The 239,946-nt window shown below is 44.0% G+C and overlaps 6 protein-coding genes across 8 annotated transcripts; 2 read left to right on the top strand and 4 right to left on the bottom strand.

The window, feature by feature from the left end:
* Positions 1 to 29,952: 29,952 nt before the first annotated feature.
* Positions 29,953 to 32,580, bottom strand: DDIT4 (DNA damage inducible transcript 4). The gene is made up of 3 exons (XM_084633801.1): positions 32,422 to 32,580; positions 31,926 to 32,170; positions 29,953 to 31,359 (listed from the first exon to the last, which is right to left on the bottom strand). The coding sequence occupies exons 2-3, from the start codon at positions 32,104 to 32,106 to the stop codon at positions 30,869 to 30,871; spliced, it is 672 nt and encodes a 223-aa protein (XP_084489927.1). The 5' UTR covers positions 32,107 to 32,170; positions 32,422 to 32,580; the 3' UTR covers positions 29,953 to 30,868.
* Positions 32,581 to 55,121: 22,541 nt separating this feature from the next.
* ANAPC16 (anaphase promoting complex subunit 16) lies at positions 55,122 to 70,991 on the bottom strand. Its single transcript, XM_084634523.1, has 4 exons — positions 70,896 to 70,991; positions 67,689 to 67,843; positions 57,331 to 57,405; positions 55,122 to 55,945 (listed from the first exon to the last, which is right to left on the bottom strand). The coding sequence occupies exons 2-4, from the start codon at positions 67,828 to 67,830 to the stop codon at positions 55,830 to 55,832; spliced, it is 333 nt and encodes a 110-aa protein (XP_084490649.1). The 5' UTR covers positions 67,831 to 67,843; positions 70,896 to 70,991; the 3' UTR covers positions 55,122 to 55,829.
* Positions 70,941 to 117,881, top strand: ASCC1 (activating signal cointegrator 1 complex subunit 1). The gene is given in 11 exon segments (XM_084634522.1): positions 70,941 to 71,057; positions 71,060 to 71,224; positions 74,074 to 74,209; positions 75,401 to 75,500; positions 76,495 to 76,592; positions 78,535 to 78,713; positions 91,349 to 91,485; positions 93,389 to 93,508; positions 95,779 to 95,903; positions 97,383 to 97,462; positions 116,863 to 117,881. Coding segments are annotated over 11 exon segments (1,359 nt in total). The 5' UTR covers positions 70,941 to 70,955; the 3' UTR covers positions 116,980 to 117,881.
* A 3,973-nt stretch (positions 117,882 to 121,854) lies between these two features.
* SPOCK2 (SPARC (osteonectin), cwcv and kazal like domains proteoglycan 2) lies at positions 121,855 to 186,859 on the top strand. 2 transcript variants are annotated; one of them, XM_084634842.1, is made up of 10 exons: positions 121,855 to 122,213; positions 151,221 to 151,266; positions 156,425 to 156,539; positions 161,240 to 161,354; positions 162,471 to 162,585; positions 163,885 to 164,004; positions 178,391 to 178,609; positions 179,780 to 179,842; positions 180,437 to 180,574; positions 181,956 to 186,859. In XM_084634842.1, the coding sequence occupies exons 1-10, from the start codon at positions 122,034 to 122,036 to the stop codon at positions 182,090 to 182,092; spliced, it is 1,248 nt and encodes a 415-aa protein (XP_084490968.1). In that variant the 5' UTR covers positions 121,855 to 122,033; the 3' UTR covers positions 182,093 to 186,859. The 2 variants fall into 2 exon arrangements, with proteins under 2 accessions (XP_084490968.1, XP_084490967.1); XM_084634841.1 differs by lacking the exon at positions 121,855 to 122,213 and adding an exon at positions 148,648 to 148,671.
* On the bottom strand, positions 182,984 to 218,753 carry TYSND1 (trypsin like peroxisomal matrix peptidase 1). The gene is made up of 5 exons (XM_084634840.1): positions 216,934 to 218,753; positions 214,523 to 214,653; positions 213,135 to 213,320; positions 210,171 to 210,412; positions 182,984 to 183,795 (listed from the first exon to the last, which is right to left on the bottom strand). Exons 1-4 carry the CDS (start codon positions 218,103 to 218,105, stop codon positions 210,195 to 210,197), a joined length of 1,707 nt encoding a protein of 568 aa, XP_084490966.1. The 5' UTR covers positions 218,106 to 218,753; the 3' UTR covers positions 182,984 to 183,795; positions 210,171 to 210,194.
* Positions 218,754 to 225,693: 6,940 nt separating this feature from the next.
* On the bottom strand, positions 225,694 to 236,727 carry SAR1A (secretion associated Ras related GTPase 1A). Of its 2 annotated transcripts, none has more exons than XM_084633269.1 (7): positions 236,587 to 236,727; positions 234,115 to 234,189; positions 230,880 to 230,999; positions 229,604 to 229,669; positions 228,305 to 228,408; positions 227,570 to 227,701; positions 225,694 to 226,723 (listed from the first exon to the last, which is right to left on the bottom strand). In XM_084633269.1, exons 2-7 carry the CDS (start codon positions 234,170 to 234,172, stop codon positions 226,607 to 226,609), a joined length of 597 nt encoding a protein of 198 aa, XP_084489395.1. In that variant the 5' UTR covers positions 234,173 to 234,189; positions 236,587 to 236,727; the 3' UTR covers positions 225,694 to 226,606. The 2 variants fall into 2 exon arrangements, with proteins under 2 accessions (XP_084489395.1, XP_084489396.1); XM_084633270.1 differs by lacking the exon at positions 236,587 to 236,727 and adding an exon at positions 236,498 to 236,516.
* Between the last annotated feature and the right edge of the window lie 3,219 nt (positions 236,728 to 239,946).

Raw genomic sequence — 239,946 nt, 5'->3', positions numbered from 1 at the left:
AATTTCAGTAGTGTAGTATTCACTAATATCCTTGTAGTGATTGTTTTCCTCTTGCCAGGGAGTGGCCAATGTCTTGCCTAAAAATAGGCTGTTTTAGTGTGGCGCACAGTCTGACTCCCAGCTAACCACGTTTTCTCCTGAAGCAGCCACATCCCATGGCTCAGAGCACTTGTGATTGTTTTTCATTAAGATGACTTTAGTGTCGGTGAAAGCTACCGGATCAACCACCCTGGAGACTGAAGTCCTTTAGCCATAGAATAGGTATCCAAGTCAACGATTTTCCACCAATGTGATTCAACCCACAACTGGAGGGGCTATCTCTATAGGTGACGAGTGGTTCAGTCTTGGATGTCTGTAAAGACAGGTACCAGGTGTGTCTGTGAGTCTTAAATGATAAAAACTGGACAGTCATCCTCTCATCTCATATTAACCACCAAGCAGCTATCAGGTGGTAACCGCTTTCAGTGACTATCAACCTCTGCTAGATTGGAACCAGTGACCCCGTTGTGAAATGCTCTTTTTTTCCATTTAATATTATTTTCAGTTTTCTAGGTGTCTATTGGCAGTTTCCCTCTATTAGGTTGTCCATGGAAACTGACAACCTGTGGGTAGGATTTTCCCTACTTTTTAAAACTGTAAATCCCCATTGAAAATGCATAATTTGTCTAGCAGACCAGATAAACCCTAATTGATATCCTAGAGGCCAATGAGATGAGCACTTGTAAACCAGCTGTCAACTGGGCTAAATAAGCAACTGTTTTTGAAAGGTGTCAAATAACTGCTGAACTAGCTCTGGCAGGATTCAGCAGGTCTGAGCTCTGCTGCGTCTGTGTCAGTTCCCAGCCCCATTGTGCATGTGACAAACTGTATGCTCCACAGTCCCACAAACTGCTGCTCAGAGGGGGGGTTTTAAGGATGTAGGTTATGATAAAATCTTTGACTAACGTTACATCACGAGTTCCTGTCATCTGCAAGCACGTTCACAGATGACTCAGCACCGAGCTGTCTGGAGAGTGTCTAGAAAACGGAATGCATCATTGGCTTTTCGTAACAGTTGCTCAGTGACGTACAGCTCACATTTGTCAGGCAAATCCAGAATAAATAAATGCATCCGTTGTAAAACCTCCCTCTCCCGGCTCCCCTGCCCTCAGCCCAGCCAGGGTTCCAACATTGCAGATACTTTCAGGAAAGTCTGGGAGAGTGTAGCATTTGCTCTAATCTAGCTGAGTGTATATTTGATCTAGCCTTCCTGCTCTCACTGAAGGCAATGGGAGTTTCACAAGTGAGTACAGTGAGAGCAGGATTGGGTCTTTGCAGAACCACCCACAGATTTTGAAGAAAAATGTGTACCTTCCTCTCCCCTCCCCTTTGAGGTGACTTCGCAAGTGGATTATTTATGTATTTTCTCTTTTGGAATCCTGTTTTCTTCTGTAACTTGTTCTGTCTGCTATTTGAGCTCTTTCTTCAGCACCTGCCACAGAAGGCTCCTGCTCCAAGCATGTGGTTAGATGTGCACACAGCTAATTTCAGGCAGTCTCTATCCAAACGGTGAGAGTTATAAAAATTATACTTTGCACTTATATCCAAAGATCTCAAAGTACTTTATAAGCCTCAGTTAATTAACTAGGCCTCATAACATCCTTATGAGGTACAGCAGGTGAGCGTTTCCCTGACTTGACAGATAAGAAAAATATTTAAAGATTAAAATCTTTGGCTCTATCCTGGACTGAGGATATCAGTTTGGAAACCCCCGAGCTTTTGACCTGCAGTCCTGCTCTTTACACTCCCAACCAAATGTTGTCAGCAGTCTCCTGATTACTATAAGAAAATGTCTCTCTTCAGCTAAGGTCTTGTCCTGGATTGGTTTTTGGCAGACTTACCAATTGCCACCCAATAGCAGATCTGATTGTAGAGGAAGCTATCATGTTAGTCCTATCCGTGAACATGGCAGCGAAGAAAGTCCAAGTGTGGCAACTAGGGGACAGTATGTAGGTCTCCTTAGGTCAGTGCCCTTATTCTGCAGCAGTGATTCATGTTTTTGACTCGTGTCCTAAGGAGGTTAACTGGGGAGACAGTGTATGACACTAGGATGTCCTGACACAAGCAGTGGTTCCCTAAAACATGGTAAAATGATCCATGGACTGTTAACACCTGAAAGCTCTGGTATATTGTACCTGAAGAATCCCCCTTCTTTTAAAATGGGCTGGTGACTTTAATGCTGATGACAGATGCTGGATCAACAACCTGGAGATAGAAGTTCTCTAGCTCTGTACAGAACAGGTAAGCGTGGCACCAAAGATCAAGCTTCCCCCTGCCCCTCCCAGGCTGTCCTCCTGATGTGCTTCAACTCTGACCACCTGGATGTTGGGGCAGTTGGCAGACTATATCTAAGGATAAGGGAAGATTTTATTTTCTAAGGCCATTCAGTACTTGCCCTCTTTATTGGGACACCCAGCAAGTGGACTCACTAGTGCCACTGGTTGTGCTTTTGTGATGTGACACCTGCCTGTTTGGAATTGTTGTCTCACAAACTGCTGTCCCATTGACCACCAGATAGCCCAATCATTTCTGATACTGGCAGAATTTGAGGTGGAAACCTTGAGGAGAATGTCTCGTGTGCCTTTATCAGTCTCCGATTAGAACTTTCCTGGTTTGGCCAGAACAGTTACTAGTTCTAGAGACCTATCCCAGAAACTTGCAGTCCCTACTAATGTCCCGGTCTCCTGAGAAGGAGTAGATTAGCAGACGTACAGGGCTTTGGTGGGCACTGGGCAAAAATGATGAGGAAATGCAAGGCCAGAAGAGTCACCGCACATCAAACTGCTTCCCTGCCCCTACAGGCTGCCATGACTGCTAAGGGTCGGGGTGGCAGGTGGAATATGGAGTGACTACTGTTGGGGAGAAGACCCAGGAGACAGACCTATTCTCTTCCCCTCTGCACTCATAACTTAGAGCGATCCCAGGAAGGCTGAAGAAAGCAGCCATGTTTGACTGCTATACCCAGTTTAGATACCAAAGCTGATGGACAAAACAAGCTACCACGGAGGACTCCACAGCCTGCCTGAAATTTTAGAGGGACTATCTGCAGGCTGAAATCAAGTCCACAGTGATCTTTAAAAAGGAACTGTTGCTTCTTTACTGTGAGAAAGGTGGAAAGAGGCAGAGCTACGGGGCGGTGCTAATCTCAGAACCCAGAATAACACACAGCCCCAGAGCAGCCCCAACTCTCCTTCACAATTTGAGAGTGATCTCTTGAAATAAGTTAAAAATCTTGGCAACTCCAAATTCCCTGAGCCCGTCAGTCCACATTGCCTAGTCTCCCATTTCTAAAATTACCACACCGTGACTTTTGGCTCTCCCAAGGAAGGAGCCTCTTTCATTTTACAGCATTCAATAGAGAACTAACATGAGTTACCGGACCTTTGTGGAGAACTAACATAAGCTGCAGCTGCGAGATGAATGTCTTATAAGGAAACCACAAAGCATTCAGTTTGTAAGTACAGCAGCCGTGGGATGAGTCGCGTGTTTCCTGCCTGGGGATGGGCTGCTGGCAGAACTGGCAGTTGTTAATGTATGCGTCTGCTGCAATGAGGGTGATGAAAGAGGCAGCCTGCACTGCATGGAGATTGCACTGAATTGCACTGTGTGTCGCTCATACATCAGGCCTCAGGTGAGGAGCAGAAAAGCCAATCAGTGCGAGTCCAGGGCGAGGCTTCCCCTATGTTGTCTCACCCCTTGCTCACATCATCCTGTTTTGCTAGACTGAGAGTCTGATTTCACAGCTGCCCTAAATTCCCTGAACTCCCTCCCTTTCTGGCTCATTGTAAAAACTGCCAGGTTGTTGTTGCCTTGATTGTACAAAATACCCTTTCAGTGTTCCAGCTGCCTCTTTTGTGTCTGCCCCCGCAATTTATAAGAGTTGTGTGTGTTTTTTGTTTTGTTCTAAAAAGTTGAGTTGGCTAATAAATAATACATTAAATAGTCCAAGAGAATGATGGACTATAACTATTGTAAAAAGAAAAGGAGGACTTGTGGCACCTTAGAGACTAACCAATTTATTTGAGCATAAGCTTTTGTGAGCTACAGCTCACTTCATCAGATGCAGCCGATGAAGTGAGCTGTAGCTCACGAAAGCTTATGCTCAGATAAATTTGTTAGTCTCTAAGGTGCCCCAAGTCCTCCTTTTCTTTTTGTGGATACAGACTAACACGGCTGCTACTTTGAAACCTATAACTATTATAAAGATAAATGTTAAAGGCTATCATACCCAATTAACAGAAAACCAAATTAAAATTATTAAAGAAAAGCTGCCCTTGCGGTTGGACCAAGCCACCAAATTCAAAACTGGATCCACACGTCAAAGGCCAGTGGTGCATAGATCCAGGATTCCTAACGTACCTCTGCTAGAAATAATCCAGGACCTAGCTCACCCCTGTATGTGATTGCAAAACAACAACAGAGAAGTCATATTTGCCCTTTAAATCTTAGGGTGTCTTTGGTCTCACATTCCACTTCTCATGTGTTCACTTAAAACCAGATGTGGAGGCCTGACTACTGAATGCTGGTAAACCAGGAAACTCCTAATTGGGAGGAAATCATTTGCTGAAGTTTTCAGTTGCTTTTATTTAATCTTTCTCCACTTGAAGTTAATTGTTCAAATACGATGCAGCTTTATCTTGTGACTTTCCTATATAACAGGGATGGGCAACCTTTTTGGCCTGAGGGCATCGGGTATGGAAATTGTATGATGGGCCATGAATGCTCATGAAATTTGGGGTAGGGGTGCGGGCTCCAGCTGTGGGTGTGGGCTCTGGGGAGGGGCCAGGAATTAGGAGTTCAAGGTGTGAGAGGGGGCTCTGGGCTGGGGCAGGGAGTTGGGGGTGGGGGGATGAGGGCTCTGGCTGGGGATGGGGGCTCTGGGGTGGAGCTGCGGATAAGCGGTTTGGGGTGCAGGAGGGGGCTCCAGGCTGAGACCAAGGGGTTGGGAGGGGGATTGGGGTGCGGGGGTGGGGGGCTCCGGGTGGCACAGGCTCCAGGCAGCTTTTACCTCAAACAGCTCCCGGAAGCATGTCCCCTCTCTGGTTCCTATGCGGAGGCACGGCCAGGTGCTTCTGTGCGCTGCCCCGTCCGCAGGCACTCCCCCTGCAGCTCCCATTGGCCAGGAACTGCAGCCAATGGGAGCTGCGGGGGCAGCGCCTGTGGACGGGGCAGTATGCAGAGCCGCCTGGCCGTGCCTCCACATACTACGTAGGAGCCTGCGGGGGGGTCATGCCGGCTGCTTCCTGGGAACCGCACAGAGTGGGGCAAGCCCCCGAACCCGCTCTCCAGCGGGATCTGAGGGCCGGATTAAAAGGTCTGATGGGCCAGATGTGGCCCATGAGCCATAGTTTGCCCACCCCTGCTATATGCTGTGTATCCCTGAAACTCTTGAGACAAAGCACTAGTGGCTGGTCTATGCCAACACTGCCATTGCCAAAGCTGCACTGGTATTAGCCCAATAGTGGGAGAATTCCCTGAAACTTCTCAAGATGTGTCTACAATGAACTTTTCCTTAAACTGTCCTATTGTTCTACCAGCATGTTGCTCCAACGGTGGAAGGAATGATGGGAATTCTAGCAGGGGTGGCGAGTTGTACGAGCCCGTGATGCCCGGGCTTCAGCAAATTCAGGGCCTGGGGGGCCCGGCTCCACCAATGTTCGGGTCCAGGTCTCTCCCCAGCCCAGACTGCTGCCCCCGCATGCCTCCTCTGGAGTGTCCCCCGGCCCCGCTTGCTGTCCCTGTGTGCCTCCCCCGAGCATCCCTGCCTGCCCTGGGCAGCAAGCACCTGCCCCCTGAAGCTCTGCACAGCACTCCCTTGCTGGCAGCTGCCGGCTACAAGGGAGCAGCGCCGCGGGCAAGCTGAGGTGGCTGCTGCACCTGTGGAGGGGGGAGTGGAGGAGGTGCATGGCGCGCACACACACACACACACGCACACACACACACACACACACACCAGCAGGCGACTCTGAGTTGACTCTGGGGTGGGGACTTTTCCTGGCTGGACCTCCTGAGCAGCAGCTCGAAGCTCATTTCTGTCGATGAGGAGAGGGCTGGGGGGAGTCTTCCTCTCTGGCCCTGCGCCCCAGCCCTGGGGCAGCCTGCCTGCTGCACCCCAAACTCCTCATCCCGGTCCCAACCCCACACCCTGCACCCCCTCCTGCAACCCAACCCCCTGTCCCAGCCCAGAGTCCGCACCCAGCACCCAAACTCTGTCCCAGAGCCCGCACCCCTCCCGCACCCAAACTTCCTCCCAGAGCCTGCACCCCAAACCCTTTCCTGAACCCTAACTCCCTCCCAGAGTCTTAGGCAGGTGTGTGGGAGAAGGGGGCGGGACTTGGACCCATTCTGGGCACCCCCAAAAATTATACAAACCTGCCGCTCCTGAATTCTAGTGTAGACAGGGCACCAGTGTTTTTTGCCACCATGTCTAACCCCACTCAGAGAAAATCTGGATGGCATGGTTGTAAAAATGGCAGTGGCGCACTGTCTACATAAGATTTTTGTGCCACTGCTTTCATTCCATCTGCAGCAGAGGTAGCACAACGATGGGGATATTTTTTTAAAAAAATCTGCGTAGATAAGCTCAGCATAGACAAGCTTTTCATGGTCCTGGTCAAGTTCCCCCATTTGGATGTTCACCAGGCTGCTGTGTTTGGGTCCTACCACAATGGGCCCATGTGGTCTTAAGCAGACCTGATGCATGTGCCACCCCTCCTCCACCCCCCTTTGTTGCTTGGCTTGTAGTCAGCATGGTCTCACAGACTGAGCATGCTCAGGAACACTGCTGAAGCCAGCTGCCCTCACTCTCTTCCCTCCCCCCCACTATTGGCAGGCATGGGTCATCTCTGCTCTTAGGATTCCTTCAGTCTGAGTAGGCTCCAGCAGTCTCTGGCACACTTCCTGGGCACAGACTTTGTCTGTTACTCCCTTACAAAGTGGGACCTGGTGGCCCAGCTGCCGTAGGCCCCCAGTACTGTTACTGGGGAGTCTGGGGGTCAGCAACTTAAACACACCTTTTCATAGACCTCCACCCTTGTGAGTACTCTGGTTACAGTCTACTTCTCCAGGGACATGTATACCTGAATCACATAACACATAGACTTTGCAAAGGTTTCTAACACAATTCTAGATCTAGACAAAAAATAAAACACCTGTATGCATTTCCCTGCCTGTTTCCTTACCACTCTTGAGTGTTCGTTGGGTTTTGGTCAGAGTCTTTAGTATGTCTAGGATCTGTTTCCCACACTGCACATGACTTCTGAAAATCGCAGACTCTCTCTTTTTCCTATATCCAGTTTCTTTTGGCCTTGACTGGTGCCACAGTCCAAAAAAGGTCCCTCTGGTATGAAAGCATGCATCTCTGTTCCCATCTCTTGTCAAAAACCTTCTTAATTTTTTAAAACCTCTTCTCTGACACGTCCTCTGTCCCTTTGTTCTCCTGTTTGGGGATTTTCCACTTTCCATTTTTCTTTCCCTGCAGCTGGCTGAATTTGTTTTCCACCTCAGGCACCCTCTTTAGCATACCTATTGTTTGGCCATAGCACAGTTCAATGACTTCTTTTGTTTATTCTGTCAGCTTCTTCCAGACAGGCTGGGTGGTACATTTCAAGAACCTGTTATCCCGTGGCTGACTCACTACACACAGAGGAATTCAGTGATATAGCACTTTACTAAAATTAACCAGAATTCATAAACTCTATATAGATATTCCCACACAATGTCACACAATGTCACACCTTGCACGACAGCAGCAGGTGAGAGAGTCTAAAGTTTTGCTTTTATATGCTAGTGACTTGCACCATTTCAAACTTTTGTAACTTAGATACATTAATCCCCAGTTGGAGAGGTACAGTACCAACGTGGTGTATGTGCCTTAAAAGACTGGTTTCAGAGTAACAGCCGTGTTAGTCTGTATTCGCAAAAAGAAAAGGAGTACTTGTGGCACCTTAGAGACTGACCAATTTATTTGAGCATAAGCTTTCATGAGCTACAGCTCACTTCATAGCTCACGAAAGCTTATGCTCAAAAAAGCGAAAGCTCAAATAAATTGGTTAGTCTCTGAGGTGCCACAAGTCCTCCTTTTCTTAAAAGACTGCTTATCCAAACCTGATTTACAGCTTTTCTGAATGTAAACCAGACTTCTGCAATGCTCATCATTCCTCTAATTCTCCATCTCTTCAATTGTCTACCTTCTTTCTAAGATCATCTTTGTCCTTTTAACTCCTGGCCTAGAGGATTTTGGCATTCCAAGCCCCTGCCATGTCTGTAAAATTTATCATGCCAGACACAAGACTGCTTGACATACATAGTGCACTGGGCCGGTGCAGCACTAGTTTATGCTGTAAGCACTGGTGGTGTAGATCCACAGTTGCAATAGGACTTTCCAGCACAAGTCCCACAATGCTCCTGCATCTCCTTCTGTGACAAGTCAGTTCAGTGTGCCGTGTCTCCTGCACTCTTGATTACTGAAGTTGTAGTAGTTCAGAACAAAATAATCTTAAAGTTTTCTGTTTCACGAGGTGCAACGCAGACAATCTCAAAGGTTTTGCTGAAGACCTGTAATCCAATACCAAAGCAATTTCATTTTACAACATTCATGCAGCTTATACATTGGAAAATGCTAACTTATTCTGTTCACATGTTAAAACAAAACAAAGATCCCATGTGGATCAGCTCATCAACTGTTCTAAATCAGCAACGTTCCATTGATTTCAGGAATAGCCAGAGCACAATTGCGTTCTGGCCATCCCCCTTGCAGTGGCAAGTCATAGAGTCATTAGGCCAGCTTTGCGCCATAGGGGGACTCTGTCTAAGAGAAGGCATTTCCCCAATGGCCAGTTCCACCAGATTTATGGCCCCTTTATGCCAGCAGCTGTGTTGTAAAAGGGTCATAGTACAATGGGAGAATTTTGCCCTCACATTGTAATCTCCTTAGTCCAGATAATTAATTATTTGTGGCTTAAATAGCAATGGACATGCTGTCAACACTTACCTAATATTCTTTCAAAAGTCTGGATGCTATTTATTCTGGACAGCGACTAATTCAAACCAAATCATCAGTTCCAAACTTTCAGTAAGTTTCAAGTTAATGAGGGACAGGATACCAGAGTTTTCAAGGTGACCTTTTTCCATTAGCACATTATTGCATGAACTTATTTATATGGATCAATAACCCCTCTGCTCAGGGTAATGTGAAAGTAATTCATATTAATAGCCCCAAAGCCTCTCTTTTCTTCATCACATTAATTACATACATTTGCTGACTTTAGTTTTACTCTTTACTAAGATACACTGGCCGTATCTAGAAGTGGAGTAAATCACAGTGGAGATGGTGCAGCGCCATAGCCGTGTTAATAAATGTATGATGATTTTAAACTTCAGTCCACTGTGATGAGACACTCTTTAGATTTCATTTGGCTGTGTTCTAACAAGTAGCTGTCTGTGGAAAACAAAAGACGGAGACACAAGCCACAACATGCTACACTGTGGGATACAGTAAAATTTGCTTAATTGGGACACCTAGAGAAAAGAGGCTGGGATAAATAGCATCATGGGGTTCTGTGTATGAGTGTCACTGATTCCATGCAAAATACACTCTGTTAACAACTAAAAAGATGGGGGTGGGGTCAGGAGCGTGGTTTAACTGCCAGCCCTACACCCTCAAACTGGAATATAAAAATAAAGCTGGGTTCTTTCTGCCTGATAGATTATTACCAGTAATGAAGAGTCTATTCTAAATGTTACACTTGTGCATCCTCATTGGCCTTGCAATTGCCATCTGGGGCCATGCTTTCAGAACAGCTTGTCCCCCATCAGGGACCCAAAATAAATGGCCTGATTTTCAGAAGTGCTCAGCATGTTAAGAGCTTTGCTTTTGTGAAAATCTGACCATAAACATCACATTGGGTGCTGAGCACTTTTGCAAAGCTGGTGCCATGTTAAAAGTGCAGTTGACAATGCATGAGGGAAAAATGTCTCCCAAAACTGGGTTGATGCTATAATAATAAAAGGGATAAAAGTAGTAGATTTTTTTTTTTGGTCACTAAAGTCAGCAGACATGACACTGAATACACAGAGGGAGAAGATCCGGTGACTAAGATGTTGCTAATCTATTTTTACATAATAACTATTCAAAGCAAAACCAGCCTTTTAACTGAAGAAATCACTTGGATGAGGGGAAGGCCTAATATTTATACTAAATCCAAATACAGAATGAAAACGATACTTGCTGCTTTTCATCTTTGATAGCTTTCTTCTTCATTTTGGAGCGCAAAACGTCAACTCTCGTTCGCTGGACACTAACATAATCTGCCCCATTGAACAGAATTTATGCTACTTTTATCCCAATTAAATAGTAGTCATGCTTGTTTCTATCAGTGTGCTTAACTAATTCCTTGGGCTTTGTGCCAGTAAAATGCAGTGTATTGTAATGTCTTTTTTCTGGCAGACTACAGCTTTCTAAAATGGAAAAATATTCAATGTAAGGGAATTGAACTTAATACTTACTAAGCCAAAGAAAGCTCTATCTTGCCACTTCAATAAATAAATACATCTTGTTTTAGCGCCTCTCTGTCTTAGGTACTTATTTGGCCCCCATAACCATATTATCGGTTCTGTAGCATCACTTGATGGACATATTTTTTTTCTCTTTTGTGTCTTTTTGCAAAGTCCATGTCATTCTGTGTCTATATCATGGTCTAAATGCCCAAAAGTTTCTTTTTCTCTTATAAAATATTGGTTCCAGCAGTTTGACAATGAGGAATAGAGTCTGTAGTTATCTGTGGGTGTAACAAACCCAAAAGTTCCAAGGCATTAGAATCTTCCTATGTTTTTTTCCATAAATTATACTGGGTTTTTTTTCAGAATCTAAGCTTCCATTTAAAAAGAAGAGAGAAATTTAGCCTTTATTGTGACTAAACTAATCTTTTCAATTTAACTGAAGACTTTTCCTCCTTCTGAATATCCAGAGAGACTGAAACAACAGCAGCAAGAGCAGTGGGAATTCCCTCCATTCAGCTTAACTCTGAGATCCAGTTATTACCATTAGCATTTAAGTACTAGCATTGTTAACCATTTCAAGGCTGACCATCATAGCAGAAATGACATCCAGCTTTACCAGTTGGTCACACTTGCTATGTCCTAACGTCCCAATTCAAAGGGACTTTGGAAAGGAACAGGGCTGCAAGTGTTGACTATGCTAGGAGTTCAATATTTGATCAGGTTGCCTTTAATTATTCATATAATAGTTAACATTCTTTAAAAATTAACATGAAGCTGGTGTTTATGGTGCCAATCGCCAAAACTTGTTTGACTTGCAATGCAGCATTTGTGATTGTGTGAGTTTTCTATAAAATGGTGCAATAGCATATCACTTAAATAAGATAATAAATATTTTTGATTAGCTCCATTGTTTTCACTGCAATGTTATATGGCATTATAATATTCTCTAATAAAATATTTTTGTTTAAAAAGGGTTGTGTGCCTAACGTCTTTCTCTCCCCCCAAAATTCTGTTTCCTGAAACTTCTAAACATTCAAAGACAAAACAAAAATCACTACAGAGGCTGAAAATGATCAGTTAAGGGATCCAGCCAGTTCCTTACCTCTGTAACTGCAACTCATTTATACTGCCCATGCAACCTTAACTTTGTCCCCATGTACCTATAAAAATCATGAGGTGTCTCAATCTGGTCACCTAAAAACTGAGGCACACCAAATTAGTGAACGTGTTTGAAAATGGAGTGGTCTCTTACATTGGTGTGCATTGTATGGTCCAGCGGAAGAGAGCACTGCTCCAACAGGTCTTATGAGGCCCACCACACCAGGGTCCCTTTCTGTGGACTTTTGCAAGTTTGTAAAAAATTTTCTTGGACTAGTTCTGGTAGTGCCACTTCCTAGGTGTAGCACAGTGAGCACACTCAGTCACTCTGAGTTACAATGTTAGAGATGTTATGACAGCTGTTACCACGTGGTGCTATTAAACATAGTCACCCAAGTTCTTAGCATGTGAGCAAATTTTGACTCTTGAAAAGAAACACTGATTTGGGGTTATATAAGGTTTTGCACAGAGGCAGCTTGGGGACAGGGGGAGTTTGCTCTCTGCCTTTTACTCTGGCTAGAGTCAATTCTTGAGACAAAATTGCTTCCTGGAAAACAGGCGTTGGCATTGGGCTGAGATTCCTAGAAGAAGGGATTTCCCTGTGTGCTTGACCATTTCCTTTCATGACTGATGTAAATAAAGCAAATTTCACTTAAAATAAACCCATGTCACTGACTTCTTCTCCCCTGGGGAGCCAACCTGCAAGGCCCTGGCACTTGCTAGCACTCAACAGAGGGGCAACATTGGTGTCCAAAGGGAAAACAGTATTTATTCGACAGCCGTCTCCAATGAGCACCATATAGAAATAAATAAATAAATGCACATTTACCATCCAGAGTTGTTAAGATCCCAAGATATTTACAGTATTCCTATTCCGTGTATAGGAAATACCACAAATAGTATGTTGGGCTTCTTGATGGTGCCCACAATTCAAGAAGTGTAAATAATAAAGTGGGACACCAGTGCAAATAAACAAGGTTAAACAGAAACACTTGACTAGAGATTGTATATTCTTCCAGTTACATCTAATCATTTAAAAAATCATATGCCATAAACCTGTTCAAGCCAATGTCTCTCAGGACATTTTTCCCAGGAACCTTCTACTCCTGAGTGTCTAGGAAGCAGTCATCGTCATTCATTCATTCCGTTCCTTACCTCAGTTGCCTGTCTGTATCACTGGTCATTGTCTGGTCTTAGTAATATTGCCAACTCTTTCCACCCCACATCCTTGTTCTCTCTACACTACCAAAAAAAGAAAAAATACTAATGATGATATAGTGTCCTTTAATCATTGCAGTAGTACCCAAAAATTGCCAGGCATCTTCCAAACGTAAAACAAGATGGTTGCTGCCCTGAGTGGTGATTGGTGCTTAGATGGATAATAGTACCAGGGAATAGTTTTTAATAACTAGCTGTTTAAAGCGTTCCAGCTGGCACAGATTTGCCAGCAGCGTGGACAGGACTGAATTTAACTAAAATAGTTTTGAAAATCATCGTCAATATAAGGTCATACGATCAGGTTACAGTTTAGTCTTGAGACTGGATTTCATAAACTGTGTTAGTGAAACTCTGCCCTGTTCCCACCAGGGGAAAAACTGCTAGCTGAGATCGTATTTTAAAATGTGTGTGTGTGTGTAGTGAGTGAGCGAGTGAACGAAATTTGGCTGGCCCTCTCCAGAACTTGTTCAACAGTGATGGGACCTTCTGTTGTCATCCCATTTGCTCAGGCTGCAGCAGAGCACTGGACTGAGCAGGTTGTCTGTTTGTTTTGTAACTCTCCAATAACATGATCAACTGTTTGTTTTTTTTAAAATGGCAATAATTAAAAATGTGACTTCTTAAAGGACCAAGAACCCCAACATTTGGGATAGTATGTTTCTCCCTCAGGGAAAATTCCTGCAAACTCTGAGGACTTGTCCCTTTCTCCCCTTCCTCCTCCCTCTTTAACTTCTCCGAGTCTCATAGCAATTATCCATCCAGAAAAGGATGGATGGACACTGTTCCTTTTGAAGCTGTCAGCACCACTCCTTGTGTTGGCTACAGTGGGTTGCTAGACAGAAAGTGTTTCTTTTCCTGTTGTTTTCCCTACACACATCATACACATGCAGTATTCTAGCCCCTACCAGCCTAGGAGTGAGGGAATTATTCTGGATCACTTTTAAGCATCAAAGGGACAGAAATTAGAAGTTTTAAGATTTTATTTTGTTTTTTAAAATTGATCAAAAGGCCTGCGCTGTTCCCTTTCTGACACAGGTTTCTTTTGTTTTTGTTTTTAAACAATAACTGTTCGGCAGAAATGCTCACTGGTGCTGAAAATGTTTTTTCTTCACTCTCCCAGAGCCGAAGTCTGCTGGGAGGGTGAAGAAAATGTGCATGTGTGAAGAGGGGAGCTGAGAGAAGAGCATACATAGAGAGAAATGTGTGTTGATGTTTACCGAAGATGCTGTCTTTGGTTTTGGCAGGGCAGAGAGTACAAAGTCAGTAACTCGGAGGGTGGGGGGTGGGGTTGTTTGTGTTTGGTTTTTAGCTGATTTAGTTTAGTGGAAAAGTAATGATCCTTACCCCTTAAAGTCAGCTAGAAGGGCATTCTCGGAGGATGAAATGTTCCTTGGAGGAATTTGTGTGGGAGTGGGACCGAAGAGTTAGTTGATATGTTGGAACAGAACAGAGGTGGACTGAAGTCCAATCCATGTTGAATTCCTCAAAAGCAGAGACCCTGAAAGCTTCTGACTTTATGGGCAATCTTTCCTGGGAAATAATGGAGTAGCAGGCTTTTTTCAATCCTGGCTGTACCAATAATTCTCTTGTTAACAGGCTACTGAAAACCACTTGAAATGGAATCCAAACAAAAAAGCCTACTCAAATACTCATGGAAAGATACTTACCCAAAAGTCTGGCTCCTAAATTCTTAAGTGTCTCTAGAAAATACCAGTTTCTGACTGCTGGCTTGTTGCTCCTCTTGTCTTGAACCCCCTTCACCACCACCCTCTACGAGGGAGGGTCATGTCTAATGTTTTAGAGCAAAACAGTAAACACATTCAGCCCTGTGTAGAATCCTCCAACCCAGCCAAGCCTTTCTAAAGAGGAGATCCTGGCCTCTTTCTCTAGTGTTCTGTTTAGCCTGATCCTCATGTCAGGTCTGTCAAGTGCCTGTTGTTACCACTAAGCCAGTCATGTGCTTCCATGTAATTATCTCAGGCCCACTGCAGCACAAGAACAACCCTGTTTGTGGCTTCTTGTTGTCCCAGCACAGAGCTAAATAAAACCTTTTCAATTAAAGAACCTCTGACTCTTCCCAGAAAAGCTGTAACACCATTCTGTCTCCACACACTCCCTGAATTTTTCTCTTTTTAATAGGAAAGGGACATTTTGTTATAAATAAGATTGTTTCAAAAACATTAATTTGCTCCTTGTGTTTATCCTCCCCTGAAGCCAGATTCCTGTCTATCCCATTGGAATCACTTCCATAGCACTTCAAACTGAAAGCTCTTTGGTCAGGAGCTTTTTGTTAGTTTGTTTGTTTTGTTCAGTACCCAGTACCAATGGGGCCCTGATCCAGGTTGGAGCCTCTGGGTGCTATTATAAAACAAATAAATAATATCAGATTTCTCAGTGACCAAACATCAGGTGGAGAACATGCTGCAGGAGCAGATGAGCGACTAAAGAACAGTGAGCCTGGGCTAGATTCACCCCTGTAGACACAGGGGAATGCAAATTACACTGCCTTGTGCCCAAGAGTGGAGTCGTGCCCTAGGAATCATCCACACTACAGGGAAGGGGTGCATTGGTGCCACAGCCTACTTCTCCCAAGGGTTCAATCAGAGGGAAGCAGCTTTGAATTGCAGGCATACTTCAGTAAGCGTGCTATCAGTGGAGGGTCCCTCTGAGCCAGTCTGCCTGGTCTCACCCCCTCCTGGGCTGACCTCGCTCACTTTCGGGGTCAGAACTGGGTGGCCAAGGATGGTATATGCGCAGCTTGTGTCTCTGTGACTTCCTTTTTAAAAGGACTCTCTGAGGCCAGGATGCTGCAGTGTAAGGGGTGAGTCTGGCCCCCTGCTTCTAGACAAATGTCCTAGCAATAGGGAAGAAGAGAGATTGTCAGTCTGATGTAGAAGCTGGAATATTTTGTGTGTGTGTGAGAGAGCAAGAGAGAGAGAGTTCTCTATGAAGCCCCAAGAATTCTGTAAAAAGCTGTTGTGTTAAATATGCTTGCTGCATGTTTCAGGCTGACAGAACTGACATTGAATTCTGATTACATCCCTTCTTCTGTAACCAAACATCCTAAGGAAGGATCCTGCAAGGTCAGATCTTTATGTGCCTGCAGAAAGGCCAAAAGCAGGTTTAAATGTTCAAGTCTGTGGTTTTGGGGGCTGGCACTAAGGAGTTCCCCATGTGTCATAGCAGCTCTCCGCAGCTCACCATCCGGGGGAGGGGGACATGTGGGTGTGTTTGGGAACATAGCAGTGGCTTGCTTAGTGGCTCTGTGCACTGCTATGACCCACAGAGGAGAGAAGCAGCAGGACACATCTGTTTGTTTGTCTCCATAATCAGGGCTAGATGAGCAGGTCCCCAACCTGCCAGTTGTCTCAAGATTACTCAGGTGCTATAGAGAACCATTTCAACACTTGCTGAATTGCAGCTGGGCCTGGTGTATGTTGATAAGATCTGGGTTAGACAGGAGGGACGGTTTTGCTATTGACTAAATTGGGAGCAGGATTGGGCCCTGTGTCTCATGTTTGATTACTTTTTGTATTCCCTCTCTCCCCTGCAAAAGTCCTGGCATTGGTTCCAATGAGAACTGTATTCAGGGGAGAATTCTGAAGGAAAGAGCTACAGTGAGAACACAGCTGCACAGTGCCTACGTTTCCAAACATCATCTTTGGACGAGGCTGAGAAGAAGCCAGGGTTCTGGGTGCCCAAATATATCAAGGTTTTAGTTATGCAGCCGCAATTCAAGCCGCAGTTCATGGAGGCCCCATTTCTTCCCAAACAACTTTCCACTGTGACAGGCTGCCCCCACCTCTAGCCTGCAGTTGTCTTCTGTGGAGAGGCTTGGTATCCTCTAATTCCTGTCCCACCATGACATCTTCAAGGAGGAGCACCAGACATCTTCCCTGTTCTGATGTCTTTAGGGAGCTCCCACACATTCTCTCCATGGGGGCCAGGAGCATCTCCCTATGCTCTTCATTGGGGTCGAGGGCTCCAGTCTTCTTCTCATCTCTCTCTCTCTCCAGGATTTGAGGAAGTTGGGTTTTTTCCCCTATCCTGTATCTCCCTCCCCATGCATTCCCATCTTCTGGTGAAGCCCTAAAGGTTCCTTTTCCTTTTGCCATCCCTGAGAAATCAATAACCATTTCCCAAATCTCACCTGAGCTGCTGATTCTACCACATGAGCTAAAAGCCAACTGGCTATTAGCTAAGTCTGTAGAGCAGACTCAATCTCTCTTGCTCTCTAAATGGTCTCAGTGCCACTAGATGGGACAGAACACCACACCCAGGAGGTGTGTGGGTTACACATGCACAACAATCCCGTTAAGGAACACTCATCTCTCTCTTATTCTCCCCACTTCGGCTGGCACATCAGAGTGTTTATGTGCTCCAAAGTGGACGTGGTTTGTCATGTGCATGGGATTTTAGATTAGATGGCTTTGTACAAAACAACCTCAGACAGACTCTTTTATAAGGTGAAATAAAAGGATGCAGCAAAGAATTCAGTATTTGAACCTTGTTTGGTCAAGGTTTCTGATGCTTCCAACCTTCTCTATGTCCTCTTGGTACTTGCATAATTTAACCTTATCACCATTTCAGCTGAACCAGTTTGAGACCCACATCAAGATGAATTAAAAGTTTTGTAGTGTTGTTCAAATGGGGTTAAAAAAACAGCCCAAAGGGATGCCCCATCAATAATTCTGACATACAATGAGAATCTTAAGAATGCATGAGCACATGGCCTCCAGAATTTTCTGCCGGGTTACAGATTAGTCCCTTTGGCCCAGATTTTTTAAAGTATTTATGCATTGCTCTGCTCTGCTTAGAGACTTAGTCACTTTTTTTTAAAATGAAGCATAAGTTCCTATGTCAATTAGGCATTGCCACAGTAAGCATAGCAATGCCTAAATACTTTAAAAGTCAGTTGTTTTCAGTGTTGTTGTAGCCATGGTGGTCCCAGGACATTAGAGACATGTTTCTGTTGGTGAAAGAGACAAGCTTTCGACCTTACAAAGAGCTTTTCTTCAGATCTGGGAAAGGCACTCTCATTTCCCAGACCTGAAGAAGAGTTCTGTGTGGCTCAAAAGCTTGTCTCTTTCACCAATAGAAGTTGGAACAATAAAAGATATTACCTCACCCACCTTGTCTCTTCAAAAATGTAGGCCTTTGTGACTAGATGTTTTATACCTCATGGGCACAGAGGCAAGTTAGGTCCTATGTATGTTGATTATGGACACTGGGTTAGCACCTCTCTGGTGTACTCTCTAGAGTTCTCATTAGAAACGTGGTAATATAGTTCACCAGAGACAAACCATGCTATAGATCATCTTACATGGTAAACCATGCTATAAACAGCTAGAATGATTGGACATCACTTATACTGGCTAGGGAACCTCTGTTAGAACTTGTTTAGTTGGAACTGTATCAAAACTAGAGGTGGGCCTGATCCAAACATTCTTTAAGAATTTTCCTATAATTATCCAATCTATGTAAAGGGCAGAACCAAAATTCTAGATCTCTGGGGCAGTTTGGGTCAAGATCCTGATCTGGGCATCCTGGCTTAATCCCATCTCTAGTTTAATTTAAACATTGTTCTCTAGAAAGATGCCAGCACAGTTTCAACCCTTAATGTAGACAGGGCTTGGAAGTTTTACAAAGCTTTGAAGATTGTTAAGCCAAGGGAATAGGCCGGGCGGGGAGGGGGAGAAATTTAACACGATGGAAAAGAAGAGAAAGACTAAGCTTATCCTTATCACTATCCAGATACAAGGTATTTTATCTGACTGTGAAAAGGATTGTTGACAGAAGACAAAATGCTGTTGACAGGATAACAAGACACAGGATAATGTTCCTTGGAACAGTTAAAGGATATAAAATATATAGCTTTTAAGACCTAGTCTATATATCTTAGTGTTTTATAGTGTTTTAAATGGATGTTAAAAAAAAGAATCCAGAGGTCAGTCATCCAGAACCTACACTCACCACTGCTGTCATTTAGAAAATCAGAGGTGGAGTTGTAAGTAAAGGACTTGCTGGGGAAGAGGCTGTTATAGACAATGAAAATATTTCATTGATTCTAGGGCTATTCAGGGGAGAGAATTTCCCTGTAACATACACATGGCCCTTTCTGTTCTTTTCCAACCATGTGGATTTCTTAAAGAGTCACCTATGCTCCTCCCTAAAAATAAAATTCCCAAATCCCAATGGGCTTTTTGACAAAGTGTTGTTTTCCTAGAACTAATCAACTAATGTCTAGTCTTACAAATCAATATATCTTAGTAGCCGCTTGAAAAGAGTTTTTTGATTTTGTGCCATACAGTACTTTCAGAAGGGATGTGTAGGGGCCTGTGAGTAAGGGAATTTATGCTGCTTGATCAGATATACTGGTATAGCACAGTGTTTGCTAAGGTGGTACAGAATTCATACTTTTGTTGCTATACATATACTGTGGCTGAGTGTGATTAATGGCTTCATTTAGCAGCAGCGTACCATTTAGAGAGTCTGTCCATATTTACACTTTTCTAACCGTTTATTTGATTGATTGATTGATTGATTTTTTAGGAGTTTATAACTCCACTGTTTAAATTTGTCTTGCTGACACTGGGAAATACGGCTTTTTTATTATTTTTTACACAGATGTAATCGAAGTTGCTATTTTTGCCCTTCACCTAACTTTAAAGAAATAATTTGGCTTCATTTCTCTGTTTTTTGTATTTTTTTAAACTGAAATGATAGTCTGTTAGTCACTGATGGACTAGAGCTTTTGGGCGCTGCAAGGATCTTAGAGCAGAGCATGCTTCTATAGATCACGTGTAGTACAATACCTTAGTAACTAGGGACGGTTTATCTCTGAATGTCCTGGAGTCTGTGGTTCAAGTCAACACCTTTCTTTTTTCCCTTTCTTCTAAATCTTCATGTATAGCAGCATCTGCCATCAAGTTGTAATACATACAAAATCTCATAATTGCTTTCTGGACACTTATTTGGGAATCATAGTCAGTCTGAGAGATCAGTTGACAATATGTCTCCTTTCAGTGGTTTGGTGGGGTAGGAGATCAGTGTTAGAAGAGCGTCCATTCTTCAATAAAACTACATCCCTTTGTGTATGAATAACGCTGAGAATTTTTTCTTGAGTTAATAATAATTTCTTCACACAATGCACAGTCAACCTGTGGAACTCCTTGTCAGAGGATGTTGTGAAGGTCAAGACTATAACAGGGTTCAAAAAAGAATTAGATAAATTCATGGAGGATAGGTCCATAAATGGCTATTGGCCAGGATGGGCAGGTTTGGTGTCTTTAGCTTCTGTTTGCCGGAAGCTGGGAATGGGCAACAAGAAGTGGATCACTTGATGATTTCCCGTTCTGTTCATTCCCTCTGGGGCACCTGGTATTGGTCTCTGTCAGAAGACAGGATACTGGGCTAGATGGAAATTTGTTCTGACCCAGTATGGCCGTTCTTATGTTCTGTTTATAACCAAGCACTGTGAGGGGAGGGAAAAGATCCCTTGGTCAGTTCAGGCTACTTTGCAGTGTTCTGGTGTCACAAAGCAGCCTTAAACTCGTTCAGTTGGCCTGGGAAGATGCTACCAGCTCAGGGGCTTCGTCCATTGGTGAAGGCAGTTGTAGTGGATCCTATGGCACCTTCACTCAGGGTTGCCCTGCATAGGGATAATGACTGGATTGCCATTGCATGTTATTGATCCTAAGGTGCCAGAATTATCTATGAGGTCCATAGGCAGTTGAATATCAAATACAGTACACTGTTCTTCTCATTCCTGTGGCACTTTGTGATTTAACTTTATACCAGTGTATTTAGTAATGGATAGAAAAATATATTGACACTCATCATCATCATCATTTTGAGTCCTGCTTTTAGTTTTTAATCACATATCTAAAAGAACACAGAATTAGAGTCCAGAGAAGGACAATACACTGATTAGAGGCACAGGAGAAAAGAATTGCATACTCTGTAGTTAGTAATAACACTCATATAGCACTTTTCATCTTCAAAGTGCTGTGCAAATATTAATGAATTAATCCTCACAACAGCTATTGAGATATGGAGGTTTATCCCATTTTACAGACAGTGAAACTGAGAAAGGGAAATTAAGTGATCTGCCCAAGACCAAAGAGGGAGTCTGTGTTAAAGCCAGAATTGCATTCAGGAGTTTATGGTTCCTTACTAGACCAAACCTGTTCCTGAGATACTAGGATTGTTTGTTTAGTTTGAAAAGAGGAGGAGGAAGCAGCTATATGACACAGGTATATCAAATAATGACTAATGTAGACTCAAGCAAAGAACTTCCTTGATCTATGCGTTAATAATGAATGAGTTGTAGCACAGTTGTTCACTGTAGAATAGGCACTCTCACCTAAACAGAATACGTTGTGGTGTGCAAAACAATAAAAAGGAGGCAAATAAATACAACCCCTGGAGAAGGAAAAGTCAGTTAATTTAAAAAAGTCTTTAATTGTCTGAGAGGGAGAAGCATCTTTAAGAATGATGGGCTACATTCCACCCAAAAGGCATCTCATTTGCTTGTTTGCAATGAAGGAACCTGTGTGCTGGGGACAGTTAATACCCATGGGAGGCTTGCTCACTCTACCTGAACAGAACAGAATGCTCCTATAAGTAAGCAAGTAACTGCTTTCCTCCGAGGGCATGCGCACACATACAGACATTCATATTTTGTATTCAAAGTTCTTGGCTCAGGTTCACTAGCAGCTGGTGCTAGCCATTTATCTCCCTGCCTGTGTCACAGAGCTGGAGGAGACTGAGCTAGCACTGCTGCCCACGGGGCAGCTCCATGTCGTTCCCATAAAAAGAGAAGGCGGATTAATTGAAAAACTTGGAGGGTTGGGGGGTGATATGGTCCCAAAAGGATTCCCTCCTCAACACAACCATGCACCATATATTTAGTGCACACAATTAAGTCTCCTTAAAGCTGAAGACTCCTTTAGTGAACAAGGATGAATGATTTCTTTGGGGCACTCCCTCCCTAGGCTTCAGAGGCTGAGCTGCAACTTCAAAGCACTTGCCTGTTCAACTATTTTTACAGCGGGAGCGGGAGCTCCACTAGCCTGAGTCCGTCCACCCAGCTGGGAGGTTTGCTCCAGAGTGCTGTGTAAACATACCTAATGGCAAAGACCATAAAGAAGAAATTGGCTTGAGAACTGCTTTCAGCAAACATATCTTAAAACATTTTACAGAAGCCCTCTATTTAAAAATTTTTCTGCTAATGACCCATCCACTTTCCGTATTGTTTCTCCTTTGTTCTTTACCACCAAGAATATCTTCCCTTCCACAAATACACACAAAGTGGAAATACTTTAAGTGCCTTTAGGCAGAAAAATCAAAACTGAGGCAAAACATTCCATCCTCAATCCCCACTGCTCTGAAAGAGAGCCTCAAAAGGAAAGAGGAAAAAACCACTTGTGGTGATATTGTACCTGTTCTTGGCATGCAGGCATCTTTGCATCAGCCCCTGCTGTAGTGCAGTGCAAAGCACAGAGACAGACGTTTTTACTGGTAAATAGTTGCACTATAGACTTGGCTTGACTATGGGTGAAACAATGAAAGGAAAAACTGTAAAACCACAGACCTGTAGTATGCAGTTTCGACCAGAGTTTAGGCAGGGCCTTGTTTAGCTCACAATACACAGTCCCATCATAGGCATACAGACAGGTTGTCTAGTTAATCTTGATTTTAATCATATCTGTTTTCCAGATACACTGTCAATATCAGCCAGGTTGGTCAAATTTAACACATCTACATAAATCATCAGATCATGCAATGGATTACTAATCATGAATCAAGGCCCGAGACAATAATATATGTTCTTATGCATTTTCATGTTGTCATCAGTCATTACGTAACTGATGGGCTAGGTCTCTCTGAAGGCTTTTTATGTATCTATTTACAGTATTTAATAGTTCTTTCATTCTCTGTGTCTGATAAGAATCTAGCAATAGTTGCCATATATAATCCCTAACTGATATATATATAATAATCTCCTGTCAAATCAAGATTGGATGTCTTTCTAAAGGAAATATTATCCTTCAGTCACAAGTTGGGCTTGATGCAGGAATCACTGGGTGAGATCTATGGCTTGTTTTATGCAGGTTAGATTATATGATCATAACGATCTCTTTTAGCCGTAAAAATCTATGAATCAATGAGAGAACAGAGTGAACACTGTTAAATCTCTACAGTAGCTTCACACAGAGGATTAGAATTTAGTTTTAGGCAGCAGCTTCTCATGAAGGTATCACAAAGAGCTTTAGGGAGTTAGATATTAGTAGTGCAAGAGCTATGCAGACATATGCAGCAATAACTATGAGCTCACACATAGCCTTGGATGCTACATTTTTGAGGGAGAAGACTATAGAGAAGTTGTGAGGCAGCACTTTCAATCTCTTTATCGAAAGGGGGAAAAGGCAACATGTCCTCTTTCCTCTGGGCATAGTGGGTAGACACAGCACTAGCCACCACTGCCCCACCCACCCCACTAGCAGAAGTCCCTCTCTCTTGTTTCACCAGAGGCTGTTGTCTTTCTTATCCAATGCTGCACACAATCTGTCACCTGCACAACTGAGCAGAAGACTAAGGGGAGTGTTCAGATTGGGATGTGTAAATTATGCTATATCCCTACAGCTGCTGTTCGGAAGGAAAAAAAGGAGAAAGTGGGAGCACTTATCTCTCCCCTCCTCCCACCCTTTCTAGCAGTTACAAAGGGAATCTCAGCTCAGTGGCTTATCGATAGGAAAGCACCTCAAAGGTTGACACAGTGCTTAAAATTCAGGTGGGAGCTGGACACCAATTTATGCTTGGGGTCGCAGCATTGCTAATGTTGGTGGAACTAGTGCAGGCCAAGCCTATCAGTATAGCATCCTTTCCCAAATTCTGCAGTGTCAGAATTACTATCATTATTATTTACTGTGGCCAGAATTTTCAGAAGGGTTGTAGGTGCTGAACGCTTGATATATAGATCTTGCAAGCTCTTTCTGAAAATCTGGCCCCACATGCCAGCTGTGTATTCTGCAATGGATCAGACACAATACAAGGTACAGCCCTGGTTCCAAGGTGTTAAATATCTAAAAATGAGAATTGAATATAAGGTCAAGTCCAGTTTGAACCCATCAGCCAGGGCTAAGAGTGCTATTCACTGAGACAAAATGACTTCTTTTAAAAGACTACTTTAAAAATCATACTTTTGTCTGAGAATGTTGGACCTGCTATTGTCACAAGTAACACCTAAGGTGATTATTTCTGAAAGAAGTGGGTGGGTGGGTGGGTGGGTGTGATCTTTTTTTTTAGTTTGTTTCCTTTGTGCATTTGACAGAACTTTGTGTACAGTGAGCTTTCTTGTGTATAGTCATTTTCCTCTGTTGTGTGAGGGGGTCATTCACATCGCAGTGGGGTAGAGGGAAACGTTTAAAAAATGTGATTATAAAACCACAAACGTTAGCAGGAGAACTTTGGCAGGTTTAGGACCTGAAACTACTATAATCCCTTTTTAAAAATGGAATGACTAGATTTCAAGACGTTGGTGTCCACCTAAGGTATTCTGTGGTTTTAAGGTAAATGTTTTATTTACTTTTTGGTAAACTGAAAGTTTATTTAGCAGATGGATGTAATATGCTGATTCCCCCCATGAACTGCTCCAGTTCATGGAACAATAGATGTCTGTGTTTGGAAACTGGCAAAGGGTTCACTGGTATTTGTTTAAAAGGATTTCCCTGAGTATTTCTTAATATTTTACTTGGGTGCACAGAAACTATAGCTGTTCAATATGCCTGTTGCATTATTAGCTACATTTACCTGTATGCTTTTTGGCAAAGGGGAATCTCTTCTATATGCTATGGACATTGGATTTAAATATGCCATGTCCTGTCTTAGCAACAGGGATCAGTACTACAGAAATCGTGAGGAGGAGGCTCAGATGTTTTGGAAAGGGCATGTAAGAAAATAGAGATAAATCCGCCATACTCCCGACAGAATTAAAAATCTTTTGCAAGAAGACCATAAAAATGTATTGTATGTCCTAGTGCCCCTTTCCCCATATTTACAGGGTATTCTCCCCTTAGGCATGGTCTACACACAGGTTTTGTACTGGTATAACTATGTTGTTTGGGGGTGATTTTTTTATTCTATTTTATTTGTTTTTTAACATCCATAGATATGCTGGTGCAACTTCTAGTGTGGATGCAGTTATACTGGTAGAACTTATTCTCCTTCCCATATAGGAGTGAGCTATCCCAGTATAAGCACATTTATGGATATAATAGCAACCACACCAGGGGGGTTGTATCACTTTATTTATACCGGTATAGTGGTGTTACCCGCAGTTCTTTCAACCCAAAGCTATTGGTAACTTTTACTCTGTGTGAGGTGGTGTCAGGAAATAAATCAAGGGAGATACGGCCGTCCGACCGATAGATGGCTGGCACAAATAGGACAACACAAGAGTGCTTTCACTTAAAGCTAAACTTTACTTAGTCTCAAGCACTTACACATGTCCGCAACAGGTTAGTAAAACACCGCCAACCCTCAATAATTACCGAAGCTGAGAGTGGCTCTCGAGTAGCACAGCCACAGGCTTCTGTAGGCCAAACTTCTGTCTGCTGGTGGGGACCCCAAGATGCGTCCAGAGGGAGTGTCTCTGAAGAAACCCTCCCGAAGAGTCCATTACCTCAAACTTTCCCCCCTTATTTGTACATTAGTAATACAATGACGTACCACTTAAAGAAAACTTGCTAAACAAGCAGTTTTTAAAGGTCAAGCAAGAGGTTTCCTTCTGATCAACCAGATGTGTTTTTTTCAGTGTGCATACCTTGATGCCCTGCCAGACACATTCCCGAGGGCACATATAGACAAACTTCTTGTTTTTCTAAAATACATATATCAGCAATTTCAACATTCTTAGCAGGAAGGACATGGGGTCAAGCTGCCCTTTCTGTGGCACCCCAAACCTCCCCTCCTGCCTTGGTTAAGCTAGGGCCGCTGCATGGCCAATTTACAGCCTGCTGACTTGGCTACTTTTAGCAATAAGCAATAGTGATTCGGTATGGCCTGCTGGCTTGGCTATTGTTAGCAATAAGCAATCGTGATTCAGGCAAGCGTGATTACTGGTTTGCTAAGATTGCCCCGTACAGTGGTACAACCTTATTTTCAGTCAGAGCCCAATCCTCTACTCTTTATTCTAGCAAACCTCCCACTGAAGTCAATAGGGACCAATCTTTTTAACACAGTTTGGCAAAACATATCCTTTTTTCAAGCCACCTCGACACTACTGATTTCTGCCAGCATAGCTAGGTCAGTCAGGGTGAGAAAAGGTGTGATCCCTGACCAACATAGCTGTACCAGCAAAAGTCCCTGACGTAGATGCTGCTATACTGGCAAAGCTGTGTTTTTACCAGCATGTTTTGTTTAATAGCTTGTTCTGTTCAGGAATGGTTTTACTATGTTGGTACAGAAGGCATCTTTGCCAGTAAAGTTGCGTCCACACTAGGAGTGCTTTGCTGATATAGTATACCCCTGTTCCTATACCAAGAAAGCTACCTTAGGTCTGGTCTACACTGGCTGGGGCGGGGCTGGGAGAGAGGGATTGATTTAAGTTATGCAACTTCAGTTATGTGAATAATGTAGCTGAAGTCGTCGTACTTAGAGATACTCACTACAGTGTCTTCACTGTGGTGAGTCAACTGCTGAGGCTCCCCCGTTGACTCCGCCTGCGCCTCTCACCCTGGTGGAGTACTGGAGTCAACGGGAGAGCACTCGGGGGTCAATTTATCGCGTCCTGACTAGACGCGATAAATCAACTCCCGCTGGATCGATCACTGCCCGCCGATCCATCAGGTAGTATAGACATACCCTTAGTGTAGTCGTGGCCTCATTTCTGTCCCACTATTTCATGAAATCTAACGTGGTTTCATGCAACATTGGGTAGGTCCTGCTGCAGTAGATCCTGACTAATGAACTATTGGCTGGGCCCCTATGATTTGGCTGCTAATCCATTGGCTGTTCTAGGAGTCAGCAGCTGGTGACATAGAAGTGAGGTGTTTGGCTTGGACTGCCTGTATCCTCTTTCTTCTCCATAGTGAGAAATGTCCATTTCAGATTGCATGGCACGGCCTCCTGGGTTCCTGCCAAGACCTGCTTGGTTTTTGATTACCTAACACTCTGTTCTTGCTTGCTGCAGCCAAGAGCCACCTGATTTGTTTTCCTCAGTTTAGTATTTTGTGTGCTATGAACCCATTCAGAAGTTTGTGTCTTCAGAATCCCAGAGTGTGGATATTTTGCTTCTGGAAAAATGACAGAAGCTCCTTAGACATTTGAGGGACCCCCTCTAATGCCTAAGAATTTATCAAAGGGGAGGGGCCAAGCTAGTAAAATGTCAGGGTGGGACGACAACTGTTTGAAAACCTTTAAAAGCAATGTTAAATTTCCGCATTCTGATATTGCTTTTGAGTCTGACTTGGCCACCCTTACTCACACTGAGTAGTAATTTACACAGGGAGTATTCCCCATTTTTTTAAATGAAAATCCAATTTTTTTTGGTCAAAAACAGACTTTTTTGTGAAAACTCCCCTTTAATTGAAAAAGCCAATTTCCATTGAAAAAACAAAAATGGATTTTTTTTAACCAGTTCTATCCTCTTCATCCTGTACCTGATCCATCTTGCTTAGCTCTTAACTTGTCAAGCAACTTAAAGTATGCACTGGTGCAAGATTTTTGAGTTATAATTGTAGGCTTATGTAATTGGTCTTATGCCTTTGGATCAAAGGACAAAGCACTGGACAATGTATTGTGGGCAACAATCCTGCACTGGAGGAGGGGATAAAGATAAGAATGACCTAACTTGTCTTTCTGTGATTCTGTCTTTTCTCTTGGTGGCTATTCTGGCATCTTTTCTTCTGCTTACAGTCCCTTGGCCGTGGCCCATTTGAACTCTTCACCTCCCATTTCAAAAACCAGCTAGACGTAAAGTACAAATCAACTAACCCAAATCCTTATCTCCAGACTGACGATATCTGAGCCATAGATGCGCAGTTTACATTGCTAAGAAAAAAATGGCATCTATTTCTGACAATCAGGTTGCCAAATGTGATGGCTATTTGCTACAGCTACTCTGAAAGTAATCGTATCCTATTAAAGATTATAGGCCACATTATATCCTGATTTATACCCAATGCCACTTACTGGGTGTAAGTTAGGGTAGAATTTTGCTCAGTTAATGCCCCTTTCTGTATTGTGACTATTGTGTTTTAATGGGGAAATAGGATCCTGAGGAATATTTCATTGCACCACCCTCTTTCAAAGGCTTCCTGTCATGATGATCTTTAAGGAGGGATGGACACAGCCCCTTGAGCCCTCAGTGTTGCTCAGAAGGTGCATTTGAGAGAAATGTGTTCCCCCAAGGGGAAAGCACATTGCCTCCCCAATGCTAGGGACTAAAATAGAGACTGAAACTTCTATCCCAGGGGTCAGCAACCTTTCAGAAGCTCTAATAAATTTGTTAGTCTCTAAGGTGCCACAAGTCCTCCTGTTCTTCTTTCAGAAGTGGTGTGCTGAGTCTTCATTTATTCACTCTAATTTAAGGGTTTGCATGCCAGTAATACATTTTAACCTTTTTAGAAGGTCTCTTTCTATAAGTCTTTAATATAACACTAAACTATTGTTGTATGTAAAGTAAATAAGGTTTTAAAAATGTTTATGAAGCTTCATTTAAAATTAAATTAAAATGCAGAGCCCCCCGGACCGGTGGCCAGGACCCGGGCAGTGTGAGTGCCACTGAAAATCAGCTCGCGTGCCTATCCCTGTTCTATCCCATGCTACAGCACACAGACACTAACATGATGTGAAATTTGGGCTGGCTGATAAAAAAACAAATACAATCTTGTGTGTTATTTCTCAGTTGCCTCACTAGGTAACACCATGGACTTCAACTAGAATATTTTGTTAGAAACAGAGGACATCAGTCAGCTGTGGTGATCCCAATAGACTGAGATTCCTTTCATAATCTCTCTAGGAGCTTAAGTAATCCTCATAAGAGGGACAGAAAAGACCCAGTCATATAAACTTGACCAGAAATATATGAAACTAGACAACAGGAACTATCAGCTTTCTTTAACCTCACTCCTGTTTCAAGAAAGGTGTCCCCTCCTCCTCCTTTCTCAGGATCGGTGGTGTTCTCTTTTAATGTAGAGTTTAAGCTCCTTGGAGGAGTGATCTTGGGACAAATTCATCCCTGGTGTAATCCTATTGATTTCAGTGAGTTTAGACATACCAGAAGACAAATTAATCCGTGCTGTGTCTGAAGTGCCCTATATACAGCTACATTTAAACATGTAAAAAAAAACCAAGTCTTCCCTACAACTGTATCTTTATGGGTGAAGGGTATTTCCAAAATGAAAATATTTAAGATGGCTAAGAACTGCCAAGAGAAGGGGAGTGGGTATATTGCCTCATGCAGAAGCAGGATGTTTTTTAATAGCTTTTTATCCCTTTGTTACTGATAAGCTTGAAATCAGAGCATCATGTTCTTATGCCACTGCTCTAGGAGCATTAATACTGTCATAAGCTCTTCCCTAAAGTGGCAGGCACCGATCTTCTATGGTGAGAGCTTATGTGGGTGCTCTAGGACTAGCTTTTAGTTATTGTGCTTTCTCACTAGAGTGATTTACCTCTATCAATTTTAAATGTCCTGCAATTAGAAATTAATTGACATGATTGTACGTCTCATTAATACTATACTTTACTATTTCAAATGGTTGAGGAACTTGAGGCACATAGTTCTGGGACCATATAGTTCAAGAATCCTGGCAGGCAGAAGGAAAAGAGAAATGTCTCCCAAAAATGCCAGACACATGGGTATCTGAGCTACGTTAAGAAGCAGATTCTGCCACCTTTACTCATACTCAGTAGCACTGCTGAAAGATCAGTGCTGCTGGTAATGGATTAAGGTACAACTGTGCATGTAAAGCAGGACACGGCCCTCACCATGGTTGATGCAAGATACTCTAAACCTACAAAGTGAGGGGAAGTGTCCACTACCTTTAAAATGACATCGCTCAGATATGTTAAACAGGAGAAACCGACAGCTTGTCTCGTTTTAATGAGAAAGGTTTTATTAGAAAAGTAAAAAACACACCCAAAACACAATACAATTGCATAGAAAGGGTTGCACTTGAACATCAAGTGTATTAATGTAAACTGTAATCAACAGAAGCGCTCCATGGCCTATCATATAGGTTGTTCGTGAGGGTACCTGCCCTCATCCGAGCATCACGTCACACCTCCCCCTCTGGCATGCAGTACTGGAGAGCTGTAGGCAGCTCCCAGCAGCGTTTTCTTCAAGCATCAAAAATATGAAGTGATGACGACAACAGCCCAACAACTCCTGCTTCTGCATTCCCTTGAAGTCTATATATAGCTGCCCTAATGTCAGTAGTGGAGCATCATCTTTGATCCAAATACATATACTTGGTCCCATTAGACCCAAGTTTAACCACCATTCACTCATACACATGCACCACCCTCCCCCTGCAAAAAACCCCAACATTGATTACAATGTATTTTGTTATTAAAAAAAAAAAAAGAAGAATCAGTCAGGAATAGGGAGACTGTCTACCCCCAAAGCAGCCCTGCTGCTGCATCTAGCATCAGCACTGTCACAAGACTAACTGAAGAAGTCAGTACAATAAAAAGTTGTCCTACAATCACTGAAAGGTTAAAGCTAGCACTCACTTGCTATCTATGCCCACTCAGAGTGAGGGAAGCAGGATGCAGTTTTGTTTTCCAGCAAGCTTCCTCCTTGCCCTCCCTCTCTGTTTGGACTATTTCCTTCTATCGTTGTACAGTCATGCTCCAAACTAACCGAGGCTCTAAACAGTTGCCACATTTTAACCAGCTTATGTTCACTTTTTCAAAGCACTTAAGTAAGTTGTCACGCCAGTTTCTCCTGGTGCTCTACGCCAGTTTAAAGAGTAATGATCGGTTATTCCTCTATGAGGCGCCTTCAGCACTCCTCTATTAGCAACTGCTCAGAGCTGTAAAGCTTCTTTTTAATGACTCTGAATCCAGTGCTCAGCTTCAGCGACTGACTGAAGCCTGGAGTGAAAGAAGTCCCAGAGCTAAGAAGTCCCTGGATTTTAGGCCAGAGCCGGGAGTCCAATCTTAACACAAGGGTCAGCTGGAAAGTAGGCACAAGATTCGGATCCACTGCAATCTGCCCCACACTGTGACACCCCTTCCCTTGTTCAACACACAGGTCAATGAGGGCACCTCTCAGGCCACAGGGCTCACTATAAGCCAGGTGAAGCAGCTCTTTGCTGACTTGAGTGACGAGTTGGCTTGGCATCACAAGTCTGGAGCAGCGCTTGGAATTGATGTTGGCTTTGTTCAGACTGACTTGGATTAGTTTCATGAGATCGTTACATAGGAGTTCGTCTTCAGGGTCATTTAACAAGTCAAAGTCTGGCAGAGAAACTTCATCCAGGTACTCTGCATCTGTGAATGAAAATCAAAGAAGGCAGGTCAGTATCGGCCAGTTTATTAAGCTGTTTTTTGTGAAGTGAGCTGTGGCTCACAAAAGCTTATGCTCAAATAAATTTGTTAGTCTCTAAGGTGCCACAAGTCCTCCTGTTCTTTTTCCCTAGTAAAAGTTGCTACAAAGGACCAAATGTTACGGGCAAGAAAACTGATCAATTTATGAACTGAAGCAGCTTTTCTGTGAGAGAATAATATACAGTACTAGGTGATAAACAACAGTATTGTGGGATAGGGAGAGAAGGGCTGCTAGAGTTTTATGGGACAATGTTTTTATCAAGCTTAAACCTCTCCCATTGTGTATTTTAGCTTTACTGAATTACAATTATCGTGTACATTCATTTTGCTATTTTAATTGTGTTTTAAAGTATATTTACTGGACACAGTTTAGGGAAAAAAAAACTTTATTTTTTAGGACGTGTGGGCCCTGCTTAAATTTGGATAATGCCATCCTCAATTGTTCATTATAATTTGACTGAAAACACGAAAGAACGTGACCTTTCAGTCCTCACATCTACAGTACCTACCTCCCTCACAGCTCAAGCTGCTGTCCAGGGATTCACAATCGGAGCTCTCCGCTCGGACACAGCGATCGGGCACTTCCTGCTGCCGGCTCTTTCCCCGAGAGACGATGGGTGAGGGCTGGTTCTCTCTCTGCTCTGGAATGGGGGGCAGCGAGGAAGAGAAGCTGTCCCACACGCCTGGCATCGCTGCGGATGGTCACCCTCCGGAGTGGAAGCGGGGACGCGGAGATCAGCACAAAAGACGGGTCCTGCAATCCCAGGCCAGCACAGAAAGAGAGTCAGTAACGCACGGCCTGGGGAGGGGGGCGCGTTACACCGATGGGGGCGGGCTACACTTGGGGGGGGGGGGGAGTTACACCGATGGGGGCGGGCTACACTGGGGGGGGGAGTTACACCGATGCTCATCTAGCGAAACAACCCGCGGGGAGAATGACAGGGAGCGGCGCGCTGTGTCCCGGACAGGCAGCGACACGAAAGGCAATCCCAGCGCGATACTTACAGGGCCGCGAGGTCCGGGCTGGGAGCAGGCGGAGGCGGGGGAAGAGGTAGTCGAAGGCTCCCGGGGATGCTGGTAAGGGCCAGGGTAGCGCTGTGCAACAGCCCGCGCACGCTCCGAGCTCCCCCTTCTCGGCGCTGGTGTCCCCCTCACTCGGCTTGTTGAGCCCTTTAAATAGACAGCTCAGGAGCCGCCCCCGCCCCCGCCCCCTCGCTGCTCGGCCAGAAAGCCCGACCCGGCCTCCAGTGCCGCAGCCACCAGTCGCCAGCCGGGAGTGTGTGGCGGGCTCGGCCAATGGCAGGCAGGCGCACGTTCGCAGCGTTCTCTCCTGCCCGGTTACAGCAGCCCGGGCTCCGCCCCCCAGGGTGGATGGAGCCTGAGCTGCAGGCGGGGAGACCTTGGGGGTGCGCAGTGACATGATTGAGGGGGAGGGAAGAAGGGGGGGGGTGTTTATTAGGGAGTCTCAGGGTTTGGTTGGGCTGGGGAATGGCACGGAGCGAGCCCGGGCACCCGACAGGCTCGTTCACTGCGGAAAGCATAAGCCTCTCGTGTCTGCTGTAAGCTAGCTGCTATAGACTGGGCTACACAAAGTCGCATTGCATCGTACTGGGGGATCTGAGCCCTCGCTTAATTGTCGGACCCAGCGCAAGTGGGAGCCTTTTGCCCGTAGAGATTGCAAGGCTGAGGGTGGTGATAGGAAGAATAAGTGTTACTTATTTTAGCCAACTTTTATTCACCTTAATTGTGTCCCCGCCCCTCCCCCACACGTCCCATCCCCCAGTATCATGCTGTGTCTGTCTTGCTGGGTGATTTTTCCAAAGGAAGACGCGTTCAGACGGACACTCTTCGGGCAGTTTGGGAGAAACGCGATCTGTGTTCATAGTTAGCCATTTGTAACGTGAAAGAAACCTTCGAATATCGGTTGTTAGGTGCTGTAACAAAGACAAGTGGTCGCTTCATATAAAATCAGTTCAACCCACTCCAGGCTAAGAATAAAAACTCCTTGCTGGTAGGTGTTTCAGTACTGGGTTTTTAAGAATACGATGAATTCGGATTGGTATGTATAAAAACCCATTAATCAACTGAACACGAAAGATGCTACCGTAATTTTCATCAACTGTTTCTGATGCAATCTTATAGAGAGGCGAAGTATGAGTTTATTTTCAGAAATCCTAAAGATTTTTTCCCATCCCTAAGACACTATAAACGTGTGCCTTTCCAACTGTGCATTGAGCTTACACATTACAGCCTTGGATTATTTCGTGCACAATCAAGGTCAGGACATTCCTGCATGGTTTTCCTAACTTTTAGTCCTTAAAGCCTGTTGAGAAACTAGTTTATTGCACCTCCTTTACGTCTACTGATTTTTTCGTGGGGGTGGGGGAGAGGGAATGGTGGAAAGGGTTGAATGCCTGATCATGCTATTGATCATTCGAGTCGATAAGTGCATTTGTTTGTTGCAATTCTGCTTATGGGAATTCAGGGGACACGGTGAATTCTGCACGTATAAAGCTAACTCTAGGTAAACAGTCCGACGCTAGCTGCAGCCCATCCGCGGGGTCCTAGCGTCCGTCCTGAACTCTGTGGCTGCTTTGTGTAAATGATTGGGAGAATTGCATCATGAGGAACGGGTTGGAGAGAAAAAATCCCCAGCGACTGCAATAAAGCAGATCGTTTCATCAGAGAGAAACTACCAAGTCTACAACAGGAACAATCAACCGTATAACCTTTAAAATGAGGGCTTAAAGCTTGACGCAGTCTAAGTCTGCAAGAAAGCATGATTTCTTCAGTTTCACAGATTAAAACCTAAGTGTAGTATAGCCTGTGAGCTCTTTGATTATACTTTTAGTTATTATTAATTTTAAATCTTGAATTGATGTACTAGTGTGTATGTAGTTAGATAGCTACCTTTTCTGGCCTAAGAGCCACACTCCCCTCTGCTGTCCTGCATCTCAGTGCCACAGAGATGAGTCCATGCCAGCATATTCAGTACACAGATTGTTGAAAATATTTCTGAAAATAAGAAAATAAACTCTCTGAAATAAGAAGGAGGTGGGGGAGCTGAAACAAAATGGAGAAAAGAATAAACATTTCCACCTAAATTGAGGAACAAACCACCTAATTAATAGTAATAAAAAGCCACAAACCAAGGAAAAACAAAATTGAAAAACAGTAAAATAATTTCCATAAGTAAATAGAAACAATTACACACAAGGTCTCCCCATTATAGGCCTGGTTTACACTTAACATTTTGAGTGGCACGCTCCCATGAGCGCTGTAGCTATACTGACCTAAGCCTTAGGTTTCTTCTTCACCCTAGCTACTGCTGCTTAAGGAGGTGGATTACCTACAGTGAAGGAAAAAACCCTTCCATTGCTGTCGGAAGTGTCTGCACTGTGGCATATAGAATCGTGTTGCTAGCACTAGAGCCAAATTCAAATGTAGAGGGGTTTGTGCTGTGTGCTCATCACAGGTGCCTTCATTCTAAATTGGTTAGCAGAACATCTTTTTCCATAGGTTCATAGCTGCTGCTATGAGATGAGACACTAACTGGAGATAACTGTTGGTCTTGACCTGCCCTCATTCAGACAGTAGACAGTTATTAAACATTTTGCTGTCTCTCCACATAGCTCACCAAATCTATAGCGGGCTGCTAGAGGCTGAAAGTCATTTCTCCTGGATAGCTGTCTGGTAGCCTCAATTAACTGAGTTGGTGGTCCCTGTGCAGTTCCTTGAGGTCAACATACACTGTAACCATGGGCATACTTGTCAGGCCCAACAATCAAAGGATTGAATGGGAACTACAAATCAGTGGTTTGGGTAAACTGAGGACTTCAATCTTGAGTACTTGTGATGATCCTTGACCCAGCATCTTTCATGAATACTGATTTTACTTACACACACGTGCATTTTGCTGCCCTTACCACTCTTTTTTCTGTCTTAGGTAACTGCCTGTCCAGTCTATATTTGTCTGTAAATCTATATACTAATGATAGTCCTGGTTACAACATTTGAGTCATATCCCCTGCTGTTTTCTGTCTGGTTAGCTATGGACCATAGCTATAGAACAACTTAGCATTGCTGAAGATGTTGACTATGAAGGAGGGCAGGGATTATGTACTGAACTCTGGTTCTCAGGTTAATGGAAACAGCATTGCAGAACACATCTTGGGGTTGTGGGGAAGCATACTATTATTGATAAATTAATAAATTATAATTTCTGTGTATTAAAGTATGTGAAAATTGCAAGACAACCAACACAGCATTAAATACAGACACCTTCCTCTCATTCACTCTGGTTTACTTCTCCTCCTATTTGTAACCACATAACATTCCGGCAGCAACTACAAGCAACTGCTTCCATTAAATACTTTCCTAATATTATTTTTCAATGGAAGCAATTGCTGTCATTTGCTACAGGGACATTGTATGATTGTGAATGGGATGGGAGGTAGTTCATCGGATAGAAAATGGGAGAGGAAGTGGGTCCATGAAACAGTCTCTTGATTCAGATGTAATCCATGATATTAAAATGTTTGAGAATACCTCTTTTATAGACATTTTTCAGTATCTTTATTGGATACCACAAAACAAGGTACCAGCCATTCTACAGTATGTTAACATGCTGTTCCCACTCTCTGTGGCTGCCTGTGAGTGTAACAGCTCTGTGCTGTGAAATTGACCTAACCTAGTCCGAAATTGGTCACTGCAGGTGCAGAGATTGCAAACAGAATACATTTAGCTCTCACATTTTCAGACTTAAACCCCATTCTTTCACTGATAATTGTATCTTTAATCAGGCTTCCTGGCAATATGTGGGTTAACACAAAACATGCATGTGCAATGTATAATAAGAGCATTTGCTTAGTAGTTGACACATTGGGAATTCCATATGAGTCACCTGGTGTTTCCAATTGTTCCCACAACTCTAAAATAACCCACCATTTTGGCTGAAATTTTACATGCTTTGTCCCAGTCCAGAGCTGAATTTATTATTTTAAGACTGAGTAAAATCAGTTCACTCATTTTTTTAGTTGCACAAGCATGGGGAAAAGTATACTGGGCCTGCAACTTTTGTACCTAACCCTTATTTCAGTGACTTCCAAAAATCTTTCAAGCAAATATTCGCTTATACCAGTATCTAGTGCAGTAAGGTCCTGATCCTGACTGTTGATTCATTCTCTCTTTCTTTTGTACTACTCAATATTGTATATCAAATATGGGCCTCAGAGCACAGGGTCATAGTTGTAGTGGATGGTTAGAGTATTAACTGTGATGGTTATAATGTACACTGCATGGTTATACTGCATTTCTGAAAAATGACTTGGTCTTTTATTATATAAAAGATGATTGTCCAAAATCCAAATTAAGCTTTGTATATATATATATATATATATATATATATATATATATATAAAGGAGTAGCTTTTAAAATGTTTGACATTTTACTGTACCAAGAGGGAATGTTGTCTAGATTTTAGAGCAGGGAATGATGAGGACTTGTCCATAATTCAGGGAAGTGCTTTAAGCTATACTGGCAAAAACAATCATTAGCTGGTATAAACTCTGTCTCCACGGGGGATGAGGCAGTAGATGTTGCCAGTATTGCTCCGCTGGTATACCCCAAAACCTTTTAAGTGTGGACAAGGCCTCACTGTATGATACTTGAAAAGATCAAATTAATCTCTTTTTGCTTCAATTAACTAATCTGTAAAGTGGGGATGGTGATGTTTCCCTATCTCTAAACTGGTCATGTGAGGATTATTTAATGTTTATAAAACTCTTTTGAGATTTCCCTGCAAATCGTGTTATGTATTTGTAGATCACTATTACTATGAACTTTTAAAGATTAGAACCTGATAAATGTTAAATATCTGGGAGAAATGGCAAAATGAAGATCTCTAATATGTTTGTCTTATTGTGATACTGATTACAGGTTTGTTATTGACATTGACCAAATTCTTAATTTGTTCAATGAGCTATCTTGGGTACTGCCCTTCCTGAGCAGAGACTGATAATAGTGCCACAGTAAGCAGAGTGGAGTATACATGCAGGATACAGTAGAGACTAGACTAAGACCTCCAAGATCGATGGTTTAGGAATATGGATTAAGCTAAAACTGTTATTTTGCCAGTGTTTCCTGAAGCAGTTTTTGCTTGCTGCAGATTATTTGGGGAACTTCATAGCTCATTTGACCTCAATTTGAAGAACAATTAGTTCACTGCTACTGACCTCAATTCCATCTACTAAAAACAGGTCATTTTGTCTGCAGTCAGTCTGGCACCAGTTCAGTGTTACAGATGCCAGTGCAAGTTCCTTACTGCTGATGATAGTATATGCAACATGCAAGGAAATTTGGTGCTAGTTGTTAGTGGAATAAGTTGAGGGCAGACAGATGAGGGTGTCATTGCTAGAAAAGTTTTGCCTAAAATTTTCCACCATTGCTACTACTGATTCATCTGTGCAGGTGAAAGCAATGATTGGAATATCAATGTAGGGTAGCTGCTGGTGTGTTAGCCAGCATGCAATTTAACTCTGCTAAGAGCATATTTAAATGGCATAGTAGTTACTCATGAAGCTGAACTAGAGACAGAAACAGTGAGACATTTTAGGGGGGTGGGAATGTGGACAGGATCTGAAACACAGTATAGATCCACTAGTTCTGGAAGATCAGCATATATACATGGAAGCCAAAAGTATTACTAAATTATGTATACAGTGTACTGGGAGACGGAGTAGCCCATTGGATAGGGCAGGAAACTGAGAGTCAAGAGACCTCAGTGTTACTGCTGGGGCTGTGCCAATGACTTTCTGGGTGACTGTCAGCATGCTGGATATATTTCTGCATCTGTTTCCCTATTTGTTAAAACAACTGATTGTGTAGCATGGCTAGCTAATGACAAAAGGTAGAGTAGTCTACAAGTACTCTATCTAAAGGGTCAAAACTCCAAAGAGGGAAGAGTAGTATTAGAGTTTTACATGAGCTATTTATATAATTATTAATTATAACCAAGAATAATTAGAAACAATTAAGGAAAGGAAGTTTCTAAGAAAAATATCAGGGAAACATTGGGTTAAGAAAATCTGAAGTTGTATTGGGTGTAAATTTTTATTTTTAATGATAATGCCTTGCATAGAGAAGAAGCCCTTAGGGATGTAATTTGCTGTGAAGTTTCTTTGCTCTCATTGCCTCAATCCTTTAGTTTTGCTGATTGCCCTCGAATCCCATTGATTTAAATAAGACTTTGATGATGCAAAGCTCCTTAAAAGACCACATCTAATGTGCCTGAAAAAAAATGTCAATAATACTTAACATTTACTTAGTCCTTTCCATCTTCAAAGTACTGTGCAAATTAATTTGCTTTAGTAAAGTTCCTGTTGGGTATGATGCAGCGAAAGTGTTTGGTTCCAGGTGAGAACTAGGACCCAGAAGCTCTTCCCAGGATAGGGGTGCAACCATTGTAACTGAGAGCAGAATTTAGCCCTGTACATTTTGGATTCCTCACCTGTAGGATCGAACATTTTAAATATAGCCCACTTATTGAAAGACATGACTGTGTCAAATACTTATATAGAAAGAAGTTATGGTAAAAATTTTAAACTAGTGTACTTTTCCATTTCTTAAATAAAATAACAGTACTTACAAGTTATTACATAGTCACAGCCTCTCTGTGGGTATAATAAATATACTTTGTTTTACTAGTTTTATTTTCCTAATTTAGATTGCGCTTGTTAAACTCTTTTGGGGCTCTTTCTGTAAGCTATCCGAATTTGGAGCACTAGATGTAGAACCAATTATGTGAAAGAAAAATAAACACAAAGCTGTATTTTTCCATTTGTTTTTCACTATTAATAACATGAATATTTTGCTATGCTCGTGCTGTTTTTCACGATACTGGAATTGGATACAAGAGTTTAAAAAGAGCCCTAACCAACCCCAATATACACTGAGTTGTTTACACAGACGTTCTGGACTGGCTGCTGCCTGCTGGATCTAGTTTCTGTATGTCCCTCCACCAACCTATCCCACCCCAAAGATGAGATTCATGAGTTTACATCGATTTGTACAAAAAAAGGGGGGGGATCCGCTGCAAATGAAGGGCTGTTTTCAAGGACGCCTGGAGCAGAGTGAAATTAAAGTAGTACATTAGGAAAAGCTTATAGCAGATATTTAAAGAGGGCTTAAGCTCATATACCCGTCTGATATAGATTTAACCATTGCACGTAATTTATCTTAGTTGATAGGGGTTTTCATACCTCACGTTGCATTTAAAGCCAGTTATAAGGAATGGGTTATTTATGGGTATTTTCTTTTACGGGCAAAGGCGAACTAAGCTGATTAGTGTCCGTCCCAGTTTGGTGCTCATTTCCACAGTGAGGGTGGGATTCTTGTTTGCTTCCGTTTGTCTCTTTAGCCTTATTTTATGTTTTATGCGAGCTAGTGGAATCCGAGGCAGAACTGGGCATTAAACGTGCCCAGACTGAGAAGCGTTGCCTGCAGCCCCAGGCAGGCGCTTGGTCCCTGCAAAGGGTTAAGCGCACTCTTGAGCTGGAACGTGCTATCCAAGGCGTATTCCTTGGGAGGGAGGGCAGCTCGCTGGGGGATTTACATAGGGGACGGGCCATACGCACAGGCCCCCCAAAGCAGACGTGCTGAGCTCAGCGATTTTGCAAGCCTGCTGCTGAGTAGCAAGGGACGGGGGTTGCTGGCGGTTCTTCAGGCACCGACAGGAGGCGGAGACAATAACAAGCGCCTCGGGGAGATCAGCTGCTGCCGGAGTGGGCGATGCAGGGCGATGAAATGCGTGCGGCCATAGGGCCAGGCAGGGGCGCTCCCCGACCGGCGGTGGTAGTTAAGAGAATAACCGGGGAGCAGAGGTCCCGGGCCGGCGGCCCCGGGTGTAACTTTGGAACCAGGTGGTGCTAGGAGCAGTCAGTCGGGGGGAGCTGGGAATGCAGCATGCCTCGTTTGGGGAAGCTAGGGCCTAGGAGCGGGCAGGTAGGAGGAGCCCAGGGAGCAGCTGTGCTTCGGTTTCCGGCGCTACAGATTTGCGGTGGAGGAGAGCTAGTTAGTAAATATTCCCATCCCATGCCAGCTTTCCAGACCTTAGTAGCCTGGGCAGCACTTGCTGGGGTTTGTGGAGAGTTGGCTGGTCACCGGGTGTCGACTGTTTCCCAGCTATTAAGTTGCATTAAGACCTCTAGAAATACATAAAATACTTTCCTAGGGTCTCTTTCCCTGCAATCCGTTGCTGTAGTCGCTTCTAAGCTGCTCATGAATGGAAAGGGTGGGGTCTAGGAGATACACTCTATAGGCGGGCTATGTAGCTGGGGCAAGGAGCACAAACAGCGCCCAAGCTACAGTCGTCATGGAGTACATCGCTTCTGCAGGGCTGCGAGGCCAACAGGGAGTATCACATCATTCAGATCTGGGAAGCACCCCAAGATACATCCTGCCAGTGAATGCAAAGACCTGTCCCCTACGGGCAGCCATTTGGCACCTGCAGGTGGGAGCACAAAGACCCCAGGGAACAGCCTCAGGTTGTGCATGCAGCAGATTAGGGAAGGAGGCCAAAGGTGCAGCTCAAACTGTAAATAGCTTTGAATGTTAGGATCCTGTTGAGTACCACCAAGCCAGTACACAGAGGAGGGGAGGCTGGGGAAGGAGAGGAGCCCAGCTGCCATGATGGGGAAAGCAAGACCAACAACCAGGGTTAGGTGTGGTTGAGGAGGAGCTGGAGGGAGGAGTGCCTGAACATGACAAGAAATGTGGAGGCAGTACTCTAGGCTGAAGAGAGATGATGGTGCAGGGGAAACAGACTGTTGGAGAGGGCCAGCACAGGTTGATGCGGGTGGGGTGCGTGAGTGGAATATGATAAGAGAAGCAGCAAGGAAGGGAGTGCCAGTGAGACACAGGAACATACACACAGATATGTTGAAGAATGAAGTGAATAAAGGGGAGTCAGACAACAGAGGGGAAAGGAGAGATGGTTATCACTGTATTTATATAGTGCACTGATGGCATGCTAGATGCTTTGAAGACTTGTAGCAAGTCAAGACTTGTGTGGAGCAACGTACAACGTACTTAAAGAAGAGGGGATGGTGTACAGAGGTTGGAACTGGTGAACAAAGGAGTTTGAAGCAAGAGACAAGTGTAATTTTAAAAATAAGAGACAAAGGGGGACTAAAAGGGTTGGGGGAGATTGGAACTACAGAGGAAAGTAGAAAATCAGAGACAAGAATAAAGAAAAAGGGACACAGGAGAAAAAGCAAGAGATGCCCAAGACAGTGTTGAGCTTCCTGTCCTTTCTTTGACATATCCCAATTGCAGTCACTCAGGTCTGTTACTGTTGGGTGTGTTTGTACTTTTATGGACCTCATTGCTATATACATTTTTAACATGCTTTCAGATTTCAAGCCTTGAACTGGCACTGAGGGGAAATTTTCAAAATATCCACCCCCCAAATTAAGGGGATTCACAGGGAAATAAAAATAAGGGGCAGGACAGTACAGAGACAGTTTGCCAGCAGTGAGCCTGAAGGGAGACACCCTGCCCAGCCAGTCTCCATCAATACTAATACTTGAAAGCCAGCCAGCCAGCAAAATCCCCAAAGTTATCCTGATAGAGAAAGGTAAGAGCATTTCTTTGCTGTGTTTGTGTCTTAGTGGGTGCAAAGCTATTCTGGTTATTGTGGCTAAATAGGTGTAGTTTTGGTATCTGGCTGCATTTTATTTTCAACCATGCACTGAGTTTGGTCTCATGGCAGCAGGGTTGGGATCACTATGCTGGTGGATGTGCCATCTTTCAGAAAAGATGTGACAATTCTGAAGTCAGAATGTAAAAAAATAAGGAGATAGTCTCCAAAACTCCACCCACAAGTTAAGCTTCACATACTTCTGGTACCAAAATGCAGTCCCACTCTCAGTAGACTGTGGAGCTCTGTATAACCTTTGATCTGCAGTGAGAAATTGTTGATGGATTTGATTTTGACTAATGGAGGTATTGGTTGCGAATCTGAAGGTGGAAGGCAATTGGGGTAAAAGTATTCATGAAATGATAGATGTCATGAGTCTGAGGAAAGGAAGGATTGAGAGCAGCAGAATAAGGAGACTAGATTTAAACTCAGAGAGCTGTTAGTTAAGGTCACATGGGAAGAAAATCTAATGGATAGAGGAGTTCAGGAGGGCTGGCTGTTTCTCAGAGACAGTATTAAAGGTGCAACACCAAACTATATAGATATGAAGGAAAGATGGGAAGAATAGTAGAACAGATGTAAGATATGGACAATGTGGAGAGAGTCCAGAGGAGAGCAACAATGATAAAAGTTTTAAAACAGAAGAATAGTAATGGCCATGGACAATGGGTGAACCCTGGCTTTGGGGAGGCAAGCCCGCCAGCTGCAGCCATATCGTGCCGAGTCGCTGCTGCCAGTCCCACCCCCCTGACCTATCGCCCCCACAAGCGCCAGGCCGAGCCACCAGACCGCCCCCAGAGTCAGGCCGAGTTGCCAGCCTCCCTGAGCGTCGGGCTGGGCCGAGCTCTGGGCCGAGCCGCCTGCCCCCCAGCTCTGATGCCTCTTCTCCCCCCCATTCCCCCCTCCACCAGAGTCAGGCCGAGCTGCTGGCCTTCCCCAGTGCTGAGCCAAGCCCCCAGAGTGCCTGCCAGGCTGAGCTGCCAGACCCCTAGCACCAGCTCCGCCTGCCCCTGAAGGCCCCACCAAGCCACCGGCCCCAGTGCCCAAGGAGGAGTGATGTGGCGAGCAGTGGGGACGGGGGTCTGTGGAGTGGAGGAGGTAGTAGAGGTCTCAGGGAAGGGTCGGGGTCACCGCAGCCCAGGTGTCAGGTGGCAATTGACGGCAGTGCCAGGAAAGGCAAGGCCTTCCCTAGCTTATTATACCCATCGCCCATGGTAATGGCTCAATCAGGAGCTCTTTAATGACCTGAAAATCTAAAAGGAATTATAGAAAAAAGTAGAAACATGGACCAGTTGCTAAGAAGGAGTACAAAAGAATAGCACAAGCTTGTAGGGACAAAGGCTAATGCACAAAAGGCTGACACACAAAATTAGTTGTACCTACCAAGGGACATAAAAGGAAATAAGAAGAGGTTCTGTAACACATTAGAAGCAAAAAGGTGAAGGAAAGTGCAGGCCCTCTACTTAGTGGGAAAGGAGAGCTTAATGACTTATGACATTGAGAAGGCTGAGGTGTTTAATACCTATTTTGCTTCAGTCTTCCCTAAAAAGATTAATGGTGATCAGATACTTAACACAATTAACAACAAGGGGGAAGGATTGCAAACCAAAATAGGAAAAGAACAGGTTAAAGAATATTTAGATAAATTTGATGTAGTGAAGTCAGGAGGGCCTAATGAAATGCCCCCTAGGATGCTGAAGTAATCTTGGAACCTTTAGCAGTTGTCTTTGAGAATTCATGGAGGACATGTGAGATCCCAGAGGACTAGAGAAGGGCAAACATAGTACCTATCTTTAAAAAAAGAAAAGGAGTACTTGTGGCACCTTAGAGACGAACAAATTTATTTGAGCATAAGCTTTCGTGAGCTACAGCTCACTTCATCTGATGCATTCAGTGGAAAATACAGTGGGGAGATTTATATACATAGAGAACATGAAACAATGGGTGTTACCATACACACTATAACAAGAGTGATCACTTAAGGTGAGCTGTCACCAGCAGGAGAGCGGGGGATGGGGGTGGGACCTTTTGTAGTGATAATCAAGGTGGGCCATTTCCAGCAATTGACAAGAAAGTCTGAGGAATGGTGTGGGGGGGGGAGAATTAACAAGGGGAAATAGTTTTACTTTGTGTAATGACCCACGTTCATGGCAGAGGGGCATTGCTGGCACATGATGGCATATATCACATTGGTAGATGTGTAGGTGAACAAGCCTCTGATAGTATGGCTGATGTGATTAGGCCCTATGATGGTGTCCCCTGAATAGATATGTGGACACAGTTGGCAACGGGCTTTGTTGCAAGGATAGGTTCCTGGGTTAGTGGTTCTGTTGTGTGGTGTGTAGTTGCTGGTGAGTATTTGCTTCAGGTTGGGGGGCTGTCTGTAAGCAAGGGCTGGCCTGTCTCCCAAGATCTGTGGGGAGTGATGGGTCGTCCTTCAGGATAGGTTGTAGATCCTTGATGATGTGTTGGAGAGGTTTTAGTTGGGGGCTGAAGGTGATGGCTAGTGGCGTTCTGTTATTTTCTTTGTTGAGCTTGTCCTGTAATAGGTGACTTCTGGGTACTCTTCTGGCTCTGTCCATCTGTTTCTTCACTTCAGCAGGTGAGTATTGTAGTTGTAAGAATGCTTGATAGAGATCTTGTAGATGTTTGCCTCTATCTGAGGGGTTGGAGCAAATGTGGTTGTATTGTAGAGCTTGGCTGTAGACAATGGATCGTGTGGTGTGGTCTGGATGAAAGTTGGAGGCATGTAGGTAGGAATAGCTGTCAGTAGGTTTCTGGTATAGCGTGGTGTTTATGTGACCATCGCTTATTAGCTCCATAGTGTCCAGGAAGTGGATCTCTTGTGTGGACTGGTCCAGGCTGAGGTCGATGGTGGGATGGAAATTGTTGAAATCATGGTGGAATTCCTCAAGGGCTTCTTTTCCATGGGTCCAGATGATGAAGGTGTCATCAATGTAGCGCAAGTAGAGTAAGGGCGTTAGGGGACGAGAGCTGAGGAAGCGTTGTTCTAAGTCAGCCATAAAAATGTTGGCATACTGTGGGGCCATGCAGGCACCCATAGCAGTGCCGCTGATTTGAAGGTATACATTGTCCCCAAATGTGAAATAGTTATGGGTGAGGACAAAGTCGAGCCACCAGGTTTGCCGTGACATTATCGGGGATACTGTTCCTGACGGCTTGTAGTCCATCTTTGTGTGGAATGTTGGTGTAGAGGGCTTCTGCATCCATAGTGGCCAGGATGGTGTTTTCAGGAAGATCACCGATGGACTGTAGTTTCCTCGGGAAGACAGTGGTGTCTTGAAGATAGCTGGGAGTGCTGGTAGCGTAGGGCCTGAGGTGGGAGTCTACATAGCCAGACAATCCTGCTGTCAGGGTGCCAATGCCTGAGATGATGAAGCGTCCAGGATTTCCAGGTTTACGGATCTTGGGTAGCAGATAGAATACCCCAGGTCGGGATTCCAGGGGTGTGTCTGTGCGGATTTGTTCTTGTGCTTTTTCAGGGAGTTTCTTGAGCAAATGGTGTAGTTTCTTTTCCTGCTGGTAACAGCTCACCTTAAGTGATCACTCTCGTTACAGTGTGTATGGTAACACCCATTGTTTCATGTTCTCTATGTATATAAATCTCTCCACTGTATTTCCCACGGAATGCATCCGATGAAGTGAGCTGTAGCTCACGAAAGCTTATGCTCAAATAAATTTGTTAGTCTCTGAGATGCCACAAGTACTCCGTTTCTTTTTGCGAATACAGACTAACACGGTTGCTACTCTGAAACCTATCTTTAAAAAGGAGAACAAACAGGAACTGGGGAATTATAGACCAGTCAGCCTAACTTGGATACCTGGAAAGATACTGGAACAGATTACTGTATTAAGCAATCAGTGTGTGAGAACCTAGAGCAGTGGTTCCCAAACTAGGGGCGCCGCTTGTTTAGAGAGAGCCCCTGGCAGGCCAGGCTGGTTTGTTTACCTGCCACGTCTGCAGGTTCGGCCGATCGCAGCTGTCACTGGGAGCTGCGATCGGCTGAACCTGTGGATGCGGCAGGTAAACAAACTGGCCCAGCCCGCCAGGGGCTTTCCCTGCACAAGCGGCGCCCCTAGTTTGGGAACTTCTGACCTAGAGGATAATAGAGTGGTAAGTAATAGGCAACATGGATTTGTCACAAACAACTCATGCCAAACCAACCTAATTTCCTTCTTTGACAGGGTTACTGGCCTAGCGAGTGGTGGTGAGGGAGCAGTAGACATAATGTATCTTGATTTTAGTAAGGCTTTTGACACAGTCTCACATCACGTCTCAAAAAAAAAGTCGGGAACGGTGGTCTGGATGAAATTGCTATAAGGTGTGTGCAACACTAGTTGAAAGACCATACTCAGAGAGTAGTTATTAATGGTTTGCTGTCAAACTGGGGGACGTATCTAGTGGCGTCCCACAGGGGTCAGTCCTGGATCCAGTACTAGTCATGATTTTCACTAATGACTTGGATAATGGAGTGGAGAGTATTCTTTATAAAATTTGCAGATGACACCAAGCGGAGAAACATGGCAAGCATTTGCGAAGACAGAATTAGAATTTAAAATGACCTTGACAAATTGGAAAATTGGTCTGAAATCAGAAAGATGAAATTAAATAAAAACAAGAGCACAGTACTTCACTCAGGAAGGAAAAAATCAAATCCCCATCTACAAAATGTGGAATAACTGGCTAGACAGTAGTGCTGCTGAAAAGGATGTGGGTTTATAGTGGATCACAAACTGAATGACTCAGCAATGTGATGCAGTTGCAAAAAAAGGCTAATATTCTGGGGTGTATTAACAGGAGTATTATATGTAAAACACAGGAGGTAACTGTCCACTTTACTAAGCACTGGTGAGGCCTCTGCTGGAGCACTGCATAAGTTCTGGGGGCCACACTTTAAGAAAGATATGGACAAAATGGAGAGAGTACAAAGGAGAACAACAAATGACCTATGCCTATGAGGAAAGGTTAAAAAAAATACTGTTCATGTTTAGTCTTGACAAAAGAAGACTGAGGGGGGGACGAACCTGATAACAGTCTTCAAATATGTTAATGGCTGTTATAAAGAGGATGATGATCAATTGTTCTCCATGACCACTGAAGGCAGGACAAGGAGTAATGGGCTTAAGCTGCAGCAAGGGAGATTTAGATTAGAAATTAGGGGGGGAAATCTAATATAAGGAGAGTTAAGAACTGGAATAGGCTTCCAAGGGAGCTTGTGGAATTCCCCTCAGAGATTTTTAAGAACAGATGAGACAAACATCCGTCAGGGATGGTCTAGGTGTATTTGGTCCTGCCTCAGCGCAAGGGGCTGGACTAGTTGACCTCTTGAAGTCCCTTTAAGACGTATATTTTTATGATGGGGCTGCTCAGATTCTTGCACTTGGGCTTGGTGTGTGCCCCAACCTCTGTGTGTGGCATTTCAGGCCTCTCTCCTTTAGAAAACCTTCTTGGGCCAGATTCTTCCATTAGTTGTTACACCCAAACAGCTGCCTGTAAACCAGAAGAGCTGCCTGAGTGTAACAGAGAAGGATTTGGTCAACTAAATGTATTTAAAGGAACAACGTATAAAAAAAATCCAACAAATACGTTGGATGCTAGTTTGTTTGACTGGTAGTGCTGTCCTTCCTCAGACAGCTGAAGAGTTAATGCTAAATTCACCATTTTGAACTGGATTTTATCTTTTAAAAAAATAGGCCAGGGAAGGTTCCCTGATCCCTCTTGTAGTGGTTTCATTCCAAAAAGAGGATAATTATTCACAGATTGGCTGTCCACATAAAGCCCTTGTGCATGACCCTGTCATGTTCTGAGAACCAGGACTTCACAAGCCTCTCTGTCTGTAGCTTCTCTGTCCAGAAATGCACAGATGGTTATTAGTCCCATCTGCCCCGGTTCTGAAGTATTTCAGTTGCTTATTTGGTGTGGGGAGGGGGCGGTCAAGAGAGATCCATATTGTCTTAATCTGGCCTTGTGTACAGCAGGATCCTGGAGACTAACACATATAAGGCTTGAGTAGTGGGGAAGTTTGGGACTCACCAGATCAGTTTATAGGTGATGAGCATTAAGGTTTCTAACCATCAGAGGAGTGAAGTTCTAGAACAGCCTTCCAAGGGGAGCAGTGGGGGGTAAAAAACCTAACTGGTTTCAAGACTTGAGCTTGATAAAATTATGGAGAGGTGGTATGATGAGATTGGCATGTGGCCCATCTGTGACTGCTAGTAGCAAATATCTCCAGCAGCCAGAGATGGGACACTAGATGGGGAGGGCTGTGAGTTACTACAGTGAATTCTTTCCCAGGTGTCTGGCTGGTGAGTTTCACTGACATGCTTGGGATTTAACTCAGGGGTTCCCAAACTTTCTGCTGGCACAACCCCATTTTAATAAAGTGTTTCCTGTCAGGACTTCAGACAACATGGAGTGCACCATTTTGAAGAGCAAAATGGCATCCTCCACACAGCATGACCTCGCAGACACCATACATGTGAGATAATGCCTCATGGAGGTTGCCATTTTGTTCTACAAAAGGCATCATCCTTCGCACAGCATGAGCTCGCACATATATTGCATGTGAGGTCATGCTGTGTGCAGGATGACATTTGGTGTCTTCCATGCATCGTGACCTCGTGCACATCATACATGCGAGGCCATGCTGTGCCGAATAAAATGACATGCTCTGCGCATTAGGGATTGCTGCGAACCTATCCGCTGATGGCACAACCCCTTTGGGAGCTGCTGATCTAACTGATTACCATATTTGGGGTTGGGAAGGAATTTCCCCCCAAGTCAGATTGGCAGAGCCCCTGAGTGATTTTTACCTTCCTCTGCAGCATGGGGCACATGTCACATGCCCATTTGAACTAGTGTAAATGGTGGATTATCTGTAACTTGAAGTCTTTCAATCGAGATTTGAGAACTTAAGAAACTCAGCCAGAGGTTATGGATCTTTTACTGGTGTAGGATGGTGAGGTTCTGTGGCCTGCAATGTGCCGGTCAGACTAGATGATCATGATGGTCCCTTATGGCCTTAAAGTCTATGAGATCCTGCTGTTACCCCAGCCAGCAGGCCGTGTGTGCAGCAGAAGTTCTTCCTCACAGTGGAATCCTCTGACTTTAATACAACTAGTTCCAGAGCTGCTGCAAGTAATGAACAAATGAGGGGCTTGATCCTGCTCCCATTGAAGTCAACAGAAAAACTCCCACGGACTTAAATAGAAACATAATTGAGCCTTTAAGCAGCCAGGAGGTTCAGCCCTTGATGGGACTGCAGCTGAGAGGGAGTTTATAGAGCTGCTGCTGCCGCCACTGCTGTCTGTACCCCAAACTTTGTTCAGAGACTGCAGCGCTGGCTTCCACGCTCCCATCAGAGGAGTAGAATATGCCTTTTACCCTTCTTGTTGGAACTGGTCTCTCTTGTTTGTTTGACCCTCTTGTGTCTGAGTATAAACTAGTGTCAGCAAAGTGGGTGAAATAAAGCAACAAGACCCAGTTATTTTCCTATATGCATCATTTCTGTACCTGAATCTTTTACTCTGTTGATGCTGAAACAGTGAAGAGAAATATAGCAATCATTTATGATTATAGGGAAAAAAAATTCAGGATGGAAACTTTTGACCACAAAGGTCACATCTTGAAGGTGAAGACACGCTGTCTTCTGGAATTTACCTGTCTTCTGGCGAGTTACCTGTTACAAATGTTAGTGCACTAGGATCGTTGTGACTTAGGAAAGGGGTTAAAGAGTATGTGTTGAAAGTGTGGACAGAGGTGATACTTGCTGCACTGACTTTTCTCCACTTCTCCCGTAGTGACAGTTAGATTGTGGTTCATATCGCTTTTCTGTAGTCATGGGGTAATTGTCCACAGTTAACAGTGGACTCCTCAAGCTATTGCAAAAAGAGAGCCTTGTAAAATTGGTCTGATGTAAAAATAATCAGAGATCTGGACATCTCTCTCTCTCTCTATATTCCCCCTGCACATTGCTTAAGTTAGTATTTGCAGAACTTTGCAATCTGTATAGATCCCTCTGTAGATTGTGGCATGACTCTTATCAGTTAAAAGGGATTTCACTGAAAGTTGTCTAACTTGTCGTCTAGCCCCTGTCTCTGTCTCCTCCCTAGTTCTGTTTCAGTGACTGAGATAAAGTGTAATTATAATGCCCTTCATTAGTACTGTACTAGATAAGGCCAGGCTCTTACTTCCCTGGAATGTCCTCCTTGTTCTTGCTTTGAGTCCTAAGGAACACATCTTCTCCTGTCCTTTCAAACCAATTCCCATTGCTAAGGCCCTGGATTGTAGCAACCATCCTTCCAAACAAATGGAGGGGTTTCCCTTTGGAGACCACTAATGCTACTCTTTGATCAGGCTAAAAGGAATTGCCTGAAGTCACTCAGTGCATAGCACAACCTCTTCTTCACCCCAAAGCTGTCTTTGGAGTTCTCCCCCCCCTCAACCTTTCCTGTTTTAGGAGCAAGAATATGGGTTTGCTGGATGGAAGTGCAGAACTCTGCCAGGAGATCTCCGAGGCAGGCCACCCATGAATTAAAGCACTTATTTGTCTATTCATCTATGATTTTTTGCCCCCACATTCATTTGCGTGGGTTTGTTCCCCTTTTATTAGAGATGAAATCCATCTGGAAAGTATCTGTCTCTCTGAGAAGTAGGCTTATCTGTATTGTCTTGCCTTCCCCTTCCTTCTGTGTTGGCACTGTTCCTACTCAAATTTTTATGCTTTCGTCTCTCTCCATAGGTTCTGTTGTACTCTTCCCCTTCTTGTTGTGTATTCCCCCCCCTACACCTCAGTATTCACAGTCTTCTATTTCCCTCCTTTCCCCCCACCTCCTGTTCTTTGTTGCTTCTCTTCCTCACCCTGTTCTTACTCCTTCCACACTGAATGCTCTAAAGCCTCATCTACACTACAAATCCAGTCACGTTGGAGGACTAGCATGGTTCTGCTCATTAGTGTAGAGGACTATCTAAGGCATTAGCACGCTTCATGGGTATGATTAGGGGCCACCTACTTTACATAACAACTGTACTTTTACTGTGTTGGGGGAACGGCCATACTATAATCTAGTCCCTCCCAGATCTGGTTGTATTTATCATACAGACAGAGCCTTTCCTTCTCTACCTGCTCCAAGTACTAAGAGCAAGGTGACATTTATAACATTTCCTATTTCTAGAATGCTGCAGTATTAAATCATGGGGCAGGTTTATGCAGGGTTATCAGCAGGGACTAACCCTGGTACCCTCAGCAACACAAGCACAAGCCCCTGCCACTTGAGCTGAAGGAGTAATACAGTTGGCTGTCTGAAATAAGATGTCTCTTCTCACTGGGGCCAACCACCAGGAAAATACATGATTATATGCTGTAAATCAGCACAGTGGTCTACTGCCAGCATTTCAGAAATCGTATTAGTTTCAGTGTACGTGAAGATGGAGTGGGACAGCATGACAGAGAAAAGTGCAGACATTCCATACTGGCACATATCCTCTTAGTTTGAGATTTGATTGAGAATATTTGTTAGAATATTTTCTTGAATTTATATAAGAACTTCTCAGACCCTGCATTTTTTTCATTCTTCTTTCGGTGTGTGGCTATGGATCTGGGGTTCAATCATTTAGTTTTGGTGTCCAGGCAGCAGCACTAGGACCTAGGTGAAAAAGGAGTACAGAAATATTTAGCTTGCCTGAGTCAAGACAAAATGTTCTTGTAGCAGCCACAGGAAACCCCAAGAACATCTCTGAACGAGGACATTTGAGGTTTTTTCTCCCCTGCAAACTTTTTATTGCACTTCAAAGCCTTTTCCCCACCTCTTTATAATGTTGTTCTGTAGTTCACACAAGATGTAAAATAGCACAAAGTGATCACTGTGCTATGGGGATTAATTTTTTGACCAGTTTCCTGATTCAGTATGTGTGATGGCCATTTTTTTAATGATAAATGTGAGAGAACTCCAAGTTTGTGTGGGACAGAAGTAAATCAGTCTAAATGAGCTCGTCTGATTAATGAGGAATAGTTAATTATATCCACAGCTGCCACCTCTATATCCACCTGCATTAGATTCCACAAAGGCAAGTGCCCTGTAGAACCATACCCCACAAGAAAGCAACTTGGGGGGTTTAAATCTATAAAGAATAAGCTGCATTTAGAGTACAGTAGATAAAATACTATTTTCTATTTCCAACTTTTATTTTCAAGAAGCCTACAGTATTTGCTGTTTTATATAAAGTGTTCACTGGAAGAAAAAACATGTTGTTCCATTTGTAATACAGTACAACGTGAACTTTTCACTTCCTCTCAGCAGCACAGAAAGACATGTCTATTTTGGTATTATACACACATACAAACAACCCATGTACAATACAGAGCTTTATTTGTTTCCTTGTTTTGCTGGTTGCAGTAACAAGACTGTCAGCATTGGTTTGAATACCACTTGCATATGACTTAAAAAACAAACAAACAAATCATCTCTTCCTTATAGAAGGAGTGGGGTGAAGTCTTATGGTTAAAACAGGCAACTCAGATTCAGGATTTCTAGGTTCTATTTCTAAGTGATGTTGAGTTGCTGTGCAACTTTGGGCTAGTCACTTAGGCCAAAGTTTTTAAAAGCAACCACAGATTTTGGGTGCTCAACTTGAAATGCCTGGGACCTGCTTTTTAGAAAGGCAGAACCCCCCACAACTCTTACTGGAGTCAATAGGAGCTACTGGCATTCAACATATTTGATGATCAGGGACAAGGTGTGTCCAGTTTGCCACCCACAAAGGAAGCACTCAGCGACCATTTCTGAAAATGTTGGCTGTAACCCCTTTGTGCCTCATCTTACTTATCTGTAAAACAGGTATAACAGTTACCTAATAGGTTTGTTGTGAGGCTTAATAATGAATGTTGTTAAAGTGCTTTGAGCTCTCTAGACCAAATATTAGATTATATACCCTCATTTAAGAGTCAACTACTAACTTAAAATTAAATTGCAAACATAACACAAAGCATAACAAACATCTTTTGAAACAGGTAATGTACATGTTGGATAGGTAGTAATTAGATAGACAAAGGAGTTGGTGCTGGGAGCTTGTAGGTTTAGGATTAGGGATTGAATCCAATCAGCATTAGGTTGCAGCCAGAGATTTGATGGCACAATTTAATACTTCATCTGTCACTACCAAGTTTGTACTTGTTTTTGTTCTGTAATTGAAATGTTGGTAGGTGAACAGGATAATTTTTTATAGTGCTGAATCAAAGTGTAATACATATTTCAAAAGCAATAGACTCAGGTTACCATACACTTATGTCAGAGTTTTGTAAGTTCTAGTGGTGTGATGTGCTGAGGAAAAATGATCCAGTGATTAGCAGGTCAGTTTAGGACTTGGGACACCTGGGTTCAGCTCTCTGATCTGCCACAGGCTTCCCATGTGGAGCTGAGGCTTAATTTCTCTGTGCCTCAGTTCCCCATCTATAAAATGGAGACGATACTGTGAGGGGATATAAAACTACTCTGCAATATCCTGGACAAACCTCATGGAATTAAGATAATCATTACTGAATTAAGATCAATGCCTTTGGGAACCATTGTATTAAAATGCAGTTGTTTGCATTATTGGGCGATTTGTATGTAACTTGGGGTATGTTAATATTCCTCTGGTTACTAGCCCTTTGAAGCCACCTTCCTGGAGAGACTCACATAGACTAGTTTAAACTGGATTCTCCATGGACCAACAGATAGAGAAAGGATTTTTGGACAAATAGCCTGGTTTTAAACAAGCTCAGGACCTTCTTCCTGATCCAGGAAACGGACAGGACCACTGGTCCATGGAAGACCCCAGTCCTTAGGGAAGAGTTGGAAGGACTTAACCTATGTGGCCCATAAGGCTAGGTGCTAGTTCAGAGGTGAGGTTGCTATGAACTTGTGTCCCCTTTGCGAGGGGTTTGAAGGACTCACCTGCTGGAGCCCATGTTGAAGGGATCTCTCATAAGCTTATTAGCATGCATGTAGGTTCTTTTATTGTTTTAATATATTTACTCTGTAGTGCTATGCTTTTATTTTAAGAATAAAATGGGCTTGTATAGGAACTACTATATGGTAACTTATAACTTGTTGACAATTACTCTATCAGTCTCTGAAGAGAAAGCAAGCAGGCCTGCTTTGGCAGAGTCTCTTGCTGCAATCACAGTATAGGCAGGGGAATGTGCAGCCTGGAAATACCTGGGTCAGAAGGAAGTGAGATGTGTGTCTCCACTCGAGAGGTGATGGCCGGGGAGCTGGAAGCTTGAGAATGGGTTCCCTTGCTGTCCCATAGAGGAGGATACAGGTGTAGTTGCCTTGAACTGTGACAGATATTACTATCCTTCTTTCCAGGGATGTTGTGAGCTATTCAGATACATATGATACATTTTTCTGGGGGAAATGTAAGTACTTAGATATGATATTCATAATCTGTTTGATATGAAATCTATCAGCATATGACATGATGTAGGTTTTCTGAGTATGTAGAAATTGTGTGTTAACTATACTGTGAGACACGTAATATTGTATACTACTGTTACACTATATTAGAAATAAGAAAAGGAGTACTTGTGGCACCTTAGACTAACCAATTTATTTGAGCATAAGCTTTCGTGAGCTACAGCTTATGCTCAAACAAATTGGTTAGTCTCTAAGGTGCCACAAGTACTCCTTTTCTTTTTGCAAATACAAACTAACATGGCTGTTACTCTGAAACCTATATTAGAAATGGATTCTTTGAATAGGAGATGGAATTTTATAACCCTAGTAATATTGCTTTGCACTTTTGAGATATTTTAAAGGGATGGCCAGAGTAAGGCAAGGGGGATTTGGTTTTTTTGGGGAGATTTTCTTTTTAATTGGACTTAAGTTTGGAGGTATATTGCCATTATAACTATGGAGCTGGGTATATTGCTTGGGTCTTGTCCACAAAACAGTTGATTTCGTTTCCTCACGTCCCCAAGCCTTAGAAAAGTTAAAGAAACAGACTTCAAACTCTTGAAATTTATTGGCCATAGAACAAACAGTTGTATACATTATGGTAAAGTAAGAGCAGATTTCGGTGTCTTGAGTCACCGCCTCTGCATTAAACAGCAGCTCCCTTCTCCTAATATTCTGCGTACAGTCAAAAAAAACATGCCAGCAGAGAGAAAAGACTCAGCAAAAACAAGGAGATCTAAATATAGAAATCAGTTAACATTTTCCCCTTCAGTTGGCCCCGCACAGTTCGTTATCACATTCTTCTTCAAAAAGAATCTTCTTCCATTCAGTGCCTTTGCCCTCCAGGATTTGGACTCAAAACAGCAAAGGTATCCAGGTCCTGAATGATTGATATTACCTGGCCAATTCAGGCATGTACACTCCATTGTGAGTAGAAATGATTGGGTTTTTTAAAATAACCTTCCCTTCCCCGTTAAACAAACAAGTTATTCTCCAAGTCTTTAAAACTTATGGTATTTCATAAGTTACAGAAATCAGGCCCAGCTGAATTACTACCAAATGTCTACACTGCAGAAGACTAAAAGGATTTGCAATTTTGTGGTTGCAACTTACTGGATACTATTACAGAGCCACCTGGTGTGGATTTAAAAAACATGATGCAGCTGGGAACACACTGATAAATGGCAGCGTATTTAAAAATCAATCCTGAGTGTTGTATATTTGTGTTGTCTTTCAACACCAGTGATCCCAAAGCTTTCAGCCTGAGGATGGAGTGAACCCCAGCAGCTGCTCTATTGGCTTGTACCTCCACTCATCTGCTTCCAGTTCTTCTACTAAACCAGCTAGTTTTTCCATTCGAGCAACTTGTTGATCTACAAGAAGTCCAAAGATAAACATTGTTTGCAACAGCATTTCACTTAAATCTTTTAATTAGATGTATTATCCTTTGCAGCAGGGATGTCCTTCCCTAATAATCCAGGCACTGCAAAACAGTTTTGCTCCACTGTGTCAGACTAGTCTGAACATTTAAAAAAAATATGTATTGATTTTTTCCCTATAGAAGCAAAGACTTCATCAGATCATACAAGAGAACAGACTTCATTAACCTTCTTCAAGGACTAAAAATATATATGTCCAGCGTGGGACAGGAGGTCTATCTGTAACTCTCTGAACATACTGAGGCGCTAATGTGGATCAAAAACTGCAAGAGGGAAACACAAACTTATTAGTGTAAGAAGCCGAAAACAATGTGGGGCTATTTTCTTTAGCATAAATAACTGGAGGCCTTAAATGCAACTCACTGGTATTTCTCTGTATGTATATAACATAACGTTTGAATGTTGCAGCCAATCAATTCCAGAGAATGTTCTAGGCATCAATGGCCAGAACCCTACTGATCTGGGGGAAAACTGGAAAACTTAAAGGGGAGAAATTGGGGGATACCTGGAGACCCTGCCATCTGATTAGTACAGCCACAGATTCAAGTACCTCTTCTATAGAACAAACAATTGCTAGATGGCATAATAGTATCCCATCTCATCTCTGCTCATGCTCCCAGTAGACTTTACCATGTTGACAGCGTGAATGACTTATCTCCCACACCAATAATAATGGGGAGTATGGAGGTACACACAAAGTCCCTGACGTGGGGATGGGGAATAAGGAACACACAAAACCTCTGGGAGGGGGGAGAGATCAGGGGAGCCTGGTATGGGGAAAGGCGTTGCAGTGTAAATGCTTCGGCTGGAGCCTGGGACCTTCCCCCTCAAGGGGTCCAGGAGCTTGGGCTCCAGCCCGAGCCTGAACATTTACACCACAATTTTACAGCCCCTCAGCCCAAGCCCTGAAAACCTGATTCAGCTGACACAGGCCAGCCATAGGTGTTTAACTGCAGGGTAGACATGCTTAAGGCCAGAAAGTAAGTCTGTATTACAGCCAATTTGTAAGGTTTCTGCTCTCTGTTCAGACCTCACCACTTGTGTGTACAGTACAGCATAGAGCAATGGAAAAATGAGGTTAGAAACGCTTATCTGCTCCCACCCCCACCATGTGAATTTAATTCAATATTTGCATCACATTTGAAAAAGGACCTAACAATAGCCTCGCTTAGTGCTAATTCAGGAAGTTAATTTAAATAGCCATTCTGCTTTCTGTGGTTCATGGCACAGTATGTTGCTGGCCTTTGCTATATCCTCCTGCAGCTTCTACAGTAAACTTATAAACACGCTCACAAAACGTACAACACTTGAGTGCTTACCATGTTTCACTTGCTTTAATGTAGAGGCAACCTGATAGCTGAAAACGGATTCACAAAGGAATCTTTCTGAGCCATCTGTAAACAGAAGAGAGAGTGATTTAGTCTTTCCTAAGTGTTTTATGACTGAGAAGCTTTCTATAATTTTTATGTTCAGAATGTGCTTTTCCTCTGCTCACCTACTTTACCAGAATAGGACAGTGTCTAATGTGCAGCACTCTGGTCTGTGGGTCAGGAAGCCGTGGGTTGAAGTCCCACACCAGGGCTTTGACTTATACCCAGTGCTGACACGGAAATGGAGCACAGAGTGGGTGTGCTGCTGCACTGTTTGGTATCTTGGTACCCCTTTTGCCTGCTTCTCATGGTTGCTGTCAAGAGGGATGTGAAAGATGCTATGGCATTTTGATTAAAAGAAAATCTTGGTCTCTGTGCCAACAGTCTTTTCCTTAATAAAACAAACGTGAATAATCTACAGCCTGAGAACTGTTGCTGAGTTCATAAAAGTTGTTGCATTTGCCCACACAGTAATGGCTCTTAAGATCTAACTCTCATCTTTAGGAAGTCTTTTAAGAGATAGTTCGAAAGGTGCTCCATAAAGCTCAAGTTTTCCCTATATTTCTGAAAATATAGCTAAAAATTAGTTGAGTAGCCTTTGTATGACAAATGACAATTTGCCTGTCCAAATACAAAATGACATAAAATTTCATCCTTTAAACTATGTTGGTTTATTGAAAGTGTAACAGAAGCACTGCGATTTCAGTTAAGATTTGAGTGTTCTGCAGTGCAATTACAGGACCAAATACTGTGTCAGTGCCAGAAAGTGCCCTGAAAAATGGTAGGAGAATCATAATTGAAGACACTGTAGAAACTCAGCTGTGGATGGCTTTTTGGAAAATTGTAGGGTGACTGACATGTGTTCATAATTGAGAATTACTCCTCGGCTGAGGGCAGTGCAGTGCAGTATAAAAATAAATGTTTAGCACAAATGGTTTGTAGAAGGTGTCTCAATTCACCATCTCTGCCTGAATGAAAAGGAAAGAGGCCGCCGTCTCCCTTTCTAGCTGATAATTCATATTAGCACTACAGCATGCCACATCTCAGCCAGTCATGTGCACTTTTATCATATAGAAAGCACAATGAAAGGAGACCGGGCTCTAGAGAGACGTAGTACTTGACACAATCTGTACTTAAATATATATATATATATACAAACATATAAAAATATTAAATATAAATATAAAAATACAAACCTTAAAGCAAGCCATGGTCCATCAGCCTATCCATTACATATAGACCATATTGTCTTTGCTAAATGCAAATATAGATTCAATAAATCAGAAAAGGGATACCTACACTGGAGGAAAAAAAACTGGGCCTAATCCTGCAAAGTACAGAGTCCCACCGCTGTCAACTAGAGTTTAGAGTACACAACTCATAAGAGTGTCTTAAGCTCTTTAGTACCACCTTATCTCAACCCTGACTGTGCATTATTGCCTAATATAAAAGGTCTTCTCAAAGAAAACAATAGTTATTGCCTCATTTGTATGTAAGCCTTGCTCTGTCAACATCATGGTTTATTCTTCCATTAACTGATTCTACACCTGTAGGCAGGGCTTCCAGTTTACACCACTTTAAAATATTTTGTTCAGCAACTGAAAGGGCTATAATACATAGCCACTTCCCTAAGGATGATAAAATCTAATTATCTTCAAGTTCTGAGGTAGAAAAGAGTACATCTGGTGCCACAGACAGATTACTGAATATGTGGAACAACAGATAACCTTACAGTGGATTACAATTTCATGGTTAAGTGATACTTCCAGCATTTATTATTCTATATGCAACCCATTTAAAATAATTCCATTTTGTGTGTGCAAAATGTCATTCTAAAAAACTAAAGGAAAAGGAGTTACAATTCTATGGATCACTCCAGCTCTCCATCCACACAAAGAGAGAAGCTCTCATAAATACTGATTGCTAATATGTGTGGCTATTAGGATAAATAATACAGTTAAGACATTTATACACATTCTTTGCTAAATGAACTTTAAAACCAAAGGACAGAACTGTCCAAAGAAAACACATCTTTCTTCTGCCAGGCTATGTTCTTGTGCATCAACTAAGATGGCCAAGCATTAAAATATATCAATTTATTAACAACGTCCTTCACTATCTTGTCATGTCTTATTGCTTGTAATGTAGTACTTCAGTACCAGTTTTAAAAATGAGCGGCTAACTAAATCTGACAAGTTAAGTACAGATTTCCATTCTGAAATATCCCTACTAGCCAGGCTGCAGGAAGCATTCAGCTCAGAAATCAGCTTTCATTGACCTTTTGCAATTATTTCCCCCCCCCCCCCAGGCCTACTTGGTACTTCATGGGTCACTGAAGAAATCCCAGAATGTGACACCACAAATATCAGAAACCTTATTGCAATCTATAATACTTGTATTATCACAGAATTGTCTGTACTGAGTTCTCCTAAGTCTAGAGTCTCGAGGACATGAATAGGCTGGAACTTTCCATATCACATTTAGCAAACTCTTCACAATAAACTAATGTTAAATCTGATCCTCTTAAAAAGGATGGAGATGCTCCAAACAGGAAGTCACTTATACATTACCAGATGGAAAAGCCAGGTTGAACTTAGTCCTCAACCTAATAAGTATGTAATAATTCTAGAAGAGTCTCTTCTGACAATGGGAGCTAATAATAAAGACATGTTAAGAAAAAGCATTTTATCCTTGTTCTTAAATATTGATGAGGGGTTGTCTACGTCACCAGACAAAGTCTACAGTTAATTTTAACTAACTTATTTAGTTGTTTCAGAGTAACAGCCGTGTTAGTCTGTATTCGCAAAAAGAAAAGGAGTACTTGTGGCACCTTAGAGACTAACCAATTTATTTGAGCATGAGCTTTCGTGAGCTACAGCTCTGTAGCTCACGAAAGCTCATGCTCAAATAAATTGGTTAGTCTCTAAGGTGCCACAAGTACTCCTTTTCTTATTTAGTTGTGTGAACATGACAGGAGATACTTTCAAAGGCATCATACCTATCAAATACATAATTCTGGGTGTGACCTTCATTTTATTTCTTTCAGTTCATCCCACAAGGAGAAGAGTCAGCAGTTGCTGTATGCAGATTTCTAGCAAAACCTCTAACAAAGCTTAATAATGGTCTTCAATTTTGCATGTCACTTAATATTCAGACATCCTATTTTCCCCCTTCCCTTTTAATGCAAAACTCCCTCTCCCAGGGCCTGAAAAATCCACTTGCCCAGGGACAGCAGAAAGCCAGATGTCTTGTCTGCGGATGACTCAAGTGCCTCTGCATGAAGCATTGTCAAGCTGCAGCACAATGAAAACTAAGTCTTTTCGGCCTCACTGCAGCTATTCAGAACCCAGTGGGTGGCAGTAAAACAGATTGGCAGTTCATTTCACTTTGCTGTTGCTTGAGAAACTGGGCAACAGCAGAGACAGACGACAAAGCAACGCAGTGAGTAAGAACTAAAAACCAACCTCAAGGTGGCATAGAGCAGTGTTTCTCAACCTTTTTGATACTAGGGACTGGCTTGCTGTCTTCCTAAACCATGTCAGGTAGATCTCAGGGACCGGTGCTAGTCCATGGACCGGTTATGGAGAACACTGGCATAGAGTACTGTAGCTCCCCACGGCAGCAGCCAGGAGGTCAGGGAAGAATAGGCTGGTAAAGATCCATCCACCTTCATAGTATTCAGGTCACTCGGGTGGAACAGAAATAAAATGCTCCTCCCTTCCAGAAACCAGAGGTGGAGGGGGGAAAAGGAAAGGATCCAATTTATTAGACACCTACAAGCTACTGGATGATACTAAAGCTTTAATCAAATTGCAGGGGCAGCACCACTGTAGAAGTCCCAGGATCTGAGCAGCACAGTAGTGGAGAGAAGTTGGCTTCTTACCTGGGCCTTGCCCCTAGACAGTAGGGCCCCTCATCTTTCATACCAAGCTTTGGCTAGTGGTTTAGTCCTGTTTACTAGGTGTCTTTTCTAGCTTTGTGTGTGATTGGATAGAAGTGAGTGGACATAAGTGGAGCAGGCCGGAAAGATTGATTGAATAAGCACAGAGAGAGAGCTGACCAGCAATATGGGGGGGGGAGAAAGAGAAAACACAATATGGTGAAACAAGACAAAGAAATGGACACTGAAGACATGTGCTAAGTTTATTAATAGAAAGTCAGATGAGTACACTATCTTAATCTTTTAAATTGCAGGGTTAGTGGTAGTACAGTATCCATGGCCGGCCTTAGGGAAAATGGCACCTTGGGCGAATTTGCATTTTGGTGCCCCTGGCCCCCATGGGTTCCCCGGGCTCTCCTCCCTCCCTTCACCCCAAAGACCTGCTCCCCATCCTGTGCCCCAATCCCTGCACCCCCTTCATTCCCAACCCCTGCATCCCCCTCCTACACACATGTGGGGAAACTGACCTGGATGCACGAAAGCAGCTGGCATCGCTGCTCGCTCCCCCACCCCCAGACTGCTGCTCCTCTGTCCCACACACCCCTAAGGGGCTGTGAGGGAGGGAGGGACCGAGCGAGGAGCAACATCAGGGCTCCCGGCATCCATGTCATTTTCCCCGCCTGGGCTGCCTCAGGAGAGGGCCCGAGAGCAGCAGCTCCTGATGCCGCACAGCACAGGTGAGGAAAGTGATCTGGATGCAGGGAGGGACCCCTGGTGTATGTGCTGGGGGGGACTGTATAAGGGAGACTGTGTGTGTGTGTAAGAGTGTGTGTGTGGGTAAAAACAGCTAACAAAAGCCAAAGCTGGCCAAAACACCAGCCATGTGCTGCTCCCACTAAAAGGGAACCATCACACTATCTCATCCTTCACATTTCTCATATGAACAACCAGGGCTTGAATTAAATTTTTATACGAAATTGGGGGCAAATTTAAAAACTATTTAAAACATTTTAAAAATAAAAAATATGAAATTTTTTAAAATACATTTTAGTGTCATTATTCATACTAGTTTTGCTAGTCTTTTCCCCAAGTCGGAGGCATGGAGACTCGGATCAGGACCAGCTGTGCCTGCAAAAGACATCCCTCTCCAGACTGAACCCCCTGAACTGGACCAGACCCACATCCCTCCCTAGAACAGTAGCGCTGGTGGGGGGATGGATCAGGGGCAACTGGGGGAGGTCCAATCTCCCCCACGGGCACTGGTAGGGGGATGGGTCAGACGGTGCTGGATCTCCCCCAGGGGTGCTAGTGGGGGATGGGGTGAAGGGACTCCAGTTGTTCTGTGGGGCCTGGGCTGAGAGGGCTTATCTGGAGCAAGGGGCACCCACTGGTCGGGGTGTCCATCCACTGGGTGCCGGTGCTGCTTCCTGCCCAGCAGGGTCCAGGACCCTCATGTTTCCCAGCCTCTGCATTTGAATAATAGTGGGCGTGGGGCTGGGGCATGGGGCGGGAGCCCCATGCGCAGCACCCTCCCACCAGCGCTGCCCCAAGCCTGGCAGGGGCCCCGAGAGCCTAGGGAGGAGGCGGGGGCTGTGCCATGGGGGACCCCAGCAGTCCATGGCACATGGTAGCCAGAAACCCCCCGGTCTGCCACCGAGTCTCCCTCCTCCTTTGCTCGCTCCACCAAGTGGTATGAGCCTGGGAGGGAGGGGGGGGAAGGGCAGAGTAGAGCCCCAGCGGCTGCGGGGTCCTCTCTGCCCCCGTCATGAGCCCTCAGCTGGCGGCCAGCTGGCTGAGAAGAGGGAGGGGGCAGGGAGAAGGCAGTCCTGGGCCTGCCAGCAGAGAGGAGTGGGGTGGGAATGCTGTGCTGGGTGGAGAGGAACCACCGCTGTGGCTGCTTGTCCACAGCGCATAAGTGGAGTGCCGAGCCAGCGCATGGCGTCCTCTTTGGCAGGCCACCCTGGGTGGCTGCCCTGGCCGCCCACCCCAAAGGCTGGCCCTGACAGTATCTTTCACTCTGGTCAACAGAAGATGAGTGGAGTTTTTAAGCCTTGCCCACTGTCACTATTGGGAACTTTGCCTGAATAAAGGCTTAACAATAGGGCTCAAGGAAAATGAATTTCCTACAGACTGAATAGAAACCGAACATAGGCTAATGTATATACAATCCTTAGACTTTACCTGATTTATCTGATATGGCAGAATGTGATTATTCTGCATTACATCTTTTATTTATTTTTAATCATTTGTACAGAGCCTATCACTTAAGCAACTAGACTGTACTTACAGAAATGCTACAAATCCATAAACATGACATCACTCCTTTTTCAATTGATTTTAAGCAAATATTAAACTGGAAGCAAGCTAAGCAGAAGTTAGCTAATCTTCTGGCAATCCCTGGCTCACTCAGAGTTTAAACAATCAAATATATTAACTTCCCTCTATACCTTGCAATTTCCACAAGAATAATAATAACCCCATGCAGATTAAAATTACTCATGTATCTTACAAGCATCTTAGAAATAAGGGAGTTCACAATATTGTCAATAACATATGACAAATAACATTATTTAAATCTGCTCTTGGTAGTACTACCAGTAAATCCAAAATCCCTTAGAGAATCCAAGGGTACATTATTTAAAAAAATTCTAAAACTACCTGAAAAAGATGTACAATTGGGCGACGTTTATGAATATTTTAACTGCTTTCTTTGAAAAAAAGGCCACCACATTATGCAGCCAGCACACTAACAACTGCATCCATTTGAAGAAAGAACGGTGTGGGATGTTATCTACAAAATTAAAAGCCTAAATTAAATGAAGCGTCCTGTAATGAGGATAGCATTAAACTGCTGTTGCCACTCAAAATAGATTAGTCACCATGTTATCAGGAACAGATCAACCGAAAGCTAAATCAAATAAATGTACCTTACCTCACATCCTAAAAGGCTCCTAAACTAAACAAGGGGAGAAAATTTTAAAGGTTGGGGCCTTTTGAGAACCTTGCCACCAGTCCTGGAAAATCCCATCCCAGGATCCACTTCTATTTAAAAGGGATGAATCAGAGGCTGTTCTACGGTTTACCATTATCAGAATACCATTGTCATACTGGCTCATCTTCCAAGCCTCCTTTGCAATTAAAATGCCCTCTACTGTATTAGTGATGTGCTCAAATAAAAGGACATTAATGTTCATTATGTTTTATTTTAATACATATGCATCCCACCATGTCTTTCAAATGAAACACTGGTATTACCAGCCTACCTAGGCCCTTTAAGCCTACATACCAAAAATTCTATTCTCCTAGCTGAACCTTCTGAAGCAGAAAGAAAAGGAGGACTTGTGACACCTTAGAGACTAACCAATTTATTTGAGCATAAGCTTTCGTGAGCTACAACTCACTTCATATCCAATGAAGTGAGTTGTAGCTCACGAAAGCTTATGCGCAAATAAATTGGGTAGTCTCTGAGGTGCCACAAGTACTCCTTTTCTTTTTGCGAATACACACTAACACGGCTGTTACTCTGAAACCTGTTGTTCTGAAGCAGAGTCACCCATCAAGTTAGTAACTTGAAGTATTTCATAATTTTAATTTGTTTTGAGGGCTCATTAAGTTCTGTGAACAAGTCTTTAGTCAGAATTATTTCAAGTCTGGCATATAGACTAATGTCTACAAATCTTAATTAGTGATATGGCATAATATGTAATTAACTACAGTGCTATCAGTACCTAGCACATCAACTAACCTAAGTAGTATTAGGTGATGATTTACTTTTATCTAGTGCCTTTCATTCACAATTATACATACAGCTCCACTGAAAAGCAGTCACTTCCAAGGTAGAGGATTGTAACCGACACATAGCTCACTGCACAACAGCAAAGGGAGGGGAAATTCAGGCCATGATATTGAGGCAAACACCTGGGCTTACACAGTCCTGGCCCCTATTCTTACATGGTGTCCAATAAGAGCAGACAGATCTCAAAGACCCTCTTCTCCCTTAAGTAAACTGCATGAAATCGGTTTACTTACCCCAGAGAACAAAAGCCAGAGTTGACCCTGTTTGGATTTTAACCTGTAGTTCCACAGAGTTTAGGTGATACTGATGCTTAGATCACCCAAACCACTGCTCCTCCAAACTACACTGAAAGAGCAGATCACGTCAGTGCCATAACTGACAATATTAATGCTGCTGTACAAATATAGGGAATTGACTTAAATGGGAGCAGCAGGAGACCCCTGTATTCTAATGAACATAACATACTGTGCTATACAAACCCCCCAGCGCTACAGAACTAAAAGCTATGAATTTCAATCACAGGCAAGTTGTGTTTCCCATAATCAACTGAAGGACCCTTTTGCCTGCCCTGGCACTCCTCCATTCTACAGCTAAAAAGTAAGGGGAAAAAGGCAGAAGGCAAATAGAAAAAACAACAGGGCAAGTAGAGGGCTGGTCAATTGAGCAGTTTTATGTATTAAAACATAATGAACATTAACTTCGTTTCATCTGAGCACATCACAAATTATTCACCATTGTCAAATATTGTAAAATATTCCAGCAAGGATGATCTGATATAGGGGGTGGCCTATATTTTGGATTGTATCATGGTGCCATCTGTTAGCAAGTCTACTTAAATGTCTTCATCACTGTTGGGGAAGAAGGTGAACTAACTGAAAGCTGAGCATCCTGGTTGGCTCAAATCTTAAAGATATACATACAGTGTTGATTTTAATTTGTATACTAGGCCATTAATTTACATAGCAGCTTACAAAGGACATTAAGCAGGTTAAAAAACACAGTCCCTGCCCCAAAGAGCTTACAATCTAAACTGACTAGACAAACATACAGAAATTAACTCATAAGGGAGTGGGGAGGGAAAGGAAGATTCACAGTCATTGAACTGCCTCACCCAACACAAAGAGAATAGATTCATAGCCATTAAGCTGCTTGAAGAGTTGGCCTGCTGCCTACCTAGCATAAGTGCATTTTAAAATGACTTTTTTTCTTTTATAGTTGTTATATGTTTATTTCTGCTTAATTTCATTTTTCTTTTATTTTGTAACTGTTCAGTCTTGAATAATATTCACATTTAAATGTTAACATAACATTGCTAAAAAGGTAATAGTAATTATTCTTTTTTTAGAACTTTAATTGTGTTTTGCATTTTTCTGAGTTAAAATAACTCAGATAAGTAACTTTTTTGTAATTAGGCATATGTATTTATCTCAGGCTAGGCCTATCGGAGAGCATAAAAATTTTACTTTTTTTTGTTATTGCTCTAATAAATTAGTGCCTTAAAATATTTGACCAGTCAACTGACCAATTATTTTTGAACCAGTCAAATGCCCAACACTAGGAAAATGGAAGCAGTTTTCTAACCTGCATATATCATAAGAGCACACGCTCATATCTAATTGGAGATTAGATCTAATTTATGATTAGATTTTAGACAAATGCAATGGCATTTCAGATACTCAAATGAAACATGTAAGGCCAAGTTCATCCCTGCTCTAACTCCACTGACTTCAATGGAGTAACAGCAGGGATGCTGAATAATGGGCAAATTCAATCTGAAAAGAGTCCCATAGGCCCGATCCATCTTTGTGCTACAGCCCCGTTGCATAAGGTAAGCTGGTGCAAAATGCCCATATGGCACGCATATGCCCCTACCATTGTGCATGGCTCTGCCAGCTTTGTGCCACCTCTGCAAGTCCCCTTTCCCCTGCATGGGCCCAGGAAGGCACAGGATGGTGGAAGCAACCATCACAACTGCAGTGGCCCACTGAAGTAGGAGTGCAAGTTATCCTCAGTGCTACCCTAGTCTATGCTGCGGCCTAAACAGGCCATCTTGGTCCCTGAGTACTGGAGGCACAAGCTGCCTTGCCTTCTGTTTCTGCGCTGGCACGGCCACGAATCTGACCCTATGAACCTAAATAGAAGAGGATTTGCCAAAGAATAATACAACCCCATCAGACATCTCTATAGTAATTTTCAGTTATGAAACCAAAGAAGTAGCTAGCAAAAAGAAGCTGACAGAGTCATGTACTCAGTCTTTCCTGTCCCAACTGCTGCCTTGCTTTCTGTGAAGTCTGAGATTTTTGTTTTTATGGGTCTAAAATATCAGACTGTTTAAATAATTTTTTTGAACATATGAAGGAAAAACAATCCTACGCCATCTTAAAGTTTGAGATAAATAGGGGTAGATAATTTATCATAATTTTAGGAATAAAGGAAAGAAGATGGTGGCATGGATATACTGAAAGCAGAGATAAACCTAGCATCTGCCTACTCAGATCTCCCTCCCTTTACAATTAGATCCTTTGGCTGCTTTGTGTCTAAAATGACATTAAGGATCCTAACTTTTTATATAGTCTGTAAACTGTATCAACAGTTGTTTATTGACAGCAAAATGTGAAACAGAGCAATCACCTTCTAACATTTCTCCAGCTCCTTTGGGGTACGTAAAGAGGGCTTTCCGTGGTGGGGCAAGTTCCGAAACACTGAACCCAGATCCAGTTACAGAGCTTCCACTGACTCCGCCAGCTGAAGAGGATGAAGAGGAGGCTGCCATTTCTCCCTTTAACCTGAAGGCAACAGAGAAAATGTTACCTTTTCCTTCTCTAACTTAATTTTTGCTAATTCAACACATCTTTTTGCCTACAGAGACCTGGGTTCAAATTAACTCACATTCATAGGTGAAAATTTGTTTGGCGATTCCTATCTTAGTCTTCCACATCTCAAGTCCACCACAGTACTTGGCATCATTGGTTGTCTGATTGCAGGGTGTTATAGATCACAAGTAAGGTCCACAGGGAGCAAGTTCAGTGGCTAAGGTTCTAGACCTTGGCATTATAAAACAAGTAACTGCATGGCTGAGAACTACTGGCCTGTATTAGCAAAAAGAAAAGGAGGACTTGTGGCACCTTAGGGACTAACCAATTTATCTGAGCATAAGCTTTCGTGAGCTACAGCTCACTTCATCGGATGCATACTGTGGAAAATACAGAAGATGTTTTTATACACACAGACCATGAAAAAATGGGAGTTTATCATTACAAAAGGTTTTCTCTCCTCACACCAGTAACCCAGGAACCTATCTTTGCAACAAAGCCCACTGCCAACTGTGCCCACATATCTATTCAGGGGACACCATCACGGGGCCTAATAATATCAGCCACACTATCAGAGGCTCGTTCACCTGCACATCCACCAATGTGATATATGCCATCATGTGCCAGCAATGCCCCTCTGCAATGTACATTGGGCAAACTGGACAGTCTCTACGTAAAAGAATAAATGGACACAAATCATATGTCAAGAATTATAATATTCATAAACCAGTCGGAGAACGCTTCAATCTCTCTGGTCACTCGATTTCTGATCTCAAAGTGACTATCCTTCAACAAAAAAACTTCAAAAACAGACTCCAACGAGAGACTGCTGAATTGGAATTAATTTGCAAATTGGATACAATTAACTTAGGCTTGAATAGAGGCTGGGAATGGTTGATTCATTATAAAAGTAACCTATTTCCCCTTGTTTATTCCTTTCCCACCCCCACTGTTCCTCAGACGTTCTTGTTAAACCCTGAATTTGTGCTGGATATGGCCCACCTTGATTATCATACACATTGTAAGGAGAGTGATCACTTTAGATAAGCTATTACCAGCAGGAGAGTGGGGTGGAGGGAGAGAAAACCTTTTGTAGTGATAAACACCCATTTTTTCATGGTCTGTGTGTATAAAAACATCTTCTGTATTTTCCACAGTATGCATCCGATGAAGTGAGCTGTAGCTCACGAAAGCTTATGCTCAAATAAATTGGTTAGTCTCTAAGGTGCCACAAGTACTCCTTTTCTTTTTGCGAATACAGACTAACACGGCTGTTACTCTGAAACCTGGCCTCTATTAGCTATCTTTTTCACTGAAAAAGTAAATATTTTCTAAGTGGAGCTCTGCACCCTAGGAAGAACTGATATTTGAGGGCCATAATGTGGCTATGTTCAAACTACAGCAGATTTCTTGCATGTATTTTAGTACAAAATGCAGTTCACAATTTTACCACTTGGTGGCACACAAAAATAAAAGAAAATTATGCTCAAATGCCTTGGCAAAATGGAAATATGAGTAGGATCAGAGTATGCATAACTAATTCAGTACAGATTTCAGAGTAGCAGCCCTGTTAGTCTGTATCCACAAAAAGAAAAGGAGTACTTGTGGCACCTTAGAGACGAACAAATGTATTTGAGCATAAGCTTTCGTGAGCTACATGAAGTGAGCTGTAGTTCACAAAAGCTTATGCTCAAATAAATTTGTTAGTCTCTAAGGTGCCACAAGTACTCCTTTTCTAATTCAGTACCGAGCATTAAACTCGATTCACCTTCTGAAGATTCTCTTCATGTTTGTGGGTGGTGGAAAAAAGTAAGTCTCACTCACCAGTTGTGCAAAAATCCCACAAAACATTCTGCTATAAAATCTAGAGAGCCACAAGACTGTACCCTCCTCACATCACTCCCTGTGTGAAGAAATGCTATGGTCTTTAAAAGGGTCTTGACTCCTCTGCTGCACTTTGCTCCTAAATGTGCGTTTTGTGTTTTATCTCTGTGTTTTTAAATTGCATTTGACAATAATAATGGTTGGGAATTCTTTTGGCAGTTTAGCAGTCTGCCACCTGATCACTTTAACTCCTCACACATACACCTCCCACCCTGCCTTTAACACTCACCTTCCTTATTCTTTCAGCATAACAGAACTGCTTAAATATATTTTGATAGGGCATTTGACCTTTATCCCTTTCCATTTGGGCACTGAAGTGTCTTTTGTTTTTATTACCCACTATAATTTCTCATCTATCCTCTAAATTTTTCTTTGGTGATGTCTACACTATGGGAACTACAGATCAGCTACAGAACCCAAGATGAACACTGTTGGGTTATAACTGTCTTCTCTCTCTTTCCCTAAGGCTACTGACTCCTTGCTTGTCCAGCCCATTATCCTTATAGGGCCTATACCATCTTCATTCTCTGTCACCTTCACTCACTTCCCTATTCATTACCAATTCAGAACTTCCCTCTTGAAACCCAGGAAAGCTGGATGTCAAGCTCAAGGCAGGAGCAATATATTCATCCACTCTGCGTACCAATTTAAAGTTACATTTTAGCTCAGCTTTTTGGGACTAGATGCGGATTCATCAGCAGTTCCAGGTTTTGAATACAAAGCTGGCTGCAAAGAGAAACTGTTCATGGTTGCATGGATCTAAGCCACGGTCCTCACAGGTATCTGAAAGCCATTTAGGAAGCTAGAAGAGTAAATATTTTGAGGGTCTGGGCCCAATCATATGGCGCAAGGAGCGTCTGAGAGGGGGAGGTGTCCCAGGGGAGCTCACCCCGCCCATACCGGAAGAATAACGGCGGCGGCGGCCGTTTCTACATGGCTACTGCGCACGCGCACGGACGGCTCGAGCAACACAGCGCATGCGCGGAGCAGCAACTCGCTGCTCTCGGGTGGGGCAGCGCTCTCCCGCTAAAGCTACCACTTACCCCTCCCTACCCAACGGCGCCCCGGTGAGCGAGGTGGCTAGGACCGGGCCCAGATCGCCCCCTCACCCGCTCCGGCCGCCCTCACCCCGCTGCCTCACCTGGTGCCCGGCCGGCTTGGCGTGGCGAAGGCGGCCTGAGTGCGTGCGTGCTCGCGCTACATGTTGGGCGGGCACGAGCACGCACGGCCCCGCCCCCTGCGGGGCGGGGTCCGCGAAGGAGCGGGCGGGGCCTGGAGCGGCTGGTGGGGCCTGGAGCGTGAGCCGGGGCGGGGCGGGGTAGGACTAGGCCGGCCCCGGGAGCGCAGCGCCCTGGGGCAGGTTGGCGCCTGTCTCGGTTAAGTGGCGGGGACCCGCCCGCCCTTCGGCCCCCCGGGCAGGGCCGCTGCGCCTCTCCCGGGGCAAACGGGGCCGTCCCCCTGCCGCCCCAGGTGAGTGCGGCGTGCAGCGGCTGCAGGGCCGCCGGTAGGCCGGCCCGCCCGCCCGCCCGCCCGCAGCGTCACGATGAGGCTTCAAAAGCCACACGCGGGAGCGGCGCTTGGCTTCCCCGCTTCTCTCCGCAAAACCGACGAACGCAGAGCTGCTGCTCGGGCCCCGCGTAGCTGCGTGCGGGGGTGGCCCGGCGGCTGCCCGCGCGTTGGTCAGTGTGTGCCGGACTAAGGGGGTCTGACACCGGGGGGGGGAGGGGGAGTCACTGGAGGGTTTGGGCCAGTGACTCCCAGGCACCAGACTTGTGTCAGAGGGGTAGCCGTGCCCTGCTGTGGCGTTGCGCCCGTCATTCCACGCGCCGCACCTTGCGGGACCTGGGTCTTGCTCTGTGAGCTTGTGTGACTGTCCCCGCAGCCCACTGTTTTTTCGCTGCTAGGTCCCCGCCACCCCGTTATTGTTTTGCTACTGCTTCTTTGTGGTGTGTGATCTAGGCCTCAGCCCTGCATCCGGTTTTGCGATCACAGATTCCTGCCCTAATGCAATTTTGTCAACCTTGCATATTCAAAGAATCACAACTCCACTCAAGGGCTTTTAGGGTGCCCTTGGTTAACATTTTCAAGCTTTTACCCTACAACCACAAGAGCTAGGAAGGAACTTACTTTTTTATTTAGATAAAAGCTGAGATTCTTACATAATTACTTCTAGAACCCTGGAGCTTTAAGGAAAGCATTGTAGGTTGTGAGACTGCCAACAAAATATTTGTGGACCTAGATTAGATAAAACGGATTTTTAAAAAAAGTTTTGTTTCTTTTACAGAGGCAGGTTTTTTCCCTTCATAGTGTCATCATAATGCAGAGTAAGGTTTCTGACAAAGGAGAAACTCTCAGTTATGAAGATTAATGGGAGGCGGGAATGAACATTAACCCTTAAAATTCAGTCTTTGCCTATACTTTTCACAAGTTTTCAGTAAGTTCTAATTATATGGGAGTTTGAAGACTGTGACAGGCCAAAGTTAAAGTTTGGGTGCCTCAACTGTTTGTTTATATACCTTAATATATTTAGGTTTTATTTTTAAGTTTAACTGAATTTCCTAGGTGTATAATGGCTGGCTTTTGCAGAATTACAATATACCTAAAATATAGCTTTCCCAAAATTTCTGATTTGTATTTCAATCTTAACTCTGTTTTAATATAGATTTTTGTCAGGGAATTTCCTTTTTCTTTTTCTTTTTTTAAATTAAAAATTTCCTGTATGGATTCTAAGCAAGATACTCAAAGAGTATGTTACCATGTAATGTTTCTAATGATTTGAAGATATGCAGTTTCTCACACACACACTTTTTTTAAATTTTGAACTTTTACAAGATATAGGTACACAGTGGCTGCTGTAGCTCACTCTGGAGCAGCACAGAACAGCTAAAAGTATTTTGCATAATTAGCCTGGGTTTGCAGCTGCTTTGTTTTGCCAGTGTAGTGCAAAACGGCTGAAAATGTACACAGCACTTTCTTCCTCATGCCCTCCAAAACTCCCTCTCCCTCTTTCTCTCACGCACATGGAACTTAGTCTCCCCCTATCTCCTGGCCTATCTGTTGAGTAGATCTGGTGCAGTGGGTTGCTTTTGAAAAGATATTTAGGATGAAAGGTCATTTTTTTTGTTTTTCATAACCAAAGTTTATCTGTCAGGAAGAATTGTCCTCTTTTAAAATGACCATCATCTCCCACTGCTCTCAATCATCCTGAAGCCACAGAGGCCATCAGGGAAGATGGAGGCTTCCTGTGCTGTGAGGAGGCAGAGGCAGGCCCACTGACAGCAGCAAGAGAGACACTTCTGTGGCTTTGCTCCTTTTGGGAGCAATAGGAAATGACAGTGGTTTTTGAAAAAAGGCAGTTCTGTGTGGAATTCTCTGTAGTAACCATTGTATTTTTCAGCCTCTGCAGGAGAAAATTTCAATTATGAAAAATGATGTGGGAAAATTGATTGCTAATCCTAAAAAATAATTTAAAATGTGTAGTATATTCACAACTTTCTGAGAGTTTTTAATTATAACACGGGAATTTCAAAGAGTTGGTGGTTGACCATTAGGCCTCCCCTCCTCCCCCCCCCCCCCCAAAAAAAAGGCTGGTGCTGGGAGCTAAATCTCTTACACTTATATTTCTTAGTTTGTTTAAATTTCTCAGTTTCTAATTAAGACTACTTGTAAATTCTCAGAAAATTAATTTCTTACTGAAAGGCTAAAGTCAGGAGTGGCCAACCTGAGCATGAGAAGGAGCCAGAATTTACCAGTATTCGTTGCCAAAGAGCCACAGTAATACATCATTAGCTCCCCCCTGGCTCCTAGTGCTTCCTGCCCACCAGCAGCCCCTCCGATCAGCGCCTCCCCTCCCCTCCTGATCAGCTGTTTCGTGGGGTGCAGGAGGCTTGGGGGGGGGGAGAGGAGGAGCGAGGGCATGACTGGGGAGGGGGCGGGAAGGGGTGGAGTGGGGGCAGGGTCTGTGGCAGAGCCTGGGGTTGAGCAGTGAGCACCCCCAGCACATTGGAAAGTTGGTGCCTGTAGCTCCAGCCCTGGAGTTGGTGCCTGTACAAAGAGCCGCATATTAACCTCTGAAGAGCCGCATGCGGCTCTGGGGCCACTCCTGGACTAAGTGCTGTAATATTGGAGAAGAAACTTTGTTGCTGTATTATTCATATGTAACAAAAAGGATGAATCCCTTGTTTTAAGTGTAAAACTCAGCCTTAACTACAGAGTCTCTACTGATGCCTCCATGATAACCTCTTAGAAAGTACATATAGGAAACCAGGGAATTTACAATTTCTAGGGAGATGTCAGCAGAATTATTTTTATTTCAGTAGGGTGCCATCATTGGCGGGAAGAGCACAATGGAAGTTCTGCGTCCAACACTTGTAAGGATTGGAGGGCGCATTTATAGGAAAAATATTATTCAACAACAGTCCTATCCAAATGAAGAAGAGGATGATTTCTATGCAGGTAAAACCTAATATGCAGGGGCCCAGTCTGGTATTAAATATAATATATTGCAAAGTGGGGAATCCGCATTCAAGACTCACAGGGAGTTAGCAAACTCAGGCTCTGAGCCTGTGAGGAGCTCCTTGTGGGCACAGGGGTCTGCCCTTATTGCAGGACTGGGGACATAGTCTTTTGAGTGAAGAAATACTTTGCATTGTTCTCTAGCAGTCCTGGCTGAGGAGCAGAGTAAATTCTAGTTATAAAATGTTGGCTTAAGTGATTGTGAAGTTGAGGTGGGTTGCTGGCTATCAATTAATTTGTTGACTGAAAAATTCAGCAAAACAATGTTATCTGGGTTAAAAGATTTTTTTTTAATTTAAAATGATCAGTAAAAATGTTAAGACTTTGTAGATAATATTTTTTCCCTATTCGTGCATTGTCCTTGGTATTTTCCACAGTGAATTTAATCTCGGTGTTAATAGGAGTTGAGGTCACTTAGCACCTCCTTGGAAGTGCTCAGGACCTTTTGATATTGGCCCTTAAATGGGTGTCTTCTTGTGGCCATCTAATGTGGATTTTGAAAGGTATCACCTATTTACATGGCTAACGGTTCCTTTTCTATCTTGGTGTACTCACCTGTATGAGTACCATATTAGGTAATGTTTGTGTGGGTCCTTCTAAATATAGAAAAGCCCAAGAATATCTGGTAAACATCCACCATTTGATTCAAGTAGAAAAGATTGAAAGAACTGGGCAAACTCTAATATGCTTCTTGCCACTCAAACCCACCCCTGCTCACATTGAGCTAACCAGGTTTGGTTGAAAAACAAATATGACTAAGTGGTCTGTGGGTGAGAGTGTGTCTTTATATCCTCTGATGCTTAAGCCAGTGGGCTACCGCTCAATAACAGGCAGAACAGTTCTTTAAAAAAATCCTATTGGGCTATTTTGTAAATTGCAGCCAAGAGAAAAACTATTCTGTAGCGGGCTGAAACTGCTACTTTTTTAACCCTCCAAGAATGGAAGATTTAAAAGTAGTGTCATGATGTTTTTCTGAGCAGGTCGTAAGATGAAATAAAAGCCAGTTGGCTCTGACAGAAGGAGCCACCTTGTTCTTTTATTTAACCTTGGGAGAAGAAAGCTGGTGAGAGTGTTCCATCACATAAAACACTATCAACCTTTATAGAACAGTCTGATTTTTTTACTTTGTAGGCCCTGGGGATCCTACAGATGAGCCTTGTGATGCCTTCCTGGTGGAAGAGACTGAGAGAGGTTTCCAGTGTGCAGTGGAGGTTCCCAGCTCACTATACAAGTGAGCCTACATGTTGTTTTATTTTAATCCTCTTTTACAGATGAATCTGTCAGGGAGGTTGGATTCTCAGAGGCAGCTGTAGATTCTAGATCTCTCAAATATTTTCTGTTTTGTGGAGAGCTCTGTATTTGTGTGGGGGAAAGGGGTGTGGATCCATTTCCAATGTATCTGTTTCACATTTGGCACCTGGCTCTCACCATGGTGGCAAGTGCATCTTGTGCTTTCTTGCTGGTAGCAGTTTTTTGAGCATCTGCTCTTCAGGACATGAAAGCAAGCCGGGAAGATGGAAGAATGTGGGGAGAGACTGAGGTAAGCAGCCAGGCCAGGGGAAGCTGTGAACACTTTGTGAGAAGGCACACTCAAGATTGCAGTGTTTTGCTAATTGAATATTTGAAGTGAAATAATTTAATGTTCACTAAGGATATGTCCATACTTTGAACTGGAGGTGTGATTCACAGCTGGAGGAGACATACGCATCCTAGCTCGATTAGACCTAGCATGCTGAAAATGGAGTGTAGGCAGAAATGGTGTGAACAGTAGGAGGGATTCACACTGCTGTGGCTGCACTCCATTTTTAGTACACTAGCTTGCTCAGAGTTAGTGCAGATATGCCTCCTCAACCTGGTAACTGCGCCCCCAGCTAGAAGTATAGACATGCGCTTGGAAGTATCTAGCTGATATGACAGCTTTGTCTAGTAATATTTGCCAGTTTTTTAGGAATGGTTATATTACAATTACATACACAATTTTTTATTTCAGTATGTATGGGTGGTTAAAATGACTGTGCTGAATTGTTTCTTTGCTCCGCGTTTTGTAGGTTTCTGCTCCGTGTTCGCTTTGGTGGTTGAATGATATGGTAGTTTCAGAAGACTCCCCAGGGGAATCCTCCCCCTTCTATCCCCAAGAAAGAAAAGAATAAAGCAACCATACCCTGCCTAGAAAAAGAAAATAGTGACATTTTGTGCATGACAGTATAGCATTTATATGTCTATAGGTATATAATTGGAAAAAAAGGGGAAACCAGGAAGAGACTGGAAACAGAGACTCGAACTTCCATCAGCATTCCCAAGCCTGGAATGGAAGGACAAATCGGTAAGATTTAATGTGCACAAGATGAATGAATGCTCTCTTGTCTACTCCCCCTTTGGTGTGTGTTTTGTGCACGGGACTGGGAATCAGGAGATGGCTCGTCTGTTCTCAGCTCTGACACATCAGTGACTCTGTGATCTTGTGCAAGTCACTTAACTTTTCTTTTTACCTTATTTGCTCTGTTTTACTCACCTTTGTAAAGTGCTGTAATATCTGTAGATGAAAAGTATTATTTAAGACCCTAATCCTCCTAACACAAGCATATTCATTACTTTAAGCCTTTGGGTAGTTCCGTTGAAGTCAAACCTAGCAGTAGTCTAAAGTTAAGCATATGTGTAAGTTTCTGCAGGATTTAGGGTGTAAGTTCCTGAATAATTATTTTTATATTAACAGCCATATTAATGGGGAGTTGTACATACATAGCAAGGCATCTTCTCTCAATGTGTATGTAGACGTGTAATAAACTTTCTTTAAATGCACCATAGGTTGTTATAAAGCTATCTTTTTTTAAAAAAAGAGAGGTATTCTAATAAAACTGTTGCATCTTTTTTTCTTGTTACTAGAACTTCACAATGAAAATGAGTGGGTTTGTAATGTATGCTCCTGTTACACTTAGTTTTATAATAACAAAGAGCATCATAATGCCCATAATATGCTGCATTTTGTGGCTTCTACAAAAAGAATGGAATATCTGAAGCAGACACACACTGCAGCATGTTATGGGCATCAGGATAATATTAGTGCCACATGTCCCAGTAATTATATACATAAATGTTAAAAAAAGGTCTTTCATAGTATTTAAAATTTCATGCCTGTCAGTACCGTTCAGAAGTGAACCTCTAGACCAGTGTTTCTCAATCAGTGGGTTGTGACCTTCTAGGGGGTCATGAAAGGCAATTAGGAGGATTGTGAGGCCTTGAAAAATTAATTTAAAGCAATCCTCAGTCTCCACAAGCCCTTTCCTTTCAAGGTCACATATTCTCTATCAGCCTCTCAAAGCACAACCAAATGGTATATGATTGCCATTGTTATGGATACATCTTTTACTTTTTCTTTTGTTGTAAATGTAAGGGGGTCATGCAAATGTTTGACTTTAAGTAACGGTTTGCCTACCTGAAGAGTTGAGACAGTTATGTAGACATTTCAAGAGCAACTGAACTGAGAGAATCTTATCACTTTGTTTGGCATCACAGCTCTGTAAACACTTTAGTTACTACCTTTCTTTAGGCTGCTAAGGAGAAGCAACCTTTTGAATGATATCATCCTCATTTTATAGAGAAGCAAAAATGTAAGGCATTGAAGTAAAATTAAGAGTCTAGCAAGACTTCTCTGGCTATGTTTAAGGGGTTTAGGATATCTTATATTTCTTCCTTTCCTCCTTTAAGACCTGGAATGAGGATAAGAAGATACAGTGCTGCCAGGTAATTAAAAAGAGTATTGCAGCTCCAGACATTTCTCTGTCATTAATACTGCTATATATCAAATAAGAAATTAAAGGGAAATAGTGATGCAGATAAACAAGGCTAATAGTACTGTAGATAAATAACTATCCAATAGGATCTAAGTTTATTTTTTTTTAGCTTGTACGCTCTTTGGGGTAGTGACTGTTTTTTTTACAGTGTCTGGCACAGTGTGCCCCAAGCTACCTGAGGCCTCTAGGTGCTACTGCAATATAAATGCTTCATAATATTGGCTATAGTGAATTAAATTATTATTGGAATTCTGTTTGATTGTCTTCTGTCCTGAGTCTTTTAGAACTTAATTCATATTTTTACTTAACTTGTCAATATTCTACAATATAGATTGTTAAATGCATTAATAAGTACAGTGGAAAATCAGTATCTTTTTAATTAGTTCTTAGCTCTTGTGGACATCATAGCAAAATGTCACCAATCTTGTGTGGATTTCATATAGTTACAATTAGTGTTACTTTGTTTGCTTTTAGTGATTACTGGACAGCAGCGTAGTGGTGTCATTTCAGCCCGAACACGGATTGATGTTCTTGCTGAGAGCTTCCGCAAGAAGCAGCCATTCACACACTTCCTGTCCTTTGCTCTCAACCAGCCTGCTATTCAGAAAAAATTTCTACAGTTCAAGGAGGAAGTATTGGAGAAATGCTCCAAGGTAGGGAACCATGATACTTGGAAGTAACTGATGTAAAAATGGATGCTCTTCCCCAAGATGCTATTTTATTTTATTGATATTGTTAAAGGCAAATTAAAATATATGCTGTTAGGGGAGAAATTGTCACTTGTGATTGTGGAATGCGTAAGTACAGTAATAATTTGAGGCCTTAAAAGTAGACATTGAATGCTAGATCTACTGAAGATGTTGAGAGCACTCTAATGGAGGCTTTTTGAACATGGAATTATTTTTGTAATAAATTGACAGTAAAATATTTTCCACAGATCTGGAGGAAACTCTGCGATTCAAAAGTTTTGGTTTTTAAAATTTGAAAACTATTAATTAGTGTACATAACCTTTGGCTGCATTTTACATGGTTTCTACTATAAATAACCAGCATGTGACAAGGATTTTTAATAAGTTTGCTGCTGCTTTTTTCACTATCCCTTTGGCCCCTGACATTGAACAAATGTGGGAATCATTACCTTAACTTAGCCAGAAATGACTCGGTAGCATTTGACACGGTGCAAACTTAATCACTTAGCAACATTTTCTTTCGTCCCCCAAGACTGTGCTGTTATTACCTCTTGCTTGTTTTCAAATCTTAAACTGATAGCAGCAGGAAATAATTAGGAACAGAATTGAGAACAGAATTCAGTGAATGCTCTGTATTTTTGTTTGTTTGTTTTTTTTTAAAGAGTGATTAATTTGTTAGGGAGTTTAGTGCTGGTGAAAGTTTGCAACTTGTTAGCCATGGAGTCTTCTCAGAACAGGTTCAGAAGAGAAAGCAGTGTTAAACTGCCATCTGCTGATGTATTTCAACACTAAGCTGGGAGGCCTACCTTTTCGGGAGGAGGGGCTAATTCAGTTTTCATGCCCATTCATTCATTGGTCTCTTTGCTGAGGCTGACAATGAGAGTGCTAGATTGTGTGCATGTGACAATCATTTCATTTATCTAGGGTCTGATACTGGTGCTCATCATCCTAGTACCTGAGCACTTCTGAAGAATAAGAACAATAACTCTTTTGCTGTGAGCAAGAGGCAGGCTTAGCTTTTTTAAAACTGAATATAGAAGATCAGGAGTGTTGGTGTAAGAGTACCATTGAAGGAAGCCTAGACAGAGAGTTAGGTTTTGCATTCATCTCTGTGCAGCAAAATTAGTGCTCATTTTATCTAGCGGAGAGTACCATGATCTTGGCCTGGCTTCCTCTGTTGGTTTACAGTTCCATTTTTCCAGTGGAACAAAACTGTAGTGGAAAGAGATGGTCCTTCATGTCATAGGCGCACTCTGAGCAGAGCTCTTGATGTGAGTTTTCTGGAATAAGCACCATACATACCGACATCACTGTTCGCTGTCTGGAGTTCCTCTTCTCCAGTTCCTTTCAGAATCCTCTCCAGGCAGTTTTCCACCTCTTGCAAATCACTGGAACTGTTTTTTCATCAAAATCTTCACCTCTTCATAGCCAAAGCTCAGAAACAGTACTCCATTCTCCTCCTCCTTGACCTGTAAGCCATCTTTTACACAGTCAACCATGTTCTTCTTCTTGAAATCTCATCCTCCTTGGCTTCTGTGACTGTCCTCACCTGGTTGTTCTTCTTCATTGCTATTTGCTCCTTCAGTGTGTCCTTTGGAGGATCATTGTTTCTTTTTTCTTTACACCTTATCTCTGGGTTATCTCATCTACAAACAAAAGTTCAGCTACTATGTCTATGCTGATGACTCACATATCTATCCCTCTTCTCCAGACTTGTCTCTTTCTGTCCAATCTAAAATCTCTGCCTGTCTCTCTGACATCTTTTCGTGGATGTCTAGCCATTAGCTCAAGTTCAATATAGCTAAAACAGAGTTCTTAATCTTCCCTGACCCCTTCCTTTAATGATCACTGCTGACAACACCACCTTCCTTCCTGTCACTTGGGTCCTTGTGACCTGGATATCATTTTCAACTCCGACCTCTGTCCTAACATCCAGGATATGTCTGAATCTTACCATTTCTTTCTGTGTAACATCTCTAAAATTCATACTTTTCATCCACACATCATCTCGCATCTCAGTTACTGCAACATTCTTTTCTCTGTCCTTGCCCCTCTCATATCCATTCAGAATGCTGCTGCAAAGAACATTTTGTTAGCCTTGGCTCCCTGTTCTCTATTACATCAAACACATAAGCCACTTGTCTTTGTTTTCAAGGCCCTTCACGGCCTACCCCAACTCTACCTATCATTGCTCATTTGCTAATGAAATTTTAGTTCTCACCTCTGAGTGGCCCATGACACCAGCTTGCATTGCCCACTAGTTAAATTTTCAAACAAGCACTTTTGTGCTTTCTCTCATGTTGCCTCATATGCTTGGGAGGCATTCCTCATTCAAATCCCTCCTTAAAACTCTCCTTTGCTGTGCTGCCTACAAAAAACTTCACAACAGTTAGGTTGCTTGTGTGCTGAGACCGCTGCCTATCACACTGACCAATATTTTCTCATTGTTTGCTTATACTCCCCCATCTGTTGTCTCTTGTCCTATGCTTAGATTGTATGCTCTTTGGGGTAAGCCTTTTTGTCTTTTTGTTCTGATTGAAAGGTACCTCGCACAGTGCGGTCCTGGTCCAGAATTAGGGCTCTTAAACACCGTGGTAATATAAATACACAACTTATTTCATCATCTGTCAATTGGTTATGGCTTTTGGTCACTAAGGACTCAGGTTGCATTCAGACCAGGCACCCAGAATTAAAAGCCCTTATCAGTAGTATGGATGATGTCGCTGAGAATGTATAAAACTTACCAGTGAGATATGTTTGTTAACTGCGTAATCAACAGGTAGAAATTACGCGTTTTTAGGGCCTTCCTAAAATGGTGGGGATTGGTGTTTTGTTTTACTTCCTTAGTGAATGTAGTTGGGTAAATTTAATGTATACTGTACAATTCTTAGGACATGTCTGTCTTGATCATTTTAAGTATGCCAAAAATTTGATGATGATCTACTTTATACTCTTTAAACTAGAAAATTGGTTTGCAGTATCACTTTTCAATACCTCTGTATGTTTTGTTATAGGTTATAAAATGGTTTAAATAAGTTCCCTCTCTTTATTCCTCCTCCTTTTCACCGTTTCTTTCTCTGCTAATGTTGTTCCTGTTCCATCAGTGAACAGAAATACAGATTTTTCTCTCAGCATTGCCCCTTCAGACTCTTGTAAATAGCTTCCTTGACATTTTGGCCTTAGGTCTAGAAATATTCTTTTGCCACTCCCTTTATCAGGATTCAGATCCTCAATTTTTATTATTTTTAACTTTTCTATATTGAATTTAGTCAGTGGCAAATATTCGTGTTTTTATGTATGTGAGATTTGGGGATTGTGGTGCTTAACTTTTCACCCTTCTTCCTTTTGAGCATTATCATGGATACACCGTATATTGCAACTCCATATGTCTTTCAATCATTCCACAGCCAGTAATGCCACTGTATCGCACAGCCGGGTCTGCTAGAAAGCATAGCAGTAATGAAAACCAGTAATTCAAAACTGTGCTTTACAGTGCCATAAGAGAGCTAATAGAGCTGTCCAAAATAATAAGGGATTTCTCAGGATGCTTAGAGAAACTTGAATAGATTTCAGGTATAGAAACTGTGTAACTTTGTTCCTGCTGCAGATTCAAAACAATGCAGAGTCAGTTAATGACTCCAGTACTCAAAAGAAGCTTACTAATGATAGTAAATAGGGAAAAGTCCAGGTGTGTAAGTTAGCATTTCTTCTGGTTGTTGAGCATTTGTGCAGGATTCTTTGCTCTCTAAAACTGTTACCATGACAACCATTCATCCATATTTTGTAATGATGTCTTGCATGACAGTATATACTTTGTAAGTTCACAGTTGCATTAAAATGTCAAAAATCTTAAGCATTATCAAAGCCAGTTATGTTGGTTAGGCAGCCAGACAATGAAGTGGCAAAATAGAATGCTAGGGCCAATATTTCCATGTATGCCATCTGTCTCTGACTAGGGGGATGGTACTGTTGTGGTATGGGAGACAAGTTTCTGGGTGATTTTGAGAGGCTTGCATCATGGACAATCGAGGAAAGGGGAGGACTGAAATGTTTATAGCTGATCCTGGGGGTGGAAGAGGAAGTATGCATTGCAGTTTCCACCATCCGTTAATGGCTGGTTATGGAGCAACATTGAAAGAACTATACAAGATTTTTCTTGGCAATCTCTGAAAGTGCCGCCTTTATGTATAGCAGGCTGCAGCTGTAATGTGGAAGGGAAAATACAATTTGGTGTTTCACAGTTTATAGATATCGAATGTAGATAATTACATGGGATGAAAGGAAGGTATCCTAGAGTGAAAAGGGGGTGTGTGTGTGTGTCTGATGCTTTTCACCCTCCACTCCAGTTTCTAGTGTATCTGTGATTCCTTAGGTCGTGTGGGGGAGGGAGAGCTCGTGGTTTGAGCATTGGCCTGCTAAACCCAGGGTTGTGAGTTCAATCCTTGAGGGGGCCATTTTGGGATCTGGGGCAAAAATTGGGGATTGGCCCTGCTTTGAGCAGGGGGTTGGACGAGATGACTCCTTGAGGTCCCTTCCCAACCCTGATATTCTATTATTCTAATTGTGAGTTACCCTGCTCATTCCTTGTAGGTGCATACATCAGGATTGGAGAGGCATATAATTGGGGGAGGGGGGATAAGAAATAAAAATGCTCTTAAACTCTCATGTAAATATTAGATCAGGAGTGGGCAAACTTTTTGGCCCAAGGGCCACATTGGGGTGCGAAACTGTATGAAGTGCCAAGTAAGGAAGGCTGTGCCTGCCCAAACAGCCTGGCCCCTGCCCCCTATCAACCTCCTCCCACTTACTGCCCCCCCTCAGAACCCCCGACCCATCCAATCCCCCCTGCTCCTTGTCCTCTGACTGCCCCGTCCCAGGACCCCCTGCTCCAAACCACGCCCCCCCCGCCCCCGAGATCCCACTCTCTTCCCCTGACTACCGCCCGACAGGCCCCCTAGGACTTCCACGCCCTATCCAACCCCCCCAGTTCCCCAACCCCTCACCGCCCCGCCCCAGAACCTCCAATCCATCCAACCGCTCCCTGTCCACTGACTGCCCCCAGGGTCCCACTACCCAGTCTTTTCACTGCCACACGCGTGCCGCCACCACCCCCTTACCGTGCTGCTCAGAGTGGCAGGAGCTCGCAGCCTCGCTGCCCGGGCGGCGGCGTAACTGCAGGGCAGGGGGGACAGCAGGGGAGGGGCTGGGGACTAGCCTCCCCGGCCGGGAGCTCAAGGGCCGGGCAGGACTGTCCCGCGGGCCGTAATTTGCCTATCTATGTATTAGATCCTCGGGTAGCAGAAAAGATAAAACTGGGAAGGAGGAAGCTCAGTATCTAGTAGTTTATTCATGCACCTTGCCAAAAAGAGTTTTATTCTGGAACTTGGTCTCTCAATCCCTGATCTAATGGGTTGGGAGTACTGCATACACACAGTGCTTGGGCTCTGGGAGGAAAAAGCAAGTGCTTCAAAGAAAATTTTGTCTGGCATTCTATCAAAATGATGATATCTAGGACAGACAGCCTCAGCAGTGGGAAAGGAGTCAAATATTTAATGGGGAAGAATTTGGATCCTAAAAGTTACCATGGGGTGGTTAATTGTCCCCATCACTTTCTGGAAGTAGAAATGGTTAGTCATTTCCCTTCTACCCTAAATATATATTTGTGAATAAGATTGTGATACAACAAAAATATGACAATCATGGAAGGTAGAACAGTTGAATTTAGAATTTTATCAATTTTTATGGAAGACCTGCTTCCTTTTTCAGACAGCTCTGCATCAGTTGAGCATGGTGTGTATGTGCATGTGTGTGTATTTAAATATAGATGCAAAAAAGTGGTAAGCCTAGATTGGGAACACAATTATTTTGTTCCATGTATAGAATTGCAATAGCTTTTCAGTATAGACAACATATATGACTCTTTGGGGAATAAATATGTGTATAAAGTTAGCTAGCATTCAGTGTGTTTTGTTTAATTTCATAAAACCTTCAAATATTGGCTTACTACTTTTTTCAGAAAAAAGTTTCTTTCCTCCAGAGGTTGGGGAAAATCACAACCCTGTAATCTGTTCCCCTTCCCTTCTTTAGGGCTTATTATGTTCCCTCTACACTGGAGCTGCTAACATGAGAGCTGACAATGGCTTTCCATCCAGCAGAGGGCAGTGTTTGGAAGGCAGGAATATGGCAAAATCTTAGGGATGTTATGTAGATGTTACTTAAAGGGAATATTTTAAATGAAATCCTGAAAGACATACTGAAGTTTCCAAGTTTATGAGCAGTGGATTTTTTTAAGAGAGGCAGTGATTTCCTTTATTTTTAAAATCCTTTTATATTTTTATTTGGCTGCCAGTACATTTTAAGGAACAGTAGGCATAAATCAAAGGTTAACAGCTACCACTTTGCACTTACTTAGCACCTTACGTGCAAGGATCTTGAAACATTTAACAAATTTTGTTATGCCTCATGGCATCCATGTGAGCAATGGTCAAAGTAGATCACAGTAGGAGGGGGTATTCACCTATTCTTTTCCCTTGTCATCAGAGGTATGAATGAGTGAAGTGGTTTTATAACACCTTGTGGATAAGAAGAAATGTATTTAAAAGGGGTTCATATTCCCAGGCAGTAACATAGTCACCTAAACAAAAATAATGCTGTCTCTGCAGTGTGTGGAGCTGCATACAGACCATATCCCTAATGCTCTTAACTTCAGTTTCTACCAGGATGAAGTCTCCGTATTGATGTAAAACAAAATGTGACACCCTAGGAAAATTCCTGTGTTTTAGAAGATAGATTTTTATACATAATGTGCCTTCCCCTAGAAGGGAGAGGTAGCTGGCAGGAAACTGGTATTTCTTCCTTCCCTTCTTCCTCTTTTAGGGAGGAGAAGCAGCAGTGGTGGTTTTCTCCCTTTTCCTGCTGCCTCTGTAGGGCAGAGAAGGCAAAGAAGAGGTGTCCACTATTCTCTCTTCCTAATGGGATATGGGAAGCTTGGGACAGATGCTCCTTTAAAGGAGAGAAGGCAAATAAGAGATTCATTCTTAGCTAGGTTTCAGAGTGGTGGCCGTGTTAGTGTGTATCAGCAAAAACAAGTAGGAGTCCTTGTGGCACCAGAGACTAACAAATGTATTTGGGCATAAGCTTTTGTGGGCTAAAACCCACTTCATCAGATGCATGGAGTGGAAAATACAGTAGGCAGTATAAATACACAGCATATGAAAAGATGGCGGGGGGGGTTCAGTGCTAATGAGCTAATTCAGTTAAGGTGGAAATGGCCTATTCTTAACAGTTGACAAGAAGGGGTGAATACCAAGGGAGGGAAAATTGCTTTTGTAGTGCTAATGAGGCCAATGCAATCAAGGTGGCCCATTTCAAACAATTGACGAGAAGGTGAGAGTATCAACAGAGGGAAATAGGTTTTTGTAGTGTCCCATCCACTCCCAGTCTTTATTCAGGCCTAATTTGATGGTGTCTGATTTGCAAATTAATTCCAGTTCTGTAGTTTCTCGTTGGAGTCTGTTATTGACTTTTTTTTGTTGAAGAATTGCCACCTTTAAGTCTGTTGAGTGTCCAGGGAGATTTGAAGTGTTCTACTGGTTTTTGAATGTTATAATTCTTGATGTCAGATTTGTGTCCATTTATTCTTTTGCGTAGGGACTGTCCGGTTTGGCCAATGTACATGGCAGAGCGGCGTTGCTGGCACATGATGGCATATATCACATTGGTAGATGTGCAGGTGAACGAGCCCCTGATGGTGTGGCTGATGTGGTTAGGTCCTATGGTGGTGTCCCTTGAATAGATATGCGGACAGGGTTTGTGGCAGGGATTGGTTCCTGGGTTAGTGATTTTGTTGTGTGGTGTGTAGTTGCTGGTGAGTATTTGCTTCAGGTTCAGGGGGCTGTCTGTAAGTGAGGACTGGCCTGTCTCCCAAGGTCTGTGAGAGTGAGGGATTGTAGATCCTTGATGATGCAGTGGAGACGTTTTAGTTGGGGGTTGTAGGTGATGGCTAGATGCACTCCATGCATCTGATGAAGTGGGTTTTAGCCCACAAAAGCTTATGCCCAGATATGTTTGTTAGTCTCTAAGGTGCCACAAGGACTCCTTGTTCTTAGCTAGGACACCTTTTCTTGCATTATCATAGAATATCAGGATTGGAAGGGACCTCAGGAGGTCACCTAGTCCAACCCCCTGCTCAAAAGCAGGACCCATACCCAATTAAATCATCCCAGCCAGGGCTTTGTCAAGCCTGACCTTAAAAACTTCTAAGGAGATTCTACCACCTCCCTAGGCAACACATTCCAGTGTTTCACCACCCTCCTAGTGAAAAAGTTTTTCCTAATATCCAACCTAAACCTCTCCCACTGCAACTTGAGACCATTACTCCTTGTCCTGTCCTCTTCCACCACTGAGAATAGTCTAGAACCATCCTCTCTGGAACCACCTCTCAGGTAGTTGAAAGCAGCTATCAAATCCCCCCTCATTCTTCTCTTCTGCAGACTAAACAATCCCAGTTCCCTCAGCCTCTCCTCATAACTCATGTGTTCCAGATCCCTAATCATTTTTGTTGCCCTTCGCTGGACTCTCTCCAATTTATCCACATCCTTCTTGTAGTGTGGGGCCCAAAACTGGACACGGTACTCCAGATGAGGCCTCACCAATATCGAATAGAGGGGGACGATCACTTCCCTCGATCTGCTCGCTATGCCCCTACTTATACATCCCAAAATGCCATTGGCCTTCTTGGCAACAAGGGCACACTGCTGGCTCATATCCAGCTTCTCATCCACTGTCACTCCTAGGTCCTTTTCCGCAGAACTGCTGCCTAGCCATTCGGTCCCTAGTCTGTAGCTGTGCATTGGGTTCTTCCGTCCTAAGTGCAGGACCCTGCACTTATCCTTATTGAACCTCATCAGATTTCTTTTGGCCCAATCCTCCAATTTGTCTAGGTCCCTCTGTATCCTATCCCTGCCCTCCAGCGTATCTACCACTCCTCCCAGTTTAGTATCATCTGCAAATTTGCTGAGAGTGCAATCCACACCATCCTCCAGATCATTTATGAAGATATTGAACAAAACCGGCCCCAGGACCGACCCCTGGGGCACTCCACTTGACACCAGCTTCCAACTAGACATGGAGCCATTGATCACTACCCGTTGAGCCCAACAATCTAGCCAGCTTTCTACCCACCTTATAGTGCATTCATCCAGCCCATACTTCCTTAACTTGCTGACAAGAATACTGTGGGAGACCGTGTCAGAAGCTTTGCTAAAGTCAAGAAATAATACATCCACTGCTTTCCCTTCATCCACAGAACCAGTAATCTTATCATAGAAGGCGATTAGATTAGTCAGGCATGACCTTCCCTTGGTGAATCCATGCTGACTGTTCCTGATCACTTTCCTCTCATGTAAGTGCTTCAGGATTGATTCTTTGAGGACCTGCTCCATGATTTTTCCGGGGACTGAAGTGAGGCTTACTGGCCTGTAGTTCCCAGGATCATCCTCCTTCCCTTTTTTAAAGATTGGCACTACATTAGCCTTTTTCCAGTCATCCAGGACTTCCCCCGTTCGCCACGAGTTTTCAAAGATAGTGGCCAATGGCTCTGCAATCACAGCCGCCAGTTCCTTTAGCACTCTCGGATGCAACTCATCCGGCCCCATGGACTTGTGCACGTCCAGATGCTGATGTAGCTCTCCACCTGCTGCTCACGAACTTCAGCCAGGCACTAGCTCTTCTGATTTCAGATTACCATGCCTAGTGAGTCTACACTTCATGAAACAGACTTAAACTGGGCAAGAGGAGGAAAGATCTGTAGTACAGAATTTACCCAAAACCAGGCTAAGAGGAAGAGAGGGATCTGCACTCCCTTCTGCTTGCCTCTCACTTTAGCTCATGCCTGTGACATAGGGAGCTGCTGTATTCATTTTGCAGGTGGAGAAACAGGCACTCAAATGAGTTGTCCAGTTCGATTAATCGTCAGTGTTGGAAATAGAATTCAGGGCTCCTGGATCCCTATCCCTTGCTCTGAACACTATACCACACTCCCTTCTATATATACATAGTGGGCATTTGAGCTAGGACGTTTTGTTGGATATTTGGATGATGTCCATAGGGCACCATAGTGATGAATATTGATATGGCCCATATCTTATGGGCTCTTTCTCCCTTGATGTCCATTTGACTTTCCTTAACCCTTGTACTGAATGTGTGCTGGGCTTTGGTTTCCTGTTAATTGTCTCTGCTGGAAGACCAGTACAGAGACATGATTGATGCCATTACTGAGTGCAGTTTTAAAAGAAAAATCAATGAAGTACAGTGGTATGGTAGTGATTGCTAATGATAAATCATAAGCTGGGGATTTGAACAAGAGGGTTAAAACCTATCTGCATCTAAGTATACAGCTTCCAGCCACTCAGTCCTATGACATTTGGAGGCAGCTTTTGAAACTTTTGTTTTTCAAGAAGACTCAGCTCAGATACAGCATCTTTTCATGGAAGATTTAGGATCTGTGGTTCTGCAACACAGGAAGGGTGTGACAAGGATTTCTGGGGTAGGCCTGAGATCTTTGGGACTACACAGGAAAGATACTGTGAATCTTGGGCTGTTCGTTGGGGTCCTCCTTCTTTCCAGTACAGAAGACATGGCACACCCAGGTGATGTGCAACCACTGACTCTGCACTTATCAATCCATATTCAGATATCTTCAACTGATGTTTGAAAGCTGCAGAAGGGACAGCTCCTCAGGCCAATAGTAGGTTAGACAGCACAGTTTGCATTATCTTTTCACCCTTCACCATCTGCTTCATGAGATTAGGGTAGTTCTTCTCTCTTGCAAGCTACTTATTTATTGTGTTAATTTGTATTCTGTTCATCATCATCATCTGTATGCATTGCAGAAATTAAAATGAATTGTTGCCAACAACTGGAATAAATCAAGTCTACCTCCAGATTCTGTCTCCCACTCCATCCACTGATGGGCTAAATATCCTCTGACTACAGACCTGAGTTAAAAACCAAAAAACCAAAGAAACAAATCTCTTGCACTGCATCCTAAATATGTCTTAAAGCAGAGGGAGCAAAGAGCCTTTTTCAGTTTCATTTTGGTCCCAGGCAGAACATAGAAAAGCTAGAGAATTGAAATCAAGTGTACTCTCAAACAGGAAATCCGTCCTTACTTGTGCTTTTGAGATTGCTTATCAAGGTAATTTCCTTTTGTTGAAAAGCTACTTCATTGGATTGAAATATGCAGATGGTTTTGACACCACTGTTTCAGGATTTTGGCATTAATTCAGCAGTGAATTAATTAACAGCGGCACAAAGTGCTCCCTCCCCCCCTCCCGGGACCTGAGAGTGCTGCCTCCAAAGTGCTACCAGGCTTTGCCAACTTGTGACTGAGAGCAAGCTCCTGCATGAGATCATGTGATCTCACAGGTCACTGGACTGGCCTATAAGTATAAATATGAAAAAACCTGTGTGGATGTTAGGTATGAAAAATGCTGGGTGAAATGTGAGGTTTTAAATCCTGTGTCAGGAGTAAGGACCTGCTGCTAGTCTGCTTACCTGCTGCTTTAACCCCAGGCAGCCTCATCAGCAAAGCCGGGCAGCCACCTGATTGACTGAGCTGCCTGATTGACTGAGGGATTTGCAGATCTACTCTTAAGATCACCAGCAGCAGTAGGACATGGATTTCTCAAAGCGTATGCCTGTGGCTGCGATTAGGACCGTCCCTAGACATTCTGGGGCCCTACGCAGCCTCCCCGCCCCCATGGGGGGGCAGGCATCCATGGGTGGGGGCTGGCTGGGGGACAGGGGAGAGCTGCCCCCCAGCACTCAGAGGTGGCGTGGCTGGGTCTGGATCGTTGCACTTCCTGCCACTGATGACTGCAGGCCTGGCCCCTGCTGCAGCCTTTGGGGGGGCAGGAAGGGGGCGGAACGGGGCAGGGCTTTGGGGAAGGGGTGGGGTGGGGGTGAGGCTGGGGCAGAGCAGGTGTGGGAAGAGGTGGGGCTGGAGCAGCACGCAGTTGCGTAGGGCACTAGGAAATTTGGCCCTACGCAGCTGCGTACTTTGCATATGAGTAGGGACAGCCCTGGCTGCCATCCCAGCCTTGCTCCCACCCTGTTCCAGTCTTCCTCCTACCTTGGATGCAGCCCTGCTCCTGCCTTGCCTCGCCTCACTCCAGGTAACCTGACTCAGACCCTGGGCTCTGGCTCTGACAGCTAGCCTCTGACCCTGGGCTCCAGCTCCTGGTTCCTGACTCCTGCCCTGACCGCTAGGCACAGCTGCGCACATCCCAGTCCATAACACCCTTACAACTTGAGACAGGATACCATTTAAACATTTTAAAGAGGAGTTTTGAAATATAGCTCTGAATCTTGTGTAGAAACTGTAAAGGCTTCATCTCAGATAATGAACTTTATTTTGAGCCAGGGAAATATATTTGCCTCTTCAGCGGTGTGGTAAGTATTATTGTGTGCTCTTTTGGGGCTATCGGATGGGCTTTTTAACTTTTGGTGCTAGAAATTGTGACCCAAGTAGAAATAATTCTAAAATAATCTGTGTCATATAGTTGCCCACTAAATCTTTTTTGTTACCTTTTCAATAGGACCATGGAGTCAGTAGCGGTCTATTCCAGAACCCAGCAAAGCTCCATCTTACTATTGGGACGCTAGTGCTCCTGAATGAGCAGGAGATCCAGAAGGCATGTGAACTCCTGCAGAGAAGTAAAGAGGACTTTATTAAGTAAGTGAAATAAAGGCATGATGGGGCTGGGGGAGGGGCATGGTCACTGAGTGCAGATATTTGGAGAACCAAACTCGTTTTAGAACATTGGTAACTAATGCAGGAGAAAGTGGTTCACCTGTTTGGTGTAATTCAACAGTTTTGAATCATTGTTTGAAAATTTGTAAAATACTGAAACATTTCAAACGAAACCACCCAGAAGAAAGACAAGGACATAATTGTATTTTGCCTTGATAACTGAGGACTTTTCTGTTTGCCAGAAATCTTCAGGAGTTATTTCTTTATATCCCAGCAGTCCCCATTATTTTACTATGAACACAGATTATTTTTTCCTCTGCTGGTCACAAGAGCAGGAAGAACTCCATTGTCTTAACACTTTTTGTCTGCAACAGTCTCAGGCAAGTTGCCTCCCTTCTGCCTAAGAACAGATGCTAATATACCCCTGAAATGCATTTCTTGAGGCAAGTAGCTCTGTGCAGAAAACCTTAAAGACAGGATGAACTGTATAAGTAATCAGTCTGAAATATTAGCTCAAGCTGCTATGGCACTAAGACTGTCATAATTTCCAGGATAAAGCCATAATATTTGAGGTTTAGAACTAGCTGAAAGCTTGGTCTAATGCAGGAGTCCTCAGCGTGGTGCCTGTGGGTGCCATGGCGCCCGCCAGGGCATTTTTGTGCGCCTGCAGGACTCCCCACCGCCGAAATGCCACTGAGAAGCATTGCTGTTTCTCGGTGGCATTTTGGCGGTGATGCTTCTTCCCACTGCCACTTTTTGTGGCAGCATTTCGGCAGCGGGGTGTCCGGCACCCGCCAGTCTTCTGGGAATAGCAATATGCTGTTCCCACAAGAAAGGTTGGGGACCACTGGTCTAATGGGTGTTGTACTGAGATAATCTGACTACAACCCAGAAATATTAGACAGTCTGAGATTTTATTTTCTTAAAACAAGAAGCTTTTTCTTTCTACCATCAGTCCATATGCAAAACTTCCCCAACTTAGAGTTCTGTTTGTGGGTTGATGATAGAGTATGGGTTTGTCTGTCTGTTGATCTCTTTTAATTATAACATCAGATATCCAGTGTACAGTATAGGTCTCCATTTCAGCTCTCCAATGGCATTTTCATGTGTTCTGAGGATTCTCAATGCTTTGTAAACTTTTCCTCTGAGTATATGTCTGTTAGCATGCAAGCAAATGGAACCACCATTCTGCATTGAGCAATAATCTACACATAGCCAGGGACACACTAGAGCCTGGCTTGTTAGAGAATGTTGGTCAGGGCCCTGTTAACTCCTACTCTCTCCAAAATACTTCAAGATAAATATGGAAGAGACCATAGTTCAGGGCATCCTTGAAATGACAGCAGGTTTAGTAATGAAGCACCTGCCATTTTATTACTGGACCGAATATAATGGGATATAAATCCAAGACCTTTTGGTGCTTTAGTTCATGACTTTCTGTCCCAGAAGTGAGTGCTTGGCAACTGAGCCATGCTGAATTGTCGTCATGAGAGAGGAAGTCCATGCATGGGGCCTGCAGAGTCAGAGGGCAAGGCTTTCATTCTGAATACAGCAGGCACAGCTGTGAAAGAAACTCTCTGCTCACCAGCACTGGCTAGGTTCTGGAATGGAAGTTGGATGTTATGTTCTTGGAACTGTTGCGTTCCTCTCAGCATAATGATGTGGGAAACTATATTCGTGATTTGGCCTGTAATTGTATTAGTGATTTGACTCTGGCTAGCATTTTTACAAGCATTGCTGCTTGACTTCTGTAGTAGTTGTGGGAGCTGCTAGTAAACTTGAATGAGGATAAATGTAGCTTAAACAGTAAAACATGCATTCACCTACTTTTGTATTCAAAATGGATACTTTTTTTTTTAATATCTTGGAACTATTTGTTTTTTAGCAAAACTGTTGGAGGCCAATCCCTGACTGTGGAGGTGGCAGGGATAGAATACATGAATGATGACCCTGCCATGATCGATGTTCTTTATGCAAAGGTTCACATGAAGGATGGATCAGACAAGTGAGTTCTCTGTGCTTTCCCTCTTTCATTCATTCCACAGGGGTATGCAGACAGTACCTGAGGAGGCAGAAATAATGCAACAAAAGCAAACTTATTGTTCTCTGAGCTGATGGGCAGTGCTGGAGAGAATCACACTAGCAATCCAGAAGATGAGGTGGTACTACTTTCTAGCCCCTTGGAATTAAAGCTGTGATGTGTTTGTGGGTTAGATTGATTGTTGGTAGTGTTGCAGAGAGGTGTCATTTGTTTTTAGCAGTCTTAATAGTTGAATAATGGAGTCAAGCAAGTCTGAGCTCATGCTCCCCCGTGCTGGGTAAGGGAAACTATGACAAGCAGGGCGGAGATGATGCTCATGGGATGGCACTGGGAGGAGATGACAAGAAACCTGACTTATCAGGAGAAATTAGCTGTTATGGAGGAAGCCAGGCAGCTAGCCCTGAGGGAATGGAACGAGCTGGCCTTTTACAGTGTCACTAGGCTTTCACATATACCCCTCCCCCTTCAGATTTGAAGTCTGTTCTGCAGATAGAAAAGGAAGGGAAGACATTTACTTTTACGGAAGATCCCTGAAAATTGCCCACTTCCTTTTTCATCCTGAAACTTCAAAGGATGCTCTGTTGGCCAGTTGGTAACCTCTAAGAACTATCCAAATCCCTCAATTTTGCTCTGATTGGAGAGACTGCTGTTAAATAATGCCAAGCGCCTCCTTCTCCACTAAGAGCTAGTAATGCTGATTCAGTGGTATTACTTTTTGCCCAGAGAAATGAGAAATACGTGGCGGTACAGAGTACTGCGTATCAGCTACAAGGCTAGTGCTGGAAGAGATTTAATGAGGATAAGGGTGTCCACATGGTTTGTTATGCCAGATCAGAACCGTGGTCCAAGTTTGGTATCTTGCTTCTCATAATAGTCAGTAAGTGAACCATAGAGGAAAGTTTATCTTGCTATTTCCTCCCATTCACATAAGGCATCTAGCTAACTGTACTATGCTGTGCGTGGCAATGTCAAGAGAGGAGTTCCTGCCTGATCTTTGCATATTCTTGATCAGCTTATGCTATAAAGCAGATTTGATTTCCCTATCTTAGCTTGCATAACCATAGTGGTATTAGATACTGGAGAGCCCTTCATATATACTGGCTCAACCTAAGAGAGATCATGCTCTGATGTTTCCCACATGGCAAAAACTTCCACTATAATTCATTCTAATTCATTTTATTTCCTTGATTAACTTTATAACATAATAAAGCACCAGTTTTACTTGAGCTATTCCCTGTTAATTTGTTTTAGTATCGTCTGTAATGATATTCATTTAATCTTTGTCATTGCTAATTTTAAAAATCACTGATGTAAAGCCAGAAAGTCAGTGACTAAAACCCATAACAATTGGTTTGAGAGTGTTGAAATTATCATATGACCTGTGGAAGCCTATAAGAGGCAGCACAAAGCCAGTAAGTAGGCTGTATAGTTAACTTCTGAAGGCTCAACAAATGATATTTGGAGTTGGTCCTAATACTGCTCTATGTCCATCTTCTTGATTTGAATTGAGACATCCAGGTTGTGGCATCTTGTGGCGAAATGGGAAACTATTGAGTGAATTGTATTCATGGACATGGTTGGTAACCAGGCTGTAAAAAATCAGTTCCATTTAGTATGCTTATATCTTATTTTAATGGATAGGAACTTTGGGTTGTATTGAACGCTCACTGCCTCTAGTGTGATGAGGCATTACTTATGTTGTAAAGGGAGTACAGTATGAAAAACCTGCAGATACTTAGAAAAATACATCCTTCAAGTTCCAATGTAATCTGCCACATCAAATTATCAAACCAATATAATCTACCACATCAAATGTCCTATTATGCTAATGTCCTCTTTTATTGAAATATTTGAAACAGAAGTTACTACTCAGGAGCCTTTGCAAACAGCCAAACTTTTATATTTGTTTCCTTATTTGCATGAGCTCTCTTTCTTTTTTCCCTGTCCCCTCAGATATTAACAAAAAACCATCCTGTCTCTAAATACAAAAGCAATTGAGTAAACACAAAAACAAGGACGCAGTCTTGCCTGGCATGATTCTGATTAGTCTGTTACCTTTCCAATAGAGTTTCACTCAGTTTTTCCTTTTTGCATATTGAGACTTCATTTTACATATACTCTACCCACTTCTGGACAAGAGAGTAAAAGTGGACAAAAAAGCGCTTTTTTTTTCTCTTGGCTTTGTAATGTCCTATTTCTCCTCCCTCCCTCCCCCCCCCCCCCCACCTTCCTAGATTACAGCTAATAGCTGATAGACTCATGGAGCAATTTGTGACCTCTGGGCTGATGATGAAGGAGTGGGATAGGGTGAAACTGCATGCTACCATAATGAACACTCTCTTCAGGAAAGACCCAAATGGTGAGTATCTTTAGAACCCTTCTGGAAAATCTGAACTACAGTAGTACCACTGAACAGGAAGTGCTGTGTTCCCTGGTATTGTGTGTCTAGATATTGCTGCGGTTCACTTCATAGCACTCATTGGCTCTGGGCCAAAAGATAATTGGTTCAAGTCCTACGCTCACCGTTGCATTCAAGTGCATTAATAGTAGGTGTGCTGCATTATTAGAGGTGTTGACCTTCGATGAGAAGTTAAACCATGGCCCTATATAATCATCTCTGGAGGAGACGTTAAAGATTTCATATAACTTTTGAAAATAGTTCTGTTGTTTTCATCAATATTCTCTTTCTTGTTAAATGAAGTTCTGCTGTCCAAGGCTGAATATGAGCTATTTCTGAGTGCCTAATGTCTGCTATTTCTGCCAAAACAGTATCTGCACTGGCAGTCTGTAATGTATTTCTTATCTAACTCATTATTTTATAAAGCTCTCTAAGATGGTTTGCATATGGAAGATGCTATGTAGTAAAATCAGACCATAGGGGTGTCAATTGGGCATTGAAAATTAGTGGAGTGTTTTTTTTTTTGTTTTTTTTTTTTTGGACAGTTTTGGCCTTAATCTTCCTGTGCCTGAGTTCACCAGCTGTAAAATGAGGATAGTAATACCACCTGTTCTCAGACAGGTGTTTTGATGATAAATTCATTAATGTTTGTGAAGTACTCAGATACTGTGGTAGAAGCACCACAGAAATGCCTTTGAGGAAACGAATAATTTTGTATTCAAAATTGCAGCGGGGTTTGGATGGTCTCTTAGGTGAGACCTTGGAACATACATTGAATGTTGTGGATAAAAAGAGATATTGAATAACTGTCCTTTCACTGAATGAGGCAGAGAGGTCTTATGGAAAAAATAGCACGTGATCACGTACTTAAAGACTGTATTATTGTGCATACACACAAGGTTGTAGTTCCTAACTTTTCTGGACATGACTACAACTTTAATGTTTTGTTTTGTGTTTTTTATTTTTATATGTATAGGTGTGTGCGCGCGAGAGAGAGAGAGAGAGTATATTGTGTGTGATATATTTAAAAAAAAAATGTAAAAAGTGCAGGGAAATTTCTCAGAGACCAATCCAGATTTTCTAGATGCTGTCAAGAATGTGCTTTGCATTATGATCATATACTCAGTAAGGTACTCTTTGGTATCCCAGGAGATGCATGAGTTTGTCATTGCTGAATTTCTGACAGGCCAGAGAAATTGGAATCTGCTTTCCCTGACTGATTCTATTACATTGTGCTGTCAGCCATACAAAATCCTCACAACAATATTTGTGATTTGGGGTGTTTCCTTTTCAAATTAAATTGCAAGTTTTGCTCACATAAAAATGCAGTGAGACTTGTGTACTAAATGTTTTATTAACTGAATACATAGACTTTAGGGGGGAAAAGACAGTGAAAAGTATCATCCCATCTGAAGTTCTCGCTTGTGACTTTTTCCACAGTTGAAGAGAAAAATAATGCAACTACAGGCAAATCATCTTTGAAGGAACGGGAGACATTTGATGGCCGAAATATACTGAAGGTCAGTGTTAAATGGTCATTGTGACTTAGCTGGGTTGTGGTATTGTATATCCAAAATAAGGTGAAACGTCACTTAAACTGTGTGTGTGTGTGTTGTGCCCTTGATCTCCAGGGGAAAAATCTGTTTTAAAAATAAACAAATCTAGGTAACTAAGAATTGGAAGTATTATGGTATTTATACACGCCTTCTTAAGGCCAGTGAGATTTTAGAACAAAGAAGCATGCATGTGGAAAAGATACTTAATAGGCATCAGTGTTGTGGTTTACAGTAACAATGTTTACCCCTAGAGACTTGCACCATATTTTTCCATAGGTCAGAATAAAAAATGACTTTGTTGCTCTTGTTGTAGTCACTAGTTAATACTCCCATCAATTAAACCAGTAGTCACATCATACATTTTTATCATGATTTTTTGCTTAAAAAAATAAACATCCAAGATTGGAATAGCTGGGGGAGGTCTTAAATCAGGATTGAGAGCATTGGCAGTAATCTGAGAGAGTCCAGGACTGGCATACCAGACAATGCAGATTTTATCCAATGAAACCTGCAACAGCGGGACGACGCTGTGGCCTTAGGTTTTAGGTAGGCATCAAGACACATCAAGGGACTTGCGGGCATATGAGGAGGAAGAGCTACTGGGAAATCATAGCAGTGTTTTTGTTTTGCAGGATCAGTGTATAATTTCATAGATGTTGGTGTTAAATTGTTGGTTTAATGAGTGGTGGCTTAAAGACCAGGAGGGGAGTTGTCCTCTCATGTATCTTCATCCCAGATGGCTGAGGAAAAAGGGACAGTAAATGAAGTAAAGCTACCATCCGTCCAAAAATGTTGTTGTGAATATTGCATCATGACTCAGCATTGCCTTATTGAAGTGGCATACATTGAGGCAATAAGAACACAATCATTGCACTGCTCTTAATGTGATCTAAGATTGAGGTGGACTCCCAAAATCCTAAAGCTGGATCTAAAAACAGGCTTCTGCATGTCGGAAGTGAGGTGTACTGGCATGTCCAAGGGGGAAACTTCCAAGGTACGAGGCCACATTATGCCTAGCTCAAACCACTATTCCCAGTCCTTCATTACATAAACATTAAATTTGTCCTCAGATTTTTATGAGAGAGAGAATCAAACTATCCTTTTTTTTTTTTTTTACATTTTATCCAAAAAACCTCAGTGCTTTTTAAGGAATAAAAGATGCTCCTTCTGCTGGCCCCACAATTTATAGATTGCTGCACCACTGTGTCTTAGGGACTGTCTGCTCTAGTGATGTATGGTATGTAAAAGCAGGGAAATCCATCTGATCTACCACAAATGTCTATTTCTCATTCTACTGCACTCTGAAATATGAGACAGTGTCTTTTTAAAACTCCCAATTGATTTGTACTGTTTTAGCCAAAAGAGCTACTGGCTGTTGGAGCATGAAAAGACTGCTGATAACTACTTCAAAGCAAGCCTTGTTGTAAGAAGTGTTCTCATTCTCCTCTACCTCCATCACATTCCTGAACTTGGTCACTTAATATTTCCCTTTTGTCAGCCACGTGCCCGTAGCAACTTCTGTTGGCACTAATTCATCATATGACTCGTAATGGGCTGGAGGCTTTTCGATAGAGCCCTGCCAGAACCAGCCATCGATCTAGTGATGCATTCCAACTCGACCTTGCAGGGATGTGCTGATTTTCTTCCCACATCCCCACTTCCCTCATTTCATATACATTATTTACACTCTTCTCCTCAGGAGGTTGCCCTTTTGCAAAGTGGCTTCATTAACTTCTGAAATAGGATCTGAATGATAGGCTAATGATTAATATACTGCCACTGCTCATGCTGGTATTCCAGGGCTGTTCTGTTGTCCAAGTGCAGTGTGCTGTACAAACTTTCTCTTTTCCATACACCCTAAACTTAATCCTCAAGCATTCTCTGAAATTATTTGGTTTTGATAGCATTGTTTTCATAAAGGAAGTTGGTAAGCAGAGTGGGGAAATAATACTATAGACATGAGCTAAATCATCACATTGGAAAACTGAGTTTTATTCTACCCATCCTAGTTCTCATTGTGCAAACAATACCACAGCACTGTTCATCATAAATGACAGACTTTGTTTGGTAGAAGCCAAAGACTGGAGTGTCAAGGGATACTGCAGCTCTGGATTGTGGTTCATTGTCACAGTCATATGGAGACTTAGGACATGAATGGCAGGGGTGATGCAAGTCAAGGTTGATGTGTGTGCTTGCAAAGAACTTACCTACCTCTAGCTAGTGTATTTAATCTTACTTCCTGAGGAAATATTTGACGGTCTGTACCCCTGTATTCACCCCGGCACACTATTGTAAATAATCTTTGTACAAAGTATGCCTTGTAAGGTGTCTTTTGAAAACTCAGAATTTGCTGGTCAGTAGTGTCCTGATAAAATGTGTGGCAGCATATGTAAAGTTATAAGATTCCACTGTATGGTGTTACTAAAACTTGTTTCAAGTCTGGGGAGTGTCCAGACCAGCTCGTCAGAGACAGAGGGCAAGCTGACAGGTGTAAACAAGGTCAAATGGGCCATCACCTGTTAAGTGGCTATTTATTGGCAGGAAAGGGGATATGGGCAAAAAAATCTACATCTTAGGGCACTTCGACACTTAAAAGCTGTATCGGCGCAGCTGCACCGATGCAGCTGTGTTGCTGCAGGACTCTTATGTAGATGCTCTAAGCTGACGAGAGAGTTCCCCCATCAACATGGTAAAACCACCTCCCCAAGATGTTCTCCTGCTGACATAGTGCTGTCTACACAGGGAGAGGGTTAGATCAGTATAAATACGTTGCTCAAAGGTGTGGATTTTTCAAACCCCTGAGTGATGTAGTTATACCGATATAGGTCTATAGTGTTGACCAGACCTTAGCAAAGAAACAGCATAGGGCTCCTGTCCAGGGAGACTGCCTGGCACACTGCTCCCAGCTGGAGAAGCTTCTCAAAGGAGGGAGAGGGCTATAAAAAGAAAGGGGAGACAACCCAAAAGGTCCCTCCCTTTCTCTCTGCCCACAGCATTCATGACACCTGAAGACAAAGGAAGCAGCATTGGAGTAGGAAAGGGATCCTGACTGAATGTAGTTCAGTCAGTAGAACTATTGAAACATGTGGTGAGAGAAACTGCTTGGAATTTACACTAGTTCTGTTAGGCATTAGTTGCATTTTACTTTTATTTTCCTTGTAACCAGTTCTGACTTTTATGCCTCGTTACGTGTGTTCACTTAAAATCTGTCTCTTTGTAGTTACTAAAAACTTGTTTTGTTTGTTTTTATCTAATCCAGTGTGCTTGAATTGAAGTGTTTGGGAAAATCCATTTGGGATACAGTATTTGTGCATATCGTTTGTTAACAAAATGATGGACTTTATGTGAACTTTTATTGTCCAGGAGAAAGCAGAGCAGTACAAGACGCACATTTCGGGGGGGAGAGGGAGGGAGGGGGATATCTAGGACTGGGAATGTGTTGGTGTCACACTGCAGTGTAGTTCAAGAGTGTCTGGCTGCAGCACTCCTACAAGATAGCTGGGAGTGACGTACATGCGGGAAGCTGTGTGTGAACAGACCAGGAGTGGTGACTTCAGCAGCAAAGCAGTGTAAAGGGCACACCACATTAAAGGGTTGAGGTGACGCAGCTGTTCATCAGTCTAGATTGTACCCTGGGCATGTCATGATAGTAATAATTTAAAACATTGTTTTCCCACCAGTTTTTAGAGGGTTAAACATATCACTCTTAGCATTAATAAGGATTAGCAGAATCAGTACCATCCTACCCTAAACAGAGAATAGATCTCTTAGAATGAGTGATAAACACCCATTTTTTCATGGTTTGTGTGTATAAAAACATCTTCTGTATTTTCCACAGTATGAATCCGATGAAGGGAGCTGTAGCTCATGAAAGCTTATGCTCAAATAAATTGGTTAGTCTCTAAGGTGCCACAAGTACTCTTTTTTTCTTTTTGCGAATACAGACTAACACGGCTGTTACTCTGAAACCTGTCATTTGGAAAACAGTTACTTCCATTTTGAAAAACATTTTAATGAAAAAGGCTCCCCACTCTAATTGATGCCAAGAGCCCAGTTTGAAAAACATTGGTCTGCCCAATAGCCTAGTGTTTAATGCCCTGTACTGACATGCTAGATACCCAGGCTTTATTCCTGTTCAGTCTGTTACGCTTAAAGGTAGTAGATGGTTTCATATGGAATACCTTGCATTACCTCATAGAGAAAACCTTCAGCAGCTCCTTGTGGTTGACAGCTCTGGAAGGAGTTAAGTTCAGCCCTTTTTGATTGGGAGAATGATGCTGAGATAAATACTAAATTCTAAATAAAAATGGGATTTTTGGCCAGACATGTTCAGCAAGCAACACACACAAGGTCCAAGCACTAAAGTGCTGAAATTGTTCAAAGTCAGTAAACATGCAAAGACCGTGTTGGTCTTTGGTGGCATAAATCTGGTCAGAAAGCAGACCATAACGTAGTTTAAGAAGATCAAACATGCAAATATATAATGGGTATAATTCGCTAGTACATCTGAAATAAAGAAGGTCCAAGATAGGATGGAAAAACATCCGGATTCTTGTTGGATGAGAATTGAGTGGTTTTTTGTTTTGTTGGTTGGGGTAGTGGTAATAAAGGAAAAAGAAAAGGAGTACTTGTGGCACCTTAGAGACTAACCAATTTATTTGAGCATGAGCTTTCGTGAGCTACAGCTCACTTCATCGGATAAAGGAGTAATTGTAGTTATCTTTAAAGAAGATGGAAACTAACTTTGGTTAAGTAAATAGATTAACCTTGACATATACATTATATTTCTGTTGCGTATTAATAGGTACATAGGCGAAAAATCAAAGGGACAGTTGGGATGCAGCTGTGAAAAATCAGCTGAACCTCATCAGAAAAATTAATCTCTAAAAAGAGTAAAAGAAAATAAATAGATATTGGAAACTACTAACCAATTAGTTTAATGGTTAATCTCTGTCATGGGTAACATATTTGAAGTTATGATAAAGAAGGTTAGCCTTGTGGTTGAGGCACCAGCTGGGATTCAACAGGAATAGGTTCAGTTCCTGCCACAGACTTCCTATGTGACGTTGGGCAAGTCAGGAAATGAGAGATTTAATATCTGTAAAGAGTGTAATAATCCTCCCTTTTCTCACACTGATTGTCTTCTCTGTTTATTATTTGTATTACCAAAGTGGCCAGGAGTCAGTCATGGATTGTAAGTAGGGCTGTCCAGTGATTAAAAAAATTAATTGTGATTAATTGGGCTGTTAATAATAGAATACAATTTTTAAATATTTTTGGATGTTTTCTACATTTTCAGATATATTGATTTCAATAACACAGAATACAAAGTGTACGGTGCTCACTTTATATGTTTATTACAAATATTTGCACTTTAAAAAAACAAAAGAAATAGTATTTTTCAATTCACCTAATACAAATACTGTAATGCAATCCTTTCATGATAAAGTTGAACTTACAAATGTAGAATTATGTACAAAAAATAACTGCATTCAAAAATAAAACAATCTAAAAATTTTATAGCCCACAAGTGTACTAAGTCCTACGTCAGCCAATCGCTTAGACAAACAAGTTTGGTTACAATTTGCAGGAGATAATACTCCCCGCTTCTTGTTTACAATGTCACCTGAAAGTGAGAACAGGCGTTTGCATGGCACTGTTGTAGCCAGTGTCGCAAGGTATTTATGTGCCAGATGCGCTAAAGATTCATATGTCCCTTCATGCTTCAACCACCATTCCAGAGGACATGCAGCTATGCTGATGATGGATTGTGCTCGATAACAATCCAAAGCAGAGCAGTCCGACCCATGTTCATTTTCATCATCTGAATCAGATGCCACCAGCAGAAAGTTGATTTTCTTTTTTGGTGGTTCGGGTTCTGTAGTTTCTGCATGTGAGTGTTGCTCTTTTAAGACTTCTGATAACAGGCTTCACACCTTGACCCTCTCAGATTTTGGAAGGCACTTCAGATTCTTAAACCTTGGGTGGAGTGCTGTAGCTGTTTTTAGAAATCTCACATTGGTACCTTCTTTGCATTTTTCAAATCTGCTGTGAAAGTTCTTAAAACGAACATGTGCTGGGTCATCAGCCAAGACTGCTATAACATGAAATATATGGCAGAATGCGGGTAAAACAGAGAAGGAGACATACTATTCTCCCTCAAGGAGTTCAGTCACAAACTTGATTAACACGTTATTTTTTTAATGGGCATCATCAGCATTGAAGCATGTCCTCTGGAATGGTGGCCGAAGCATGAAGGGGCATACAATTGTTTAGCGTATCTGACACATAAATACCTTGCAACGCTGGCTACAAAAGTGCCATGCGAACGCCTGTTCTAACTTTCAGGTGACATTGTAAATAAGAAGCAGGCATCATTATCTCCTGTAAATGTAAACAAACTTGTTTCTCTTAGTGATTGGCTGAACAAGAAGTAGGACTGAGTGGACTTATAGGCTCTAAAGTTTTACATTGTTTTGTTTTTGAGTGTAGTTACACTTTCACCGTAAAGATTACACTACAGTACTCATATAAGGTGAATTGAAAAATACTGTTTCTCTTATTGTTTTTACAGTGTAAATATTTGTAATAAAAAATATAGTGAGCACTGTACATTTTGTATTCTGTTATAGTAGAAATTGATATATTTGAAAACGTAGAAAAACATCCAAAAATATTTTAATACATTTCAGTTGGCATTCTACTGTTTACGGTGTGATTAATTGCAATTTATTTTTTTTAATCGCAGTTACTTTTTTTGAGTTAACTGCGATTAATCAACAGCCCTAATTGTAAGGTCTTCTGGGCAAGGACACTCTCTTATTGTTTATACAGTACCAAGTGCGGGGAGGCCCTGATCTCAGTTGGGGCCTGTAGGTTCTGCTGTTATACAGCTGATTAAATAGTATGTTAAGGGGCTGCATCTGCCTACACTTGATGGGGGAAAAAAAGATGTTTATTGAGTGATAAACAAGAACTAATGAAAAACAAATCTTGCAAAGTGAATGTGACCGTATTCTCTGTTATAATTTTATGTTGGTGGCCAAGAATGTGCAGTGGACATAATATGGAGTATTTGGATTTCATTAAGGCATTGAATATAGTATCCACATTTAAAAAATAAAAACAAATTATTATGAGAGGAAAAATAACTGCCTAGATAAAAATACAATAACATGGATTAACAGCTCCCTGACTGACTGTGAATAGAATAATCATTAATAGTACCACCTCCAGATAGGGAATGTTTTTCATGGTGTTCCACAGCAATCAGTGTTTGGACCTATACTGTTTAGCTGTTTTATTAATGATCTTGAGGAAATAGACTCTGTCTCAAGTTAAATTTACAGACAATACAAAATCAAAGGGATAGGAAATATACATAAGGAGTCATCAAAACTGCGGAACAGTCAGAAAAGATTAGAGATTTTTCATTGCAGTCAGCAAGGTGATACACTATATAAATAAATCCAAAGTAATACATTTGGGGGAAAATGATAACCAGTATAAAATAAGAGAGAACTATTTAGAAAGTTTTGAATCATAAAAAGACAGGATAAGAGGGAAACTGAACAGAAACCTGTAATGCAGCATTATTGTAAGGGGGGGGGAGCTAGTGCTTTCTCAAGTATGTTTAAAGAAGACTCAAAAGCAAAATTTCAAAGATGGTAATTCCACTTTGCGGAATACAGAATATTGCATTCAGTTCTGATCCTTGCATTATTTAAAGGATACTGAAATGCTATACTAGATTTGAAAAGGGCAATTAGAATGACACTATGATTGGAGGACCGTTTTGAAGATGAGACTGAAGATCAACTTTTGTACTATCTGGGAAAAGAGATTAAATGGACATCACTGTATAAATACTTTCATTGAAATAACATCCGTGAAGAAAGAGGCTTATACACATCATCTGAGTATGGCAAAACAAGGAGTGGGAAATGAGAATTCATACTAGGCATTCAGAAAAAATTTCATTTGTTAGAGTTCTCAGTCATTAAAGTAGAACAAAGAAGTCGTCACTGGAAGTATTCAGAAAAGCAGAGACAAGTCACGTGAGGGGAAACTATAATGGATGAAGGTTGTAGTAGCTAGCCTGAGTGGTCTTTTTTAGCTTTGCTATGTGATTTGATGACCGTGTGTCAGTAGACTAGGTACCTGACTTTCAGAGTTGCTGAGCACCCTCTACTTCTGTTGACATTCGTTGGAGTTGAGAATGCGCCGCAATTCTGAAAATCAAGCTCTAGGAATTCAGTAGCTCTCCTTCCTGTTTCTTCTTCTCCTTGCCCATTTCCTCCTTGTTACTCCAGTGGACGTCCCATCTTCTAGTTTCCCTGAAATCACTATTCTGCCATAGACAGCAATCACCAACTTCACCTCTTTGGTTCAGAAGATGGTTTTCACCAGTAACTGTCAAGAGTTGAATTAAAATGGTTCCTTTATAGAATACAGAGACATAGTGTTGAAGTACATGAGAAAGAACAAGTGGATTAGGGAAGGGAGGTGGTTTATCCAAAAAGCAGCTGGGTCCATTTGTATTATAATTTCCTGAGTGTGTATGAATTAACTCAGTGGTTCCTAAGCTGTACTCTGGACCACTCATGGTCTGAGTAGAGCTGGCTTGATCATATGCTGGTGGCAGCTACTCCTTGTTTCCAGTTGCTTCTACGGGCATCCAGCCTCTTCATTGCAAAAATAAACATAAACAATTATGGAAGCTGCTGGAAATTAGTCAGCCTAGCTGCATATAAGCATTTGCTGTAGTATGTACTGCATGGGGCCACAAGGATGTTGCACAGTTCTTGATTAGGAGGAGAGGTGGGCTGCAGGTGACCTCTGTTGGTCATAGGTGGGACACGCTTTGGAAATTAATAAGTTAATTCAGGAGTTGTGAAACTTTTTCCAAAGACATGTTCAACCCTGTATCCACCAGTTTTTTGTATAGTAGACTTTAGAAAGTTAGCAACCTGTAAATGTGCAAAAGTTTGGTGTTTTCCAAAATAACTAGTAATTCAGTTAATTCTGATACATACTTGTATTTATTTGTTGGTTTGCAAAGTTCTTTTCACCATAGCAGCTAGGCCTTATTTATAAAGCTGAAGTGCATTTATTTTATAAACTGAGGGAGAAGAGAGAGAACTGGAAGCTAAAACAAATATCTTGCATTGTTCCCTTAACACTACAAGATTTGTGCTGTGAAGGAGAGTGAATTCCCAAGGGAAAGGCCTCCACTGAGAGAGCCTGTCAGCTAGCCCCAAAAAGTCTTGCCTTAAGAAACAACAGCAAGCACCTACCAGATTAATTGAACTGTCATGATGGAGTATGTCTTCCTGACTACCTTCCCATTGCCCTTAGCTTATGTATCACATGCTCATTGTTGATGTAGTCATCCCACAATTTCACAATGAACTGATTTCATAGAACAGCAGTTGAGGAGAAGGAACCATCTGTTATATTTCCAACCAACCTGTGAATTTTTCACATCTACCAGATACCAAAACATAACTGGGAGATAAATAGAGCCTGAAGTAGGTTTTTGTTTTGTTTTTTTAAAAAAAGTAAATGGTAAGAAGAAGGTCCTAAATTGCTGTCAGTAATCTTTGGCCTCCCTGTGAACCAGACTGTCCTCAGCTGTTCTAGTAATGGTTGTGGTGGAAGCAGCAAAAGAGTTGTTTACAGGCCTCCAGTTCTGGAGATGGTTCTGTGCTGACTGCTTTAAGCTATATCAGCCCCTGTAACAGCCCTAAATCCCCTGCATGCAAGCTGGGGATCACTGAAGTCCTGGAGTACTACAACCACATCCTCCTCAAGCTGGGGCGGGAAGGGAGGTGGCATTAATTTAAGTGTTAGGTGGCAGATCCTCTGCATAGCTTTGAAAAAAATCTCAATCTTAAAGCTGTATTTAGACACCTAAATAAATGGCTTGTTTTTCAAAAGTGCAGAGCATGCCGCAGGTCCCATAGACTTCAGCGGGTGCTGTTGGTGCTGAACGTTTTCGAAAACTCATTCGTTCATGTATCTAAACATTGGCTTTGCACCTGCATTTAAAATGTTGGCTACTATATTATCTGTACCTACAGTGTGTTTATGTATTTTGGGATTGTTGCATGAAATTTGTGCAAAACACCCAATGTTATATAGTTCGTTCTTACTTTATAGCAAATATTTATTTTTGTTTTTGTATTTGCTTTACTTTGATTCAATAAAAGAAAACTTTAAAAAAAATCACATGCAGTCCACAAATTCAACCCCCCCCTTCATAATAAGTAATGATAACTTTCCAGTAAGAACTGATTACATGTTTAGTGCTTTAAAAGCCAAAGCATAGCTGACTTAAGAGGTTGATTTTAATTTTGTTTCCTTATTTAAGAAAATATATAAGTAGTTTTGTTTTGCATTGTGGTTTACACTGAGACTTTTTTAAAAACTCAATTGTAATAATTTCATGTTTATTTGCTTTGTTGCAAAACCAGTTAACAGAATTGAGAGAAAAATGAATGATGAATTTTTGGTAAATTATGGTATTTGTATTTTGCATTGTATATTAATTGAGAAAATCGAGAATGGATCATTTGAATTTTTATGATGCTAGACCAGTGGTTCTCAAACTTTTGTGCTGGTGACCCCTTTCACATAGCAAGCCTCTGAGTGTGATTTCCCCCCCCCCAATAAATTAAAACCACTTTTTAATATATTTAACACCATTATAAATGCTGGAGGCAAAACAGGGTTTGGGGTGGAGGCTGACAGCTCATGACCCCCCATATATATATATATAACCTCGCGACACCCTGAGGAGTACTGACCCCCAGTTTGAGAACCCCTGTCCTAGACATTCTACCACAGAGAAGTCCATATTGCTTCATTGTATCTGTGATAAAATATGTACAGGCATATCTTCTACAGCCCCTTCAGAAATCTAGGATGCAAGAAATAACATTTAAGGGTTGTTCATCACCTTATCAAGAGCATAAGGGTTACACTGCACGTCAGTGGGGCAGAGAGAGTGGGGTACAGCCAGATATGTGTGCTTGCAGAACAAAACCAATGATCCAGATATCTATCTGACATGTTCTTTGTCTTTCTGATTTTGAATCCCTGGTGTGGGGTGTGTGCTTGTGACGGTAAAATGCTTCCCTCTTTTCCACTCCCAGTAATTTTTTTCTGTGCTTGCTGTGGAACTCCTCTGAAGCACATCTTAATCATAAAACACCTGTGCAATAATTAAATGTTTTGTTCATCATCTGGCTGGAATGCCTTAAGCCATTAAAAGGGAGCAGCTTTCGAGTTTTGACAGAAGGTGGTGTGCATTATAAGGAGCTGCCTCTCTGGATCAGCACCTGTCTGCCTCCTCTTTCTGCAGTCCTTCTACATTATTGCTGGAAAGCTTCCAAATATCATTAAACCTCTGTCAGATAATCATGGGGGTAACAGAGCCCGGAGTGAATAATAACCAGAGTAAAATCATTTTTGGCTCTGAAATGCTTCAGAAAACATATTTTGAATGTGAAAATAGAAAGCTGTTAATTGAACAAACTTCCGAGAATTTGACATGTTGCCAGGTTGTATGTTTGGTTGCAAGTTTGTATCTTTTCTTCCATGTGCTAATAGAGAATTTTTAACTTCTAGAGCAGGAGTGGCCAAACTTACTGACCCTCCAAGCTGTGTACAATAATCTTGAGAAGTTCAAGAGCCTTGAGACATTCACAACCTGCCCTGCGGAGAGCAGTGCTACTGGGGCATGGGGCTAAAGCTCTTTGACAATGCCCTTCCCCTGCTCCGCTCCCTGCAGGGAAGAATCCCCTACCCCCACCCCCCCGCCACAGGGCAGAAGCCCCAAACTCTGGCCCCCCCTCCCCCAGTCTGGTAGGTGGAGAGTGGAGGGGTACATAGTGGGCTCAGCAAGCTGCACTTAACTGTAAAAGAGCCACATGCGGCTCACGAGCCAGAGTTTGGCCACACCTATTCTAGAGGTGTTGAAATTTAGTTTTGGTCACAGATGAAATGAATTTGGCTTTCTCTCAGCATAGTCTTTAAGGGGCATTTGCCCAAAATTAATTACTATTGGCAAATTCTTCTCTAGACAAACCTTTGCTAGGAACAGCAGGGGCACAACACAGAAGTAAGAAGCATTGGCAAATCTGTTTTGGGTGTTCCAAGTGGAAAAGGTGAGGCAAATTAGGATTGAGGTGCATTAGACAGCTCAATGAGGGCCCAGAACTGGAATAGCAGGGTGTTTACATAAAACACTTGAGGTTCACTAGCAGAGCTGTGTGGGGACAGATGGCAAAGTAGAAGCCAGGTGCTTTGCAAAGGTGTACTGCATTTAGAGCTGTCTGATGCACACATTCATGAACTCTAAAATTGACCTCCACTTTTATAAATCATTTTTGTCCGGAGTGATTTTGCCATCAGTCACTTTGATCTACTTGTCCTTCCGCTCTTTCTTGGTACCAGTATCAGTTGTGTCAAGGGGAAGAATGTATCCTTACTACCTTTGCGGAATTTTATCCTTTGGTTGGTGGGGAGACATACCGAGTTAAGTGTCCTATCCTCTCTAGTCTATATTGGTATCAGACTTTTGGTTTAGCCAAATTCTTCAGAGTGATGAATGATGATACTTTGCTCTTCTTTAGCATATTCCAGCACAAGCTATAAAAATACTATACAAACATTAATTAAATTATACAGTACTCCTGTGAGACAGACAAGTAGCATTTGGCAGACTGATGGTCTGAAGTATGGAGAGACCCCGATTTGCCCAAAGACCCCCAGAAAGTGCCTTCTGATCGCTCTACTTCAATTAACTTGCGGAGCATCCTTTTTCTTCTAGGAAACCATCCATCCTTGTGTGTAGACCTCTGTCCTGGAGTGGACTTTGAAACAGCTGTGGGTGGATTAAAAATTAATGAATAGGTTGCTTTATGCTGTTATCTCAGATTTTAGAGGGGTTGTATTCATTTTAAGAGATGCCACTGGATCTTCTCTGCAATTTAGTGGGCTGGATAATGTTTCTTTTCTTTTTTTTTTTTTTTTTTTTTTTTTAGGGAAGTGCCTCCCTAACCTACTGCTATTTTTCAGAGATAGGAGAGATTTTATTTCATCTAAGTTTAGATTTTTTCTAGTTTTAAAGGCCACTATCACTGGGCTCCTGTACCTCACTTACCTGGCACTGCTTGAGGTGTCCCCAGAGAGAGGTATGGTGAGTATACAGTTCCGAACACAATTTCTGTTCTCCCAGCTTCTCTGAAAATTGATATGGGACCGAACCTTTTGCACTGACCAGCCAGATGCTTTGGTGAAATCTGGGGTTGCTAACAACCTCTTCCCCTAACACACACACAACCAACCCCCAAAGCTCTTGAGGATGGTGAACTTCCGCCACAGAATTCTGCTTGGCTAGTTGTGTGTGTTTATAATCAGGCAAGCAGATTACCATGCAGGTGAATGTCTGTCTATTCTGCTGCTTGCCAGCATCACACCTGTTAGTACCTTGGATCTTGTCTTTTTAATTCTATTTTGGTTTTCAATGATTCTTTCATATACTCGAATGCAGTTTCTGATCAGGACCAGCCAAGTAGCAGATGTGGTTGGGGAAGTTGGTGGCTGCTGTCACAGTATGCAAAGCAGCTGACCCTTTCTGTCTGTAAACCCTCCTTTTGAGCTTGAATTTGATATCCTAGCATAAGCAGTCTCTGCACATCTCTGTTACCTGACATTTCTGTCCACTGATTCCCAGCACTGTGCCTTATGTGTGCAAAGTGCTGGTTTGCTAACTGCATGCTGCATTTCAGAATTTCATTTTTGAAAGAGTTGCACACCAGCAGGGATAGAGCAAAGTCATCCTAGTACACTGCATACATGTATTTCACTAAGCAATCTTAACAAATGTGCAGCACCTGCATACTGGAGAGAAAAGAGATTGCTGTATTATCCTCCCATCTACCAGGTAGGCATTTGATTTATTATTTTTTTATATGTACTGGCCACTACCCCTTACTCCTCTGCTTCCCAAAAGAGAGAGTTCATATTTTTGGTACTTGCTTCAGGTTGAAACACTTGAGCCTATCATATCCATGAAAAAGGAAGCTATTTTTTTAGGGTAATCGGTCACAGGCTAGTGACCTAATATGCCTCCGCTATGCTGCAGTGCTGATTCACCAGGGACAGTTTTGTACGGTTAATCTACAATAGCCCTACCCTAAGGCAGTACTGATGTGGCTGGAGTTTGCAGCAGACTGATCTCCCTGCAGACTATGATGTGTGTGCATTTTATCCAGTGATAATGCAGCTCTTTGATGGTAGTTTTTAATTGCAAGGCATTGCAGTGAGTTGTTCGTTTGGCATTTTGAGTATTGAGACTCTCAGGAGAACTACTTGGACACTCTGATTTTGGTCATGCCACTTGAGGCAAAGCAAAGCTTTCAGATTTATCGGTAATCCTGACAATAGCAGCAAAATCCAGGCTAAGCAGCTGAAAGTGCAATCTTAAAAGATTACATGAAGGAAGTTTTTAAATACCATTGCTTCCTTTCCTCCTCTTGCCTTTTGTCCTTCTGCCGCCCATTGCCTCTTCAGACAAATCCATTAATATTTCTCATATTTGTTGCACCTGTGGTAGATGATTTGCCAGCACAAACTGATGCTTTTATTCCCTCTCTGAATAAATGGAGCTGAAGTGCTTTGCTGCTGTCTTTGTGGCTTTGCTCTGTGATTTACCACTGCTGTTCCAAGGCTTGAAAACAGAGGTACCAACTTATTCTGGGAAGGTTGTTTAGAGAGGAAACCACAGGACATAAGTAGTATGGTGATGAGTGCTTTACAAATGCGTAAGATAAGGCACTGAAAAGTAATGTGGGCACAGTTATATTTCATCTTGAAATGTTACTCGTTTGATTGTATTTTTGCAATAAGTAATTGTGTGTTTTTAAAAATGCAGAAAAAAATTCACCTATTTTTGATGGCCTGCTTCAACTTACAGCCTCTTTAAAAAGGATACTCTTGAGGTTTGGACTGAAGTTTGTCGTAACATTTTTGCTTACATTTGCAGTGTTTAATTGTGTGTGTGGGGGGTTACCAAAACAAATACTTCAGTGTTCCATCCTTGTTTATAAAATGACTGCCAGCACTCCTGGGGCACCCTGCAGTGTAATCTGTGCATAGTAGCGGGGAATGAACCTCTGGACAGGAATAGTTTATTTTTAAACTTCCAACAGGAGCGTCTAACAGTGGTTGCCAACCAGTCGATTGCAATCTCCGGCAGCAGTGCAGTGTGGATAGACAGGTGGCAATGCTACTCAGGATTAGTATTTGTGGACTCTAATGGCTTCTGTCATTGGGACCTTGAGGGAGTGAGGAAGTGTCAGTAAAAGTGTAGAAGTCTTGAAATAAAGCAGGAAAAATGGCTATGGTTGTCCTTGCAGCATGTTTACTTTGAGAATGTACAGCTTTATTACTAAGGCTGTCTACACTAACACTTTTGTCGGTATAACTTAAGTTGCTCATGGGTGTGAAAAAAACACCCCTTTGAGCGACATAAGTTTCACTGACAGAAGCACCAGTGTGGACAGCACTATGCTGGTGGGAGACGCTCTCCAGCCAACAGAGCTACCACCGCTTGTTGAGAGTGGTTTAATTATGTTGATGGAGAGCTCTCTCCTTACAGCATAAAGCAGCTGCACAGGAGATCTTACAGTGGTGCAGTTGCATCAGTACAGCTGTGTCACTGAAAGGTCTCTAGTGTAGACATGGCCTAAAACTCAGGAGTTTCAGCAGTGTTATCCCTGGGGAAAACACACCCACCACACACCTGTCTCTTCTTAAAAAAAAAAAAAAAAAAAAAAAAAAGCCAAGGGAGAAGCTCTTCACCTCTTACATCGTATGAATGGAAAGCCTCTGATCTTACTGACAAGATGTCTGATGTTACTCAAGAAATTTTTTTAATTAATGCTGCCACTTATTATTCTGAGACTTAGAAACAAAACCAAACTGCTATATTGAAAGATTGCAGAAGTAATTATTTTGAAAGGATTGCTATTATAAACTGTTTTGTGTATGGATTTGATTTCAGTGAATTGCTGTTGGGACTGGACCGCCCCAACATGTAACTTTATTATTTATTTGCAAAGTTCATGGAATTCTGAGTATATTATTTTTCCCACAAATATACAGCATGTCTGGATTCACAAGAACCTTACAGCAATCTCTGTTGTGTAAGCAATGATAGGGCGATCATTTTTGTTGTGGAAGCAGATTTGTGTTCCCTTTTTCCAAGGAAGAGGGTTATAAGGACCAGTAGGAGGGGAATAAACTGTATGAACATCTTGACAGTTGAGAGTTTTAAAGTTTTCTTATGGTTGGTAGATTTCAGGTCAGTTGACACTGAGCCTGGTCTGGAGATGTAATGAAAATTATTCTTCAGAGCAATCAAAGCAAAAAAAAAAGAGAGAGAGAAAATCATTTTACCTTCACTAATGCTTGTCTGAGACACTGTGGTCCTCTGTGCTCTAATGTGAACTTCAGAAGCTTCTGGGAACGTACTTAGTTTCTAAGGTGCCAAAAGATTAACAAATTTATTTGAGCATAAGCTTTCGTGAGCTACAGCTCAAGCAAATTTGTTAGTCTCTAAGGTGCCACAAGTACTCCTTTTCTTTTTGCGGATACAGACTAACACGGCTGCTACTCTGATACTTAATCTTTATAATTGTATAGAATGGGGTTTGGGCTTTCTTAGTCATTTCTCATCTTTCATGCCTCCTACTGTTTAGATACTTTATTAAAATATCTCATTTTAAATGGGGTGTGTGCTCCGTTAGAGCTACAGCTGCATTTCAATTACATTCCTGCTAGCTGAGCTATATCCACCCAGTCCTCAAAACTCCATACAGCACAAGAGGAGGAGATGACAAAAATTATGAATAGGAAAAGCGTTTCTCCTCAACTCGAGTAATAGACCTCAGCAGATTCTTCCACTGAGGTGGATAAATAGGTGAAAGAACTGAAATTGAGCTTGCCCAAGGATCTAGACAGGAAGAGTACTTAGCACTTGGGAAATTTGGGTTTTGGGAGTGACCTCTCATTCCAGTTCTCAGGGGGGCTAGAAGCATCGCAGGAGTGATCCTCCTAGATAATGGAGGAAACTTGACTAATGCACTGCTTGGAAAAGCAGCTCTCTTCCATGCAAATGGATTGGGCAGTGAGGGGAGGGCAGAACTCATTAGAAAAAAAGAGTACCTAGGTATGAAGAAATGGGTGACAATCCTAAAGTCCATCTCCTTATACTGACTTGAATTTCTGCCTTAGTTAGAAGCAAAATCTGCCCCCTTCCTTACTCATGTTTACAAGAATGCAGTGACCAGTACTGTGGGAGAGCCTCCTGCCAGGAAATAAATCTGAGAGATCCCCATCAGCAGGGCAACTGGTTTCTGTCAATGCCAAGTGCATTCTTGTAATTACCTTTTGGTGACTTACAACCAGTTTCTCTAACCCAATAGGATTATGAATGATGAATTTGGTAATTCCACCACTAAATCCCTGTTAGAAGTAAATTGGCAGTGGGTTCTAATTAGATGTATACTAGATTCTAAAAGAAGAGAACAGAATTAATAAATGGAGGTAAAATGTTTTAACAGTTACTAATTTAAAAGAATAGGTCATGGGCAAATGTTATGAAGATCACCATGAACTGGCTGATTGGTAATGGGGGACACAGCCTTTGTCATGTTGGTCACTGTTTTGAATCTATCCCATGCTGGTAGTGAGAGTAAGCAAAAAGTTACTATGTAATAGTTTGGTGACTATGAATACATTGCTAGTCTTAGTCCAGTTCCTAGTGGACGAGTGTCCAGACAAACTGGTATTTTCATACAGAGGTGCAGAGAGATGTATTAGCCATGATGACTCAACTGTCTTCTACTGCTGGAGCTGATGCATCCAGGCCACAGCTCGAGCACTCTGCTGGTGCAGCATTGGGGGGGAGCTTTCACTAGTTCTCCTGTGGATAAATAGGGAATTTCCATCTCCAAAGCTAGTAATCGAGCAGCTTTCACTAGAGCTAAATTCACTTTAAAATAAAATCAAGACTTGTCTCATGAGCATTTCCAGTAGTGTTTTTTGTTTTTTACAGAAAGGGGTATTTGCAATGTCAGACCAATTTGTCAAAGCCAGTAATAGAAGTAAATTGTATAAATCAGTGCTGGGGAGACCTGCATGCATTTTGGAAAGGGGAAAGTGCATCCTCGTAGATGCACTAGATCTTGGGTTTAAGATGATTACATATGGAAAAATCAATGCATCATTGGCCCTAGAAGGGCAGGCTTTAATGAACAGAGTGTTTCCTAGCCATTAATGTCTGCATGTTCCATAATGGCAGGAAGAGCTGTGTGGCTGTCTTGAGGCAGTGTTTACAGGGACAGATAAAATTCAATAGGGGACAGACGGAATGAGGGTTTGTAAGTTCCCCCGGGGTAGGGAGACCATACCATTCAGGCCCTTGATGACCCTCAGCATTGGAACATTAAAATGAGTTTGAAAGTAGGATTTTTATTGGAAAGCTTTCCTAAGGCATCACTGGTATTTTAAGGTAGAGTAATTTCCTACATCTTAATGGAATGGGAAAAGCACTTTATACTTCAACATGATGCATTTCCAAGCAGTATTGCTTGAACTTTCCAATAATTAATTCTGATGTCACTTTTGTGTGTGACTCATAAATGGCATTAATTACTGGAGTGGCTCCCTCATGAACTGTGTTGGCTTTTTTTCCCCTTTGCTCTTGAAAGTCTTTGAATAAAGAGGGACTCAGTGATTTGGGGTTTAATGTTAGGATAAAGAGCCTTCCACCTTGTGTACAAATCTGAATTTGGACCAGACTGGCCACAAACATTGCCTTCTGAGGACTGTTTGACTCATGTGAATGATCTAGTCTCAATCCAGTTTCCTATGGACATTGCAAAACCAATTGTAGTTATCCCAGACTGGCCCCCTTGTTGGTGATCTCCACTAAGGATTGGAATAGGCCTGGAGGCTGAATTAATTTCTCCTATCTAATGGTGTGGTCCCTCTAGTTCATGGCTGAGACAAATGATGAGGTCGGGTGGTGAAAACTTGCTACTAAACTGTTTGTACTACAGGAATTCAGTTTCCTAAACTTTATCTGGCATCCTCAACAAAGGCTAATCTCACTTTCTATTAAAAAAAAACACACTCTTCTGAAGAATCATTCTAAATGCAAAACAAATACAGAAGTAGAGCTAAATGTCAGAAGAGACTTTCCAAGGTTGATTTTTACAGGCAGGTCTGAAAACATGCCTCAGTTTGTTCTGTTTGGACATTCCTTATGGGTTCTAACTCCTCTCTTTCAGATCTTTGAGAACTTCTACTTTGGAGAACTGCAGCTGAATTCAGTCCATCTTTCTCAGAGGTTCTCCACAGACAGCTCGGGTTACTACGCTACATCTGGGCAGCTCACTTTCTCCTGAAATAAAAACTCAGCTGCTCCAACAGATCTGCTGTGCCCCCAGAATTGCAGAATTGTAAAGGGGTTACATTAATTTTAGAGCCTCAAATATGAACAGAGATCTCTTCTAAGGATTCTACAAAGACTGGGATGCCATGTTATGTCTTCAAAGAACCATGCACAATCCGCGACATTGCATTTTCTTGGTGGAACTCTCTTGCAGTCCTTCCTACAAATATCCCATCTCCCCATCCTCTCAAAAAGCTCTGGTCTCATACCTCCACCTCACACAGCTTTTTCATTTCCCTTAACACTTCTAGTTTACAGGTTTCTTCCGCTTGGAAGCTAGCTGGCATCTTTAGGATAAAGGGTCATTGTCAGCTAACCTTTTATATGCAGTTTTCTCATTTTTATCAGATGTTTAGTGCCATCTTACAAGTTTACAGAAATAACATGCATTTCTCTTCAGTTTTTTTTCCCTCTAGCAAATATTTGTCTATCCCAGTCTCCCTCTTCAGCCTTCTTTGTAATGGAGCAGAAGACATGTCTTCGTTTTGTTTACTTCACTAGTTCAAAGCCCAGTGAAGTCAGTGGAAAGACTCGTATTGAAATCAGTGGTCTTTGGATCAGGCCTTATATGAACAGGAATGTTGCATGTTCCTGTTTACATTTGTCACTAAACTGCTTGTTGTAGACTCGCAGAGGGTGCACACCCGGCTTTCTGGGTGTCGCACCAAATCTTGAGAATTTTGTTTTTAAATGAGCAACTGTAACTCTCAAAATAAATGTTTAAAATCCAGAAGAGTTTCCCCAGACTGTAAGATAACAATGTTAAGGCAAGTCATTACTTGAGGCCCAAACAGTTTGACAGTGTTTCTGTAACATTTGTGATGTTAATAACCAAATAAATTCCTTTCAAAAACAGTGTTTAACTCCTGTTGCATTAATAAAGCTATCATAAATTATTTTTTGTAAACTTTTTGCACTTGTATTAATAAACCATTTGCAATAAACGCAGTGAGAACTGTTTTAAGCAGTCATTCCTCAGACTGTCAAAAATCTGTTTATTGTAAATGATTTTCTGATAAAGGAGCAAAATTATTACAGTTGGCGATACTTTGAGACAATATCTTAAGACAATTTGCTTAAACAATGCTGCTCTGTTGTAAAGGTTTTATTTCATGTTAGCTGGGGATCATCTTTCCGAATTCAGTAATAGTGGCAACATAGTCCTCCCCCCCAGCCCCCCCACCCCCAGGAAAGTTTAAAAATGGATGATCCTGGTTTCTTCATTTTGTATCCAAAACATTCCTTTTGCTCAGAAAATCAGTTTTAATATTCACGCATTAGTCTGAAGCTATCCTGTACTCTATTTTAATAGGCTATTTCCCTCCAGCTCTCTTCCCATGCTGCCCAATGCCATTGCACACTTATTCTCTGGTGGGAAGAGCCTTTTCGAAAACCACCCTTAATGCTGCTTAGCAATGCTGCTTACACACATTTGGGACCTGTAAGATGCTGAGAGCTCTCCACTCCTGTTGGTTTCAGCTTTCAGCACCTCTCAAGAAATAGATCTCAGGATCAGGCTGTTAGTCTTCCACCCAAAAGTACAGACTAGATTTTCTTTTTGCGGTAGAAAGATGTACATATAAAAGCTTCTTAGCATGTTTTATTTTTTAACATCTGTAACCAAGAAGCATTGTAACCAAGAAGCTGTTTATGCACTTAGCAATACACATCAAACTAAATATTCAAGCTCTAAAGGACACTGAGTACTATTTTTATTCCTCTTTATATGCAATTCCCTCTTAGAAGCTTAACTATAAAATTTTCTTTCCAACTAGTTTTGCCCTTTAATATTTTTTTTCTTGCTGTTTTTCCTTATTGAGATCATCATTAATTACTCCTGAGGGCATTCTGTGCCAAAAAAATTAAATTCTGAGCACAGTATTTTAAAATTATGCAAGTTTTATTTGTCAATAAATAAATGCAGAGGCTCCAGCATGGCAGTGGGGAGCACAGGCCACTGGCTGTACGAAGGTGAGAGAACCCTTCAGCCTCCCACTCCCCACCCATGGGACATGGATTCAGTGGTGAGGCTGCACCCAACTCTGACATAGCACAAGGCCTGGGCCTGCCCTAGAAATACCAGGTGCCAGGCACACCAGGTGCAGGGCAGGTAGGCTCAACCAGGCAGGATCCAAGTATGGAGGGGCTTATTGTGGGGGGATCCAGGTGTGGGACAATCTGGGTGCAGGCAGCTCAGTGGGGGGGGGGTTTGGTGTGGGGGGATCTGAATGCACAGAGGCTCATTGTGGGGAGTTCCAGGTACAGGGGCAATGGGACTCTGCGGGGGCTTCCAAGTGACTGGTTGGGGCTCAGTGGAGGGGTCTGGGTGTGAGGGTGCCAGCAGAGGAGTCTGGGTACTCGGGGAGTGGGGCTTGGTGGGGTGGGGGTCTGGGTGCCACTTGTTGAGGGTCGCTGGGATGGGGGGTCTGGATGTGGGGGCTCAGGATGGTTCAGGGGTATGGGGCTCATTTGGGTGGGGTTTTAAGTGCAGGAAGCTCAGTGGTGGGGGTCTGGGTGCAGGGGGCTCCAGATGCAGGAGTTGAGGTTCAGTGGGGTGGGGTTTGAGTATGGAGGGCTAAAGGGGTTCTGCGTGAGGCTTGGTGGGGGAGTCTGGGTATGGGAAGTCTGGATACATGGGAGTTGGGCGGATGGGGGAGCAGCTCTCTATACAGGGACCCCTCCCCCCACAGTTGAGGAGTGATGCGGCCAGGAAGCAGGGGAGGATGGTGAGCTTCCTGCAGCTGGGGGAGGTTTGGGGGGTGGGTCTGACACAGCCCCAGACACCCCTTGCAGGGGAACAGGAAATCCCATTCTCTCCTGCCTCCAACCCAGCCAGGACTAGCAGCTGATCCCGGCTCAGGGTAGGAGCCACTGGCTGGGGTGTCCCCAGCCCTGCAGTGATTTACCTCTCCTCATGATGAAGTGAGCTGTAGCTCACGAAAGCTTATGCTCCAATAAATTAGTCTCTAAGGTGCCACAAGTCCTCCTTTTCTTTTTGCAAATAAAGACTAACACGGCTGTTACTCTGAAACCTGTCATATTGAAATCAGTGGGACTAGCACATAGTAAGGTACTACTTTCCATGAGCAAGGGTGGCAGGATATGGTTCTTTGTGCACAAATACTGTATCAAGTGAGTGAGCAGAACTGTAGAAGGGCCATTAATGGCTGTGTTTGTACAGGTCCTTTAGTTCTGTTTTGGTTTACATTCAAGGGAGAGTTAAAAGAATGTTAGTCTGTTTTCCCTTCTGCAGATTGTCTTTAGTATTGTTAATTTCTAGACTGAAAGCCAAGAATTTCTTTGAAATCTGAATCTGGTCCTGTGTGATCAACATGTTTTGTGCCTCCAGAATTTTTGGCTCCTATTTGCTTTACAGTTGATGTAAACATCTATTATTCCTCTCTCTTATGGGGAAGAAAAATCAATTCCCAGCAGACATTCCAAGAGTGTAGCCCTTTAAAGGGATGCTGTCCTCTTGAAAATCACATTTGTCTGAACATGTTGTAGCTGGTATTGTGACAAATAACACCTACCATTACTATAAATGAAGTTACTAAAAACATTTTTTCTCCTTTAGCCATTGATTTCTTGGTGCATTTGACAGCACTTTCCGCAGTCCGTCAGACCCTAGTTCTACAGTGAGGTTTGGGTTGGTGAACTTCTGCAAAACCCTACTGACTTCAACGGGGCTCTGGGCTGCAGCTGGGGGTGAGGGGCTGCTGGCATAGAGCTGATTGCAGGATCTGGGCCCTACTTAGACTCCAATAGTGCCTAAGCAGGCTGAACGATTTAAGGGGGCGTTCTGCCAGAAATGGGAATTGATATAGATCAGTGGTGGTCCCTGGACTCTCCAGCTTTCCAAAGCGCACAGCACCTCCATTTAAAATGGTTAGGGGTCTGCAACTGAAAAGGGTTGAAAATCACTGATACGGATAATCAGTTTTTAAAACCCCGTTGACCGTGTCCTTTAGAAACAGCACAACCCAACTCCTCCCCTCCAGAGCTTCCTCCCCTTTCCAAAGTTTACTTTTAAAACAAATCCCCCGCAGAGCCCCACCCCGTCTAGGGCGCCCAGCCCCGCTGTTCACGTTCCTGTTCGGCAGCCACTTTGCACGTTCCAAGGACCGACCGATCGCTACATAGGAAGCGGCGAGCCTCGTTCTTCTCCTGGCCCGGGGGCAGAGAGCCAGGCTCGCCTCTTGCAGCCTCAGAGGACGGGCTCTGCCGCGGGCCCTTTGCCTACAGCATGATCCAGGCACCGCCGCGGGGGACGTGCCTGGGGCTCCGGGGCAGGAGACAGGGGCAGCGCTGCCCCCGCTGAAAACCCGCTCCATGGAAATCCGTGCAACAGCTCGGCTTGCTGCGGCCGGGCCGGCTCCGCTCCGGCGGCCCGGGGAAGGGACGCGGCCAGAGGCTGGTTTGGTGCCCGGGGTGTGCCCCCGCCGGGCTGTCAGCACCGCGCACCCGGCCCCGCAGCTCTTCCCAGGGGCCCCGCCCGGATCAGGCTCTGAGCCCGGTTCGCTGGGCTAGCGGGAGCCGCAGCCCGTCCGCGCCCCCCTGCTCCGGGCTGCAGCGGCAGCTGGAGGCGCCTCCCCAGGGTCTGTGTCGCGCCCGGCCGCTGGCCCGCTCACGGGGCTCGCGCTGCCCTGCCGCCGCCCAGCCCCAGCCCTGTGCGCGGGGCTCGTGACCGCGCTGCCCTGCCTTTCTCCGCTCCCGAGACTCGCGTTGAAAGCCTATCCCGTAGCTTCTGGGTGGGTTCCTGTTTAACAGGTATGATGTCAAGTGTGATGCTGATGCTACAGGGACTGAGCCGGCCTCTTTTGGCGCAGACTCCGTCATCCTAGCTGTGCTTCCAGCTCGGGGTTTCAGGGGAGGGCATCTCATAATCCGGTCACATTCCATCGAGGAGCCGCCGTCCAGCTCTCCCTAGACCGGGAGACCAGAGGGGGCAGGAGACAAATAATCGCTTTGCGAGAGGTGGAGGGGAAAAAAAGACCGAGATCAGAGATGAGAGCCCCAGGCTGCTGTCTGGTGCCGCTGTTGCTGTTGGCTGTCGCCTTGGCGGAAGGGGACAGCAAAGGGGGGAAAGACGGAGACCATCCAGGCAATTTTATGGAGGACGAGCAATGGCTGTCTTCCATTTCGCAGTACAGCGGCAAGATCAAACACTGGAACCGCTTTCGAGACGTGAGTCTACAGCCTAAAACTAGCCTAAAACCGTGCAGCCTGGGGTTCCGCCCTAGAGGAGGGGAGGGGAGGCGAGGCGAGGCCGTTGAAAACCGAAAAAGGGGGTGCTGCAGGGAAACCTGTGCGAAAGAGCTGCTGCTGAGAGCACTGCAATCTCTACTCTCAATGGATCTGTAAAATATATGGGGCTTCCCTAGTTGTTATTATGGGGGGGGCGGGGAAAGAGGGGGAAGAGATCTAAATACAACAGGGCAGGCTTCGAAAAGCCAGGGAGCTGAGCAAGTACTAAGCGCAATTTGCCTGTGGAAAAATTTAAATGATTTCATTTGCAAACCTGTTTAATTTTGTATTAGCTAGAAACCAGCAGGCATCGGGGAGATGGAAGCCGGAACAGTGCGTGCACAAGCTAGGCAGTAGCAGCACCTGATTGCATTAGATTGCACGGGGGTAGGGCGAGCTGGGATGAACGTGGTAACTCCCTTTGCAAACGTTGGCCTTTAATTAGAGGGAAGGGGAGGCATTTGTTGCACGGAGCAGCTTTGCAGCGAGGGCAGCTCGCTGCATCGTTTGGTGAAAACAAAGCCGTTCCCAAGTGCTCTAATGAGTTTGCAACGGTGCGTTTGGCAAGGTTATACGTGGCTCCTGTTGGCTGTTGTTAATAAGCACCTTCACGGTGCCTAGACCTGTGCGTTAAGATGAGCTGAGCAAGTGTGAATGTGTGAGGTGGAAAATACTGCAGACAAACGGTGGCGTTTTTATTGACATGTGTCCCCCTGCTCAATTACTGCCTCTCCATAATTACACCCGAGCTGTCTGATCCTAGCGGCTCCACATTCTGCTGCTTCCTTCTCATTATATTATTGGATCCACAGTAATGGTTTCCGGATGGCGGGATCCGACAGCAAAATGACAGACAAAATAATTAAAAAAGCAAGAGCAGAGAGAGAGAGAGAAGTAGGAGGGAGGCGAATGGAAATAATTATGCGTGCAAAGAAAGAAGCAAAACCCAGGTGTCAAAACAAAACCAAACATGGGAAATTGCTTTTTCTCTCCTGCTGTTTTTCTTCAAATAAAAGGTGTATAAAACGTGCTAAGCGATAGATTGAGGTAGGAGGGGAAATAATAGCTTGGACTACCTCGCATGCATTTTTCATTTTTAGGAGGACAGGTGTAGATTTCTCTGCAGGGTGGAGGATGCAGGGAACTGAAAACCTGATCACAGACATAAAACTGTGTTCGAAGCAAGTTTCCAGAGGAGACAGCATAGGGAAATGCTTGGAAGGGAAATGCATTAGACTCCAATAACTCGCTGTTTTAGGGATTTGCTTAAATATACAGCTGATGCTTTCTTTATTCTACGCTGGGTGATGTATGAAACCTGGCTTGTTAAACCACTAGCTGCTTCTAAATATATTTGTCAGCACAGAGGAGGGTGTCTTTCTTTGCTTTCCTTATAAACTATTTTATTTTATCTTACTTTTTGCTAATGTTGATCAAGGTTAACTAAGAAGAAAGGATCATAACTTCTTCTCTGAGGTCTGAGCTGGATTGCAGTGTAAATGTTAATTGTTCTAAAAGTCCTTTTTGGGGTCACAAAAGAGGGAGCCCCCTGCATACCTTTGCCAGTGCTTAGTTATTAGGAGGAGGAGGCAGAATCAGGGACTTCCTTTCACTTGTGTTTATGCAGTACTCTGTTTAGGAGCACCTGTAGATCACCAGGGGAAATGCATGAGTATTTTTCAACAGAGACATGACATCTTTTTCTGTGTTTAAAAAGCTCAGAGGTTGTAAGGATGGCAGATCTTTAGCTGTGGGGGTGGGAGAAGCTATAGTTTCACTTAGTGGCTGTTACATCAGGAGGAAAAGCAATTTGATTAAGTAATACAAGTTAGAAAAGGGTTGATTTTTGCTCTCTTGGCACCTGTTTAGCTTTTTCTTTGCTCTCAAATGCCATTTCTCACATCTTCTGAAACATTTAATATCAGAGACACTAAAGGATGGAGTTCCTCATTTCTTTCAAATTATTGACTCAGCCCAGACATACCATATTTGCAAAGGATTATGCATATTTGCAGTTTAACCTTTGAATAAATAACACATATTAGAAGTTTTGGGGTATGTGTACCTATATGCATATGCTCTCAGCTAACTGATAAGAATGGTGATTTATAGTGTTTCATATATATGATAAGAGTATATGTTTCATAAATGTAACCAGTCAAATTGGCTATTACATGTTTGACATAAAGACTGAGCCAAGTCTATATGTTAAGGTTTCCATTATGAATTTGTCTATTACGTACCATTATGTATCATTACAAAATATTGGCTCTGAAAGTCCAGTTTGTCCAAAATATAACACAATACAATCTTCTAATTAAATAAATTCTTATATGCTGAACATATTAAATAACATCTGCTATCAGTAGAATTGAACAACTAGATACAATCCTGCTTTCATTGATGGTCTTCTCAGGAAGGTTATGGGTGGACTAGAAGACTGAACAGGTCTTTTCCAGCCCTAATTTCTATGACCTTGTGGACAGAAACAGAGGGGAAATTGGCTAACCCCATGGCTAATGCTAATTGAGGTTTGATAATGACTTGATCCAGAAATAAATAGCCACAAATGTGTTTAGTAAAATTATTTTTTAGTGAAGGCAGGTGGCTCAATATCTGAATACTTTTCCTGATGGTTCTTCAAGCCCTATACTGCAAAATGTACTGTTGAGTGTAATGAATTTGGTGGTCTCAAGTCATCTCTGCAAGGCAGAAGAACACTTCAAAGAGCTGTCATACCCAGTTTATCAGAGTTTACCTCCGGCTGTGGAAGGAGAAAAACAGGTGGTCCCGCGGGTCCCAGCTGAGGTTTTTGTCAGGCTTGTGTGAGGATGCTAGCATTGCAACTAATGTAATTGAATCTTGCTAACACATTCAGTTCAGGACACTGCTAACCTAGTAACCTTCACAATTAAATGTAGTCAATAATAATAATAATAAGCTGCTGTATTTAATCCCAGACTTCAATTTTATTTTGCTACTGTCCGAGATAAATTGGAGTTTTTACTGCCTTTTAATGATTATACTCATGCAGTAGTTACTGATTTGAGAATAACTTACTGCCTAAGGAATTCAGCTTATAGTACTCTGTAAGAGTGAAATAAATCGGGTGTAGATTATCACTGAAATGAACATTGTGGATCTCCTTTTAAATGCCAGTGGATGTTCATGTTTAAAACCAATATATGGTATGGGATACTTGTCCATTTCTGCTCAAGACTAGAGCAGAGGAGTGTGTTACAAGTCAGGATTGGGGTGCTTTGACAGAGCTATGTGAAGACCTGGGACTGGAATAGCCAGGGGCTTGGCAAATTAGGATTCTAGTGAATTGGCAGAGTTATGTGGGTGAAGCTCTCTCACACATCTCACATGCTATGTCCGATAAAGGTATCGGCCCCTCACTTTCATAATCACCAAATTAGAAAATTTGTGGGTACAAGAAGTAACTAGCTAGTTATATGTGATTCTGTCTGCTGATGAATACTGCTCTGTATCTCTTATTGAAGGCTTGTAGATTTACTGGGTCTCCCATTTTAGTGGGTTTATGTTGACAGGCTGCTATTCTTGATGCATTTAATGCTTAAGAAAATGAGGAACTAATAGCCCTGGCCAGACCTTAAAGCTGGGCATACTGCAGATATGTGAAGGCTTCCCTCACATGGTGCAGCCAGTGCACCTCCGTTCTGATCTGCAATACTTGCTTCCCTGAGAGGCTCAGATATCCTGAAATGCTTGACAAAGAAATGTGCATTTAAGACTAGAGTGACCACCATAGTCATTTTACTTGTGACCTGTTCTGTATTTGAATCAAGGTCTCCAGAAATGCTTGACAAAGAAATGTCCATTTAAGACTAGAGTGACCACCATAGTCATTTTACTTGTGACCTGATCTGTATTTGAATCAAGGTCTCCAATGTGGTTTAACAAAGGTAAAAGATAGCAAAAGATCCCTGATGGCTGAATTAGCTGTTAAATAACAGAGATTTAGAAGAAAATTGCACTATAACTTGTGTGGATGTTTGTGGAATAATTTATGAGTTAATGGACTAGCCTTCCCCTCTTGATATCTGATTCAAATCCCAGAGAGGTTACAAGTAAAAGCAGGCGGGGTGAATTATCCTAGTACCCTATGGATGTTTGTCTATATCACAAAGCTACAATATAGGATGTTATAACTCATTGCAGTGGTGAGGCTGTATTCAGGAGACATACAGGACTGCAACAGCTGGGCTATTGCAGATCAGAGGTGTGCAATGGAAGCTTGAACAGTGTTTGCCCTTGCTGTGTTTGGAGCTATAAGTGCTGTTAGTCTTTCATTTAAACATGAGCACCCAAATTAATCCAGAAATGCTCCTTACCAAAAAAAGGACTCTGCGTGAGTCCTTAATTGGTAATGAAAGAGGTGCCGGGGCTCAAGCAATTTTTTAACTTTCGTAACTGATGCGGCAAGTCCAGAGGTGCTGGGCTATGGACTGACAATCCTAGAGATTTCAGGGCTCAGCCTGGCAAGCCCTGGCACAAATTAAGCACTGCTCTGTGCCCATGAGAAAAGCCAGCAGAGCAGTGCATAGAGCATCCCTTTCAAGCTGCAGCTGTGTGTGTGATCATGAATATGTATGAATCAGAGCTCTAAGTGAGCTGCTGGGGGTGAGTTGTAACTCCCCTAAATAAACCAATTAGTTTAATAGATAAAGGGAGAGGATAAAAGGAAAGGGGTGTTTCCCTGTTAAATGCTTCCCAGTGGAGACCTGATATGAATACAGTCCAATACAGGACTGGTAAATCCCACTTGCAATAACTCGTTAACTTGTGTAAGGTTTTATATATTTACAGGATCTGGTTGACAGAAGTATAATCTATCATGTATTGTCAGAGAAAGTAGCATGTGGGAAGAGGTGCCCAATTCAATTTTATATCTTTGGGGTCCTCAGGGAAATCAGAAGGGCAGTCTGGAGTCGCTTCACAGCCCTTGATGCATTAGGGCTTGGATGCACTGAGATGAAGTCTGAGCATATCCTTAGCATCCTTTTCTTTGCAAAATATATTAATTTGTACAACAAGAGTCTGGGCAGTAGGGCCAATTCAGGGTTGTTGGGGAGGAGGAGGATGCATTTTGAGAGCAGTGGTTGCAGTCCCCTGTTACCAGCATAATATTTTTGTGCTTCTATGTGTACAGGGAAAGCAAGCTAAACTGGTGACATTTGTATGCACTGGCAAACATGGTTGCACAGGAGTAGATGCCTATGTATTGAATATGTGTGTCTGCATACTTGGGAGGACAGGTGTTCGTTTTTGTGTGTCTGTGCATACGTGTCTATTTTTGCTTTTTAAAGTTGCTTAGGCAGCAGTTGAAATCACACTGTGCTATGCCCAAGGCCTAAATGAAGCTCTGATAAAATTTTCAATAATCCTGGTAGGTAGCCTGGATTAATAAGCAAGCCCTTTGGAATTTATTTCTGTTGAAAAATACTGTACCCAATGAGTCACAATTAGCTATTTAAATGGCAGAGAAATTCTAACTAAGTTAGCTGGTATACTGTGCTCTTGTCCTCTAGTGTAAGATGCAAACTAAAGTGGAGATGAGATATAGAATGAAAGGAAACACAATTATCTGGCAGTGAAAAATCCTTCCTCTTGTTTTCCCCGCAGCATGGCTAGAACAACTCAATTGTTCTTGCAGTTGTTTGGGAAATTGTTTTGCGGTATTTGTTATTGTGCAGTCTCTCTCTCTCGCATGCTCTCTCTCTCTCTCTCTCTGGGGCGGCTGTGCTGATCTAGGCTGGTTCTCGGAGGCTATGCATCATCAGAAAGCCACACCTGCATGGAGCTGCCAAACGCTGCAGTATTACTAATCATGACATGAGAATGAAAGCTATTGATTGAGATAAAAATACTGCTTTGTCAGACCAAGATGAATTCCATTCCACTGCCCAAGATCAGCATTCTCACTGCTTTACCATTGTTCATTTCTTTCTACTTCTGGATTTTAAGGAGGGAGAATGCTTCACCAGTGTTGATTTTCACTGCACCAGGACACATGTTTTCTCTGCATGGGAATATGAGCTAGAGAAGAAAAAAATCACTGTGCCATGGTGGTCTGATTCTAAAACTCTATTTCATGGTGTTTGTTCTGATTGGAATTTAAAACCCAAGTGATGCCCATATCGCTGCTGAACTGTGACCTCGAGTGCAGTTTTGCAATGATGCCAGGGCTGAGCCCCAGAAGTTCTACCAGGGACTCACAGCCTATTATCTCTTGTGACAGGATGTCAGTGTAAAGGAATGTGGACTCCCTAGTCCTGGCAATTAAATGTCCATACAGACACTCCACCCCTTCATTAAGATTAGGTTAAATGAAGATTTTAATGTTCTGTTGGTCATATCAGTCATGTCTGCCTTAGTTAAGCTTGGAAAGTCACACTCCTGCCTGCACACACAGGGACAGAGACTTGTGTGTAAGCACAGAGGCCAGCATAGATGTATAGCTCTGCCTATGGTCTAACGTCCCTTCCCCTTTAAACCTGGGTGTGTAAGTATATAGAGTAAATATATCAGAGGGATAAATACCACAGAAGGAGAAGAATTATTTAAGCTCAGTACCGATGTGGACACAAGAACAAATGGATATAAACTCGCCATCAGGAAGTTTGGACTTGAAATTAGACGAAGGTTTCTAACCATCAGGGGAGTGAAGGTCTAGAACAGCCTTCCAAGGGAAGCAGTGGGGGCAAAAGACATATCAGGCTTCAAGACTAAGCTTGATAAGTTTATGGAGGGGATGGTATGATGGGATAGCCTAATTTTGGCAATTAATTGATCTTCAACTATTAGCGGTAGATATGCCCAGTGGCCTGTGATGGGATGTTAGATGGGGTGGGATCTGAATTACTACAGAATTCTTTCCTGGGTGTCTGGCTGGTGAGTCTTGCCCATATGCTCAGGGTTTAGCTGATCACCATATTTGGGGTCAGGAAGGAATTTTCCTCCAGGGCAGATTGGCAGAGGCCCTGGGGGTTATTCGCCTTCCTCTGCAGCGTAGGGCACAGGTCACTTGCTGGAGGTTCTCTGCACCTTGAAGTCCATGATTCTGTGATTCTATGAGTGGATGTCAGGATATTGTAACCATTGCAGTGAATCTCTGTTAAAAACATGAGGTCTGCAGAGACTGTAAATTGCTCAAGCCAGATAACTGTGCTTTGAAGTCTCCACTGTTGCAGCCTGTGAAACTTGTAAAATAAGCTAAACAGCACTGGTTTGCCTCTCCCCAATACTAAAAAGAAAGTTATACTAAATGCAAAACATCCTAACACTTTCAAAATTAAGCCTCTAAGAGTCAGAAAATTCTAAAAGTTAAGGTCTCTCTTGCAACATCATCCCGTCCACGGTCTGGGATAATTTTACAGGAGAAACCTTAATTTGTGGGATTTTCTGACATTGCAGTCACAGTATCCTATTAAAATTAGTTATGTTGCTTTTATTATAATTATAGTATATATGAGATGGACTTTTATAAAGAAAACTGTCTAGGGAAGTCTTTGGGCCAGATCCTCAGCTGATATCATGTAAACCTGCTCAGTGCTGTTGAAGCCGGAGGAGCTGTGCCAACTCACAATTTGTGTGTATAAAAATGTCAGCACATAAAAGGGAGCTCAAGTGAGCCCCCAGTCAGGCCACAAAACCATGTCCCCAGTGGGAGACAATGGGAAAGACAGCTGATTCTTCCTGAGGGAGTTTTGGTGAAATTGTGAAGTTAGCCAGCCCGGGGAAAGCTGTCAGTTGTCAATGGTGACCTCAGGCACAGACTATAGCTCTTTGTGTTTGCACTTTTACTTTCGTAGGAGGGTTATGGCACAATCTATCATGACCATTTTTTAACCCGTCAAAATGTTCAATGACTAAATGGTGCAGTTCTTATAACTTATTATACAATGTATTATTCTGATAGTCTTAATAATGTACACAATATAATAACATTAATGCTGCATAGAGGGTGCACAGCTAGAAATCGTAGAAAGTCAGCTCGGCAGCAGATGAAGATTTCTACAGCAGCTTTGACTTGGCTACATTATGCATCTGGTATGTTTTATGGTATTTGTTTCATGACACAAAGAGTAATATATTAAGCCACACATCTCACCTGGAATAGCAGTGTAGCTGCAATGGGGTAGCTGTTTTGAGTACATACCTAGGGTCTTGGACAGGATCATACTTGGAGTGGCTAGCCTGTCCTATCACCCATGCCACCACGGTTACAGTACTGTTTTTAGCATGCTAGCTTGCTCAGAGCTAGCATGGGTATGTCTGCTCAAGCTGGAAATTATTTCTCCCCAACCCCAGTGTAGATGTACCCAGGGTATCAATGAAATATAGAACCCTTCCCATCTAGGTCACTGGCCAATATCCACACCAGGTCTGTAGTGACTGAAAGTTACCAGTTAATAGCTGTTTAGGAGGCTGTGTGAAATGAACTGGTGGCCTATGTCTAGTTCCCAGGGAAAGGTGTAATAAATAAATACCATCAGAACTGGCAGGGTATGCCTACACTGCAATAAACCCCCTTGGCTGGCCTGTAGCAGCTGATTTGGGCTCTTGGGGGTCAGACTGTGGGGTTATAAAATTGCAGTGTGGACATTTGGGCTGGGGCTGAAGCCAATTACACTGATAAGGCAACATTTACGTAATTTACAAAAGCAAACAAATACCCCACTGATGGTGCCAGTCACCTCATCAGCACATTCCTGCCTAAAATGTGAAATTTTTCTGGGGAAGTGAAAAGGTTTTTTTTTCTTTTTTCCTTTCTCTTCATTTTCCTCCCGGTGTCCTTACTCTGCTCTAGAGCAACATCATTGTTTCCCAGTCATATTCTATGCCCTAGTTAAGAAGTAACTAAATATTTAATAATTTGCTGGAACAAACCCAAAAGCCATGTCAGTCATGTGGAGAGCTTTGTGTTAAGAATGGGCAACAAGAAAGAGGGAGGATCAGAGTCCCTCAGCTCAGAGCTGTGGAGAGACATGTCCAGTTATGTGTGTTAGGTGACACTAGTGTATGCTGTAGCAGATCCAGAGACCATCCCAAACACCATATTTGATCAACTATCACATACTTAAAGAGATTCTACTATTTTTCATTACTTGAGGATACCACTGCCAGTCCGGTTGGTGGCCCCATTAGGCACTGGATGGGAGGCACCAGTCTCCCTACACACTGCCCTCTGAGAAAGACCTTCGTTTCCAAATCTGGATAGTAGAACAGCAAAGGCAGAAGTTACGTTCTATTCTATGGTCAAGTTCAAGGAGACCAAAGTGATCTGTACCCATATCATATTTCGATGTCAACTGATCACCTCTTGTGAGCAAAGCAAGATCTAAGACAGGTTTGACCTGGTCAATAACCAGGCTTTTGCTTGGTTGTGTGGGTTTTTTTATAGCTCTTGTTTTAAAGCCCTTTGGCCTCAGGGCTATGTCTTCCTCTGTTCCCCCATTCTGTTTGCACAGGGGGAATCTCACTGGCACTAACTGATTGAGGACTCTCCTGCACTTCCCCTCACCTTCCCAAAGTGAAAACCTAGTTTAGAGGGAGGAGCTCACCCCTTTAACTCTGGGTTTGCCATCCTCCATTTAAAGCTTCCTCTCTTGATGGTGTCATATTGTCGTGGTCCCTTCTTTTACAAGTTATTGAGGAACAGGTAGACATTGCAGAGACTCTGGGTTAGACAGGATGGGGTATGCTGGGGAGAAAGAGAATGCAGTAAATTCCAGCCCCAACTCTGTGGGGACAAAAGGAGGTCACTGCCATGCACAAGCTCTATCCCTGTTGGGATTGTGGAGCAGGATTCCCCAACTACATGATGTAGCATGCAGAGTTAATTCCTTACGCCTTCTGCATCCACCTAAAGAATTATGTGCTTCAGTGTTTGTGTGTTCATTGCGTGTTGGGGTGTTTTGTTTGTACATTGGGGTCTGTACGGCTTATATGTGCTGGGAGGGACATTGGGGGGAGTGTGCCCATGGGGTATTTTCTAGGGATTTCATACGTCATTGACTCTACTGTTCAGATTCTCAGTGGCTTCTGGAAGAGTATAAAATTAGGTGTGATGGAGAGGGCAAGGGGATCCCATGTAGACCCAGAGCTGGGATTTATCTGTGAGAAAGATAGGTCATGAGGAGATAGCCTCTTGAGCTTTATGTTAATGGGGATACATTTTAGAGACTGGATGGTTCATGGGCTTAGATCCATGAGATATGAGCTATTAGGTAATAGCTGTCAAAGACTCCTGAGACTGATTAGATCATTGAGTCCATCCCCGAACAGTGTGTATATGTGATGTTATACTTGATCTTGGCCAAGAAGCTGCAATAATCTGTTCTCTGTCCTCCATGTTCTCAACCCCTCCCAGTTTAATGTGGTCTACACATGTAATGAACATTCTGTCACTCCCCTCTCCCAGATCATTAGACCTAACTCTGACCCCTGTGGCATCCCTCTATTCCTCCCACAGCTTGATATATTGCCATTTGTCATCATTAACCTTTGTTTGCAGCCTTCAGGCATGTACCCATGCTCATTTCCAAGCCAAAATCGACTGGGCCACTGCAGATTTAGCAATGTGGAGGATATGAAAAGGGTGGATTAGCAGATGCTTTACTAATGGGGTAGCTACCAGAGCAGAAGGAGTGTTTGGCTGCTAAGGTGCCGTACTAAAACATAGCATTGCCACCTCTCATTCTAGCCCCTCCTGCCTCAGACTTCACTGCGATCCAGAGTTCATGGAGATATTTTTACCAGGATTCATTCCATTGAGGTTTAAGTGCTTTCCTAGTAAATTGTAGCTACAACGAGTCCTCAGTGTAGTGAAACACAGAACGGCTTGGAAATACTGCTAATGTGACTGAGTTTCTAATAAGAACCTATGGCTGGTTTATCCAGTGGTGTCTGGTGTATCCAGTGGTGTTCACTGCACTCCTTTCCCCTGGGAATGGCCCCGGGTTTGGGGAATTCTGTTTGAGGTTATTGCCTTATATACACCCCTCCCACCACAAGGAATGTGTCTTCTGTGACCTCCTATTTTCCCCTGCTTTATGTCCCTCTGGCTGTGGCGATCTTGCGTCACAGCTGCCATATTTTTCACCAGGAAGGACTATCCAGGACTCTACTTGAGTCTCTCAGTATCACTGACTAAACTAGTTAGTGCAAAGATGCCTTGGCCAATGTGAGGTGCTCCCTCCATCCAGAGACTGAGTTAGATACGTCCGCAGCACACGTAGAACTGGTCTCCCATGGGAGCAGCACACCTGTAACTCAGACAGCACTGGGCCCAGCCATATATTCAGCAGTGAGCCCATTGATGGCTTCTAGAGACTAGTCAGGCTCTCACTATCAGTTCTGTTGGTGGTGGTGATTATTTTATTAATTTTTATTATGACACCTAGAGGTTTCAACCAAGATCAGGGCTCCATTGTGCTAGGCACTGTACAGACACACCTCCGTTAACAAACTTACAGACTAGACAGGGCAGACAAAGGAATGTTAGTCCTGTTTTACAGATGGGGGACTAAGACATAAAGCCCACAAATTATAACCGTTTATTAGTTCCTTAGCTTTTCAGCTAGTTTTTTTTCTAATTACGGGGGTATTAAGGTTTGCTCACAACAGACTCATTAGTTCCTCCATCTAGTCCCTCTTTTTGTTAATAACTACAGAGAAGCCGTAATTCTCTGTTTGAGATATCTTAACTCATTTCCATAGCAACAGTTTGAAGCCACAAAGACTAAACCATCAGTGAATTGTCTTTAAAAATACCTCTTAATTAAGAAAAAATGAAGGGATTATTGATAACTCATTTAGCCTGCTGGCTAGTAGAGAATTGGTAACTTCTGTCCTGAATCTGCCTTAGCACAAGATATTGCTTGTTTTGGGCTCAAATTCGCTCCATTCTTCTGTCGTCTTGTGCGGCTCATGGGACATCCCCAACTTTGGGACATTGTACCATGAGGTTGCCCAGGGCTGTGAAAAAGCATCACAATGTGAGGCTGTTCAAAGCAGGTGCCCCCCCGGGCAAATTAACAAACATTCTGCATATAAATAGTTCTTACTTCTTGTTATTTATTTGTGTTACAGTAGAACCTAGAGATCCCTTCCACGCTTGGAGTCCCATTGTGCCAGGCACTGTACATACAGATACAAGGTCATTCCTGTTCCAAAGAGTTTGCAATCTAAAAAGACAAAATAGACAAAAGGTGGGAGAAAGGGATTATTCTTACCCCTATTTTACATATGGAAAGCTGAGACACAGAGAGATGAAGTAAATCCATTCTCAGTCCCTTTGTATTTTTAAGACATGGACACAAGGGCATTAGGGGTTCTTTTGTTTTTTAACTTAAATTTGTGGTATGTTAATATAGGAAAGGTAATAGATCTAACTGATCCATATTTAACAATAGAAGCTCATGTGCTTCTGTTTCTCCGAACTACAATGTACAGTTAAGTACAGACTGCCTTGCATACCTGGGCAGGGGAACCAAGTACAGTAACTTATACAAGTACTAAACCAAAACTGTCGAAATAATATTCTGCACTGTTATGGCATCTTTCATCCAAGGCTCTCAAAGCACTTCACAGATGATGATAAAACCTAATAACTAGATCCCTGTGCGGGTACAAAATTTGTATTCGCATCTGATCCACAATCCGCAAACATGGTCTGCGGATATCCACATGTGGATATCCGCAGATATAAAGTGGATATCCGCAGAGTTGCAGGGCTCCACTAATAACTAGAACTGGTCGAGAATTTTCGGACGGAACAGTTTTCCATTCGAAAATGCTGATTCCACGGAATCAAAATGTTTCGAGGGAACTTGATGGTTATGTCAACTTTTGCTGAAATCTCCCTGCCTGCATGGTTTCCTGCCATCCCACCAACCAATAACTGGCAGATAGGCTCCCTGTGCTGCACAGTTCTCTGCCTGCCCACTAGGCAAGTGGCCTGGCTCTGTGGTATATCTGACAGGCAGGCTGGGTGGGGAGCCTGCCCAGCTACTGGGCTCTCTAGGCTACCAGGCTTTGCAGCTGGCCAGCTCTCAGGATCCCTGGCTCCCCAGCTAGCTGCTAGATACTCCCTGGATCCCTGGCAGTCCACCTGGTGAGCTGTCAGGATGCCAACATCCAGCCTGTCTGGCTGCTTCCCTAGCAGGAACCTGGGAAGCTGGCCAACTGGGGAGCCAGGTCGCCTGCTGTCCAGACTACGAGCCTGCAAGCAGAGAAATTCCATTTTGAGTCTCCCAAAATGGAAATTTTCTTTCCTTTCCCTCCCATAAAAATGTCTAGAGTCGTTTTTGTTCTGGTTCAGAATAAAACCTTTTTCAAAATCTCTAAACTTTCATGCAACAGACAATCTAGTTCCTGCACAGCTCTCCTAAGAACTTCCTGCACGTAAGGGAAGATGGGTAAACCGAGGCACAGAGTGACTTAAGGGGGGGGTGTTGTGTGAGGGTTGCAGTGGCCTTAGAAACAGACAGTTTTCATGCAAACGTCCATGTTAATAACATGAAAGGGATGAGAAATACAGATCTGGCCATCCCTCCATCCCATCCGTCCGTCGCCATGGTTTGTATTGTAGAATTATTTCTGACCAGAAATGCAAGGGACCAGCTGCTTCCTGAGAGTTGCAGCTGCTCGGCACCTCTGAAAATTGGGCCCACTGTTGCCAATGTGAATGTATTTCACCAGAGGGAACGGGAGTCACGTGACTTGTCAATGCAGCCCACTACGCTGCTGAGAATCTCATTTTAAAAGCCATTGCTGTCGTCTCTTCTCCATTTGGGAAGACGGCTCCTATTTTCAAGCAGTGCACTGACATTTGTTGTATGTTACAGCGATTATCAACCACTGTGGCTGGGTTGAGACTTCTGCTCATCTTTTCCGTTTCCCTTTCTTTTGCCTCCCCTCATTCATATGAATGGGGGGATGAAGAAGTTTTCAGTATCTGTCTGGGGCTCACTGAGAAGTGCAGTGCACCTTGCTTCTCAAAGTCACTGTCTTCATGTTTCCTCTGATGTGCTTGAGTGCTGCTGTAATGGATATGCAGAGAGAGTGACCTCACTCAAGCAGAGTGCATGAGCTGGGAGCACATACCAGGCAGCATTAATTCCTTTCACTGAATTGCATCTGGCCAAAGAAAGCTAATGCAGTGAGTCAGTGCTGCCCTGGGTTTTGCTCTTTCTTTGCACTTGGCTTCCAGGATATTTGGGGGTTATGTGTTTTGTTTTTTACTCTTATCTCTGTCCAGCATGTCCTTTGCATTATTCATCACTCTTCTTACTTTTTTTTTTCTGTCACTTAATTTCTTTTTCTCTCTTTCTCTTTCATGCCTCTTCCTTTTCTTTATTTACTCTATTTTCCTTTAATCTCTCTCTCTTCCCCCTTCCCGCACTCTTTCCAAGTACTCCTTTCAGTCAAGTGCAGTGTGCTGTTTCAGGGCACTCTGTGTGTCAGAATTAATAAACTGTTGGCTTTCCTCTTACACAGAGCTTGACAGAACTTCTAAAAGGTCTTTCCCTGAAAAGCCAGCATGAATAATACTTAAAATGGTTTGTCCTCTGGATGCTTGGAGCCCCTCCTATGCCACTCTGTGTGTTAATGTCCATTGCTGTCCTCTTTTGTTACCGTTAATGTTGTTTCGTGATTCTTCGGAGGTTTAGATCTTGCTCCATCTTTGTGTTGCCAGGGCTCCTAACCCATAGTTCTTTCAGGGGGTCAGAATGAGCAAGCACTTTCTCAGCCGTGCAGTAATTGAGCGCAGGAGAGCACAGAGAAAGAAGATCTGCTTTTCCCCAGCAAGACACTGCTGTGTTGACTCTTTCCATTCAGAGAGGTTGCAGATACCCTGTTGTACTGATTAGAGAAGTGTGGAACCTTGGAGTGAGACCGAACAAACCTGATTTTTTTTTTAAAAATAGGACTAATAAGTGCCCTGCTGAGACTGCATGATATGTCAGCATCATTATCTAATGCAGTGCAGGGCTTTTTGAGCTACTGTAATGAAATAAATGAAAGTCTCTACTTTCACCTCTGTCCTGCGCTTATCTGCTTCTCATTTTAAAGCATATGCAGATGATCAGCCAACCAACAGAATCAATAGCTTGTTCCCTGTGTGTGGGGGGGGAGGCGGTGTTAAAGTGACCCTGGTGCTAGTTTGAAGGTGCTGGATTGATATCCTTGGTGGCCTGAATCCTCTGTTAGGTGTGTACCAGCAGAGCTGGTAATTCAGGCTTTTGTGAATGGTACCCTATGCCCCCTACTTCTGTGATGAACTTCTCTGCTGGGACCTGGTGTACTGCTGTTGGCTCCTACCCATTGAGTCATGTACCATAATGGACTGGTACAAACCCCCATCTTGTCATCATGAGTCTGTGGTTTGGAGCAGCCAAACATTCAAGAAGGGTTATCGTGTGCACAAGTGGTGAGAGGCACCAGCAGTTATTGCCTGATACCAGTCCAAAACTTGTGCTATACATTGGGACAGTTGCCTGAAAATGTTGAGGAGCCCTGGCCTGTTCATCCATAGAGTGGATAATGCAGGGGGCAGTTCGAGTGCAGGCTTCCCCTACACTACTCTCTTCCTAGCGTGCCTCAGACCTGTGTTAGAGAGATTGCCTGTAAAGTGAGACAGTATTTCAGCCTTCAGGCCCACTGAGTCCATAGCATCTGTGTTAAGGCTGCCCCAGGGATACTAGTTGTGATCTCATCTATCTAATGACTATGATTGTCCATCAGAAATTGGAGAGAGCTACCAGCTAGTTTTAAATAGGCCACTAACAGACCTCTATTGTTAATGACTTTCAGTCATTACTGATCTGGCCATGACTGGAAACTCAGCTGAGCTAGAGGAGAAAGGCTCTGTTTCTCGTTACTGATCCTTGAACCATCCAGTCTACAAACTACTCCATTATTTTTTTTTTTGCTGGGGAGCTTCTGTACCTATTATTTTAAAATAATATATTTAGTGAGGAGGAGGGAAAAGTAAAAGATTTGCAGGAGTCTTATGATCTCCGCATGTGCGAGCACTATGGTATACGACTGTGCACCCAATTTTAGGTTGCTTCTGAGAGGCTTGTGGATTAATAACTAATTGATAGCAATTGGCTGCCAAACTCTATTTTCCTTCTGACTAACCAGCAGCAGAGCTGATTTCCAAGCTAACTGTTCCAGTGTAGAGACAGTGAGTGTTCAATATAACACAGCACCCTAGATCTTTCAGTCACCTCCTCTGCCAGCCTCCCCCTGTCCATCTGGAAGCACACCTGCAAAGGAGATGTATGGGGTGTGTGTGCTCATCCTGCTGCAGCCAGGTGGTAGAATCCATCACTTATTGTAGTGCTAAGCACCACTGAAGACTTTTTGGGTACCCCAAGACTCCCATCCTGTCAGACCAAGTGTAGACTGACCAGGTTGGACTTCATAGGCTCTTCGTCTGTGTAAGTTACATAATTATTTGTGAAACATTTCTTATTGCATTTCTGAGTGTCCAGCAATTAGCTGACAATTGAGAGCAACAACTGGGCAGTTTTCCCCTTGCAAAGGTGAGACGGAAGGGAGTTGAGCAAACTCCATGGCATTTTGCTTTGTAGCTACCCTTCTTTGTCTCCCCTGCGGTGTTTTCCTTTCCTTAATCTCCTGGATGCCAGCAATAGTTGAAAGTTGAAATGTTTGTTTTGAGTTGATAACCTGATAAATGAGTACATCAAAGGCATGTCTCTCCTTGTGACTGAGCAGCAGTCTATCAATACAGAGATATGCTTCACCAGCACAATACAGCAGCTGATTTCTCTGCAGTCCTAGTCAGCACCACAATAAATAAACCTTTGATTTCATCTTAAACATAAATGTTGCATTCTAGATCTAGACTGTTTATCCCGACAGGATGGGGTTGAGGTTCCTGCTCTTCTGCATAATTCCTTTTCACCTCCTTAGAACTGCAAATAAACAAGGGATTTTTTTTTTAAAAAAGGAGCCCAACCTTCCTTTTAAAAAGAATAATGGTGGTTTTATAATGTAGGTTCCACTAATCTGTTCTTAGGGTCCTCCCTCAGTAGGGCAGAGTGCCTAGACTGAATGGGGTTTTGTTATTTCCTTTTCACACCGCTCCTCCAATCTCCTGGTCTAAGAAGAGAAGCAGCCAAAATCATAAACACTTGTGCATTGCTGCTGATGCAGTCTGCCTGACAAATTTCCACCTGAGTGGAGGCTGCATTTAAGTGGTGGGTAAAGTGATCTCTTTGTATGGAATCTGTGAAGCACTTCAAGGTCCTTTGGGATGAAAGGTGCTGTAGAAATGTCAGGTGTTGTATGTGACAGCTTGGTACCGACAGTGCATGTATTTTGGTGTGATCTACACTGGCACAGCTTTGGCTTGTAAGCTGCAATGGGGGAAAAGGTTGAACTGCCAGCATCATACCAATCTTGGGAATTTTGGCAGCAAGGAAGCCTGTAGCAGCAGCTACTATGTGTGAGTTCTGGCAGTCCAGGGATTGCCTTCCTCCCCCACTCCCCTGAGGATGTTATGTAACCAGAGGCTACTGATGCTCCAGGGAGGCGAATAATGTTGCATGGTGTCCTTGTCTGTCTATATTAGGCTACATCAAGGGGTAATTGTCCTGGATGAGGGGCTGCAATGTTAGTGAGAGGAAGAGCAGAAATACAGTAGCAGGAGTGCCACAACATGGGAGCAGAGAGGGGCAAAGCCCCCTGCCCACTCCCAAGACATTTGGTAAAATATTGTCCCTCGTCTGGTAGTGCTGCTGCAGCAGCCTCAGAGACAGCTTAGTGCCAAGCCAGCGGGTCTTCTCCCCGTGTCCATAGAGAATGGCAGCGGCAGAGGAGCTGGGGCTGCAACTGCTGCTGGCTGGCAGGGGTAGTGCTGCCTCTCCTGGGCTCCCCACATGCTGCCTGCGGGGGAGGAGGGTGCTGAGGAGCTGGCTGTGTATGAGTCGGGGATACCAAGGAAGTGGCTCTCGGGGTGCTGGTTCTGGGGAGAGGTGGTGGTAGCCTGGCAGCGGCATTGCCACTCTTAGGCCTTTTAAATGGCACAGCCTGTGCAGGCCCCACTCAGGTGCCCAAACTCCACCACCACTTCCTAGTAATTCATGGGCAAGGCAGGCTCAGTCCCAGGCATCTGGCTGAAGTGATGGACCCAGCCTGGCCACCAGGGGGTTGGCACAGAAAAGCACCAACCCCACCCAGCAATTCAACTTCATGGTAAGGCCCACCCCTGCCCCCCTTCTTTGTTGGCTGCAGAATTGCTGTTTAGTTAGATGCAGCCCACTCCACCCCTGGCCCCTTGAAGCCCCAAGTAGTCCCCCTGATAGTCAGAGCCACTGAAAAGGGTGTAGATAAAGCAGAAGAGGGCTGGGAAAACAATATACTTGTCCACACCTAGACCAATCAATATGGGCCAGCAAGCCAGTCTCCTTTGCATCTACAGATATCACTGTCTGAGTAATTGCTAAATTACTGTCTGAGTAATTGCTAAAAAAATCTTTTCAGCATTAAAAATGAGGTACTAAGGAGCCTCTTTTCTGTGTGTCTCTTCTCTAACTGTCAGTCTTCGCTGTTCTTGGAAGCTGCTGTTAAGTGTCTTATGAAATGCAAAGAATCCCAAGAAGATGGCATTTACTTAATTTAAAAAGGTAATAATGGAAACTGCGATTTGATCTGGCAAGGCGTGTGTGGCAGAACCTACTGTGATTTCCGTTGCACCCAGTCAAGGAATATCCAGCAGACCAGAAACTGGAAGGAAGCCCCGAGTCACTGTCTGTAGGCGTGAAGGGAGGGGTTAGAAAAGGGTCCTCCTGGGATGGGGTGGGGGAGAGCTATTTCAGGTGGGCCCCACAAGTCAAGCTGGATTGTTACTTTGTCCAAAGTCTAAACAAAAACTGCCCTTCCCTCAACCAGGCCCAGCGGGTAGGAGTGTGTTGAATGAAGACAGGTGAGTGAGTATTGCCTGAGCCTCGTTCCAGGACAGGAGCAGCTGACAGGAAAAAGGACTCATGGCCCAGCAAGCTTCTTCTTTTAAACATTTGATAGGTTTGATTTTCACCCTTTATTTCCATCATGGGAAGAACATGAAATTGGAGGGTGGTGGTAACCCCCAGGTCCCTGTCCCTTCCCTGTGTTGTAACCAGCATAGCTCTGTTGAACAGACATGCTGGTGAAAGGTGCTGGCTGGACAGCCACAGGCGACTGAAATTTTCTGTTCCTCCATGGAACAGGGAGAGCAGCAGAGCAACCTTCCACATGCTGCCTTGCTAATGTGCCTCAACCCTGAGCGGCAGGCACCACTGCTGAGGGTGAGAGGATAGTTCAGTTTCCATCTCTGAGCTGAGGCTATCACTTTAAGACATGGAGGACTGTGAATCAGGAACTGCACTGGAACGACATGGTCTTTTCACAAAGGACACATCATCTGGCAGCTGGTCACTACTGAATTGGAGTGGATTTGAACCAGTGACTAGGGGGTGAAAGGCTCCGTATGCCATTATCGATCTTGGCTCCCTCCTGTGGTGGCGCCATGTTTGGATGTTAAGAGGACGCAGTGCGTAATAAATGCATGTTCTGGCACCGAAGTGGCAGAACTTTTAAGACCATTTGAAAGGAAATGCAGGAATCTCCTTAGGAAGTATAATCATGCTATTCAGAATCCATCACCGCACGAGATGGCTTGTGGTCAGAGCTGTGTGTGCATTTATCAGAACTACTGAATGCACTTTACCAATGGCACTAAACAGCTCAGCTGCTGGGAGGAGTAGCAGGGATAGAGCTGATCTCAGATCAGTAATACAAAATGGAATGGATGCAAGCAAATAGCTGCTTCAATGTGATACTGCAGCACTGGCTCACTCTGTCACCTGGTCTGCATGCTACAGTACACCCCTGGGGAGTATATGGGCTGTTGCAATTAACAACATCTATTGGTATCTGCTGGAAAACATTCCCTCTTTTTGCTGCCCACCCTGCACCTTTCTGAGTTGGGAAAAGTGACTCCAAACTCCCCTTCCAGAATCTCCTCCCATTCTGTCTGAGTGCTGTGCTTCTTCAGGAGGTCCCTAGCTGGACAGCTCCTCAGTGATGCTGGACAGTGTAGTGGCATTAGTCAGCCATTCTGTCCTGAGGGGGTGTAGGGATTGTCCAAAAAAAAGCCTGCTGCACTCCTAAGAAAAGGGGTCCCCCAACAGTGTCTGTGCTGTGGCCATTACCTTCCACTCTCAAGAAACTCAAGGTCAGAGCTTCTTGTCTGAGCTCACTCTCTGACATTCCCGTAAAGGGAAATTCAAGTAGAGGAAGCTAATGGCTACTTGCCCCACGTTCTCAAAGGCTCAGCAGGCTCTTGTAGTTTATCAGTTATCCCAAGTTGGATAGGTGGCTATTGTTTCTACTCTGACCAGTATCACAAAGAAAATGCCCAGCAAAACAGCTACTGAAGGGATACCCCTCCACCTGCGACTCGTGGAGTGAGGATAAATAATGGGGCAGTGAGGGGTAATGAGTGGATTTCTGTCTCCTTTCCATCTTTCTGTGTCTAACACATGTAGATAATTGGCCTGTGCCCCTACAAGTCTGTCTGCCTCTGGAAGGTAGCACACATAAATGGCAGCTGCGGTGTGCCAAATGTGCACAGCTGGATGTGATGTCATTGCTGATACATCTGGAACAATATCTGCGTTGCTCTGGGCATGACTTAGGATGTGATAGATCCATTGGCAAGAGAGAGCCCACACCCAGTGAGGGAATATCTTATTCTGCTTATTTCTCTCCTCTCTTCTGATCTCCCATTCACCATTTATCTTCTCTACTTTCCTGTTTTTATTTCCTCTCTTCTCCTCTAGCTCTTATTGTGATAGAGTATTTTGCTCCCCATTCTCTGAAATAGGACATTGTTTTCTCAAACTCTTTTTGTTTACAGTAGGGGAGCATTAGAAGCATTTGATGTTTTGCTATGTATTAACAAATCAAGGGGTTTTCTTTTTAACTTTGCCATGTGGAGAAATTTTTTTTTTTAACTCTTCTGAGGTCCTGAATGTGAGGCTTCTGGATTGGAGGAGGCAGTGAGCATTCCCAGCATCCTCTCCATGGCCTTTGTTCTGGTTCCAGACTTCCCTTCCATAGCACGAGATCAGGCACAGTCTCTTTTCTGTGTTTTCAGCTCCTGAGGGAGCTGCTGTCTCAAGTGACCTACACTGTCAACAATCCTTCCCCCTCCCAACCATAGAATGTGACATAAACAAAAGTGCTGGCTCACAGGTTTTATTTAAATAATCTTGTACAGTCTGAAAATAAACCTCCACAAGAACTAGGCAGGGACTGATTAAATCCCCTGCAGCATGAGCTTAGTGATGGCATTTGAAAGAGACTTGGTTTTGGGGACTTTCCAACGTGCACATAGTATGTTACTGCTTTATTGTGTATAGCATCTTCCATGAAAACTGCTTCCTAAAGCTGTGTGCAGAGTTAAATAACAAAGCTGCAGAGAGGTGTAATTGCCAATAGCAAAAAGAGAGAGAAATTCTGAGGTAGGAGAGAGAGACCTTAGATGCAGGATTTCACATCCAGATGAAGAAGGAGAGTCAAGGACAGGTGGAATTGCAGGAGGCCACTCCCAACATCTGGAGCTGCAGAGGAGAAGATGACACTGGCACCAGTACTGTCCCGGATTGTATGGAGGGACAAGAGAAGGTGGAGGCTATACAGATGGAGGGAGAGGAGAGGAAAGTGGTCAAGGGCCCAGATTCTTCTCTTGTGTGTTGGAATAAATTGGGACCTACTCCACTGAAATCCATGTGTGAAATTACACCTGTGAAAAATGGATTTAAGTGCAGGGAGCTGTGTGATGCACTGGACACTTGTGTGTTCGTTGTTTAATGTTCACAGGGAAAAGTTCTTGTCCCCCTGACAGTGCCAGCCTCAGGGATAATTCAGGAAAGTGTGGGCTCTCCCTCCCCTCCCTGTTCAGGCATTAGAGAGTGAGCATTCCTTCCCCATCCCATCCAGCTGACAGTGAGTGCTCCCTTCCCTTTCTCCAGCTCACCCCATCTACCTGGGTGAGGGCTCTTTTCCCTTCTCTGCTATTAAATCAGAAGTTGTCCATTTTCTCTTTCTGACAATTTACTAATAAGCCTGGTACAGAACAATTACAAGAAGGTGTGCTTGGGGTATTAATGAACCACCATTGATTAATTTATTACACATGCGCACACAGACCTGCTTTGACTACTGGCCCATCCCCTTTCTCTGGCAGAAACCAATGCCTGATGCTTCAGAGGATGGTGAAGCTCCCTCCCCCAATATAGGAAAGTGTTTGTGTCAGGCTGCATGCAGCAGTTGGATTCTTTCTGGGCCTGTGCCCTGCTCAGCTTACATCGGTGGTGTCTTCTCATGGTTGGTGGTGATACAGAGGGTGCTTTGAGAGGGCTTATCCCATGTCTCCCCCATGATAACATGCTGCACTGTCACAGCAGCCGCGAAGCTGGCCTCTGCAGCATATCACCCTGGCAGCACTGCAGCCATCGCTGTGATGCAGATGGCACTCAGCCTGCCCTTGACTGCATCCTTTTGCCTTCCTGTATCAGTGCAGGGCACTGCTCAATACTGGCTCAGAGACACACTGTCTTTCCAAAAAGGCTCCTGCTGATTCAGCCTTTCCGAGAGCCATTTCCAGTCCCACTTCAGCGAGTGACCCTGAGAGAGCAGCTGGCTCCACAATGCAGCAAGCCACCGGCTTCTCAAAGAAGTCCATTTGCTCGCTTGGCAGAGCTCCTGCAGGGTGGCAGTGTGCCACGTCTGATGATGTGCCGTTTCCTTTGGTGAGAGGGGCACTGTTTGTTATGCTTTGTGTGCTCGGCGGATTGGGGTCATTGAACATGCTCGCAGTGGGAGTGGAAAGGGCTGGAAGTCCTTAGTGTGTTCAGTAGAAAAGACAATGGTTTTGTCCTGCCTCTGCTCTGTATTGCCATCCCCACAAAGAGCGCCGTTGGCAGATGGGACACACAATGCCTTTGAGCCTATCGCAGCATGGCTGCGTCAATCCAGCTCTCTTAGTCCAAGATTCCAGCTGTGTGGAAACCTGCCAGCATCAGGAGGAGGAAGTGGTTTGAGGCTTGGCAAGGGAGATAAATAATACTGGGAAAGTAAGAAGAGGAGTCATTAAAGAGGTGCTTGCAGGCTTGGAAGAGAGTCCCCCAAGCAGGAAACTGTAGAGATGGATGGTTCCTTTAGAGACTGAACAAAGGGGCAGGTTTCCTGTTAGGTTTCCTGTTAGGAGGTGTCCTATAATTGTATGCCTGCTGCTATTCTCACTAGACAGATATAGTGCTATTTGAAACCTTATGGATTTAGGACCCAACCTGGGACCACACTGCCCATGCTGATCTCCCTTAAAGGGGTCCTTTTTTGTTTGCTCGTTTTTGAACCTTTCAGAAAGTAAAGTTCTGTTATCCAGAAAGGTTGGGGTTCTGTACTGAGAAACTGTGCATTGTCTGAGCTATCAGAACAAACAGACTGAGTCTTTTTAGCAAGACAAGGAAAAGGAAACTGGGACAGATAGTGTCTGCATCTCTGTGTGTGCATGTTCAATTATAGCAACGTGTGTGTGTGTGTGTGTTAGAGACACAGAAGTCACTCTAGTAGTCTCATTTAAACTATTGAGAGAGAAAATGAAGCCAGTGTAAAGATGCAAATATTCTACTAGCAGAATGGCTGGAGGGAATGAGGAATTTTTTTAAGCAGTTTTAAAGGTATTTGATGGCCTTGCACTGCACAGAGTTGACTCGTGTAGCTCCTGAATTTGATACTGGGTTCTGCCAGGTCTGACTACAAGGGAGGGGAGGGGTAGGTCAGTGGTTTGAGCATTGGCCTGCTAAACTCAGGGTTGCGAGTTCAATCCCTGAGGGGGCCATTTAGGGACTGGGACAAAAATTGAGGATTGGTCCTGCTTTGAGCAGGGGGTTGGACTAGATGACCTCCTGAGGTCCCTTCCAACCTTGATATTCTACGATTCTATTGTAATATATTTGTCTCTGTAAGAGGCAGAGGAAATAGCAGGGCTGACTCTACCAGACAACTAGTCATTTAAGGGAGCACTATGTATGGGGCAGTGAAACACTTGGAGACTGTGTAGATGACTGTGGGTTGGCAGGGATAGAAATTTGCCAGTTTGCCTGGCAGAACCCCTGCATCTGGGCTTTGAAGCAGTAATGAGAAGCCCCAGGTGACGGCATGCTCCTGACAGCTGCAGTATTCTTATAGGACCCAACTGCATCATACAGTTCCTGCATCATCATTCCTGAAGGCAGCTCAGGAAGTCCTTTTGTGATGTACCTGTATGGTGGGTTCATGGTTCACTAGGGATGTAGATGTCCCAGAGATGGGCTGAGCTAAAGGCCTATACCTTACAAATTGCTGACAGATAGTTACATCTAGAGAATATGTTGTTACCAATCTGTGACCTTCAAAGGCTGGAGTTGCGTAGGATGCCATGTCTTATCACAGCCTTGTTTTGCTCAGCCCTGTCCAAGTGCACTAGCAAGAGCTTCTCTAGCATCAGCCCCTTGCTTAGAGGCTCTACGAGAGGGTGGCATCCCCCAAGTCCATTTTGTAGAAATATAGGATTTCTCTTGGCTTTCTTCCCATTTGGGATAAATGTGAAGCCTACATAGGAGCCAGCTCTTCTCCTGAGCTGAGCTGCAGCTGCTGCTATGACATGTGGTATGGCTGATATCAGCCCCCAGGGCTCTTGGACATGTCAGAATGGAAGATTAACACTGGAGCTGTGGATGGTGCGCTAAAGAGAACAGCTCTGACCAAAGGGGCAGGGACATCCATTTTACTAGGAGCCAAGTAACATCCTGTGACAGCAGTAATTTGGCTTAAATCAGTAAAGAAGTCTCTTGCAATAGAATATTGGTCACTGCCAAGCCTCCTAATGATACCGTCCCCCTCCCCTATATTCTAAAATGTCCCTTCCTGGGTGTATGAGAAGGGAGTTGGCATAACAGGAGAGCAGTCAGGATTTCATTGCCTGCAAATACGTCATAATTTTTTTGTTTGACGTTATTTTATTTCAGAGAGACTGCAGAACAATAGAAAGGTACTTATAGTACTGTGAAATCTGCTGTGTGAAACATTACATCCATCTGCTGAAACATCACTGTTTCTGTCCCAGGGCTAACCATGAAGTGTTGGGAGCAGTGCCGCAGCTTACGCAAAGCCCTGAATTATCAGCCTTTGCCTTAACTTTTGTTCCTTGCAATCAAATTCCATTGTTGCCATTGTGACAGAAGTACGATTTAATAAATGCAAAGTAGGAAAGCAAGAAAAGATGCATTGGGGGAGTCTTTATAAAAACACATCACTTAGAGGAAATGAATTATGACTTTTCAGGGAATTTAAACAAAGAAATACTGTCTGTGTGATCATAAACCCAGCCCTTTCTTGCAGTTTGAGCTCTGGCAGTGTCAGTATATTTCATGTGTGTTCTCTTCTCTCTCTCCTTTTGTTTTTTCACCTCCTCTTCTGCTGTGGGCTGAATTCTCAGGAAGTGGAGGTTAGTATTGATTTTTGAATCTGGTTTCATTTAATCTTTACAGGGCATCTGTGTTATGTTCCCTGTGTTCTCCACCCCAGCTCCCTCCCTCTAGTTTTAGTTTATCAGGAGAATATTTTGAGTTGATTTGAACAGTTGCATGTTGCACAAAGTATGGCCAGGTTGAGTGTGTGTCTGTGTAGAGCCCTGCAAATCTGCGGATATCTGTGGACCATTTTTGTGGATCATGGATGGATGTGGATCCAAATTTTGTATCTGCACAGGGCTCTATGTATGTGGTTGCGTGGGTGTATATGTGAGGGTGTGCCTATACATATGCACATATTTGTATTGACCCCCATGCAGAGGACTACTTAAGTGGGAATGAAATGATGCACAAGCCTGCTGCTGGCCCTCTGCGCAGGGGTGAATTTCATCCTGAGAAACTGTATATGTAATCATCACCACAAGATGGAGGGCACTACTGATGGAATTGAAACAGCGTCTATCAGAGAGGATTGTTGTTACATATTAAGCATCGACAATGCTCAGCAGTGTATAAAAGTCTAGGAAGACCCTGTTCCTGCCTCAAAGAGTTAATAATCTAAATAAGCCCAGACAGTTCAAGACGGACCTCTCAAAGAAGAGCATTCTACAGGGTAGTGAACTCCTAGTACCGGAGACTGAATTTCCTTGCTGGAAGGGACAGTCAACAACACAGTTGTTCAAAGGGTGTGGAGTGTATGATCTACTGTAAATTAACACAGGCCATCAGGGCACTTCAGAGAGTCTTTCAAGAATGTTTGTTCATGGATGGCAAAGGTAAGAGACCTGCAAGGAGAAACCCATTCTAGTGCTGACATTACAAATGAGATGCACATCAGTACTCTCTTCCAGGGCCTGGATTCATTTAAAGATTAAACCCCTCCCTTCCCTCATGTTTTTGTATTCTCTGCATTTGATTCTGTGTATATAACATATTAAAGGCCGGGGTAATCAATTATTTTTTGTCAAGGTCCACATTTCTTGGTCAAGGTATAGCCAAGGTCCAGACTCCAGAGAAAATAATAACAATAATGATAATAAATAAAAAGATGTTTGCAGTCTGTTCAAAAGCATCTGGGGGTCTGGATTTGGCCCACGGTCCACCTGTTGACTACCCCTGTTAAAGGAGAACAGCTCCAGTGATTGTGATGGGGCTGTTAACTGTTGGTAACTTTCCAAATCTGGAGACTGTCAAGACACAAGGGAAGGATTGACATTTAACCATTGTACAGCATGGGGAGGAAGTGTGGCTAGAGCATGGGGAGGAAGTGTGGCTAGAGCAGGGTACTGCAAGTCAGGACGAGGGGCACCAGAAGGTGGGGATAGAGAGAGGACTGGGAAGGCTTTGCCCGACACATGAGGTAAAATGTTGTCCCCCCGCTGGTAGTACTGCTGGGGCCTCAGAGGCAGCGCAGTACTGAGCCAGCAGGTCTTTGCCCCCCTGCCCACAGAGAACAGCAGGGCGCAGGAGCTTGGGCTGGTACCGCTGCCAGCAGTCAGGAATGGCACTGCCTCTCCAGGGCTCCCCACACACTGTCTGTGTGGGAGGGGGATACCAAGGAGCTGGCTCAAGGGGTGCTGGTCCCGGGAGAGGTGGTGGTGGCCTGGGCAACAGTGTTGCCACTGCCAGGCCTTTTTTACTGTTCAGGCCCCACTAGAAGCCTGAACTCTGCTGGAACTTCCTAGTAATGCCTGAGGTAGTGCAAGGCAGGGCCAGGCTGGCTCAGTCACAGGTGTCCGGCCAGAGTGAAGGGCCAAATCAGGCCACCAGAGGGCACTGGTGCTGATTAGGGGGTTGGCACAGAAAAACATCCATCCTGCCCAGCAATTTAACTTTGAGGCTCAGGATCAAATCCAGTAAGGCCCATCCCCACCCTCCCTCTTGAGACCCAGGTAGTGCCCCTGGTCAGGACTCCTGGGTTCTATTCCCAGATCTTCTGACTTGCTGTGTGACACTAGGCAAGTCGCTTAATCTCTGCACCTCAGCTTCACCCCCCACAAAACATGAACTTTAGACCTATTGGGTCTGGTATTATTCCTTTAATTTTCTTATTTTTATTGCACATCTGACTTTTATCCTTTATTCTCCATTTCCTTGCCTTAATAGTAGTGTTGCTTTTCCCTGGAAATCTGTGGAAAGATTCTACTGCCCTTTTGCTTGGTGTGGACAGAGGCTGCTGTCATGGATGGGCTGGGGAGCGTGGAGAAGCAGAGAGGGACCTCAGTGCTGAGCCATCACAAATGATCAATCACTTTTCAGGATGAGGGAATCAGAGACAAAGGATGTGTGTTTTTTCTTCCCAAGAATTGTACCTCGTTCAGCACCTTAAGAAACGGGATAGAATCTAGCCAAGCAGCATGCTGACACTCTAACAGCTGTGCTTCATCTGAGATGCAGATAACTTTTCCTGCCACTTCCAAGCCATGACCTGATGGCCCCTTACAGTGCAATGATGCTGGGGCAGCAAGCAATGTACTACTATGAGTGTACGGAGGTCCCTGCACAAAGGAGGTTAGGGCAGTAAGTCCCTGACGTTCTAAACTGTAGATTCCCCCTGTTGAATATGTTTGTGTAAATGCACCAGGTGAATTGGGAAATTACAGATACTCTGTAGGTCTTCACAGGTGCCTTAGAGACCGTTAACCCCAGTTTGAGGTTAGGGCATCAGACTGCTTCTGCCTCCCATGTGCCGAAGCAAGATTTGCACCTTTCTGCAATGAGGCAAGAATTTATGTTCTTCAGTTTTCCTATTTGTGAGGTTTGACATTAAATGAACACACCAAGGACCAAGGCAAGTACAATCCTGGAATTAGATTTAGCAGCTGGACTTTGGTGTGAGGGCACAAGCATGCACATCCTGCAATCCCTCTGCATTGTCCATCTGCGCAGTTGTGTGAGCAGGCTGGTTACTGGAATGTATGAAAATCTCACTGTTGAGCGGTGGATCTGCAGAGCTCTGTGTGTGTGAGGCAAACAAGGTTTTGTGTGATAGAGGTCAGGAATGTTAGCAGAGCTCTGTGTGTGTGTGTGTGTGTGTGTGTGTGTGAGAGAGAGAGAACTAGGCCTTACTGTTTCCAAGAGGACCAAATTCCCATCACCAGCAATGCAGAACACAAAGAATAAACAAACACAATATGAATTTTTGCAATGTCTTTGTAACCACATGTGTAGCCCTCTGCTAGAGTCCCAGCCGTGAGGAAGGCATTATTGTTACATCCCCAGGCCAGTGTTACCTTAAACATTGATCAGGCTCGTAATTCTGAGCATTTGGATTTTGATATTTGGCATGTGCTGTTGACTAAGCTGTTCTCTCTTCCTTCACTAGGATGACTATATCAAGAGCTGGGAAGATAATCAGCCAGTTGATGAAGGTAACTTTATTTCTTGGTTGTGCTCACTTTTTAAAGAGCTGCTGACTTTTCCAGGAAAGGTCCTAATAGGAAGTCCTGTGGCTCTGAACTGAAGCCCTTTCTGAGACGTGTTCTGCACCAATTACTTGATTCTTATGTGGAAACAGAACCTTTGTACCCCCGAGGAAACCCAGCAAGTGGGGCTGCCGATTCAGTGGGTGTCACTCTTCCCTCTGAGCCCCACCAGCCAGTGAATGGACAATGGAGGTGCCCTCTGTTGGATGAGATTTAAACTGAGGTCTTGACCACTGTGGTCATTAAAGATCTCATTCCACTTTAGTAAGAGTTCCTGTTGTGGCTAAATTCTAGCTTGAGTAAATTCCGCCTGCATTTTCCCTGCAGATTCAGCATGATACAGTATTCTTTACTTAGATGCTGAAGGTTTGGGTAGGGATGCTGCAGCAGCTGTAATCCAGCCTGTGTTTACTATACTTCAGTGTAGAGTTAAATGATCCCCCTTGGCAACTTTTGTAAAGACACTAGATAAATGCTAGGCGTTGTTGTTTTGTTTTCATCTGCTCCTGTTGCTGATTCTCCAGCGGAAGTCAGGATCCTTATTTTGACTCCACAATGAATTGCTCTGGAAACAGGCTAGGGTTGTGAAGTCTTGGATGATTCTTGTTTCAGGTTCAGGGGGAATGTACTTGAAGAAGCAATGATCCTATCTTTATGAAGCTAGCACTAATCATACAAATGAATGAAGAAACCCACTCCAGAAATATGACAAGTAGGCTAAACTGAATCAGAATAGGTTGTATTTCAGGATTTGCTATGAGGCATCCACCTCCCTTTAAATAAATGATGATATTCTTTGAGTGTTGATCCTTCTGTCCCCCACCCCTCTGCACAGTTTTACTGCACTCCTAACAGGTACCTGAACGTTGTTCTCATTTGGGCATGATCCCTGCATTGGCTCAGGATACTGTCCCATCCTGCTGGAGGTGTGCTGTTGCCCCATTGCTATGCCTAATGCTGGATTTCCCTTCAGCCAGGGCTTAGTCTGCTGTGTGCTATTATGCAACACCATCTACACTCACTTGTGAAAGGCTGTGAAATACAAGGCATCTGCTGGTGTCAGAAGCAGTTTGATAGGCACTCTAGCTAGCAGCCAGTGCTGCCTGCCGCAGCTGTTCATCTGTCCATGAGGAAGTTCTAGGCAGTGGGAGATTGTGTTCACAGAGGATTGGACAACATCTGAGACCCAGCATGTGACGCATTAAAAAAATCTTATGTTTGTTTCTTTGCAGTGCTTGAATTGGCCCCCAAAGTGCAGTTTTTCAAACTGGAGGGACAGAAGCATGGCAGAAATTAGTTCTACCTCATTTATAGATGCATAAATTCCAAGGCCACTGCTGTGGTCCTCTAGTCGTACTTCCTGTATAGGCCACAGAACTTCCCCAAAAGAACTCCTAGAGCTTTTAGAAAAACATACATTGTTGATTTAAAAATTGCCAGTGATGGAGAATCCACCATGACCCTTGGTAAATTGTTCCAATGGTTAATTACCATCACTGTTAAAAATGTACACCTTATTTCTAGTTTGAATTTGTCTAGCTTCAACTTCCAGCCATTGGATTGTGTTACACCTTTCTCTGCTAGATTGAAGAGCCCATGATCAAATATTTGTTCTCCATGTAGGTACTTATAGACTGTCATCAAGTCACCCCTTACCCTTCTCTTTGTTAAAATAAATAAAGCTCCTAGAGTCTGTCACTGTAAGACACGTGTTCTAATTCTTTAATCATTCTCATGGCTCTTCTCTGAACCCTCTCCAGTTTATTAACATCCTTCTGGGATTGCGGGCACCAGAACTAGATATAATATTCCAGCAGCGCTAGCACGAGTGCCAAATACAGAGGTAAAATAACCTCTCTGCTCCTACTCAGTTTGGATGTTTATGCATCCAAGGATCACATTAGTACCTTTTGTCACAGGGTCACACTGAGAGCTCATGTTGAGCTGATTATCCACTACAACCCCCGATCTTTTTAAGAGTCACTGCTTCCCAAGTTAGAGTCCCCCTCCTGTAAGTATGGCCTACATTCTTTTTTCCTAGATATATACATTTACATTTAGCTGTATTAAAACACACATCATTTGCACCCAGCTTATCAAGAAATTCCAATCGCTCTGTCAGTTAACTACCTTCTTCATTGTTTACCACTCCCCCAATTTTTGTGTCATCTGCAAACTATCAGTGATGATTTTATGTCCTAGGTCATGGATAAAAATGTAAAGTAGCATAGGTCTAAGAACAGATCCTTGTGGGGGGTGGGGATGGCAGGGGAGGACTGCACTAAAAACAACCCCCCTTGATGATGATTCTCTGTTTACAGTTACATTTTAATACCTATCAGTTAGCCAGCTTTTAATCTATTTAATGTGTGTTAATTTTATATGATTAAAAAAACTAAAATCAAAATGTTGTGCAGTATCAAGTCAAATGCCTTACAGAAGTCCAAGTATATTATATCAAAACTATTACCTTTATCAACAAAACTTGTAATCTAATCAAAAAGATATCTAGTTAGTTTGACAGGATCTGTTTTCCATACACCCAGGTTAAGGGCATTAATTATATTACATTTCCTCAATTCTTTACTAATTGTGTCCCCTATCAGCCACTCCATTATCTTATGCAGGATTGATGTTAGACTGACAGGCCTATAATTACCCAGGTCATCCCATTTACCCTTTTTAAAATATTGACACACCTTTAGCTTTCTTCCAGTCTTCTGGAATTCCCCAGTGTTACAAACCTTATTGAAAATCATCATTAATAATCCAGGGATCTCCTCAGCCAGCTCTTTTAAAACTCTTGAATGCAAGTTATCTGGACCTGCTGATTTAAAAATGTCTAAATTTAGTAGCTGCTATTTAACATTCTCCTAAGATGCTAGTGGAATAGAAAGAGAGTTATCATCATCTGATATGACTGTGTCATCTGTTTTTTCCCAAATACAGAAGAGTAATATTTATTGAACACTTCTGCCTTTTCTGCATTATTATGGATAATTCTACCATTTCCATCTAGTAACTGACCACTGTTAAACATTTTTTTGTTCCTAGTATGCTTAAATAAACTCCTTATTCTCCTTAACTCTGCTGGCCATAGATTTCTTTTTGTGTCCTTTTGCTTTCCTTATCAGTGTTCTACAACTCCTAGCTTTTGATTTATATTTATTGCTACAAAATTCCTCTTTTTTCCATTTGTTATGTCTGCCTTCTCTTCCCCTCTAAACCAAGTTGGTTTTTGAACCAATATGGCCTTCTTCTTTGATAGTGGATTTTTAGGCATCTAGTAAAGTATCCTTAAACAATTCCCAATGATCATTCACATTGTCTGATTAAATTCTTTCCCCTGGCTGATTAGGTGCATAATCATTTTCAGCTTTGTAAGATTGGCCCCTTTAAAGCACTAAGTATATATAATTCTGGTCTGGACATTATTCTATTTGTACGTTATAAATGTGATCAAGTCATGATCACTTGTATCTAAGCTACCATTAATTTTAGTTCTGTGATCAGGTCCTCTTTATCTGTGAAGATGAGATCTAATATAGAATTTCGCTGTGTTGGATGCAACACTTTTTGAGTTAGGAAATTGTCATCTGTAATATTGAAAAATACCAAGGATGTTTTGGTACTGTCAACAAGAGATCTCCAGCATATGTCACTCAGTTGAAATCATGCAGCTCCTTTTCCTACACATTATAGTTAGGTGCATAAGGAGCTGGTCATCCTGTTCCCTACTCGATTTATTTGGTCTGTAACAGACATTAACGAATTTGTAGTTTTGTGCTTAGTTAGCTTTTATTGTGTTATCCATCACGTCCTGATTTGAAAAGGTCGGGCTCCTGGTCTTTAATCTGCCTGAGTATGGGGCTGCAGTGACTCAAGCTGAATCCCTCTGAGTGCTGCCCCAGCAATAAAGCAGCTCATCAGTGATTAATATCTGTTCTTGACAAGCTGACTTCTTGCTATCCTATAGATAGGACCCCAGTGAACTGATATTTTTCACAATTCAGAATGTGAGCAAATAAATACATGCCATTTTGTTGACACTATCTCTCTATGTTGTTAGTTATACTTAGCACCTTCTAAATGTTAACTCACCCTAGGCACTGTACAAACACAGAACAAAAAGAAGGTCCCTGCTACAAAGTATTTACAATCCAAGTACAAGACAAGAAAGAACAGATGGATACAGAGAGACAGACAGGTGGGGGAATGCAAGAAAACAATGAGACAGTATTGGTCAGCATGATAGGCAGAGGTCTGAGAACAGCTGTCTAACTATTGTCAAGGGTTTTGTCATCATAACAAAGGAGAATTTTAAAGATGGATTTGAAGGAGGACACTAAAGTAAATGTGAAATGACTTAACAAGGATCATTTGGAGAGTCTGCAGTAGAGCTAGGTTTGAAACTTGGATGTTCATGGCTCCCAGTCCTATGCTCAAACCACTTGACTACACTTTTCTTAAACCGCAGAACATCATGTTGTCAGATAATACAGTTTTGCAGGAGCTACCCTTTTGAAAAAGGAATGCGGGACAACCCTATGCTCTAGAACATTCTGTGTTCTGGGGAAACAGGCTTTTTACAGAACCCCATAGAATCTGTTTAACACAAAATCTTGTGTAGACCGGGTTGAAATTTTACAAATTTTGATTTTGCAACAAAATGTTTCATTGCAATTTCAGTGCATAAAACTGGACACATTATTTTGCAAAAATTTCATTCTGCTTTTTGACCAGGTATAGAGCTGGTGGAAAAAGTCCAAATTCTGATTGGAAAAAAATGGCTGAACTTTTTGAGAAATGTTCATGGTGTTTCTCACTGTACTCTAGTCCTTTCCCACTGCCAATAGTCAGCAACATATAATGTCCATATTCTAATCCATGACAAGTACCAGCTTTAAACTGACTATTACAGATGTTCATCTCCTGTGTTGTGTGCCCTCCTAAAATGAATATTAAGACACAAGACCTATGTTGAGGCAGTCATCACTGAGACTCTCCTGCCTCATTCAGGGCGGATAGTAACTGTAGCGGAGCTGGTAAGAGAGATAAGCGCTGTTTGGTATGCTAGCTATTCACCTTCTTTTTCTGTCTTCAGGTTTGGACACAACCAAGGACCCCTGCCAGAAAGTGAAGTGTAGCCGGCACAAAGTTTGCATTGCCCAGGGCTACCAGAGGGCTATGTGTATTAGCCGCAAAAAGTTAGAGCATAGGTAAGAGAGAGTCTTGGGTCTGTACAAGATTTCTGAAATGGGATTGTCTCTGTTACGATTTATTGCACTGGAGAATACAGAGGCATTCTCCTCCCCACCTCCCCCACCATCTCTCCTTTTAATACACTGATTCCAGAAATGTCCATTAGGACAAGTGATATGCTTGCATATTGTGCCAATTCCTATGGTCCGGAAAAATAGTGACATGAACAATCTCACTTGGCAAACAATGCTATAAAGGGGTAAGGTCATAGTTAATAGGTCATGCAGAGAGATGTACTCTAGTGATCATTTTTGGCAGGATCAGACTTGGACAGATGTTGTAAATGGTATTAATCCATTAATTTAAAATCAGTTCTTGAATTCGCTGCTCTTTATAATAATCTTCTTGACTCCTATGGGAGAACTTTTTCTTGTTTCCTAATTCTTACTGGTGTTTTTTTTTACTCTGCTGCACCAACGCACACTGTTTTATTATTCTGGGGTTGACTGTAAATGCAGAGTGGCTGGGAATGTTTTTTGATCTGTTTTCTTTGTTTTATAAGAAAACAGGATCAAAGCTTTTAAAAAAACAAATAACCCTAACTCTATAACAGAGATATTTTGCAAACTGACTGAGAGGGAAAGAGAAAGTGGTTTGGCCCACTTGACCACGACAATGTTTTTAACAGTGCTAAACACCAATAGGCCACATTATTGCTAAGCCAGGCCTTAAATGGGAGTGATGGACAGGTGGTTGGATGCTGTTGTAATCCACATGGTCAGCTCCTAGTGGACACAGAAATCCACGTCACATTCTCATCTTTATTCCTGTATGACAGGCAGACCCGGGGAGCCCGCACAATCTGGCATGAGCAAAGACTTTCTTAATCAACAGAGGTGAAAGTTGGCGTGGATTTTTCTATCCACTTGTGGCCAGGTAGATTCTTACCTCAAGCAGCAGTACGAGGGACAGAGCAGGAATGCTCAAAGAGCACTGGGCTTTATTGGACAGCAAAGACTGAGGATCATTTTTTTTCTGAACCTTCCTGTATCCCATACTGTAAAGTTCCTGGCTGAGTCTTTTACAACTGGCAGTGTATGCTGGGTATGGCTGTTCTTGTTGCAGGTTTGGGCTCTGAGTGGTAAAGACAGAAACCTCTCTAGGGATGTGACCATGGGGGGCCATTTAGGGATCTGGAGCAAAAATTGGGGATTGGTCCTGCTTTGAGCAGGGGGTTGGACTAGATGACCTCCTGAGGTCCCTTCCAACCCTGATATTCTATGATCATGAGTAGAAGGGACAAAACAACAATGCCAGTTGGAGGGACCTAGGCAGGCTATTAGGGTGTGGGAACATAGGTGAACCAGCCCTCCCCCTTTCTAGGAGGATGGAACTTGGAGGTAATTTGCTCTGAACCCCTCTTGTTTTCTTCAATGCCATGGATGGGCTTGGGGCAGCTCCACAGACTGGAGGTTATAATTAAAGGTGATCTTGGCGCTTAGTGTCTTCAGAGGTGATCTCCCCTTCCCCCAGGATTTGATCTTAAGAACAATGAATGCATGCCTGAAGGGCCCTGAGCGCCATAACGGAAATAGTTACCAACAGGACTCAAAAGCCTTGTCTACGCTGGCAGCAGCATGTAGGGCAGGGGTCTCAAAGTCCCGGCCCATGGGCCATCTGCGGTTCGAGAACCTCCCTGCTGCGGCCGGAGGAGGAGAGACGCGTGCAGACACGCTGCTGGCAATGTCTGCTTCAGGCACTGCTCCCCACAGCTCCCATTGGCTGGGGGGGAGAGGGACAGAGATACCATCACTAGTCGCCGGGCAGAGTCAGTCATGGAGGCAGCATCATTAGTCGCCGGGCAGAGTCAGCCATGGAGGCAGCATCACTTTTTTCCACAATGAATATAAATGAGTCAAAATAGCGAACACAGCCATCTGAGGCACGCCTTGCTGCTGTCCTGAAGGTTTCAACTGCTCAGTCACTGAGGCCAAACAGCAACAAACTGACAGAACTGAAGCGTTGCCAGGTGGCTGGCCAACACTAAAAACTCTCTGGCAGGCGAAGAATTGTATAAAGTTGTATGACCGTTTTATTATTTCTAAGAAATTTGAAATAAAAAATACAATATAAATGTTTTCTTTTCTGAACACCATCTTCAGTGACATTATTGGCCCGCTGGGAGGACTTGTGGACTGGCACTGGCCCGAAGGTAAATTGAGTTTGAGACCCCTGATGTAGGGCTACATGCCACAGCGAAAAGCAGGCTGTGATCGCACTGTGATATGTAGCTACATGCCTCAGTGAAAGGCTCTGGCAGGAGGGAGGCAGAGGAGAAAGGCTCTGGCAGGAGGGATCTGCCGGAATCTTTCCCTGATGCCTCCCCCCACCAGAGCCTTTCCCCACGGCTGGAGCTTTTCACGGTGGTGGGGAAAGGCTCTGTCATTGAGACACTATGCTGTTAAACATAGCAGTGTAGACAGGGGAGCACCGCTTGTGCGTGTTGTGAGCCATGTAGGATATATACCTTATGGTTTTTGTGTGTTTTTACTCACTAAGCAGTGCCTTACTGTTTACACTGCTGTCTATGTCTGTGCTAGGGGGTAAGCAGCGTCTGCACTCTGCAGTAAGTGTAGACATAGCCTGGCATGTTTGTGCTATGTCTGGAAGATCCCCATAGCCAGCAAAGCAAATGAAGTGGAATAGAAACCTACTCCTCCAAACTAAAGAGGAAACGAAAAGTTGTTGGGCCTTGCCTGGAATAACACTTCAGGCATAGGCTGGCAAGCAGGGTCCAAGAGAGTTCCCAGAGTCGCATGCCCTATTGTATCAATTGAATTGGAATATATGGGCCCAAAGGTGTTAACATAAACCAGTCACTGCCCAACATTAAACAGTTTTAAACAAGGTTCGGGGGTTGGTACACAAAGACCTCAGCCTGATTGGTTCCATGGCAAACAAACCATTAAAAATTCTGTTAGCCCTTTATTAAAAACACAAAAAAGGAGAAACAGTTAAAACCTTTGGAATGTAGACATTAAGGCTTTCATTTTAACAACTTTCCTTGTTCCCTTTCTCTGTAGCTGAAGAGATTTTTAGAAGGAAAAACCTTGTTTGACAGTCTTTGAGATAGTATGAAAGATGGTAATAACTGTCCTTTTTGGGGAAAAGAGAAGTTAGTTAAGATGGTCTGGAGCTGTTGTTTGTTATTGTTACAGTCTGATCCCGTTTCCTACAAGACAAACCAAACCAAACGCACACAAAAAGGGAGAGAAAGAATAGTAAGGATAGAAAATGCAGTTTCTGTCACTGGTGTTGACTCTTGCTTGCAACGTCTCTGCTGCAGAAACACAGGCCCAGTACATGGTCTTATCAGCCAGTCTGAGACTTAGCAAATTTGTACCAGCATCTGGCTGTTCAGGGCATTACATTTAGCTGCCTGTTTCTGGTCACAGACTGACAGCAGTGTTGCAACATGTTCCCCCTTGGCCATCTAAGTCAGACTCTTATAGACAGAAGAATAAAGGAGAGAAATAGGGAAGACAAGAAATATGGTGGGGAAGGAAAAGAACACACATGGGTAGAGAGTGACAAAGTCTCACATCCCAGGTGGTGGTTGGAGTTTAGCTGAAGCCAGTGGAAATGGCGATGTCATCTGGGTTCCTCTGGTCAGGACAGTTTTCAGGATTAGGATGAAGGTCTGGGGTCCCAGGAGACAGTTATGCTGGCAGACATGATGGTGAAACTCATTCCTTCCCCATCTCTTCTTTCAGCCATCCAGCATTACGGTAGCCAGTTTGACACCCTGCCTTCCCCCCCCAATGTCTCTCTCTGAGGACCCCAAACGGGGAGTAGTAGGTAGGATAGTCCATCCTCATTATTTTGTCCACCAATAGGCCTAATTTCTTACACCAATTTTAGTTCACTGATTTCTGGTCGTCTTCTCCTTATTTACCAGTGATAATCTTAACACAGCCCTTAAGTGGTATCAGTAAATCCTTTCCTGTTTAAATTAATGAAGTCTTTCCAGCTCCTTCTTACATCTTTTCTTAAACATTTTATATAACTGGTCACTGTGACAATTTATGAACTTGCACTCACTTTTTACAGTTGAGCTTCCAATTAGGTAAAGTTGTAGGCCTAGTTATCTCAGTGGCCCTCAATGGAGAAAGCCCTGCCTCACATGTACTTTGGGGTGGTGGTTTGTTCCAGTTCCAGCAGTCAGAACTACATTAACGGGACACTGATTACCACCAGGCCCCTCAGGCAGACTGGCCCTGCCTGAGCCCATTGCCATTGCACCCTACAATGTTGGTGTCTCCCCCATTTGTTTTTCTGTGGCCTTTAAGAATCGCCTTGTTCTCTCTGCTCTTGTACCACCTGCCTTCCCTAGCAGTCTTGAGACCCAGGTAAGACAATCAATTCCAGTATCACTTGGGCTTCGGTTCTAAATCTGTTGCTTCAAAGATCACTTCTCCCCCACGCTTCCTCCCCTCTCTCTCCCCAGTTTGACAGGTGGGTGAACAGCTGCCTGCAGGCTTGCAAAGTGAGAACAATTGACCACAGAATAATAAGAATAACGGATTTCTTTGGGGAACCAAAGAGCAGAAGCCTTGAGCAAGTTCTGTTGGGAAGCGAGGAGGTGTGGGAGAACCTACCTAGCACCTATCCATCTCTCTGTGTGTGTCTCTCTCTCTCCCTGTCCCCCTTTGGATAGAATCAAGCAGCCTGCCCTGAAACACCATGGAAACAAAGAAAGCTTTTGCAAACCATGTTACATGACCCAGCTCGCATCTGTCTGCGGCACTGATGGACACACTTACAGCTCTGTGGTGAGTGGGGTGGAAAAGGCTCATATACGGATAAGGAGCGTGGGTGTCAAAGGGTTGGCTGTGGGGAGCGGCTGTGCTTCATGGCTTCCAGTGAAGAGCCAGCTATAGTAGTGCGGCTCAGGTCTGCATTGGTGTTCACAGCTATATCTGCGACAGTTCCCTAGCCACACTCCCTGGCTTTGGTACAGAGGCACAGGAACGACTGAGGAATTTGGCTCAGTTGTCCATGAGGGGAGTACCAGGCGGGGTGACGTGAGCTCATGCTGGGGACGTGGTATCACTCAGTGCTGGATTCTGCATGGTGGTGTGGTGGTAACATTAGCAGTGGGTATACTGTGCATTATGTACAGTACATCAAAGCTTTACAGGGCAGCATGGCCCAGTAGTGAATCACAGCTCGTTTGGGAAAGCTGTGCTGACCTCATTTTGTTGCCTGTAGATCTGGTAACTAGGAGATGGGAGTCTCTATCAGTTAAGCCTTTATCCTCCGCTTTCAGAGCTGCCAGAAAAGTGCATGCACTTCCTCACAGATTTCTAAGTGGGTATAGCCTACACCCTGATTTAGCAGGGCTGCAAGAAACCCACCTTACTCAGGGAGCTCAGTACCAAGAGCCTGCTAGTTAGAGTGGGGATGAAATAACAGAAAGCAAGGTTGATTGGAATGCTCTGGCCTGTATGGTTCTGCATAGACAATATTGCTGATTGGGTAGAAGGTGGTCCCTGCAGAGACCTCTTCTGCTCCTGGACTTGGGCTTGCTTGAAAAGGTTACACAAAAGTCAACGCAAGATTAGTGGAATGGACTGACTCTATTAATGGAGCCTTGCTTTTTGGAACAAGCCCTGGGGAGTGTGGAAACATAAAACTCAGAAGACCACATTTCTATAGGGCCCCTGCTTAGTTATGCATATTCTGGAGGTGGTGGGTCGGCTCCCTGCTCTCACACCTGTAACCTGGTGGGGCTTTGCACTCAGGTGGGATCATGCTTGTTACCCAGGGGATTGATTGGCGTTTCCTTTGTCATCCAAGAATCAAACATGGTTTGGGTGGTGTGAGCTGCAGAGTACTCAGAACGGGATCATGCTTATTACACTGACTCTTCCTGCTCCTTCTCTCAGTGTAAACTGGAGCAGCAAGCCTGCCTGACCAGCAAGCAGCTGACAGTGAAGTGTGAGGGCCAGTGCCCCTGCCCGACCGAGCATGGCCCCACCTCAACCACAGATGTCAAACAAGGTAAGAGAGAGGCTGCTATCTAGTTTGTTTTATTCCCCATGGACATAAAATAAATAAGCAAAGTGCGTGTCCTGTGATGGGGAGGACAGGACACAAAACATAGTGTGCCAGCAGAGCTGGTCTTGGGCTCGTGGACTAGGTCAGTGAGATAGTTCCTTACCCTCCATCTCCCAAACAAAATACGTGAGAGAGCCCATCTCCTGCTGCGGGAGAAGTGGAGCCTAGCTGCTTCTGCTAGAGTCAGTGTGCATAATTTGAAATGTTTTCCAGGGACAATTCTGTAAAGCAGAAGGCAGTTCAGTAGCCACTAAGACTCCTCAGCCATTGGGCTTTGTGTACCATATTACTTCTGCACGTCAGTACCTTGGACGCTAAATAAATAATCAATAGTGATAAGAGAGGAGAAGGCAAATGGAGGGTCAGCTCCAATGAATGGCAAAACTTCCTTTGACTACAGTGGGAGCTGTCTTGGCTCTAAAGGCAGAGCCTGTAGTAGTGAGAGGGAGTCTAACAGACACAGAAGGGAGAGCAAGAGGTGAAGGCACAAAGCAGGAAGAAGGAGAAAAGAATAGAAATCAAAGGAGTTACAAGAGAGAATGAGAGAGGAGAAAAGATGAGTGCATGAGGGACAGTACGGACAGGAGTCCAGTGAGATGGACGATGTTGTAACAATATGGAAGTGCCAGCAGACACATTCAGGCAGCATACTGTTTCCTGGAGCGAACTGTTTGGAAGAGATACCTCCTGGGGATCTGTCTGAGAAGCCAGGAGGTCGAAGAAGCCAAGTTGTAAGCAGCTCCAGTAGAGCTAGAGTTTGTTCATTAACCCTGCGTCAGAGTGATCTCTTATATGACAGAAGATCTAGGCGCAACTAAGCATAGAACAGCTGTGGAGAAAAGGAGCCGAGAGAGAGAGAGAAGTCATCCAAGGACAGGCTAAGTGCCCAGCCCAGAAACCTGGGGAAGGTGTGAGGGTGGTGGAGCCAGCGAAGATTGGGAGAGTGTTGGTTGTTGTGGGGGTCACTAGCTGGAGGAGTGCATTCGTTAGGGGAGACCTTTTGGGACTGCCTACCCATCTTTCTCCTTTTACTTCTCTTCACCCTAGAGACTATGACAACAGGCCTCCTTTATCACCATCCCCAGAAATGGTGGGTACCTCTGTTTCCATGCTCCCAAAGCCATGTTTGGGCCCCATGCTAGGTAACTACCCTAGCTATCCAGTAATGGCATCCATTTCCATCCTCCCAGCCCTTGCTGGCGGTTGGGATGCTTGTTTAATAGTTTGCCATTTAATTTCCAGAGACTTGTACCGGGCAGGACTTAGCAGACCTGGGGGACCGTCTGCGGGACTGGTTCCAGCTCCTACATGAGAATTCCAAGCAGAACAGTTCTGGAAACCCAGGGGCCAATCCAGTGAATGGTACGGAAACTGTAGATCTGTCATTTATGGACACACTAACCCCCTCCCTCATGCTGGTTGTGATGAAACAGGAACAAAGGTCGGCAGAGTGATGGAGACTCTGCTCAGTGCAGTCAGGTCTGGTGCATGCATTTCAGTTTGCTAACTTCAGTGTCCATTAGTTCCATTCTTGGTGCCTCTGTGGCAGAGTGGGCTGAAATGCAGACCATGATTAATATGGTGTAGGATTTCTCATATTGGGGCACTGCAGTTGAACCTTTGCCCCTTATCCAATATGGATAGCCACTATCCTACCATATAACTGCTAAGCATCCAGACACCTGCTTCTCTTGCCTCTTGTCACTAGTTTAATGGTGACACAGGCATATCTTTAATACAGTATCACCCTATCTCAAAAAGAACGCAGCAGAAAAAGGAAGGTCCAGCGAAAGGCCATATAAATAATTACTTTTCTCCCCATAAAGGGGAGGGAAGTATGTAGATTGAGATGATTTCCTTTAGAGAAGGCAGATAAAGAGGCTGTTGTTAGAGGTATATAATAACAAACAGTAAATGTGGTATAAAGAAGGTGAATCAGGTGCTACTATTTATTCATGTGTTCAGCTACGTATATGGCCCCCATTCATGCACTATCTGAGCACCTCAGTCTGTGATATATTTCTCCTCGCAACACCTTTATGAAATAGGTGAGTGCTATTAACCCTGTTTTACAGATGGGGATTGAGGCACAGAAAGCCTAATGACTTGCCCATGGTCACACAGGAAGTCTGTGGCAGAACTGGGAGTTGAACCCTGTTAGAGAGCTTATTCCTTCACTCTCCCACTTCCCTGCTCCTTCTCACATGAACAGAGAGCAACAATACCCGAAGTCCGAAGGTGCAAACAATTCGATGTTTATTGGGGTGAACTTCCAGCAAGCTTAAATACAAGTTCCTTTTCCTTATTTCTGAATCCCAACTTACTTCCTGTTTGCCCCTAATTTATACAGTAATATTCTTAGCTATACCTTAACCAATCATTCTACTAAAATTTAACTAACCAATCCTAACATTGTAACATGATTATGTAACCAATTATATCCCACCACCTTAATTAGTTTACACCCAGCAAAATTAATTATACAGCAGACAGGAACAATCACAGAATCAGACAGTGATTATACAGACAAACAATAGCAAAGTGGGAACTATAATGGCAAGACAATACAGACTAACACGGCTGTTACTCTGAAACCTGTCAGTATTGATAAGTGAGTTCTTGCCAGACAGGATGCTATCAAACTAAGTTTTCTTTTACATTTTCTAGTCACTTTCCTTTCTCTGGTGCTGATAGGCACTATCAGGACAGGATTGTATTCCTAACAGCCCAATAGCACCTTCTTTCCATACTTTGGAATGTGAGGATGTGACCGGTCGCTTCCCAGCTTATGGCTGCCTCTGTCGCTTAGCCAAAGGCCTTAGCCTAAGAACAGGGCCCCAGACTGTCACAGTAAGAGAAGGACCTTACACTGGCAGACAGTGATTTTGATTCTTTCTTTTATACCTCTAACTAGCCAAGTGATAAAAATACGCCTAAATTCTTAAAGTACAGGCCTTTACAGACAGGCCTGAATATCTATATCCTAACACTCCACCCCTTTTTTTCTTTTTCTTTTGGGATCCTCCTGCCCAGGTATCCCTGGAAAAGCATAGGACATATGGTGACACATTTCCTGATAGGGCCAGGCATCAAGGTGGAAGGTGTCTGCTCCATCTGTCCCACTGCCCCTTGTGTAGTACCATGCCCTGCACCTTCTCTCGTACGGGCATACCACACCTATTCCAATTAGTGTTCCAGACTTCCCAGTATAGTGGGCCCGAGAAGGTTGGGTCCGGGTTGTCTAGTACACATAGGTGGGGGGGGGCTTACTACATTACTTATAGGTTATAATTAGTGGCTGTTCTCTAGGGGGTTGTGCCCCCCTTGATCGTTTCCATATGCAATGTAACACACATATAGTTAACAATACACTAGCTGCTATGATAATCCACAGCAACACCGAGCGTCCTGACCACTGCAGTATGGTCCAACATCCTGGCCACCACCAAAAACACTGCTTCTCCTCCTTTGATAAGGTTAAAATTTTGTCAGCGCCATCCTGTAGTATGTATTGTAAGTGTGAACAACTGTTGGTGCTTGCAGCAAGTTGCTCTTGTAATCTTTGTGTACTTTTGTCCATATTGTGTGTCTATTGAATATCCACAGTGAAATTTGGTATCGTCCAAACCAATTCAACTACTTGGTACGGCATGGGGTAGTAGGTGCCGCTTTGATTGTTTACAACGATGAAGTCCACTGATCCATTGGTGCACCATAGTCCAGGTGGCAGTGTATAGAAGTTTATAATTTTGGTCATATACTGGAAGGATTTTGCCTCCTAGTGTTATGTTGCAGGATTGCATACATTCCCAACAGAATACACCGTACCCCATATACATTACCCCTAAATGCCCCCCCTTTGCAATAGGCCATTGATCCTGCTCCTCCATAGTCATAGGAGAGGGGCACATCCATATTCCTCCTCTGGATATACAACTGCTTAATGTGATGACAGTCCAATTTACACCATTCCAGCCCCCCCACCTATTCCCTAGTGGCTCCCAACGTGCTCCCCCTTCCCTACTAACTCCCATAGGGTTCAAGGGAACCACCTTATTTGCATTTCCTTCCCATGGTATCATAGTAACAATTACACAAGAACTGTCCCCACAGGTCGGGGATGTTATTTTCCAGGTAGATGAGTATGTTTTTGCAATTGTGGATAGATATGGGCTAGCCTCCTGATTTAATACTGAAGGCCATTGTTCTGACCAAGCATCTCTCATAATATCCATTAACATTATTAACTGAGCATTTTGAATACCTACGCACACTTCTCCCCATGTTAGTCTTCTGAAGCCATCCTCTACCCATGTCAACAGGTCCCCTGCCCAATGAGTTAACTGCAAGTTTACCTCTACTGCTGTCCTCCACCCTGTGGCAACTGCTGATAGTTGCTGTGCCATTAATTCATTAATTTGTTGTTGAAATTTCACATTTTGGCTTACTAATTGTTTGGTTACCCACTCGTTCCCCAGATTCCATGTACCCAGCATAGTGTTCCCCGCTGCCCACAATCCCCTTTTCCGACGACAATTCCAGGTGTGTCCCCTCACCCATGCATTGAATTGTTGTTTCAATCCTTTTATGTACATACTACAATTAGGATGGATTTGGTCCACCCACCATTCCTTGGGGCGTCCCACCCCTGGAATAGAGTGAAAGGACGCGTTAAAAAGTGCTGGCTGCACCTGCTCCCACAATGGCTCCCATACATTTGCTCGTCGGGGAATATTCTTGGCTCCAGGCTGTGGCCACTTTAAATTTGGATTCTTCCAACTTGGCATCCATATCACCTGTAGGGTTACATTCTGTAAAATGGTTAACTCATCATACACCTAGGGTCCCAAAGGGGATTTTACGCCTAATGTAATATGTACATAACAATCACACCTTCGGGGATTATCTTCCATGGAAGTACCATTGTGGTTACATATGGTAACATCACACCCTAAATGTGAGGCCCTATTTTCCCAAGAGGGTTCATTTGCTCCAGGAGACCAGAGGGTTATATTCTTTGGACCCTCTGTAACAAACCACATAGCTGGGTAACTGTGTTTTCCACTATCGTTAATCATGGCAGCACCCAGGGATTACCATGCGATATTTCCTGATAAATTTGATATTCTCCACATGGTTGGGATTCCCCCATCTAATCCATAAACCAACACTGCCAAATTCCTGTTGGAGTATTAGTGGTACATCTTTCTAGGGGGAGATTCTCATAGTCTTCATTAGCTTTATTACCACAGGTTGCATGTGTAGCCGTCCATGTGTTTCCTCCTTTTGACACTTCACATAGTGGGATCTGAATAGAATTTGTAAATGTGACAATTGTGATTAGCACTAGTAATTGTTCCATCCAGGGCCAGGGAATTTTCATCCTTTTCTCCTTTTTGAATTAACCTGTAATACACACATAACAAAATTTACACGTCCCCTTTCCCAGTCCCCTGTTTGTACCTTTTTATTTGCGTGCAGTGGACCCACTCCCATCCTCCATTCTCTGTACCCAGTAATAGCAGACTGGGCCCTAATTGGTCAAGGACAAGATAGGGGCCCTTCCATTTAGGAGCTGGGAATGGATGGTGTTGACCTGGAGTCTTGTACATCACTAGATCTCCCACCATGGGTAGATTACGCTCCCCAGGCAGGTCATACCATGCTTTAACTCTTGCTGCTCCTTGCTCGTCTCGCCAGGCCACCGCCTGCTGTACTTGTTTTACATGGTCAATTAAAGTTAAAATCCATTCTTGTGTTAAGCCATGTGTAGTGACTTCCCCAGGTACTGCGGTAAGTAGATTTTCCCACCGTTCCATAGGCCTTCCCATGAGAGCTTCATATGGAGAAAATCCTGTGCCCTTTGAGTCTCGGGCCCTTATTCTCATTAAGACAAAGGGCAGTAACTGTGACCAGTTTTTTCCTCCGACTTCCACTCCCTTTCTTAGCTCACTTTTAACGGTGCGGTTCATGCGTTCCCCCTGCCCCGCAGCCTGGGGGTGGTCAGCAATATGGAACAACTGTGTGATTCCAGTGAGGGCTGATAGCTCCCCTAACAGATCTGACTGAAAAGCAGCTCCTTGGTCTGAGTCAATCACCTTCGGAACCCCCCAGCGAGTGAATACCTCATTTACCAGTATTGCAGCAGTTACCCGGGCAGTTTGATACTTTGTGGGGAAAGCTTCCACCCACCGGCTGAAAGCATCCACTACCACCAACATGAATCGGTTTTTCCTGTGATCTGGTGGTAGGGGTCCTGTGTAATCAATTTGTATTCTTTCCCATGGTCCCCTTGGGGCTTGTCTCATTAATTCTCCCCTTAGCACCTTGTGAGGTGGGCTGTGCCTGGCACAGTCCAAACAACGTTCCAGATGTGATTTTAAATCAGCTGCCATTCCTGGCCACCAGCACAACCTTTTTAAAGTTCCCAGTGCCTCCTCAAACCCGGGGTGTCCCCCTGCCAAGCTCCCATGCACCCAGCTTAAGAAAGCCGTCTGACTTCCCTGAGGGCACAACATTACCGGTCCCTCAGTTGTTAAGACACACCAAATCCCTTCCATTAGTTCCACCTTTGGCACATGCCTGTCCCCAAGTTTCATGATGCCTTCCAGTCCTGGGTCAGATTCCTGTAACTCTCGAATTCGCCCTCCCCAATCTGTATCCACCCCGCTTCTTGTTAACACTGTGACAGGCACTCTCTCTTCTGGCTCCCAGGGCCATGGGGGTGCCTCTGTTGCAGCCCGCTTGGCCTCTACATCGGCCAGATTATTCCCTTTGCTTAGGGGTCCTGTTTTCTTGTGTGCCTTTACCTTTACCACATTGATCCGTGTAAAACAGTGACTCAGCTCCTCCACTCGCTTCCACCAGGTAGCATGCTTGATTGTGGAGCCATCTGTTGCCCTGAAATGATTATCTGCCCACCATCTCAGCATTAATGTGGCACCACGAAATACATAATCTGAATCTACCACCACCCAACATTCTGCCTCAAATTTGGGATCCACTTCATTTAAAGCTGTTAGCAAGGCTGCCAGTTCTGCCTCCTGAGCTGACTTCGCTTCTAGTGAGAAACCAATGGTGCTGACTGACTCATTGCCTCTGATTCCCACAACAGCTAAGCCTGCAGTTTTCCGTCCCCCTTGATACATACAACTTCCATCCAAAAACCATACCAGTGTCCCCTCCTTTACCTGATTGGGGTTAGCCGCCCGAAACACCTGATGTTGGGTTTTACCTGGGCTGGCTTCACATTGGTGTGGGGTGCCAGCCAGATGTAATCCAGCTACCCAGACTATGGGTTCCTTTAACACCTCTGCTTTAATGTTTTCTGCCTGTAGAGCCAGCAACCATTTAGCAATACGCTGCCCACTCACTTGTCCCTGTAAGATAGTGTGCATGTTTAACAGCCACAGGGGGTCATGATGAGATCGGACTATGACTTTCTGCATTCCCATAAGGTATTTAAATTTCCCTACCCCCCAGTAGGAGCACAACAGCACCTTTTCACACCACCCATACTTCAATTCCACAGCACTCAAAAGTCGAGAGGCAAAGGCCACAGGTCGGTCCTTTGCTCCATACTCCTGTGTTAATGCACAACCAATGGTAGTGTCTGATACCAAAGGATACAGATAAAAGAATTTCTCCCCATCTGGGGAGGCCAGCACTGGCCAGGTTTTCCTTTAGCACTCTCACTGCCTCAGTACACTCTTCTGACCACTCCCAAGTTGAGGCTCGGGTTAGGTCAAATAGAGGCTGGGCTATTTCTGCATAATTGGCCACAAAATCCCTGCAAAATCCAGTTAGACCCAGAAAACTTTGCAAGCTTTTAACATCCGTAGGCAGTGGCAGGGACTGGATCAGTTGTACCCGTCCCTTATCGATTTCCCTTCCCATCTGAGACACTTCCACTCCTAAGTAGGTCACTCTTGTCTGTCCCATCTGAGCCTTTTTCCCATTGACCTTCAATCCTGCTCTTGCCAAAGCTTGCAGGACCTGCTCGGTTAGTTCCCTGTCTTCTTCCTCTGTCCCTGACATTAGCAACAGGTCGTCTACATATTGTATGCACCTTGCTGAATCCACCCCCTCCAGAGCCTGTCTCATGTATCTGTGAAAAATTGCAGGGGAGTCCCTATATCCCTGGGGTAGGACTGTCCAGCAGAACTGTCTGCCCTCCCATGTGAAAGCAGTTTTATACTGACATGAGGTAGCTAGTGGCAGAGACTAAAACCCATTAGCTATGTCCAAAACAGTGAAAATTCGGAATTGGGGTCCAATACGGGCCAACATTTCAGGGTATGCTGCCACCACTGAGGCTGGTGAATTGGCCAGAGCAGTTAGTGCCCTGTAATCCACAGTAAGACGCCAGGTACCGTTTGGCTTCTTCACGGGCCACACAGCAGCATTACAAGGGGATGCAACTGCCCGAATCAGTCCCCTCTGTTCCAACTCCCCAGTAGTTGCCCCCACCTCTGCCAATGCCTCCCGAGGAATAGGGTACTGTTTCTGTGGGGGAGGGTCCCCTCCGTCCATCAGTACCTCCATGCGGCCCCTACCACAATCCAGGTTATCCTTCGCCCACACAGGGATGTGTTCCCACCCAGCCGGGGGTGGTGGGAGGGCATGTGCCGCCTTAATGGTCATAGTGGCTATCCCCATGGGAATGGTATAGCCCTGACCGTCCTGCGTTTGCCCCAGTAAACACACCCAATTGGCTAAATCCAGTACGAGTCCCAGTTTGTGTAAATCTCCTGCCCCCAACAGATTAAGCATATCATTACAACCCCACATAATCTCCCCTTCCCCCCAGATTCCTTTGATTTGTCCCCGCCTCAGGGTTAACTGTGTCTCCCCTCCTGTTGCCCCTACAATTGTCACAGTCCCTTCTGAGGGTCTCCCCTGCCGCCATGTGGTTAAACTGATGGCTGCTCCAGTGTCTATCAAAAAATCCCTCATGGGACTCCCTTCGATTGCCCCCTGGAGCGTAGGGCGACCAGACGCATCCCGTCCTAAATTGAGAACATGGACAGGACACCTCCCAGGGCACCCCTAAGTTGCAGCACCCACCTCTGTCCCTCCCACTGGTTCATGAGGGGACCGGGGGTCCTGGCACCGAACGCATTCCTGTCTCCATGCAAAATTGTGTGTCTGGCATTTCAGGCAGTCCCAGTCCCTTGGCCTCCGGGACCACTTTCCCCCTGATCTGGTAAGATCGTGGGTAGTCAGTTTAGCCTGCAGTCTCTGGATCCGTTGCTCTATAGCTGCCCGCTCGTCCCTGACTAGCCCCCCAAAGCCACGAACTCTCCCTCTACCTCCTCCTCTCCAGGCTGACCCACTCCTTTCCACCTTGTATTGATCCCCCGCAGTAATAGCATGGACTGGCTCTTCCCCCTGATGCATCTGCGTCCACACATCTGCCTGTTCCAGAAACTGGGGTAGCTGATTGGGAGCAAGTTCAGGGTGCTGCAACCTTAAATGCCCCACGAACTGCGGATTACTCAGCTCCAACCATTTCTCCAGCAATTCCACACCCCTACCCTGCTCCATACCCCCACCAGGTCCCGGTGCCCCTGCCTGTGGCAGCACCCATGGACCATCCAGGGGATCCACCCAGCACCGTGCCCAGGCCTGTATGCGATTAAGTGTATCCCGCCCTGTTTCCCCAGGGATTCGCTTCATCTTATTCATCCCTGCAGTACGAGAGTACACCCCAAACAAGTGTTTTGCCACCTGTCCGGGGATTAGAAATGGGTGTGCCACTCCTGCCACATCGATTCCCAAGGTACCTCGTCCCAAAAGACTACGCCATAAGATCACCTGGTCCTCACGAGTTAGACCCTCCATCTCCCTGCCCACCTCCACTAGCCAGAGCACAAACTGATCCCAATCATTCCGGGGTACCTTTCCCAAGCGGCCCAGTACTGCCTCCCGGTCCTTCAGGGACAAGGGGCGGATTTCTGCCTGTTCTACTACTTGTGGGGCATGGTCCCCCCACCCTGCAACCGGGGCCACTATTCCTGCCTCCTGCAGTTCCTCCCGGGTAGCCTCTCTCGCAGGGGCTGTAACTGTGGATCGCCGGCTTACAACATCCAACGGCAGTGGTGGGTACAGTGTTTTTTCAGGGTAGGGTGGTGGAGATGTCTCCTTCAGTTCCATTAGTGGGGCGGATGGTTTGGGGTCCCTAAGTCCATTGCCCCCATGTTTACAATGATACAATTCCTCCTCTAAGTCTCCTACTCTCCCCAGCAGTTCATCCCTCTCTCTCCGGATTGCCTCACAAGACTCCTCTGTCCGTGCAGCAGCCCGTGCCTTCAAATCTGCTACCTCTACTGCTAACACAGATTTTTCTGTTAAAATCCGTTGCTGATCCACAATCCCCTCCAAATCCTTAATGTGTTGGAGGAGATCAGCTTCCCTTTTTACCCAGTATGCCATCCCAGCACACAAACCTTGTAATACCATTCCCTTTTTCCTACACTCCTTTCCCTTGGGGTCTCCCAAAACCTCTCCCATCTCCTTCTCAATCTCATCCCAGGTGAGCCCCTGCACCTGGTATGGGCCCTGATTCTTCCTTATCCATTTGTTCAAAAAATCCGTTACCCCAGCTTGCCAGAACCCGCAACTACCATCATGAGAGTTCGCCATACCCCCTCCAAGCAGCTGCGTGGACTGTTGGGGAGGGGGACTTACAGGCTGCCACTCACCTATCCAATGTGATGTATCCAAGTCCCAGCACCAAGATGTTAGAGAGCTTATTCCTTCACTCTCCCACTTCCCTGGTCCTTCTCACATGAACAGAGAGCAACAATACCCGAAGTCCGAAGGTGCAAACAATTCGATGTTTATTGGGGTGAACTTCCAGCAAGCTTAAATACAAGTTCCTTTTCCTTATTTCCGAATCCCAACTTACTTCCTGTTTGCCCCTAATTTATACAGTAATATTCTTAGCTATACCTTAACCAATCATTCTACTAAAATTTAACTAACCAATCCTAACATATTGTAACATGATTATGTAACCAATTATATCCCACCACCTTAATTAGTTTACACCCAGCAAAATTAATTATACAGCAGACAGGAACAATCACAGAATCAGACAGAGATTATACAGACAAACAATAGCAAAGTGGGAACTATAATGGCAAGACAATACAGAAGTGAGGATTTCACATCCCAGTATTGATAAGTGAGTTCTTGCCAGACAGGATGCTATCAAACTAAGTTTTCTTTTACATTTTCTAGGCACTTCCCTTTCTCTGGAGCTGATAGGCACTATCAGGACAGGATTGTATTCCTAACAGCCCAATAGCACCTTCTTTCCATGTGACTACTTTGGAATGTGAGGATGTGACCGGTCGCTTCCCAGTTTATGGCTGCCTCTGTCGCTTAGCCAAAGGCCTTAGCCTAAGAACAGGGCCCCAGACTGTCACAGTAAGAGAAGGACCTTACATTGGCAGACAGTGATTTTGATTCTTTCTTTTATACCTCTAACTAGCCAAGTGATAAAAATACGCCTAAATTCTTAAAGTACAGGCCTTTACAGACAGGCCTGAATATCTATATCCTAACAAACCCCACTCTCAGACTAGACCCATTCCCCTCCACTTTTTGACCTTTCTCATAATTCAAGAACAAGGAGGCCTTCAATTAAATGAGGAGGCAGCAAATTTAAAACTGATAAAAATACATCCTTTTTTACACAACACCTAATTAATCTGTGGAACTCACTGCCACAATGTATTTTGAAGAGAAGAACTTAGTAGGACTCAAACAAGGAATAGACATTGAGCTATGTAATCAGAATTTCCTCCATGGTTTCATTACAGACAGAACAAGGAGTAATGGTCTCAAATTGCTGTGGGGGAGGTTTAGGTTGGATATTAGGAAAAACTTTTTCACTAGGAGGGTGGTGAAGCACTGGAATGGGTTACCTAGGGAGGTGGTGGAATCGCCTTCCTTAGAGGTGTTTAAGGTCAGACTTGACAAAGCCCTGTCTGGGATGATTTAGTTGGGGATTGGTCCTGCTTTGAGCAGGGGGTTGGACTAGATGACCTCCTGAGGTCCTTTCCAACCCTGATATTCTATGATTAGCCAGGATAAAAATATATAAGGGACATTAACCATCCTGCTTCGGGGCTTAAACCAGTCACTCTGTGGCATGCATGCACTAGGCTTTTTTGCCCCAAATCTCCCACCATTGCTTCCACCAGTCCAGCTCTCCTGGTTACAGTGACAGCGGGAGTACTAGTGACAATGGGACTCCAGGCGGCCCCAGTGTTTGAAGCATCCCATGGTCTAACCTTGCTTCTAACACATCTACATGGCCCAGTGCTTCGATGCCTGTGTCTGCCAGCAACTTGTCTATGCCAGTGCTGACAACAGTGGAGCTGCATCAGGGCTACAGTCACAGTGGGTGAATTCCCCGATGCTGCCAGTGGTGACATGGGGCCAGATTCCTAGCTGGTGTAAATCAGTGTAGTACCGTTGGCTTCAACAGAGCTATTCCAATTTACATCAGCTGAGGAGCTGGGCCAAGGCTTGTGTATTGGATCTCCATTCCTCTATTCCTAAATTGGGTCTAATGCAAATGATGTGGTGTCTCCTCCCCAAAGGGAGCATAGATTATTGGACTGGAAGAGCAAAATTACCAGTGGCCTGCCACTGAGAAGGGGATGAGATCTGGGGCAGGCCTGGCCCATGTGTGCTGGCTGACGTGTCTAAAAGGCTTTCGGGTGGGCTGTGGAAGTCCTGTGCTGCAAGACGCACTCACTGACAACAGTGTTCTGAGTTTCCAGTGGATCGTTCCATTCAGGGCAGCTGTCTGACATGCCACGTATGTCCCTCAGCATGAGACATATTTGACATGCTGGGTACCTTTTTCACAACCTATGCTCTTAATCTAGATCAGCCGAGCTCAAATTAGACCTACTGATGTCATGTGCATTTTGGTGAGGGGCCTGCGTGACAGAGGTGGCAGGCAGGGCTTGTGGTAGATGTCAGTGTCCTGGGGGCAGATGGGGAAACAGGGCACAGTGAGGTGCAGTAACAGGGCTGCTTTCCCTGACATGAGCCTCGTAGCTGATAGCCCAGAGGCTACAGATGTGCCACGCTAAGATGGGAGATTGCAGGCTGCTGATGAAACCCACAGGGCTGAGACGTATCCAGCAGGGAGGGTTGGGTGAATGAGTTCCAGTGCAAGATGCATAGAGGTGTGTGTGTGGCTTGATTCTCCACTGTGCCCATGCTCTGCTTAGGTACAGTGGAGAGAGAGTCTATCAGGGAGCCAATTGCAGCTCCCTAATTTTCAGTTGCTTTGCACCAGCATTAGTTAAAGCTGCAGGGGGTAGGATCCCTCAGGGACCTTCCACCTATGGAGAACTGGACAAAATGGATCCTAACTCCTCTACTCCCCTTCCCTACCTGACACTCTTCTCCTTCCCCTTACACTGGGGCAGAGGTTTCCAGTGCAAGAGACATGGTGGAGCTTACTGCTCTAGCTTTATTCTGGTGGAGAGTCCCCCTACACACATCCGGGGGAATCTCCAACTGTTTTACATTCGCTTTTCACCACGTAGTGAACTTGGTGGCAGAGAATCTGCCTTATAATCTCAGGGGGAGAGAATGTTGTCCCAGGATAAGGACAATGTGTTATGTAAATACCAAGATGAAGCTGGTGCATTTTCAGATAGGACCCATACCTTGTTGTTGGACAACCTTGTGCTGTGACCTTACGAGACCTACCGCTGTAAGCGGGGTTGGATCAGGACAGAATTTGGCAGGGAAAACTCCATAGAACATCTAGGTGCTACAGAAAGTGGGGCTGATATCCTTCCTTTTGAGTCAATGCAGGACCAGTGTTCTAGCCCGGGGCTAGTTGGACAGCGGGTTCCTTGTGTGGCTGTTTTTAAGATCTCAAAGCAGGTTCCTGACCACATGTGGTTATTAAAGATCCTTTTTGTAGGAATAGGCATGTCAGTGCAGGAGTCCCAGTCAGATTCCAGCCTGGATAATTTCATTCTGCCTATCTGAACTCCCTTTAGTTTCAGTGGGAACTGAAATCCTTGAAATCCTAGGCTGAACTGTTGGGTAGTACTGCTGTGCTTTGCTAAACAGCTCCCATATTCCACTCTGAAGGCAGCCGCATCTCGGCAGTGAATGAAATGATGATATAAATCTCCTGTGACAATGTTCTGTTGAAATGTCTTTATGATTCCAGTGATGCGTGGTGATCAGACCATTTTATCTGATGGATTTTGGTGCAGTGGAGTAAATCTTACTGCATGTGCCATTATTAACCTGCTGCATTCTGGTTGGCTTTGAGACTATCCCAGTGGCATGTTATGGCCAATCCTAGGGCCTGCTATGCAGGTAAAAAGATGATAGTTTTTAATGCATACAGAGCTTTTCTGAGTGGCTGAAAGTGTCCACTGTGTAACTTTTAGGAGTGAATAAAGGTTGGTCGTGCAGAAACCTGGCTGGTTGGGGTTGTAGCCGTTATTGTGGTAGATACGCACTGGTCAGGCAGAATAATGAGAGAGGTCTTTGCATGGCCAGTCAGCTCTGTCAACTGCTGTGAGCACAAGTAAGGCAAACACTTCAGTGTGACTATTAAACCGGAGTCCCACCCTGTCCCCATAGTGGGGTCTGGTTGGTCCCGAAGCACATGTGGAGTGTGAAGTGAGCTCAGTCAGGAGGAATCTGGTTAGTTTAAATGCCAGTGAACAAAAATCTCTGAGCTGATTGCTCCCTGGGGGGAATTTGTTTGATGAAATCAGCAGTAGGAGCTGTGTTTGAGGCAGACTCTTCTCTGCCACTCCCTCCTGTGAGCTTTCCCCCCTCAGCTCTGATTATCAGAGCCATGGGCTATGTTTGTTTTCTCCAGCTGCTAGGAAGTCCTTCGAGAGCCAAACTGGCAGCTGCTTTGTACCCTCTGTGAATAGGGAAAGGGAAGCGGGGTTTGAAGAGTGTTGCCCAGAGACTCAGCCTAACAATCCTCTGTGCTGTGCGGATCTGTGTGTAGCTGGCAGGGATTACAGTTCACAACAGGGCAGGACTCATCGGGTGAAGCACTCACTCAGACTCCCCACTGCTGCAGTGCTCAACTTTTATGCCCTGTGATCCTCCCTGTAGTTCTTCCTGACCTCCTTCACCCTGTATAAATTTGTCCTGCAGCAGAGATCCATTCCATCCCAATGTCATGGTTCCTTAGGCCACATCAGCATTATGGCCTCATGTCATGGCACTGTCACAATGTCAGGGCATTTCACCAGCCCTCAAAAGGAAGCATTCATGACAAAATTGGCCTGGCCTCTGAAAATAAAGGGTGTGTAGCAGCCTGTTTGCCCCAGTCTGGCACCTCATGCCAGCTCGCCATTCACTCTGACACACAAAGGACACAGCAAGGGGTGCTGTTCTTGGGTGAGAAGCAGTAGATGCACTTCAGCTGATAACGCCTAAATGATTTTGCAGACTATCTGACAAGGAAAGCCGCTATCCCAGGACAGTCCCCAGTCTTCATTTTTCTCCCTTTTATTTTCTGTCCTGAATCCCGTGGTTATGCACACAATTCAGCCGGTGAGTTTGACCATTGCCAACAACCCACCATTCCAGGAGACACTGCCATCTGACAGTACCTGTGTGCATGGTGGTGGTGTGGGTGAGGGGATAAAGGCACTTTTGATTTGACTCATTCCTCTCTCTCTGCTGTTCCCTGTCTTTCTCCTGCACTCCCTCGGTTTGCTCACAGTACTAGACAAGAGCCTGGTGGCCAGTTGCAAGGATTCCATTGGCTGGATGTTTTCCAAGCTAGACACAAACAATGACCTTTTCCTGGACCAGACAGAGCTCGCAGCAATCAACCTAGACAAGTATGAGATTTGCATCCGGCCCTTCTTCAACTCCTGTGACACCTATAAGGATGGCCACGTCTCCACCGCCGAATGGTGCTTCTGCTTCTGGAGAGAAAGTGCGTCGTCACCAGATTTCCTTTAGAGAGAGCGCTGTTTTGTATGGGCTTCTCAGTCAGCAATTCTATATGGCTATCGAATAGTCAGTAACCTCACCAAATGTCTGCCTGCTTCTGTAAAGCCCCAGCAGGTTTGGCTTTCTTAAAAAGTCAGATTACAGAAACCCCCTCCTACTGTGTCCCATTGCAGCAGAAAAGGTCACCTGGGGTGCCTCTGCTGTCAGGTCCCAGGACAAAAATCTCTAGCGTATTTTCAGAAAAGGCTCCTACCTTTCTTACTGTCTTCCTCACTTCCTCTGACAGTTCACCAGAGCCAGGCTGTGGTCACATTCAGGGCCCTGTTCAAACAGGCTATTAACTGAATTTCAGGATGGCAGCATGCAGTGATTCCCAGGCAGTGATGGTAGCCATTGCTCTAGCATTTGTCTTTTGACCACTTTCTGGTCAAAAAGCAGGGAGGCAGCCAGATGTCAGACAAGGGGCTACAGTAATATATATACTGCTATAAATAAATATAAAGGGCAGTAAAGAGCAGAATGCACTTAGAAAACAGTCACCCCACCTAACATTTCCATTGAAGTCCAATATGAGGACAGCCCTGCATTATACAATGTACTGGTTGAGGCACTGATGATGAATGGATAGCTCAGTGGTTTGAGTATTGGTCTGCTAAACCCAGGGTTGTAAGTTCAATCTTTGAGGGGGCCATTTAGGGATCTGGGGTAAAAATTGGAGATTGGTCTTGCTTTGAGCAGGGGGTTGGACTAGATGACCTGAGGTCCCTTCCAACCCTGATATTCTATGATTCTATGAATGGGAAGATCTTGACAGAAGAGCCACTGTTTCAGACTGTGTCATTCTAACAGGGAGTGAGACCAAGAGGAAGTTAACTAAGAACCTGACTGTGTCCAAGGCTCTCGATTCCACTAGCCGGGGGCAGGGGGGAAGGCTCCCTGATCAGCATATAAAGGAAGCTGGGAGGAGTGGGGTTGGATGAGGACAGAGATTGAGCAAACCTGGTTCTTCTGACCAATTTAAGGCGATCCTCACCCCCTGTTCACCACCAATCCCCTGGCCACCTCTTAAGGAGGAGTTCTCCCTAAATAGAAACAGGCATGTATGCTGAGATGCCCACTTAGCTCTAAGAGTTGTTTGCTTTGGGTATTACAGAGCCCCCCTGTCTTGTGGAGCTGGAGAGGATCCAGATCCAAGAAGCAGCAAAAAAGAAACCTGGTGAGTCATGAGCCATGTGAACTTCCCATTAACGATGGATGGGATGGACTTCTCTCCCCTTGTAGCAGGATCTAGTCCTGGCACAGCTTCTGGCCTCTGGGCTTGACATTGCTAACAATCTTGGTTAATCATGGTTGTGAAGTTCTCTCGCCCTTCACATTCCTTCTGAGCGGAGTTGATATCTGCCTCTGCCCTTTCACCTCCCTATAGTTGAGCTGTGACCCATCTCAGAATACCAGTATGATATTTCTCACTGTGATGCATGAGGTGTTACTCTGAGTTAGTGCTGGACTCATCTGAGACCTTGTTACAAGATGTATGCAGCTGTGACATTCTTACTTCATGAGTTCGTCCCCTGAACTTCTGATAAATGCAGTCTGTGACCTTCCCCTTTGTGCATGCTCCTGGTATTTCACCTTCTTGTGAGGCAGCGTCCACTGCAGGTTGCTGGATTTCTGAGATGTTTGTTCAGTAACTCTTTTTAGAACAGCTGATTGCATCTCCGTGTTTCAAATGCAGCAGTAGCTTTTATACTGTACATTTCCTGTTCTCACACTGGACCCAATTTTGGAGACGCCTGTCATTTTCCCCCAGGTGTTTTCATTCCAAGCTGTGATGAGGATGGGTACTACAGGAAGATGCAGTGTGACCAGAGCAGTGGGGAGTGCTGGTGTGTTGACCAGCTTGGCCTGGAGCTGACAGGAACACGGATACGTGGAAACCCGGACTGTGGTAAGGACACTGGAGGGAGGAGAGGGAAGTATTCATGTCCTCCTGACTTGGCAATGAATGAGCATTGCATCACAGAGGAGCAGCTCTGGCTGTGCTGTTGCTTCAAGAAGAGGCAAGTGACTATCACAGGAGGCATGTAGAGCAAGCATGCCTGCAAAGCCTGCACCCAAAGGGTCACCAAAGCCTGTGCCTGCATGTTAAGGACTCAGGAAATTTGGATTCAGATTCATAGATCTTTAAGGCCACAAAGGCCCATTGTGATCACCTAGCCTGGCCTGCATAACACAGGCCATAGGGCCTCCTCCATTGATTCCTGCATTGAGTCCAATAGATGTGAGATTAAGTCATAGCAAGTGAAAACAAACCTCATCCTAGCCCAGAGGTGGGCAAACTACGGCCTGGGGCCACATCCGGCCCGCAGGACCATCCTGCCCGGCCCTTGAGCTCCTGGCCACGGAGGCGAGCCCCTGGCCCCTCCCTTGCTGTCCCGTCTCCCCCGCAGCCTCAACTCGCCGTGCCACCAGTGCTCTGGGCGGTGGGTCTGTGAGCTCCTGCCGGGCAGCGCAGCGGCATAGCTGGCTCCAGCCGGGCAGCGTGACTGCCAGTCCTGCTGCTCTGAGTGGCATGGTAAGGGGGCGGGGGAGTTGGATAAGGGGCAGGGAGCAGGGGAGTGGTTGGATGGGGCGGAGGTTCGGGCGGGGGCTGGACGGGGAACAGGGGGGGGTTGGATAGGCGTGGGAGTCCCGGGGGCCCTGTCAGGGGGTGGGGGTGTGGATAGGGGTTGGGGCAGTCGGGACAGGGAGCCGGGGGGTTGGATAGGGCGGGGGATTCTGAGGGGGCAGTCAGGGGGCAGGAAGTGGGAGGGGGTAGACGGGGTGGGGGCCAGGCTGTTTTGGGAGGCACAGTCTTCCCTAGCCAGCCCTCTGTACAGTTTTGGAACCGCGATGTGGCCCTCAGGCCAAAAAGTTTGCCCACCCCTGTCCTAGTCCCTAATGGATGTTCATTTACATTGTAAAACCATTACCCACTTTGGCACAGTTTGCCCTGACTAGAGGATGGTGCTTGAGGAGTACCTCAGATTGGGATAGCAAGGATGTGGTAAGGACAAAGGTACACTGGGAGACCTGTGTCAAGGCCTGGGGCTGGGATAGAAGGGCCACTGCTGGGGAAGAATGGTTGCATTGTTAGAACTGGGCAGGGCTGAGTTTGCACACCCTCCTCTGTGAGTATGTCTACACTGTCATTGCAGGCAACTTGAGTAGACATCCCCAAGCTAGTTTTAATCTAGTTGGCTCCTTCTCTCAGCCTACAGCAGTGTTGTGAGGTACGCTGGGCTCCCAGCGAAGTGATTTCCCTAACTCGCACTGTCGTCTTGTTGTAGATGACATAGTTGGGTTCTCAGGGGATTTTGGGAGTGGCGTTGGATGGGAAGATGAGGAAGAGAAAGAGACTGAGGAAGCTGGAGAAGAGGCTGAAGAAGAGGAGGGAGAGGCAGACGACGGAGGCTACATATGGTAGAAGCAGAGAAGAGCACAGTTTGGTCGGGATGCTGGCAGCAAGGCGTGACAGCAGTCAAACTCGAAGGAGATGAGCAGCTTAATGAGATGATCAGGAAACACAGTTGAATGTAACTTGCTATAGTAGAAAAAGTGTGTGTGCGCATATATGTGTGTGTGGATGCTTGGAGTGCTATTTACAATGCCCCAGGGACACCCTGCATTCTCCCAATATAGCTGAAAGCACCACTGTAGCAAAGCAAAAGTAAAAAGCAGTCTGCAGTATTGATTCAGTTGGGGGTTTTTGTTCCACTTTTAGGTCTGTATTGATAAATATTTCAGCTCATGGGCACCCCTCCCCCCCCAGTGTGCACATGCTCACACATACCAATACCCACATGCATATTCACAGCCATGTTAACCACTGAGTAAAAAAACCCACCAGTAATTAACACCTTGGTATATGAATCTGGCTGCTGAGCTAGCTCACCACTGACTTTAGCACCACATGCAGACACCTCAGAAAATCACAGGAGCGTTTCCCAGTCTGCATTGTAGCACATGCACTGCCATGAATGACAGGCTATGTTAGTGTGCAGTCCTTCACTTGCCTAAAGTTTAGGTGAAGAATTGTATGGCCATGGTCCAAATGCAGGGCTGTACCCAGTGTGGGTGAGATCCAATTGTCCTTGGGCCTGTTTGAGATTCCTGTTTCTTGGGGGAAATTAACCTATGAGGATATTGCATCTTGCTGTTGAAAGCAATGCTCTCGTGGTAGGTCAGTGACTGTTTAGGCACCTGTGGCTGGCTCAGCTACCTTAAAACCAAAAGGGGTATTGAAGTTTTTTGCCAGATTGATTGTGAATTAATTCTGCATCTTCTAGTGGCACAGAAAAGAGGATCAGGCACTTAGTCTTGCAGACCATTTTCATCATGGGGCAAAGTTTTGATCAATGATTTTAATAACCTTTTTGACCTTGCATTATGAAAAAACAAACTGCATTGTCAGACTCATTACAATAAGAGCCCAAGAAAACCTGTTCTGTACCCACTTTCTTCCCATCCATCCGCTGTTGTCCAGTGCCAGCTTCTGGCAGTCAGAGGTTTAGGGATACTCAAGAGCATGGGGTGTATCCCTGACCATCTTGGCTAAGAGCCACTGATGATCTTGGAGAAAGCGTACCTTGCAGCTGGTACAGGCGGGACAAGCCATGAACTAACAGGATCAGATAGGCACATGCTGTCCTATGAAAACCCAAAAGCTTGGCTGGAACCTGACTCAGATTGGTAGTGCCCAAAAGCTGTCGCTATATGATACCCATTAGTGGGGCCAGGTGAAATGTATTGGTGGTGTCAGTCCATTTATTAGGGATTGTGGGGGAGGGGAAGAGGAAGGTTCAATGACAATGGGTGATCACGTAGACTGCAGCTTTGTTTTGTCCATTGATTAGAATTTTGTGTGTGTGTAAGCGAGATGTCCTGTGGGCTTCAGAATACTCCTTACAGTGTTCTACTCTTTGCAAAGCTGGGAGCTGCTTAGACCAGTAGAACTGGCTATAAGGCTGCCCATTTAGCTTCTTGAAACCATTGTGTAATTCCAGCCACAATTTCCATTATCAGTCCCAGAAAGCCTCCATGTAGCAGATGATGAGATGAGGGACTAGTGACAACATAGCTCCAGGTCGCATCTTTCCCTGTTCGTGGGAGTATTCTGCCACCTTCACCCTGTCAGAAAAGGGGAAACAAAGTCTGAAAGGTCAGTTTTTTTGTAAGATGTAGAGCACTTTCCTTCCCCTCTAGGAGACAAGGCATTTACTGAATATGAACAATGCATGTACCAGTGTTTTTTGTCATTGCTCTCTCTGGAAAGCACCTACGGTTTCCTTCTGTTCAGTTTGTGTGTCCATCGGGGTTGGGCTGAGGTATTTTTGGTCACTTTTGAATGTTCTGTTAGTCACTGGACGATTGAGAAGCTCTGATGAGCTGGAAAAGTCAATGCTATGGGTTTTACTACAGAAGAACCAGCTCCCCAAGAACTCGTATTTAAAGGCAGGAAGTCTAGGTTAGTGAGGCATAGGAAGCAACTTGGTGAGGAGCATGGGGACACAGTGCAACAGAAGATGAAGACAGATGTGAAAATGACATTCCTTCAGAGAAAGAAAAGACATCTCCCCACTTGCGGAACAGCCACCAACCCCCTATCTTCAGTGCAGCCTCCATGACCGTAAACTGGGTGTCTGCTCTTGGCTTAAGAAGGTTGGTTCGCGCACGCACACGGGCTTAATCCTATTCCCATTACGTCAATGTAAGATTTGCCAATGACTTAACTGGAAGCTGGATTTGACCAAGCTATGTTAATTTCAGTTTGATGGAATGGCCCCCAGCCACCAGATGCTAATATTGTAAGTGAGGCCCTGTTGGCATATGGGTGTGTGACTTGAAAGCCTGTGCATGTGTGCACAGTGTAAACATGTGTCCCAGTACAGAGAGAGAGAGTGTGGGTGTGTGGTAAAATAGTGATAGCCAGCTTGGCTTACATTGGGCATTCCAGATCTTATGTGACATTAAGTCTAAAAGGCTGAACCGGAAGCTCAATGTGCTACAATCCGAGTAAACCCAAATAATATGCTTGCAATGATACCACATCAGAGAACACTGTTATGTAGCCAGCTGTGATAATAAACGCACCTTGCTGTGTGGAACGCTTTACGTTCCTTTCTGCCCAATCTCTCTCTAATAAATACAGACCGCTTATCCCCCTTATTCAGCTATTTCTCCTGATCTTCTGAGGAAAGACTAATTGACCATGACTGATGAGGGGACACTGTAGTTGAATGTGCCACTCCCGAAGGGGATGACCTTCTCAGTCAGTGCGCTACTTGAAATGTTCTGTTTTTCTTAGAGTTTGTGTTTAGTATTGGATTTCTTCCACCATGAGCATCACCTCACAAACCATAACACATGCTTGACCTTTCATTCCTAAAAGCTCATTATTACATCCCACCCGTTGTCATTGCCTTTTGGGGCAGTTCCAGTCTCTTTTGTTTGCTTTATGCCTGCTTGTCTCTGGTACTGGAGTTGCTTCCAGTTGTGCACATTTAATAACCTGTAAATATGTTTTTGAATCAAAGGAGCAATTTTCTAATCCCGAAGCACTCTAGCTATGTGGAGCCCCCTTCTTCCCCTGAGACAGTGGGGCTTGCCGCTGAGTTTAGGGCTAGTTATTAAGGCATTGGAGTCCTTCGGTCTCAACCAGGCTCAAGGCTGCACTGGTTGTGCTAGGATTCAGTTCAGCAGTGAAAGACTCCACTGGAGGTGTTTGCCTCTGCTAACAAGGCCTATATTGCTGCAGAGGTCAGCTCCTCCTTTAGCTGCAGAAGCCAAAATATAAACAAAGGAACAAACACACAAATCATCTGCAGCCTTTTGCTTTCCAGAGCTCTACCTCCCTGCCAACACGCACACAAGGTAGTTTAACAACAGGAATACCCTCCCTACTCTAATTTTTCCTGGTTGTAAATACGACACCTATGTGCTGGGATTCTTGTTTGTTTAATTGACACCACCACCATTCCCATAGGAATCAGCTGCGATATCACCACCATCTTCTTAGCAAGCAGCTCGGCCATCGTACCTGCCCACATCATAAGCAGTTGTGCTAGCACAATGTGTCATTGGCAGGAGGGGAGTTAGGAGAGGAAATGTCTAGCAACACTTGTTTTGTTAAAGTTTTTTTTTTCTTAAGAGTGAACTAAGCCATTGCAATATCTATGACTGGCCTTCTGACCCGGTGGCTAGTGATCTTCACTGCTGTGCAGAAGACCTAGCTTCCATTCCTGGTTCTCAGCCCCAGAGATGGCAGGAGCTAGGAGGGCACTGGAAGCACCAGACTCAGACTCAGAGCAGCAGAGGAAGCGCCTTGCATTGCACAGCAGCACACACCCCCTGCCCCTGGAAAAGTAGGAGTGGGGCAGCTGGACATGGAAAGGAGTCTTAGCCTTCTGGTCAAGGTGAACAGAATGAGAGGTGGGATCCAGGAAGATGCAAAGTGGGCAGATGGAATCCTAAGGCACGTAGAGGGCACTGTCTCAGCTGTAGGCTTTTCAAGTGTGGCTGATCATTCTCTGTGTTTTTGCATTCAAGCTTCCTGTGGCTCTTTCCCATACACTTCTCTTTTACTATGGAACTACCCTGACTCTACAAAATCTAGCGCCATGGCTTTAAACCTTTTATCCACCTCTTTCTCTCTTCTCCTCCAAACTGGCAATTAGCTCACTGGTGATCGAGAGCTATGTATATTAAAACCACTAATAGATAAGTATTTTGAAGGTGTTCAAAACATGTTCATTTTGTTTTTAATTATATGCTTAATGAAAGAAACTAACAAAGTTCAGAGAGGAGCAACAGCGTGTAGCCTGAAACATATTAAAATGTCTTATGTGCAATAACTTTGAACTTAGAGTTAAGAATTGTGTTCAAGTGCTTGGATTTCAGTTTGTATATTTAAGTGCTGAAATTGTATCTCTCAGTAATTTTAGATGTTAATCCAAACCAAGTGTTAGAATGTATGTGTGCATTTGATGGGCACTAGCGTGCCAAACATTTCAGTTCTTAGGGCCTCCCTTTTCCCAGCTGTTACACTCCTGTCCTGCTTCACAAGGCCACCAGGGAAAGCTGTTTCACATTGTCTATCTCTGCCTACTACTTAACCTAAGGAAACAAGTACACACACCAAGAAATAAAATGTTATTTTTAAAAAAATTAATAAAAATTTATAAACACTCTTTTTCCCCCCGCAGTGCTGTCATCTTCTCTATTTTAAAAGACTTGGGCTGGAGTGTGAATTCAAAATGGCAGCTGACACCCAGCAGGGGAGACTCAAGTTATCCATCTGCTGCAGAGGTAGCATGCTGAGCTCCAGGGGAGGGGAGGGAAGCATCTTAAGTTGCACCTGGCCAGGCGGTTGCCAGACAGCTCTTGCAAGAGTTGGGACAATTGACAATCGTGTACCTCTCAGCCAAGAAGGTGTTGGCCAAAGTCCTGAAAGCATATGCTACAAAATTAGGGACAATCCTGTAGAGCTTCCAAAAAGAAGGGGAAGAATCCTTCAGGTTAAAAAATGGCTACATTAGGGCTCTTTCTCATCAGCATCTTACCCCAATTTGCAGAAACTATCCCAATCCTTCACCTACCATGCCTTCTGTGTTGCTTTCCTACGACTTCCAAAGGGAGACCATGAAGAACATGCCATAGATGGAGAGTTAGAGAACCTCATGGGGTCTAGCTTCTTGCCATGAAGCTTCATGTCCCACTCACTGTGTGGTGTTGATCCGAGGAGCCATAGAGAGGATTTTTTTCCTCCTTTCCTGTATGTTCTGAACTTCCATATGCGTTCTAGGCTTGTTTCCAGACGCTGACATGGACAGGCTAGTTTATAGAGGTACTATAAAACACCTACGCTGGCATGTCTGAGAAACTTGCCTCTGATATTCTGCATTCCAGTTTCATGGCTGTGCTGTCAAGAAGTGGAAAAACTGGCCCATTTTTCAAAAAGTAGCTCTTCTACAGGTTGATGCTTCCCTCTCTCCCACTCCCTCCCCCCCCCCCAAATCACACTGTCTGGCAACTGAGTGACAAACAATTCCTCATAGCCAGTTCCCATGAGCAGGTCTAAAGTAAAGGAAATGTCTTGTCCCTGTTCACCCACTGATTGCATTAAGGTTTAACAGCCATTTATCCAGTTCAGTTGCAAGTTCAGCCTTCAGCGCACAACAGAAATCTAGTGTAACACCTTGTCAATGTAATACATTGTCAAAGACTTGGCTCTTGCGCCATCTTGAAACTGTTTTGCGATCATGGGGATTGTTCACTCTCTCCCCCTTTAGCTGTGAACTATGTGGCCCACATAGGCAAGAGACAGAGTAAGCGTCTTCTGAAAGCTGCATACCCCTAAAGGGTCTCTGTCCATACACCATATGCTTCTAAAAGGGAGACAGAAAGGCGTCTGCTGAGAGGGAGTGTTATGGAATGAATACTGGCTTCATTTACACTCCTAAACCTGTGCCACACAGGGGACATCATCGTGTACCCTAAAACATTAACATGGTCAGGTGGCCATGCTGAACTAGGTACAGGCACCACTAAAAACAAAAACGTTACAAGAGGCAATGCAAACTATTGTACAAAGTCCCTTATGGTTAGGGCTCAAATCTCTCCCTGTACAAAGCCACACGGCAAGTGAACGTTTCAAAAGGCACAGCCGCAGGGTGCAGCAGAGAAAAGACTTCGCCACCTGCCCCAACATCGTTCTGGAGCCGATGACCACACAATGCGCATACGTGCTACAGTGGATGGAATCCTTCCCAGAGCACTACTCTGCGGGAGCTTCTGGGAGCCCTTGCTCAAGCTCTCTGCAGCCTCAGCCCTGAAGACATCAGGGTCCATTGTCTTTCAGGAGAGATGGACTAGGCAAGGCCACAGCAGCCATATATTGGCACATTAACTTTGGAAAAGAAGACAGGAAGAGACCATTTGTGCAACGTGGTGAGATGGAGCATTCTCGTGTAAGTGCTTTATTTACTTGGGTGTGACAAGCTGTACTTGGCGATTCCTTGGAATTACATGGTCTTAAACTGGCTTTGCAGACAAATAACGTAGTTATTGGATTCAGAGTGGTAGTCGTGTTAGTCTGTATCAGCAAAAAGAATGAGGAGACCATGTGGCACCTGAGAGACTAACCAATTTATTTGATCAGAAGCTTATGCTCAAATAAATTTGTTTGTCTCTAAGGTGCCACAAGTCCTCCTCCTTGTTTTTTCCAGTTATTGGACTTTGTGCAAAAAAACTTAAACTGCCAGTTAGTTTAGAGGAAAAAAATAATTTCTCTAACTAGGCTGAATTTATCCCTGGTGTAATTCCCCTGAAGTCACTGGACTCAGAGAATTTAGCCTATTAGTTAGTATCTAGCATGTGTGTAAATGAGGAGTAGTTGGTCGGTCAGTAAAGCTGACCTATAAAACACTTTAATTGTAAAAATGCTACATGGCATATACAGGGTCAGATCCTTAGCTGGGGCTAGCACTGTTGAAGTCAATGCATCTGTGCCCATTTACAGCAGCAGCAGATCTGGCCCTGACACAAAAAGTTACATTCCCATGTTGTCTGGCACCATAGAGAATACATGCATGTGATGGGAGCATGGCTCAGACTGCACTCTGTGACCCAAATGCAAAGGTGAATATAAGAAAATGTAAACTGTAGCATGCCCGTCACTTACTAAGATTTACATTCACTTACTAACATGTAATGGGAGGGAGCGTGAGTTACATAGACCCTGTAACATCCTGAATGTTGGTTTAACACGCACCATGTTAGAGGCTGGGGTCAAAAGAGAGGAAAGTAAAATGAAAAAAGCAACTACCACGAGGCTGCAACCCATACTCTATTTGGCATACGTGCCTTCACCTTCTTCTGTTGCCTCACCCTGTACCCAGCACAGCCTTCCTTACAGCAAGTCCCGGCTGCGTGTAAGAGAGCCCAGCACCAATGCAGCACTGTTCTTCAGCTGCGATGTTAAACGGCAGGCCCTGATGGCTTGCCAGGGAGCTGATATAGATCCTATTGCACTCTCCCCATAACACAAACTTCCATTTTAAATAAGCGTGGCTGGGGATGGATGTGTGGAGACACTCCACAGCCATGGATGAGCTTTTGCTGAGCCGGTTAAGGCTAGTCGGTTTAGGTATAGTTATTATCCCTGCCCCGTGGGATACCTGCAATATAAAAGGCACTCTGGAAACCACAGCTCAGGTCCAGTAAGGGACGGTTTGGTTTCTAGGGTATTGTGCTGTGAAGTGAAGAGTAATCAATGACATCTCTGAATAGAAATCAGAAATAGAAATCAGGTCCTCAAAGAATCAATCCTGAAGCACTTGCATGAGAGGAAAGTGATCAGGAACAGCCAGCATGGATTCACCAAGGGAAGGTCATGCCTGACTAATCTAATTGCCTTTTATGATGAGATTACTGGTTCTGTGGATGAAGGGAAAGCAGTGGATGTATTGTTTCTTGACTTTAGCAAAGCTTTTGACACGGTCTCCCACAGTATTCTTGTCAGCAAGTTAAGGAAGTATGGGCTGGATGAATGCACTACAAGGTGGGTAGAAAGCTGGCTAGATTGTCGGGCTCAACGGGTAGTGATCAATGGCTCCATATCTAGTTGGCAGCCGGTATCAAGTGGAGTACCCCAAGGGTCGGTCCTGGGGCCGGTTTTGTTCAATATCTTCATAAATGATCTGGAGGATGGTGTGGATTGCACTCTCAGCAAATTTGCAGATGATACTAAACTGGGAGGAGTGGTAGATACGCTGGAGGGGAGGGATAGGATACAGAAAGACCTAGACAAATTGGAGGATTGGGCCAAAAGAAATCTGATGAGGTTCAATAAGGATAAGTGCAGGGTCCTGCACTTAGGACAGAAGAACCCAATGCACAGCTACAGACTAGGGACCGAATGGCTAGGCAGCAGTTCTGCGGAAAAGGACCTAGGGGTGACAGTGGACGAGAAGCTGGATATGAGTCAGCAGTGTGCTCTTGTTGCCAAGAAGGCCAATGGCATTTTGGGATGTATAAGTAGGGGCATAGCGAGCAGATCGAGGGACGTGATCGTTCCCCTCTATTCGACATTGGTGAGGCCTCATCTGGAGTACTGTGTCCAGTTTTGGGCCCCACACTTCAAGAAGGATGTGGATAAATTGGAGAGAGTCCAGCAAAGGGCAACAAAAATGATTAGGGGACTGGAACACATGAGTTATGAGGAGAGGCTGAGGGAGCTGGGATTGTTTAGCCTGCAGAAGAGAAGAATGAGGGGGGATTTGATAGCTGCTTTCAACTACCTGAAAGGGGGTTCCAAAGAGGATGGCTCTAGACTGTTCTCAATGGTAGCAGATGACAGAACGAGGAGTAATAGTCTCAAGTTGCAGTGGGGGAGGTTTAGATTGGATATTAGGAAAAACTTTTTCACTAAGAGGGTGGTGAAACACTGGAATGCGTTACCTAGGGAGGTGGTAGAATCTCCTTCCTTAGAGGTTTTTAAGGTCAGGCTTGACAAAGCCCTGGCTGGGATGATTTAACTGGGAATTGGTCCTGCTTTGAGGAGGGGGTTGGACTAGATGACCTTCTGGGGTCCCTTCCAACCCTGATATTCTATGATTCTATGAAATCACCATTGCACTGGCCAGAGCCTCAGCTAACTTTCCAGGCCTGGCAGTGCAAAATGTTTTACAAGCTATAATGAACACAGTTTCACAGCACGGTTGAGCAGAAGTATCAGTGTTCCTATTTCATGGGAGGAGGGGGGTGGGGCATAGAGGCACAGGAAGGTTAAGTGATTTGGCATAGGCCACACCACTTTAACTGGAGCAGAGCTGTGACTAGAACCCAGATGGCTTGGTTCCTACGCCTATGCTTTACTCAGAAACCTGTCCTTCTGCAAGCATAAGGCTGAGCAGCCCATCCTCCTATTCCACATGCACCATCAGTCAGGTTGGATGACTAAAGTAGGGAACTAATGCCCACTCCTACTTCTGTGACACCCTTTCTCATTACAGTTGCTTCAGTTTCTCCAAATGGTTCCCGTACGTTGTGGCCTGGTCTGAGTACCATGCACAGCTGTCAGATCTGCGGCACATCCAAATGATTCAGCAGACGTTGTGGACTAGTGTGTCTCTAACAATTCTTTCCAATGGAGTATCAAGACATAAAAAAGCTTAACACTATCCAAGCCCAGCAGGTGGGAACTGTTGTCCAGTCACCTCGTTTGGTATCATGGAGCTGCTGCTGTGTTCAGTTCACAGCTCAAAGGCTTTTGTACAATACAGAACAGCGCTGATTCCCTGGAAAGGGTCCTGGTTGGCTAATTTTTGGTCTGATCATGACCTACCCTGTCAAACGCCCTGTGCTAGCCTTATCAAAACAGTACAAAGAGCCCAAACACTGTGTGTACCTGAGCACAACACAGGGTGTCAAATTCTGAGCTCAGTTAAACCCCTGCTGCCCCCCCGCTTTCTGCATGGGTGTAAGTGAGAACACAACTTATTCCAACATGGGTAAGAGCGACAAGAAAAGCTATGCTTCATGGATTTGGCCCTGACACAGAGTAAAGGCATGCATGAGGAGGAAGGCACTAACAGAGCAGTCATTATAATCCACATGCCCTACAGCAGAAAGCCCAGCCACCCTGTCACAGGCATTCCAAGAGCACTGGGAGATAGCTGTGGATTAAGACATAATCAAGCTGAGTGGATCACCTGTACTGAGTCCCCTGTTCTGAAAGGCCCAGCCCAAAAGTAAGCAATTTTAAGGCACACTAGTTTTAATTCATCTGGACTCAGTTTAGCTTTCATCCATAGGCTGACGCTAGTTAACACATCTTACCTGAGACGGTGAGGTCTACCAGTTTTTGGCTAGGCTTAGTTCTGCATTCTGGACCAAAAGGAGCTCTCACTGCCTTACCCTACTTGGTTGTACCACAGGAATGCTACTTCTTCGGTCCTTTTGCAGCGAGCTTACCCTCTCTTTGATTCACATAATAGGGTTACAGGGGAAAAAGGGGGCTACTAAGTTTAGTGGATGGCAGCATTGCTTAATGCACCCCTAGAAGGTGCGCAGATATGATGGTGATGGTATGTAAGAATCTACACTGGACAGAATTGTCACAATCCTTTCTAATAAGAGAAGAATTTTGAAACTGTTGGTACCGTAACTCCTCACTTAATTTGAATTCTTAAAAAAATGTGACTTTAAGCTAAACAACGTTAAGCGAATCCACTTTCCCCATAAGAATTAATGTAAAGCCGGGGGGACGGGGGTGTCAGGTTCCAGGGAAATTTTTTTCACCAGACAAAAGACATTATATACATATACAGTATCAGTTTTAAACAATTTTAAACAATGTAATACCGTATTCAGCAAGGATGATTGTGGAACTTGGTTGAGGTGGTGGAGTCAGAGGGTGGATCGTCTGGCTGCTCCGCTTGCTGTTCTTTCCAAAGTGCCAAGGGGTGCTCTGCCCCAGGCCCACCCCCATGCTCACTGCACTGCTTCCCACCCCTGCTCTTCTCCCTCCCCCCCCCCAGAGCACACCACATCCTTGCTCCTCCCCTCTCCCCCCACAGCCTCCTGAACACCGCACAACAGGTATGGGAGGGGAGCGGATTGCTGCAGGCAGGAGGCATGGGGAGGGAGGGGAGAGTTGCTGATCTGCAGGGCTGCCGGTGGACAGGAGTGCTCAGGAGCATGGAGGCGAGCTGACGGGGAGCTGCCAGCCCACCCTGGTTCCAAGTCTCTACAGCCAAACAACATTATAAGCAAACATTGTGCAACTTTAAATTAGTATGTTCTCTAATAGTCAGCAACATAACAATGAACCAACGTTATCTGGAACGATGTTAAGTGAGGAGTTACTGTACTGTGGGTCCAAGAGCAATGGAGACCCATTTGCAACGGTTTTAAGAGTGGCAAATAGAGGCCAAGAGAGGGGCAGCCAATCAAACGCATTCACTAACCTACAAGGTTTACTTGTACTTTGTTATTTCCCCTTTGGCCAGGTATGACCCTAAGATCATCCCAGTGCCAGAGAGCAAGGGGCTCACTGGTAATCAGATAATGAGTTTCAGCTGGCCTGATGTGTTCGGTGTACCCCAATTCACTGATATCACAATCTGTATCTAATAGGCAGCATGTAATTATCACTGGAAACTAATAACTCACCAATCATTAATATTCTTGCATGATATGTATATGATGTGTATTAAGAGTTATGGATATATGCTGGAATTTACTTTGGCATTCATCACTAGACAGACATAAGGGGCCAGAGCTCTTGCAAGCTGAGAAAGATGGTTTCTTCAACCAAAGCGGGGAGCAGGTGCAATGAAGTCTCTGGGAACTGAATATAAGCAAGAAACCTGCTTAGGCAAGGAGAAAGATCTTTCATATTGGAAGACAAGGGAAGCCCTTGTACTTCTGTGGAAGGTTCTGACTGAAGGAAAAATCAGCCATGGCTGGGAAGAAGAATGATTGGTGAGAGAAACCATGTTGAACAAAGCCTGTACCTTGCTAGGTTAAGTTTTAGATTTTCAGATGTGCGTTTTCACTTCTATTTGTGTGTAACCATCTCTGCTTACATTCCTTTTACATGGCATCACTTAAGCTATGTCCTATTGTTAATAAATTTGTTTTAATTTTTACTATAAACAAACTCAGAGTTGCGTTTGAAGGGAAGAGTGTATTTACCCCACTTAAGAAGCTGCAATGTGCTTTTCTCTCTTTAAAGGAGCAACAACCCTTAACGTTCTTCTGATTGTTCCAGGACAGGGCTGGACATTTCAGAACTCACATTTTGGGAGAAATTCAGGGCTGTGGAGAGTTTGGAGTCACCTTACCAGTTGTTAGCCAAGGCTGGTGGTGATGAGTGGTATTGCAGGCAGGCTTCAACATTCAAAGCATTGGCCCAGGGCTGCTCAATATGTAGACAGGGTACATGCTTGTTGCTAACTGTGAGTGTCCCAGGTAAAGAGCTAATGTAGCAAAGCTTTTAAGGCATTTCAGAGTTACGGGTAAGAGGTGATGTAACTTTTCACGGGTCTGGATTGCACTCCAGAATGTGACAGCGAGTTATTCTACTATGGGGAATTCCACCTTCCTCTGAAGCACGGGTGCTGGCCATTGTAAAAAATTGGACACTTGGCTAGATGGGCTACTGGTCTGATCTGCTAGAGTAATTCTTATGTGCCAAAGTAATGCAAACGCCTCCCATTTTGAGCAGTCAGGCCTCACTCCATGTTGAGTATGGGGCATATTCCTGTAAGTTAATAAATGCCTTTAAATAAGTGAGTACCTCTTCTTTCCCCTATCTGCAGCCTTGTGTAGTCAAGGCGTTGCAGCCTCTGAATGGAAGAGCTTGTTCCTCTCCCAGCCGTGCTCCCAGTAAGGGTCAGGAGGGCAAGTTAGGGTATTTTTACACAGACACATTGAAGCTTATTTGGGGAAATTCCCTTTAAAGTGCAGCTAAACAAATGAACCTGGTTTAGCAAGACGCAACCCTACCTGTGGCAGCAGTCATCAGCCCGCATGAAATAAAGACAACAAATCCCACCTCTCCGCACTTCCTTTTTTTTCAGAAATCTCACACTCAAAAGGCATTGCCATGCCCGCCTGGGAGGAACGGTTCTGCTTTCCCAGGCTATTCCATTGCCAAAAGGATCGTTAGCTACAAAAATATACTGTGGTTTTGCAACCATAGGGAGAACTCTCCTAAAAAGTACTGTATAATTAGCCACACTAATGTAGTGTGGTGTCGTACTGCCAGCACCTGGATGATGCCACATGAGATCAGCCAGGCTTGTGGTAATCGGTGCATGATGTGCTAGGGAGAGTGCAGCCACGTCCTGCCAGCTTGCAGCTGCATACAGACTAGTAAATATGCTCCCTAGAAAAGAGAAAACCAGCAGCAAGATAGGAAAGTCAGCTAGTAACAGCTTCTCTGTCCCTGGAGCACTGACAACCTGTCAGATTCTACTGTGTCTATCCAGCTGACATGAACCCAAGCCCTCCGGTGCTGCTCGACAGCCTCGCACCAAACCAGCCAAGAGAAAGCCAGAGAAGCTAGACACAGCTCTTCTCAGTAACAGCTGAGACTCAGGTCCTACTTCCCAGTCCCTGTTACTGACTTAGCAGCTGATTTACTGGAATTTTTCTGGCTAGTTTCCTATAGCTACTGAAAGAACACAAAAAATGAAATATGGTCATCTGGGCTGGTAGTCCCTGGCACTGAGGCATTTGTCTTGAGCACATGGATGGTGATTTGGGATCAGACTTGTGCATTTTGCATCAGAGCTGTTGCCACTGGGTAGTAACATTCAAATTCACTGATTTAGGGCCTATTCCCACTCCCATTTAAATCAATGGCACAAGTCCCATTGACCCATATGGTAGAGTATTATGTACTTAGTATATTAGCGTTTCAGCACCGGAGACCCAGGAGAAAATCCTACATTTGGGCACCACTGAAAAAAAATATCCAGTTTTGATTCACATCCCACTCTTCATTTCTGCCCTTCATAAACCACACACAATTGGCAGCTTCTGCTTAGGAGAGGTCCAAGCAGGTCATGACAGAAATGCACTGGCACAGATGGGAAAAAGTCTCAACACAAGGCCAAGGGGACAATCAGTGAAAAGGCTGAAAATTCAAAACTCATAAAAGGAAATATTTTTTTCCACCTGCATGTAATTAGACTGTGGAACTTAATCTCAATGTCACCCTGTGGCACTAAGAATTTAGCAAAATTCAAAAAGGAAGTGGATGCTTAGATGGATAACAGGAACGTCTAGTTATAAAGATGCTAACAAAAGAGTTTTGGAAGCAATATAAAACCTCATGCTTCAGGGCTGAAAACAATACTAGGATGACACTTTCATGTGGGGCAGATTAGTCCACATCTGCCTATTACGGGGTTTCTTATACCCCGCCCCCCTTAAACATCTGGTACTAGCTGCCATTAAACACAGGATACTGGACTATGTGGACCTTAGGTCTGAGCCAGTCTAGCAATTCCTATATAAGCTTGCACAACGCCTACCTGAGCTGATATTATCAGCCTTTCACTTTCACGAGGGGTTTTGCTGTAGGGTGGTTAGATACCTATCACAGGAGGCCATACAAATATCAGATAAAATAACAGCCACACTAATGAGCAGAAAACTAACTCAAAATTAAAACAGTGCCCTGACTAGCACGGACTATTGGCAGTCTCTCTCTGCTCTGAATCTAATTCCATCTCCTTCCTCCTGCTGCATAAGGATATGACAGCTGCAATACAACTCATGAATATAAGAAACACACAAAGCAAAGTTGGCAGCGCAGTGAATCCCATCGAGTAAATAAATCAGGGACGGTGCAAGGAGAAGGGATACAGGATTTTATAGCAACAAGAGCGAAAGTCTGTGTCAGATCCTTGGGGTGAGACCGGAGCAGGAAACTGGCTCTGACAGGCTAGAATGGACGAAAACAGCTCTGTGGAAATGCAATGCAAACTTAACACTGCACACAGACCCATATAACAATCTACTGTTCATTTTTCTGAGTGGCATGGCACGATTTCATACAGTCACTGCAGATTGCTCAAACTGGTAGGTTCAGCTCTTGTTTCCCTGGCAACTCATTCTTATTTCAATGCAGTAGTCAAATACCAAGCTGAGTTTCCCATTCCTGAAATGAACTAATCAGTCCTTCTAGCTCTGCCCCTAGGCAGCAACAACAGTAACTGAGGCTCTATATACTTTGCTTACATGGGTAGGTCTCACTTATTAGCACTTAGTCCGTGCTGGACCTTTATATATTCAAACCTTGGATATTTACTCTCATGCTCCCAGCCTCACAAAACAGTATAAAGAATGTCAGATTCACGCTATTAAACTCATAACCAAGGTTACTGGGTGAGCTTTGCCTAGGCGCCTAACCTTATGCCATCTCCAGGTCTCAGTTAGTTCAAAAAGGAGGCTCGTACTGTTTGAGGGGTTTCATATAAAATGCTGGAAATGAAAAGTGGTGCAGAGGTGCTAAATGCTATAAACTTGCAATATTATTACTACCCATTTATTTTATTTAAAGGGGCACTGTAGAGCAATTATATGGTTTATCTTCAAACTTTTAAGTAACCCCCTTAAAGGCACTCATGCAGAGTAAGAGTGGCTACATGTGGATCTAGAATGGAACAGCTATTTCACAAAAGCAATTCTGGATTATTTCCCCATGAAGAATAAGCCCTAAAACTTCTAACTTTTAGAAACAAAAATACTCATCTGATTTTAAAAGACTGGTGGCTCATGGCTAAGTGAAAGCCAAACTGAGGCCTTGAACATCTTGACTGTTTCTTTAAAAAGAGAAAACAAGATTCCCAAATGTGATGCCAAGATACGCTGTGCGAGAAGGATAAACCTCTTTATTCCCAAACTCCTAGCATGCTCAAGCAGAGAGCAACACACGCTCTCTTCGCCCAACCTCTCCCTAGAAACCACTACTTTTGTAAGCCTTTCCAGTGCTCCTACTAGTGGTTCCTTCATCTGCACCACTGTCCTGTGTAGCATAAACATCCAATTTAGACTAGGGAGATTTGCAGGAGTGCTGAGTGCCTGCATTTCCAGCTGAGCTCAAGGGATGTTGCAGGTGTTCAGTACCTCTGGAATATGAGGCACTATGGGTGGGCTCCAACTCTGAGCAGTGAAAACGTCTGGAACAGGGGGACTGGACCCAGGGTCTCCCACCTCCTCAGAGGGTACTCTAACCACTGGGTATAGAGTTATTCTCACAGTCTCTCTCTCTGGCCCAATGACTATTTAAATATTTCACCACAGTGGAACAGTCACTGAGCCAGAGAGAGACTGGGAGAATGACTCTATAGTCCAGTGGTTAGAGCACTCATGCAGGAGACCCTGCATCCAGTCCCCTTGCGCCAATCACACTCTATCCTGTTGCCTCACAGTGGAACAGCTTCAACAGGAGAACACCTCACATCAGAATATCCCATTAGCTCAGCTGTTAGAGCACTCTCCTGAGAGGTGGGAATTTAACCTGGGTCTCCCACATCCCAGATGAGTGATCTAAAACCATTACAAGAGGAGTTATACAGTGCTGAGCACCAGCACCTCCTCAGGTTTGAGTTTAAATGGGACTGATCTGATAGGCAGCCTCTGAGTACTCCTACCACATCAGGCCCTGCATGCACATGGCAGAACGTCTATTTTCCTCCAGCTTTGTGAATTATTCTGCCACTTATGAAGGAGAGAGGCATCCAGACATCAAGCAACAGCGTGCATGCCCAGGGCAGGAACATAGGTACCCGGGGAACTTTTACCTGAAAATTTAAGTGCCGACTGAGTTTAAATACCTACAGGGATCAGCAGGAGTTTTGCAGATTGCAGAGGAGCCAAAGTATGGGGTTTAGACACCTACATACCTTTAGTGGATCTGGGCCTAGAGTAAATAAGCATAGGAACCTTGTCCATCTAGGAGTTTGTAAAGCAGTGTGTGATCTTATGCTGCTCTCTGAACAGAAACATGGGACCATCTCTATGGGTGGAGATGGTTGGTGCATGGCCCCATTGCCTCTCTGATCTCCAGTCTACCCAAAATGCCACAGCTAAAAATCAGCTGCTTCTCTTTGCCTCCTTCAGCGGTGTCCTCGCCTCTTCAGCCTCATATTCATGGCCCTTATTCTCCACTACCTCGCCCCCTGTGCAGTCCCACCCCTCACCAGGATGAGAATGTGACCAGGCTGATTGCATATTTTATGCCCACTTTGCACAGGTGAAAACAATCACGCACACAATGCAAGGCAATGTAGAGGAAGGCTTTATTTAATCAGTTTAAAGTTCCCACCTGCCTTCTCATCAATCCTTGTCTTCACCTACTGCATATACCCTATGCCCTCCTCTCCTGAATGCTTCCTTCCACTCCAGCATTATGCCTTTACTTCCGCTCTTCCTCTGACACTTATCTCCCTCATCTCATCCTTCCAGTAGCTCCTTAAAACACATTGGGCTCATGGTCAATTAGGACTGCACCTGCTCCATTTTATGTGCCTCTTCCTTTGTTCACATCTGCCCCCATGACTGCATTTCAGAGCAAGAACCACAGCTACCTGGGTGTCTGTAAAGAGCATGTCCAAGTAGAACACTATGTAATAAATAATGACCAGTTATGTGTGCACCAAGATGTATTTATGGAACTATGTATATGATACAAGGGTGCATGTGTGTGCATGCGCTAATTTGACCAAAAGTGAAGCAAACATGTTTATGCAGACTTGTGTTTACATAAGTAGCGTATGCTTATTAATAAATTCAGTGGCTCTGATACTTAATCTGTTCCTGAAGTTATGCTAGTTCCTCCTCCTGGCTTTACTAATAGCTGTCGGAGAAATTGCTTGTGATGCAATAAGAATGGATTCTGATTTCAGGTGGGAAATAAACAGCAGGAGCAGATGGATTCAAGAAACAAAGAGCCTATTTTCATGCAAATATTCTTAGCAATTAAAAACTAAAGAAAAGAGATGAGAAGAAAATGTCATTGTCTCTGAACAAAACAGTGTTCAAAGTTCTGCATGAAGTGCCGACGGTTCTTTGCCAGGAGTGAAGCTATTCATCATCTTTGGAGAACAAGGACATGCAAAATAATTAACAGAGGAAATACTACCTGGCTTCTCCTGTAATTAGAGATTTCCCAAACCTGTGTTGCATTGAATTTAGCTAAGTGTTTCTCCTTCACCAGAGTTCATGTCATGCCAGCCAGAGTGCAGCTTCCTTTAGCCCTGACAGAGTCAGCCCTACTCAGAGGAACTAATGAACTGTTTGCACTTTCAGCAACAAAAGAGATGCAAGGAGGCAGCTGATGTGGGTTTGTAAAAATACAGCCTTTTATCTCTGTCAGTACCAGCTCACTTAGGCCTGGTCAGATGCCCTCTGCCACTCCAGTGGTGCCCTCAAGGCCAATCCCACACACTTTTTCTCTACAAGGAAGCAGTATGGTGAACAGAGCAAGGAGACCTGAGTTCTGGCTCTGCCCTGGCCTTGCTGTGCCAACTCAGGCAAGCCACCGCATCCCTTTACACACAAGTCTGTTAGAACAGGTGTCAAGGTTCCTCCCCCACTCTGAACTCTAGGGTACCGATGTGGGGACCTGCATGAAAAACCTCCTAAGCTTATCTTTACCAGCTTAGGTCAAAACTTCCCCAAGGTACAAAATATTCCACCCGTTGTCCTTGGACTGGCCGCTACCACCAAACTAATACTGGTTACTGGGGAAGAGCTGTTTGGATAAGTCTTTCCCCCCAAAATACTTCCCAAAACCTTGCACCCCACTTCCTGGACAAGGTTTGGTAAAAAGCCTCACCACTTTGCCTAGGTGACTCCAGACCCAGACCCTTGGATTTTAAGAACAATGAACAATCCTCCCAACACTTGCACCCCCCCTTTCCTGGGAAATGTTGGATAAAAAGCCTCACCAATTTGCATAGGTGACCACAGACCCAAACCCTTGGATCTGAGAACAATGAAAAAGCATTCAGTTTTCTTACAAGAAGACTTTTAATAAAAATAGAAGTAAATAGAAATAAAGAAATCCCCCCTGTAAAATCAGGATGGTAGATATCTTACAGGGTAATTAGATTCAAAAACATAGAGAACCCCTCTAGGCAAAACCTTAAGTTACAAAAAAGATACACAGACAGAAATAGTTATTCTATTCAGCACAATTCTTTTCTCAGCCATTTAAAGAAATCATAATCTAACACATACCTAGCTAGATTACTTACTAAAAGTTCTAAGACTCCATTCCTGGTCTATCCCTGGCAGAAACCAGCATATAGACAGACACACAGACCCTTTGTTTCTCTCCCTCCTCCCAGCTTTTGAAAGTATCTTGTCTCCTCATTGGTCATTTTGGTCAGGTGCCAGCGAGGTTACCTTTAGCTTCTTAACCCTTTACAGGTGAGAGGAGCTTTCCCCTGGCCAGGAGGGATTTCAAAGGGGTTTACCCTTCCCTTTATATTTATGACAACAGGGCTTTGCACAACGCTGGCATCTACAGCTGAAAAGCCTTTTATAAAGGGCTGAGAAGTGCTATTATTAACATGGGGCACCTGAGAGAGCAGAGGAATCTCGCATAAGTAAGGCACTATTGGCGTGACTTGGAGAGAGGATGGCTTTGGCATACCCAGTATATGGCACCATTAGTGTCATTTAGTCATCAAGATAAGACAGCTTAAAATAGATCTGGAAAACACAGCAGAGAAGGACATACAGGAGTATCCATGAGCCCAGTTCTCTGTGCTACAATAAAAGTACCGGGGTGTCCAGCCTCGGGAGAGCAGATCTGATGCGTCAGTTACAGCACCTACAACTCTGGGCTGAAAGTACCTCTAAAACATGGGTGTGGAATTTGATCCCTATTTGAAAGATGTCTCTTTGGAGGGGTGGGGCCAGAATGCAGCTATCGCTCCAAGCAGGAGACTAGCAGTACAAGAATGGGTGTAGTTGCCTGCTCAGAACTAGCTCCTCACCCTGCACAACAGTAGGGAGTGAAAAGCAGGTCAGGGAGATGTCTGGTCCCAGGAGGCTGGCAGAGCAAAATTATGCCTCGAGGGGGAGGGTACGCAATACTATAGTACCTTGATCCCAGCGCTGCCAGGAGAGCAGACAAGGAATAAAAGGAATAGAAAGGCAACACGATTGGTTTTTAACTCATCTCTCTCACTTATTGCAGTGTCTTTAGTTACAGTTCTCTTACCAGTGCAGTGCCCAGCCACCTGCATGCTGGCAAAGCCATCACACAGCTTCTCCTGTAGGCTGATAGCGGTGGATCCTTTCTTGCAGACCTTGCCCTTGCTGCTCTGAAGGACGGCACCAAGATTGATCCAATAGAAGAACTCCTGCACTAAGCTCTTTGGGGAAAAAACGCTATTACAGTTCAGGGCAGCTGCACCTTTGTTCCCCTCAGTGGGCCAGCAAGAGCACCACCCTCAGGCTTCCACCTTCACAGCCACTCCCTTCTCACCAGGGTATTTCCAGGATGCCCAGTTCCCTGCCTTCACTGTGTTATTTCCAGCAGAGACACGCTGCCCAAGCACACGGGCTTGATTTCTCTTCAGAGACGAACAACAGCTACAGTTACAAGATACCACGCAGCACTTTCCATGAAAGCCTACTGTATTCTTAAAGTAAAAGCACTACAGAGAAAACACACACTAAAAACAATAGAACAACCTACATCCATGCAAATAAGCTTATGAGAGTTCACCCCAAACCCTACCTGGATTCTGGCAGAAACACTCCCCCAAATCTTCACCCAAGGGGATTCCTTGTAGTTACCAGTTCATCACAGCTTTAGCTCAGAACAAGCACCCAGTCTTATGGGGCTTCAGTAGGCCCAGTCCTGCCAACAGTTCCCAAAGGATTGGAGCCCTCTGTGGCTCACTGATCCTGTCCATTTGCTGGATCAGGAAGAAGGCACTGAGACAGTTTTAAAAAAAATATCTTTTCTTTGTCCATTGGTCCCTGGGAAATCCAGTGTGAACTAGTCTACGTGAGCCTCTCCAAGAGGTGGCTTCAAAGGGCTGGTAACAGAGAAAATACAGTAGCATCCCCCTCCGGCTGGAGAAGATGCATACAATTCCACAACAACACATACACAAGTTCATGCGGAATACAATGGCCTTCAAAAGGTATTAAACCTAATTCAATAGGGTATAACTTAATTCAGTAAGGTTCATCCAGGAAATTGTCACTCTCTCTGTCTCTGTACCCAAGTCAGTCCTGCGCTCCCAGCCAGGACTTGATGATCGGATGCTTGCCCACCAGCATGTCAATTCACTTTCAAGATGCACCTTAAAGTCAGTAGTGCTTAGACCATGTCATACCAAACTCTGCATATGGACAGTGTGATGCGCAACGTGCGTATGCATCAGCGGACAGGGGTGGTGTGTGCATTTCATCCTGTACCAAACCCCAGGCTAGCAAGGGTGTGTTTTTTTGGCACCTATTGAAGGTTAGAGCAGTCCAAGAGCCATCATTCACTAGGGATGCCAGCTCTGCACCTGCCAGGGAGATTCCTTACACCAGGGGTCGGCAACCTTTCAGAAGTGGTGTGCCAAGTCTTCATTTATTCACTCTACTTTAAGGTTTTGTGTGACAGTAATACATGTTAACGTTTTTAGAAGGTCTCTTTCTATAAGTCTATAATATATAACTAAACTATTGTTGTTTGTAAAGTAAATAAAGGTTTTAAAAGGTTTAAGAAGCTTCATTTAAAATTAAATTAAAATGCAGAGCCCCCCGGATTGGTGGCCAGGACCCAGGCAGTGTGAGTGCCACTGAAAATCAGCTCACATGCCGCCTTTGGCACGCGTGCCATAGGTTGCCTACCCGAACCTTACACCATAGCTGCTTTGCAACCACTTGGTGCCAACAGAGCTGCAGTAAAGTTGATGCAATCCAACCATGATGTCCCTGCATGTGGGTAATATGCTGCCCTCTAGTGGCTGTAATGTCAGGACTCATTAGCATATGGACCTTATTCTTAACTACACTTGTGTAAATCACAAGTAGCTGCTGTGCAGTCAGCACAGAGACTGGTGCAAAGCTAACATGGGAGAAGGTTGGGGCTGTCCCATCTGCCCTACAGAGGATATAAGCCTTCACCATAGTTCAGCTAAACAAAAAGTTCTCCTGCACCTGGAGCAGATATGCGCTTACAGACTCTATAGCCACTGCCACATGCATAGGGTCTCACTGGCAATCAAAGATTGTACAAAGGGGGCAGAGCCAGGTAAAGGCTGGGAGAGGTTTTTCAGAGCTCTCGGTCAGGGATGTGTTTGCCCAGCCATTTAGGTACCATCTTCGGCTCCAACCCACAAGCGAATGCGAATGCTAGGGATGCAGCTTGTGTGTTAGAGCCAGAACAAACAGCATGAACCAGAAAGCTTGAAACACTACAGTGCCACAGCCCAGCTGTTCCTCCCTGCACCTCAGAATGTGGATCTGAGGTATTCTGATGTGTCTGTTGGCTTCAGAAAGGTCACACTGGAAATGTTATTTGACAGAAGCGATAGGCTTCGTGGACCTCTTTTCAGCCTGAAGAGGGAGTGTTGTTGAAATTGAGTAGCAGGGGATCAGGAATGATTCACAAAATCCACAGCTCCCCTACCTGCATGAAGGTGGATACCTTCTAGGAGATAGACACTGAAAAGTACAAATTCAAAAGGTATGAGAAAAGTCAAGTCTACAGGACCAGGACAGTGATGGTGTTAATTTCTAGGATTATAAAAGACAAAGTGACAAAGAGTAACATTATCAGCTACTGCATTGATAAATCATGCTGAAAGGGGTGCACCCGTCATTACTACCTCCACTTATTGAAAGGAAACCTAGTTAAATAATTTTGGCTTCTATTTAGATTTCCCTTCTCTGAATTAAAGGCAGCATATGGTATTGGTGACTATGTATGCATTCCCATATGAATACAAAAAACAATTTCCCTTCTTGGGGAAGGGAGAGATGGGGCTAGAGAAGACTTCCTCTCTACAAGAGATACTCTTTAAAAAGGAACACAAGCAACTTAAAGTACAAGACCTTAAAACTATATTGTGATTGGAAGCAACTCAGTGCCTAACTATACATTTTAGAAATTGTGCAGTACTAAGGAAAAGCTTTGCACTATTGAAGTAGGCAAGAGAAGCTGTATTTAGTTCAAGATTTTGGGGAGCAGAGGGAACCAGGGTGAAGGAAGAGAAGGTTTATAGATTGCTTGGTAAATAGAAGACAGAAAAATTGATTAGAAAAGACTTTTATTTTACAGCTTCTGAGAGGAAAAAACTTTACAGTAAGATGCCACCACAAACTTTACAAATCTTTTTCGGATTTCAAGGATATGAATCTTCCACTGTCTAGTTCTGTTTTTCTCAGAAATAGCCATGGCTCAACATCCTCCCCCTCCCACCGCAAAAAACCCCCACACTCAAATAACCTCCCCGAGTCCCCCCCACCCCACCAATCATTCTGCCTGAAGGGGACTGGGCAGAACTCCTCTGGAACCCAGAAGTGCCAGAGTTGATCAATCCAAGACCAAGCATCTGCCATTCCAGGCCTCTGCTCCCATAGGCTTAAGGAATACAAATTAAATCCAGTGCAGAGAAGCAACAGGAACTCAGTTGAACCTCTCCCTTGAGGCATGCAGTGGCCAACAATTACCACAAATGACTAGATAAATTTGAATGTACTATTACCTTGATTTTAGTAAGGCTTTTGATACTGTCTCATGTGTCCTTCTCATAAACAAACTAGGGAAATACAACCTAGATGGAGCTACTATAATGTGGGTGCAAAACTGGTTGAAAGTAGTTATCAGTGGTTCACAATCAAGCTGAAAGGGCATATCAAGTGGGGTCCCACAGGGAGCAGTTCTGAGTACAGCTCTATTCAATATCTTCATCAATGATTTAGATAATGGCATAGAGAGAGTACACTTATAAAGGCTGTGGACGATACCAAACTGGGAGGGGCTGCAAGTGCTTTGGAGGATAGGATTAAAATTCAAAGTGATCTGGACAAATGGTCTGAAGAAAACAGGATGAAATTCAAGAAGGACAAATGCAAAATACTCCACTGAAGAAGGAATAATCAGTTGCACATATACAAAATGGGAAATGACTGCCTAGGAAGGAGTACCGCAGAAAGATCTTGGGGCCATAGTGGAGCACAAGCTAAATGTGTGTGAAGTGTAACACTATTGCAAAAAAAATCATTCTGGGTTGTATCATCAGGAGTGTTGTAAATAAGACATGAGAAGTAATTCTTCCACTCTACTCTGCGCTATTAGGCCTCAGCTGGAATATTCCGTCCAATTCTGGGGACCACATTTCAGGAAAGAGGTGGACAAATGGGAGAAACTCCAGAGGAGAGCAACAAAAAAGATTAAAGGTCTAGGATGAGGGAATACGAAAAAAATGGATTTGTTTAGTCTGGAGAAAATGGGGGGGGTGGGGGGGCGGGGGAGACACAATGGTTTTCAAAGTAAATAAAGGGTTGTTCCAAGGAGGAGGGACAAAAATTGTTCTCTTTAACCTCTGAGTTTAGCACAAGAAGCAATGTGCTTAAAAACTTTAGTTGTCAGGATAGTTAAGCGCTGGAATAAATTACCCAGAGACGTTGTGGAATCTCCATCATTGGAGATTTTTTAAGAGCAGGTTAGACAAACATTTCAGGAATTGTCTTAGTCCTGCCTTGGGTGTAGGAGACTGAACTAGAAGACCTCTTGATGTCCCTTCCAGTCCTATGATTCTATTAACTACCTATTTGTCCAAGCAATTAGGTCAGGGACATTGTTACACAAAACTGTACGGTAACCGTATGATAATTGTCCCAGCCAAGAACCACTTTACAACGAGAGATTGCTGAATGAATGCAAGTTAATGCTCATTAAATCAAAAGAGCATTGCGAGCAGTGTCCAGATTTTATTTTCAGGCATGCAAAGCTCTCTCCAACATTGTGGTTGGAGAGCATCCACCCTTCTCTGCTTGTGCAAGATTTAAAGGACTGCCTAGGGCTAGGCCATCTATGATGCTCAGGCACATTCCCTTTTCCTCCAGGAACATTTGTTGTTTCAACAAACTCATTCCTCTTCTGCATGACAGAGGAAGAATGAGTTGAAGTCCGAGATATTTATTGCTCAAGTGACAGAAAACACAGATAATTTGTGAACTGCCAAAAAAAAAGCAGCTGTACACTAAGGTCTTCATTTCTTAAGGGCTATTCAAGCCCCAAGTGGATATTTCTCAAGGTGACTCCAGGAGGCAGAGAGATAAATGGGCTGCACACAAACTTGTCATAGGACCTAGCCACAAAAGCAGCCAATTCACTCCAGATGCATCACAGCAATAGATTCAGTATTGCTTTTACCCCCATTTGTCTACTTCCCCACAAGCAGATAATTCAGAGTGGAGTGGAGTGCCAGCAATGAATGATATCACAGGAAGCTGGGTCTTTCCCTTCAGGCAGATGATCTACAATACTCAATCTGGGAGTGCAGAGGAAGGATCCTACAACAAGAGGCAGCAGGAAGCTATATATTCATTACCACCTTAGGCCAAAGTCTACTCTTTTATATCTATGCAACCAAAGTTAGAGTTGCATAGACATAGTCAACTGTGTAGTACATAAAGTCAGTAGGAACAGCTGGCATGATCCAGCTTTATTTCATCATGAATTAACAAGCCAAACAACTTTGTTGTATGCACAGCCCTTGCTACCTGCCTAGTGGAAGGTGAGTTTGGGAGGGGAAGGGGGCAGGGAAATCAGATGAGATCAGAGATACTATCCAATGACAGCAACAATCCCCAACTGGAAAAGGTTCTGCCTCAAATCATAAGCCAATACCTGAACCCCGCTAATACACTTCAGACACAGCAACGACTAGAGACAATGGTTCTGCAGTGCAGACTTTCCAGCCTATCAGGCACGTCAACGCATTCCCTCCCATGAGTGTGCACACTGCTTTAATTAGAAGCATAAACCCTGGATCTGAACAGTCATGAACTTTGTAACCAGATTCAAACTAAGAACCTCAGGCCCATCTCCAGTCTCAAAGTCTTCAACAGTTTTACTCCAGTGCCTTTGAATAGAGGGTTGGTCATAAGAGCACGCTTCGCTACTTCACTTCATCAGACCAACCAGAAGCTCTCTCCTCTAAGTCATCATATTTGATGAATTTGCTCAGTTTCTAATAGATCACTAGTGGACAAGTTCACATTTTTTTGTATTTAATCAGGAAATAGGGTCCTGCCGTCACGCACAAGTCAGACAGTTGTATCAGTGCAATCCCAAGCAGGATTTCTAATGAGAGTGTGGGCACCCCACTTGCAACAGACGAACAGAAAAATACATGAATAGTACTGGCATCAGGATAAGCTGCTAACAGAAGTCTTATCCCCCACTGCAGGTGCTGGAGTACGAGTGGCACCCAGTGGACATAGGAGGCATTTAATCTCTGGGTAAGATTATTTAGCTCTTCTTAGAAATAAAAGCAGATAGTGGATAAAAGTGGATAGCAGAAATGAGCCTCCAAACTGAAGTTTGGTGCTACAAGTTTCCAATGTGTTTGGAGTCATGTTTAGTTCAGGCCTTTTTGTGTATTACATAGTAGGGCAAACTTGATCAAGCAGCATGAAGTCTCTCCCTATTAGTAAAGCTGTGTACTATAACGTGCACTCTCCTTCTGCATGCTTCCACTTGGAAGACTCAGTGCTGTATCTAGAGAAGAAGTCTTTTGCCAGTAGTTGCTCCCACCAGATTAAAAGCCCCAGATGCAGACACTCCCAAAATGTGTAGCTTTGGTCCACCTTGGGGTACAACACTTGTAAGGTCAGTTTCAGTCATAGAAAGTCATGGCATGAACAGGAAAACACTTCCAGAAACTGAAAATTCTTGTCTGAACATAAAATAAACTGTTGGTAAAGATTAAGTAGCAAAAGAGAAAATGAAGATGGTAGAAATGTGTAAGGTAAATGCATTCACATTTAGACCGGATGTTTGCCTTTTCTTCCAGGCAATAGTCTTGATTTCCCTTCCAGTACTCCACAGTCTGCAGTTAAAACTGGACTTGGACAGAGAAAATATCTCTACCCCCAAATAACACTCTGCCAAGCCACTGAAGAAGCTGGTGTAGGATTAGCTAATCCTTAGAACATCTATGGGCCTCTAATACACACAGGTGCTCTGAACTACAAATTCTCACACCCACAGCTATGCTTTAATCTCCTTTCCTGAAAGAGACATTAAAGATGGAAGAGTCTCATCAGGTGATCCTCTGCCACTACAGGATTATTCCCAGCTGCATTAGTGCTACATCCAGATAGGACTTTAGACATCCCACACAATACAATCCCACAGCTTCGATTTTGTTATGGGGGAAAAAAACAAAAAAACCACAAAAAACCCTGACTCCTAGTTATGTACTTTGCACCATCAGCATCCTGAGCAATTCATCTCCTTCCTGCTGACATTAAGTACTTCCAGAAAGTCACACCACCCTTTAGTGTATTAGTTATTCTTGCCTCATCAGCACCTCCAAATAATGAATAGCCAGTCAGTGTCTGCAGCTGAAGGGAATTGCACTCCTGGGGACGGCACTTCCAGGAACGATGGAGAGGAGCATGCCATTATCCAGGGAACGCACCTAATGGAGAGTCTGAAGCCTGGTCAGGGACCCATGGAATCATTACAGCTCATTTCTATCGTTCTACTCTGATTGGCTCTGCCCAGTATAACAGCTGCTCATCATCTTTTGCTTTCACTCAGTTCAGCCAGAACCAATGTTAACATCACTGATCTCAGGACAGCTGGTCAGCCCCAAAGACACCATACCTTCAGATAGACTGTGGACAATTTATGACAAATTCGACATAACTACAGATAATACAACATTGAATTGTGTGGAGTCCCCCTCCCCCTATGCCCCTGTGAGCAGGATGTTCTAGGAGAGCTCTACCTTTCTTCTCTGAGATGGCCAGCCTCATAACTTGCTGTGCGGTACCTCTGCGGTCTTTCTTTGGAGCCGCCACACTAGTCTGATTTTGTCATTGGCCCTGTTCAGCTCCTGGAAACCATGCAGGTCTCCAGTACGGCTGTACTCCAAGACTGCTGGCTGTAGAACTGTGATGGGAACACTGTAGTTCAGGTGAGGGTATGTAGCTCCTACACTGTTGTCCTTTGTGTTGCTAGCAACAATCCCTGTATGTGGGGAAGAATAAAAAGGAGACAAAGTAGAGTTTGTAAACTTTCTGGTAGCTTAAGATGTTAGGAATTAAAAACATGCTTCCATACAATGGATAGATTGCAGGACCTAGACAGAAGCATAATGTGTCCTTTGCTACTTTGTATCAAGAACAGACAACCTTATCCCCCAAATCTGGCTCATCAGTGCAAAGAAAGAAAGGCCAGAGTAAGATTTCAAATTCCAAAATACAAAGAAGGATTAAAAATAATGCTTAGCATTTAAATAGCTGCACCATCTGAAAGAACTTTGCAAAGGTGGGTAGGTATTTTAACTTTGTTTTTTCAGAAGGGGAATCTGAGACACAGATATTTAAGTTCCTTAGTGTAAATGCTACACATTTTAATCAATATCAGAACTGGGGATAGAGCCCAGTTTTTAGAGAAGCATCCCCATAAGAGAAGCTTGCTATTCTGAAGAGGACATAACTGACAGGGAAAACAGTATTATGTTTTCTAGCTTCAAAGAGGGAATTGCTAACACAAAAAGGATACAAGTACTGAACCATGCCCTTGACATAATGCACATTTTCTATTGATAAAATAGTCACACTAAAGAATCAGGTATCTCACAGAAGCAACAATTTGCTATTGACTTTTGTGGTTGTAACCAGTGGTGAGCTGGAGCCGGTTAGCTGGAACCCGTTGTTAAATTTAGAAGCCCTTTTAGAATTGGTTGTCCCACGAGGGACAACTGGTTCTAAAAGGGCTTCTAAATTTAACAACTGGACAAAAGTGGTGCCTTAGGCACCGACTCCTTGGGTGCTCCGGGGCTGGAGCGCCCACAGGGAAAATTTGATGGGTGCAGAGCATCCACCGGCAGCTCCCCACCCGGCCCCAGCTCACCTCCACTCCGCCTCCGCCCCCGAACGCACCGCCCCGCTCTGCTTCTCCACCACTCCCAGTTTCCCGCAAATCAGCTGTTCGCACAGGAAGCCTGGGAGGGCTGAGAAGCAGGCGGTGGCTTCGCACTCAGGCCCAGGGAGGCAGAGCAGAGGTGAGCTAGGGTAGAGGGGCATGAGGAGGGGAGGAGGCGGAAGCGCAGGTGAGCTGGGGCCAGGCGCGGAGCTGCTGGTGGGTGCTCTACACCCACCAAATTTTCCCCACAGGTGCTCCAGCCCCAGAGCACCCACAGAGTCGGTGCTTAAGGCGCCACTTTTGATGTGATCAGTGGGGGCAGCAGCCACTCCCTCTGCTCCCCCCCCTAGCTACACTACCCTGCCCCTAGGAGCCAGAGGGACCTGCTGGATGTTTCCTGGGAGCTGCCCCAGGTAAGCACCACCAGGACTCCCCACCTTGCCTTTGGCAGGTCCCTCTGGCTCTTAGGGGCAGGGTGGGCACCCACTATGGTGGCCCACAAGACCCTCCTGCCCGGTTCTGGGGGCAGTCAGGGGACAGGGGAGGGTGTGAATGGGGCAGAGGTTCCAGGGGCATCAAGGAACGAGGGGGGTTGGATGGGGCAGGAGTCCCCAGGGGTGGGGGCAGGCCATGACCCCCTCGTGGGGTGAGGAGGGAACCGGTTGTTAAGATTTTGGCAGCTCATCACTGGTTATAACAGTATACAGGGAAGGATCTCCTAGCTCCATCTCATTGGCCAACACATGCCATCAGCATGTCAGACAGCCCTGCAAGACCCTTTCTGAAGAACTCCACACTGATTACATTTTATATATAAAAAACTATATATATATTCCCCCCCACCCCCTTGTGGGAAGACTGACTGGCAATTTTAGGCCCCGTTCCAGCAAAGCACTTCAGTACTTGATGTAAGTAGTCCTACGCAACAGAAGTATTCAAATGCTTATAGTTAAGCATGTGCTTTGCTAGATTGCAACCTCAGGATGTGGAGGATGAGAGGAATAGTTATGTAGTCCAGCCTAGTGAAGGCAGGATCCATGCAGTTCTTCCAGCACAACTCTGCTAGCATTCACCAGTCCTGGCTTGGAACCTCAGTAGCTATTCCAGCCGTGGACAGCCTCCTGCCCCCAGCTACTCTGAAAATGCCGTGAAAATGTCTTGTGCAAGCTCTTTCATTAAAGGCTACCAAGTGTATTGAACTGTAGAATTTCAGATATGCACAAAGAGATAAGACACCACCAAAAGTCTTTTTCCTGGTTACCAGACACAGGATTTCAACTATGTTTTCAATAGAGTGAAAGAAGAGTGTATTAACTTGCTTAGGCCCTTGATAAGAAGGTTTCAGCTAGTCACAATGAAAGGGGAGTATCAAGTTCAAGTAACGAAGTATCATCTAGTAGGCAAAACAAGACTGGGAATCAGGAGCCCCAGATTCTATTCCTATCTATGTTGAGTGAATGTGTGACCTGCATGACAATCTGTATCTCAGTCTTCCCATTGGTAAGAAGGACATAATCTCATACTAAATGTGCACTGAGAATTAATTTTTGTGACACTCCAAAATCCTAAAATGGAAAGTATTACAGAAGCTTCTAGTATAATCCCCTCATCCTTCCTTTTGTGTGATGGTGGCCATTTAACAATGCGTATAATCTTTGTAAAAGAAAAAAGGTCTCTCCTGAATGGGGAGGACAGGGGAACAGAGAAAGCATCTAACACCACCCAGCTGTGATGATTCATTACATGACTGGCCATTCCCCTCATTTGGGGTGGGATGGGGTGAGGGGAAGGGAGATAAACGGAGACAAAGCATATTATTTACCAAGGAGCTTTCCGCTGTTTGTAGAGAAAAGGGCCCCCCCACTCGAGCCACCATGAATCGCACAGGTTGTCTGAAGCATCACTGGCTTGTCATCCACAGTGATCACAGCTGACAAGATTCCTGATGTCACCGATGGGCCGCAGCTCTGGCCAAACACACCAAAGCCAACAACACTCACTTCTTCTCCTGCATAGGAGACAAACAGCAGCAAGAATAAGGTGGTTCAGGGGAGGGGAGGTAAATAAAAGGGTGAATTCATGTAGTAAATAAGCAGCAAGAGTGGACGAGCTCTTAGACAAATGTTGCCTGTAATGGAAGAAGTCAGGAAAAAGAGAATGCAGAATATGATCTGAAAGTAGAAGGTGTGTTATCTAATGAGGTGTCAGCAACACTTGAAGAGTCATTAGTGAAAATTTTCCAGAGCACAAACGGCAATTAGGTTCTTAATTGCCATTTGTACCTTTGAAAGTCTCCCCCACCAGCCACAGTAAGGACATCTGTAGTTCTTATTTTCTGTCCAGATTTGTAACGGTCCTAGATCCCATTTTATTATTCTCCTGTTTGTGTTTGTTTTCAGTTTATCCCAGATTCCTTCCTTAACATTATACTATTGATTGCTTCCAATAGTATACAGTGCATCACAATGCTGTTGGCAAGACATGAAAATTTTCACTGCCCTGGAGATGTAAAACTGATCCCTACAGTAAACTGTACGACATGCCCACTCCTCAACTTCTATTGTTTACTGTCCTTCAGTCAGTTTTCAGGTCATGTGACAGCATACATATCCAAGCAAAAGTGGATGCAAGCAGTTGATATGGTACCTTACCAAATCTTTAGTGAAGATCAAGTATGTCTCATCTGTCTGTGTTCCCTTCCTCTGCTTTGCACTTTACGGGGCTTGAACCCAGTAACATAATGGCTGCATGCAAGGATGCAGCACACTATGCTTAGTGATAGCACTCACAGTTTTGGACACTGGGAAGTGTTTTACTTGGAGGGAATGCTGGCCAGGCCACTACCTTTGAAACACAACCCCAGTCTTTCAATCTGTCACTTGAACAGCCAAATAAGAAGGGACATTTGTTCAATGTCTTACCCTGCAAGATGGCAAGCACCACCTCTTCCTACCATTGAATGAAGGTGTCAAGTGCAGCACTTCCCTTAGTACTGTAGCATAAGTCTTGGCCTTGGGTACAACTGCAAGTCTCGATCATGCGAACCCCTGTTCTAAAGGTAAGCATAACCAATCATAATCACACAGCTCTTTGAGCTTTCACTTCTCCAGCTGAGGATTCAGGCCCTTGGAATTTATCAAGTTACCAGTCAGACATCCAACCCATGACCAGTGAAGCTACAAGCAGGACAGTAAATAGAAGAATAGTTACCTGCACCAAACTTAGTAGCTAAAACAGGTTTTGCAAAACAGAGTAAGCTTTCTTCTAGTTCTACCACTGCTATGTCATAGGGAGAATCATCATTTGTAGTAAACACCGCTTTCCCTTTAAGGACACAGACCCTAGGAGCAAATACAAACAGAGTTTTTCAGTATAAGTCTGAAAACGATAGTTTTAGAAAGGAATACAGACTCCAAATCTAGTAAGATGTTGTACATCAGGTTCAGGCCTCCAAGTTAGCTGACTTCATCCATTTTGTAGCAAAGTTCACTCCCAAGAAAGCAGGATTTAACTCTTCAACACCTATTGGTGTCACACAATCGCAAGAAATCATCATATACCAATATGGTGTAGGTAAAACAAAGCTGATCCAAGCAGGTCCAATGCCCCACATGCGACATCCCACCACCTCAGCAATCCACTTGGTCCCCTACTTGTCCCAGTACTGCAGGGCCCGACTGTCTCCTGCCCAGTGCCCTCAGTTCTGAGCTGAGCTCCAGATTCTTTTACTGCTGCTGCCTCAGCTCCCTTTTAGATGTGCTAAGGCAGTCCCCAGTATTCCTTGCACTGGTTATCAGGTGGGATGCAATGACATCAGGTTGCACTGAAAATAGTAAAGCTCTTTTGAAGGCAACAGGGAAGGGATAATTTTAAACTACCTGACAAAGCATCCTTAGATCCAGCACCCTGGAATGTCACCTACCTGAGACTGCACCCCAGATGCATGAAGAAACATTTAGAATGGGAAGCAGGGGAAGGAATGCATCACTCAATGGGATAAGACATAAAATTCAACTTAAGAGTCAGACTAGCAGAGAGTCCGCCTTCTTGGATTAGAAAAATAAGACACAAAAAAGGAATCTTAAGAATGGCATCTGCGACAGGTATGACCATGAGATAGGGACCTGGTCAGAGAATGGAAACTCTTCAGTGAGTTGCTGATCTTAGACTGACTCCCAGACACCTGTTAATAGTCAAAGCAGCGATCACTATTACTGACATACTGACTACAATAGGAGCCTGATTCAGAACGAAGTCTGAAGAGTTACATGCAAACCTATCAGGAGAGTCACTTTGGTACAGACATTCTAAATAACTCACCTTCTCTACCATAGGGGATTTGCAGAAGCTCTCTTGTAGTTTTGAGGATTGCAGTCTCATTCTTCCCTACATCTGAGTTTGACTCCCCTCCAACCCTCCAGTTGCACATGTAGGTGGTTCCCCCTACAGGCAATCCATGCTACTCCCAAATTGGCTGTTGGAGATACTAGAGAGGGACAGGATCTGCTTAGAGCCCTGAAAATCTGCAGATACCCGCAAACATGGTGCGCGGATCAGATGCAGATACAAGTTTTGTATCTGCGCAGGATTCTAGAGATGCTCACATTTTCAGTAGCACTCTGCCTGGGGGCCATGACTAAGGTATTAAGCCAGGAAGTCTTCAATTTTGACTCTTCCCACTGCTGCAATCCCAAAGTGCACATCATAACATAAATGATAACTTCCTCTTAATCAAAAGTGCCTTTAGTTAAAGAGCTTGGCAACAACAAGTTGTTTACAGAATACTGAAATTTATCCAGGTTGATACATGGCTTGCTTAGTTAGTTCATAGCATAATGTGCAAGTTCTGTCTTGCATGCTTCTCTGAAATCTGTGATTTGCACTGTTTGCTATACAACATAATTCTTTAAGCATAAAGCCAAGTGGACTTCTGAATATAGTATCCCCTCATACATTAGGCTGAAATATGTGATCAGATGAGAACCATATTGATAAACACCAGGGACAGACTGACAGTAATTTTAATTCGTAGAATACATTTGACCTCTGGAAGAATGTATACAAGAGATGCAGAGAATAGTGATACAAGTGTTTGATACCTTATCAAATACAGAGGTTGCCAAGCTCATTTGCAGCAGCCTCATCAGCAAAGTGCAGAGGCCTCAGATGACCATCACATGTGAACAAAGGGCAGTCATCAGTGATGAGTGATACTGTCTCTTTAGCACAGCCACATGTGGGGTCCTCTCATTGGCCCCAGGTTTGGAGGTGGGCTGCATGCTGACCCTGGGCCATATTGTATCCATTCAGAAAGGACCACAAATGGCATTGCAAATCAATGCTGGGTACAAGCGGGGTTGGGTCAGTTAGTGTTTGATATGGAACACACTGGCCATTTCACACCTATTATCCAGAACTGACAGGTTGATCAAATATTTGGATGGCAGTGTTTGTTAGGAGATGCAGAAGAGTTTTATTAGAAACTTCAAAGCAGTCATTTAAGGAAGAGGCTATAGGCCACAGTGTATGACACTTCGCAGATTATTGCGCTGCCATGTGGATTGCATTGTCCTACTTACTGACTATTAAACAAAGAAACAAAAACAAGAATCAAGACTTACTTTTCAGGACTGTGCTGTACCCTTACACAGACACCCGCGGCTTCATTCACCACATGTCGACAGGTCAACACTAGCCTTGAACCGATCAGCACTCCAGATCCCCAGACTTGACCACACTCCACCAACACCACTGCAGACAAGAGATGCTGTGCAGGGCTAGGGCAGACTGCCATCTTCCCAACAGGCTTAGTAACCAATTGCACACAAGGCCACCAGGTTTTCATAGAACTTCCAGACCCAACCAAGATACTCTTGACATTCTCCAGGATATGGCAAATTGAACAAACCAATGTCAATCCAATCCATTCATTGGCCTTCCAACAAAGTGGAGCCACAATTATTCCAACTAGGTTAAAACCATCTTCAGAGAACACAAAGACCCCTCCTCCTTCAGTGCCAGGCAAGCAACGAGCATCAGTCAGAATAAGGACATTGCCTTCTCCAGCTAAGTTACTCACTATCCCTCTACTAAGGGTGTTAATGAAAATGTCTGGGCAAAATGAACCAAAAGGGGAGCCACAGGCAAACAGCGTGTCACCTTTCCTCAGTGACTCGGCCAGCACACAGCTCACTTGAGCTATACCAGGTGAGTTGAAGTCTGGAATTTCCAGCAAGGCAAACCAATGCAGATAGCGCAAATCATCCAAGAGTACCCCATGCTCCTGCTCATCCTCACTCCTACAGAAATGCCACTGCTCAGCACGGGAGAAGACTCTGGAGAAGGTCTCCTGGAACTCTGGGCAGGGCACCATCATAAGGAGCTTGGCCTTATGTTGTCTGAGGGTATCAGGGGAGCCCTGTTGGTTTGCAAGGGGATTGAACCCCAGAGCTGGACTGCAGGCCCTCAAATCTTTGCCCAACACACCCTTACCCTTACCAGTCCCTTTGCTTCTACTTTCTGCAGGCCAGAGAGCCTGGATCTGAATATCTGGGGAGAAGCTGTTCGCCAGCAGGACGCTGCAGTGGGACCAGCTGCCCTGCTCTGCTGCTATCACCTCCTCCAAGAGGAAAGGAGAGAAAATAGCTCCATGGCAGAGCACAATCCCTGGACTCTGGCTCAAGAGGACCCCACTGCAGCTCCAGGATCCCTGGGCTGGGGTCCCCACGGAATTCCCACGTGCACTGGAAGCACTAATGATACAGCAAGCCCTCTCCCCAGACAGCGGCAGCATCTCAGTCGCAGGCTTGGAAACGGAAGGTGCCTGCAAGGACTAGACCCCCCCCCCTCCACCACAGGTGTACGGCAGAGACGGAAGGAGCAGCAGCCTCCCCAGCAGAGGCGCGGCTGGCGAGTGAGTGGGGACAGGTCGCTGGGGAGGGCCCCCAACAGCAACCGCGCCGGCTACGAGAGGAGAGGGAACCGGCGGAGAGGCGGCGCGGGGGCTACGCGGGAGCGACAGCCCTGCCTGCGTGGGCAGGGGAACGAGACGCGCCACAGCGGGGGCAGACACCAGAGCCCGAGGCGCACGGACTGTCCGGGCCGCCGGCCGGCCTGGGGGGCTCCCGCAGCGCAGATTGGCTGCGACGCGTGCGCACGAGAGCCAGGAGCGCCACAGCTGCCGCCCTGGCCAGTCACCTCCCCGGGGGGTGTCAGCGTCCGCGGCCCTCCAGGCGCGCGGCCCCCGCCAGGCGCGCGGCCGCAGCACGGGCCAGCCTCATTAGCTCCGCCCTCTACGCGCCTGAGCCCCGAGCGGTTCGTTTTATTGGCCGCCCTGTCCGCCAGCGAGCGGGGATTGGTCGGCGTGACTCAGGCGCCGTCGCGGCGGGTGGCCGCCCAGGTTCTAACGAGGCGCTGGGCTTGGAGGGGCTCATTGCGGGCCCTGCGTGGAGCGGGCGTCCGCGGGAGCCCGCCTGGCGGCGCGCTGCCTGCTGGGAGCCGGCACAGCCGCGCGCCGGCTGCCCGGAGCCGCGCCTGTCCCCGCGTGGCAACGTGGCGCCGCGCTCCGCCTCCAGCGGCCGCCATCCCGGCTTCAGCATGGCGCGGGCGGCGCCGCGCTGTGCGGACCTCAGGCCGCGGGCAGCTGGAGGGCGCGAGTTGCCAGGGCGGGGCGAGACACCGCGTGATACAAGGGGAGCGAAGTGCGGGCTGCGGTTCAGGGCCTGGCTCCCCCTGCCCTGCAGCGGGCCAGGGAGAAGCTTTTGCGTTGGCAGCAGGCGAAGTTGGAAAGCGTGTGTCTTCCGCCAGCAGAAGTTGGTCCAATAAAATACTGTGTCTTGCCTCTCTGGCCCTTCTTGTGATCCACATCCCATCCATGCCAAAAGCTTGGCAAGATTCTGACTTCAATAATATCCTGTGGCATTGAGTTCCACAGTCTAATCACATACTGCATGTTCCTTTTGTCAGCTTCACTTTTCCCACCTTTTGTTTTTAATGGGTCCTTGCCTTGTTTTTGCTTGAGAGGCTTTCCTGAGGGTAGTGTTTCCCTTTTTAAAAGCTGCTCAAAATATTCTCTATCATATAGCAGATGGAGTGACTGTCACCTAACACATGCAGTAAGGATAAAGATCCTGATCCTGCAGACACTTAAGGAAAAGAAGTTAACTGCATAGGTCAGCAGACTGATGCTTTGGGACGTTTAAGTAGTCAATGTTTTGTATGTTATATTAAAGGGGGCCAGTCAGTATTATTATACCAATAAAATAAAAACCAGCAGGATCTTATTAAAGGGGAAAAGGCAAAATGCCACATTTATTGTGAATACAGAAAGAATCATAGTAAGCAGTTAGTTATAGCTATAACATTCCATTCTGTTTCATATTTATTCACACACAGGTTCTGCAAGGTTGTTGTCATAGTTACCAGCCTTAGAGTTGCTCGTGCCAAGCCACTGGCCAGGTGGCCTGGACATGAGGAGGGAGCAGGGCCTTGTCAGATGCACATCTGATGCTCCTGGAAGTTGGTTTGCAGCATCAGACCCCGAAGTTCTCAGTTTCTAGAGTCCATTTTTATAGGAATGTATTCCTATGCCAGTCTATGGGAATTACTTCATCATGTGGTTGCTGAATCAATCAGCAGATAGCACATTCCTGACAGCTCCATGCTGCCAGATGTTATCTTGTTCTTCAGTTCTCCCATCCTTGAGGCTGTTGGATGGATTCCAGTCTGCCCTCCCTGGGTCCTCTGGTTGTTTCCACTTGATGCCTTCTTTAGCCGATTGACGCTGGATTCTTAGGCTAGCACCTCCCTGATCATTTATTATCCACACACACCCTCTATCTCTATTTTAATCACAATTGTTAACAAAGTGAGAAATACACAAAAGGATGGGGAGTTTCTGTGTGCTGTTTCTGTTTTTACAAAGTATTGCTTTGAGAACAGACTCTGTCTTAGTATATCCTAACACAATTAGCAGCTTGCAAGTTTCACACAGAGAGGGATAGAAACAGTACCAAAAACCAAGAGACCTCTTAATTAGTAATACCTTGGAATTTAAACTATAGAGAATCAAACTCATTTGTGATTTTAATACAGAACTTCTTTAATATGATCCAACAGTATTCCACCCTGGTCTCAGGGCCTGCCAGGGATATTAGTTGGTAGCTCCTTCACTGAGCCATGACCACAGGTGTGTACTTGCTTAGCACAGTTCACCCCCCTCCCTGTCACCTGTCCCTTCTCCAGCATGAGGGAGACCCAGGTGATGCATATCTACCTTGAGTGAACCAGGTTGCAGCCCCTTTTCTGTTTTTTCCAGAACCTTCTCATTAGGTTCTGGCTGCACTTTTCCTCATGCATACCCCCTTCATGGCCCCACAAAGTCATGAGATCTCCTTGTCAGCCTCCTGCTGGCACCGGCCAAGGTAGCCATCTATTCCACCAGGAGGCGGATGCTGGACAGCGAGGTGCTCTGTGACTATGGGACCTATTTCTGCTCCTCTCTTAGTTCACATGTCTGGGCAGAGTTCCTTTGGGTCGCCTCCACAGGCACCTTTGAGGAGCAGTGGGTGTTGGCTGGGGTTCTCTGCTAGGTGTCCCCTTCTGGATCCCTTATTTTGTACCTTTGACCCTCACCTCTTGCTCCAGTTTGTCATTAGTTGATGAGCAGTTGGGTCCCTCCTCCAGAGGCAACAAGCCCCTGACCTACAGCAAAAATACAGCAAACAGTAGCTGAACAATGATTATTGATGGGGTGGGGAGAAATAAATGCAGTCTCAGTTACTGAAGAGTGTTGATATTGCTAGAATCGTGGAGGAGCATTGAATAAATTCTTATTGGTCAGACTCTTTCAGGAGGTAATATTATTTCCCATTTTTCTATCCCCTTCTATTCCAATAAAGCAGTGGTTCTCAAACTTTTGTACTGGTGACCCCTTTCACATAGCAAGCCTCTGAGTTTGACCCCACCTTATAACTCAAAAACATTTAATACCATTATAAATGCTGGATGCAAAGCAGGGTTTGGGGAGGGGGGAGGCTGACCGCTTACAACCCCCTGAGGGGTCCTGACCCCCAGTTTGAGAACCCCTGCAATACAGAGCTCTGTTCCTACCTTGAGGTGTGAAACCCACTGAACATACTTCTCTAGCTATTCTTAGCGTACTTCATATAGTATTTCAAGGGCTAAAATTAGAGCTCTAGTCTAAAAATATACCAGACTACAGCATTTTAAAAGGTTTTAAGATGCTTGCTGTTGAGTGTGTATTTAACACAGTCGCATTGTTTACCATTACAAACGCTTCCCTGCACTGGATTTTTGTGTGAGCGCATGCAGCTACACCAGTGTAAGTCTCTGTGTAAACACAGAACCAGTATGACTTGCCTAGCCTTCAAACCAGGTAATCTGCACCTGTGCAAGTAATTTTATACCAATGCAGTGTGTGTAGGCTAGGGGTTTTCACTAGTGAGGTGGATAAAAATTGCATAAACCAGCCCTAAGCACTAATTCCCACTGATTCAGAAGAGCGTGCTTTTTGTTATATTACTGTGGGATTCTCACCCACTGCTACCTCTTCTAAAAGTTAGAATACATGTTACAGAAGTGTTAGTACTGGACACTTGTAGTAGGGAAGCCTTTTGTAAGATCTTGAGCTGTGAAACTGTTAAAAGTCTCAGCACAGACTAAAGCATATGGTTACTGCTATCTCTAAAGCAAGACCACCTCGACATTTTCAATCCAGTACAGAACATGGAGGCAAAGTTCTTACTACGCTGCCAGTTTTTCCCAGTACAAACACAATCTGCAAGCTTCCTTTTGTATTCACTACTTTGCCAAGCCACCCTTGAGAAGCCACAGTGTAACAGAGCTCTTGCTTAGGCAGGAATCAGCTTGCAACCTGACCTCGATGGGAACAAATCAGACCCAAATCTCTTGAATGTGTCACTAGATAAAATGAAAAACAGAAAATGCAGTTAAAATGCCTTGAGAACAACCTAGTTGTAACATATTACTTGATCAGGACTTAATAAAAAATCTGGAATATTTTAATGTTTCAGTGAGAGAGGAAAAACCTGGAAGAAACCAAGACTGAAAGTTCTAAGGGCAGATAGTAAGTTATAAGGAATGCACAGAGTGCTCTACCCAGAAGATAGACAAAGTGAAGGGAGAGCAGTAAAATAATGAGAACCAGTTCATTTTCCTCCTCTTCACCAATAATTGGCCAGACCATAAATTCTGCCTATAGAAGGCTCAGCTAGATAAATAAAGAGTTTGTTGTTTACAAAAAATACATTCAAATGTATTTACAAATGTATTTACATAAATCTACACACAGTTGAGGGATGTAAACCTCACAAGAATTTGAGTAAGAGGAATAGAAACAGGAGAAAAAGTCAAGAAAACCTCTCTTGCAATTAATCTCAAAGGAAGTGGAAGCCACACTGCCTGGCCCATTTAAAAGTAGATGACCAAATATAAATACTGAACAACCTGTATTAGCAAGATGGAGTAGGAGCAGTAGTAGATATTTTCCATATCTGATTCACTTATTTACCTCGCTTTCATTTTACATTGGTGAAGTCCCACTAAGTCAGGGAATTCTTTTAATAAATATATTTAAGACCAGGAAGCTGGTGAATTTTACTGCTCATGAGAGTGACAGACTAATACCAGAGTCATGTACAATACAGATAGGTACTGTATAAGCTACCAACACAGATCTGATATTGCACCACAATTCTCACACGAAGTGTTTCTGATAGTCCAATCATGACCATTTATGCAACTGGTTTGCACTATGTACAATGTACCTTTGAATCACTTCACTGGCCTATGCTTTTTCCAACCCACTCTCTCCCCAATCTTTGTTTTCATTTTGCTTTCTCAGCTTCATTCTTAAGAGGTCCTTTGGTCTCTCACTCATCTTTGTGCATTTTCAAACCATGGCCACACTTCAAGCATCCTTCCAGTGGAGAATGCATCTTCTCCTGCAAGATCTTTACAAAGCCATTATAACTGACCTCCCAATAGCACTGTTCCCAGGCAGGTTTGAACTATTACCTAATTTTCTTGAGTTAAAATGTAAACTCCAACATCCTCATTTGCATTCTGTAAAGTGTTATTTACATCTGACATCCTTTAATGATTTGAGTCTAGATATTCGCATCTTATTTTCTCACCTTTGGACTGGCAAGAACCTTGTGCACTAGGCTTCCCATTCCCTAACGTGACTTTCAGATCTGTTTATCAAAGTTTTCAGTTTTTCCATTCTCCATATTTCCACAAACAGTTTTATAATCCCACATGCAGTCTTCCTCACCATTTATGTAAAGAATGCCAGAACCCATTCATCCAGTCTGGACCTTTTTTTTTTAAATTAAAAAAAACTTTAATAAAATGCTCTGGAAACAGATGAACTTCCTTTGCAAAAATCTGCATGATTTCACTTTTTCCAGGAATAATAGAGTAAGTGCTTTGCTAAAACAGACTGAAGAATTATCTAGATACAGTAACACTATCAGCACCCAAATTTCTGAAATATATTAAACTTTACAGCAGTACATTTCCAGGAACAATATTTGTCTACAGGTGCACAGAACAGAGGCGTGTTATTTACTCTTGTTCCCTTTCGCCAGTGGTGGGCACACCACTTTCACAGAAGGCTTAACTATGTTAGGGTACTAACTTTCTAAATAGTTTCTAAACACTAAGAATAGAACTGCCCCACAGTTACAGATAATCAGAGTTGCCAGGTCTTATGCTGATCAGTAGGAGCTAGCCCCAAACCAACCGTTCTTATTCATGAGCCAAGTATAAATTAACCCTAGATTCTAATGGTAACACTGCAGTGTTTTTGACTGAGCAACAAAATCAGCAGTCTTCAGGTGTCAGAGTAGCAGCCGTGTTAGTCTGTATCCGCAAAAAGATCAGGAGGACTTGTAGCACCTTAGAGACTAACATTTATTTGAGCATAAGCTTTCATGAGCAGCTGGTTAGTGGAACCACTGTAGTGAAGGCCAGGTTCATGACAGTGCCTTCACACCAAATTAATGAACACTCTCACCTTGATATTAGTATCTGAACAAAATTGAAAGACACTTCATTCAAACCCTTTTAACAGGTTTGAAGTGATATGCACACCCCATAGAGACCTCATTTCTGTGACTGATTGGTGTACAGCCCAATGGGGACACATCACAGCAAATTAGAAGGTTAATCATCCCATCGTCTAAAGGCAGGCAGATAGGTCCTCTATACCCTAGGATGAGTCAGCCTTCTATCAGTTCCCCTCCTCTTCAGCAAATCTGCCATTCCTTGAACCTTTGCCCATAGAAGGCTCAGCTCAACTTAAAACCAAACATTCACTTATTGAAATATAAGGGTTATATGTTTCTATGCCAGCGTCAGAAGAACATATATACCATTTTTGCAGCACAGATAGCCCTTTTCTGGTTTTAAAACTAAATTCATACCTGACACATGGCAGAATCCCATGCTACTGCTGAGTACTCCACAGTGACGTTTACGCAGGAGATTCCAACACTTACCGTAGAAAAATATATGGCTTCCGACACTTCAGTGAATGGTTGATGAAGCTGGCTCAAACTGACAAACTCAGCATAAGTATAAACTGTTTATCTTAATGCTCACTACTACTTCATAGAATATCAGGGTTAGAAGGGACCTCAGGAAGTCATCTAGTACAATCCCCTGCGCAAAGCAGGACCAATCCCCAACTAAATTAACCCAGCCAGGGCTTTGTCAAGCCAGACCTTAAAAACTTGTGGGAAAGGCAATCAGCTGGCAAAAAAAAATTGAGTACTAGTTCAATAATTTATCCCCAAAGTTCCTCTTTCCCTCATTAGGAGTAACAGATGTTGGTATAGGGAATTAAGTGTTAGGCCATCTTAGAGATGAATCTATTCTCCACTTTACAGGAGTATAACACTATCTAGTGTGGGGATTAATCAGAATAATGTCACTGGGACAAGAAGCAACAGGGTTTAAGAGCTAAGATTTGTTTTACTTCCCATTCATATATAATTTTTCCATGACCTATTGGGTGTATGCAAGAGGTTGTGGAAGGCAAATACGCACAAGCTGTTCTCAGGCATTACATTGCATAGTGTCACAATAAGATTCTTCACTTTCCCCTAATAATGAAGGGTACCTTCCAGTTATGAAAGCTTGAATAAGTTTCAACTAAGTATCACCACCCCTTGTGGAGGAAGATATGTCTTTATTTTATTTAACTGAAAAGGAGGAGCTCTAGACAGTAATGAAACTTCAGACAAAGTCTGTTAAGTAAAAAAAGAAGCTGGTGCAGTCTACATGAACAACCTTATCAGATGCAAATGCTGAACACTCATGCTACAACAACAAAATAATGTCATGATTTTTACTGTTATAATACAGTGGAACCCTGAAACAAAGAACATCCTACATTCTAGAGTGAGAACCCAATAAACCTAATCCACTACAGCAGAAAGACTGCTGATGGTAAACTGAACAAGACAGCTACACTGTCCCTTTCATAGCATCACCACTTTAGGAGGCTGAGGCTGGAAACTGCATTCAAACACCTAAGCATGAGGCAGCCACAGAACAGATGTGCTTGTGTGCGTCCTTTTTTCAACTAAAATCCCTGTAAGTTAAAGAAGCTTCATTGCACAAGTCAGTCCCAACAGCACCCTCTTCATGATCACCCAATGTGACACAGCACAACCATCCTATAGAACATTTAAGCCCAAATCTATGTTTATTTAGGATTTTAATATCATGATACTTGGTTCATTAATTTGGGAAATATCTAAATACCATTAAATAGATTAAAAAAACCCTAATAGACTCTGGACCAAACAAGAGAAATGTTAAACCAAAAAAGTTAGAAGGGACACTGCTTACATTAACACTTTTTTTAAAAAATATAATTGCTTTCTTTAAGTCAATTAGCCACAGTGGTGAGACGTATTCTCTTTTTCAGGTGTTGCAGTACAGCGTGCAGAGTTTTGAATTCCAGATCACACCAGCCCCATTGTAACTGAAAGCCATGGGTTCTGTGGGAAACAATGGCAACTGAAAGGGACAACTTGCACCAGTGTGCAGAATTGAGTTATCTCCCAGCCATGTGGAAAAGAGTTGTGTCACCACTGTGCAACAGGATAGTTGAAAACCAGGAGTCTCTTGGTCAACGCCAATATGTGGCAGGAGAGCCTTCCACATTCTAATAGAAAAGTCCATAAGGAAGCTATGAACAGGATCAGTCCAGAGGAGTAAAACTCTATGTCTGTCCAAACATCAGTCAATGTACTGTGATAGCCAACGAAAGCCTTCGCCATAGCCTTGTCTCTTCAACACGCTGCACATGAACACTTCCATAGGGCGTGTGTTCAGGTCCTTCAGTGGCACATTTCCCTGGAGAATCAACAAAATAGGAAGAAGTTAGAATTGCAACAAGCATTGAATATGGAGGAGCAGTTTCTTTATCCTTACAAAATGGTAATCCAGGAGTCAAATGCTGGGCTAGCAAGATTTTCCTACTGAAGTTTCACTTACCAGTCTTACAGAGATCTCTTTAGTTTTATTTTATAGTCTTCTTTATATAGCCTTTTAAACTTAGTTGTCCTTAACTGCACCTCAACAGCTGCTCCTACAGACCCAACAGCCAGACTACAGTGAACAAGAGACTTAGATAGGCAGTTGAGCAATAGAACATTGGAAGCAGACAACGCCAAGTCTGTTTTTAAGTGAGAACATCTGGGCAACTATTTTGATATAGCAGTTGTACAACTTAATGAATTTTAAAATTGAAATATAAGATGCATAGCATGCGAAAGCTCTATGGTGCACTGAAAGTGTATTCTTGCATTTTCCACTATATATTTTAGTATTTGTTTAATCATCTTTTTAACACGGCTGTGAAAGAAAGCACAGTCATTTCTAGACAAGCAAAAGAGCAAGGATGCCTAAGACAGGGGTGGAAGAGTTAGGTGAACATTACAGAAAGCTTCCAAACAAACTACTGCAATCTCTTTCAGAAATACCATGTCTGTACCAAGTCTTAAATATCCAGACAGTTCCCATTAACACTCCAGTATTTTTAATATTTTTCAAATAATGTTTGGACAGAATGACCTGGTTAACAAATCCTGATGTGCATTCTTGGTAACACGTAAAAACATTTATAAAAAATATTTCATTCTTAATTCAGTTCCCTATGACTTTATTAATAGCCAAAGGCTCAAACTCTTTTCTTCTTACCTTTCCTGTGGTCTGTCCATAAAGCCCAAAAATCTCCCGCAGTTTCTCCTCACTGATGGCCTCTGGTCTGTCAATTTTGTTACCCAAGATAAGGATTGGCACATTGGATATTGTTTCATCTGTCATTAGTGCCTACCAGCAAAACATAAGTGTTAACATGATGCCCTATAAAAATTCATTATCTGTAGTAACCTTTTATTTCTTTGCTTCAAATCAGAACTGGCAACAATTTAAAACAATCTTTTGATGTTATGGCACTTTGAAGAGGAAAAAATTCCTCGGAAGTGAGTATAAATCTCATAACAAGAGTTTATTGAGGACAGCCATTGTGTAAAGTACACTGACAATTTAAAATGATCGGAAGACTTTTAAAATACAAATTAAGCCTATGAGAGCATGCAAACTTTCAGCCAATTTTTAAATTGGTATTAGTATATGTAGTAAAAGTGTAAGTTCTTCCTGTGGCTCTACAATAGTTAAAATGGCCTTATTAGTTTAATTCTCCATCTCAAACATTGCTTTTTTTTTTTTAGGTTGCGTTTTTTTTTTTAAATGCAAAGGGCTTTAACCAAGTCAACTTTTTTTGAAGGGAGGAAGGGAAGGGAAGAAGATTATAACGCTTGGAAGATTATTCCAAGATATTATTGTATCCTCCACTTGAAGGGGTAGAAAATTTGCATTTGTAAAGCCAGGACATAGCTCCTACATGGAAAAAACTGCAGATTGGAAACATACATTAAGCTCAACTTTAGACTCCATGAGACGTGAATGATCAGCACAATCCACCAGAAAGACAATCCCATTAATTGCTGGCAGGTAATTCTTCCAAACCCGGCGAGCTAGAATAGAAAAAAACAAACATCCCTGTGAAAACCCTGCTTTGAGGGGACAGCATGCCCACATTCAGGAAAAGTAGTAAGAATGATTTGTTTAAAAGTTTAAATACTTCAGATGAGCAGTTGGATTGAAGCCAGTGACTGGTATTAACTGTCAGTTCTACCTGGTTTACCAGCAAAAGTAACCAGACCTTTTTGCAGGCTTCTCACACTATTTTTGAACTTCTCTGTTGAAGAGCCACTTGAGTGCAACAGTAGGGTAACTCATTTTTGTAGTATTCAAAAGCTAAAAATTTGTTCTGCTCAGGTTCTTATACCAAGCCCATCACCATGGTATCATATTAGCCTTAGAGGACTGCTTAGACCATGGGATAAAGGTGACATGCAAGAAGAAAAATGGGTTTGTGACCTTTGTTTCTTTGAGGTCTAAGATGTCTGAAACGTTTTTCTAAACATTAGAAGTCCAGGGCTCACTTGACCTGGAGAATTAGTAAAATGGTGACCTACCCCAGAGTTGAGACACAAAGCTGAGAAACCAAGGGGGAAGGGATTTTTGTCAGGGTATTTAAAAATAAACAATACTAGAAGCCTATTTGATTTCAATTACTAATGATCATTTTGGAGAAGAGAAGTCTTAAGAATTCAGCATCCCATCCCCTTCAATTAAGATATAAGTGCTCATGATACAGATAAGTTTCACAGAAGAGCCTTCACAAAAGACAAGGAAATCCAGATTTGACATTCCTGATATTTCTAAGGCAAAACAATCAGAAAGCTTTCAGTATAACCTCTAACATTCTAAAAAAGCAAAGAAAGGTCAACTTTATTTAGAGAGTCACTTGCAAACCACCTTTAGGAACCTTCATTGTGGTTCTATGCATATGTAAGCCTTCTACGGTGAGGGAGAGATTTAAGACAGAAGCGTACTGAAAGGAAGAATTTGTACACACTGTCAAGCAGATGAACCAAGATTTATCTGCTACCGTAAATGAAATATAAGTTAATCAGAATGATTAACTTTACATATAAATAAATATTACCTAATTCTAAATGTTAAAATAAAAGAGCCCATAGTTAGTGGTCTCCCATATATTTTGCTTAAGGCGGTTAAAGTTTAGTATAATTATTAGTGTCAGCATGAACTGTAACACTTAATATTCTTTTCTGTTCCCCAATTCTGAAAAAAGTCTATTCTTACCTTGCTCGTGTCCACCAAGATCAAAAGTTGTGAAAGTCATTCCAGCAATAGTCAGCTCTTCCGATGCTAAAAAAGGAGGAATAAAGTCTTGAGTTAGCTGAATTGCAGCCATTATCACATCCACCATATTTACTGCACCTATTAACACCACTGTAAGATAAATATAAAAATCGAAGAATTAGAGTTAGGTTAAGTTTAAGGAAATATACATGTGTTGTAAAGAAAGGACCTGACTAGCAAGTAGAAGGAAGGCCTTGAAAATAATGAGTTATATAAGGCCAAAAGGAATGAAGTAGGGAAGATTTCTGGTTCAAAGAATAACTAATGAAACAAGAAGTTCCTAAAAAGAAGGCCTCTGATAGGGATGACTGCAGGTGGTTTTCAATGAGACAAGACGAACCTGTCTTAAAAAGAGTCAACATGGACCTTCCCACCCCATGTACCAGTGTTACCTCTATGTGAGCCTAGGTGAAATGAAAAAGTTGTTTGTTAGCAGGATGGAGGGGAAAAGATAAGGAGGAAAGACCTCAGGAAGAAGGATGTTGTAAATCTTATTTGGATTAAAATTAAAAATGAGGGTGAACTGTCTCAAACTAGTTGTTAGCTAAAGTGGTAATTGGCTATGGCACCATTTGTTTGCTGAAGAGTATAAAAAGTTATGAATTTGAGGTTCTGTGTCAGACCCCACCTGATCATGCTGGAGCACAGCAGGATGAGACAGTTTTCCCCTAGGTTTTACCTATTTGTAAGTATATTGCTCAGTATACTTAAATATATATATATATTTTTTTTAACTGTTTGGGTGTAGTGATTAAAAGCCTAAAAATAAGCAGACATGTTTAGAGCAACTGTATTAAATACCATTTGGCCTTTGGACTTAAAGAGTTTATGGTTAAACAGATGTTTGGTCATTTCCTATATTATTAATATTAATAATTTCAAATAATAATTCCAACCACCATACACAGAATGGTATGAGGGATCTATTTCATAAAGGATAAAGCCACTGTGGATACAAATCATTCACTTTATATAGTTTTACTGATGTTTCATTACAAAACTTACTCAAGTTAAATTTAATTTCACCTCAAGAGACAGACACCACACAAAAATCCTCACGGTCAGTTTTAAAAAATTAAGTCAATCTCTAAAGATGAAAACTATTATTAAGGCATTTTTCATCATTACAGCTCAATATCTAGTTGCATGAATGATTTTGATGAGGAAAATCCCATGAACAATGGACTCAGTAAAATCAGATCGCTGGATAACTTACTTGGATGTAGCGTTGGGACATGTTGACCCAATCTGTCATCTTTGAGCATGTGCAAAAGAGTGGTTTTACCTGCATTGTCCAAGCCCAAAAACACCAGTTTTCCAGATTTCTTGTACAATCCTGGAAGTGAAAAGAAAATTCAACAGGTTTACATTTGCTCTCATGCAGAAATATGATCTAATACAGATATTAAATACTGCAGTGGTATCACATAATCCACACCTTCCAAAACCAACAGTGTAAAACAGTACCCACAAACCCGCAGCACAGGGAACACAACACTGGGAAATGAACCTATGGTTTTGGGAGGGTAGAGCAAAGTATTAATTATGAGACTGGACAGTATTTTCTAAACTAGTTTTGGCTCCACCTAACAAAAACTCATTTCTGTAAGGACCTTCAAGCTTTTCTTGAAAGCCATTTTCATATCTATGGAATACATGAAAAACTGAAGAGAACAAAGCTACATCAAGTCTATGTATAACTAGGTCCTGTTATAAAATAGATCAGAAGAAACCAATCCTTAGATGTAATGGGTTAAAAATTAATCTGCCATTGAAGACATTTAAAAGTGGAATTAAGATTTTACTCACAAGAAGGTAAAACTAAATGGTCTCATCTAGGGCAAGAAGAGCAGAATATGAAACAGAATGAAGTAATGAGAATGCTATTTAGATTGCGTAAACATAAACAGAGCTTGAAAAATCGATTTCTAAGTGCAGATCTTTCCTGGACAAGTGTCATTTTCTGCAGCATCTGAGCTTTTATTTTTAAAAGTTTTCTGGAACTTGTTTGTGAAGGTAGCCTTCCAAATGTGAACAGATGCAATAAGACCTTTTCAAATCTGCACTGATCCAGAACTGCCACCAGTGTTAGAGAAGAAAAGGGGGATGCGACTGTCAACGATAGGGGTGGTCAGAAAGCCCTGGTTGCCATCATTAGGAATAGGGAGCCCCCAGGAGTATTCACCCATCCCCATCCCCACTGAAGGGGGCTTCCCTGCAGCCATCTAGCAGAGGTCTCTACACAGAGGTGGGACCTCACTGATACTACCATGCCACCTCAATGAAAGTCTCTGTGCATGGGCACACTTGCCAATCCAGCAAATTGCTGGAGTGGAGACATAAGAAAGGCCACTCTCACAGAATCCTCCGCACCCGCAATGAAACAGCCATCTTCTAGAATGGTAGACAAAGGGCCCACCACTACACTGCTCCCTGGTTTGGAGCCAGCTGAGGTCAGGGTCAGAGGGTGATTCTGTCTGTGGTGAGCTATCCTCCCACTTCAACAAAGCACCTGGCACAGGGCCACCATAAACTGATTTATCCAGACGGTTGTGCATTATTAATTTATTGGAGAAGGTAGCAATAACATTGTTCTATCTGTACCCAATCAGCATCAATTTGGGGTGTACTGGGTCTAGTGTGTAGATATGGAGTTGAGCTCAGTTCAACTAGCAATAGTCTTATGTCATGGGCCCCAGTATTTGGTGGGAGAATCCAATTAACAGGACACTGGACAGAAGAATACATGGATTGGGTTGCTGGAGTATGCTGGCCTGGCAATTCGAAGACTTAGTCCCTGGGCCAGCAGGTACTGGATACATTTTCCAAGCCTCATTAATAAGAGTTAAGTAGCTAAATAATAGGAAATAGAAAAGATACAGTTCAAGGGAAAGCATGAAAATCAATTGAAAAGACTGGAAATAAATTTGAAAACAATTGCGGAGATGTGCTCAGAGTAGTTATCAATGGTTCAATATCAAACTAGGAGGATGTACCTTGGGGGTATCGCAGAGGTCGGTCTGGTACTAGTCAACATTTTTATTAATGACTTACATAATGGGGCAGAGAATATGTTTATAACATTTATGGATAATAGCAAACTGGGAGGGGTTGCAAGCACTTTGGAGGAGAGGATAAGAATTCAAAAGGACCTTGATAAATTGGAAAATTGATCTGAAATCCACAAAATGAAATTCAATAAAGAGAAGTGCAAAGTACCACACTTAGGATGGACAAATCAAATACACAAATACAAAATGGGGAATAACTGGCTTGGTGATAGTAGTGCACAGGAGGATTTTAGTGGCTCACAAATTGAATGTGAGCGAACAATGTGATGAAATTGCAAAAAAAGGCTAATATTCTGAGGTGTGTATAACAGAAGTGTCATACGTCTTACACACAACAAGGTAATTGTCCCACTCCGCCACACCAGTGAAGACTTTACTGGAGTATTATTTCTAGTTTTGGGCACCACACTTTAAGAAAGATGTGGACAAATGGGAGAGAGTCCACAAAAATGAGAAGATAGGACAGAGAAGAGCAACCAAAATGATAAAATGTTTTGAAATACTGACCTGCGAGGATAAAAAAAACTGCGTATGTTGAGAAAAGAAGACTGAGGGGGGTGGACCTGATAACAGCCTTCCAATACATTAAGGGTTATTATACAGAGGAAAGTGATCAATTATTCTACATGTCCACTGAAGGTAAGACAAGTAGTAATCAGCTTAGTCTGCAACAAGGAAGATTTAGGTTAGATATTAGGAAAAATTTTCTAATACTTAGGCAATGGAATAGGCTGCCATGGGAGTTTGTGGAATTTCCGTCACTGGAAGTTTTTAAGACCAGGTGAAACAAATGCCTCTCAGGGATGGTCTAGGTATTGTTGGTCCTGCCCCAGCACAGGAGGCTGGATCAGATGAACTTTCAAGTTCCCTTCAAGCCCTACATTTCTATGATTCTATGTCTAACTTGTAAACCAGAAGGACTGGAGTTATACATGGGTTCTCTTTCAAAGTAAGCCACAGATTTCCCTGAAACACTATGGGCAGGTCACCTAACCTCTGTACCTACAATTTTGTCCATAAAACTCAGACAATCAGGAGGACTAGGTAATTGTCTCAAAAGTATCATGGAAGGGGAGAGTATCTTCATTATAAACTGCATCTGATTACTGCACAGCAGTACAGTACGAGGTAGAGCTCACCAAATAAAGGGGAAGGAATGTTTTAATATGTTATAGGACTTACATTTTTTTAAAATTCAACTGTGGACCAAGCTACTCTTACTACTTAGGTACTTCGTAAATGAAGGTACAAATGAACTAATCCTACCACCATCATCTCACCAGTACTGTTTGCATTTGCACTGGTTTAATCAGAATGATTTAAAATCTATTTAGTTAAATAAACTTATGTTTGATGGTGAATACACACTTGAAATATTACCTAAAAATTGCAGCACGCTGCTGAAGCCATTGTAAATCCATTCAAAAATGAAAGACATTGTTGAAGATTTGTTGCCTGCAAGAAAATAAACATGAGACATTTATGGGTAAAAACCTTAATCCCTATACGCCAGCAAAATTCAGTTGGTAGTAGGGATAGGCATTTGACAGGTCCAAAAATAAGTGGTCAATTGACTGGTCATATAACGTTAAGAATGATCAAATATTTTAAAGCATTAATTTATCAGAACCATAACAGCAGCAAAAAAGTAAGACTTTATAGACTCCAAAAGGTTTAGCCTTAGATAGATACTCATGACTAATTACAACAAACAAGTTTCAAAGTAACAGCCGTGTTAGTCTGTATTCGCAAAAAGAAAAGGAGTACTTGTGGCACCTTAGAGACTAACCAATTTATTTGAGCATGAGCTTTCGTGAGCTACAGCTCACTTCATCGGATGCATACCGATGCATTCCACGGTATGCATCCGATGAAGTGAGCTGTAGCTCACGAAAGCTCATGCTCAAATAAATTGGTTAGTCTCTAAGGTGCCACAAGTACTCCTTTTCTTTTTACAACAAACAAGTTACTTAACTGAGTTATTTTATCTCAGAAAAATGTGAAAATCAAGTTCTTAAAAAAAAAAGAATGACATCATGATGCAATCAGAAAGCTAGACTGCCTCCTACATCAGGGTATTCTTGCTATGATTTGACTGGTCATTTGACTGATCTATTGACACTATTTGACTGGCTAAGCCTAGTTGAAAGTATACTTGCCTCTGCACCAGAAGGCTGAATTCAAATTTGTTACCCAAATATTACTGGAGTTGAAAGAGGGTGTCTGATCCCTAGTCCCTATTTTGAGTGGATGTTAAAGATCTCTGGAAATTTTCAAACAGCATTTCAAAAAACCTCATTTTAGGTCAACATGTCCTCTTCCACAAACAGGTTCTAAGACTGCATGCATTACCAAATGCTTGCATGCAAGCAGCTATATGTAACAGTGGAGTTGGTGTACTAACAATACTGAAGTAATCGGTCTGTGGGCATTTTAGGATGCACCATTGCATGAAACATCCCACTAACTTCTACATTAACAATAACTGCTCACTTCTAGCTGCTTCCTGAATTACCCTTATGTATCTGCTGCTCTTTTAACTATCATGCTCATTACCACACTTCTCTGGTGCAGTTATAAACTGCCAGGTTTCAGAGTAACAGCCGTGTTAGTCTGTATTCGAAAAAAGAAAAGGAGTACTTGTGGCACCTTAGAGACTAACAAATTTATCTGAGCATAAGCTTTTGTGAGCCAAGTGAGCTGTAGCTCACAAAAGCTTATGCTCAAATAAATTTGTTAGTCTCTAAGGTGCCATAAGTACTTCTTTTCTTTTTATAAACTGCATGTCTCTGTTTTGGTCATACACAATGTAAATGGTTTCAAAAGTCCATTAGACCAATCTTTGTAAAACTATGTGTTGGTTGACTCTGGAATACATAGAGAGTTCACCCTCTCATTTCAGTAGTAGTCAGAATGGAAATGAAAGGCAAGTCAAATCCTCAGTCAAGGTTTTCCTTCTCAAAAGCTACAGTGCAACTGAATAAAAACAAAGCCTAGCAAAAGAACAAGTATTACAAGGGGAATTGCAGGTTTATTGGCTGCAACAAGCCACAACTAATGCTTTCAACTTGTCTTGTTTACTCCTATGTCATTATGCCTTTTGTGCTTGTAAGTCTGCAGTGATTTTTTAAGTACAAGTCAAATGAGGAACTTTTTAAAGAAACCTACTGTTGCCATAAGTACGATTGTGGCTAAAGGTTCATTTACAGTGACCAAAAAAAAAGTAATTGCAGAAGGAGGAAGAGATCCTCGTGCAAATAAATTTAACGTACTAAACAGGTGCCCGGGGAGGATGTTGAAATCCTGCGTGAGGATACGGTAATTAGGCCGGGGTGAGGTGTCTGCCACAGGGGCCAAGTTCCCACAAGGCACCTGGCCATGTACTCACCCGCGTCCTGACAATCGGGTCGCCCTACTTAAGTGCCTGCGGCTGAAGCCGGGGCTCAAAGGCCCCCATGCTCTGGACTGACTATCTCGGTCCGCCCCCGGCGTGTGGCAGCCCCCGGGAGCGGAAACCCCGCTGCCCTAGACCCACAGGCCCAGGCTAGAGCGAGGAGGGCCCGCAGCGCACGGAGAAGGGAGCCAGACCCCCGCCCCCCACGGCAGAGCAGCTCCCTCACCCGCGCTGGGCCCCCTCTGCGCGCGTAGCGGCTCCCACCCAAACCGACTGCGTGTCACTCCGCTCCGCTCCCCCCCCGCCCGCCCGGCCCGACCGCGGCCCAGCGCCCCCTGCCCGGACCCCTGGCGCCGCGCCGCCCATCACCTCCCCCCGCCGCCGCCGCTCGCGGCTCCTCTCCCTGCGGCTGACCCGGGCTGCGGACCCTCGACAGGCGTCAGCGCCCACTCACTTACTCGGCAGCCGCCAGCTACACGCCGGAAATACGTAGCACCTCTTCGGCCGGCTGCTTCCGGGGGATGGGTCCGCCGCGCTGGCTAGCGCGCGCTGCGTGCGGCCGCGGCGTGGTGACGTGTCACGGTTCGTGTGTCGCCCCCTGCCGCTTGGAGCTGTCCCTCTGGGTTTGCGTTGTAGGCTGTCAGTTCCGCAACGCCGGGCGGCTCTGGCTTCATGCAGGCGCGCGAAGGGCGCAGGCGCGCAGCGGAGATGCACGGGCGCTGTCCTGGCACCAGACGGTTCACGTCACAGAGCGTGTAGCCGGGGCCAATCAGGCGTCCGCTCTGTGCCTCAGCTGTAGGGGCGGGGGCCGCGCTCCCTTTGGCCCCGGCCGGGCAGAGCTTGCCTGTGGCCAGCGCGCCCCCAGGGCGTGGCGAGGAGACGTGCGCTAAGGGGCGAGGCGCTCGGGCCCTGCCTGCCGTCTCCACGGAGCAGCGCGCGGGGCCGGCAGTCGGAGGTGGGTCAGGTGCCCGCTGGGCCGGGCTGGGCTTTCCCCGCCGTGGCTGACAGGGAGCGGCGTCACCCCGGCCGCTTCGCGAACGCGCACCTGGGAACCTCACGGAGCGGGGCGCCACGCGAGGGGCCCTGCAGGCCCCACGAGTCCCTCCCCCCCCGGCCACTACGTAGCGTGTATGGGCAGCCTGGGCAGCATGGAGGTGGTGAAAGGACCAGAATAGTGGGGGACCTGTGAAGCGGCCCTAAGGTGCTCAGCACCCTCTTCGCCCTCCCCCCCGTTAGTGGCATCTGACCCTGCCTCCAGTCGAAACGGCTGCTCCTCCATAGAGCCCACTGTCCACTCTTTGACCCCTCTTTAGAGACTCATTCCCTCCTGCTTCACTCGAGGTAGGGATGCTGCTGGATGCAGGAGAAGCCCTAGCACGTCTCTGCTTTCTCCCTTGAACGCACCTCCCTCTGATGAACTACAGGAGGTTTGGCTGATAGAGCAGGGAGGTAAATGGTAATACGCCGCTTTCTGCCCTCTTAGAATCACAGATTAGGGTTGGAAGAGACCTAAGGAGGTAATCTAGTCCAACCCCCTGGTCAAAGCAGGACTAACCCCAACTAAATCGTTCAAGTTTTGGCTTTGTCAAGCCTTACAAACCTCTAAGGATGGAGATTCCACCACCTCCCTAGGTAATCCATTCCAGTACTTCACCACCCTCCTAGCGAAATAGTGTTTCCTATTATCCAACCTAGACCTCCCCCACTGCAACTTGAGACCATTGCTTTGTCATCTGCTGCCACTGAGAATAGCTGAGCTTCATTCTCTTTGGCACCCCCCTTCAGGTAGTTGAAGGCTGCTATCAAATCCCCCCTCACTCTTCTCTTCTGCAGACTAAATAATCCCAGTTCCCTCAGCCTTTCCTCATAAGTCATGTGCCCCAGCCCCCTAATCATTTTTGTTACCCTCCGCTGGACTCTCTCCAATTTGTCTACATCCTTCTGTAGTGGGGGGACCAAAACTGGACACAATACTCCAGGTGTGGCCTCACCAGTGCTGAGTAGAAGGGAATAATCACTTCCCTCGATCTGCTAGCAGTGCTCCTACTAATATAGCCCAATATGCCATTGGCCTTCTTGGCAACAAGGGCACACTGCTGACTCAGCTTCTCATCCACTGTAATCTCAGGATCCCTCCCCCGGCCACCTGTTTTCTAAGCTATGCACATATATAAATGGAAATTGAGCTCTTGAGGGATTCATTCATGATAACATTAGTTCAGTTTTTTAAGTGAGTTAGCTGTAACTTTGTATCATGTAATTTCACTAGAATGTGCTTTCTGTGCACATTCTGGTGAACCAAGTGTTTTGGGAGGAATGTGTCACAGCACATATTACCAACTACATAGTAAAATTTGATTTTTAATTCACAAGAATATATTCACCCTGAAAGCCAGATTCTAAGGAGTCATGTTCATTCAATCTGGTAACAAACATACTGTGCACAAGTAACTGGTTGCAATGTAGCAGATGGTGATAATGGAAGATGGAATAGAATCTGCAGGTTACTCACTACAGCATTTGCTCTGCAAGGCTATTAGAAGTAAGAGTTTGGAAATCGTACACATTACTTAAATTAGCTTTTTTTTGAAGACACCTTAGTGAGAAACAGCCATAAATAAGTGCTTTAAAGAACAATAGTCAAAAAGCAGAAGCGCTATTGTTTTGGGAACGTAAAGACTTCTGCTTGTCCTGTGGACATTTTGAAAATTCAAAGCTGCAGTTAGGGAAATCCTTCACAGATGGCACTCTTATTTATGACTGTTTAAATCTCTTTGGACTCAGACTGTATCCATCCATTAGCTTTTTATTGTGTTAACTGGTAAAAAGCACAGTTGTCCAAAGACAGTATTTGTTCATTCAGCACATAATGGATTTACCTTAGCAAGTGTATCTTTATAGTTCTGCAAAATTAAAAATATTTTCTCTATTTGCAAATGGGAAACTGAGGGACAGAGCAGGCATGACCTTGGCCAAGGTCAAAGGGGGAATCAAGTAGAGCAAGGAATTGAATCCAGATTTCTGAAGTTGTAGTCCAGTGCCTTAACTGTAATACTTCATGTTTGTCACCCTTTACATGCTACCCATGGACCATGAGAGCTGGTGCTGTTCTCAACAGAAGTCCCTGGAAAGGGAGACTCACTCTCCTTGGGTTTAAAATCTGAAACACCCTCTTGTGGAGTTGGAGGAAGTGTGTGCTCAAACTCCCTCAGAACAGTGCTTATAGTAGTGCTTGGAGCAAAAGCAATTGTCAGCAAAACCATCTATGCAGCAAGTTTATAAAGGAGGGTGGACTGATTTAAATCAAAATATTTAAATCAGATTAAGTGATTTAAAGGTGTTAATTTTTGCATTACACTTTTTTTTTAAAAGAATGGTAACCATTAAAATGTATTGAATTTACAAGTAAATCTAGTCTTTACACTAAATTTGCTACTTCGTTTTGCTAACCTGGAGAATACAGTATATCTATTCATGTATTAAGCAGTTACATAGCTTAAAATTTATTCAGATTCTTAATTTTTATTTTAGAAAAAGATTGATTCATTTTTACTATAAGATTTGTGTCAAACTTTATTTGGATGAAAACTCAAATTCAATTAAATGCATAAAACAGCATTTTAAAACTGTTTATTAGTTACAATGCTTAAAATGTGCTGATACATAAGAAAGTAATCAAAATAGGCTTTGCATTTAAAACTAATTGATTTATTAAAAACAAAGGAAATATTTATAGTTAGTGAATTGAACTGATTGTTTCTGGTCACCGTGTCCCTCAAGATTTTAGAACTAGTAAATCTTACCCTCACTAGTTTTTA

Source organism: Lepidochelys olivacea (assembly GCF_965140295.1).
Source record: "Lepidochelys olivacea isolate rLepOli2 genome assembly, chromosome: 7".
NCBI lineage: Eukaryota > Metazoa > Chordata > Testudines > Cheloniidae > Lepidochelys > Lepidochelys olivacea.
Note: the sequence above shows the minus strand (reverse complement) of the source record. Positions and strands in the feature narration are given on the sequence as shown.

Coding starts and splice junctions, on each gene's coding strand:
- DDIT4 (XM_084633801.1), bottom strand. CDS start 32,106: ATGCCAGGCGTGTGGGACAGCTTCTCTTCCTCGCTGCCCCCCATTCCA. Junction 31,360..31,925: donor CAGCTTGAGCTGTGAGGGAG/GTAGGTACTGTA, acceptor TTTCATTCACAG/ATGCAGAGTACCTGGATGAA.
- ANAPC16 (XM_084634523.1), bottom strand. CDS start 67,830: ATGGCAGCCTCCTCTTCATCCTCTTCAGCTGGCGGAGTCAGTGGAAGC. Junction 57,406..67,688: donor AGCTGGAGAAATGTTAGAAG/GTGATTGCTCTG, acceptor TTCTGTTTACAG/ATGGCTCAGAAAGATTCCTT. Junction 55,946..57,330: donor ATTAAAGCAAGTGAAACATG/GTAAGCACTCAA, acceptor GACTTCTTGTAG/ATCAACAAGTTGCTCGAATG.
- SPOCK2 (XM_084634842.1), top strand. CDS start 122,034: ATGAGAGCCCCAGGCTGCTGTCTGGTGCCGCTGTTGCTGTTGGCTGTC. Junction 156,540..161,239: donor CGCAAAAAGTTAGAGCATAG/GTAAGAGAGAGT, acceptor CCCTTTGGATAG/AATCAAGCAGCCTGCCCTGA. Junction 178,610..179,779: donor CTTCTGCTTCTGGAGAGAAA/GTGCGTCGTCAC, acceptor TGGGTATTACAG/AGCCCCCCTGTCTTGTGGAG.
- TYSND1 (XM_084634840.1), bottom strand. CDS start 218,105: ATGCTGCCGCTGTCTGGGGAGAGGGCTTGCTGTATCATTAGTGCTTCC. Junction 213,321..214,522: donor AGCTACTAAGTTTGGTGCAG/GTAACTATTCTT, acceptor TCTCCTATGCAG/GAGAAGAAGTGAGTGTTGTT. Junction 210,413..213,134: donor AAACAGCGGAAAGCTCCTTG/GTAAATAATATG, acceptor CCCCACATACAG/GGATTGTTGCTAGCAACACA.
- SAR1A (XM_084633269.1), bottom strand. CDS start 234,172: ATGTCTTTCATTTTTGAATGGATTTACAATGGCTTCAGCAGCGTGCTG. Junction 228,409..229,603: donor TCTTGGTGGACACGAGCAAG/GTAAGAATAGAC, acceptor TTTCTATTCTAG/CTCGCCGGGTTTGGAAGAAT. Junction 226,724..227,569: donor ATGGACAGACCACAGGAAAG/GTAAGAAGAAAA, acceptor TTGATTCTCCAG/GGAAATGTGCCACTGAAGGA.